Below are 264,144 nucleotides of genomic sequence, written 5' to 3' on the forward strand. Positions count from 1 at the left end.
CGTGCAAAAAGTCTGATTTTAGTACTATTAAAGACATTTTAGTACTATTAAACCACTAGTTATTGTTACTTTTTTAATAGATGGCAAATTAGAACAAATACAAATGTTTTTCCAATCCAATATCCTGTTTTGGGTGTTTTTTTTTCAGAGGGTTGGAACGAATTAATTTGTTTTTAGTTCATTTCTATGGAAAACGTTCATTTGAGTTACGAGAAAATTAGCTGTTTGTAATATAAAAAAATATTCAGTATTAGAAATTAACATTTTTAATTTGATTAAAAAAAAAAAATCAATTTTTCTTTTTTAGTGCACCAAGAAAATTACTATCAATGCCATATTAAAACTTTTTACCTAAAAAAATCTCAATTTTGTAACTTTTTTTAAAATATTGCCCCAAAAAATTATCTCAGATTTTTTTGTTCTATTAAAACTTTTCCCTAAAATATAAACCAAAAGTCAGGTACCATTGTGTTCTTAAAAAAAATGGTCCTACTTTTTTAATGAAAAAAAAACCCCACATTTTGTAATATCAATTAAAAATGTAAACACAAATATTCTTAAAAATCAAAAAAAAGAAAACGCCCTCTTCCTGCCATAATATTTTTCTCCTCCCAAAACATCTCGCAAATATGACTTTTTCTTAAATAATTATATATATTTTTTCATACATAATATAAGCCTATTTTACCCCAAAGTCACTCATTACTTTCTAAAATATCCCATTTTTTTTTTCATTTTTTTGCACTAAGGACATTTTTGCTGTGACGTTTCCGGTAATATAAAACGTTGGGTCATTTTTACATGACTATAATCCGCCTACTTAACTGATTGCCCCTCACAAGAGCCCCTTGAGAAGAGAACACTAGATTGTCGTAGGATTTACAAGCGCTGCTTGTTACCTGATGAGAAGCACATGTGATGACCTTCCAAGCCACCACCATACAAAGAAACCGAGTCACCGACATAAAACCCCACATGGAAGAGTTTAATCACCGCATTATTTCAGTCACGTGCCCATCATGTAATACATCTGCCTCGGTGGGCCCGGCTCTCCCAACACTTCATCTTTGTTTATCCCTTTTATTTGTCAGCCCGCTCGTAACTTATTCAACTGGGGAGATTTAGGTCAACGTAATATTTGAACGACGTTCGCTCGGAGGGGCTGATTTGACCGGCGTGAACATGAAGAGATCGGATGCGCCGCGCCAAAAAAGAAAAACATTGCCTTGAGGAAAACAAAATCAACTCCAGAAATGCCATTTTTTCGGGACCTGCATTTTGTTTTCTAATACACTGCTGCTTTATTTATGGGTTACCAGAGACTTTCCAAATATTAATCCTATTTTTATTAGCAAACTAACTCCATGGATGAGCCTCACTTGAGTTAAGATGTGCTTAGTCACGTTGGTAGTGTGTAAAATTACGTTATATAAGATAATATATAAAATATAATATATAACAAAAAAACATTTTTTACCTAGGTCTACAATGTCTTCTGTGTCTGTGCTTGCTACTCTTGCTACTGCAACCAAGAAATTTCCTGAATACTGGATGAAATAAAGTTCTAACCCACATGTGTCAAAGTGGCGGCCCGGGGGCCAAATCTGGCCTGCCGCATCATTTTGTGTGGCCCAGGAAAGTAAATCATGAGTGCCGACTTTCTGTCTTAGGATCAAATAAAAATGAAGAGTATAGATTTATATTAAATTTCCTGATTTTTCCCCCTTTTAAATCAATAATTGTAATTTTTTTAATCAATTTTTTCTGTGTTTTTAGTTCAAAAATCATTTTGTAAAATCTAAACATATATAAAAAAAGCTAAAATAAACATTGTTTTAGATCTATAAAAAACTGAATATTCAGGCCCTTTAATCCAGTTCATTTAATCCATATATATAAAAAAAAATCTAAATATTATATCTAAAATGGTCCGGCCCACATGAAATCGAGTTGAAGTTAACGCGGCCCGCGAAACAACCCGAGTCTGACACCCCTGTTCTAACCTAAACTAACCTAACCTCACCATAATCAAATTGATCAAAGTGCAAAACGTATTAACATTGTCGTTGTTTAAATATTTGATCTTTTAATAAAGGGTTTTTATTCAAATGTTGAAAATTGTCCAAATAGTTTTACATTTGGTGTTGCTATTATTGCACAAAACCATTTAATTAATCGAACTAATCAAATTAAATCGAATTGTGGCAGGCTTTGTAATATCTCCACACACGATTTTGTCCTTCATATTATAGTAATTTGGATTGAACTAGGTCATAATTACCTCAATAATTGACTCCATCTGCTGCCAATTAAGGTGGCTCCTCTCAATCCCTTTAAATCAGAGCTCTCCATCTCGATGCATCCTGAACAGAAAATAGAGTCTGATGTTGTATTAAGTATTCAATGAATCCCTAAAAGCCACTTGAAAATAATTCTAGTACTAAAGTTAGTCGGATGGTTGGATTTATGAGCAGGGAACATAAAAAAGGGGGTTTTCGTGATGGCGGACCACTGCAGCGGCACCTGCAGGAGGCCGCGGACCAGACGAGAGGTAGCGGTAGCTGTCAGTGTGACAGATGGCCGCAAACTGAGGCCAGATTTGGATTTTTATTACAACTGTCGACTGCGTGCGCTCTTTTCTGTCGTGGATCTGAACCTCCTTGATTGATCTTTTGGGTTGAATAACATAAACGCCGAACCTACAAAATAAAAACGACTCTACTCAATCTCGTCTGTGGAATGTTGGTTAATAACAAATTAAAGAGAGACGTGTTTTTCCTCTTGGTAAGAAAAAAAAACGAACTGAATAATCAAATTAAATAAAGTAGAGGAAAACAACACTTGTTAAAATTGTTTTTAAACAAACCAAAAAAGTTCATCTCTGATTTCTTTAATTTCTAATATTTTTTGTACAACTTATTTAGTTAAAAAAGACAAATAGCAAATAGCAAATAATCTTTTTTTAAATACAGAAGAAGAAAAATGTAACGATATTGCCTTTAAAATTCTCAATTTTCCCCCAAATTATTTGAACAATTTTGATGCCAACAATGTCTCCAGATATAAACGCTCGAGGGAATAAACCACAATAAACTACTTTTCAAAACTTACTGGGTAAATAAAAGAAACTATATACTATATACTATAACTACTATTCTCTACAACACGTGTCAAAGTGGCGGCCCGGGGGCCAAATCTGGCCCGCCGCATCATTTTGTGTGGCCCGGGAAAATAAATCATTCATGCCGACTTTCTGTTTTAGGATAAAATTAAAATGAAGAGTATAGATGTATATTAAATATCCTGATTTTCCCCCTTTTAAATCCATAATTGTAATTTTTTAATCAATTTTGTCTGTTTTTAGTTCAAAAATCATTTTGTAAAATCTAAAAATATATAAAAAAGCTAAAATAAACATTGTTTTAGATCTATAAAAAAAACTGAATATTCAGGGCTTCTAATCCAGTTCTTTTAATCAATTTATTAAAATAAAATCTAAATATTATATCTAAAATGGTCCGACCCACATGAAATCAAGTTGACGTTAAAGCGGCCCGCGAACCAACCCGAGTCTGACACCCCTGCTCTACAAGCAGCATACCATGTCGTTCACCAGTAAAATAAAATTGTATTTTTGTATTTCGCAACAACCAACTTGTTTTTTTTCTTTCACAGTGGCCTTGTACATTGTTTACTTATTTATGTGTGCATTTATGTGTTTGAAAACCACATTTTTGTGGTGCATACGTATGTGGTGGAGGCCCAAAGCGACCACGGCGGCGCCACTGGCTACAACGACGCTTATTTCGCGAACCTGGCAAGACAAAGAGTGCCAAAACATACCTGAGCGTTGAGTCAGCTGACCTCCCGCAGCCTCCACATCTTTTCCGTGCACGGCCGCCGCCGCCTCACCTCGGCCGTTTTTCACGCTATGATGTCACCAGATGACGAAGCGGATGAAAAAATAAAACAGGTGCAACCTACAAATCAACTCACATTCCCCAAAACGTACTTCCTCGGCAAACCGAAGACTCGAAATTACCTGCGGGATGTTGATTCACTCCCAGACGCGTTTGAGGCCATTAACGAAGAACTGTGATGAGGAAGTGATGCGTCACGGCGACTTCCCGGCGAACTCGGCGCTTTTATTTGCCTTGGAATTCGTTGTCGCTTTTGATCCCCAATTTGCAGCAATCAGTCAACGGCTTGTTGGAAAGCAGACGTAGAATTGAAGAATTGTGACACACTAGGAAACGCAGGCCTGCAAATGGAGGATAAATAAAGTAATGAAACACAGATTGGGAATAGTGGACGTGCAAATGGTCTTCTAAACAATATTATCTTTGATCTTGTTTCGATTTTCCGACCACAAATAAATAAACTCATTTAACCTGAGAGGCCCGACGGTTTGTTCGAGTGCCCAACAATAATAAAACAGGCTGTGGGAATCTTTGGAGTAGCTTTGGATTTTGGATTGGATTTTTATGAGTTTGTTTGTAGATTTTTTTTCTGACTATAATCTGAGCTAACAGCTAATAAACCTAGATAACAAAGCGGCTAGTTTTAGAAGTTTTATGGTCTAACAAGCATCATCCTTCCATGTTTGGGTCATTCATTTTGTGCAATCCATTCCATTGTTATGATGAGGGAATTGTTAGCGATAGTGATACGTTTATTAATAGGTATACTTTAATAAAGGGAGAGACATCGGAGACATAATCCAGCGATAACTTGCTAGTGAGAATAGATCCTGGCTCCTCTTCTGTCCATTTAGTCGCACATAATCAAAACACTTAAGGTTATCTTATTCAAACAATTGCATAAGCTAACCGAATAACACAATTAAGGTCAAAAAACAACTGCAACAACAATTGCCTATCAGGTCGGAAACCAAAAACAACTGCATAAGAATTTGCACAAGTAAGCATAACAATTTCCATAAAAGGTGAAACGAGCGACACTATTTTAAAAACAATATTGGATTGGATTGGATTGGATAACTTTATTCATCCCGTATTCGGGAAATTTCGTTGTTCCAGTGGCAAGAGGGTGAGGATGCAGGAATAGGAAAGGCATTTTAGACATAAATAGATAGGTAATAAGTAGGTCAAGAAAAAAATACATGAATAAATATATAATTAAATAAGCGTGTTGCTTAGCACATATATACATACATACATACACATAAATGTACATGCATGCATATGGTAGGTCTTAACACACAGCCATTTTTTTGTTAAAGAGCCTGACAGCTGATGGGAGGAAGGATCTGCGGAAGCGCTCCTTCCTGCAATGAGGGTGCCGCAGTCTATTGCTAAAGGAGCTTCGGAGGGACTCCACAGACTCATGTAGGGGGTGGGAGGTGCTGTCCAATATGCGAGTATTTTCGGAATTTGATTCGATTATTGCCATCTGCCGGAATCCAAGTCAAAGCAATTTAAGAGTCCTTCACAGATCTTTATTGCGAACTTAGATCAACAGTCCTCGGCCCTGTGTCTGCATGGTAATTCAAGTGCATTTAAATTTGTATATGTTATGTTACGAGCGCGCTGCCATGCTAAAAAGTCTGATTTTAGTACCATTAAACACATTTTAGTACTATTAAACCACTAGTTATTTGTTACTTTGTCAATAGATGGCGAATTAGAACAAATAAAACATTTTTCCAATGCAATATCCTGTTTTGGGTGGAACAAATTAGTTTGTTTTTAGTTCATTTCTATGGGTAATGTTCGTTTGAGTTACGAGAAAATCGACATACGAGCTCAGTCCCGGAACGCATTAAGCTCGTATCTCGAGGTACCACTGTATTTGAATGTTAGTTTTGATTCTTATTATTGCAAAAATAGAAACTATTTTAGCCTATTTTACGTCGCCAGTCAGTGACACAAAAGTGACGGGACAACCACAAAACATTTCCGTGGCTTTGAGGCGACGCGAAACACGATCCTCATCCTTTCGCCCGAGGCCATCAGCGCGAGGCGTGCCGGCCGGCGTCTGGCTCTTTCACATCAACAAGTGGAAGAGTCGAAACCATAAAAAGAAAACAAAATTGTGGCTTAGCCAAACGAACATTGCGGCTTGAAAGTGTTACTTCCTCCCCGAGCGAAACTCATTAAATGCAAAAATCATCAAAACAAGAAAGTCATTAGTCAAGCAGCTTGTTATTGCGTGCCGACCACATCATTTTTCACGGACAAAGTGCGCTGATGGATGCGTATTTTCTATATTCCAGATGATAGAAATGCAATTTTTCTCGATACATAAGAGGCCTGCTTGTCAGAATCAATTATGGATTATTTTTTGGTTTAGATTATTCATTTGCTATGTTGTTGTTCCCGACAGGCATGTGTCGTTCACATGTGTTTTGCTTCTCTTGACCAAATTCTCAGCAACGATTTTTCATGATTAAGTTGGAAGTCTTCACCGCATTGAAAAACCAACTGCGAAAATCAAAGCGCTAGGATTAAAAATTAAGAACAGCCTATATAACTCACATGCATTCATTTTCAACACCATTATCCTGGTGAGGGTCATGGGGTGCTAGCTGCTTTTGGGGCGCAAGGCACTGATTGGTCGCCAGTCACTCATGTGGCACACACGGAGGCAGACAACCATCCAAACTTCAATTCACAGTGCGACTCAACGGGAATCGATCCCACCCAAGTCGGGCTGACAAATTGCTATAACGGGTGGTGTCAAAAGTGCAGCCCGCGGGCTGGAATTGGCCCCCTAGGAGGTTGGATTCGGCCCGAGGGGTTGTTCTACCTGAAGGGTACTCGGTAGCTCATTCAGACTGTACGTATAGAATTAAATACTTCCATTTTTTTTCGCCTTAAAGTTTGTGAGTTGTGTGCTATACCGCAAATTGCTCTAATTTTCTATCCACAATTTGTTAATTCTTACCCAAAACGGCGCGTTCAATGGCAGCCAATGAGTTCATAAGGAACCTTAAAATGCCTCAAAACCAACAAGAAGTAACCTGGAAAGGCGCAAAAATCAGCCAGAACAGACAAACGAACAAGAAGCCTCTCAGAAAGTCCCTCAAAATCAACCGTAAAATGCCTCAAAATCAACCTTAAAATGCCTCAAAATCAACCTTAAAATGCCTCAAAATAAACCCTAAAATGCCTCAAAATCAACCTTAAAATGCCTCAAAACCAACAAGAAGTAACCTGGAACTGCCCAAAAATCTACAGAAACAGACAAACAAACAAAAAGCATCTCAGAAAGTCCCTCAAAATCAATATAACATAATCCAAAATTGACCAGAAGTGACCTATAAGTGCCGTAAAATGGAATTGGAGACACAAAATGAACTCAGTGCCTGCTATTGACCACAAAATGAATCCAATTCACTTAAACTAGCATAGGATGCTCATCTTATGGTGCTATCGAGTTAACTTTTTGGGGTAAAAATAAACTGGTCAGGCCCCACATAAGTAAGATCTAGTTGACACGCATCTGGCCCGGGAAGCAAACTGAGTTTGACACCCCTTGCGCTACAAAACTATAAATCACAGTTAAGGGGCTAAAAAAAGGATACGAGTCAGGATTTAAACCACAATTTGTCTTCAGACTCACAGCCAAAGACGTTGCCAGTTGGATCAAAGATGGCCGACCTGAAGCCCCTGATAAATAGCCCATTCGGGCATTGTTTTGGCACTCCTACGTCTATTTGCCTGTTTCCAGGCTGCGAGAACAACGGTGCCTCTTTTTCTTTTAATCATTAAAGCTAGCTTGTTTTTCTTCACCCAACAATAGCGTTCAAACGGTGTCATTGGCGCCAGATGGGAAACCGAGAATAGAAAATATTAGTCAGTGTTTTAACAATATTTGCGGCACGCTCAACGGACTCCTTTTGGTCACGGACAAATATTCCCTGGGGAGTTTTCTTTTTTTGTTCTGGAAGGTAAATCGGACTTTCCCCCAAATTTCACGGAAAATCTCAGATGCTGCATTGGCTCGGGATGAGGGGAATTACATCTAGTGCACCATTAATCATTTTTGGCCTAGAATTAGCATGTCCGCTAACATTGTAGGTCGTCTTGTGGAATACTTGGGTAAATATTATTCACATATACCATCACACCCGCTACCCTGACAATGATAAGTGGTGTTGAATACATATAATTCTTCATACATTTGGTTGATGTATTTAAAAAATATAACACTGCTCAAAGTTTATATATAAAAAATGGTGCATTTGGACTTATCGGGTTAATTAAATTGAACATCTAGCGTGGGCAATGATAGAAAATGAGTTACCTACTATACTATGAAAAAATATATTTAAAAAATGTGTTATTGAGGGCCATAACTATCGTGTATTTCTGTTTTCATTCATTATAATTAGATTTGTTTTGAACATATTCCATGGTATTCATTCATAAAATGAGATAACTAAAATGATGACTAATCATGAATTGTATCTATGTTTTGAGATCACATTTTGTGACTTGTAGACCTCAGTTGTATTCAAAATATTAAAATGAGAATGAGTTACCTACAATACTATGAAAAATATGTATTAAAACAACGTGTTATTGAGGGCCATAACTATAGTGTATTTCTGTCTTCATTCATTATAATTACATTTGTTTTTAACATATTCCATGATATTCATTCATAAATTGAGATAACTAAAATGATAACTAATAATGAATTGTATCTATGTTTTGAGATCACATTTTGTGACTAGTAAACATCAGTTTTATTCAAAATATTAGAATTAGAATGAGTTACCTACTATACTATGAAAAAATATATTCAAAAAACGTCTTATTGAGGGCCTTAACTAGTGTATTTCTGATTTTATTCATTATAATTAGATTTGTTTTTAACATATTCCATTCATTCATAATGTATTCATTCATAAAATTAGATAACTAAAATGATGACTAATAATTAATAGTATCTATGTTTTTAAGAACACATTTTGTTTTTAACATATTCCATTCATTCATAATGTATTCATTCATAAAATTAGATAACTAAAATGATGACTAATAATGAATAGTATCTTAGTTTTTAAGAACACATTTTGTGACTTGCAGACCTAATTTTATTCAAAATATTAGAGTAGTATCGTATTATTGATGTCCAGAGATGTGGATGCCTGTGTTTTACATTTATTTATTTATTTTTCCTGAATCTTTATCACCCAATCACATCATTTCGGATGTCAGATGATTAAAACCATGGGAGCAGTGCGACGTCCCATTGGGGCGAATTTGTGATAAGCCATCAACTAAACTAAACTAAACTAAACTTTTTAACTAGGTCTACAATGTCTTCTGTGTCTTTTATCTGTCTTGCTACTGCAACCAATAAATTTCCCGACTACGGGATGAAATAAAGTTCTAACCTAACCTAAACAAGCAGGTGTCTCGGCGGCAACATCAAGACAAATTTGCAGCATAACTTCATTAACCGGCGCCATCAAAGATGCTCTTTCCGACCGTTGCCGATCTTAAATCATGGCCGCCGGTGGATACAAATCACCAGTTTTAGCCTGGGAAATTGAAAACACGCGCCCCAGGAATGAGCCGGGTCTTTGTGAAGCACCCGGTCGGGGGACAAAGAGCGGCTATCACCTTGACGCATGTGGACGCCAGCGAAAACACGGCTCGAGACGACCGTGACGGGTGGCGACCGTAAATAAAAACCCGGCCTGACGTTTTGCTCTCAGCTGTATACTCGGATGAATTTGGGCCCCCGGGGGTTAAGTCTCCCCTGCCCGGAGAGGAAATTGCCAGTGACGCAGATGTAAAAGGTTGCAATAAGCCCGGAGGAATTCCGCGGTGATTATTTTTACAAAAAGGAGTGGGTGTCTGGGGAGCTAAGACGTCTCGGAGAGGAGTCCATCATTCAAGGAAATGGGCTTCTCTGAAGGTCAGAAATCAACAATGTGTGGGTTTTTCTCATGCTCACCTGCACTGCTTGGATTCTTTTAATCTGGGGGTGTCCAAATTTTTCTCCCAGGGTTGGCTTTCGGAAATTCAACGGATGGCCAACTTCAAACGGGTCCGCTGAAATGAGGAAGGGAATTGAAAAAAGATGGCGGTTTTAGAATGTGTTCATTTTTTTGCTCGTTGCTAGGCCTTTGCACCCCCGTTGGGAAGAACATTTCATTTTAAGAAAATAAAAACTTCAGTCATATTCGGCGATGTCACAAATCCGATGTTATTTTCAGAGGATCGGAATTGAATATTAAAGATTAGGCTTTTAAAAATGTTTTTCCTCAGGTTCATTTTTTTAAGTGTTAACCAATTGGTTGCCATTGACGATGGTAGATATCAACTTCATTTTGAAGGTCTGTCACCATTAATGGGAGTGAAAAATGATTAAAAAATAAAATGGTAAATCTTCCAAAAATCTGCAAAAAAATGAGAAAAAAAGTTATGATAACCCCAAAATAACTAGAAAAATGGGGAAAATCTATTAAATATTAAATTCTGGCTATTCCAAATAGTGATAACTTGCTGAAGAAAGTTTTTAAAAAACGGTAAATCTTCCCGAAAACCTGCAAAAAAGAGAAAAAAAAATATGATAACCCCAAAATAACTAGAAAAAATGGGGAAAATCTATTAAATTGTGGCTGGAAATTTTTGAAACAACCTTCATTCATCAAACGTCTTTGCTATATTGTTAATTCATGGAGGGCCCATATCGATAAACTGTTAACATACAAATGATGGCAATATAAGAAATAATTAATAATTAAAATATATATATATATAACTGAAGAAAGTAAAAAAAAACGGTAAATCTTCCCCAAAACCTGCAAAAAAGCGAAAAAAAATTATGATAACCCCAAAATAACTAGAAAAAAATGGGGAAAATCTATTAAATTCTGGCTCTTCCAAGTAGTGATAACTTGCTAAAGTGTTTTTTTTGCAATCCCTGTCAAAAAGAATGCCGTAAATTAACATATTGTAGTGGAAATTTTTGAAACAACCGTCATTTATCAAACGTCTTTGCTATATTATTAATTCATGGAGAGCCCATATGGATAAACTCTTAACATACAAATGATGGCAATACATCACCAAATGATCACGGCATCACTTCATTAAAACCTAACGATATCAACTCCTCACACAGATTGCATCGTGGTTGGTCGTGAGACTCCACAGTTTTGTCGCAATTCCAACAAACAGGTGAAACAATTCAAATGAAAACAAGTCATCCCGACAATAAAAGCAGATGTTTGGCACGCGCACACACAATTGTTTGAAGGCGCTTCCAAAAACTTGCTCCAAAAAGCTCCTGGAGTTCACAACGGCCAGTTGTTGCTTTTTTTCTTTTTTGGGGGAAAAGTCCAGAAAGATCCAATCGTGCATGTGCTAGGGAACGTTTGAAGCTAATACAACAAACACGGGAGTGCCCTCGGGCCAAGATTTTCTAAGTCATCGACAGTTGACTCATTCATATTTAAAAAAAAAAAAGGCCCGGACATAAAAATTGAACCGCGTTTCCTACTTTCGAACTGTGGACTTTCATGAACAGACAAATTGTCCTCAGGGCGAGATTCTGCATCTCTTTAAAGCAAAAGTAGGCAGGAAATGTTTGGGATTTTCCCGGTCCAAAAGTAAGGACGAGCTGAGTGGTCGCAAATGTGGCGGGATTAAAAGATCTACCAGGAAATTGCCCTCAAAAGGAGAAAATTCTAAGAGAAGTAAATAAGGAGACAATAAAAGCATTGTTTTGCACTGCCATTCAAAAACGCATGTGATTTAACAATTACTCACTTTTCAATATTTAATTCAGCAAACTCAGATAAAGCCAACACTTGCACTAAATGACAAACTCGGTGTAGTTGTTACTTGTTTTGGGTGTGAATACGTATCCAGGTGATATAAATTCACCCGGGGTGATGTAATGCCTACCATCACACAATGGAATCTTTTCAATGAGTATTAAAAATAAATGAGCCAGACACAAACAGATGTGATAACCATAGAAATAATTTCATTTTCCGTTTTGCCTATCCTATTTTTTTTTTTTTTTACCGTAGCCCAAGGGTGTCAGACTCGGGTTGGTTCGCGGGCCGCGTTAACGTCAACTCGATTTCATGTGGGCAGGAGGACCATTTTAGATATAATATTTAGATTTTTTTTAAATAAATGGATTTAAAGAACTGGATTAAAAGCCCTGAATATTCAGTTTTTTTATAGATCTAAAACAATGTTTATTTTAGCTTTTTTATATATATTTTTAGATTTTACAAAATGATTTTTGAACTAAAACACAGAAAAACTGGATTACAAAATTACAATTATTGATTTTTTTTATAAATGGAATAAAAGAACTGGATTAAAAGCCCGGAATATTCAGTTTTTTATAGATCTAAAACAATGTTTATTTTAGCTTTTTTAAATATATTTTTAGATTTTACAAAATGATTATTGAACTAAAAACACAGAAAAAATGGATTAAAAAATTACAATTATTGATTTAAAAGGGGGAAAATCAGGAAATGTAATATACATCTATACTCTTCATTTTAATTGTATCCTAAAACAGAAAGTCGGCACTCATGATTTACTTTCCCGGGCCACACAAAATGATGCGGCGGGCCAGATTTGGCCCCCGGGCCACCATTTTGACACGTGCCGTAGCCTATCCGAGCGAACTTTGAGCGCCCTGAATTGGTTGCCAGCCAATGGCAAAGCACAACGAGACAAACAACCATTCACGCAATTTAGAGTGCTAAATTAGCCTAGCATGCATGTTTTGGGCCAGGAAGATCCGATGCGGGATTGAACCCTTGATCTCAGAACAACGAGGCGGACATGTTGACCGCTCGACTACCGTATCGCCTAACTATAGAAATTGTACGATAAAAACAATTCACGTCAAGTTTGCCTCTGCAGAATTGAAACCATCGAAGGTAAATATTCCAGCAGGGGGCGTATGACTCATTGGAAAAGGGTAGTCGAGATTGGTTGAGATGATCGTGTTGTAATCCGAAATTGAAAGTGGTTCAGTATAAGAAAATTCGGGGGGAAAAAAAGAAAACCAGCAGATTTTATCCTTCAAGTTCAAATCACCATAAAAGAAACCACACATAAAAGTGCCCATTTGTATCTTGGAAAAATCCAGCAGGCGAAATTCATCGAATTTCCCTAATTTCCCCCTCAAAAATATGTTTACATCTCAGCCGACTCGAACAGCTGTTTTTCTTAATTTTTCAAGCCGGGCCCCGAGTCGGGTTGTCGGGCGGCTCTTAATCACAAACATACGTGAAGCTGTTTTTTGTCTTCTTTTAATCTACCCGGCGAGAGGTTCAAAGAAAACGCGTCCCGATACATACTCCTCTCCCTCAAAATGATGGATATAAATTAGCCGGTGAAATACACAAAGCAATATCCTGCTCGGAAACAAATACTAATGCCCGGCTTTTCCAGATAATCCATCTTAAACGTCAAATCCGCCATTTAAATAAGAGCGGTCGTCTGCACTGTCGAAAGTCAAATAGCTCTGACTTCCCAAATTTCAGTGACGCGCCAAAATGTCGAGCAGTCTGGCGTCCGGGGCGGGTTTCCCCGAATTCGCCAGCCAGCCACCTTGCTGATCGCTTGTTTGTTTATCGGGTAACGCCCGGGCGGATAATCGGGGTGACTCACTGGTTATTCAGGGGGCTCGATACTTTACTCCGCCAAAGATTACGATATTGTGGGAGGAATGTGATGTTTGGGGATTTCCGATTTGAGAGATTTTGGCATGGGTGTTCCAATGGGAAGGTGAACACATTTCTGGAACAGGATTGGTTGACTTAGAGCGTCTCGAACATTTTACATCGAGTAGAGGATGCTGGTTGACAGAATTTTTAGCTTTTAGTCTTATTTTTGATAGTCTGTCATTATATTTTTAAGTACCGTATTTTCTCGCATATTAGCCGCCTTCACGTATAAGCCGCACCCTTAAAATTGCCTTAAAATGGTTGAATTTTACAATTTCTCTCGTATAAGCCGCCCCCTGATTCACAATTTTCACCTCCATATTCACGGTTTTAATAGGGAGTACAAGTGTGTTACTTTGAAGGGAAAATCTTAATAAAAATCATCGCATGTGGTATTTCTGAGATTCTGTATAAATCGATTGCTGCATTGCACATTCCGAAAGGGTGTTGCCTGCATGTAGACAAATTCAAAAAGGAAGTCAAGTGAGCAGTACAACCAGGACGTGTGTCCGTAGCGGTTGAATTTGTAGGTAAAATGGCGGCACAAGGGAGTTTTTTCACATTTTATGCAAGATATGGTTAATTTCTTCCTTGAATTTCACTCATAGACGTCAAAATAAATTTTGTTAAACGCTTTATCTGTTTATCTTTTCTTTATTTTGAAATAAATGACCATATTGGCCACATTGTCTTGCCTTATGGCTTTCGTCTTTGCAGTTTCGTGCATGTCAAGTCTAATTTGTTCGCATATAAGCCGCAGTCTCGATTCAATCATAATTTTTTTTAGCGACAAATACGGCGTATATGCGAGAAAATACGGCATATTTTGTTCGGAGAATTACATTTTAATACGCCTCTGTCACAGAAACAAAAAAATTGTGTATCTCACTAATTGGCCATCATGTTGTTAATTAGCATGGCTAACATAATATAGCGTAGTACTCGGCGATATTTTTGCTTCTCGGTTTTGTCGAGCATTTCCAACAAAAATAACCGTGTTTTTATTTTTATTAGAATCTAACCTAATCTGATGACTTTCACTCTTCAACTGCTCGCAATGAAAGATCTGGACAGAAGCTTTTTTTTCCCCAACGCATAATTCATCAACCGCAATATCAGGTCGACGTGCATGCTGGAAGGAAAAGCTGCGTCTAATAAACGGGCTAAAAAAATCCCCTATTCAAGATGACCCTAACGTGCGCTACGACCTTTCCAGGTGAACACATCCAATTTCAGTATTTCACAAGTGTCACAAAGCCTCTTTTTCTCTTTTTGGAAGTCTTCCTTCACACAATTTGAAGGCGGTCTGGGCTGGGATGAAACCAGAACACCGGGAAAGCCTTCTGACCTCAAAAGCCATCCATCAAAGGCTCCAATTCAAAGTGTCAACGTCCATTGTGGCTCACAATGAAGGAGCGCCGAGTGGGAGGAAGTATTGGACGTGTTTGATGTAACTGTAGATGCTCGGAGGTGATACCTCCTTTTTTTTTTAAGTCACCTTTGTCACCCACACCAGACGTTTACTTCCTGTCCAAGGAAGGAAACACAACAATAGAAGAGGCGATCTCTTAATATACGCTTAACATGTGGCACACCTGCTCCTTCTCATGGCGTCCAAATATCAAATTAGAATTCACATTATGCTTTCACGGCGATACAATACGATATGGATTCTTCGGATAAGGATATTTACCGATATTACAAAGTCTGCCACGAATCAATTTGGGTTCAAGGGTCATATACACGTTTGACAAAATCCGTGACATTTGACCTCAAGCGGGGGCGTCAAACTCAAAGGCTTTAAACAGACTAGAAAAATAGAAACTGCACTTTAATAATCCAAAATGTGATGCGTATCAAAATAAATTTAAATCTAGGACTGAAAAATAAACATTTCTTAATGGTTCACTGGGAATGTATTGTACTTCAAAGTGAAATACAACTGAGTTGTACATAATCACATGTGATAATTCCAAACACCATGCACCTACAAACATCACTTTTGAAATTGATTTAGAGCATTTAGGCTCTTAATATTCATACTTCAACAACAATAAAGCATAATAGCTCAAAATAAGACAATAGCAAATGCTAATAGAACAACAACTACATTCCATCTGCCCAATTACTTCCCCTCCATTGCACTCATCATCATTTTCAATATGGATATATATATATATATATCTATATCTATATATATATATATATATATATATATATATATATATATATATATATATATATATATATGTATTTGTATGTGTGTATGTATTTGTATGTGTGTGTGCATGTGTGTGTGCGTGTGTATGTGTGTATGTGGACGTGTGTGTGTGTACGTGTATGTGTATGTATGTGTATGTATGTGTATGTATATGTATGTGTATGTGTATGTATGTGTATGTATGTGTATGTATGTGTATGTATGTGTATGTGTATGTATATGATGTATATGTATATGTATATTTTTATGTATATACATTGCTGTTTGCAATTGATGTTGTCACTTATCCTGACTAAACCACTTAAGTTTCCACTTCCACTTAACCTTCTTTTACACCTTGTATGTCTCTATTTGATATAATTTTGTATCATTTAGTATACTTGGCTCTGTACTCTCGTCCTGCCGCAACCCCCGAGTTCCCTATTCGGGGGATAAAAAAACCAATGATCATATCTCATCTCAACAGTAGACATCGTAATAAAATTCTTTGAGCGACCATCTTTTACATGAAGCTAATTTATTGTAGTAGCTCTTAAAACAGAAGCCCAGCGGCACACGTGCTTTGGACATTTCCGCTTGATTTAACAAGTCATCCTCCGAAACGCCATTCATTAAAAAGACTTACACACAGACACATACAAGACCCCCTTTACAGTTGCTTAACCCTGGTTTTTCATTTCCTGGCTGGCACTCAATATATGAGGCTTGAGTTTAAAAAAAACAGTGTACATATATATATATATATTTTTTGTGAATAGTTGGTTCCCAGCGGGCTGCTGGTGCCGGCAGGGCTCCAGACAGCACACACACAGAAACAGATCACTTTCAGCGTTTTGTGTGTTCCAGGGGGCGGGGCAAGAGCGCGCGTTAACGCTATAAAAAGAGCTTCACGTAGCGGTCTTCCCAGTCCAGGTGGACCGACTCGACTCGTGCGTTAACTCTACAAACTTTCTTGTTTTGAACTTCGCTTCTGTTTTGCTGCACTTGTTGATTTAGTGTTTTTTTTGTTTGTTTGTGTAAAGAATAAGCCCAAGATTGGCGCTGATTTTGCAAAGCGCACGTCCCCCCTTCCCCCCTTTTTTTGGGTCATTTTCAAGGTCAAGGATGCTCCCGCTGGTGCGCCCTCGGAATAAACGCTGGCTTCTGCTGCTCCTCTTGGCCACCGCCGCCAGGTGCCAAGGCCCGGCGGCTCGCCCCAAGGCCAACGCCATCAAGCCGAGTCAAGTCGCGGGCGGCGGCGGGGAGGAGCGAGCGTCCACGGCCGCCCCCGAGCGCACGGTTCAAGCGCACGGGGGCACCGTGAAGAAGTTCAACATCTTTGCGCAGGTACCATCGCCTTCATTAAAGTGGCTTTAAAAATGAGCTCTTTTCACATTGACCTATGACCTCTTACCATATGGAAACTGAGGAAACACTAAAATGTCATCATTGCCTGCCATTGACAGTAATAAATGCCCAATCCGTTTGGACTGGGAGGGGCGGGGAGCGATCGAAACTGTCCTGGATTAAATTTTTCATCATTATGTGACATTTGATAGTTTGCAATGTTTATTTTGGATTAGTAGTTTAATTAATATTAAAATAACATTGCAGAGGTAACATAAAATACAACTTTACTTAATGCTTTTTGTCCCTGAATAGAGTTCATTAGTTTGCTCAAAATGTCCCTTTTTATCTTGTTTATATCATATTTTACATTGCTGTATTGTTTCATATTTTGTCACCTGCTTTAGACAAAAGTTCCAAAATGTATCCCAAGAACGTACTTTAGTAGTCATACGACTATCATCCCTTAAACAAAAGATGAAAACCTTATGTATCATAATTTATTCATTAAAAATATTTTTTTTGTAATATAATGTTACCCATGTGATCTTACTTTTTCCTCTTCAAATGCTTTCAATTAATTTGCACTACTTTTATATTTTAATCTTTATCAGATTTCTCCTTATTCCTCCCCCAAAAATTATTTTTCAGAAAATCTTAAAATTGTACAATTTCCCATTAAAAAAAACTTGATTTGGAATTTTACAAATGGTAAATGCACAAATATGTTAGTTTTTTTTTTTTTTACACTATAATACTATGAACTTTCCCCCCTCTAACAATTCAGATTTACTCAATAATTTGACTGTAAATGACGGTTCCCCGTTTAAACAAACTTGACGTCTCTCTCCGTCGATGGCAGCCAATGAGTTCAGTTTTCCATCTCCAAATAGTTCCGCCTTGTTTACATGGCCGTCTGGGGACTGGACCCCCATGCCCCCTCCCTCATAAATTCTTAATTGCCTTTCCGACGTGACGCCGGCGCACGCCTTTGCAATAAATCATTAACGGCAACAAATGCGAGGGAAAAAGTGACCGACTGGGCTTTTAGTGTCATTCAAATGATTCTTGTGGGGATTAAGAGGATTCTTAAGCCAAACCGCTTCAAACTCAACTCTAGTCTCGAACTTTCGACGCTCACATTTAAAAATAATAATAATAATACTTGGCGAAAGGGCAGCAAAAGATACTACAAGATATTGAATGGTCAAATATATATATATGTTGACTCTTGTATTTTAAGGCTGCTAGAACGACAAGTTTCAGTGTGTGAACAAGTTTTATGACTCGTGATTACGTGTCAATTTGATAAAATTAGGTCAAAGCCATTTTTGGATATTTTGCAAGGTGTTAATTTTTCACCAGGTGGGCCAGGAATTGACATGAACTTTTTTCTGAGTGGTCTTCAAATGTCTAAAACAAAATTGGAAGTGAAAGTTTCTCAGGTGGAAGTTTATTCTGCAATGATTTTTAATAGTATTTCTTTATGTGTATGTGTTGAAATGACATACCATTATTTCATGGGTATATCAATGAGTAAAATGTTAATGAAAACAGAATTAACAACATTAAAATGAATAAAAACTCTCGATTTTTTTTCAATTTCATATTCTGACGTCAATAATTTCCAATGAGTGTCACGCCGGGGTGTCCAAACAAACATGTTCCGGTTTTTGGCGCTCCTGAGCGAATGGTGAAATGAGGCTTGATTGTGGCTTGCACAAGAAGCTTGAGTTCAGCCTAGTTATTTTTTTGTTGCAGTTCACAGTTGAAACCTCGCACGTTGACATCAATATAGGAAACTAAAAAGTCAGTCATTTTTTTAACATAAATTTAGAAGTCCAATTTGATAAATCGGGCTTTATGGGATGCGATTTTCTTAAGTTAACATTGGATTTCATTTAGCAATAGAAGTAAGTCTTCAATAACAAACTGGATTGGACGTCTACCGCTGTCAACGGCAGTGACGGTGTTAACAGGAAAAAATGGAGTTTGGCTGCAGGCACGTGGGAATTCTGTTTTTTCTATCGGCTCCTTTTCAACACATTGAGTCTTTGTGGCGAACGCGATGACAAGTGGCGAGCACGCGAAAGTTGCACTTTCTTTCTTTCTCCATCAGCGAAAAACCAAAAACCTCAATGGGAAGCCTTGCCAGACCTCCCATTCAAACGCCCTCGGCCCCTTAGATAATACGTGAAACCATACTGTAGTATGTAAGGCATTTGTGGAAGGCGTTTTATATCTGATTCAATGCGCACGTGTGTGTGTATGAGTGAGAAAGTGTGCCAAAAGCTTTTCCACGCTTGTAAAGTTGTGGCCACGTTATGTGGATTCGACTGAATAACATTGGACTGCATTCATGACACAAGTGGAATAAATCAGGAAGGGAAAAAGCTTTTTGGTGTCGGAACTTGTCCTCCGTTACGAGTAATGTTTGTCAACTTTGAAAGGAAATTTTGTGCCGTTCTAGCCTGACGGAAATGACGAAAAATATCAGAAATACAGCCAGTTTCTCGAATAGACTCCCACCTCCAAAAGTTTCACTTCACTGTTTGTATTCTAGAGTTGTTTGAGCATAATCATTGGATTCGACATATAAACTTCTAAAAAATGACCTCAAAATGCCCTTTTTTTGAGAACTTTAAGCATATTATACATAGCACTTGTCAATGCAATATTTCATGTGGCAGCGGCCATTTTTCCTAAAATGGGCAAAATCAAGTTCAAAAGTTACTTGAACATAAAATGGACCCATTTTTCTTCTCACTATTTATCTTAATTTCCTCAAATTAGAAAAAACTGCATTGAATCTGTCCTTAGAAAACCACGCCTAGCCTTGTGTATAAAACGTGTCTTTGACTCTTGTGTATAAAACGTGTCTTTGACTCTTGTGTATAAAACGTGTCATTGACATTTTTTAAAAAGTAGCCGTTTTTATTCATCAAGGACTGTAAATTTGTGATCTTTGAGCGATGGGCTGCCTCTTTAAAAGTCTCCCCAGAAGAGCCTGTCAAGCGACCTTAATGAGCTTGAAAGGTGTGGCGTCTTGTTAGCGCCCCCGTTAAAGCGACCTTTCCAGTCTGCTGCTTCCACGGGCGCCGGCGGGGCGATAAACGTCCAATCTATTTTGACTGGGAAGAGCTGCCAGCCATCATTGGGGGGTTTGCTATAGTACTAGGTACTTTGGTTCATATTTTCACCATCTAACATCAAGCGTTTTAGTGTTGAACTCAAATTTAATAGTAACCGTGGCAACTGATGGTTAATAAAAGTTTTTTTTTTCTCATTCATTCATCTTGATTTATCGCATTTGAATATTCAGTTTTTTCTCTTTCAATTCGTCTGCTGTGATTTTAAATTAGTTTATCATAGTAAATGTACAATCCATTTAAACCAGAAACGAATGGCCATTCGTCGGTTCAATTTGATTGGTCGATGAGCTAATCTTAATTGACGTATTCAAATTTCAAAATGTATATTTGTTTCTACGTATTTTTAAGTATTAACAGAAGGCATGATCGCTGCCAATCAAAATAGATTGGACATCTACCGCCATCAATGGCAGTGAAACATAGTCCATCAAAATATTAGGGATGGATAACGTCATTTTTAGATGACCGTAATCCAGCCAAAAATATTTTTGAAGGGCTAAAAATCGAGAAAATAGCATGTAAAGCGATATCGTCCAAAGAAAGAACAAAAAAACATATAATATATTCGAAAATAAACTGTTTCGTATCGGTTCGGTTCTTTGGTATAAACAGATCCTCAAAATCGGGTGTGATCAACCTTAATCCTATTAATCAAGTAATTAACACGTTAAGTAACAGAGTTAGTTGGAATGTTTGCTAAATCTAACAACCAAAGTTCAAGTTGAAATGAATGAAATGGCATTTTTCACCAGCAAGATTTTACGAGTACACAACGCCCTTTTAAAAAGATTGTTGACCCCGCAGCACAAGCCAAATGGGGGTGGGGGTATTTCCCTCATGCCGCCACGTCTGTCTCCGACCTTATCGCATGCCGAGAGTGGCCGCGGAGTAAAAACGGCTCTCTGGGGGCCACTTCCTGCGCGGGATCTAAGGTTGACGCTTTTATGTGAGAGGAGCAAAAATAAGGGAGCGACGACCCGGATGAGACGCATCCCAATGGAAGCCACGCGTCCCTCAGAAGTAGCCAATGAGGCGTGTTTTAAAGGCGCGCCAGATAAGATGAGGTAATCAGATGGAAAGAACGTATGTTGACTCACCGTGTATCAAAGAGGTGAGGCTCGGTTTTCTTCCGCGGACGCCAGCTTCTGTGAGACAGATAAAACGGGTGGAGGGTTAGGAGCGTTCTTATTGTTGCCGAAAAATAACACTTTTATGACGGCTAGGTCTGTTAACTATTCTATCTGTTACTATATTGACTTTTTAGGGAGAGTGGACACCTATTCGAAGGTTATTATGAGCTAAACTCATTCAAAGTATTTGTTCTTGTAATTAGTGGGTACACGGTCGATTGGTCGCCGGTCTTTTGGTCGCCCGGAAGGTTATTGATAATTACCATTTTAAATTGTTGCTCAAATTCCCTAAATACAAACTGCGAATTATTATTTAGTCATACTTAATGCCCTAGTAATTATTAGGCTAAAGAAAAGCTCCAAATTTCCCGGACTTTTATTGTTTTTTTGTTGGAGAACTTGTTAAGACCCTGACTGACGTAGCTTCTTAAAGGGACAACACATGTATACATACAAAATCTTATACACTCACACGTCGGCTCAGTGAAACTGCTCATGGCCATTGTTGGTTTTTATTGATGCGTAGACCGTGTTGTTTTACCACAATCGACCACACACGAATTAGGGAAAGCAATATTTAAAACATATTGACGGCAATAGACGTCCAATTTCAACCTGAAAGTGATAGAATGATCTCTTCTAGTATCCTTCCACTTAAACTAGATTCTATTTAGATTTAAACTAGATCTCTTCCTCTCATTGCCAGTCAACGAGGGAAGCTATGTGAGATGTCTAAAACAAAACAAAAAAATAAATACAATCTCCAAAACACACTTAATTGAATTTGTATTTTTTCCATCACTACATTTTTTGAAACATTATTTAATTCATATTTTTATATAGCTTGGCATTTTTTTTAATTTGCATTCTAAAACAAAACAAAAAAATAAATACAATCTCCAAAGCACACTTAATTAAATTAGCATTTTTTCCCCATCACTAAATTTTTTGCAAAGTTATTTCAGTCCTATTTTTATATAGCTTGGCTATTTTTTTAATTTGCATTTTTTTCCATTTATTATTCAATCGATGCCGTGCTGTTAAAAACAATTGGACGGCAAATGCCGTCCAGGCCGTCAAAGAGTGAAGCTCGAGATTTATTGAACACAATTAAGAAAGACGAAATGAATTAAATTCCCAGACAAAAAATCACGCATGCAGGCCAGACTTATTGAATCTTTCAGTGGAATTGCTCACATCAAAAGTTTCCCTTTGGGAGTGACAGAAAGTTTTGCCAGGAACAAAATGCTCCTGGGTGGAAACTTTGAGAGAAGTTGATTGCGCACAACTTCCAAAGGATCAACAGCTGCTCTAAATTGCCTCTGCAACGATGAAGATTTGCCGTTATCGCTAAACTTAATAGCAGAACATTATATTGTCCAGCTGTCTGATCCTCCTTACAGTCAATTAATTATTCATGTTGATATCCTTTAGCACATGAGCCAACAACAACTAATAACTTCAAATAAAAAGCATTAACGTCAGAGTTGCATACCTGTCAACCTCTGCCGATAACTGCCCTTATAAATGATTATGATTCCCCTTAAAAAAAAACCCAAAAACCTTACAAACACCGTACGTCGTACGGTGTTTGAAAGGTTTTTGGGGGGTTTGAATTTCAACTACGGTGGCCAATTATAAAAATCTGGTCAATCATGTGACTGATTAAATTTGACTGTACTGTAAATAAATACTAAAATATAATATATAACAATAAAAATCACCAAACAGATTGATTATTTTTCTCGGAATATCAGAGAAAAAAAACCCTATTTCAAACTATTCCATCTAAATGCTGTTGTGACGCTCATGTACTGTAAATAAATACTAAAATATAATATATAATAATAAAAATCACCAAACAGATTGATTATTTTTCACGGAATATCAGAGAAAAAAAAAAACTATTTCAAACTATTCCATCTAAATGCTGTTGTGACACTCATTGCTATTGACTCACTTGCGTTTGACTTCAGCAGGTGTACCCGTGCAGCAACGACAAGGAGTGCAGCGTGGGAAGTTACTGCCACAGCCCCCAGCAGCCGCCCTCGCGTTGCCTGGCCTGCCGCAGGAGGAAGAAGCGCTGCCACCGGGACGCCATGTGCTGCCCTGGCAACCGTTGCCATAACTGTGAGGCAAAAAAACACCACATTTCTGCACACTTATCATGTTAGACAACCCCCCGTTTATCATTTGAGATGAGTTCCAGACACACCTGCGGGAAATCTGGAGCGCCTTTTCGCTCGATCCGCTTGTGTTTCTATATTTCTAACTTTGGCTCTTTAAATAGTATAGCTCCACATCTTGAAAATCATCACTTTTAAGGGGCCACATACACGATAACTATAGTGAACTGTTATGAACAATGTACTATAGCAAGATCACGCATGGTCGCGTTGTCATTTACGCTCCTGTTTGTAAATATTCAGATATTTGCACGGCCATCTCCGAGAGTGTGATCTCACCTCACATCTCCGCCTTGGACAAACACAACAAGCTCTCCTTCAAAGACCAGAGCTGGAGGAAAAGCACGGGGAAAACTCAGGCCAAGCATTTTCTAAAAGGTAAAGTAAGTTTAAAAAAAGTCAGAATTGGGTTATGTATAGCATTTAGTCATCACAAACAAATATACACTAGTCCTATCACACGGAATGTATTTAGAGGAATTTTTTGTCACTTAATTTTGCTGCCCAAGACATAAATATTCCTTGATTTGACAAATAGAAGGTTTCATTAGACTGGTCAATCTCCAGAACTAAAACATACAGAGTATGCATTTTAAGTCTTTTAGACAAGTCTTTTATTTTATCTGCTACAGACAAACATGACACGATAATTTTGCTCTCCAGATTTAAACCTTATAAATACTGCAATTAGCTGAAAATAATTTCAACCTGACTTGAACCCTATCGAGAATGTCAAACTGCCAGAAGTAAACTTGAAGGGATAACCCAAAACAATCGTAATCTCCTGACTTGAACTCTATAGAGAATGTATTTGATCTATTAAAGGATAACTCCATAAGATAAAAGTAATCATAATCTCCTGACTTGAACCCAACAGAGAATGTATTATATCCGCTAAACAAAGTAACTCCTAAAACAACCCTTAAAACAATACATAGCAATAACTCACATGGTGTCATTTTCTCCACCAGGCCACGAAGGTGACCCGTGCTTGCGTACTTCCGACTGCTCCGCGGGTTACTGCTGCGCCCGCCACTTTTGGACCAAAATCTGCAAACCGGTGCTCCGGCTGGGCGAGGTGTGCACCAAGCAGCGGAAGAAAGGCTCCCACAACCTGGAGATCTTCCAGCGCTGCGACTGCGCCAAGGGCCTCTCGTGCAAGGTGTGGAAAGACACCACCTCTTCGTCCAAGTCCAGACTGCACATGTGCCAGAAGATCTGAAAGACGCAAAGAACATTAACTAGCGCCCGAGGAACGTCGTTTCTTTTTGCCAAGGAATGAAGTGGAAAAAAAAAGACACGACGGGACGGTGTGTGGGCGTGACTTCACGCCGATGACATTCAGGGATTGAGAAACTCCGGGTGGATTGTCGTTAATGAGACGGCCCAGTGCATTCGTTGATAGTAAAGGCCGTACGTGGGTCGCTATGAGTTAGCTTTGGCAAACAATTTTAAAAAGTTTTAACTTTTGGCAGAACGGACTAGCAAAAATATATGTATATATATGTATACATATTAGTAAACATTCATTGTGATTTATCCACAAATAACAGATAACAATTAGAGTGTACACACCCCAAACAACAATAACAACATAAGCAATGACTTGACATATCTTCAGCCTGTATAAATAATTTCAGGATTTTTTTCCAGTAATCACGTAGCAACTAGGAAATGGTACTGATACAAAATAGCTAGCATTGGAGATTGACTGTTTTTTTCTTTTTAACTAATAGCGTATCACAGATTATTTCAATGACTTGGTCGCTAAAGACAGACTTTTAAACTGGACAAAGCTTCATTCGTTTGTTGCCACCGTTCCCACTTCAAACGCTTTGGACGTCTAAAGGCAGCCCAAAGTTAAAAGGTTGTGAGTTCAAACGTGGGTATGTTGCATGTTCTCCCCCTGATTCTGTGGGTTTTATAGATGCATGTTTACAAACCACAAATATTCTGGGATTGTGTTCTATAGTCTGCCAAATTCTAGTGCCAAGTTTGGGCTGGAGAGCGGAGTGGAGCAGGACGCAAACAAGAGGGAAGTGCTGGTGCACAACTTGCGATTTTAATAAAAACTAACCATACAAAATAATAAAAACTGGTAGAGAATGAACAAAAATACAAACTTAACAGGGGAAACACACACGGACGAACAGGCAAACATAATTCACCAGAAAACAACTCCCACAAAGATGTACAAAAACACGGGGTTTATATACACAGACAGAGATTGAGGATAACCACAAACACCTAGGTCACAAAAGGGAAGGAGAGGTGAAACTCATATTCAATCACGTGGACAGGAGACACACTGAAAACACACCCATCCACCCAAAACGCCAACAAAACGAGACAAAACCTGCTGCGGTCATAAAAGTGTACACTGTCCTTATTGTTAAATATGGAGGATATTCTGTTACACTGTTTACTTTATTCAGCACAGGGTGTTTTGAAACTGTACAAATCTTCATCAAAATGATTAGTGATTGCCTTAAAAGGGGAAGATTATGTACATATATCAAGTTAAATGATACTTTTGTTCAGGTCTAGTGGATAAATTCCATAATTCAAAGTTTTTTTTGGTAGATTTTCACTTCGTTTTAGTTTTTTAATTGGATACACATTCTGTTTAGGTTGTTTGTGGAATGTCATGATACGCCGTGATACAAGAACCATAATTATAGTGCTTCATCCTTTTCTATAAATGGAATTTAAGCGGTGAAAACAATAGCTAGATTTCTGAGGGAATTTCTATTTACAAACATAGACATGTTATGTAATATGATTGTCATTCAAGGAGAGAAAAGTCTTCAATTGGCAGGGAGTAATCCTTCCATTTTTGGAATCGTTTGTAAATGTAATTCGACAGTCCGCTAATTGAAGGCTACGACGGCTAATGTTGCCTGTTTTTTTTTCCAAGTCAGCGGAGTCAAATGATGCCAAAAAATGGATCGATATGATTGCAAAAGTGTGTGTCAGTGTGTTTATGCTGCTGGCAGTATCTTTACCCCGTTAAAACAGTTGTTCACATCATATCTCCTTTTATTCTGACACTACATTTGTAACCCTGTTGTAAATAGATGGGAAGAAAGAATGAGATATTTAAGAAACAGTGTATATCGTGTACATAGAATGAACTATAAAGCCGAAACGGTACAGATAATTTAGGTGAGAAGTGTGAAGGGATCAAATGTTAGCCATAGAATAGTCAATATTTTAGATTCTGCATCACAAGAAAAGTTACTGCAACACAAATACTATGTATATGATGTTATAATTTTTATGTTAATAATGCCTCCTGACATATTTTGCATATTTACAACCATGACCAAATAAAGAATGTATTTTGTATTTAAAGTCTTTTACTTGGCACTACTGTACATTTTTAATACGTAACAAAAATGCATGAATTACTAATAACGGAGACGACGATAACATATGTTATCAATATTTTTGAAGCCCCACTTTAAGCTCGCAAAGCACAAAGACAAATTGCCTGGTCGTGAATCAAAACAAAAATTGTCAAAATTGAAAGCGGTGCCAATTCACAAAACATCTTTGAAGATATTGTTGTTGTTTTTTAGCTAAATACTCGACTGACCTTCTTTCAAGTCTGTTTAATCAAAAGGGGAACCAAATCCAACATGTCAAAGTTGTTTAATGTTCGATGTATCTTTTCTATCAGCTGATATTTACGTAAATCTACAGAAAATCTCTTTAAAAAAATCAAGTGAACAGTATTTTTTTAATAAGCAAAATACATTTGTCAAACTTGCAAAGAAAAAAGGACCAAAATGGACAGGCCAGACGGAAACAATAAACGTTGTGGAAATAGAAACATTCGAGTTGAGCCAAAATCCTAAAAGAGATGCTAACACAGATGTCTTTCCCTTGGTCGGATTGACACATTTTCCTCATATTTCTCCAAAACATGTAACGGAATACTTTGTTGAACTCAAGTAAGAAAAGAAAACGATTTTAACAAGCGGTAATATAATGTGAATTTAACCCTTTCAGGGATAGTGGTCATCTATACAAAAGTTATCATTAGCCCGAACTTATTCAAGGTCTGTGATTATGATTATTGTTACAGTTGACAACAATAGTTTTGCAAAATCCTTATTTTGTACTTTTAAGTGCAATTGGAAGGACTGACTCAAACCTGTTTGTTTTCAAACATTTATACAAACAGCCCCGATTTAGAGCATTAACTGAATATTTCAGAAGATTAAAGTATATCTAAGCCACTTTTAGGGAGTATTTCTAAATTTCCTTTAGTGTGTATTTCAGCAGATTTAAGAATATTTTCCATACATAATATTTAGGTTGTTTTAGAAAATATCCAAATACTTTAACACTATTTTGGTCACTTTTCGTCAGTATTTCAGTAGCATTTCGAAAAACTTTGAGTATGTTCACACATTGTATACATTGTTCAATTCATCCTGCGATTTTTTGATATAAAAAAGTGCTGAGGTCATTTGCCCAAGTCCCATTGGTCAGAGAAGGTAAGTGGACAGCCCTCCCTGAAACCCCCCACTGCGGTCCTTTCACCGACTAGTGCCCCTCCTACTCCCTTGGGAGGAGGTTTCAGTCCCTCTAACCCCCCCAAAACCTAAAAAAGGAAACCTTGTCGCCATGACTGACATTCAGAGAGCGGAAGTGTAGCTTTAGTTGTTTTTTTTTCTTCCCAAAGATCCATTCACCAAAAAAAAGACCCCACCCTCTGCCGTTGTGACATCATGTCTCCGTGAGGGAGAGCAGACTTATTGTTGTCCTTGACGTTATGACTAACACGCTTGGCCGCACCCCCCTCGTGCTTTTGCCCCCTTCGGCGATAACAAAAAGGACGCCGCAGCTTCACGAGATAACGGCCTGACTCCCAAATCATACAATATCGCATACACACTTAACAAGATCAGATATATTTCACCTGACGTCATAAAAAAGATACATTTTAGACAATTTGGGGGCGAAAACATTTGAAAAAAATGCATTCTTTTGAAGAAGACATATGCAAAAGATGATGAGTATCATTAAAACCATTCAGAAAAATGTAGAAAAATCAAACATAATTAAAAAATATTTTTTTTACAGAATGACTAGCTTTCACATAAAACCCAAACACTGTTTCATTTGATATCAAAAAATATTTTTCACGTGAAATTTTGATTAGATTAAAAAAAAACAAAAAAAGATGATGCGCTCACGTTTTTAATGTGAACTGATGACATCTTTAGACAGACTTTAAGCACTCCCATACTAAAATTTGCAGCACTTTGCTTGGATCCCTTCTATTTTTTCCTGGTGATTTTACATTTCAGACAGTAAATAAAACCCCTTGTTGAAGATGAAACCAGGCGTTTCCTGCTGTTTCGACTTACAACAAAAAAAGCAGCGTGCGGCCAGGCTCTTGTTTCAGACGTGTCTATAGTTTGTTAACAGCTCGGGCAAACATTTTTTTTTGTTCACTCCACGTGTGGTTTCATTTTACGTGGCTCAAATCTTCCACTAGGTCGGCAAAAGCGGGGAACATGTTTTCAAAACAGGGTAACCAAGATAGTCTTATTTTATTGATCCCGTGTCGCTCGATATCGAGCTAAACTGGATGTGACTAAAACATCTTACTTGAGCCAAATTGGATGAGACTAAAAGATGATAAACAATGACTCGCCAAGTGTGTCATTGATCATTTTTCATGTTGCGTGTCACTCACTGGAAATTTTACAACTACAGTATATGTAGCTGCTAATAGTAAAGCGCTGCCAGTTGGAACCGATTTTTCAGCTCGCTACTTTGGAGAACTGGATTGAATTGGATCGCTGGCCAATTCAGAAATCGGGTCTGGCAATTTCCCACTGTTGTGAAAACATACAAAATGAAGCATAAGTTGTCTTTGACACAAACAGACAAGAACTGCGTTGGGTTTAGTGAAAAATCGGAATATATTTTGACATTTATGAAAACAGTTACATTTGCTTCATTTCAGACTTAAGTGAATTTGATGTGTAAAAATCTCTTGCATGACTCCTGTTAAATGACTTTGAAGGAACTATACAATTGTGGAAGACTAAAATTGGATTGGAGTTTTTACCTGTCCTGTCTGGACATTCAAAATGAATGCATTTTAATGATGAAACGATTTTAATGTGCCACATGGGAGTTTATGCTGTCGTGATTTTTATGAAAATGCTCCTGGAAAGAAGAGTGTTCTAAGGTACAGGTCTCAAATTTGAGGCTCGGGGGTCAGATTGGTGACCGCCGTATCATATTTGTGTGCAACATGGGACAGAAAGGACAAATTTGGGTATGACGGGGTATGGCATGCAGTTATTCCCCTGAGGATTTAACATCAGAAAGTCTAATCTTGACCTGTCAGAACTCAGTTTTTCTTATGTTTGCAGAAAGAAATATTGCAGGATATGGATTGTGCCAAATTGGGGAAAAGAGAGATAAAATATTATTCTAATAGGTAAGAAACCACAAGGCACAGTCAAGGCCTTCAATTCAATTCAACAAATCATGTGTGATTTTTGATAATAAAAGGCCATTCAAAGTTGGCCTTTGAGGTTATTAATCACATATTTCATGCCATTTGAATTCTGGATGAAGATCAGAATAAGCTTATTTAATAAATATTAGAATGATATTGTGTGATAGTGTAGCATCACTACAATCGTTTTAAATATTTGACTTTTGATAATAAAAGGCCATTCAAAGTTGGCCTTTGAGGTTTTTAATCACATAGTTCATGCCATTTGAATTGTGGATGAAGATCAGAATAAGCTTATTTAATAAATGTTATAATCATAGTGTGATAGTGTAGCATCACTACAATCGTTTTAAATATTCAATTATGTTCTTTTACCGTACTCCGAGTTTACAGAGCGGTCGCTGATGTCTTGACTCAGCGCCATTTGGGAAGATAGTCTCAATAAAGCTGTCCTTTACACAGATGCTATCTCCGACAACGCCAAAGATTATGTTACAATAGTAAACAAAAGTCGGATGATGAAAATGCCTTTCCAAACACACGATAATGGTCCCTTTCATCCAAAGTATTATATTTCCCAGAAACTTTGTGAGAATCTTTCTCGAACTTTTAAAAGCTTTGTTATTCTCAGGAAGTGTGCACATTTATTTGTCAATTATTCTGTGTCTAATCTTTGGTTTATATCATAAGATGGGAGTCATGTTTGCCTCACAAAGTCTCAAAAATCGGTAACTAATCCATCATCGAATCAATTGATGGATTAATTGTTTAGGAAGCAAACCCATGTTTGACTATACGGATTGCTGAAAAACTGGAAGTAGCGCCCATTTTTTACTAGCTTTTCTTTCCACGCTGGCATTTTGAACCTCATACAAGACCCGAGGTTAACCCCATAGCACGCCCAAAGGTTCTATTCGACAATGGAAGGCAAATACAAAAGCCTTCATGGTTTGAGCAGATTTGTACAAGTGTCCACACCTTGTTAGAGGAAGAGTAGAATGCATGGGAATAACGCACCACTAAAAGGCTGCGCATCTGCTGGTCCCACGGCGACGTTTGGCGTTCAAATAGACCAGGGGTCATGTTGCAACGCTGCGGTAAAAGAGTGGCAAAAGGCGTTGCCGGCGCGCTTTGTGATCGCTCCATTTTCTAACCTCGCTTGTCTTTTTTTTTTAACAGACCGGACACTGGTAATTTCTCAAACAAACACAAAACAACATCTTTCAAAGCCCCAAAACAAAAGGCAGGAGACCTGATCTAATAATTGGAGTGCTGGTTCGGTCCCAGGAGTCAGTCATGGCCTGAGGAGACAGCAGGAGCAGTCGTTTTTTTTTTTTTTTTTTTTTTGCCTTTAGCCTTATGTGTCAGTTGATGGTCAACGGGGTCGTGACATGAAAAAAAAGGGCTTTTTGTCTTCGGGTTTTTTGGCCTGGGGCCCGTGCTGACTGACTGTTGAATCATATCGCTAACCAACAAGTGCAGGGATGTTTTAGGTTTTAGTCATGGGCATATTGGAGTTATGGTTCAATTGGAAGGCAATTACCGTATTTTCTCGCATATTAGGCGCATCCGCGTATAAGCCGCACCCTTAAAATTGTCTTAAAATCGTTGAATTTGAAAATTTCTCTTGATTCACAATTTTCACCTCAATATTCACGGTTTTAATAGGGTGTACAAATGTGTTACTTTGAAGGGAAAATCTTGAGAAAAATCATCGCACATTGTAGTTGCGAGATTCTGTATAAATCAATTGCTGGATTGCACATTTCTAAAGGTTGTTGCCTGAACGTAGACAAATTAAAAAAGGAAGTCACGTGAGCAGTACAACCAGGAAATGTATCCATAGCAGTCTCGTTTGTCATCCCTAGGTAAGATGGCGGCGCCCTGAGCAAGCAATGGCAGGGACAAGTAAGTGAGTTTTTTCACGTTTTATGCTATGTTTTTTTTTCATGAATTTCATTCATAGACGGCAAAATACATTGTTTATCATTTCTCTATTTTGAAATAAATGATCGTATCGGCCGCATTGTCTTGTGTTATGGCGTTTTGTGCATGTCAACTCTAATTTGTGCGCATATAAGCCTTACCCTCGAAACAATCATCATTTTTTTTAGCAACAAATACGGCGCATATGCGAGAAAATACGGTATGTATATCAACTAAAGCTGAAAGATTTAACCAACCATAATTCTTACTCATTCTGCGAGCCGCTTATCCTCAGGAGGATTGCAAGGGTGCTGGAGCCGATCCCAGCCAACTATTAGCACTCTGAATCAGGCCGCGAGGCACGAAAATCCTCTAAGAAGACAAGAAATTCAGTGACTCTGCTTTCATCGCTATTCTACCACAAACTAACAGTTGTGATAGGCACTTTGGGTTTCCTGGCGTCATTAGCAACATTCATGTAAGTGTCATTATTAATTTTATCATTACCTGCCAAAGGGTGAAGTCTCAATGGTTTTGAATCAATTTCTCTGGTGCCTTAAAGATGGCGCCAAAAACCATTAGAATTTCTTAAAAAGAAAAAAGAAATTACTTTGATGATTTGAATGGAATCAACTTTCACATACTTTTTACTCTAAGAATTATAAAGGTCTTCTTGGGCTGCTTTGAAGTGGGTTTTACATTGTAAAATATTAAGTTTCCCATTAGTCATGCCCACTAAGATGTAAAGTACTATGAACACAAGTTTCATTTATTCCTTAGTTGATTTTCAACACTGCTTATTTATACTAGTCGGGGTCACGTGTATCACGGGTTTTACTCAGGAATTCAATGATGGAATATTGTCAAAAGAGTGGTCCCAATAAAAATAATGCATTTAATGGTTTGCCTTTGCATAGGAGGTGTCATCAAAGGTAAGGATTCCGGCAGAGGACGTATGACTCAATGGAAAAGAATAGTGAAGACTCGTTGTTTTTATAGTGTGACGAGTTGGAATACGAAATTGAAATACAAGACTGTGTATTTCTGTTTTAATACATTTAGATTTCATGAATCTAGTCAATATAATAATTGTTTCTGTTAAATACTTGGCCATTTTTCATTATTTGGATGTGAGGGACACGAGGGCAAGAACGCTTGTGAAGTTTCATTCTCAAGGACAGGAGAGCCAACATCGTCATGACTCATCATGGGTAAATAAACCATGACTGCTGAAAGATGGGTGACATCATTCATACACGAGGTGGTCTCTACCTAAGGTCAAATCTGGGAAATATCCTTTGTGTTTATAGATGTCTTTTCTGTTTCCATTCCAGACATCCTCACGTTGATAAAAGCTAGTTTGTCTCGCAAATAAATCAGATAAGCCCAAAGAAAGCAGTAATTATAAAGTCATATTATAAGTCCCTTTTACAAAAAGCCACTGGATGGCAAGATTGAAAAGCCAGCTCAATTTAAAAGTTTAAACGAGTTCAATAAAGCCCAAGTAAAATTTAAAAAAATCAACATCTTAAATGTTTTCATCAATAATTCAAATGTCTTTGGCATAAACATGTGGGCATGCGCGAGCTCAATTCCCACGGAGTGTTGTTTGTCTCTCTCTATGCCCTTCAACAGACTGGCGACCAGTCTACGGTGTAGTCTGCCTTTCGCTCAAAGTCTGCTGGGATAGACTCCGGCAACCCTTGCAAGGATGCGGAAGATAAATTGAATTCAGTAAACCTGTCTTTTATCTAAACATGAGGCAAACGGGCCCAATTTCAAATCATGTGATCGGATGGACTACATCCCTACAAAGAATGCAGTTACAATCCTTCAGTTGAGTGCTTTTGCCTTTTTGATTTGCAGTCCCGTGCCAGCACTGTCAAGCAGACAAACCGCACACACCACAGCATTAGACCAAATAGTCCCCACAGACCAAGCGCAGACATGTTGATGATGCTTTTGGTCGTCCCCAGGTGGCCATTATACACATTATAGATCTCCTCCAGTTGGAGTGCCTGGATCGTGTTGGTCATTGTATAGTGCGGTGAAGTGCAGAGCCACACACAGTGTACGCTGGCGCTTCTCTTTCAAGTGAGCTACGTAGCCGGCGAGAGTCCGCTGAGGTTTGTCTTTCTGTCAACACTCCCCATCCCAAATTTGTCGGTCTGTCTTGAGTTGTTTTTCAAACAATGATGTTGACCATGATTTTTATACGTTTTTTTTTTGGTTTGTTTCAACTGAGCCAATTCCAAATTATGTCTCATTGTGGGTTGTTCCGTGACGCAATACATGAGGCCCCGGACAATAAATTCTATTTTTTAAATAGTTATGGGTGGCCGGTTGACAAATTTGGTTTTCGGAATATTTGACTTGGGCTTTTTAAAAAAAAATGTATTTTCAAAATTAGGATTATTGGATTGAGAGAATTCAATAGTTTAACCCTTTCAAGGATGGTCGTCTCGACCCTGGACAGCTACTTAAAAGTATTTTGGAACAGTTTAGAATTTTAACCATTTTTAATCAAAAATAAATATTAAGTCTGTTAATGATTATTGATCTTGATTGTATGTTTATATCTATTAATATATTTATCATGTTCAAAAAAACGAAATAAATGAAATACATGAGTGTAACCAGTGTGTCACATTGACGTCCAATCTTCGGTATTAAAACTGGCAAGACTACTACATACATCATATAACCTGCTTTTGTTTTTTTTTTTACTGAAAACACACATTGGGACCCACGTTAAGAAGCTGATCAAAACTTTATTGAAGCCCTTCAGATGCTTTTTCAGTTCCGTTGGGACAGCTCATCTTTTATTTTATACCGCTGTTGCTCATGGTCTGTGCCCGACACACTCCCTTACCGGCCACTTGGAACGGCGCCCCCTTGTAGGTGGCTACACACTGGTCATCTGTGCGTAGGTCCGGCTGAATCTGCTCCCACACTTTCTTTTTAGGGTTCAGCTCTTTGTCGGGTTCACCTAGAAGCAGAAAAGATGGTTCCATTGCAGTGGCAGCACTCACAGATCTAACGACATGTTAGCATTCTTAACAATTAGTTGAAAAATTCAAAACATAAAGATACAAAGCATTTGGTGGGAGAAATGGAATATGTGTACCCTTTATAAAACCATTACTGACCCAAAACAGCTTTCTGGGAAAACAGTCTTTCCCTTAGTCCTTCCTTGGCTGCCATTGACAGCGACCATGCAGCGAATATGTCCTGATCACATTTTTCGTTATGTTTTAGGGAGGGAAAATTAGCACATCTAAAGATCTGTTTTTCTCTAAAAAATGTTTTTCTCTAAAAAATTAGTATAGTTATGTACCTTAAACATTGCAAAGAAATAATCAATTTGTTTGATATTTTAAACAAAATAAGTTGTCATCCAATGTGATGAATCAGGAAAGCTTGGTTAGGATTTTTTTTATTTTAACTTTTTTGCTTTTTGACTTCGGCAAAAGTTGTTTCAGCTGTCTAAATTTAAAAAAAAAACAACAACAACTATAGTTTAAAGGTACTGCATATGATATGATTTTATTACATCAGAGGCACAGAAAATCTCCCCGTTGGATTATTGCGACAGGATTTGAACAAAAAAAAGTTGCCATGTTGTTTCTAACAGGCCAGTCTGAAGGAAAATTCAGTAAGGAGGGAAAAAGTACCTGGAAAGCCTTGGAAAGTGATTCGATCCCCTGGCACGGCACCGCTCGGAGGATCAAGGATTTCCACCTTGTCTGGCGAACTGGCGCACATCACCATGGCTTGGGACATCACCCCTCTCATCTTGGCCGGTTTCAGGTTACACAGCAGAATTGCCATGCGGTTTTGCATCTGCACCATAACACAGTTCAACAGATTGTTACCCGTTTGTCCTGAGATTGAAGAAGGAAAAAAAAAAAGTCAAGGCCATTTACGTCATTTTTTAACCCTTAAAACGCAAGCAAAATAATGCTAGGTTTATCAATTACTGTTGTCCACATTCCCAGTATTTTGTGATGGGCAATTAAATAAGTTAGGTAAGATAATGCCAATTAATTTTTTTTTTTTTTAAATGAATAAATAAATTGAAGGAACCCCCTTGCCCAAAATCGATTATTTAAATATTATTTTGGAAAAAAATGATTTAAAGAACAAATAAAACAAGATATAATTAAAAAAAACAAAAAATAAATGATCTTTTAGTTGCACCTCATAGTGCAGAAAATACAATACAAATAGGTGTGGCCCGTGTATATTTTGCTCAGGAAATTTTTCTAGTATCCATGGAAAAAGTTACCACTGAGGTTTTTCTTATTTTTCCTTTCTTTAGAAGTGAACACGTACCTGATCCAAAGGCACATACTTGACGAGCCCGCTAACCACCGTTCTGGGTTGAGCTTCACCGACATCCACCTGCTCCACGTACAAGCTATCTGCGTCCGGATGCTTCTCCGCCGTCACAATGCGTCCCACTCGCATGTCCAGCCGAGAAACGTCCAGCTTGGTGTCGTCCTGACCAGCCGTCGCCACCTGTGGTGCCTTTTTCTCTGCGTGAATATGACAAATGTCAGCAAACAACACCTACAAAGTTATGGAAAATCTCTACGATTCAAGGCTGGAACAAATTATTGCACGTGAAATAGGGAAATCTATCTTAAGAACAACTTGAAAGTCAAGCAGGATCACGAAACGTTTTAGAGAAGCATCTGTTAGTTTTTTAATGCTGGTTTAACCAAATGTTTCGAGGGTGGATTTCTAGGAAATGTTTGTTTTGAGAGGTTTTCACTGATGAATGCAACTTCATTGATCAAAGATGGGCAGAATTTGACTGAAATGAAGAATTAATCTCATCTAATTTAGGCAAGAATGACACCGATGTCCCCTACGGGGATTTGCCTGGCGCTTTGCGTGAAAAACTAAAAAGCATTCACATGCTTAATGCTGACCCAGAGGCTCTCTGAAGATTAATGAAACTCAGCTGTGGCGTTTTTTTTTTCATAAACCTATTAGAAACGCTTAGAATGAAATAAAACCACCGCCCGTTTATGATGTGCATTTTCCATTGCGCCAAGTTCAAGCCATCAACACCTGATATGAGAAATGTGAACGTTCCGAGATAAAACGCGCGTTTTAAAAATCTGATCTACTACTTTAAAAAGAGCTGAAAGGTCATTTGTAATAACTTCAAGCAGCTCCCACACAAACTAGCAACTCCAATTAAATCCACAGCTTCCTACGTGCGACGTGACGGACATCATCGGTCGGTGTTAATGTCGTGACTTCAAAAGATTTCATTAACAATGACGATAACAAACATACTTTGTCGACAGCCCATTTTTTTCCTCGATGACGAGGTACGATAACGAGGTACACACTTGGATGACTAAAATGTGACAAGATGTTTGCCAGACGAATCACTTTTTGAAGTTTCCCACATATTTGGTCTCAATAGAGTATCAATTCAGGCCAATACTTTTTCTTAATTTATATGTAAAACGTGTGCATACTTATGAATGACTCATTGCTCATATTTTCTACATGAAAATTCATTACACTTTAGAAGTGCACTCCTATTGTGAATTTTTTTCTTAAATTAATATTAGATTTAAACTAAACTGAATTTTACTGACAAAACCTTAAAGTATTTTCATCTAAAAGACTAAGACAAAGCTTTAAAGAGCTGTCAAAAAGCACACTGGCAACCACCTTTTTTCTCCGTCTTTTTCTTAACACTCCCTTCCTCTTTGGCTGGAGGACTTTGCACGTTGGCGGCGGAGGTGGCAGAGTGCGCAGAAGAAGTGGTTTCCGATGGCGTGACCTTCACAGGATTCACGGAGACTTCCGCCGAAGGCATGGCAACATCTCGCACTACAAAAAAAGGAAGCCCACTTCACCATAATGAACTCATCGAAACTAAAACAGCTCGAAAAATGAACATTTTACATAAACCTGAAAGGTGGTCATGTTACTATTTACATAACACCAAAACTAAGAAAACAGATAAACAACCTTTACTACGGTCTTAATGGTCATTCATGAATTAACCCTTTCATGTCGAAATTATGACCCCGCCCCTTAAATATTTTTACTACATTCATAGAGAACAAGGAGTCTCAAAATGGCAGCTCAAGCCCAATTGTGGCCCATATAAGTTCCAATTAGACATCCAAGGATTCATTTTGAGAAAAAAATATAATTTAAGAGTAATTAGAATGAAATAAAAAATAGCATGATAAAAAAATGGATCGTTATGAATAAAATAAACAAATGTAATTTAGTTTGGACTGAGTGCTTTGGTGATTTTATTTATTTATTCTTTGTTTTACAAATCCTATGTGATCTCACATACATTAACTCTTTGGCTGTCATTGACGGGATTAGATGGGAATTTACCTTAACTGGCAGCGACCATTCAATCACTTTCGGGGTTAAAAGAGATTGGACGCTAGGTGTTTTCAATATCAATTTCCCTATTTTACTAACTACCACAACACCTACTCTAGGACTTGGGCTGGCAGTGAGTAGGTTAAGCTAATGGCAACTTTTAAATAGATGTCACCTGTCATCATTCCCTGTCAAACCCTCTTAATTCAAATAGATTGGACGCCTAGCACCGTCGGTGTGTTATAAACGTTGCTCCTTGTGTATTCGACTCTACCTCCCCTCCTCTTCTCTTTTTCCAACAGCTGTTTTTTCAAGTCTTCTATGTCCTGCTTCAGCTTAGCGTTTTCCACCAGCAGTTTCTTCTCCTCTCGGATGCTGGCCTGGACATCTAGGACGAAGGGAAACTCCTGTCAAAGTCCAGCGGAACCGCGCCCAGAGCTCGGAACATTTAAAAAATGGCTCTGCGATGAAATGACTGATTATGCTGTGTATTTGAAAATATTTACTGGCTTTCTCTTTGAGCAGCTGGACTTGCTGTTTGAGGTAGTCGATGATCTTGTCAGCCTCTGCAGCTCGTTGCTCCAGCCTTGCCAAGGGGTTAGGGTTCGACATTTTGAAGAAGGAGCGAGCTATAAACCTGTAAAAAGAAAGGGTTTTACCCATGTTAAGTCAAATATAGTACAGTTACAAAAACCAATGGTGGGGCGGGGGTTAAAAAGACTGGAACTGGTCTGATGTGATGCTATGAAGACAATTAATTAATAATTAATTTTGATTGTGATAGTCAAATATTATTGTCAATCATTAACCAACAAATCCCCAATGAAATGTTAACTTTATTTCTATTTTTCTGTATCTTTGTAATGGCAGCACTCTCTCACATTAAATTTTAGGTGATTGACAACAGCTGGGTTAAGATGAAAATTAAGAGGAAACATTAAAAACATTGTCCCACTAAAAATAATCGGAAATAAACTAAATAACTACCAAAAACGTGTTTTTCTGGATTTATTTTCAGAGGTAAACGTCACATTAAGGCTGAACTTTTGAGAAGTAATTTTTAAAAACAATGGAAAATGTTTGTATTTTGCAATACTCGACGACGAGCACTGCAATGCCGTTATAGCGACACCTGATGTCATTAAAAATAATTTCACTCTAAAAATAGACAACCTTATACATCTTTTGTATATTCCTTTGGAGAAATTTGTATTATTTTCACCATTTTAGTAATTCCTTTAAACGTGGTATCGCTTTATTCATTATATGTTTGAGTGTTGATTACGCAGACATCAAAGCGACCTATTCGATCTTTATTAATCTAACTACAACCTTCTTTTGGGTAAGATAAATAGTCAATAATTTATATGAGGGAATTAATGAAAATAAAAACACGTGCGATGGGAAAGGGGATATTGAATTTTAAGTAACTAGCTGTCACTATTGTCAAAGAGAGTGCCTCAAATGAGTAGATGTGACGACATTAATTCATAGATTTCTTTGCTAGTAAGTCCTTTTTTTACTAAATAAGTGTACAAAACAAAATCAGATTAAACTTACATGTAATATTGGAATTCACCTCGACACGTTTCAACGAGCAACGGGGTCGGGGTCTTTTTCCTTTCTTGCTAGCTACGTTAACTCATATTTAGAACAGGCAGATTTACAGTTGCTAAATTTGGACCCTCATTTGCGCAGATCTGTAAAACACTTGGAGGTACCACTGATATGCGATGGATGAGTACGAACGCTTCATTAAATCGTCTCTACAGTGGACTGCGAATAGATCGAAACCAAACCCAGTTAAATTACTTTGTATTCCGACATTGGGATTGAAAACAATTTTGTAAACTAGAAATTAATATATTTACTTACATCCCATAACCAGAATATGACTTAACTCGTGTGTAAGAAAAGACCAGTGCGTCGCACGAATGTGACATCACAGGTCACGTTCCCTGCATTTGTTTGACGCTAATATGTGGCTTCCTAAATGAAAGTATTGCTCATATCTGTATTTTCCTTGTTTGGATGTTAGTCAAACCTCATCACTGTGAAGTGCGAGTACAGACACGTTGCGCAGGTAAAGTATTCGTTTTATATTACTTTTGCTTTCTCTCTGGAAATCGACATTTTGACTGATGTGCCGAGTACGTTGACTGCAGCACTAATATGCGCTATCCTAGTCGAATAGTTCTCAAAATATAATCATCTTTATACATAATACACAAAATCAGCACCACGGGTTACATGGCATTTTGACGGATGTGCTAAATGAGTAACGCAGGACTGATTTGCACAAGACGATTGGAATAGTTTACAAAAATAACTGATGTGTTAAATGGGTGACGTAGGACTGAAGTGATTTATACTAGTGGAATAGTCTACAAAAATAAAGCTATGAGGGTTAAATTTTCCCATTGATACGACACAAAATGCCACTGCTTATACCTGGATGCTGATAATGCAGGATGCAGCCCCTTAAGGATGCCCAGCTGGGTGCATTCACATTCTTCGCCTCAGCACTCCCCCATGATGTGTGTGGCAGCAATGGCCTCCCCCTGACCCCCAACTCCATCAAAATCCTGGGACGTTTCCAGATCCTGAAGACCCTCACTCATCCCAGACTCTGCCAGTATGTGGACATTTCCCGAGGAAAGCACGGTACACATTCTTATTACCATTATTGAAAAGGACATTACTGGTTATATAGTGTCTTCACGTTCTTCATTTCTTGCCGCAGAACGTCTCATCGTCGTTGCAGAACACTACGAGAAGAGTCTTAGTGATTTCCAAAGACTGGGACAGAAAGTCAGGTGATTACGCATATTGGCGTTTATGGTGGCGTAATGAGTTTGTGATCCGTATGTGTTTTTTTTAGCCCAGAAAGAGTTCTGCAGATCGCCTACGAGGTCCTGGAAGGTCTGGCTTTCATGAATAAACATGGAATGGTGCACAGGGCCCTTAATCTGAACAATGTGCTTCTAGACTGCAAGGTAAAATGATGGAATAGCGAATGTGGGGATTTTGTGAGCTCACGTCACTGTCAGCTATATTTCTTTGTAGGGCAACGTCAAGCTGGCAAAGTGTGGGCTCTATCACATGACTGATCACGGCGCTGATGTCGACTTTCCAATCGGGTACAAAGTTTTTTTTTCCTCATCTTTATAAAAAATAAATAAATGAATAAAAAAATTAAAAAAACACTGGATTTTTGACAGTGACCATCTAAAACGGCTACCTCAGGGGAGTATGAGAAGTTCCAATATTGGGCAACTAAAATATATTGTAATTACGTATAGGAGTCTATAGAGGACACTAAAGGACAAGTGAAAATTGAAATTCCACAGCTTTTTATCACGATATTACCTTAACCAGAGTGCAAAAACAGTCAATAACAGTCAACCTGTTTCTAATCGGTGCAATTGCGAATCCCTAATTCACCATAGTAATGAAAAAAACAATTCAGTGAAAAGATTCCTACAAGAAAGGCATTCCCATTTCCACTATCAACAACCACCTTGTGATGTTATTGCGCAACTTGCAAAGAGGAAGGATATCTTTTACTAGTGAAAAGATGTCATAAAAGATTCCACAACAGTTTTTTGAATAGATGGCTTCAAATTTACAATACACAAAACCTGTGCCTCCTAAAGAGGTTTTTACAATTAAAGAATGCACACTTATTACCGCATTAGTCTATTTTTGGATCATTCGTTGACAGTAAATACTTGGACAATTAATCAAATTGTGCATTCTTTACAGCTACCCATCATACCTTGCTCCAGAAGTGATTGCACAGGGTTCTTTTCACCCTAGTGACCCCTATTACGATGAAGCTCCACGGCCATCCGGGCCCAAAACCGACGTGTGGTCCCTCGGCGTTCTGCTGTTTGAACTTTGTGCTGTAAGAATTTTACATGCAAGCTTACATTGAAGTCGTTTTTTTTAAATCTTGACCTCCATTTTGTTGTTTTTCAATGGATCAGGGTCGACGTTTGCTGCACAACATCGAAATCAGTGAGAGGCTGAAGTTTATTCTTACTCTGGGTGAGTCCGTCTTTGAGGAAGAATTCATGCATGGTCGCCAGAGATCTATTAAGGTTGTCTTTCCTTTTTAGGGTGCATGGATGACATTGTCACAGTTCTCGCTGAAGAACACGGCTGCCTGGAAATGATTAAGGTAGTCCTCAGATCTTGTGGTTTTCAGACCAGAACATTTACCAAAAGGATTTTTAAATTGAAATGTTTTTTTTCTTCCTTAAAAACAATGAAAGTAGAAATATGCAGGTGTATTGATACAGGGATAGGCGGCTAATTTGATTTAACTAAGAGCTCAAAAGGGATTGGATGGATGGCTACCGTTGTCGGTGGCAGAAAATGGGTTGATTCATTTAAAAAATAAATAAATAGGAAACACTAAGATGGTTTTTAGTGTTTCCTTAGAAGTACCGTATTTTGCTGTTCAATACCCCCCCCCCCCATTTAATATACCCAGGTATATTAAACGGCAGGGGTATATTAAATGGCGCACAAACAGGAAGGTACGATCCACTACGCACTCTTTATGCCGTGAGGGAGTGCAGCAACGTTTTGCAGACTAAAACTACTTAGGTTAAAACTACTTACTGCTGAATAAAGTCTGACTTGGAATTTTAATAAACTTAAGTATCTATAATTATGACCCCATGAACACCATACAAATCTTGCCAAAAAAAAGCTGAGTTTCCATTTAATATACACGGTATATTAAACGGTAGGGGTATATTAAATGGCGCACAAACGGAAGGCTCAAAAAAGCAAAAATCATTTAATATACCCGGGTTTATTAAACGGCAAAATACGGTACCTAGAATATCACTTTGAGCATTTTTAAACCTATTTTTTTGCAATAAACTGCCATTATTTTGCATGCTACATTTTTACCAATTCTGTGGTTGTAAAGTTAGTTTTTTTGTAATTGATATTTAATTGTATTGCTCATATTGGACCAAGCAACCAATGATCTTCCAGTCTTTTTAGTTCCTTTCAATTATACTACAATTGTACTCCTAGCTTTCCGCTTAAATTTGAAAAACCTTCAAGTTGATTTCCAAACTATGCTTTCAACAAATAAACAGCAGTAATTTGAATTATATAATCTTTTTAACAGGAGTTGCCCGAGACGGTTTTGGAGTTGCTGCGAAAATGCTTGACCTTCCTACCTTCCAAACGGTCAGCTTTTACCCATTTTTCCATGAGGAAAACAGTTGCACAATCTTATAAAAAGATGCATTACAGTCACTCACTCACTTCTGAAATTCAAATAAAACAGCCCGAGTCCTGCCGAGCTTTTGGGGGACGCCGTGTTCGATGGCGTGTCGTGCCTTTACACGCCCTTCCGGAAACCCGTGAGTCTCTTCTCGTCCTCCCTACGCTGCGCGCATCTGGAGCTCCCCGAAGACATCGGCGACCTTTGCAAAGGTCGGTTTCAAATGCGCACTTGACATTTTACCTGCAAGCAAATCAACAACGCCAATCCAATATCTCTCTCTCCCAGACAAAAGCGAACATAATTTCATTCGAATTTTAGATGTTGACTTCTCATTTAGAAGAAACATTAATTTGCACTGTATTTTACGGACTATAAGTCGCACTTTTTTTTTTAAACATCTCCTTATGGATATTTTGGCATGTGCGATTTCAGGTAAAAAACAAACAAACACTAAACAACATTTATTTTGTTTCGTTTCTGGTTCTCTCAGATGAAGACGACGACTATCTCTCCGAGCGGGCCATCAACGAGGTGTACCACCTGTGGTGCCTTGCAGGGGGCGACCTTGAGAAGGAGCTGACCAATAAGGAAATCATCCAGTCCAAACCTCCCATCTGCACACTGCCAAAGTACTGGTCACAAATGTGCTTGTTCGTGAACCCACGGTTCATCTATCTTCTCAAATCTCCCCATTTCTTGTTCTTATGTAGTTTTATCTTGGAGGACGGAGAATCATTCGGCCAGGGCAGGGATCGCAGTTTCCTATTGGACGACACCACAGTGACGCTTTCTCTCTGCCAGCTCCGGAATGTAAGCCCGTAGTGGATTAGTTAAATTTCTATGAAAACATTAGTCTTTTTATGAGAAGTTTCCGAAGTTCAACTCTCTACAGTTGACTGTAAAGGCCAAGAGCAAACGTGACCGGACGATTCGCCGAAAAACGTTTCACCGACGGACGTTTGGCCGACGGACAGTTCGCCGAACGGACGTTTTGCCGAAACGCTCGCCCTGCCCCCGGATCGTGTGTGTACATGTTTTTCAACCTCAGCCCGCGGGCCATATACGGCCCGTTACAGATAACATTCATTTAGGAATAACAAGTGCATGTACTGCCCCCCGCTGGACATATTTCTAATTAAAAGTATGGGCCGAGGTTGAAAAACATGTACACACACGATCCGGGGGCGGGGCGAGCGTTTCGGCAAAACGTCCGTTCGGCGAACTGTCCGTCAGCCAAACGTCCGTCGGCGAAACGTCTTTCAGCGAATCGTCCGAGTACCAAGAGCAAATATTAATAGATTGATTTATTCCACTGGTAATGATGATCATTCGTCCTTCTGCAGAGACTCAAGGACGTCGCAGGTGAAGCCTATTTCCCTCTGCTAGAAGACGGGTGAGTAGACCTTGATTTTCTCTTTTACACCATTCCCACGTGGGTGTAGAGTTATAAAAGAATACCTCTACCTCCTCCACAATCAATCACACACATAAATGCATTTTTTTTATTTTGATGACCAAGGCCACCACACAAACACTCCCTATTTTTTTTCATCTGCCAGACGTTCAAATCTGACGCCGTCCAACAGCGCCAACGAGCTGTCGGCCACCGTCAAGCTGCCACTCATCATCCGCGAGAGAGACACGGAATACCAACTCCTGCGCGTGATCCTCTTTGATAGGCTGCTCAAGGTCGCTCGCTTCAACGAGAATATACGCTCTTTGCTCGTTGCTAAAAAATTTTTTTTAATGTTTTTTAGGCTTATCCTTACAAGAAGAACTCAGTCTATAAAGAAGCCAGGGTTGACATTCCACCGCTTGTGCGTGGACTAGCCTGGGCTGCTCTGCTGGGTATTGAGGTACAAAACTCATTTTTAACAGTAGAGATTAACCATATCTGCTCTAAAAATTAACTACCGAATTTTCTCGCATATACGCCGTATTGTCGCCCAAAACAATGAATGAATAAAAATTGAATAGAGGCTGCGGCTTATATGCGCACAAATTAGACCTGACACTGCAAGGTGACAAAGACGAAACCCCATAAGGCATCACAATAAAACAGATAAAACACTAAAAAACATTCATTTTGACGTCTATGAATGAAATTCAAGAAAAAAAATAAACCGTAACTTGGATAAAACGTGAAAAAACTCACTCGGGGCGCTGGAAAACTAGACCGCTACGATCACACTTCCTGGTTGTACTGCTCACCTGTCTTCCTTTTTGACTTTGTCTACGTGCAGGCAACACCCTTTAGGAATGTGCAATCCAGCAGACGATCCTTTCGATTCATACAGTATCTCAGAAATACCACGTATAATGATTTTTCATAAGATTTTCCCTTCAAAGTAACATGTTTGTCCTCCCTATTAAAAAACCATGAGGATGGAGGTGAAAAGTGTGAAACAGGGGGCGTCTTATACGAGAGAAATTGTAAAATTCCACGATTTTAAGGCAATTTTAAGGGTGCGGCTTATACTCGGGTGCGGCTTATACTCGGGTGCGGCTTATACTCGGGTGTAGCTTATACGTGGATGCGGCTTATACGTGGATGCGGCTAATATGTGAGAAAATACCGTATTCAGTCTCATTTTTATGAACTACCACAGTACCCTCTGAGAGCTCCTAGTTCAAATGGATTTGACGTCTCGATGTCAATGGCAGTGAATAAGGTAATATATTTATCTTGTATAGGGGGACATTCAAGCCAAGTATGAAAGTACCGACAAGGACACGCCCATTCCAACGGACAGACAGGTAATAGAAAGTATTCGATCAATTGGAGTAAAAAATTACTCCGATAATAGAAATATTGATTTATCTTGATGAGCCTAAAAGTCCAAATGTACAGGGTGAAACATACATGGCTGCATCAATGACTTATTTTTTAATGCTGATTATCTTTTGGAAATTGCCACATGCAGCTATGGAGCCACCGCTGCAAATTCATTGGACGTTTATACGCAACAATCAATGCAAATATTTGGGTTGACAGATCGAAGTGGACATCCCACGCTGTCACCAGTACGACGAGCTGCTGTCCTCGCCGCAGGGTCACACCAAGTTCAGGAGGGTCTTGAAAGCCTGGGTGGTCTCTCATCCTGATCTGGTCTACTGGCAGGGTCAGTCCAAACATGCATCACCATTTTTTTATCATGATCCCAATTGTGCCTGATCTGTAATACGTAGTTTCCCACAAGGGGGATGTCTTGTTTCATTTCTGTCTTAGAGATACATAAAGAGGACTTTCAGTGCAAAGCATTACTTTCCCTGCTGTTTATCCTAATTAATTACTGGTAAATAATGTAGAATTTAATTTTGGAAATGTTCTTTTCTTGTTTGAATGAGACTTTTTGACTTTAACTTTTGGTCTCAATTTTTGAAAGAAAGTAGTCCAATGTCTTTTATAAATGATCAATTAAAAAAAACCTAAATTACATTTGTATTAAAATTTGATTTTATCAAACATTTTGAATAAATATATATCAAGAAAAAAAACTTTAAAACCAACATTAGTGACACAAAAACTGTAAATGACTTTTACGTTTTTTTAAATTCAATATATTTTATTTTAATTTTCTTTTTTCTTTCTTTCATTTTTTTTATTGATAACATCTTTGGAATCACCCCCTTTTTTAATGTTCCTATCAATTTACGAGCTCATGTTTAATCATTAAGTGTGCTGAAAGAACTATAATCTGGTTCCATTTGAACCCAAATGACTTAAACAAACTCCCATTTTGTCAATAACTTATTCCGATTGCATTTAAATGAAACGTCAAATTGTTTTATCGACAATATAAGAAATATGCTCATTTATTTCCCATGTTCTCTTTTAGGTTTGGATTCCCTTTGCGCCCCATTTCTTTACTTAAACTTTAACAACGAAGGTATGAAATAGCAAATTGCTGCCCTTTGGGTCTAGTTTTCAACTTTATGTTGTTTAAAATCTTCGTTTGCTTTCACAGCTTTGGCATACGCTTGCATGTCGGCCTTCATCCCAAAATACCTCTACAACTTTTTCCTGAAAGACAACTCCCACGTCATCCAAGGTAAGATGGAGAAAAATGATCAGTCGCGGTTACGATGCCACCGTTATGATTTAGCCGTTGTTTTGTCCGCGCCGACCTATTGAGAAAACAAAATAATTCTCTCCAAACGGTCGCGCTTGAAAAGAGAATTATCCGTTTCTGCAGCCAGCTGCTCAGTGTTTATTTCCTTTATTTTTATTTTTACCCCCGTGTCGTTCCAAAGCTGCGGAAAAAAAGGACATTTAAATCTTTTAATGGATTCCTGCAGCCGTGCCGTGTCATGCGGCAGCAGGGAAATAAATGAAACGGCGTTAAAAACGAGTCCTGTGTGGCTGATAAAAAGCTATAAACTGGACTATTATCTTCCCCCGCCACTTTTAGGTGGTCCAGGGAGTAAGCTTCATCTTTATCTGTCCTATCAGTGGTCGTTTCTTGATAATAAAAATGTATGACTTTCCCGCCAACATTGTGTAGACAAATGATAAATCCAAGGTTAAGCAACAAAATAATATTCCCTGTGACAATCTCCTCCCGACCAAATGTATTGATACATCTTTCTTCGAGTAGTTGGAGCCGCAGTTCTCCCTTTCTTGCCAAGACATTTTGGACAATTTAAGGCTTCCAGCTGTGTGGGAAAAGACTAGCAAAGACCCTTTTCCGTTCCCACGCGCACAAATGAAAGTGTATCAGGCGTGCTTTAAGTTTGATGTGGAAGAACTCCAAGTGTAAAATGATTTCATTTTTATAAACGTAGGCTACAAAGACCAAGAAATGCTGGAAAGGTTGCCATCTTGTGACTAACCAGTGATCTCTTGCGCATTGTGAGGTTTAAAAGTGTTTAGATAAAAAGTGGAAATACATTTTTTTTATAACAATACTCGAGTATAGATAATTGAACATGTACCAGTGGATAAAATTATGGAAATGTACTCAAATCTATGACTGGTGCCTAGTGCATTCTCTATAATGGGGTTGAGTCTCCATCAGTTATAAATATATAAATACTATAACATACCTGTCAATCTCGGCCAATTGCTCCCTTTATTAATGATTGCAATTCCCCTTATTAAGTGATTAAAAAAAATTACAAATGCAATACGGAACATATTTACTCACATAGGGCGCACTTAAAAGTCTAAAATTTTCTCCAAAGTGGACGGGGCGCCCAATCATTCGGTGCGCCTTGTGTATGCACTAAATTCAAGATCCTGTAGATGTCGCTGTATGATGATGACAGCTTGACTGTCTGGGTACATTGCTTGCTGACGCGCTATATTTTTATAGTAAAAAGGGTGGAAGTGACTAACAAGCGTGCGCATATCATGCGTAAAGCATGATAATATTAGCAGTTGACGATGACGTTTTCGTCTGCTACCAGTGACCGAGAAGATCCAGATTAGAGCCCAAATGGGGAAAACCAGATTGGTTTTACAAAAAAATTTACTTAAAAAAACAAAAACAAAAACAAAAACAATTTGAAATGATCAAAAATGTAAAAAAAAAAATACAGGAAAAACCTATAAGTTGACAGGTATGCTTTAATAATGACTCATAACAATTAATATCTTTTTTTAAATTTACTGTATCATAAAATCTTTTTATTATCACTAGTCATTTTATTAGTCATTTTAGCCATATTTAAAAAAAACTATTTTGGGTCATGTAGTCCACAATATTTACATTTGGTTTACGCACTTGTAAATTGTAATTACTAGCTGTATATCATTAATCATTATTGTATTTTTTTCATTATTAGAATATCCTTTTTTTAAATTAAAAATAACATAACTCAATGTAGTGTTTCCTAAATTAAATGAATGCAATTGAAATGAATAGCTTATGGCCCGCAGTAATATATTTTTTGTTAAGTATTCAACTCATTGCCTGCCATTGATAACACTTGATGTCCAATCCATTTGGACTGGGAGGCATGGCGGCATTCATCTTGGATGTAATAACAGTCAATGCAAATAATAATAATATTTAAATGAGCTGTGGGCAACTTTCCTGTACTGGAAAAGATGAACATTTTTGAAAATTGTAACACCTTCTTGGCCGTATTTCAGAGTACCTGACCGTTTTCTCCCAAATGATCGCCTTCCACGACCCCGAGCTCAGCAACCACCTCAACGAAATCGGCTTCATTCCCGACGTAAGAATATATACAGTCACGTGCATCTCCACATTTAGCATTTAGTACATTAGCTCCTCTTTTCAGATTCATTGAATATAGTACTCGCTAAAAAAAATCGGATCACATAAAACATTAGATTACAACTTTATTTCATCCTGTATTCGGCAAATTTCCTTGGTTACAGTAGCAAGACAGACACACAAGACATTGTAGACCTAGGTAAAAAAAACTGGAGCCACACACAGGAAATCCACAAGGTAGGTACCTTCTGCAAACTGAGATTGACATCTGGCTTTTCTTGAATTTTCTCACAAATTATGCCTAAACCTTCTCTATGGGGAATTTTTTTTTTTAATATTGTCCAAGCGTAATCATGTTGGAATGCCTGACATCAATCCAAGTCATTAGATTGAGAGGACCATGTATCACAATTTCCTTTTTGAACTTCATCCAATGTTCAAGCCAGCACAACACATGAATTTGAGCATTCAATAGAAATATGCATGAAACACTTGGAGTGTTTTATTTTATTTTGGGAAGGCTTTATTGATTTAAGACAGAATATGGAGAATTACATGTATAATGAAAATGTGTACGTTAAGGCTGTGTCATTTCACACCATCTCCAATGTTAGCAGTGCATTTATGGTGCCGATTTGAATTTTGAAATGTGGCGGTAGTGAGGCTGCAGTGGGGATGACGTCAAATGTTTTGGGAAAACTGGGAGAAGCTTGCAGAAAACGAATGTCAGCCTTCTGATTCAATCACACTGCTTTCTTTTTTTTTTAAATATATACATTTATTCATGTAAAACATATAATAATTTCAACATGTTGCCAGGTTTTGACCCTTCTTGACTAGCTTTATCTACCACAGATGCTGTAGGCTGAACTTGAGCTTTATGTGTGGGCCATACTTAATGACATTTTCATCATTTCCTATCAACCAATAAAAACAGGGCATTTGAATCTCAGTTGGGCCATAGATTGGATGCCATGTGTTAAATCCTATGAACAAAAAACTAGTGCTTTAGCAGTCATAACCATAGCGTATTTATTTTTTTAATTCATTTTATTTGCAGTCATTTTGTTTTTATTAAAGTTAAAATAATGTATAGTAAAGAAATGTATTCATAAAATCACATTTAACTGGCAGTCTAAGAATGTGAATGCCAGGTCTTTGAATTTTTATTTTTTAAACAAAAATAGTCAGTCACTTGCCCTATAAACAGATAAGAGCACCAATCGGAATTGCTTATAAGAAAAGCTGAATTTGTCTTGAAGTCATTCCAGGTGACCAGAATGAACACACCTGTTACCCACAAATAAATAAACCCGAGGGTAATCAATAAACCGCTGTGGCGTGCAAGAAAGACGTCCTCACCAATAAATCCCGAGGCCAAAAAAGGGGAGCGTTTATAATGTGTTTCCATGGGTTTAATTCAGGTCGTTTTCCCATTCGGCCGCATTTCCCGAGCCTCCCGGGAACGCCATTTACGCCGTCACTAATCCAATCTGGCCCTCCCGCCGCTTGAAAACGAGGCTGCGGCCGGCGGCGGCGACGGCGCGGGACGACGGCGCTCCCCTCGGCACACCCACCCTCAATTAGCTGTCAACAGAGTGGACGAGATAAGCGCCGTGCCGAGCGATAACCCCCCTCCCGCTACACCTGGCAGGTGTGTGTAGAGGCGCTTCATTAAGGCCCCGCTGGGCTTCACCGTGTATTCATGCAGTCTAATTTAGCATTTATAAGAGTCTTAGGGGGTGGAATTGTGGCATTGGGAGATTACAAATGGGTATAATGAGATGAATTGGGATTCCTAATCAAAGTCAGCAGTTTTTCCCTCCTGCTTTGCTGTCTGTTCCTTCAGGGCTTGCCGTGTTAAGTCTTTGACTGAAGCCCATTTCATTATGCTCATTTCAGCACATGGAAGAGAACAAATGCCGTTTTATCTAACTCATGTTTTTTTTTCTTTCCTCCCACGTCTGCAGCTTTATGCCATTCCTTGGTTCCTCACCATGTTCACACGTGAGTAACTATCACGTCTCGCATGCCCCTTTTACGTAAAGAACCTGATTAACAGTGCATTATTTGGGTCGGGCTGGAATTTTCTCATGTTAAAGTTTATACAGGAGAACTTTGAAGAGAATAATCAGACAGTCATATTAGTAGAGTAGATAGTTATTGTATGCCTAACATTAATAATAATAATAATCAAAATCAATACACAGCTGCGTATAATGTAATTGGTGGTGGTACTCCACAAAGTGCGTTTTCCCAGTAAAAAAAAACATAAATAAGTAATATAAAAATATAAAGAGTCACATCCTGGCAAGGTAAATTCTAAAATATTGCACAATCTAAGACACATGTCAAAGTGGCGGCCCGGGGGCCAAATCTGGCCCGCCGAATCATTTTATGTGGCCCGGGAAAGTAAATCATAAGTGCCGACTTTCTGTTTCAGGATCAAATTAAATTGAAGAGTATAGATGTATGTTACATTTCCTGATTTTCCCCCTTTTAAATCAATAATTGTAATTTTTAATCATTTTTTTCTGTGTTTTTAGTTCAAAAATCCTTTTGTAAAATCTAAAAATATATTTAAAAAAAGCTAAAATAAACATTTGTTTTAGATCTATAAAAAACTAAATATTCAGTGCTTTTAATCCAGTTCTTTTAATCCATTTATTTAAAAAAGGGTTCGGCCCACGTGAAATCAAGTTGACGTTAAAGCGGCCCGCGAACCAACCCGAGTCTGACACCCTTGATCTAAGATATTGCCCATTGTTATTGCACACCCCGGATTAAAGACAATGTAGCAAATATAAAACAAACTTTGAAACCAAAATATAGTCTTCCCTCGATTATCACGACTTCACTTATTGCGAATTCACTTCTTCATGATCTTTTTTTATGCTATTAGTTCTGAAACTTTGTTTTTAAGTTCGTAAAGATGTAAAAATCCATGTCTAATCCACACTAACCGTGGTATTCGAGGGATTCCTGTACATGTGTTTTTCAGAAATCCTGTGCGAGGTTGTAAATATATTTTTAAATTATTTTTTCTTTAATTCACCTTTTTTTATACATGTGAAGGTGCATGGCATTTCAAATATATATTTTTAAATGTTGTTTTTGTCTAAAGCCATTAGTGGCCTTTATTTCGTTAGTTTTTACAGGGTTTTTTGTTGGGTGTGTGCAAAAGTGGGTTTTTAAAACCGAAAAAAAATAGTTTCTTTATTTCCTTGCATTGGTGCGAGTGCTCGTAGCTCTTCAAAGCAAATAAAAAAAATAAAACAATCTTGGATTCAGGTGACAAACTGTAGTTATTCCAAACCATTAAAAAAACAACCTCATTTCAAAAACATTCTTCTTTATAATTGATAGTGAACAAAGCCATCTGTAGGCACTAGAAATCTTCTACCAAGCCTGAAAATGTCAGAAGCTCCATTGGGGATACATTAATTTTATATTTTCTTGACCTTTATCCAATCTACTGATTAAGTCATAAAATCTTTTGGATGACTTAAGCCACTAAAGCAGATGAGTTAAATGTTTTGGAGCCCCTGGCAATGGGGGTGGCTCGAATTCCTAAATGTTAAATATCCGGGATATTATTTGGAGAGCTAGTTTGATTTAAAAAAAATAAAAAATAAAAATGACTAGAAGGCTGTCACTGTAAAATTTCTGTTAAAATGTGACCCTGTATGAGAAGCACATTCTACTGTGGGGAAAAGGAGTTTGAAATGACCTTACCTCCTTCTCATCCACCTGAGGCAGCGTCTCCTGCTCTGACTGCTAATGTCCACCTCCTGAGCATCAACTAGTTTTCAGGGTCATCTTCTGCTCACACACCTCTATATATATATTTATATATACTCACGCAGACCCCCAGCCCCCTCAATACCTTTGTGTACCCACAGAGGATCCAAAAAGGATGCGAAAATAAAAAATAAAAATCCAATCATGTTCAATATTTTTGCAAACATGAAACCTCCCACGGGCAAATATACCAGTTCTTTTTTTGGTTTGTCATTTTTTTCTTTCCTCCCCCAAACACAAGCTCACTTCAGCCAATGTATAATTCAAAAATGCAAATGATCCCTTTTTATGTATCAAGTGTTTTCATTGTGACCCAATCCTGTTGTCTCGCTTAGATTTTTTTTCCCCTCAATTCTGTATATGTGACCGCCTTTGCAGATGTGTTCCCGCTGCATAAGATCTTCCACTTGTGGGACACTTTGCTGCTGGGGAACTCGTCATTCCCGCTATGCATCGGCATGGCGATATTGCAGCAACTCAGGGACCGCCTCCTCGCCAACGGCTTCAACGAGTGCATCCTGCTCTTCTCTGACCTGCCAGGTGACCATTGCAATACAATACTTGATTCAAAAAATGCATTATTTAAAAAACAAAACAAAGTGAACATGCATCAGAAACAACAAGAAAACCTGGCACTTTTATTTCCATACATTTCCTGCCTCAACAGGATCGAGCAGAAAATATTGTCATACTTCTTATTCTTCTCTGTAGTCATTTAAAAAGGCTGTCTTTTTTTAGTTAAATGATTGCCCTATAGAGGGTTAAGTCAAGATAACTAATTAAACTCAACAAGTGCTGGCATTCTGCCTCCTTGAAACCCTCCTCCTTATCTGCATGTGTTTGTGTGGAAATTAAATGCAAACAGTCTGCCTCCAGCAACAAACACTCCCGCTAATCTCGCGCCAGGCCGTACCCATATCCGCAGCAGGTCTCCAAGGTGAACAGCCTCTGGCGTGTTAGAGCAAGGCGGGTAAGGGAAGTCGGCAAGTCAGATCCGTAACTTCGGGACAAGGATTGGCTCTAAGGGCTGGGTCGGTCGGGCTGTGGTGCGAAGCGGGGCTGGGCTCGAGCCGCGGCTGGGAGAGCTGCCTCCCTTGCCCCCGAAACTGGCTCCATCCCGAGCCGGCGGCGGAAACTGTGGAGTGTGGAAGGGCGTTGTAAGCGCGGATAACATGTCCTGTCTGCGGGGAGGATCGGTGCGTTCGCACCGTGGTGTGTCCTGGTGCATTGGTATGCGGCTATTATACACAGTCACTTGGCTCATTGACAAAACGGACACAAGCCACTGTGACTCCGGCACTGACTCCCACACTGACTCCCACACTGACTCCCACACTGACTCCCACACTGACTCCCACACTGACTCCCACACTGACTCCCACACTGACTCCCACACTGACTCCCACACTGACTCCTCCTCTGTCTTATCATCTGGCCAAAGCTGGTCTCCTTACCCATTGACAACACTAAATCTCACAAAGCAAATACTGGGGGCGGCTTTCTCAAGTTTTCTCGTTGTTTACTACCAAACCAAGACCACAAGTGAAACTAGCAGTAGCCTTCAGGATTTGCAGTGAACACTCTCCCTGACCCCAGCACAAACTTATTACTTCAGCAAAACCCCTGTCACAACAGCTAGCGTAGTTGTTGCTACTTATTGCCTGAAAGGGGAGAAATAGTTTCCTTATGTCCTATTTTTGTAGGCCACCAAAATGCTCTGTAGCGTGAGTGCATTTCTATACAAGCGCAAAGCACGCTGCGCGGGTTCAAGACCACTGTAGTGAAACTCTAGTGCTAGCCTGACACTTGAGGTCAATCAATCTCATTTTCTTTCAGCCTGTCGCCTACGAGAGATTTGACCTGTGAGTCTCTCGTGTAGCATTGATTTTCAATGTAGCAGAGAGCAATTTCCTGATGATGCAGCACCATTTGCGGACCATTAATATCTGTCTCGGCTCGTAGTGTTGTGTTCAATGCTCTGAGCGAGTCTGGTGCCCCAATCTCCTATTTCAACCTAAAATATTTCCGGTCGCCAGAAATGATCCCACTTACGTGATGCTATTTCAAGATTAGCTTTCCAACGACAGCTACCACAACGCTGTTTACTTCAGGTTCCTTTGTAGTATGAAATGTATTTGTGTTCCTTGTGTGCTCCTGGACTAGAAGTGACGTCAAAACCTCTGAGTTTAACCGCACTGCCTCCGAATGTAAGCGCAGGTCGCGTTTGGCACATAAGAACAGATTTTGTTGCTGGCAATGACATTTTGATGGACAAAAAAGGACATCTCCAGTTATTAATGTACATATGACGATGCGTCAAACGCAGAATTCGCAAATCTTCAGTTCGTTTGGGGTTTGTCAAAATCTTTATTCTTCTTGCCAAAGTGTGTGTTTGAATGGATAGTTAGTTAGTAAGCAGAGATAATAACAGTTTGATTTAAGTTGTCCTACGTTATTTTTTATTTTTTTTACATTTTATGTCAATTTTGCGTCAATTGCATTCACTCCGGGAAAATCTCCGGAAATGGGACCAGGGTACTCCTGAAATGGGGTTGGCAGCTCTGATTTAGTAAGCCTTAGTCACACTGTTCGCATTTACGGTGTATAGGAGTAAAATGGACGGAGTGGAATTAGTCAGCAGATAATATTGTTTTCAAGGTAATATGGGGCTACAAGTTGTGGAAATTCCTCAGAATTCAGCAATTGTCAAGCCCAATTCCTAGGAAGACTGGGATTCAAGTATAAATCAAATACTATCCTCCACAAATACAGTACAAAAACCAATTCTTCATAAACCACCGTATTTTCAATTGAATACACCACCAAGACCAGATATTCAATGTACAAAATGGTCAACGGTTTTGTACATAATACCTATATAATTTTAATTACTAGCTGTACATCATTAATCATTATTGTATTTTTTCATTATTAGAATATCCTTTTTTTAAATTAATTTCGTCTGCTACCAGTGACCGAGACGATCCAGATTAGAGCCGAAATAGGTAAAACCAAATTGGTTTTACAAAAAAATGTACTATAAAAATGTCATAAAATCTTTTTATTATCACTAGTCATTTTATTAGTCATTTTAGCCATGTTAAAAAAAATCTTTTGCGTCATGTAGTCCACAATACATATTAACCTTTGGTTTACGCCCTTGTAAATGTTAATTACCTCTCTGTACATCATTAATCATTATTGTACTTTTTCATTATTAGAATATCCTTTTTTTAAATTAAAATACCATACTCAATGTAGTGTTTCTTAAACTAAATGAATGCAATTGAAATTAATACAACATCTCTGAGCTTATGGCCCGCAGTAATATATTTTTTTTAAGTATTCAACTCATTGCCTGCCATTGATAACACTCAATGTCCAATCCATTTGGACCGGGAGGCTTGGCAGCATTCAGCTTGGACGTAATAACAGTCAATGCAAATAATAATAATATTTAAATGAGCTGCGGGCAACTTTCCTGAACTGCAAAAGATGAACAATTTTGAAAATTGTAACCCCTTCTTCTTGGCCGTATTTCAGAGTACCTGACCGCAAATTCTTCTTAAGCCACCATATTTTTAATTGAATACACCACCAAGACCAGATATACAATTGACACAATGGTGAACATTGTCATACATAATACATATTCTCTCATTTGGAATTTGTCGCCTGGAACACACCCAAAAAAAAGATGTCTCAAGGCCAATAAATGAGTAAATGAATAAATTGGACAATGCTCGAAAAAGACCTGTTGGGATTTTTCACAGATGAAGTGGCAAAAGTAAACTAGTAAAATGGTAAAAAAATAAAGAAAATAAATAATTTAAAAAAAAACTAACTAGTAAACTACAGAAGATTCGTAGTATTTGGCAGCTCTAGTATTATATGATATAATTGTACATAGATATATGAGAGAAATAAAAAGTCGAAGCGCTAAAAATACTACAGTTGTAAGGAATTTTATCGATTTATACATGTTGTTTCCATGCAGAAATTGACATAGAACGCTGCGTCCGGGAATCCATCAACTTCTTCTTCCGGACACCAAAAAGCGCCACCTACAGACAACACGCGCAACCACCCAAGGCCACGGCCGACAACGGCTATGGAAAAACCGCAACGTACTACTCGTCCGACTACCAAGATTTTCCCAAAACGGACCTAGTGAGTAAAAAATACAATTTAAAAAAGCACTTAGGAAAATATCTACTTTAGCCTGATGTTGATGTTGGAAACGCCTTTGGGATTTTTGTTTTAAATGGCGGATTATGAAATAATATGCTGTTGATTTCACTGGATTTGGAAATAATTGAGTATTCCAGTAGAAATCCATTTTTCTTCTCAGTTGCCAACAAGAAGCAACATGCAAACTTTCCACCCTCTGAAATTTTGAGTCACTTCACAAAATTTAACCGAAAATCAACAATTCATCTGTAATTTACAAGTGTTTTCATTTTAGAAACGGTTCTAAAATGAAATATTTCGCTTTTTTCGGTGTTGCGTGTTCTAAAAACAAGGTTCACAATACAGTGGTACCTCTACATACGAGCAAATAATTATCTCTAGAAACGAGAAAAATTTCGAGATGCAAGAAAGCCAGGTGGCCAAGACATGAGAGGCTGTTTATCATTGTAGCGCATTGTTTTTTGCCGCATCTCTTTCGTGTATAACAGATATCTACGATCTATTATTTTTCGGTGTTTTTTTTTCGTCACTCAGCGCGAATGACGGAGCGATCGCTAATAAGAGCAGTATAGTATATAACTTCTCGTTGGCTGCTCATAAGAACATCAGGGGCACTGGCTCTCTCCCCCGCAACACCTTGTGTAATATCTCTGGTCGCAACTACCTTTTTGTAACGTCTCTGCGAGCACTGAGTGGAGGGTTGCAGTTTTTCTGTGTTTTTTCGCCCCCCTTAGCCTGTTAGCTCCCGTTAGCGGAGCGATCGCTATTTCAAGACTACTTCCCGTTGGCAAGTGGTCGTGCGTTATCCTATTGTGAGGACATTTGTGTGCATCATTTTCGGAATATTTTGAAGGGAATACAACAGCAAACAGCCCATCGATAGCGAACGTGAGGGTGGAGGCGTGGCAAACAGCTAACCCGGAGAATAAAGGTAAAGAAAATGAAAACTAAATTAGAATTCAGTTTTGTGTAAAGTTACATTAAACGTATGTTTGAGTGTCTGTATATATTAATCCAAGTTAATTTAAATTTGTTTGTTCTGTTACGAGTGCGTTGCCGTGGAATAGACCCCCCCACCGCCTCCCTGTATGTCGCTGTCTCTACCCTCCGCGAAATCCATCTAATTTTAGTTCTATTAAACACATTTTATTAAAATTAAACCACTAGTTATGTGTTACTTTGTTAATAGATGGCACATTTTTTCCAATCCATTATCCTGTTTTTGGTGTTTTTTTCAGAGGGTTGGAACGAATTAATTAGTTTTTAGTTCATTTCAATGGGAAACGTTCGTTCGAGTTACGAGAATATCGACATACGAGCTCAGTCCCGGAACGAAGAGGTACCACTGTATTAGAGCAGGTTTGCATTTTGGAAAGGCAAAAATGCATTTTTTTAATCTGATTGTTTTAATATTAGGAATTTAGATTTTGACATATATTGCGGAAATGGAAGTTTACACACCGTGACCGTCCCTTTAAATCAAGAAAGGCACTATTTGGCAACATTGTGAAAAGAGGCAAATGATGTCATTGCCGCTTTACCAAAAGTAACACGTTTGACAAAAAACGTAGTGTAGCATTAAAATGTCCTTTTTTGCCCCGCCCCGTATTTCAAAAACTAAATTACGTTAACATTATGTACATTAAAAAACAATCACATTTGAGGACTGTTGTAACTGTGGGACATTTTTGCCCCATGTAAAATATGAATTACGTTTTAGGCATTACCTGATCATACGACACACTTGCAAAATTGTTGCTTAACTTGTCTTTTGTCGACAACATCGCCACGGTTCCGCTGTGTCCTTCGCATGTTGACAATATCCGAGATGCTAGTTTCTTCCTTAGCTCTTGCTTTTTAAACACAATTTTACATTTCAGCAAAAGAGACGTCAACGCTGCCACGTAAGATGTTAAAAATGGGTTTTATCTTGAAGCAACATTTTTTTTTTCCATCATTGAGCGTTTCGGTTGGCGCTCAAGCTGGCGTAGGGATCGAAAGATTGCCATGGTTCGCATTTAATACACGTGCATCCAGTGAATTGGATTTCTCTCGCAGTCTCGTGATCCTCTGGTACTTGTGGACCTGAAAGCCGAAGTGTCGCCTCGCATCTCGGCAGAGGATTTCATCAGCCTCTGCGAGATGTCCGACGCCGCAAATAACTCCACCAAAGGCAACAGGCCGACGATTATCGCCGTGGACATTCGCAGTGCAGAGGAGTATCCTTACCATGTAAAAAGTGCCTTTCTTGAGCAATCTCTTGACATATATTTCATTTTATTTATTGTTTCGTAACATTTTTTTACTTCTAATCCTTCTCATTATCTTTGCACTTTTGTAAAATGGTTTCAACTATTCATCCAGTTAGTTCAATCTAATCTGTTTCATTTCATTCACTTTAGGAGTTTCAGGAGGTATCTGTAGTAGTATTATATTTCACGAACTATAAGAAAAACATAATTCTTAGTTTGACGGGGTGTCCGACTTATACTCAGGTCTGACTTGGCTATGTTTAATTGGATTGGATAACTTTATTCATCCCGTATTCGGGAAATTTCATTGTGACAGTAGCAAGAAAAGGCATAGTTATAAGTTAGACAGTACAGTCGCAAAGGCCGCACAACAACAAAGCAAAAGCAAAAAGTACAAAGCAAATCAAAGTATAAATGGAAAATGGAAACAAAAACTGAAACCACACACAGGAAGTCTTCCACAAGATGGGGAACTTCTGCAGACTGTGACCGAGGTAGAAAATATGCAGAGTCACTCTTCCAAGCTTATCCGCACAGTTCCTCAGTAGTCTGGAGCTGAAGACAACAGGTAAGCGCCGACAGCTCTTCCATCTTATCCCACGATGGAATGGTTGGTCAGAAGCGTTGCTTCTTCTCCCGGCACTTTTGTCCAGCTCTAGATGTACATATTGAAATGTTTTTGTTTGACGGGGTGTCCGACTTATACTCAGGTGTGACTTGGCTATGTTTAGATGTATGTACATATTGAAATGTTTTCTGCTTGTCCGTGTTTGTTTTTTGCCACGAACTCCATTGATATTCAACTCCCGACTCGTACACCGATAAAACAATGAACATTGTAAAGGTATTTATTTGTGTATTCTTTAACCGCCCGACCGCCAGCTTCAACAGAGGCCACATGTCCGGCAGCGTCAACATTCCATTCAGTACGGCGTTCGGCGCGGACAACGAGGCGCTGCAGTGTCCGGCATCGGGAAGCCTCCAGGCATACAAAGGACGGATCGTTGTCATCATCGGCCACGCTGTGAAAAGTGCTTCAGTGGTAAGAACAATCAAACTAATTAGGAATGTGTTTTTATACACACAATTCTTGGCAAGAAAGATGTGTATTTTCTTTTTTAACGTCCCATTTCCTCATAGTACTACCCCTTAGAAGTACCGTATTTTCTCGCATATAGGCCATATTTGTAAGTTTAAAAAAAGACAATCAAGGGTACGGATTATATGTGCACACATTAGACTTGACATGCATGAAACTGCAAGGTGACAAAAACAAAACGCCTTAACGCAAGACAATGCGGCCGATTCGGTCATTTATTTCAAAATAGAGAAAAGATAAATGCTAGACAACATTTATTTTGACATCTAAGAATGAAATTCAAGAAAAAAATAACCGTATCATGCATAAAATGTGAAAAACTCACTTACTTATGCCTGCCATTGCTCGCCCAGGGTGCCGCTATCTTACCTTTTACCGGTAGTTAAACGTGCTCTGACATCCCAATAGTGATTGAGGGTCTTGCGGTCAAGCATTAAAATATTAGGCTTGATACCTGCGTAATGTGTATCTCATGCTATTATTGCACCCAGAGACTTAGTGAAAACTAGACCGCTACGAAGACACTTCCTGGTTGTACTGCTCACGTGACTTCCTTTTTTAATTTGTCTACATGCCGGCAACACCCTTTAGGAATGTGCAATCCATCAATTGATTTATACAAAATCTCAGAAATACCATGTGCGATGATTTCTCTTAAGATTTTCCCTTCAAAGTAACACATTTGTACTCCCTATTAAAACCATCAATATGGAGGTGAAAATCGTGAATCGGGGGCGTCTTTTATGAGAGAAATCGTAAAATTCAATGATTTTAAGGCAATTTTAAGGGTGCGGCTTATATGCGGAAGCGGCTAATATGCGAGAAAATACGGTAGTACACTTCCTGGATCATTATGACAAGATTACATTCTTTGTGGGCATCTTGCTTTCATCAGTTTCAGTCAGTCTAGTTTAATGTGCTCTCGCAATGTATGTTGAAGACATTTTTTATTTTACTTCCTAGTTTGCTGCACACCTTGTGAAGGTGAAATTCCCACGGGTTTGCATACTGGATGGAGGCATCAACAAGCTGAAGCCCACTGGACTATTAACTGTTCCTTCCCCTCAAATATGACCCAAGTGGTTAGTCCATTGAAAAAGCCTGGATATTCTTCTCTTTTTTTTTTTTAAGATACGCTACTCGGCTACAAAATATTGAACCATCTGGTCAGGACTAATCGAACTGTTGCCAGTCTGGAACACACAGCGTAAGCAAAGAGAAATATTTCTGCTTCTCGTGTTTAAAATGGAGCCAAATACACATTCAGTCGCATTGGCCAAGCGATACACGATAAAACGTGTTGTTAGGAATTCCAGATTTTAACAAACAGGCTGCTGATGTTTTACCCCAGAAAACGTTGTGCATGTTTCCAATCTCCACACCCATAACGCACTGTCGCTTTCACCTTAAAACCGATAAAAAAAAATTCCTCACACTGTTTCCACTGAAAAAATATTTATTTAAGACACAAAGCACTGAGCTTTTTAGAATGTTGGTGTTTTTGTGTCACCCTGTCATTTTCTGACAGATCACAAGCTTTTTTTGTTGTCTCGCTACATCATGGCACACATACGTACGTACGTATGTACGTATGTGTGCCATGCAACTTTTTTGCTTTATTTTCCAGAGAAAATGACTACGGGCTGTATGTTCAGACATAGGCTTTATCATCATCATCGAATCATCAAAAGCCTATTGTCATCATACACAGCAGCGTATGACGAAATTGGTGGTGCTACTCCACAAAGTGCGCTTTCCCGGCAAAAGGCCAAAAATAAGTAATATAAAAATATAAGAATCACATCCTGTTAAGGTAAATACTAAAAAATTGCCCAATATAGGATATTATTACTATCCACGGAGATCCCGGTGGTCTCGAGATGTCCTCGGGGACATTGCAGATTGGCAATCTGCTGTGATGGATATGTTGCATCTCCTCCCGAGAGCAACCAAATCCTGGCGACTGTAGAAAAAAGTTTTCCTCGCAGATGTTAGCAAACAACAACAAGACTGAGGAAATAAAACACCAAACTGGAGAGCAAGAGCCAGCTGCGCCCGTGCGTGCCGCCATCCTGGATCACTTACCTCCTCACTATCTTCTCACTTACCTTCAATCAGCCAGCAGGAGGCAGATCAACGCCCAACGTCTTTCATGTTACCTGACTCCGAAGTTATTGCACAGAAGGGATTGTGTGTTGTGCTACCGCAAGTTCAGAGTCCTGATGGCTGTGGGAAAAAACTGTCCTTAAGCCTATTTGTCAGTACTTTGTGAGACCTGTAGCGTCTGCCAGAGGGCAGCAGCTGGAACAGGTTGTGACCAGGGTGGTATGGGTCCCCGACAATGTTCTGCTGAGGTAACGAGGGCTGGCAATGTCTTCCAGTGAGGGCAGAGAGCAGCCGACGATCTTCTGGGCAGTGTTTATCACTCTCTGCATGGCCTTTTTGTCAGCTGCCGTGCTTCCAGCGTACCACACTGTAATGCAGTATGCCAGAATAATCTCCACAGTGGCTCTATAGAAGGTTACCAGAAGCTTAGTGTCCAAGTTGTTCCTCCTGAGTACCCTGAGGAAATGGAATCACTTCTGGCCCTTCTTCACCACTGCCGTGGCGTTGGTAGACCAGGAGAGCTTGTCCGTGACGTGGACCCTCAGGAATTTGAAGGACTGGACCCTGTCTACGCATACTTCATTTATGAGGAGTGGGGCCAGATTTGTGCTGCGTTTGCGAAAGTCCAGGATTATTTCTTTAGTCTTCGTGTCCCAGTGAAGTCACATCTATGGAATTCTGTTAAATATGCCCCTAGGGGAATGTGGTGCTCACCTTTCTTGGGAAAGCTGCAGTGGACACCATTGCATAGACACGCCAAGCAAAACCTGCTACAAGTACTTCCCACAAATAAGCATGCACAGTATAAATTAAGGTTGTGGGCAATTGGCCGTTTGAAAGAAGAAGCGTGTTCCCGTGTCAGCGGTCCTCGTCATATGCAAGAAAGAACCATGGTGGAATATCATGTGACTGTCTACACCGGCGATCAGACATACTCTAGCACCATCAACCCTGTCTACATTAAGCTAGTGGGCACCGAAGGCAAGAGTGAACGCGTCTGGCTCAGATCTTTCATCAACCTCGGTGGCTGGGTAAGAATGAAAATGTTGTCTTATTTTTGAGTGGTCGCCAAACTATGTTAAAAGAATCATTCATTGTTCTGAAGAACAAGTGGGCAGGAAAACCGAAATGTAAGATTTATTGATTTTTTGGGGGGGAATGGGCAGGAAAACAGAAATGGAAGATGTATTGATTTTTCAGATTAGTACTTATTTTTTATGCTTTACATCTCCTTTTCATGATGATTAGTATTTCAATTCTCGGCTGGCAAATATGAAAGAATATATCCGTTTGATTTATTTATTTATTTCATCCGTTCATTCTTTATACTTGGTGCAATGTACATTAGGTTGTTGCCGGTAGAGCAAAATACAGGCAGGAAAAACAAAAACAAAAAAGGCTGGTTTATTCATTTTGCAGAAGGCAAATATGTTGTAATCATGAATGTAAATGTTTACAAACTAAATTAGAGTAGAGGGACAGGTTTTCTTATTTTCCCCTTTTGCTGCTTTAGACTGTTTAGGATTGCTACATAGTGAATTTAGTTGTGGTAATAATGTGCTACAGTGCGGACGTTACTCTCGTTCGCTTTGAGTGAGGACATTTTCTGTTCTATGTTTTGTCCCTCCCATGTTGACTTCAGGTTTGGTAAGGTCTCATTTCTCAACAATGGTTTCTGCCCCAATTTCTACTGGCCGTCTTTCTTGAAATGCCAGATAGCCTTTTCGATAACGTTTTGAGCCTTTTTTCCCCTTTTTCATGATTTAAACAGTTCCCCGCTAGCATGTCTGATGCCATGGCAGCGACCTGTTGCCCCCCTCTCACGGATCACCTCTTTCAAAATACCCCCGCCGCCTAGACTCGTCTTCCTTCCAGTCTCAGTTCTTCCAAAATTGACTCTTTAAAATTGTGCAGTCCATGTTTTATTTTGACGGGCACCTCTTTTATTCTTTTACAGGAGACTACTTTGACCATTTCCTGCCCCAAGTCCCTCGGACAGCTGGTCCTGATAGAGCTGGACAAGCAAAACTATTACATTCTTCCCAAAGATGATTGGTTCGCCAGCAAGGTGATGGTGAAACGCTCCGAGAAAGAAGTCTACACCTTCCCCATTTACTCCTGGATCAGTGATGGGGAGACCCATGCCTTCAGGGAGGGCAAAGGTGTGGTGTCCTTCTAGGTACTCCTCCTGGGCACTACCCAGAAATAACCCAGAAGCCATCCAATTGTCTCTCTCCAGCTTTGAGGATCTTTGACGACACCAGCTCTTCGGGTCGGGAGGTGAGGAGGAGAGAGATGAGCAAGCGCAGCATCATCTACAAGTGAGGTTTCACTAGGACTGTCTCCAACATGTTCTTTTCTTACATTTCTAGTGTCAAATCTGAAAATATGCTAACCGTTTTGTCACCCAACAGCTGGGATCTGTCTCACGATGGAATACCGTACTCCATCAAGGCAGATGGGCCAAATGACTTGCCCTATAAGGCTCAGTTCTCTCATACCAAGGCTTTCGATTTTGTATACACGTTTTCCACGGGGTAAGCAAGCGCCTTACAAACCTTACCGTATTTATTTTCTATACCGCTTATCCTGGCAAAGGTCGCGGGGGGTGCTGGAGCCTATGCAAGCCAACTACGGGCACCCGGTGGTGGACACCTGGAATTGGTTGCTAGCCAATCGCAGGGTACAAGGAAACGGATAATCGTTCATGCTCATAGCTAGGGCAATGACGAGTGTTCAACCAGTTAGCTTCGTGTGAGTGTTTTGGGGGTGTGGGTGGAAATTGGAGTACCCTAAGAAAACCCACGGAGGTCCGGGGACAACATGCAACTCCACACCAATCTAACACACTTACCGTATTGCCCCGAATATAAGACGATCCCCTCTTTTTTGAGACTCAAGTTTGGAAAAAAAAACTTTTTGAACACCAAATTCTTTTTTGATACAGAAAATAGTTACACTACATCTGAAAAAATGATTAGAACAATATATTCCAGAGAAAAAAACATGTTATTTTGCCTCATTCCAAAGATGCAAAAACTATCTATCACATCATAATATCTGAATGAGCGAGGACCAAACAAAAACCAAGGGCTGCCATGGACAAACGGGGTAACGAGACAATGAGGACCAACTGGGTGATGTGGGAGGCAGCATCAATATCGGAGCGCTGCCTTGCCTGATTTGTTCTTGTTAATCTCATCTTGGTTTATTGTGAAAAGGCTGCTATTTTGTTTCTCAGGTTGATCGAGCTTGGCTTGAAGGGTCTGATGATAAACCATGAAAATTGGGAAGATCTTGCCCAAATCAACGCTGTGTTCAACAACAAAGACACCTTCGTGTCAAGTACAGAGGCTTAATGCTTCTTTCGTTTTCCTCGACATTGTTTAAAATGATATCACCGTTCCTTCCCCAATTTGCCATTTCGGTCAGACTATTCCTTATGTGTGTGCCACACAAGTGGGAAGTAGTCGCATTCCAGGGAGTCCTTGAGTCACGACCTAGTTCTGTTCGTACGCTAGCGACGTAACCCGAATTTCCGCAAATGTCTCAGAGTTCACTATTAAAGTTTAAATTGACATCAAAACCCTTTAACATTCAAATCCAACATTAGATGCTGTACTTACTGTTATTGCCGAAATTCGGTCGGAAAGTTAAGCTTTTCAATAGCTTATTTGCAACCGAGAGAACGGAACAGTGTAAACATCGTAAATCGGTGACGTGGAAGCGTTCTTCACTCTGTTTTTGTCAGAATTTGTCCAGAAACACTGGGAGAAAGATTGGCTGTTTGGTTACCAGTTTCTCAATGGCACTAATCCCAATTTGATTCAACGTATCAAAACTCTGCCCGCTAACTTCCCCGTGACGGATGACCTGATCTGCTTTCCCAACAATTCCAACTTGGATCAGGAGTTGAAGGTAAGGCTTTTATTCCGGATGTTTCCAATGTCGAGAATATCAATAGCGCATTAGCTCAACATCGCGATCCTTGTAGCATCTGCGATCAAAGCACGTGGATTTGTTTGCTCTCTAAACAGCATGGCAACATATACCTGTGCAACTTTGAGAACCTGGATGGGATGCGCGCCAACATTGTCGAAGGGGTTCAGCAATACTTGATGGCGCCCCTCGTTCTGCTTCACAAAAGACCTGACGACACCCTGATGCCGATCGCAATTCAGGTCATTGAAGTTGACTCAAATGCATCAATTTCCGATAACTTGAAATTTGTTGGTGTTGGATTTGGCATACGTGACCGTGCTAACCTTGTTGGATTCTTTTCTGGGCTTCCTTGCGTCTTCTGATCAGAGAAAGCGTCTTGATCGTTTACGTGTCACAATACAGGTTGCGTGCCCTCCATTCGCATTAAGTCAGTCATTCATCAGCCCTGATACAACAAAAATAAAGCAATATGAAAATGGAGTTCAAGGGTCGATAGATACTGGCCTATTGCTACAAAGTCTCAAGACCTTTGTTTCGCAAGTAACAAGAATGGGACTTTAAAGTTAGCATCCACAAGAACAACAACAACCGCGACTGGAAACAATTTTGTGACAACCATTTGCCGACAGACTTTATATGAAGTCTGCAAATTTGATTTCATTTTATTTCATTTATTTTTTTAAATTCACCCTTACTCTTCACAGACTAAAAATTTCACCTTGCAAATAGTTTTCCACACTATGAATCAGACTTTTTTGCTGCAACTAATACTTCTGAACACCGACAGCCTGTTCTATTGGGTTTTTTTTTAGGGTAGAGTTATCTGAACAACTGTTATGCTAACAGATACTTATTTAGCTAGTTGTTGTCCATTTTACTTTTGTTACTTTAATCACTAGCATTAGCTGGCGACTTATAGTCCAAAAAATATGGTAATTCAGACAGCTTCATCAAATACGATCTAGAAAGGCACGGCCGCATTATTGACAGCAAAGTGCTTTATTCCTTCTCCGCTAGCTGAAGCAGAAGCCGGGAGAGGACAACCCAATTTTTCTCCCGTCGGACTCCCATCACGACTGGCTGTTGGCGAAAATCTTTGTGCGGAGCGCCTATTTCGCCGAACACCAGCTCAATGCGCATTTACTGCGCACTCATCTACTGGCCGAAGTTTTTGCAGTGTCGCTGCTTCGCAATCTTCCAATGGTGCATCCCTTGTACAAGGTAACTGGAACGTTTCGGTAAAAAAAAAAAAAAAGTTAAAATCTCACTTTATGGTCCTTCCCTCGAACTCAGTTGTATTCGCGGATCACATTAATGGCAACTAGATCTCATGTGGGCTGGACCATTTTATTTTTTCCCTTAAAATTAACTTATTGGCCTAGCTCAAATGGTAGAATGCTCACTTACCATCTTACCATGCAAAAGGTAAATGGATTGATTACTGCATCCTCAAAGTTTCACTGAGCTCATCATCAACTTAGCTTACCATGCAAAAGGTAGTCGGCTCGATTCCCGCATTCTCCCAAGTTCTCACCTTTCAGCTTTACTATACATGGTCATTTTTATGGGGAAAAAACTAGCTCTACATGGGTATTTTAAAAGAAAGCTTTACTATATATACATGGTCATTTTTTGAAGAAAAAAAGCCTTACTTTACGTGGTCATTTTTATGAAAAAAAGCTTTACTATACATGGTCATTTTTTGAAGAAAAAGTCTTACTATACATCAGAGGTGGCCAAGTCCGGTCCTAGAGAGCCGCAATCCGGTCTATTTTACATTTCTCCCTCCAGCAACACACATGAATCAAATTATCGTGATCGGCATTAAGCTTCTGGACAGCTTGCTGATGAGTTGATCATTTGATTCAGGTGTGCTACAGGAAGGAGATATGGAAAACAGACCGTGTTAGCGGCTTTCGGGGGCCTGAAATTGGCCACTCCTGCGCTAGCGGGCCACTTCTGGCCCAACGCCCGCACATTTGACACCCTTCTCTATCCCTTTAGCTCCTGGTACCCCACACTCGCTATACCCTGCAGATAAATGAGTTAGCTCGAGACAGGCTAATCGGACCCAAATCAGTCTTTACAGACGTAAGTGGAGTTTTTCCCCTCAATGTGACTTAAGAACCCGCGTTTACGTCAGCACTGGTCTCGTCACGTCTCAGATTGCCGCTTCAGGCGGGGAAGCATTGTTCAAGATCTTGGAGCGATCACTGTCCAAGACCACCTACAGGTCGCTTTGCCTCCCTGACAGCATTACCGATCGCGACATGGAGGATGTGCCCAACTTCTACTACAAGCAGGATGGAGTTCGGCTGTGGGAGATCATCTACAAGTACCAAAAGATCCGCCTCCAAGCCAAGGAGAAGCCTCGCTCTCCAAACAATTAAACCCACATTTTTCCCCAAAGATTCGTGCAGGGGATTATCCTGCACTACTACAAGAGCGACAAGGAAGTCCAGCGAGACACTGAGCTCCAGACGTGGATCGGGGAGATTTTTAAATTCGGCTTCCTTTCCAATCCAGAATCCGGTGAGCTTTCCGGATCGCCGCCTTTCCCACGGTTCTGCCAGAGAGAGAGAGACAGAGAGAGAGCAGCTCCGCCATATCTCCCCCCCTTCCAGGAATCCCTGATAAATTCACCACTGTGTCAGATCTGATAAAATTTGTCACCATGGTGATTTTCACCTGCTCGGCCCAGCATGCAGCTGTAAACAGCGGACAGGTGAGATCAAATAAACCAGTCTTGCTTTCTATTCCGGCCAGTCTGAATTCAAGTCAAACCATTTGCAGTTCGACTATGGTGGCTGGATGCCCAACACCCCCTCAACCTTGCAACAACCTCCCCCCAGCGAAAAGTGGAAGGCAACCAAGACCACCATGTTGCAGACTTTGCCACCTATCAACGTGACCGCCCAGGGAATAGCCACCACCTGGCTGCTCAGCAAACAGTCTTCAGACTTTGTAAGTGAAGCTAATTTCAGAAAAATATCTGTTGAAAAAAAATGCTCATCCAGTGTTAGGTTTATTATTTTTTCCTTAGTTTCCTTCCTTGGAAGGGTAGAATTTTAAGTCTACATGGCTGAATCGGTTAGGTCGACTTGACTGGGCTTCAACCATAGTCCTTCTCTTCATAAAATGAACTAAAAAGCACTAAAAAAAGACAGTTTTAATCCCATTTCAATGTTGGCTAAGCAAACCAGGTAAATGACATTAAGTTCACAATAGTTATGGGTGTGTGTGAGTCTTAGATTACATTACTTTATTCATCCCATATTTGGAAAATTTCAATGTCACAGTAGCAAGAAGGTGAGAAAACAGACACAGAAGACATTTTAGACATAAATAAATAGGTAATAAATAAGTAAATAAGCATGTTGCATGAAATATATATACACATATACACATGTATATACATATATGTACACTTATATACACATGAATTTACCTACACATATATACACATTTACATACACACAGATACACATGTATATACATACATGTACACATATATACACACATACATATACACACATGCATATACACATGTATACACATATACAAACACACACATTTACATACACATATATACACACATACACACATATATACATACACATATACACATGTATATACATATACGTACACATATTTACACACATACATATACACATTTACATACACATCCTTATACACATTTACATACACATACATATACACATGTATATACATATACGCGCACATACATTTACATAAACATATATACGCACACACTTGCATATACACATGTATATACATATACATACACATATATACACACATATACACATTTATATACACATACATATACACATGCTTATGTATACATACTATATTTTACATACAAACATATTTTTGTAATACTCTGAACAGGTACGTTCAATTAATGCGTGTAAAAAACGTGATAGTGGGACTTCAGAATAGAGAGTTACTTCTCAATCACCCTGTATATTAAAAAATATAAAGAAATATAAAGCTTCCTTCCTGAGCTTCTACTTCAATTGGGAGTACTCTAAGAAGTCTGTAAAGTTAAAAGGAAAATCACCACGTTTTCGAGAATTTGTTAATAGCAGAAAAGTCGCACGTAATTGACGGCTACTTTTGGTGTGGACAGGTCCGCCTGGGAGATTACCCAGAGGAGCATTTCACCGAGAATACCCCCCGTCGGCTGCAGAAGGTTTTTCGAACCAGCCTTGATGAGCTGTCCGCCAAAATCGTCTCTAGAAACACCGATCTGAAAATCCCTTACACTTACCTGAATCCAAGTAAAGTGGAGAACAGCGTGGCCATTTAAAATGACCAAAATTGCTCAGATCATTTGACCGAATGATGAAACTGAACTTTTTTGGGGGGGGATTTCATTACTCTGATTTATACTCAAATCAGACATCATGCTAGTCAAACATTTCACCTGCATTTTCCTCTGGAATTGTTTTACCTGTTCATAGTGGAGCTGTTTATCATTTAAATGTTTGAATGATGTGAAAATACAAGTGGAAAACTCTCATGCATTTAAAATCGGATTTAATAATAGCAGTGACCACCGAGAAGGAATGAAGTGTCACCTCTTGGATTCATTCTCTCATCAAAATACAATTGTTTTAGAGAGGGAGTTTCACTTGAGTTGCTTTAATTTGGTTTCCCCATCGTCCACATTTAAGCGTCACTGAACGCACAACACGAGTTTTTTTCTTTGGTATTCAATATACAATTTACACTTGTTGCTGGATTTTCAGATTAGGTTTAGCAAATGTAACTTCATTTTAAATTCTGCTAAAGCCTAGCATCAAACATATTAACACTGATTTTTAATTGTCATTTGGTTGACATCAATTGTTCGATACTTATGCAATCCGTAATATTCTAATAATCATTAATATGACTCACGCCAAAGCATATTTCACCTGCTCAGGACAAAACAAGAAATGTTTTCCGTGCACTGAAAACACTTCATGCCTCTTCCGTCCTAGGGAAATCATGCCTATCCTAAATTAATTATTTTAACTAAACCAGCCAGGTACAATTTACCTAATAATTTGGATGAATGCCATTTCTGCATTTTTATTTTCATGTTTGATATCATTAACAACCAAATAATTCCTAATACTTAATGTCTAATTCGCGAATTACCCTCATATTGCTAACCCACCCAAGGATAGCTAAATTTACTTGCTGAATTCCTATTGAATTCGTATTGACTGGTCTCACCCCCACCAACGAGACGATGTTTACTTAAGATAAGAGCCATTTTCTGCCGCAACACACAACATATTTTAACTCCACTCTACTCAGCTCAAGTCAACTCTCCGCACACCATCAGCTGATTTTCCCACTTTCTTTTTGATGCACTTGCAATGATCTTTTCTTCATGTCCCTGACTTTGTCTCTTAGCGGAGTCCCTGACTCTATTCTTGTTCTACCTACGTTAGTCCCAGACCTCAAACATTTATGTTCTACGTACGTCGGTCCCAGACCTTCGAACATTTATGTTCTACGTACCTTGGTCTTTGTTGGGGTTATTCTGGGATGTTATTATATGTTCATTAATCATTAATAGGTAATGAAGCTGTATTTTAATTTGGGCTATATTTTAAGTTGGGACCGAGCAAGTTCGAGGACATTTCCCCCCACAGCTGTTTTCGAGGCGATTTAATTGTTTTCAAGACACCATGTTCCAGGAGGACTGTTGATCTGAGTTTGCAATGAAGATCTACGAAGGACTCTTAAATTGCTTTGACTTGGATTCCGGCAGATGGCGATAATCAAATCAACTTCCGAAAATACTCGCATATTGTTTAAAAAGTACTGTCGCTCTGTTTACCTTATATGAAATTGTTTGCTGACTTGTGCAAATTCTTACGCAGGTGTTTTTGGTTTCCGACCTGATATGCAATTGTTGTGGCAGTTGTTTTTTTTACCTCAATGGTGTTATTCAGTTAGCTTATGCAATTGTTTGAATCAGATTACCTTAGATGTTTTGAATTATGCGCAACTAAATGGACAGGAGGATGCCGTTTCTTCAGAATCATCTGGGACGAGGACGAAGTCTGGACGGATTCTCCTTGCAAGTTTGTAGCTAGAGTATGTCAATGATGTCTTACTGTTTTGATTAAAGTATACCTAACAATAAACCTATCAGTCCCAGACCTCGAACATTCAACACTACCGCAGTAATAATACTCATTCAAATTATCACACGTCACGGAGACAGAAAGCAAAGGGTGAACTCACGATCTTTCTCGTTCCAAACCTGCCCTGGTTCAGAGGGACCCGTCACCAAATCACCGGAGCGGCGAGGGAACGTCCGTCGGGTTGACCCTTTCAATGGAGGAATGGAGGATGCTGTCGACAGTCTTTATTTTGCTGCTCCGGCAATTGTTGGCTTGTTGGGTCCCGGGATTTTTGGCACCAAAGTATGTTGGGTCTGTAAAACAACTTCAGGAACAGGCACAGAAAGAGTAAAACCAATTTAAAGGAAATAGGTTTATTACCAGACTGCAGGATGGGGAGAGAGCTCGATCAGCGTGAACGCACGCTCTGTTCCTCTGCAACTCTCCGAATGAACAGTGGGTGAGTCTTATATACAGGAGAAACAGACAGTTGTCGGCAGGACTTTGGACTGATACATTTAGTCATTAGCAGGGCAAAGATTGATTAATCAGTGTCAGACAGTTAAGTATTTGTGCTGACATGTCAACCTAGTCACAGGGCAAACATTGATTAATCAGTGTCAGACAGTTAAGTGTTTATGCTGACATGTCAACCATTCACAGGGAGTTTGTCTGAACGATGCGTTTATACTTACAAAAAACTGATAGAATATGAACAAGCAATTGCAAAGAGACTTTGTCATCTTACAATTGTATCTTTCAATGACAAGATGACATTCTTCGTGGGCATCTTGCTTTCATCAGTTTCAGTCAGGACAGTTTATGTGCTCTTGCAATGTACCGTATTATCACGACTAAAAGGCGCACTTAAATGTCTTAATTCAGCCCCCGACTCTACTATTTTCCCCGTAGAAAAAGTACTGCGCAGTGACTGCTGGGATATAGTTCTTTTGTCAATACACCCAGTATGACGCGAGCACACTAATTTGGTGCTCGCTGTCATTCCGGCTGGATTTACAAAAGAACTGCTGCTAGATGTTGGCGTCAACGGAGCATTTGAAGCTAGACTGCGAACTATATATATATGGATAAATATTGAGCCGCAACAGCTCTGGCAACTACGGCAAGCAGCCCCAGACTCTATTTCCGGTGCGCGGTGAATGCTGAGATATATAAAACGGCGTTGCATTTCAGTTGAGCTCGATGTAACACATTAATTCTATGTTCGTCGCCATCCCAGTGGAAGTTTCAACTGTGGTCCGAGCTTTCAGGAAGACAGAAATTACTGACTCGATTAATGACGACTTTGGTGAGTTGCCCACCTGTTCAACATGAATTATTATGCTATTGCTGTGTCACGAAAATACTAATACTTTAACCTCTGAGAAAATATTAAAAAAAACTTGTTTATTCATGTTGGGAGTGAATGGAGTTGTCAGAAAGCTGATTTGTAATCTATTAATAAAGTTTGGCTGACCTATCTGACTGTTTTGTTGACATTCCCTTTAGCGCAGCACTATCTAGTGGTAATGCGGAGCGGTGCCCCTTTAAAAGCGGTGCGTCCTGTGTGTGTCAAATACAGAAATAGCACTAGTTACTGAGACTGCGCCTTTAAATGCGATGCGTTATATAGTCGGGAAAATACGGTATGTTGAAGACATTTTTTTAGAATGTTGCTGTTTTTGTGTCACCCTGTCATTTTCTGACAGAACACAAGCTTTTTTGTTTTTGTCTCGCTACATCATGGAACATACATACATACACACATACATACACACACACAGACACACGTTTATGTGTATATATGTATGTCAGTGGTGGTCCGTGCATTTTCTCGTAGCGCCTTCAACGAATCAATCCAACCCTCAAAAACTATTTAATGGGTGCCGGTCTTTTGGTCGCCGTCTTTTGGTCGCTGGTCTTTTGGTCGCTGGTCTTTTGGTCGCTGGTCTTTTGGTCGCCCGTTGTTGCGGTCCGGGCGCCCACAAGACCGGCAACCAAAAGACCGACGACCAAAAGACCGGCGAGAAAACAAGGTAAAACAACATCAATAAAAGCCAACAATGGCCATTAGCAGTTTCACTGAGCCGACATTTCATCACTTTCAGTCAGTCTAGTTCAATGTGCTCTCGCAATGTATGTTGAAGACATTTTTTGTGTTACTTCCTAGTGTTGGAGTAATCATTATTATAAATGTGTTTGCAATGCTTATTTAGGATTATAAATCCTTATTACAAACATGCTTACAATATTAATCAATATATTTGCTTATTAGGAATAGTAATGCTCATCCTAAATGTGTAACAATATTAAACAATATATATATATATATGTGTTGATCGCTGTGCTTTTATGTTAGAGTTATTGGCATTAATAAAAGCCATTTTAATGCATCTCTTGCTAAAGTAAGGACTGTGGTTCACATCAAGAGGACAGGGAATGGCCTTGGGCATGGAGAGGGCTCACAACAGGTGCTCTTGGGAACTGAGGACTGTTTATGGCTCTTCACTGGAGGGTTTGCATCGAAACTCTCCTAGGAAGATTCGACAAGACCTACAATTGTTTTGAGAACTGTACAAAATTGTTGTGAGACTCTACGAATGTTTAGACTTCTGTGGGGCATGGCGTTAAAATCTTATGAATAAATTAGCGAGACGGACTTCGAGTTGTTAGAATGATCTTGACCGGACGAGCGGGTGGATGTATTCTCTTCTTGCAAGAATTAAATGGAGATGTGACTACAGATGCCTTTTTTATTGAAAACTGAGTTTGGAAATACCTAAGGATAAACCTAACACCTAGTTTGCTGCACACCTTGTAAAGGTGAAATTCCCACGGGTTTGCATACTGGATGGAGGCATCAACAAGCTGAAGCCCACCGGACTATTAACTGTTCCTTCCCCTCAAATATGACCCAAGTGGTTAGTCCATTGAAAAAGCCTGGATATTCTGCTCTTTTTTTTAGATACGCTACTCAGCTACAAAATATTGAACCATCTGGTCAGGACTCATCTAACTGTTACCAGGCAGGAACACAGCGTAAGGAAAGATAAATATTTCTACTTCTCGTGTTTAAAATGGAGACAAATAGACATTCAGTTGCATTGGCCAAGCTATACACGATAAAACCTGTATTCCAGATTTTATCGAACAGGCTGCTGACGGTTTTCCCCGGAAAATGTTGGCATGTTTCCAATCTTCGCACCATAACGCATTGTCACTATCACCTTAAGACCGATAAAACTTTTCCTCACATTGTTTCCACTGAAAAAATATTTATCCACGAAATGCTATTCAAGAAAACACAAAGCACAAAGAGCTTTTTAGAATGTTGGTGTTTTTGTGTCACCCTGTCATTTTCTGACAGAACACGAGCATTTTTTTGTTGTTGTATCTTGATACATCGTTCCTTCATGATTGGTAAAAGGTCAAATAACGCTAACTGCACTGTTCTGTTTGTGTTATCTGAAAGAATTTTACATCACATTTGAACTACATTTGTTCTTTAGTGATGTATCGTTGCGTAACCCAATTGTTTTCTGGCTGGGAAAACGGTAGCGGCACACCTTGCCTAGGTGAATCTTTCAAGCTGATACTCGGGAAATTCTCGATTTGACCCTTTTCTCGCAATCGATTCCACTGAAACTGCCGAAAATTGCGTAATTCAGTAGATATTTGGCTATGATCCATAAAAATGATTAGATCCACGACCCACGATAATGCTGAACCATAAGTAAAACTGCTGGGGGGAAAAAGTATCAGTACAATAAGTCTCCTATAATTTCGAAAAAAATGACATGGATGACCTTTTTAAAAAATTTCCAACACTGGGTTTCTGAACATTTAAAATAACTTTTTGGGAGGGGTTGCATTCTTTTTAAGGGGGACAATTTATTGCCTATTAACTCCTCTTCACCAAGAACATTACGAATCAAGTCCCAATCACCAGTTTTGACTCACTATTTAAATGATGGAATCTTGCTTGACGATTGAAATTGTACAATAACAATAATTTATTTTACGGTTTTCCCTCTGCATAGTTGAAATCGACAGTGTTTCAGAAGTAAGATTTCCAGCAAGGGTATAGCATGACTCAATGGAAAGCAGGAGTGGACTCTCGTCGCACGAGTCGCAATACGAAATTAAAGAAGTGAGTCCCGAGAGAGATTTGACCACACAATCCAGACCAGAGGCAGAATGACCACAAGACAGCGCAAAACGATTAATTTTCTTGGATATAACATCAGTAAAAGTACACGGCCGAAGAATCAGGCCTTGGTATACATAGTTTCTGGTAACAATTCTGGCTTCTGGCCACCACCCATGCCTGATTTGCACTTTTTTTTGCTTTTTTTCCAGAGAAAATGACTACGGGCTGTATCCCAGTGAAGTCCCATCTATGGAATTCTGTAAAATACACCCTGAGGGGAACGTGGTGCTCACCTTTCTTGGGAAGGGTGCAGTGGACACCATTGCACATACATGCCCACAAATGAGCATGCACCATATAAATAACGGTTGTGGGCGATTGGCCGTTTGAAAGCGTTGGAAGCGTTGAGAAAGAACCATGGTGAATTATCAGGTGGTCATCTATACCGGCAATCGGGTCTTCGCTAACAGCATCAACCCTGTCTACATTAAATTAGTGGGCACCGAGGGCGAGAGTTGCCGCACCTTGGCCAGTTTCACCCTCATCAGTTGCTGGGTAAGAATGAAAATGTTGTCTTATTTTTGATTGGTCTCGAAACTATGTTAAAAGAATCATTCATTGTTCCGAAAAACAAGTGGGCAGGAAAACCAAAATGTAAGATTTATTGATTTTTAACAAGAAAAATGGGCAGGTAAACAGAAATGGAAGATTTATTGTTATTTATTTATTTTTTGGGGGGGGAAATGGGCAGGAAAACAGAAATGGAAGATGTATTGATTTTTTAGATTAGTACTTATTTTTTTATGCTTTACATCTACTTTTCATGATGATTAGTATTTCAATTCTCGGCTGGCAAATATGAAACAATATATCCATTTGATTTTAATGGGGAAATTGCCCTTTATATAATCATGTATATACATCCATACAAACTAAATTTGAGTTCTTATTTTTTCATCCGTTCATTCTTTATACTTGGTGCAAGGTACATTAGGTTGTTGCTGGTAGAGGAAAATACAGGTAGGAAAAAGTAAAAAAAAAGGCAGGTTTATTCATTTTCTTATTTTCCCCTCTTGCTGCTTTCGACTGTTTAGGATTGCTAAATAGTACATTTAATTGTGGTAATAATGTGCTACAGCACGGACGTCACTCTCGTTCGCTTTGAGTGAGGACATTTTCTGTCCTATGTTTCGTCCCTCTCATGTTGACTTCAGGTTTGGTAAGGTCTCATTTCTCAACAATGGTTTCGGCCCCCCATTTCTACTAGCCTTCTTCCTTGAAATGCCAGATAGCCTTTTCGATAACGTTTTGAGCCTTTTTCCCCTTTTTCATGATTTAAAAACAGTTACCCGCTAGCATGTCCGATGCCGTGGCGGCAAACTGTTGCCCCCCCTCTCACGGATCACCTCTTTCAAAATACCCCCGCCGCCAAGACTCGTCTTCCTTCCAGTCTCAGTTCTTCCAAAATTTACTCTTTAAAATTGTGCAGTCTGTTTTATTTTGACGAGCACCTCTTTTATTCTTTTACAGAAGACTACTTTGACCATTTGCTGCCAGAAGTCCCTCGGACAGCTGGTCCTGATAGAACTGGACAAGCAAAACTATTACATTATTCCCAAAGATGATTGGTTCGCCAGCAAGGTGGTGGTGAAATGCTCCGAGAAAGAAGTCTACACCTTCCCCATTTACTCCTGGATCAGTGATGGGGAGACCCATGCCTTCAGGGAGGGCAAAGGTGTGGTGTCCTTCTGGGTACTCTTCCTGCGTACTACCCAGAAATAACCCAGGTGCCATCCGATTGTCTCTCGCCAGCTTTGAAGATCTTTGACGACACCAGCTCTCCGGGTCTCGAGGCGAGGAAGCAAGAGATGATCCGGCGCAGCGATAAGTACAAGTGAGGTTTCCCTAGGACTGTCTCCAACATGTTCTTTTTTTACATTCCAAGTGTCCACTATCTGAAAATATGCTAACCGTTTACTCCCCCAACAGCTGGGATCAGTATCACGATGGTCTACCGTACTGCATCAAGTCAAAAGGGCCATTTAACTTGCCCTGGAAGGCTCTGTTTTCTCTTACCAAGTTAATCGAGTTAGGATTCACGGCAGTCACAGGGTAAGCAAGCGCCTTACAAACCTTGCCGTATTTATTTACTATACCGCTTATCCTGGCAAGGGTCGCGGGGGGTGCTGGAGCCTATGCAAGCCAACTACGGGCACCCGGTGGGCGACACCTGGAATTGTTTGCTAGCCAATCGCAGGGTACAAGGAAATTGATAATCGTTCACGCTCATAGCTAGGGTAATGACGAGTGTTCAACCAGCTAGCTTAGCATGAGTGTTTTGGGGTAGTGGGTGGAAATCAGAGTACCTGGGGAAAAAAAAAACCACGCAGGACCGGGGACAACATGCAAACTCCACACCAATCTAACACACTTACCGTATTGGCCCGACTATGAGACGATTCCCTCTTTTTCGAGACTCAAGTTTGAAAAAAAACTTTTTGAACACCAAATTCATTTTTGATACAGAAAATAATTACACTACATCTGAAACAAATGATTAGAACAATATATTCCAGAGAAAAAGCATCTTATTTTACCTCATTCCAATGATGCAAAAACTATCTATCACATCTTAATATCTGATCGAGCGAGGACCAAACATAAATCCGAGGGCTGCTATGCATAAACGGGGTAACGAGACAATGAGAAACAGCTGAGTGATGTGGGAGGACGCATCAATATCAGAGCACTGTCTTGACTGATTTGTTCTTGTTAATCTCATCTTGGTTTATTGTGAAAAGGCTGCTATTTTGTTTCTCAGGTATATCCAGCGTTGCATTCAGGGTCTGAATGACAACCATGATAATTGGAAAAATCTTGGCGCTATTGCTGATGTGTTCAACCCAAAAGAAAAAGAAACCCCTGTGGCAGGTACAGAGGCTTGATGCTTATTTCGTTTTCCCCGACATTGTTTAAAATGATATCACCGTTCCTTCCCCAATTTGCCATTTCGGTCAGACTATTCCTTATGTGTGTGCCACACAAGTGGGAAGTAGTCGCATTCCAGGGAGTCCTTGAGTCACGACCGAGTTCTGTTTCTACGCTAGCTACATAACCCAAATTTTCGCAAATGTCTCAGAGTTTACTATTAAAGTTTAAATTGACATCAAAACCTTTAACATTCAAATCCAACATTAGACGCTGTACTTACTGTTATTGCCGAGATTTGGTTGGAAAGTTAAGCTTTTCAATAGCTTATTTGCAACCGAGAGAACGGAACAGTTGAAACATCGTAAATCGGCGACGTGGTAACCCGAACCGTTCTTCACCGTGTTTTTGTCAGATTTTGTCCAGCAACACTGGGAGGAAGATTGGCTGTTTGGTTACCAGTTTCTAAATGGCACTAATCCCAATTTGATTCAACGTATCAAAATTCTGCCCGCTAACTTCCCCGTGACGGATGACCTGATCTGCTTTCCCAACAAAAAGTCCAACTTGGATCAGGAGTTGGAGGTAAGGCTTTTATTCCGGATGTTTCCAATGTCGAGAATATCAATAGCGCATTAGCTCGCCATCGCGATCCTTGTAGCATCTGCGATCAAAGCGTGTGGATTTTGTTTGCTCTCTAAACAGCTTGGCAACATATACCTGTGCGACTTCAAGAACCTGGATGGGATGCCCGGCAACATTATCAATGGGAAACCGCAATACTTGATGGCGCCCCTCGTTCTGCTTCACAAAAGACCTGACGACACCCTGGTGCCCATTGCAATTCAGGTGATTTAAGTTGACTCAAATGCATCGATTTCCGACAACTTGAAATTTGTTGGTGTCGGATTTGGCATACGTGACCGTGCTAACACCTTATTGGATTCTTTTCTGGGCTTTCTTGTGTCTTCTGGTCAGAGAAAGCATCTTGATCGTTTACGTGTCACAATACAGGTTGCGTGCCCTCCATTTGCATTAAGTCATTCATCAGCCCTGATACAACAAAAATAAAGCAATATAAAAATGGAGTTTAAGGGTCGATAAATACTGGAATATTGCTACAAAGTCTCAAGACATTTGTTTCGCAAATAACAAGAATGGGACTTTAAAGTTAGCATCCACAAGAACAACAACAACCGCTACAATTTCGTGACAACCATTTGCCGACGGACTTTATATGAAGTCTGCAAATTTGATTTCATTTTTTTTTTAATTCACCCTTACTCTTCACAGACTAAAAATTTCACCTTGCAAATAGTTTTCCACACTATGAATCACTTTTTGTTGCGACTAATACTTCTGAACACCGACAGCCTGTTCTATTGTTTTTTTAGGGTAGAGTTATCTGAACAACTGTTATGTTAACAGATACCTATTTAGCTAGTTGTTGTCCATTTAACTTTTGTTACTTTAATCACTAGCATTGGCTGGCGACTTATAGTCCAAAAAATATGGTAATTCATACAGCTTCATCAAATACGATCTAGAAAGGCACGGCCGCATTATTGACAGCAAAGTGCTTTATTCCTTCTCCGCTAGCTGAAGCAGAAGCCAGGAGAGGACAACCCAATTTTTCTCCCGACGGACTCCCATCACGACTGGCTGTTGGCGAAAATCTTTGTGCGGAGCGCCTATTTCGCCGAACACCAGCTCATTGCGCATTTACTGCGCACTCATCTACTGGCCGAAGTTTTTGCGGTGTCGCTGCTTCGCAATCTTCCAATGGTGCATCCCTTGTACAAGGTAACTGGAAAGTTTCGGTAAAAAAAAAAGTCAAAATCCCACTTTATGGTCCCTCCCTCGAACTCAGTTTGATCCGTGGGTCACATTAATGGCAACTAGATCTCATGTGGGCTGGACAATTTTATTTTTGCTCTTAAATATTCACATATTGGCCTAGCTCAAATGGTAGAGTGCTCATTTACCATCTTACCAGGCGAAAGGTAGTCGGATCGATACCCGCATTCTCCAAGTTGTCACTTGTCAAGTAGGAAAATTAGTGAAACAGTCCATGGCATAGTAAGGAAGTGGGTGGGAACTTAGCTCATCATCAATTTAGCTTACCATGCAAAAGGTAGTCGGATCGATTCCCACATTCTCCAAGTTCTCACCTTTCAGCTTCACTATAAATGGTCATTTTAATGGATACTATACATGGTCAATTATTTAAGAAAAAGTCTTACTATACATCAGGGGTGGCCAAGTCGGGTCCTCGAGAGCCGCAATCCGGTCTATTTTCCATATCTCCCTCCAGCAACACACATTAATGAAATAAGCGTGATCGGCATCAAGCTTCTGGACAGCTTCCTGATGAGTTGATCATTTGATTCAGGTGTGCTACAGGAAGGAGATATGGAAAACAGACCGTGTTAGCGGCTTTTGAGGGCCTGAAATTGGCCACTCCTGCGCTAGCGGGCCACTTCTGGCCCAACGCCCGCACATTTAACACCCTTCTCTATTCCTTTAGCTCCTGGTACCCCACACTCGCTATACCATGCAGATAAATGTGTTAGCTCGAGGCGGGCTAATCGGACCCAAATCAATCTTGTCAAGAGTAAGTGGAGTTTTTCCCCTCAACGTGACTTTTAAAAACCCGCGTTTAATCAGCACCGGTCTCGTCACGTCTCAGAGTGCCGCTGCAGGCGGGGAAACATTGTTCAAGATCATCAAGGGAGCGCTGTCCGAGACCACCTACAGGTCACTTTGCCTCCCTGACAGCATTGCCGATCGCGACATGCAGCAGGCGCCCAACTTCTACTACTGGGAGGATGGAAAAAAGCTGTGGGACTACATCAACGAGTACCATAAGATCCGCCTCCAAGCCAACAAGAATCCTCGCTCTCCAAACAATTAAACCCACATTTTTTCCCCAAAGATTCGTGGAGGGGATTATCCAGCACTACTACAAGAGCGACGAGGAAGTCCAGCGAGACACGGAGCTCCAGACGTATATCGAGGACATTTTTGAATTTGGCTTCCTTTCCAATACAAAATCCGGTGAGCTTTCCGGATCGCCGCCTTTTCCACGGTTCCGCCAGAGAGAGAGCAGCTCTGCCATGCCTTTTTTTTTCCCTTCCAGGAATCCCTCAGAGTTTCACCACTGTGCCAGAGCTGATAAAATTTGTCACCATGGTGATTTTCACCTGCTCGGCCCAGCATGCAGCTGTAAACAGCGGACAGGTGAGATCAAATAAACCAGTCTTGCTTTCTATTCCGGCCAGTCTGAATTCAAGTCAAACCATTTGCAGTACGACTATGGCGGCTGGATGCCCAACGCCCCCTCAACCTTGCAGCAACCTCCTCCCAGCGATAAGGGGAAGGCAACCGAGAAAACCGTGTTGCAGACTTTGCCAACTAAGGACGTGACCGGCCAGGGAATGGGCACCACCTGGCTGCTCAGCAGGCGGACTTCAGACTTTGTAAGTAAAGCACATTTCAGGAAAAATATCTGTAGAAATAATGCTCATCCTGCGTTACGGTAATTTTTTTTCCTTAGTTCTTACCTTGAAAGGGTAGAATTTCAAGTCATATATATACACACCCATACATGTTGACATACACATATATACACATACATATCCACATGTATATACATATACGTACACATGTATACACACACGCATACATATATACATTTACATACACATATACACATGTATATACATAGACATACACACATACACATTTACACATATGTATATACATGTATATACATATAGGTACACATATATACACACACATACATGTTTACATACACATATATACACACATACATATCCACATGTATATACATATACGTACACATGTATACACACACGCGTACATATACGTATACATTTATATACACATGTATATACATATACATACACACACATACACATTTACACATATGTATATACATATACGTACACATATACACACGTATACATACTTAATCAATTTTTTTTTTAATACTCTGAACAGGTACGTTCAATTAATGCGTGTAAAAAAAATAATTTAAAAAAAAACGTGTGATAGTGGGACTTGAGAATAGGGAGTTACTTCTCAATCACCCTGTATATTAAAAAAATCAAAATAAAAAGCTTCCTTTCTGAGCTTCTACTTCAATTGGGAGTACCTTCAGAAGTCTGTAAAGTTAAAAGGAAAATCCCCACGTTTTCGAGAATTTGTTAATAGTTGAAAAGTCGCACGTAATTGACGGCTACTCTTGGTGTGGACAGGTCCCGCTGGGACATTACCCAGAGGAGCAATTCACCGAGGATTGCCCCCGTCAGCTGCAGAAGGTTTTTCGAACCAGCCTTGATGAGCTGTCCGCCAAAATCGTCTCTAGAAACACTGATCTGAAAATCCCTTACACTTACCTGGATCCAAAAAAAGTGGAGAACAGCGTGGCCATTTAAAATGACCAAAAGTGCTCAGATCATTTGACCTAATGATGAAACGGGATTTTTTTTTTTTTTGACATCATGCTAGTCAAACATTTCACCTGCATTTTCCTCTGGAAATGTTTTACGTGTTCATAGCGGAGCTGTTTATCATTTAAATGTTTGGATGATGTGAAAATACAAGTGGAAAACTCTCATGCATTTAAAATCGGATTTAATAATAGCAGTGGCCACCGCGAAGGAATGAAGTGTCACCTCTTGGATTCATTCTCTCGACAAAATACAATTGTTTTAGAGAGGAAGTTTCACTTGAGTTGCTTTATTTTGGTTTCCCCATCGTCCACATTTAAGCGTTATTGAACGCACGACACTCGAGTTTTTTTCTTTGGTAATCAATATACAATTTACACTTGTTGCTGGATTTTCAGATAAGTCCTAGCAAATGTAACTTCATTTTAAATTCAGCTAAAAACCTAGCATCAGACATATTAACATTGATTTTTACTTGAATTTTTTTTCTCCTATAGACAGTCTTTTTAAATCAGCACTATAAATAACGTAAGTGCTAATATTACATTAGTTACATTATTGAGGGGCTTTAATGTTAAATTATTTGAGAACAATTTCCCTTTGAGACATCAACATTGTAGAATTGGCATTTTAAGAAATATATATATTACGGCTTTTGCATAGGAAAGTTTTTTTTAGTATTTAGACCAACTATAAGTTAATACAACATATCGAAATATAGTTTTGGGATTTATTTTCACTACCATTCATTCGATGCTAAAACTATTTCTTCTGGGACTACTGATTCACTTTGCTACATGGAAAAAAATGATTTAATATTAAAACATGACTGAGTAAAAGAAGCCAACTGAAATTTCTGTCAATCAAACATTTATTTATATTCTGCTCTGCGCTATTTTGGAATATGGTAAACATGCATATGACGCAATGTAAAAAAAACAAAAGAAATCATTAAACAAATCAATCCAACATCTTGTGCCCTTTCTTCATCAGAGCAATGCAACAAATGTGTTTTACGTGTTTTGGAGGACGTGGAATAATTCAATATACGCATGGCTTTCAATGAAAATGAACCAAGAATTTAGGTGTGTGATTAATTAACATGGCTGAATTTACATATTTAAAGCACACAAAGAAAGCTTGCAATTGAGTATGTACATTTACTGGAACACAATTTAGAAAAAGTCAATGGCTGCCAAATATGTTGACATTTTTAAATAGTGAAAAAAATCCTTTTGGACTGTTAAAAATGGATTGGACATTAAAAATAAAGCCGGTTTGTTTGTGACTTTGACAACAAAAGTATAGAAATAGCTGCACCGTTAAAGGGGGAAATGCGCTACCACTCAAAAAATAACATGCTCACATTGAACACATTTAAGTAAAAATTATTAATTAATTAGGAAAAAAAGCTTACCGTTTTATGAGAATAAAATGGACCTTTTCTCGGTAAATCCTCTCGTGAAATTGCAGAATCATCTCAGGACATGTAATTAATTCATGTATTCTTGCATTCTAATCATTTTTATATCCTTTCAAAAACAACATAGTATCATCATATTCTCAATTTAGCCTCTTTTTTTCCTGCAAAACAATTGCTTTAGTCACATAATACTTTGTAGGATTTCTTAAAACAGCAACGGCAAGCTAAATGTCATGTTTTTTTTGCCTTAAAAATGTGATTCCGGCGCAGACTATTTTTTTTTCTTCCATCGCGTGAATAGACACAATTAACAACGGTTCACTGTACAATACTTTTGTTCTCATAAAATGTAAACCGTCTTCATAAAACAAGTACTTGTCGTTAAAATACTTCATTTCTTTTAACAATTTTATTTCCTAACCGTTTCTGTCAATTGTGAAACCTTATTCTCGAACAATGTTGTGAGGCGTTCCACCAAAACTACATGATTCAATGAGTGTATCTAATCATAAGTTCCATTTTATATGTAAACACGCACCTTAGAAACTTTTATTTCAATGTTCGCATCCTAGTTTATATTTGCGTGTGCTCTTGGAAGTAGACTCCTTATCTGTCTTGATATTATGACTGTTGGGTCTGTAAGGGTCTGTAAAATAACTTCAGGAACAGGCACAGAAAGAGTGAGACCAATTTAAAGGAAATAGGTTTATTACCAGACTGCAGGATGGGGAGAGAGCTCGAACAGCGTGAACCCACGATCTGTTCCTCTGCAACTCTCTCCGAATGAACAGTGGGTGAGTCTTATATACAGGCAAATCAGACAGTTGCCGGCAGGACTTTGGACTGATACGTTTAGTCATTTGCTGGGCAAAGATTGATTAATCAGTGTCAGACAGTTAAGTGTTTATGCTGACATGTCAACCATTCACAGGGAGTTTGTCTGAATGATGCGTTTATACTTACAAAAACTGATATAATATGAACAAGCAATTGCAAAGAGACTGTCATCTTATCTTACAATTTTATCTTACATTTCCCTCCTGTTGTGAGTATAAACACATCGGAACCTTGTTAATTTGCGACGCTACTTTTGAACGAATTTCTTCACAAATTACTTCGAACTAGAGTTTAGACCGACCACAAGGGGCGAACAACCCTCGTGCAGTTGAGGGAGGATTGTATATGTATGTATAAATATATGTACATGTACGTGTGCGTGTACAAATATGTAGTCAACCACCAATTGTGCAAGTTCTCCTACTTGAAAAGATTAGAGATTCCTGAAATTGTCAACATGGGTAAACCTCAACCATGAGAGACAGAATTTGGAAAAAAACAGAAAATCACATTGTTTGATTCATAAAGAATTTATTTCCTAATTAGAGTTGAAAATAAGTATTTGGTCACCTACAAACAAGCAAGATTTCTGACTGTCAAAGAGGTCTAACTTCTTCCAACGAGGTCTCCATTGGTTACCTGTATTAATAGTATCTGTTTTAACTCATTATGAGTATAAAAGACACCCTATGGCCAAGACCTAAGAGCCTTCGAAGGACACCAGAGACAAAATTGTAGACCTGCACCAGGCTGGGATGACTCAATCGGCAATAGGTAAAACGCTTGGTGTAAAGAAATCAACTGTGGGAGCAATTATCAGAAAATGGAAGACATACAAGACCACTGATAATCACCCTCGATCTGGGGCTCCATGCAAAATCTCACCCACGATAACAAGAACGGTGAGCAAAAATCCCAGAACCACACGGCGGTACCTAGTCAATGACCTACAGAGAGCTGGGACCACAATAACAAAGGTTACTATCAGTAACTGTTGGGTTTAAACACCAGACATTTGTATCACCAATCTGAAAAAAGTAGGAACACAAAGAATTGAGGTTATTTTATTTAAAAATGAGAGGGTCTCGGACCGTTCGCGTCTCAGCCCGTCGACACACTCTGAAGAAAATCTCCCCTTGCCAAGTCTCTTATTGTGTTTTGGGAGTGTCCAAGTTACAGGAAGTTTCAAGCTGATCACAGGAGAGATAGTTCTCTCCCAGTTACAAAAGGTTCTTTGATCATGACCATATGCCCCTTCAAGATAACATCTTTACAGTCACCCTCCTGATATCCTGCAACCCTCACACAATAGTTCAAACAGGCGTCGGCCCCCCTGGGTAGTTCCTCTTTGTTGAATAAGGTGAAACTTTCCAGGGCCCAAGACACTCTCATTCTATTAACTAACTTCGACAGTCATACCAGAATCAGGATAACTTATATAAAATAATTCCAACATAACCCTCCTGTTTATCCGGATTCTGCTATAAAATATCATCATCCATAACCTCTTCTTTTCAGATTTTCACATTACAGGATCACAAAAATAACAGAAAACGTTACACTCAAAAGTTAATGCCATAGTCTTTAGCATCTGGGAACATGTCAGGCAGTCCCATGAACTGCATTTCCTCCTCATCCCCAGATACGTCGTCGTCATCATCATCATCGTCCAGTGGTTCGCCTCCAGATGTCCATAAGGCATACATTTCGGATTTGACTGGTTCTATGGCATTTGTTATTAATCTTTGACATAACGCACGAATACAGGGAATACAACAACATCCACAAGTTGTGAGAATGGCAGCAAAAACAGCGATTGACATTAAAACTGATACAACCAACTGTTTGTATCTGCCAAACATGCTACCAAATTCGCCCCACATTGAGGTGTCAATTCCAGAATGTTCTTTCATCTTGCTGTTGAGGGATCGAAGGCCCTCCAGGGCCTTGGTTAAACTCCCGTCAGCTGCTGTGTTGTTAGGGATGAACGTGCAGCATTGGTCGCCAAAGATGGAGCACACGCCACCTTTCTCTGCCAGGAGCATGTCAACAGCAATTCTGTTCTGGAAGGCCATCAAGGAGGTCACCGACAACTGTTCATGGATGGCTGCAAACCCTTCCTCCATCCTGTTCTGGAGTCGTGCAATTTGGTCAGCGAGCTTATACTCATCTGGTACGCCGCAGGGAACCCCGATGTTGTTGATGTAGATTGGGTCCCCTGACCCCATCCAAGAGCGGACCGCTTGGCTCTGCCTTTCCAGTGATGAGGCAGGACGTTTCCTGCACTTGTTTTCCAACTCGAGGCTCTGTGGGCGGGGCGTTCAGATACGCCCAGGCTGTCACTGACAGTCCAGTCACTGTGATGTGGATGGCAACAACTTTCACTGTGGCTTCTGTATAGAGGTGCAAAGTCTATGGGAGGTCAGGGTTAAGTGAGGGGTGCTCGTGGCTGGTGAGTAGATGTCAGATGAGTTTCTTCACGGACAAGGGTTTTGACACCGTCCGACTTACAGTTCCACTCAGAGTCACCTGTCTCGAATGACCTTGACCTGAATCGACTTTGACTTTTCAGCGATCTTTGCTGCTGTGGAGGTTGGTGAGTTAGGCCACGAATGGGTCTTCCCATCGTGGAGTGAACCAGGACTTCACTTTTATGACTCGGATCAGGATCCAGTCACCTGGCTACACCACCTCCTTCAAGATAGACAAATATCACGGCAGCTTATATGTTCTTTGGATAAGTTTCTCTCCTTCCTTAGTCTCTCGTCATGGGTCATCTCCCCATAAAGGAAGTTGGAATGGTCTTCCAATAACTATCTCAAAAGGTGTTAATCTCGAGCTAGTTCTACCAGTTGTTTTGCCATGTTTTGCACTATGCTGTTTGAAAAATGAGCTCCATTGTCACTCCAGATGATTCTGGAGATCCCATGTTCTTTACAGATCAATAAAATAACAAATTAAACAGTTCCTACAAAAATTTTAAAATAGGTATTTATACCTGTTCATATCTCCCCCCTGTTGAGACATTTATGGATCAATTTTGGAATATATTTTTGGTAGGCACGGTAGGCCTTTAGCTTTGTACAGTTCGTCTGCTGACTGTTCTTGAGATCGGCTCAGTTTTGTTGTTGTGTATGCTGCTGTGTTCTGTCGTTGTCTTTAACACGTGCTTAACATTCATCATTATGTTTGTGAACATTTAAATACCTTATCAGTCAAAATTAAACATGCTAGCTGATATTCTATTTTGAACACTGCTTCCTTGTTAAGATCAAAACCCATATTTGTTTTTTCCTCTTTCCTACAATTACACAAATTAACTAATCATACTAAGAATAGGAAAAATACAAAAAGCAAACCAGGCTGCTTTCTCCTCAGGAAAACAGCTTTCCCATTCTCTGTAACAGTTTAGATTCACATCAATTAATATTCAGAAACAAAATGCACACATTTATAATTCTAAATAGAATTGAACCCAGTAAAATGTAATCACCCCTTGTTTGTCAGGGTCAATATTTCTAGCATAATTGTATCTTTTAGAGCAGTTAAAGCCCATTACTTTTAAAATGCATACTAATCAAGTCCCAATTCATTTAACAATGTGTATTGCGTTGCATATTAACCTCAGTGTTTTTTAATTCAAAATATCCCAATCTAGTAGTCTTATTATCAAATGTAACATTCCATTGTCTTCGGAGTTTGCCAATCATCTATGAATCTTTCTTAATCAATATTTTTCAAAAGTCAGGCATAAAATTAAATTCTAGTTACATTTCTATCCATTGTAGTTTCTCTTTTCTCTCTAATTGTTTACTTTAAAAATATGTAAGAAGATCTAGTCACAATTGTTTACTTTAAAAATCTGTAAGAAGGTGTAGTCTCAATTGAAACGCTTTTTTTTATATGGAGACAATAAAACCAATATAAAAAGTTCCTCATGGCTTACAGCATTGCTCCCCGAGCAATAATCTTTCCAATCAATATTGGAGTGCTTGCCATTTTATCTGATTACGTCAAAAAGTTTATCTTACCTGTCTCCTCATACGCTTCAACTGAGAGAACCTTCTTACAGTGCACAAAATGGATCCGCTATTTTCATGTCTGCTGGTTTGGTCAGGAACATTTGCACTCTCATCCCGGGTTGCTCATCATGTTTCCTGTTGAGAAATGAAATCTCCCTCTGCCAACCCAAAATGAATGCGTTTCTTTAAAGTTTTTTCTTTTATGCAGACATATCTTTAGCCTCATCCTCCAGTTCCAATCGTGTAGTTAATAATGGCGTTTGGTACATTCCACTAAATTAGATTTCCATTTTTTTTTTTTTCCCGGAACGAAATATGGAAACTTTTGTCAATTCAGTCAATTATTCTGTTAACACAATTTGGATGCCATTATCACAATAAATCAATAGCACTTTGGAATTTGGTATCAAGCACTGTCTTTTCAGTGCTCCTAAATTTTGCATAGCAGATTTGTTTCTCCACTTCAAATTTCACGTTTGGAGTACTGCTGTTTTTACCATTAAAATTTCATTTGACTAAACAATTTTCCATAATTTTCATCAAAAATTGATTTCAAATTTCTAAATCATTTTCCACCTTGATATCTGATTGATTATATCTTGATGGTCGGCCAATTAGAAACACAAAAAGACAAACATACAACCATTCATTTACACTCATTTTCAAAAATCAGTGGTCTGCAATTTTTCATCACTGGTGAAGAGCCATCCCCAGTCTGGGGCTTCTTGGCAGCTAACCACCTTTTTGCTGTGCTATCAGCCTAATCATTCTCAAAAGAAATAGGTTAATGTTGTTTGGTTGACATCAACAGTTTGATGCTAATGCAATTAATATTCTAATAGTCATTAATATGAACCACGCTAAAGCATATTTCACCTGTTGATGGGCAAAACAAGGAATGTCTTTCTGTGCACCGAAAAACATTTCATGCCTCTTCCGTCCTAGGGAAATCATGCCTATCCTAAATCAATTATTTTATCTAAATTTACCTAATAATTTGGATAAATGCCATTTCTGCATTGTTTTCATGTTTGATATCATTAATAATTTGGATGATTCTTAATACTTAAGTCTAAATCGCAAATCACTCTCATATTTCTAAAACCAATAGTTAAAGCTCTGGCTGAATTCCTATCCGCTCTAAGAAGGCGGTTTTATTTAAAATAAGAGCCATTTTCTGTGCTCACTATTACCTCAATTACAATTTAGGGAAAATAACCTTTCACTAGGCATTTCCTAATATAAATTTTAGTGTTTAATAAAAGACCCATAATTTTTCACTAATATATCATAACACTATCAACCATCTCTGTCTCTCTTGTGGTAGTCTTTCCTGCCCTTTGTTTTTGGTGTGAAGGGAGCAGTAAGCTGTATGGGCGCCCCCCCCCTCTCCTTTTGTTTGCAAAGAGTGTGCTTAGCTTGAGGGGTGTCCGCATCTGTGAAGGGGGGGCTTCACCACCTTTTTTATCTATCTATTCCCCTTACTTTTGTTAACCATTTGTTTTGCTACCTCCTGTTCTAGTCGTGCGCTATCATGACGTCGCTGTGCGCGGGGAGGGTTGCCCCCGCATTCCCTGGCTATGTAGCCCTCTTTGCCGCACAACCAGCAGGCCCCCTTTCCCCCCCCCTCGTCGTCGTGCTCCCCGCTTGCGTATGGAGCCTCGCACGAGGAGGGCTGAACAGGGACCACTGTTTTTTGACAGGCCTAATATAGTTATCTCTTCTCTTTTTTGTTTAGCTACTTTCTCACCCTCTTCTATTTGCCCTGCTATTCGCAACCACGCTTTGGTTTGATCATAACCTTGTTTTTGCATTTTACTTCGTTTTTTGTTACACGATTTTTCGATTTTTTGTTGTCGTTCACGGATATCTTTTATTATTAGTCTACCGGTGAACCCATATTTTTTTACCCAATAACGCAAGGATTCCACCGTGTCGGGATCCTCTCTATGGACTATCTTCCAGTCTTTAGACGCGAGTTCCGAGAGGAATTCCTCGTTTTTACTTTTTTTACTCTGTACTTTACCCATTTTTGAATAAAATTTAGTCCCAGTGGGTCTTTGCACCTATAGTGCACTAACACTGGGTTTAGACAACAGGATGTCGATAAATTCCTTTAGTGGTAAACTCACTTCAACCTTTTCAGGCGGAGTCTCTTGTCTACATACATCCACTAGAGGTCGACATTTGTCTCCTGTTGTTTGATATGAGATACAAATCACCAAATGGTAAAATGTATTTCCATACACACTTTTTTGCACGTTCACTCCTTTTAATTCACTTCTTTATTTCTCTTTAACCAGGACTCTATCCTTTTTTTCACTTTTCATTCAATACACCCAGAACTCCACTATCCGTCACAGATTTTTCCTATTCAATACATCCTGGACTTCGCTTTCCTTTACAGAATTTAATAAGTCTTTTCCAACTAAGGGTGTCTGTCCGCCTGCGAAAGTTTGTTGTTTGAATTTGACCTCTGTACGCCTGTGGAAGTTTGTTGTTTGAATTTTTTACCTGATAGGGCCTAGGATTGTCAGGGTTTTCATTTCTCTTTAACGAGGACTCCGCTATCCTTTACAGAATTTAATTAGTCTATTTCCACTAAGGGGGTCTGCCCGCCACGGATTTCATCATTCATTCCTTTTTTAAATAAAATTTACTCACGATTCTCTGCGTCCTTGGTATCCCTTCAACCTTTGGACCCCAGCCCGTAAGGAAGAAACAGTCCTGGAAAAGGATCTTTATGCTGTGTACACAGACTTTTCTGGATCTTGCTCACCCGCTGGGATCCTTAGGTATCTTGGGATCCGGCTCGAAGGACCAATTAAATGTTGGGTTTAAACACCAGACATTTGTATCACCAATCTGAAAAAAGTAGGAACACAAAGAATTGAGGTTATTTTATTTAAAAATGAGAGGGTCTCGGACCGTTCGCGTCTCAGCCCGTCGACACACTCTGAAGAAAATCTCCCCTCGCCAAGTCTCTTATTGTGTTTTGGGAGTGTCCAAGTTACAGGAAGTTTCAAGCTGATCACAGGAGAGATAGTTCTCTCCCAGTTACAAAAGGTTCTTTGATCATGACCATATGCCCCTTCAAGATAACATCTTTACAGTCACCCTCCTGATATCCTGCAACCCTCACACAATAGTTCAAACAGGCGTCGGCCCCCCTGGGTAGTTCCTCTTTGTTGAATAAGGTGAAACTTTCCAGGGCCCAAGACACTCTCATTCTATTAACTAACTTCGACAGTCATACCAGAATCAGGATAACTTATATAAAATAATTCCAACAGTAACACAATGCACCGCCAGGTACTCAAATCCTGCACTGCCAGACGGCACCAATCAGGTGATTTTCTCTCCAGAAAATGACACTCTACTAGGTTACGTGAGCTTTTATTTCACTCATCGGCAGTACTGCAGTCGCATTGATACAGAATATTTCTTTGTATTTTTTCACAGGAATCTCTCAGAAATTGCACACCATGCCCAATCTGGTTCAAGTTCACCACCATGCTGATCTTTACCTGCTCATGGCAACATGTGACAGTAAACAGCGGACAGGTAAATGCTGCTGATAGACACACTTTCAAAAAACTGCTTTCAAATTAAAAGTCATGAATTCACGCTTTATTGACAAAAAAGCGAGGTTTCTCTCTCTGCTCTCAGGGACACAGTTTGTTTTTCAAAATTAAGAGAGCTTATGCAGTAATTTGTTTAGTTTGACACTGTCGGTCACAGTCACTGATATGATGTTTTGAAACGTCAAAACCATTTCCCATTTGGCTAAAGAGACGGAAGCACTAAAATTAGAAAACGCTGTTCCTTCATGATTGGGGAAAGGTCAATTAACGCTAACGGCACTATTCTGTTTGTGTTATCTGAAATAATTTTACATCACATCTGAACTACATTTGTTCTTTAGTGATGTATCGTTGCGTAACCCAATTGTTTTCTGGCAGGGAAAACAGCAGCGGCACACCTTCCTAGGTGAACCTTTCAAGCTGATACTCGGGAAATTCTCAATTTGACCCTTTTCTCGCAATCGATTCCACTGAAACTGCAGAAAATGGCGTCATTGAGTAGATATTTGGCTATGATCCATAAAAATGATTAGATCCACGGCCCACAATAATGCTACCCATAAGTAAAACTGCTGGGGGAAAAAGCATCAGTAAAATAAGCCTCCTATAATTTCGAAATAAAATGACAGGGATGACATTTAAAAAAAAATTGCAACACTGCGTTTCTGAACATTTAAAATAATTTTTTGGGAGGGGTTGCATTCTTTTTAAGGGTGACAATTTATTGCATGATAACTCATCTTTACCAATAGCATTATGAATCAAGTCCCACTCACCAGTTTTGACTCACTATTTAAATGCTGGTATCTTGCTTGACGATTGAAATTGTACAATAACAATAATTTATTTTACGGTTTTCCTCTGCATAGTTGAAACCGACAGTGTTTCAGAAGTAAGGATTCAAGCGAGGGTATAGCACAGGGGTGTGCAAACTATTCCAAAAAGGGCCGCCGTGGGTGCGGGTTTTCATTCCATCCCATAAAGAAGACACCTTTTCACCAATCTGGTGCAATCAGTGGATTGCAGTCAGGTGCTTCTTGTTTTCTACAGAAATCGCATTGGTCAAGGTGTCTGTTCCTGATCGGTTGGAACAAACACCTGCACCCACAGCGGCCCTCGAGGACCGGTTTGCCCACCCCTGGTATAGCATGACTTAATGGAAAGCAGGAGTGGACTCTCGTGGTACGAGTTTCAATACGAAATTAAAGAGAGATTTGACCACACAATCCAGACCAGAGGCAGAATGACCACAAGACAGCGCAAAACGATTAATTTTCTTGGATATAACATCAGTAAAAGTACACGGCCGAAGAATCAGGCCTTGGTATACATAGTTTCTGGTAACAATTCTGGCTTCTGGCCACCATCCATGCCTGATTTGCACTTGTTTTTTGCTTTATTTTCCAGAGAAAATGACTACGGGCTGTATCCCAGTGAAGTCCCATCTATGGAATTCTGTAAAAATACACCCTGAGGGGAATGTGGTGCTCACCTTTCTTGGGAAAGGTGCATTGGACACCATTGCACATACACGCCCACAAATGAGCATGCACCGTATAAATAACGGTTGTGGGCGATTGGCCGTTTGAAAGCGTTGGAAGCGTTGAGAAAGAACCATGGTGAATTATCAGGTGGTCATCTATACCGGCAATCAGGTCTTCGCTAACAGCATCAACCCTGTCTACATTAAATTAGTGGGCACCGAGGGCAAGAGTTGCCGCACCTTGGCCAGTTTCACCCTCATCAGTTGCTGGGTAAGAATGAAAATGTTGTCTTATTTTTGATTGGTCTCCAAACTATGTTAAAAGAATCATTCATTGTTCCGAAGAACAAGTGGGCAGGAAAACCGAAATGTAAGATTTATTGATTGTTCACAAGAAAAATGGGCAGGAAAACAGAAATGGAAGATGTATTGATTTTTCAGATTAGTACTTTTTTATGCTTTACATCTACTTTTCATGATGATCAGTATTTCAATTCTCGGCTGGCTAATATGAAACAATATATCCGTTTGATTTTAATGGGCAAATTTCGATAATCATGTATATACATACATACAAACTAAATTTGAGTTTTCTTATTTTTTCATCCATTGATTCTTTATATTTGGTCCAAGGTAGAATAGGTTGTTGCCAGTAGAGCAAAATACAGGCAGGAAAAACAAAAACAAAAAGGCAGGTTTATTCATTTTACAGTAGGCAAATATGTTGCAATCATGAATGTAAATGTTTACAAACTAAATTAGAGTAGAGGGACAGGTTTTCTTATTTTCCCCTCTTGCTGCTTTCGACTGTTTAGGATTGCTACATAGTACATTTAATTGTGGTAATAATGTGCTACAGCGCGGACGTCACTCTCGTTCGCTTTGAGTGAGGACATTTTCTGTCCTATGTTTCGTCCCTCCCATGTTGACTTCAGGTTTGGTAAGGTCTCATTTCTCAACAATGGTTTCTGCCCCAATTTCTACTGGCCGTCTTTCTTGAAATGCCAGATAGCCTTTTCGATAACGTTTTGAGCCTTGTTTTCCCCGTTTTCATGATTTAAAACAGTTCCCCGCTAGCATGTCCGATGCCGTGGCGGCGACCTGTTGCCCCCCCTCTCACGGATCACCTCTTTCAAAATACCCCCGCCGCCTAGACTCGTTTTCCTTCCAGTCTCAGTTCTTCCAAAATTTACTCTTTAAAATTGTGCAGTCTGTTTTATTTTGACGAGCACCTCTTTTATTCTTTTACAGAAGACTACTTTGACCATTTGCTGCCAGAAGTCCCTCGGACAGCTGGTCCTGATAGAACTGGACAAGCAAAACTATTACATTATTCCCAAAGATGATTGGTTCGCCAGCAAGGTGGTGGTGAAATGCTCCGAGAAAGAAGTCTACACCTTCCCCATTTACTCCTGGATCAGTGATGGGGAGACCCATGCCTTCAGGGAGGGCAAAGGTGTGGTGTCCTTCTGGGTACTCCTCCTGGGCACTACCCAGAAATAACCCTGGTGCCATCCGATTGTCTATCGCCAGCTTTGAGGATCTTTGACGACACCAGCTCTCCGGGTTTTGACGCGAGGAAGCAAGAGATGAAGCATCGCAGTGGCACCTACAAGTGAGGGTTCACTGGGACAACGTTTTTTTTTTACATTTCAAATGTCCACTATCTGAAAATATGCTAACCATTTACTCACCCAACAGGTGGGCTCAGTCTCACGATGGAATACCGTACTCCATCAACGCAGATGGGACAAATGACTTGCCCTATAAGGCTCAGTTTTCTCTTACCAAGTTAATCGAGTTAGGATACACGGCAGTCACAGGGTAAGCAAGCGCCTTACAAACCTTACCGTATTTATTTTCTATACCGCTTATCCTGGCAAGGGTCACGGGGGGTGCTGGAGCCTATGCAAGCCAACTACGGGCACCGGGTGGGGTACACCTGGAATTGTTTGCTAGCCAATCGCAGGGTACAAGGAAATGGATAATTGTTCACGCTCATAGCTAGGGCAATGACGAGTGTTCAACCAGCTAGCTTAGCGTGAGTGTTTTGGGGGTGTGGGTGGAAAAGCGGAGTACCCGAAGAAAACCCACGCAGGGCCGGGGGACAACATGCAAACTCCACACCAATCTAACACACTTACCATATTGGCCTGAATATAAGACGATCCCCTCTTTTTCGAGACTCAAGTTTGAAAAAAAACATTTGAACACCAAATTCATTTTTGATACAAAAAATAATTACACTACATCTGAAACAAATGATGAGAACAATATATTCCAGAGAAAAAGCATGTTATTTTGCCTAATTCCAATGATTAAAAAACTATCTATCACATCATATCTGAACAGGCAAAGACCAAACTAAAACTGTGGGCTGCCATGGACAAACGGGGTAACGAGACAATGAGGAACAGCTGGGTGATTTGGGAGCCAGCATCAATATCAGAGCACTGCCTTGTGTGATTTGTTCTTGTCAATCTCATTTTGGTTTATTGTGAAAAGGCTGCTATTTTGTTTCTCAGGTATATCCAGCGTTGGTTTCGGGATCTGGAAAACAACCAGGAAAATTGGAAAAATCTTGACCAGATCCGCGATAAGTTCGACCACAAAGGCATCGAAGTGGCAGGTACAGAGGCTTAATGCTTCTTTCGTTTTCCCCGACATTGTTTAAAATGATATCAACGTTCCTTCCCCAATTTGCCATTTCGGTCAGTCTGTTCCTTATGTGTGTGCCACGCAAGTGGGAAGTAGTCGCATTCAAGGGAGTCCTTGAGTCACGACCGAGTTCTGTTCCTACGCTAGCGACGTAACCCGAAGTTCCGTAAATGTCTCAGAGTTCACTATTAAAGTTTAAATTGACATCAAAACCCTTTAAGGTTCAAATCCAACATTGGACGCTGTACTTACTGTTATTGCCGAGATTCAGTTGGAAAGTTAAGCTTTTCAATAGCTTATTTGCAACCGAGAGAACGGAACAGTTGAAACACCATAAATCGACGGGAACAGTTGAATTATCATAAATCGGCGACGTGGTAACCCGAACCGTTCTTCACCGTGTTTTTGTCAGAATTTGTCCAGAAACACTGGAAGGAAGATTGGCTGTTTGGTTACCAGTTTCTAAATGGCACTAATCCCAATTTGATTCAACGTATCAAAATTCTGCCCGCTAACTTCCCCGTGACGGATGACCTGATCCGCTTTCCCAACAATTCCAACTTGGATCAGGAGTTGAAGGTAAGGCTTTTATTCCGGATGTTTCCAATGTCGAGAATATCAATAGTGCATTAGCTCGCCATCGCGATCCTTGTAGCATCTGCGATCAAAGCGCGTGGATTTGTTTGCTCTCTATACAGTATGGCAACATATACCTGTGCGATTTCAAGAACCTGGATGGGATGCGCGCCAACATTGTCGATGGGGTTCAGCAACACTTGATGGCGCCCCTCGTTCTGCTTCATCAAAGATCTGATGACACCCTGATGCCCATCGCAATTCAGGTGATTTAAGTTGACTCAAATGCATCGATTTCCGACAACTTGAAATTTGTTGGTGTTGGATTTGGCATACGGGACCGTGCTAACACCTTATTGGATTCTTTTCTGAGCTTCCTTGCGTCTTCTGGTCAGAGAAAGCGTCTTGATCGTTTACGTGTCACAATACAGGTTGCGTGCCCTCCATTCGCATTAAGTCATTCATCAGCCCTGATACAACAAAAATAAAGCAATATAAAAATGGAGTTTAAGGGTCGATAGATACTGGCCTATTGTTACAAAGTCTCAAGACCTTTGTTTCGTAAATAACAAGAATGGGACTTTAAAGTTAGCATCCACAAGAACAACAACAACAACCGCTACTGGAAACAATTTTGTGACAACCATTTGCCGACAGACTTTATATGAAGTCTGCAAATTTGATTTCATTTTATTTCATTTATTTTTTTAAATTCACCCTTACTCTTCACAGACTAAAAATTTCACCTTGCCAATAGTTTTCCACACTATGAATCACTCTTTTTTGCTGCGACTAATACTTCTGAACACCGACAGCCTGTTCTATTGTTTTTTTTTATGGTAGAGTTATCTGAACAACTGTTATGTTAACAGATACCTATTTAGCTAGTTGTTGTCCATTTTACTTTTGTTACTTTAATCACTAGCATTGGCTGGCGACTTAAACTCAGGTGCGACTTATAGTCCCAAAAAATATTGTAATTCAGACAGCTTCATCAAATACGATCTAGAAAGGCACGACCGCATCATTGACAGCAAAGTTCAATTTTTTTTGACAAATTGACAGCCACTTCCCTCCCTCACCTAGCTGGATCAGATCACCTCTGCCTATCTCTCACCCCCGCTTACACTCCACTCCGGAGGCAAACAACGCCACAAATAAAGACAATAAAAACTTGGCCCGACAACGCACTCTCTCAGCTGCAGGACTGTTTTTCCCGCACCAACTGGGAACTTTTTGTACACGACAACCTCCAGGACTATACGGACTCTGTACTTTCTTACATAAAAAACTGCATCGACAACGTCACTATAGATAAACGAATACGGGTTTTTCCTAATCAAAAACCCTGGATGACCAATGAGACACAGGCACTCATCAAATGCCGTAACTCCGCCTTTAGATCAGGGGACAAGATAAAATATAGCGCTGCCAGAGCTGAGCTGAAAAGAGGCATTAAAAAGGCCAAGGCAGCATATACCAAAAAAATTGAGGAGCACTTCACAGAAAATAACCCAAAGAAGATGTGGCAAGGAATACGACATATTACCAACTACAATAACAATAATATGTCTGTTATTGCAGATGCCTCACTAGCGGAGAAATTGAACCGTTTCTTTGCCCGCTTTGAGACTGACAAATCAGACCCAGTCTCAACACCCCCACCACCACCCTGCAGCAATACACTGACGTTCCGGGAACAGGAAGTGAGACTGGTAATGCGGTCTGTGAACACCAGGAAGGCTGCGGGCCCAGACGGAGTACCTGGGAAGGTGCTCAAAGCCTGTGCTGACCAGCTGGCTGGAGTCTTCACAAATATTTTCAATTGTTCCCTGCAACGATCCATCATTCCATCTTGTCTGAAATCTCCCACCATCATCCCTGTCCCCAAAAAGCCAACCATTGGCAGCATGAATGATTATAGGCCTGTTGCCCTCACGCCTGTGATCATGAAGTGCTTTGAAAAGTTGGTAGCCCGCCATATCAGGAATACAATCTCTCCCTCAATTGACCCTCACCAGTTTGCTTATAGAGCAAACAGGTCCACTGATGATGCTATTGCCATTGCTCTTCATACAGCACTGAGCCACCTGGAACACCCTGGGAACTACGTGAGGATGCTCTTCATTGACTATAGCTCAGCCTTCAATACCATAAAACCGGACATTCTGACTGACAAACTCTCCCACCTTGGACTATCCTCTTCAATCTGCTGCTGGATAAAGGACTTCTTGACCAACCGACCACAGACTGTTAGACTTGGTCCCCACCTCTCTTCCTCCATTACACTAAGCACTGGCTCCCCTCAAGGCTGTGTACTGAGTCCTCTTCTGTACTCCCTGTACACCTACGACTGTACACCCACCCACCAGTCTAACGCCATCATCAAATTCGCTGACGACACCACTGTGGTCGGACTCATCTCAGGAGGGGATGAGTCGGCTTACAGAGATGAGGTCAACAATTTGTCTTCATGGTGCTTGGTGAACAATCTCACACTGAACAACACGAAAACTAAAGAAATAATCTTGGACTTTCGCAAACACGGCACAGATCTGGCCCCACTCCTCATAAATGGAGTATGTGTAGACAGGGTCCAGTCCTTTAAATTCCTGGGGGTCCACGTCACGGACAAGCTCTCATGGTCTACAAACACCACGGCAGTGGTGAAGAAGGCTCAGACACGACTCCATTTCCTCAGGGTACTTAGGAAGAACAACTTGGGCACCAATCTTCTGAGAACCTTCTATAGAACCACTCTAGAGAGCATCCTGGCGTACGGCATCACAGTGTGGTACGCTGGAAGCACGGCGGCAGACAAAAAGGCCATGCAGAAAGTGATTAACACTGCCCAGAGGATTGTCGGCTGCTCTCTGCCCTCACTTGAAGACATTGCCAGCCCTCGTTACCTCAGCAGAGCCAAGAACATCATAGGGGACCCTTACCACCCTGGTCACAATCTGCTCCAGCTGCTGCCCTCTGGCAGACGCTATAGGTCCCACAAAGCTCGGACAAATAGGCTTAAGGACAGTTTTTTCCCCACATCCATCAGACATCTAAACTCGCGCTAACATAACACACATTCCCTTCTGCGGTATATGAATAGATGTTTGGTTGGTGATCTGCCTCCTACTAGCTGACTAGAAGTAAGGTAAGTGGAAGACAGTGTGAGGTAATCGAGAGGTAAGCGACCTGTATCCACAACAGCCGAATGACAGATTACAAGTCCGTAACTTACACTTATTTAGGTCTTTTGCCGATTAAACGTAGCTTATGGAGAAGCACCATCAATTTCGTCACACGCAGTTTCTGCGTGTGATGACAAGTAGGCTTTTGTGTTGTGGTAATGACGACATGGCCTATGTCCGATTATTATTATTATTAAAGTGCTTTATTCCTTCTCCGCTAGCTGAAGCAGAAGCCGGGAGAGGACAACCCAATTTTTCTCCCCACGGACTCCCATCACGACTGGCTGTTGGCGAAAATCTTTGTGCGGAGCGCCTATTTCGCCGAACACCAGCTCAATGCGCATTTACTGCGCACTCATCTACTGGCCGAAGTTTTTGCAGTGTCGCTGCTTCGCAATCTTCCAATGGTGCATCCCTTGTACAAGGTAACTGGAACGTTTTGGTAAAAAAAAAAAGAAGTCAAAATCCCACTTTATGGTCCTTCCCTCGAACTCAGTTTGATTCGCGGGTCACATTAATGGCAACTAGATCTCATGTGGGCTGGACCATTTTATTTTTGCCCTTAAAAATTCACTTATTGGCCTACCTCAAATGGTAGGGTGCTCACTTACCATCGTATCATGCGAAAGGTAAATGGATTGATTACTGCACCCTCAAAGTTTCACTTAGCTCATCATCAACTTAGCTTACCATGCAAAAGGTAGTCGGCTCGATTTCCGCATTCTCCAAGTTCTCACCTTTCAGCGTCACTATAAATGGTCATTTTTATGGAAAAAAAACCTGACTATACATACATGAGCATTGTAAAGGAAAGCCTTATTATTCATTGTCTTTTTTTTTTTAAGCCTTACTGTACATGGTCATTTTTTGAAGAAAAAGTCTTACTATACATGGTCGTTTTTTAATGAAATTAAGCCTTACGTAGCCATGGTCGTTTTTGATGAAAAAAAGCCTTACTATACATGGTCATTTTTTATGAAAAAAGCCTTACTATACATGGTCATTTTTTGAAGAAAAAGTCTTACTATACATCAGAGGTGGCCAAGTCGGGTCCTCGAGAGCCGCAACCCGGTCTATTTTCCATATCTCCCTCCAGCAACACACATTAATGAAATAAGCGTGATCGGCATCAAGCTTCTGGACAGCTTGCTGATGAGTTGATCATTTGATTCACGTGTGCTACAGGAAGGAGATATAAAAAACAGACCGGTTACCGGCTTTCAAGGACCTGAAATTGGCCACTCCTGCGCTAGCGGGCCACTTATGACCCAACGCCCGCACATTTGACACCCTTCTCTATCCCTTTAGCTCCTGGTACCCCACACTCGCTATACCCTGTATATAAATGTGTTAGCTCGAGACGCGCTAATTGGACCAGATTCAATCTTGTCAAAGGTAAGTGGAGTTTTTCCCCTCAACGTGACTTTTAAAAACCCACGTTTACATCAGCACCGGTCTCGTCACGTCTCAGAATGCCGCTGCGGGCGGGGAAGCATTGTTCAAGATCTTGGAGCGAGTGCTGTCCGAGACCACCTACAGGTCGCTTTGCCTCCCTGACAGCATTGCCGATCGCGACATGGAGGATGTGCCCAACTTCTACTACAGGGAGGATGGAAAAAAGCTGTGGGACTACATCAACGAGTACCATAAGATCCGCCTCCAAGCCAACAAGAAGCCTCGCTCTCTAAACAATTAAACCCACATTTTTCCCCAAAGATTCGTGGAGGGGATTATCCAGCACTACTACAAGAGCGACTCTGATGTCCAGCGAGACACGGAGCTCCAGATGTGGATCGCGGACATTTTTGAATTCGGATTCCTTTCCAATCCAAAATCCAGTGAGATTTCCGGATCGCCATCTTTCCCACGGTTCCGCCAGAGAGAGAGAGCAGCTCTGCCATGCCTATTTTTTTCCCTTCCAGGAATCCCGCAGAGATTCACCACTGTGTCAGATCTGATAAAATTTGTCACCATGGTGATTTTCACCTGCTCGGCCCAGCATGCAGCTGTAAACAGCGGACAGGTGAGATCAAATAAACCAGTCTTGCTTTCTATTCCGGCCAGTCTGAATTCAAATCAAACCATTTGCAGTTCGACTATGGCGGCTGGATGCCCAACACCCCCTCAACCTTGCAGCAAGCTCCCCCCAGCGAAAAGCGGAAGGCAAACGAGGCCACCGTGTTGCAGACTTTGCCAACTAAGGGCGTGACCGCCCAGGGAATGGCCACCACCTGGCTGCTCAGCCAACAGACTTCAGACTTTGTAAGTAAAGCAAATTTCAGGAAAAATATCTGTGGAAAAAAATGCTCATCCTGCGTTAGGGTTATTTTTTCCCCCTTAGTTCTTACCTTGAAAGGGTAGAATTTCAAGTCTACATGTGCATACATATACACACGTATATACTTATACGTACACATATATATACACACACATTTACATACACATGTATATACATACGTACACATATATACACATTTACATACACATATACACATGTATATACATATACATACACATATATATACACATACATATGTATACATAATCAATAATTTTTTTAATACTCTGAACAGGTACGTTCAATTAATGTGTGTAAAAAAAAAAAGGTGTGATAGTGGGACTTTAGAATAGGGAGTTACTTCTCAATCACCCTGTATATTAAAAAATATAAAGAAATATAAAGCTTCCTTCCTGAGCTTCTACTTCAATTGGGAGTACCCTCAGAAGTCTGTAAAGTTAAAAGGAAAATCCCCACGTTTTCGAGAATTTGTTAATAGCAGAAAAGTCGCACGTAATTGACGGCTACTCTTGGTGTGGACAGGTCCCCCTGGGACATTACCCAGAGGAGCATTTCACCGAGGAGACCCCCCGTCAGCTTCAGAAGGATTTTCGAACCAGCCTTGACGAGCTGTCCGACAAAATCTTCTCTAGAAACACTTATCTGAAAATCCCTTACACTTACCTGGATCCAAGTAATGTGGAGAACAGCGTGTCCATTTAAAATGACCAAAAGTGCTCAGATCATTTGACCGAATGATGAAACTGGATTTTTTTTTTTTAGACATCATGCTAGTCAAACATTTCACCTGCATTTTCCTCTGGAATTGTTTTACGTGTTCATAGTGGAGCTGTTTATCATCTAAATGTTTGAATGATGTGAAAATACAAGTGGAAAACTTTCATGCCTTTAAAATCGGATTTAATAATAGCAGAGCAAGTTTCACTTGAGTTGCTTTAATTTGGTTTCCCTATCGTCCACATTTAAGCATCACCGAACGCACAATACAAGTTTTTTTCTTTGGTATTGAATATACAATTTACACTTGCTGGATTTTCAGATTAGTTGTAGCAAATGTAACTTCATTTTAAATTCAGCTAAAACCTAGCATCAAAGATATTAACACTGATTTACTTGATTTTTTTCTCTCCTATAGACAGTCTTTTTAAATCCCTCACTATAAATAATGTAAGTGCTAATATTACATTAGTTACATTATTGAGGGCCTTTAATGAACAACTTGGGGAAAGTATGTTAATTATTTGATAACAATTTCCCTTTCAGACATCAACATTGTAGCATTGACATTTAAAATAAATATATTTTACAGCTTTTGTATAGGAAAGCTTTTTTTTACTATTTAGACCAACTATCAGATAATACAACAAATCGAAATATAGCTTTGGTATTTATTTTCAATACCATTCATTTGATGAAGAAAATGATTTAATATTAAAACATAACTGAGTAAAAGAAGCCAACTGAAATTTCTGTCAATCAAACATTTATTTACATTCTGCTCTGCGCTATTTTGGAATATGGTAAACATGCATATGACGCAATGTAAAAAAAAAATAATAATCATTAAACCAATCAATCCAACATCCTGTGCCCTTTCTTCATCAGAGCAATGCAACAAATGTGTTTTACGTGTTTTGGAGGACGTGGAATAATTCAATATACGCATGGCTTTCAATGAAAATCAACCAAGAATTTAGGTGTGTGATTAATTAACATGGCTGAATTTACATATTTAAAGCACACAATGAAAGCTCGCAATTGAGTATGTACATTTACTGGAACCCAATTTAGAAAAAGTCAATGGCTGCCAAATATTTTGACATTTTTAAATAGTAAAAAAAATCCTTTTGGACTGTTAAAAATGGATTGGACATTAAAAATAAAGCCACTTTGTTTGTAACTTTGACAACAAAAGTATATAAATAGCTGCACCGTTAAAGGGGGAAATGCGCTACCACTCAAAAAATAACATGCTCACATTGAACACATTTAAGTAAAAATCATTAATTAATTAGGAAAAAAAGCTTACCGTTTTATGAGAATAAAATGGACCTTTTCTCGGTAAATCCTCTCGTGAAATTGCAGAATCACCTCAGGACATGTAATTCATGTATTCTTGCATTATAATCATTTTTATATCCTTTCAAAAACAACATAGGATCATCATATCCACAATTTAGCCTCTTTTTCCTGCAAAACAATTGCTTTAGTCACATAATACTTGGTAGGATTTTTTAAAACAGCAAGGGCAAGCTTAATGTCATGTTTTTTTTGCCTTAATAGTGTGATTCCGGTGCAGACGATATTTTTTGCCAGTCAGGAACACACAGCGTAAGAAAAGAGAAATATTTCTGCTTCTCGTGTTTTAAAATGGAGCCAAATAGACATTCAGTCGCATTGGCCAAGCGATACACGATAAAACTTGTTGTTAGGAATTCCAGATTTTAACAAACAGGCTGCTGACGTTTTTCCCCGGAAAACGTTGGCATGTTTCCAATCTCCACACCCATAACGCACTGTCGCTTTCACCTTAAGACCGATAAAAAATTTCCTCACACTGTTTCCCCTGAAAAAATATTTATCAATGAAATGCTATTCAAGAAGACACAAAGCACAAAGAGCTTTTTAGAATGTTGCTGTTTTTGTGTCACCCTGTCATTTTCTGACAGAACACAAGCTTTTTGTTGTTGTTCTCTCGCTACATCATGGCACATACCAACCTACATACATACAGTTGTGGTCAAAAGTTTACATACACTTGTGAAGAACATAATGTCATGGCTCTCTTGAGTTTCCAGCTATTTCTACAACTCAGATTTTTCTCAGATAGAGTGATTGGAACAGATACTTCTTTGTCACAAAAAACATTCATGAAGTTTGGTTCTTTTATGACTTTATTATGGGTGAACAGAAAAAAATGATCAAATCTGCTGGGTCAAAAATATACATACAGCAGCGCTAATATTTGGTAAGATGTTTTAACACAACACACATTCCCTTCTGAGGTAATATGAAAAGATGTTTGGGTGGTGATCTGCCTCCTACTAGTTGACTGAAGGTAAGTGAAAGACAGTGAGAGGTAAGTGACCTGTATCCATAACAGCAGAATGCCAAATTACAAGTCCTTAACTATCACTTATTTAGGTCTTTTGCCGAGTAAACGCAGCTTATGGAGAAGCACCACCAATTTCGTCATACGCAGTTTCTGGGTGTGATGACAAGTAGGCTTTTTTGTTGTTGACGATGACGACAGGGCCTATGTCCGATTATTATTATTATGTATATATGTGTATGTGTGTGTATGTGTATGTATGTGTGTGTATGTATATGTATGTATATGTATGTATATGTATGTCAGTGGTGGACACTGCTGAGGACTTTTTACGACACTGTGGTGGCATCTACAGTGTTTTATGCAGTGGTCTGTTGGGGACGCGGGAGCACGGAGAGGGACAGGAACAGGCTGAATAAGCTGGTCAGGAGGGCCAGCTCTTTTCTGGGCTGTCCTTTGGACTCTGTGGAGGAAGCGGGAGAGCGGAGGATGCTGACCAGGATGATGTCCATCATGGACAGCACCTCCCACCCCCTGCATGAGTCTGTGGAGTCCCTCCAAAGCTCTTTTAGCAATAGACTGCGGCACCCTGATTGCAGGAAGGAGCTCTTCCGCAGGTCCTTCCCATCAGCTGTCAGGCTCTTTAACAAAAAAATGGCTGAGTGTTAAGACCTACCGTATGCATGCATGTACATCTATGTGAATGTATGTATATATTGGATTGGATAACTTTATTCATCCCGTATTCGGGAAATTTCGTTGTCACAGTAGCAAGAGAGTGAGGATGCAGGAATAGGAAAGGCATTTTAGACATAAATAGATAGGTAATAAGTAAATAAATAAATAAATACATGAATAAAATAAAGTGGAAAATAAGTATTTGGTCACCTACAAACAAGCAAGATTTCTGGCTGTCAAAGAGGTCTAACTTCTTCCAACGCGGTCTCCATTGGTTACCTGTATTAATAGCATCTGTTTTAACTCATTATCGGTATAAAAGACACCTGTCCACAACCTCAGTCTCTTACACTCCAAACTCCACTATGGGCCAAGACCTAAGAGCTGTCGAAGGACACCAGAGATAAAAATTGTAGACCTGCACCAGTCTGGGAAGACTGAATCTGCAATAGGTCAAATGCTTGGTGTAAAGAAATCAACTGTGGGAGCAATTATTAGAAAATGAAGATATACAAGACCACTGATAATCTCCCTCGAACTGGGGCCCCATGCAAGATCTCACCCCCGATCACAAGAACGGTGAGCAAAAATCCCAGAACCACACGACGGGACCTAGTCAATGACCTACAGAGAGCTGGGACCACAGTAACAAAGGCACAATGCGCCGCCAGGTACTCATCCTGCACTGCCAGACGGCACCAATCAGGTGATTTTCTCTCCAGAAAATGACACTCCACTGTGATACGTGAGCTTTTATTTCACTCATCGACAGTACCGCAAAGTCGCAGTGATACAGTATATTTCTTTGTATTTTTTCACAGGAATCCCTCAGAAATTGCACACCGTGCCCGTTCTGGTTCAAGTTTGCCACCACGGTGATGGCAACATGTGGCAGTTAAAAGCGGACAGGTAAATGCTGCTGATAGACATCGACCTTTGTCTTACAGTACAGAACTGTGTTCTGACTCTGAAATTAAAAGGACAGCTTTCAAATTAAAATTCATGAATTCACGCTTTATTGACAAAAAAAACGAGGTTTTTCTCTGTGCTCTCAGGGACACAATTTGTTTTGCAAAATTAAGAGAGCTTATGCGGTGATTTGTTTAGTTTGACACTGTCGGTCACAGTCACTGATATGATGTGTTGAAACGTCAAAACCATTTCCCATTTGGCTAAAGAGATGGAAGCACTAAAATTCGAAAACGCTGTTCCTTCATGATTGGTAAAAGGTCAAATAACGCTAACTGCACTATTCTGTTTGTGTTATCTGAAAGAATTTTACATCACATTTGAACTACATTTGTTCTTTAGTGATGTATCGTTGTGTAACCCAATTGTTTTCTGGCAGGGAAAACAGCAGCGGCACACCTTGCCTAGGTGAACCTTTCAAGCTGATAATCAGGAAATTCTCGATTTTACCTTTATCTCGCTATCTATATCGTTGTGTAACCCAATTGTTTTCTGGCAGGGAAAACAGCAGCGGCACACCTTGCCTAGGTGAACCTTTCAAGCTGATAATCAGGAAATTCTCGATTTTACCTTTATCTCGCTATCTATATCGTTGTGTAACCCAATTGTTTTCTGGCAGGGAAAACAGCAGCGGCACACCTTGCCTAGGTGAACCTTTCAAGCTGATAATCAGGAAATTCTCGATTTTACCTTTATCTCGCTATCTATATCGTTGCGTAACTTAATTGTTTCCTGGCAGGGAAAACAGTACCGCGCAAAACCTGCTAAGTGGGGCTCACCTTTCTTAGGAAAGGTGCAGTTTACGACATTGCATAGACACACCTAGCAAAACCTGCTACAAGTACTTCCCACAAATGAGCATGCACCGTATAAATAACGGTTGTGGACGATTGGCCGTTTGAAAGAAGTGTTTTCCCGTGTCAGCGTTCCTCGTCATAAGCAAGAAAGAACCATGGTGGACTATCATCTAAGCATCCACACCGGCAATCGGGCATTCGCTAGCACCATCAACACTATCAACTTTAAGCTAGTGGGCACCGAGGGCGAGAGTTGCTGCACCTGGTACAATCGTTTGTTCAGTTGGGTAAGAATGAAAATGTTGTCTTGTTTTTGATTGGTCGCCAAACTATGTTAAAAGAATCATTCATTGTTCCGAAGAACAAGTGGGCAGGAAAACTGAAATGTAAGATTTATTGATTTTTCACAAGAAAAATGGGCAGGTAAACAGAAATGGAAGATTTATTGTTTTTTTAGGAGAAAAAATGGACAGGTGAACAGAAATGGAAGATTTTTTTTTATTTTATTTTTGGAGAAAAAATAGGCAGGAAAACAGAAATTGGATTGAATAACTTTATAACTTTATTGGATAACTTTATTCATCCCGTATTCGGGAAATTTCATTGTGACAGTAGCAAGAGGGTGAGAATGCAAATACAGGAAAGGCATAGTTACACATAGTTACAAGTTAGACAATACAGTCACAAAAGCCGCAGAACAACAAAGCAAAAGCACAAAGTACAAATCAAAGCATTAAGAATCACTAAATCAAATCATTATGACAGAAAAGCAGCAAAAACACAAAACGAGCAAGAGTGGACGGAGCTACCGCCGCCGGCTGCCACTTGAACGGCGCCATATTGGTTGCGGTAGCTAAAATGGATACAGACTCAAAAAGACGTTTTAAAGTTTTTTCCCCTCTTGCTGCTTTAGACTGTTTAGGATTGCTACATAGTACATTTAGTTGTGGTAATAATGTGCTACAGCGTGGACGCCACGCTCGTTTGCTTTGAGTGAGGACATTTTCTGTCCTATGTTTCGTCCCTCCCATGTTGACTTCAGGTCTGGTAAGGTCTCATTTCTCAACAATGGTTTCTTCCCCCCATTTCTACTAGCCGTCTTTCTTGACATGCCAGATAGCCTTTTCGATAACGTTTTGAGCCTTTCCCCCCCTTTTTCATGATTTAAAACAGTTCCCCGCTAGCATGTCTGATGCCGTAGTGGCGACCTGTTGCCCCCCTCTCACGGATCACCTCTTTCAAATTACCCCCGCCGCCAAGACTCGTCTTCCTTCCAGTCTCAGTTCTTCTAAAATTGACTCTTTAAAATTGTGCAGTCCATGTTTTATTTTGACGGGCACATTTTTTATTCTTTTGAAGGGCTCTACTCTAACCATATCCTGCCCCAAGTCCCTCGGACAGCTGGTCCTGATAGAGCTGGAAAAGCAAGCCAATTTAATTTGGAACATCGATGATTGGTTGCCCGACAAGGTGGTGGTGACATCCCCCGAGAACGACGTCTACACCTTCCCCATTTACTCCTGGATCCATGACGGGGATATCCATACCTTCAGGGAGGGCAAAGGTGTGGTGTCCTTCTGGGTACTCTTCCTGCGTACTACCCAGAAATAACCCAGGTGCCATCCGATTGTCTCTCTCCAGCTTTGAGGATCTTTGACGACACCAGCTCTTTGGGTTGGGAAGCGAGGAAGCAAGAGATGATCCGGCGCAGTGATAAGTACAAGTGAGGGTTCACTGGGACAACATGTTCTTTTTTTACATTTCAAGTGTCCACTATCTGAAAATATGCTAACCGTTTACTCCCCCAACAGCTGGGAAAACTATCAGCCTGGTCTACCGTACTGCATCAACGCAGATGGGACAATTGACTTGCCCAGAAAGGCTCGGTTTTCTCTTACCAAGTTTATCGAGTTAGGATACACGGCGGTCACAGGGTAAGCAAGCGCCTTACAAACCTTACCGTATTTATTTTCTATACCGCTTATCCTGGCAAGGGTCACGGGGGGTGCTGGAGCCTATGCAAGGCAACTACGGGCACCCGGTGGGGTACACCCGGAATTGTTTGCTAGCCAATCGCAGGGTACAAGGAAACGGATAATCGTTCACGCTCATAGCTAGGGCAATGACGAGTGTTCAACCAGCTAGCTTAGCGTGAGTGTTTTGGGGGGGTGGGTGGAAATCGGAGTACCCGAAGAAAACCCACGCAGGTCCGGGGACAACATGCAAACTCCACACCAATCTTACACACTTACCGTATTGGCCCGAATATAAGACGATCCCCTCTTTTTCGAGACTCCAGTTTGAAAAAAAACTTTTTGAACACCAAATTCATTTTTGATACAGAAAATAATTACACTACATCTGAAACAAATGATTAGAACAATATATTCCAGAGAAAAAGCATGTTATTTTGCCTCATTCCAATTATGCAAAAACTATCTATCACATCTTAATATCTGAACGAGCGAGGACCAAGCAAAAACCGAAGGCTGCTATAGACAAACAGGGTAACGAGACAATGAGGAACAGCTGGGTGATTTGGGAGCCAGCATCAATATCAGAGCACTGCCTTATGTGATTTGTTCTTGTCAATTTCATTTTGGTTTATTGTGAAAAGGCTGCTATTTTGTTTCTCAGGTTCATCCAGCGTTGGTTTTGGGGTCTGGAGAACAACCAGGAAAATTGGAAAAATCTTGACCAGATCCACCTTGAGTTCGACCACAAAGGCATCAAAGTGGCAGGTACAGAGGCTTAATGCTTCTTTCGTTTTCCGCAACATTGTTTAAAATGATATCAACGTTCCTTCCCCAATTCGCCATTTCGGTCAGTCTGTTCCTTATGTGTGTGCCACGCAAGTGGGAAGTAGTCGCATTCCAGGGAGTCCTTGAGTCACGACCGAGTTCTGTTCCTACGCTAGCGACGTAACCCGAATTTCCGCAAATGTCTCAGAGTTCAATATTAAAGTTTAAATTGACATCAAAACCCTTTAACATTCAAATCCAACATTAGACGCTGTACTTATCGTTATTGCCGAGATTCGGTTGGAAAGTTAAGCTTTTCAATAGCTTATTTGCAACCGAGAGAACGGAACAGTGGAAACATCGTAAATCGGTGACGTGGAAGCGTTCTTCACTCTGTTTTTGTCAGAATTTGTCCAGCAACACTGGAAGGAAGATTGGCTGTTTGGTTACCAGTTTCTAAATGGCACTAATCCCAATTTGATTCAACGTATCAAAATTCTGCCCGCTAACTTCCCCGTGACGGATGATCTGATCCGCTTTCCCAACAATTCCAACTTGGCTCAGGAGTTGAAGGTAAGGCTTTTATTCCGGATGTTTCCAATGTCGAGAATGTCAATAGCGCATTAGCTCGCCATCGCGATCCTTGTAGCATCTGCGATCAAAGCGTGTGGATTTTGTTTGCTCTCTAAACAGCTTGGCAACATATACCTGTGCGACTTCAAGAACCTGGATGGGATGAGCGCCAACATTGTCGATGGGGTTCAGCAACACTTGATGGCGCCCCTCGTTCTGCTTCACCAAAGACCTGATGACAACCTGATGCCCATCGCAATTCAGGTGATTTAAGTTGACTCAAATGCATGGATTTCCGACAACTTGAAATTAGTCTGTGTTGGATTTGGCATACGGGACCGTGCTAACACCTTGTTGGATTCTTTTCTGGGCTTCCTTGCGTCTTCTGGTCAGAGAAAGCGTCTTGATTGTTTACGTGTCACAATACAGGTTGCGTGCCATCCATTCGCATTAAGTCATTCATCAGCCCTGAAAAAATAAAGCAATATAAAAATGGAGTTTAAGGGTCGATAGATACTGGCCTATTACTACAAAGTCTCAAGACATCTGTTTCACAAATAACAAGAATGGGACTTTAAAGTTAGCATCCACAAGAACAACAACAACAACCGCTACTGGAAACAATTTCGTAACAACCATTTGCCGACGGACTTTATATGAAGTCTGCAAATTTGATTTCATTTTTTTTCTTTAAAATTCCCCCTGACTCTTCACCAATGTTCCCTCTAAACTGCGCGCGTGCGCAATTGCACACTACTCTCGTCTTCTCTGCGCACGGCAAATCATATGGAGCGCACAAAATAAAATCCCCCCCCTTTTTCCCCCATGATGGCGCCGTTCAGGCGGCAGCCAGTGGCAGTAACTCTGTCCACTCTTATGTTTTTCGTGTTTTACAGCCCTTCTATCTTTTTTTTAAAATACATTTTATTATTTCTTAATACATTCCTTTTTACTTTACTGTGCAAATAGAAGAACAAGCGGTGAAATCGGGTGAGAACTGTCTAAATCTGCTGTGTGTGGTTGTGTGCGTGCGTGTGTCTAGTATGTGTGATCGTTTGAGTAGACATGCACCTGCTTATGGCAGGTGTGATACTGGTGTGTGCCCATAGCGAGCAATGATGATATTGCTCACACTGGTACTCAGTGTGCTCAGGGAGGTTCTTTCTGCCCAGACAAACAAAAAATTAGAGGGAACATTGCTCTTCAGACTAAAAAATTCACCTTGCGAATAGTTTTTCACACTATAAATCACACTTTTTTGCTGCGACTAATACTCAAATGCAGCTTATAAACTATGTTCTTTAATTCGCTTTCTGAACACCGACAGCCTGTTCCATTGTTTTTTTTAGGGTAGAGTTATCTGAACAACTGTTATGTTAACAGATACCTATTTAGCTAGTTGTTGTCCATTTTACTTATGTTACTTTAATCACTAGCATTGGCTGGCAACTTATACTCAGGTGCGACTTATAGTCCCAAAAAATATGGTAATTCATACAGCTTCATCAAATACGATCTAGAAAGGCACGGCCGGATCATTGACAGCAAAGTGCTTTATTCCTTCTCCGCTAGCTGAAGCAGAAGCCGGGAGAGGACAACCCAATTTTTCTCCCGACGGACTCCCATCACAACTGGCTGTTGGCGAAAATCTTTGTGCGGAGCGCCTTTTTCGCCGAACACCAGCTCAATGCGCATTTACTGCGCACTCACCTACTGGCCGAAGTTTTTGCAGTGTCGCTGCTTCGCAATCTTCCAATGGTGCATCCCTTGTACAAGGTAACTGGAACGTTTCGGTAAAAAAAAGTCAAAATCTTATTTATGGTCCTTCCCTCGTACTCAGTTGGATTCGCGGATCACATTAATGGCAACTAGATCTCATGTGGGCTGGACCATTTTATTTTTGCCATGCTATACATGGGCATTTTAAAAGAAAGCTTTACTATACATGGTCATTTTTTGAAGAAAAAGTCTTACTATACATGGTCCTTTTCTATGAAAAAAGCCTTTCTGTACATGGTCATTTTTAATGAAATTAAGCCTTACTATACATGGTTGTTTTTTAATTAAATTAAGCCTAATATACATGGTCATTTTAATGAAATTAAGCCTTACTATACATGGTCGTTTTTAATGGAAAAAAGCCTTACTATACAATATACATGGTCATTTTTAATGAAAAAAAGCTTTACTATACATGGTCATTTTTTGAAGAAAAAGTCTTACTATACATCAGGGGTGGCCAGGTGCGGTCCTCGAGAGCCGCAATCCGGTCTATTTTCCATATCTCCCTCCAGCAACACACATGAATCAAATTATCGTGATCGGCATCAAGCTTCTGGACAGCTTGCTGATGAGTTGATCATTTGATTCAGGTGTGCTACAGGAAGGAGATGTAAAAAAACAGACCGGTTAGCGGTTTTCGAGGGCCTGAAATTGGCCACTCCTCCCCTAGTGCGCCACTTATGACCAAGGCCCGCACATTTGACACCCTTCTCTATCCCTTTAGCTCCTGGTACCCCACACTCGCTATACCATGCAGATAAATGTGTTAGCTCGAGACCTGCTAATCGGACCCAAATCAATCTTGTCAAGGGTAAGTGGAGTTTTTCCCCTCAACGTGACTTTTAAAAACCTGCGTTTACGTAGGCGCTGGTCTCGTTACGTCTCAGACTGCTGCTGCAGGCGGGGAAACATTGTTCAAGATCATCGAGCGATCGCTGTCCAAGACCACCTACAGGTCGCTTTGCCTCCCTGACAGCATTCACGATCGCGACATGCAGCAGACGCCCAACTTCTACTACAGGGATGATGGACTTCGGCTGTGGGACATCATCTACAAGTACTATAAGATCCACCTCCAAGCCAACGAGAAGCCTCGCTCTCCAAACAATTAAACCCACATTTTTTCCCCAAAGATTCGTGCAGGAGATTATCCTGCACTACTACAAGAGCGATGAGGAAGTCCAGCGAGACACGGAGCTCCAGACGTATATCGAGGACATTTTTAAATTCGGCTTCCTTTCCAATACAAAATCCGGTGAGCTTTCCGGATCGCCGCCTTTTCCACGGTTCCGCCAGAGAGAGAGCAGCTCCGCCATGTCATTTTTTTCCCATTCCAGGAATCCCTCAGAGATTCACCACTGTGTCAGATCTGATACAATTTGTCACCATGGTGATTTTCACCTGCTCGGCCCAGCATGCAGCTGTAAACAGCGGACAGGTGAGATCAAATAAACCAGTCTTGCTTTCTATTCCGGCCAGTCTGAATTCAAGTCAAACCATTTGCAGTACGACTATGGCGGCTGGATGCCCAACACCCCCTCAACCTTGCAGCAAGCTCCCCCCAGCAAAAAGTGTAAGGCAACCGAGAACACCGTGTTGCAGACTTTGCCAACTAAGGGCGTGACCGCCCAGGGAATGGGCACCATCTGGCTGCTCAGCCAACAGAGTTCAGACTTTGTAAGTAAAGCAAATTTCAGGAAAAATATCTGTGGAAAAAAATGCTCATCCTGCGTTAGGGTAATTTTTTTCCCTTAGTTCTTACCTTGAAAGGGTAGAATTTTTAATCTACATGGCTGAATCGGATAGTCATATATATATATACACGCACACACATATGCATACATATACACATATATGTACACATACACACACATCGTGACCGGACGTTTGGTTGACGGATTCGCTCGGTCTCAAAATTATAATCATGAGAGAGGGAACTGTCCGTCGACCAAACGTCCGGGTACCCACACACATACATTTACACACATACATATACACATGTATATACTTATACATCATACCTGTCAACCTCTCCCGATAACTGCCCTTATAAATGATTATGATTCCCCTTACAAACCCCAAAAAAACCGTATATCTACGCATGCGCATGTCATCCTTTATCGATATTGCCGTACGCACCGCTAAAAAAATACATACGATTGACGATAATTTTTGCTGGTATACCGTGACAATAGTAACGATCGATGACAGTAGCGTCGTTGGCTACCAGCCTACGAGACTATCTGGATTTTAGCCAAAACGGTCTTGTTGAGATTGGTTTTCATAAATATTGGCGATTTTTTTTTTTTTCCCCGTACAAAAGTCGGTGTACGGCGTACATGATTTGAAATGGTAAAAAAACGTATACAATACGTACAAAACGTACAAGTTGACAGGTATGTATACATACACACACACACACATACACATTTACATACACGTATACACATGTATATACATACGTACACAAACATTTACATACACATTGTTAGGTTCATCCAATTGTATGTTTATCCTTAGGTATTTCCAATTTAGCTTTCAATAAAAAAGGCATCTGTAGTCACATCACCATTTAATTCTTGCAAGAAGAGAATACATCCAGCCGCTCGTCCGATCAAGATTATTCTAACGAGTGGCATTATGTCCTGCCCATTTAAGGCCTCAAATCAAAACAATTACAAGGTTATCGACTCGATCCAATTGCGTAAGCAAGAAAAAAAACAATTCCATAATCAAGCAAACCTAGCGTCAACCTAGCGTCACAAATTAAAACAATATGCTTGATAGCCATCCGCTGAACCAACAACAATTTAAGCGTCCTTCACAGATCTTCATTGCGAACTTGCATCTGGGGAAAGGGTTGAGGCATATCTTCCAGTAATCAGTCCTCGGAGCAAGGACTCAATGTATTGTTTATGTCCTAGCAAACTTGTATCTCTCGCTGGTGGCTATCTGTCCTGGAGAGCGACCTCGGAGTAAGCGTTTGTCTTCGTTGAAAGCACATATTAATTCTAACTCTAACATAAAAGCGATCAACACATATATATATATATTGTTTAATATAGTTACACATTTAGGATGAGCATTACTATTCCTAATAAGCAAATATATTGATTAATATAGTAAGCATGTATATTATAAGGCTTTATATTCATTGCAAACACATTTATAATAATGATTACTCCAACATACATATACACATGTATATACATATACGTACACATATATACACACATGTATACATAATCAATAATTTTTTTGATACTCTGAACAGGTACTTTCAATTAATGCGTGTAAAAAAAAAAAGTGTGATAGTGGCACTTTAGAATAGGGAGTTACTTCTCAATCACCCTGTATATTAAAAAAATCAAAATAAAAAGCTTCCTTCCTGAGCTTCTACTTCAATTGGGAGTACCCTCAGAAGTCTGTAAAGTTAAAAGGAAAATCCCCACGTTTTCGAGAATTTGTTAATAGCAGAAAAGTCGCACGTAATTGACGGCTACTCTTGGTGTGGACAGGTCCCCCTGGGAGATTACCCAGAGGAGCATTTCACCGAGGAGACCCCCCGTCAGCTTCAGAAGGATTTTCGAACCAGCCTTGACGAGCTGTCCGCCAAAATCGTCTCTAGAAACACCGATCTGAAAATCCCTTACACTTACCTGGATCCAAGTAATGTGGAGAACAGCATTGCCATTTAAAATGACCAAAAGTTTGACCTAATGATGAAGCTGGATTTTTTTTTAGACATCATGCTAGTCCAACATTTCACCTGCATTTTCCTCTGGAATTATTTTACGTGTTCATAGCGGAGCTGTTTATCATCTAAATGTTTGAATGATGTGAAAATACAAGTGGAAAACTCATGCATTTAAAATCGGATTTAATAATAGCAGTGACCACCGAGAAGGAATGAAGTGTCAACTCTTGGATTCATTCTCTCGACAAAATACAATTGTTTTAGAGAGGAATTATCACTTGAATTGCTTTAATTTGATTTTCAGATTAGGTCTAGCAAATGTAACTTCATTTTAAATTCTACTAAAACCTAGCATCGAACATATTAACAATGATTTTTACTTGATTTTTTTTCTCCTAAAGACGGTCTTTTTAAATCCAGCACTATAAATAACGTAAGTGCTAATATTACATTAGTTACATTATTGAGGGCCTTTGATGTTAAATTATTTGAGAACAATTTCCCTTTCAGACATCAACATTGTAGCATTGTCATTTAAAAAAAAAAAAAAAAAATTACGGCTTTTGCAAAGGAAAGCTTTTTTTTTAGTATTTAGACCAACTATAAGTTAATACAACAAATCGAAATATAGCTTTGGTATTTATTTTCAATACCATTCATTTGATGAAAAAATGATTTAATATTAAATCATGACTGAGTAAAAGAAGCCAACTGAAAATTCTGTCAATCAAACATTTATTTACATTCTGCTCTGCGCTATTTTGGAATATGGTAAACATGCATATGACGCAATGTAAAAAAGAAAAAGAATCATTAAACAAATCAATCCAACATCTTGTGCCCTTTCTTCATCAGAGCAATGCAACAAATGTGTTTTACGTGTTTTGGAGGACGTGGAATAATTCAATATACGCATGGCTTTCAATGAAAATCAACCAAGAATTTAGGTGTGTGATTAATTAACATGGCTGAATTTACACAATGAAAAGCTTGCAATTGAGTATGTACATTTATTGGAACAAAATTTAGAAAAAGTCAATGGCTGCCAAATATTTTGACATTTTTAAATAGTAAAAAAAATCCTTTTGCACTGTTAAAAATGGATTGGACATTAAAAATAAAGCCAGTTTGTTTGTAACTTTGACAACAAAAGTATAGAAATAGCTGCACCGTTAAAGGGGGAAATGCGCTACCACTAAAAAAAATAACATGCTCGCATTGAACACATTTACGTAGTAATTGTAAGGAAAAAAAGCTTACCGTTATATGAGAATAAAATTGACGTTTTCTCTGTAAATCCTCTCGTGAAATTGCAGAATCATCTCAGGACATGTAATTCATGTATTCTTGCATTATAATCATTTTTATATCCTTTCAAAAACAACATAGGATCATCATATTCACAATTTAGCCTCTTTTTCCTGCAAAACAATTGCTTTAGTCACATAATACTTTGTAGGATTTCTTAAAACAGCAACGGCAAGCTAAATGTCATGTTTTTTTTTGCCTTAAAAATGTGATTCCGGCGCAGACGATTTTTTTTTTCCATCGCGTGAATAGACACAATTAACAACGGTTCACTGTACAATACTTTTGTTCTCATAAAATGTAAACCGTCTTCATAAAACCAGTACTTGTCGTTAAAATACTTCATTTCTTTTAACAATTTCATTTCCTAACCGTTTCTGTCAATTGTGAAACCTTATTCTCGAATCATGTTGTGAGCCGTTCCACCAAAACCACGTTCCATTTTACATGTAAACACGCACCTCAGAAACTTTCATTTCAATGTTCGCATCCTAAAGTTTATATTTGAGTGTACTTTTGGAAGTAGACTCCTTATCCGTCTTGATAAACGAGCTTAAAAGAGCAAAGTTGGCAGGTTTTGAACAACTTTCACTAAGTCACAGATATCAGCTGCTAAATGCTAAAATGCTAACTAGCATCAATTTTCGCTCAATAACCCAAATGACACGGAAATAAGAACAAATAATGGTTATAACATTTTTTGCTTAGCAAAGTTTAGAATGTTTTGAATTCATTTCTTTTGTCATACGCGAAATGGCGTTTTCGCTGCTTTTCGCCAAAATGGCGGATAACATCCGCTTTGCGTTCCAAAAATGTGATTTCAATGTATTTTTTGGACTGGCTCGACTCATAACGTGCAGTGACGAGTGGTTTCAGTGGAATGGCTCACCTTTCTCACCCGTGGAGTCGATTGTCAGTCCGTTGTCATGTTGCTCTTCTCGGAGGAGGAAGAAAATCCTCGTTGGCGCCGTCGCCACAGCGATGAGCAAAGCAGCCAGCTGGGAGTTTTGGGTTGTCGGCCAACGTTACCGTGGCAACCGCACGTTCGGACTTGGCCGGCGTGCGGTTCGGCCTTTGCGTTTGGGGAAGCGCTCGCTGTACACTGGTTCGGACGCCAGGAGGCGCCCCGTGCGAAATAGGGGACTCCGACCCAGAGTCGCGTCTCTTCCAGGTGGTCAAATTGTTTTGTTTTTTTGTTTTTTTTGTTTGTCGTCTTCCCGCTTTGTTAATGGAGTCGACCCCGTCAGAGGCCTGTGGGGTTGCGCTCGTCTGCGCAGGAGCCTTTGGCTAGCGAGATGTCGTCCACCGCCATCTCGCCGCTGCGTCCCCGCCCACGCTCGCCCTTCAGGACCACCTGGAGGGAGCATAGTCACACTTTGACAAACATCGGTTTCGGAGTAGTGCTTGAGACGACGACTACTATGACACTTTGGGATTTATAATCCTCAGCATCTCCATCTATGCTAACTTGGAGCTCCGCCTCTTCGAAGCTACCGTCTCTAATCATCTAACCCCATCTATCAGTCTATCCATCGCCACGGCAACAGAAAAGGGGGCTCAGAGCCAAGCGCCCTGGTTGAATCCTGCTTCAATACCAAACTCTGCCTTCAGTGCCGTGTGCGGTCGATTGGTTGCCGGTCTTTTGGTCGCCCGGACCGCGACAACGGGCGACCAAAAGACCGGCGACCAAAAGACCGGCGACAAAACAAGGTAAAACAACACGGTCTACGCATCAATAAAAGCCAACAGACCGTGCGTTCACGCTGTTCGAGCTCTCTCCCCGTCCTGCAGTCTGGTGATGAACCTATTTCCTTTAAATTGGTCTCACTCTTTCTGTGCCTGTTCCTGAAGTTGTTTTACAGACCCATACAGACTCCACAGTCATAATGATCCAGGAAGTGTACTACCGTATTTTCTCGCATATTAGCGCGTATAAGCTGCACCCTTAACATTGCCTTAAATTGTTGTATTTTACAATTTGTCGCGTGTAAGCCGCCCCCTGATTAACAATTTTCACCTTCATATTGATGGTTTTAATCGTGTGCGGTTGATTGGTCGCTGGTCTTTTGGTTGCCGTCTTTTGGTCGCCGGTCTTTTGGTCGCGGTCTTTTGGTCGCCCCGACCGCGACAACGGGCGACCAAAAGACCGGCGACCAAAAGACCGGCGACCAAAAGACCGGCGACCAAAAGACCGACGACAAAACAAGGTAAAACAACACAATCTATGCATCAATAAAAGCCAATAATGGCCATGAGCAGTTTCACTGAGCCAACGTGTGAGTGTAGAAGAGTTTGTATGTACATGCGTTGTCCCTTTAAGAAGCTACGTCAGTCAGGGTCTTAACAAGTTCTCCAATAAAAAACAATAAAAGTCCGGGAAATTTGGAGCTTTTCTTTAGCCTAATAATTACTAGGGCACCCCCTTCCAAGACTGAAAGAGTTACTCACGCTCTCTAGGCCCGCCCCCCACAGCGTGATCTGCGTTTGCCTCCAGCCGTTGCCGCCAGTGCGGCCCCAGACGGCCGGGCTGTAGCGGTCCCCCTTCTTGACAAACACCTGCAGCATTCCCAGGTGGTGGCCCGCCATCTTGTGGCGGAAGGACAGGCAAAGGTTACCCTGGTTCCAGGGCGGGGTCAGGGGCAGGACCAGCCTGGCTCCCCGCCCCGTCCTCTTGTCGCCCACTTCGGGAATGGTCAGGTAGCCGCCGCCTAAAAGGGAGATTCGCCGAAATATGGCCGACAGAGTTGGTTGAGGACAAAATACAGTAATCCCTGAAATATCGCAGATAATGTAGACCAGATATGGCCATAAGAAGACAAAATGAATTTACCATATTTTCTCGCATATAAGCCGTATTTGTAACCAAAAAAATGACTGAATCAAGGGTACGGCTTATATGCGCACAAGATTTACAGCAGACTCTTACACCAGTAGATTTTGGCAAATTAACATTTACTATTTATTGGTTGTTTTACTGGATGAATGACTAACTTCCTTATGATATTGACCCTAATATTGTGCTTTTGATTCATACAGTATCTCAGAAATACCACATGCGATGATTATTCTAAAGATTTTCCCTTCAAAGTAACACATTTGTACTCCCAATGACAAACCATGAATATGGAGGTGAAAATTGCGAATCGTTGGGCGGCTTATACGCGAGAAATTGTAAAATTCAACCACTTTAAGGAAATTTTAAGGATGCGGCTTATATGCGAGACAATACGGCAATACAATAAATAACTCTAACATAAAAGCACAGCGTTCAACACATATATGTATTGATTTAATATTGTTACACATTCAGGATGAGCATTACTATTCCTAATAAGTAAATATATTGATTAATATAGTAAGCATGTTTATAATAAGGCTTTCTATTCCTAAGTAAGCATTGCAAACACATTTATAATAATAATTATTCCAACAGCAAGGTTTTGTTCTTAAAAGTACAGACGCTCCCCTACTTACGAACATTCGAGTTGCGAACAACGGTACATACGAACATGTCTGCGAATATGGCATATGTCGAAAAATGTTCGGATGGAGATGCTGTAAGTTCGTAAGTTAGATTTTGTATTGCGCGCCTCTTTCCGAGTAGTGCTTCTTTCCGCCGCTAATACCGACGCTTGGCGCTGTGAGAGGGAGGAGGCTCAGCAACGTGCCGAGGAGGAGGAAGAAACGCCTGTCCCCATGAAGAAATTCGCTCATAGATAAAGCCATCACGCTCTTCGAGCAGCAAGACCCAAATATTGAACGTTGCACAAAGGTTGCAAATCAATTGAATGATGCCATACAGTGCTACCTCATCATTTATGATGAAAAAAAGAAGGAAACTGTACAATCGTCATTAGATCGCTTCTTTCGACCAGTTTCTAGTAAATCCTCCAAGGAAGATACTCCTCAACCCTCAACTTCTTCCTACATTGAAGTTACGGAGGAGGAAGTCACTTTTGAAACCTATTCCAGCGACGACGAAGACCCTCATGATATAAAATCCTCCTCTTCCTCCTCCATCATCTCCTTAAGCATCGAGTACATCTTCCAAAAGTAAGTCAAACTTCATTTTATTTATCTTATTACGTACATGTACATACTGTGTGTTACTTACACAAGCCTTAAACTTACTTATATAAACCTTCAATATACTTATATAGGCCTTAAACATAAATTATAATACAAAATATAGCACTGAAGCAACTTACGAACAAATTCACCTTACGAACAATCGCACGGAACGTAACTCGTTCGTAAGTAGGGGAGCGGATGTATTTACATTTTTAATATAAATACATTATTTTTAGATATGAACACATTCGTCTTTTCATATGCGTTTCACTGTAATATTTCATAAATACACTTCTTGATAATTGTACTTGTGTTGTACAGTTTTTTTATAGGCACGAAAATGTAGTAATTATAGGGGTGATCCAACTTTGCTGTTTTTCGATTATCGCTGCCATGTCTGGTCTACAATATCCGCAATATTTGAGTGATTACCAGACATGCAAAATTGAAGTAGTGACGTAAAATGAACTCATTAAATGCCATTGACAGCGTCGTCGTTAAATCTCCGTTTAGCGAGACGGAAATCCTCTCGTTACCTGCCGGGTCGGGCGTGGTCTCCCAGTGCACGTCACCCTCGTTGTCCCTGATCCAGCCGCAGAGGCCGTCGTCGAAGGAGCAGCTCAGGAAACCCGAATCTGACCACAAAATTGCCCAACCATATTTCAATGCTTGGTTAATTAAAAAAAACATTCCATTCTTGAAAGCCCTCTTCCAATAGCCGCCTTGTTTAAATTTGCAATAGTTAAATGGTTTAAAATAATTCCTCATCATAATAAGTGGTAAAAGGTTGCCATGGCGACGCTGTGACTCAAAAGAACAGCAATCGGTTCGTTCCGATTCGAGCCAAGCGGACAGCTGGGTCGAGAAAATATGAAAAATGACATTTGCGGTTGTCCTTATTGTGCCTTTTGATGAGCTTTCCAAAACAGTCTTGATACTTGAATTGCGACTACAATTGAGCCAGTAATTGAATTCTGTCCATCAAATTTGATGATGATAAACATTCCTTCTTTTAATAAACAGATTTCTGAAATTGAATCTTGTTACTGTAGTTTTAGCTGTGGACATAAACAAACTTATTCGTATTAGTTTGTATCAGCGAATACTGACAAGGTAAAAATTACTTAGCATTCCGTAAAAAAATATTCTCGTTCTTTCCAAAACACAAACTTTGACAAAAATGACTTTGCATTTTCGTGTCTGAAACTAAACTGGCAAACATCTCGTTATTTTTTTTAGTTATCCATTCATTCTACTGCTACTACGTATTCTTCGATTATTTATTTGTCACTTTGTTTGTTGTTACTATTTCTGCACTTTGTGGTATATCTTGAAATCTCATTCTACTTGTATAACAAAAATAAGAGAGTTCAATTCAATTTGTTATGTGTTGCTATATCTTTGTCATTGAAAAAAAAATCATTTTTATCAACACTTATGATAGGTAAGTACGCTCAAAACACTCGAATGTAGATGGAAATGAGACGCGTAGGCTTACCGGGGTCATCCTTGGCCGTGTTGCCCAGCTCGATGTCAAAGTCCAGAACCGCGTTGGGGTTGTGATTCCGTGGGACTGAGGAGATAAATTTGATTGGAGTTTGAGTTTCACATAGATTTATTTAATAAGGGACAGCACATATTCCTGGACACATTTATATTCATGTTAATGAACATATTTAAATATGCAAGATTGTAGCTGACCATGTATAGAAAGGCTTTTTTCTTAAAAACGACCATGTATAGTAAGGCTTTTTTTCTTAAAAAATGACCATGTATAGTAAGGCTTTTTTCTTAAAAAATGACCATGTATAGCAAGGCATTTTTCTTGAAAAATGACCATGTAGAGTAAGGCATTTTTCTTAAAAAATGACCATGTATAGTAAGGCATTTTTCTTAAAAAATGACCAGGTATAGTAAGGCATTTTTTGTCAAAAATGACCATGTATAGTAAGGCTTTTTTCCTAAAAAATGACCATGTATAGTAAGGTTTTTTTCGTCAAAAATGACCGTGTATAGTAAGGTTTTGTTCGTCAAAAATGACCATGTATAGTAAGGCTTTGTTCTTCAAAAATGACCATGTATAGTAAGTAATTTTTATTAAATTATGACCATGTATAGTATGGCACCTTTCTTAAAAAAATGACCATGTATAGTAAGCCTTTTTTCTTAAAAAATGACCATGTAAAACAGGTGTCTCAAACCGTGTGCCGACATTTTAACCAATCAGGTGTCTTCTAAAATAAGTACCTGGCTGCAATCAACTGATTAACTGATTACACTTGCAGAAGGTATCCTCTTGTTGAGTTGGAATGAAAACCTGCACCCACTGCGGCCCTTTGAGGACCGGTTTGAGACCACTGATGTAAAGTATGGCACTTTTCTTCAAAAATGACCATATATAGTAAGGCTTTTTGAGGAGGAGTTTTTTGACAGAAGATTTTGTAAACTAAGGTTGCATCTGCATATTTAACAGTATTGTCCTATCTCAGGCGTTTGTGTTTTTTTTTATATCTGACAGTAGTGGTGTATTTTTGTCTTACAGTCCAATACTTTCAAAGCTTGGTTAAAAATAGTTTCAATTGGTTTTAGTGTTGTTTTGCAGGCCAATGACCAACTTGTTAGGCAGTAAGTCATTGTGTCGAAATATAATTTTGTTGACCCAGGTGTTAGATTGTTTCTAATGAACCTAAAATTGGATACATTTAATTTAATTGTATTGAGCTTTTTTTAATCTGTTGTTTAAAGACAAGTTGAGCGTCAAGAGTGATTCCTAGGTATTTAAATTATTGGACTACTTTGATTGTTTTTCCTTGGACAAAAACGTTGGGGTCGCTGTTATTTTTTGCTCTTTTTGAGAAGTACATACAGACAGTCTTAGATATGTTTAAGTGGAGTTGGGATTTTTCAAGCCAGTCTGGTGAAGAAAAGCCACTAAAGTTCCCACCAAATTTCACTCTGGCTATTTTCAGATGACCTCGGACGGCTCCAACAAATGAGTCATCAAAGCTGGAAGGGAGCGTGAATGCGTGAAAGTTGAGCCATGCTCGGCATCTAGAGCTTAACGTGCGCGCAGATGATCTTGAACGGAATGTGGCCAAAGCACGGAGAACCTAAACCCCCCACCGGCCCCCCTTACCACTCGTAGCGCATATAAATAAAATGATCCTCATTAAGGAAAGCGTCATTTGAACTCTGGGGATTGGAGATGGAAAATAGATCTTCATGCGTCTCCTTATTTTAAACACGGGCACAAATATATCCACTTGCGACCAAGTCATTTTTATCGGAGTTATGCTTTGCCAAACTGGAAATAATAATAATAATAATGAAGTGACAGCTTTTCTGATAGTTAATAGATCATTTTCGGATCTTGTTAGTCCATATCGTCTTTTTGAGCCGATTAGGAGCAAATAATATATTTTTAGTTCAATTTTTTGTTTACTTTTTTAAAAATAAAAACATTAACCTTAACTTTTGGTTTTTACTTAAAAGGGAAAACGGTTCATAGATATTTTTTTTAGATTTTGGCTTCAAGTCAGCTGGGATAGGCTCCAGCACCCCTGACAAGGATTATATTTCGATTTTTAAAACACTTTTTTTGTTTAAAAATCACCCCAAAAAACTTTAAATAATGCTTTTTTAAAAATAAAAAAAAAATAAGTGGTTTATTTACTTTTTTCTAGAAGAAAACCTAAAAACGGATTTTGGATAAAAAATCACACAAAAAAACAATAAATAATGCATTTTTTAAATAAATGTGTTTTTTAAGCTTTTTTTTCTAAAAGAAAACCTAAAAACGGATTTTGGATTAAAAAATCACAATTAAAAACAATAAATAGTATTTATTTTTTTAAATAAGTGTTTTACTTTTTTCTAAAAGAAAACCTAAAAATGGACAATTATCACTATAATTTTCAGTTGAATTTTAGCCTGAAACATGACACCCGTCTCATCATTCATTGCTACCCATTTTCTACTGGAACAGGGCGAATAAAACTAGAGACCATTCCCGCATTTGCTACGCTTAAAATATTCCGTCTCAATGTCCCGATGGCATTGAAAGGTGACTAAAACGGACAATAAAAAGAGCTCTAAAAGGGCTAACAATCCCTCTGAGGCTGGCATTTGGTGAAAAGGGCTGCAGTGAACAAATTCAGATGATAGTGAAGATACCCTTGATCTTTTGGCGTAAATGATGAAGCCCCATAAATATGCCGACACATCACCAGCGGGCTCCTTCCTTTTGTATTTGCTACGGACTGTCGGAATAATTGCTCTATTGGGGGGAGTGGCCTCCTCGGAGAAGCTGTGACTTGTCGCCAGGTGCTGGTGAAATCCTCACAACTCCCACTTCTAATTATGTGCTGCCATCTGCCTGAGAAAAAGCAGCTTACCTGCTGCAGCCAATTTTGCAGCTGTTGAGCATTTTTGACAGGGTTCTGTTTTGTTTAACTTTATTAATCCGGGTTGACGACATGATAGTTTAAGAATGAGTTTTTTTTTTACTTCTCCACTTTAACGGTTTGACATTAACAGACAGATTTTGGTACTTTGACTCATGTCCCTGCGCCAAAATGACTGTTCATTAACCAATCTATGACGGGAATTCATTGGTTAGTGAAATATGCGAACTGAACCCCATAGAGATGAAAAGTTTTGAAAATGATCTTTTATGAATACAGCTTTAATCCATTTTTGTGGAGTTGAGTTTTAGTATAATATGTCACTTCTTGAACCAAATGGTGTAAATCACATGTGTCAAAGTGGCGGCCCGGGGGCCAAATCTGGCCCGCCGCATCATTTTGTGTGGCCCAGGAAAGTAAATCATGAGTGGTGACTTTCTGTTTTAGGACCAAATTAAAATGTAGAGTATAGATGTATATTAAATTTCCTGATTTTCCCCCTTTTAAATCAATAATTGTCATTTTTTAATCCATTTTTCTGTGTTTTTAGTTCAAAAATCATTTTGTAAAATCTAAAGATTTATTTAAAAAAAGCTAAAATAAACATTGTTTTAGATCTATAAAAAAACTGAATATTCAGGGCTTTTAATCCATTTATAAAAAAAAACCTAAATTCTAAATATTATATCTAAAGCGGCCCGCGAACCAACCCGAGTCTGACACCCTTGGTGTAAATCATCCAATTCGTAAATGCTCATAGATTATTTGAGGAGAAGCTACAAAAAAGGAAAAAATAAACTCACTATGCACGTCTCCTCGTTGCTTGGTCACGTCCTTGTGGATGCTGTTGTCTACGGTGGTCAATTGCGGAGGCGGCGACGGAGTCGTCGCTGGCTTCGGCGTCACGTATGGCTTGCGAGTGGGCGCCACGTATGGCTTGCGAGTGGGCACCACGTATGGCTTGCGAGTGGGCACTACGTATGGCTTGCGAGTGGGCGCCACGTATGGCTTGCGAGTGGGCGTCGGCGGCCTCCTGGTGGGGACCATGGGCTTCTGGCTGGTCGCCATTGTCGTCGTTCTTTTCGGTGGCGCCATCGTCGGAGCGGTGGTGGTTCTGTGGGCCATGGTGAACACCCACCTGTGGGTTAGCGGCGGGCTTTGGGTCGTAGTGGTCCTCCTCTGGTCGATTCCGGGCAGGTAGTTGTGGTAGCTGGGCGGCGGCTCTACGACCACTTTGGGAATGGCTGCAATGACAACAAGGTGCAGATGGAGCACTGTTAGGTTCATTAATAGATATACTTTAATATAAGGTAGACATCGGAATGCATATCCAGCCATTCTATTCAAGAAGAGAATCCATCCTGACTCGTCCTCGTCACAGATGATTCTAAAGAACCGAAACCCTCTCCTGCCCATTTAGTTGCATTAGAGTCAAAACAATTAAGGTTATCTATTCAAAATAATTGCATAAGAGTTAATACGAGCAAACAATTAAGGTCGGAAATAAAAAACAACTGCATAAGAATTAAAACAAGCCAGCATCCATTCAGAATCAAAACAATTGTGAGTCTTTTCGGAGGTCGATTCGATATCGCGTTTGTTGTTGCAAGCACATATACATATAATGATTAATATTTCACATATACATATAATGATTAATATTTCACATATACATATAATGATTAATATTTCACATATACATATAATGATTAATATTTCACAAATAATGATTAATATTTTAAGCACATTTATAATAGTCCCCAAAATAACTCCAACAACCACTAACAAGTATTGACGACGTGACGAGGCAGACCATTGGCCATTAAAGGTCATAACGACTTTTCATTCAGATGTGCTTAGTCACATCATTATATGGCAGTTTAACTATACAATGGATTCAAATAACAAAATATCCATTGGTGTTGCCCTGATACTCCTATCAGAACCAATAGCGCTATGCCACTAGGATAACGAAAAAGATGGCCGCACGCTACGCTAATTTTATCATTAAGAACATTCAATCCATTTGAAGTGGGACTTCTGCCACTGAGGTAACAAAGTCCAACGCCGAATGAGCTGAAAAACTGAATATGCTCTTCCATTGGCCAACATGCACATATATCCTGTTTAACTGTCTGACTTTCTGTTATTCCCAGACAAATTCTGCCCGGCAAAATATTAACCTAACATCCCCGTCTCAGCTCAGGGGAGAAACAACATCAACGCTCCAAGCCCACGGAAAGAGTGGTGCATGCCTTTACCCCAAAAAATAGCAGCACTGGACGAAATCCTTTATCGGATACCAAAAAGGTGAGCGAGTCTTTAAAAACAATAACTAAAAACTTGGGGGAGCATCTCCTTCATCCATTGGTGCAGAGAACAATCCCATTTTGAAAAGGTAATTGTCTTTTGGGAGGACCTCTCAGAAGACTTGAGTCTCCCCCATTTTTGATACTCACCCACCCAATAGCCGCTTTGATGACGTCATGGCCCCCCTTGCCCCCTTTTGTTCCCCCATGCATTCCTCAAGTCAGGAGGTGAGATGGGGTTGTGTGAGGTTCGCATGTAGACAAAAGCTCACTAACTCACTTGTCGCCTTCTCATCTTTCACGGGAACTTTGATATGTGACGCCCGTGTGGAATAATGCTTCGGTGCCCCTCCCTGCTCCCCAACGCCCATCCCGACGCCCTTGACAAAGGGGACAGGAAGCCTATGTCCTTCCTGTTCACTAGACTGCCACGCCGTTAACGCCCGCCGAAGGACTCTGTGATTCTAATTCTCCGGGAACTAATGGAGTGTGGAAAAACTCCCCCTGAAAAATAAATACATTTTGCCAGCTCAATGTACCCTGATTAAAATAGACGGATTGGAAGAGCAACATTCTGGCTAAGTGCGATAAGGAGGCAAAAACACGGCAGCGAGCGACAATCCTTCTGAAGGAAAGAATCTCGCGGCTTTTGAGGACATTTCTTCCCGCGCCGTACGGTGGTCTTACGTTTGCAGTCGCGGCCCGTCCCCCTGTAGCCGTCTTTGCACTTGCACTTGTATGAGCCCGGCGTGTTGAAGCAGGTGGCGTAGACGCCGCAGCGGCCCAACTCCAAAGAACATTCGTTAACGTCTGAGAGGAAAGAGAGGGAGAGCAAAATTAGGACGACGTTTCCTGAGAAATCAGGACTTCACTGTTGCGCGTTTTGACCTGAACAAAAACGGCATAAGATCACACATGGTCATTTTGTCATTCATTTGTGACCTAACATGAGGTGTTTCCTCAGCTTAATTGTTTTAAGTCTTAAAATTTATTGAGTGGTCAATGTTCTAAACCAGGGGTGTCAGACTCGGGTTGGTTCGCGGGTCGCGTTAACGTCAACTCGATTTCATGTGGGCCGGACCATTTTAGATATAATATTTAGATTTTTTTTTAAATAAATGGATTAAAAGAACTGGATTAAAAGCCCTGAATATTCTGTTTTTTTATAGATCTAAAACAATGTTTATTTTAGCTTTTTTATATATTTTTAGATTTTACAAAATGATTTTTGAACTAGAAACACAGAAAAAATGGATTGAAAAATTACAATTATTGAGTTAAAAGGGGCAAAATCAGGAAATTTAATATACATCTATACTCTTCATTTTAATTTGATCCTAAAACAGAAAGTCAGCACTCATGATTTACTTTCCCGGGCCACACAAAATGATGCGGCGGGCCAGATTTGGCCCCCGGGCCGCCACTTTGTTCTAAACAGTCAATTTTGACAGCCACTATTACAGCCAGGGATCGACACACTCGCTAGAAACTGGAACGCCCAATTCAAAATGGCCAAAATCGGTGCCGATTGCCTTGAGCATTGTGAAATCAAATGTCTGTTAGCAGTAAAATACTAGTGATGAAACACTAAAGCAGGCGCGGAACAAATATGAACAGCGCCCGATTGCGAGGAGTATCAACGGGCCCCTTGATTAGCCTTGAATCAAGGTCAAATTTAAGTTCCGTCCCGGCTCAAACAAAGCACTAACTAAACTCTTATACAAGAATGATAATAAAACAGTAGACATTTGGCATCATGGGCCTAGAGAACATCTTAATAAGTAAACGTCTTCCAATTAAGTGTGTCAATGTATTTTCCAATTAAACAATAGTGTGTATGTAAAATCAAATTTAAGGAGCGTCAGACAATTTAAAAATCCAAACCCTTTGCAAAATAAAAATAAAACATGCCAAAACTGCTACACAAACACAAAATCAAAATGACCGCAATGGAACTACACTTACAATAAAAGTAGACTGACTTTAATAAATATTGTTTCTGGTAGCTCTCATTTTACATTCACATTGCAGCAATTGGCAAATCCAGTTATTTTCTTTTCTTTTCGTAAATTGTCTGAAATTTGCAAATTGCCCGACGCCACCGTATAAATGATTAAGATGAGCGACACGTACCGATGCACTGGTATTTCCCATTGATGTACTGCAGGTCGAAGCCATCGTGGCACTTGCAGATGTAACTGCCAAAGGTGTTGATGCACTTCCGGAACCTCGGGCACACGGCCATCCCGCTGGCGCATTCATCCACGTCTGCCAAAGCGGCGATAAGAGGATAGATCCATTACTCATTCATAGCCCACATCCATTGTGCTTTCTTTTCAAGGGCGTCAACGTCTCCTCTTTGTCGGGCATGTGGACTTTATTATGCGGGGACAAAAGGAGAGTCCAAATTAGAATGACTGTAGTCTGGGTTCGTCTGGGAATGGACCTCACATGCTGTTCCAGGAATATTCCTGGTGTGGCTTTCAGTGCCAAGAGTCGCAGGTCCTGTTACCCCCTTGCGTATCCCGCCACCTTTACGTCTTTCAATGGGATCTTTAACACGCCTTAATCGATCGACAATGCGGCATCTGTTCTTCGGTATTGCTAATCCACTCGTTTTGGGGTTTTATTTACACTTAGCGTATTTTCTCGCATATAAGCCGTATTTGCCGCTCAAAAAAATGATTGAATCCAGGGTACGGATTATATGTGCACACATTAAACTTAACATGCACGAAACTGTAAGGCGACAAAGACGAAACGCCATAACGCAAGACAATGCGGCCAATACGGTCATTTATTGCTAAATAGAAAACAGATAAAACGTTAAACAACATTTTCGTCTATGAATGAAATTCAAGAAAAAAAAACGTATTTTGCATTACTTGTGCCTGCCATTGTTCGCTCAGGGCGCCGCCATCTTACCTTTTATCGGTAGTTAAAAGTTAAAAGACTGGCCAGACGTGAGTAGCCTTGATAGATTTGTAGTGTTTACCATGTCAGCACATCCAAATAGTTGTTAAGGTCGATCATTAAAATCTCAGCCTTGATGCCTGTGTAATGTGTATCTCATGCCATTATTGCATCCAAAGACTTGGTGAAAACTAGACCGCTACGGATACACTTCCTGGTTGTACTGCTACATGGAAGTGAAAATTGTGAATCAGGGGGCGTTTTATATGAGAGAAATCGTAAAATTCTATATTTTTAAGGCAATTTTAAGGGTACGGCTTATACGCGGAGACGGTCAATATGCGAGAAAACACGAGAGTTTCTTCTACAAGCAAAATAACTCGGCAATTAAACTCTGCCGTAAATGTTGAGCTTTAAGACGGAAGCAGCACGTTCCGCATAACACCTGCAGCGGCCTTTGCTACTCCTCCTCCTGTCTTAAAGACTGATGTCCATTCCTTGTCGTGCAATTACCCAACGTGACCGTAGGGCAGAAATGATAACTAGTCAGGCTGAACCCCCCCTTAAAAAAACGGCTGAGCATTTCAATTGCTTCATCAAGTTGGGTTCCAAAAAATGCCGGTTTCTATTTATGGCTGATTTATATTTGCTGCCGGGTTTGCTCTACTAAACCGCTTGCATTAATATGCATGGCATGCACCGAAAAAGTCCCGAAACAAAGTTGTCTCCCGGATAAAAGGAGGAAAAACACATTCCTTTCGCCGACGTGAGTCATTTTAGCAGCCAGAGGCTCAACTTTCAAGCCAGAGAAGGTAAATAAAGACGAAGGGCCGACTTACCCACGCAGGTTCTGCCATCCGACGCCAGCCGTAGCCCCGGCGACGGACACTGACATCGGACCTCTCCTTTAAGCACCTCGCAGCCGTACTGGCAGTTGGCCATGCCGCAAGTGCGAAGGTCTGCTCGTTACAAAGAAAACAAGACACATTAGCGCGGGCCGGTGCCTCGAGAGAAAGGCCTCTCACAACTCGATCCCACACAGGATAAGGTTGATTACGGGTCACAAGGGAAGGAACAAAACACAACAGTTGTTCTCGGAGCGTCAGGGTTCAAAACAAATTCATGGCCTGTGAGCAATTTACATACTAATTTCCTGATTTGCTGTTTACTTAACAAAATGAATCTATCGTGCCAGTGAAAACAGAAAGGGCTTATAATCGTTCGCCATTGGACGAGTACAAGGGTGTCAGACTCGGGTTGGTGGTACTCGGACGTTTCGTCGAAAGACGTTTGGTCGACCGGACGTTTGGTCGAACGGACGTTTGGTAGAACGGACGTTTGGTAGAACGGACGTTTGGTAGAACGGACGTTTGGTAGAACGGACGTTTGGTCGACCGGACGTTTGGTCGAACGGACGTTTGGTAGAACGGACGTTTGGTAGAACGGACGTTTGGTAGAACGGACGTTTGGTAGAACGGACGTTTGGTCGAACGGACGTTTGGTCGAACGGACGTTTGGTCGAACGGACGTTTGGTCGAACGGACGTTTGGTCGAACGGACGTTTGGTCGAACGGACGTTTGGTAGAACGGACGTTTGGTAGAACGGACGTTTGGTAGAACGGACGTTTGGTAGAACGGACGTTTGGTAGAACGGACGTTTGGTAGAACGGACGTTTGGTAGAACGGACGTTTGGTAGAACGGACGTTTGGTCGAACGGACGTTTGGTCGAACGGACGTTTGGTCGAACGGACGTTTGGTCGAACGGACGTTTGGTCGAACGGACGTTTGGTCGAACGGACGTTTGGTCGAACGGACGTTTGGTCGAACGGACGTTTGGTCGACCGGACGTTTGGTCGACCGGACGTTTGGTCGACCGGACGTTTGGTCGACCGGACGTTTGGTCGACCGGACGTTTGGTCGACCGGACGTTTGGTCGACCGGACGTTTGGTCGACCGGACGTTTGGTCGACCGGACGTTTGGTCGACCGGACGTTTGGTCGACCGGACGTTTGGTCGACCGGACGTTTGGTCGACCGGACGTTTGGTCGACCGGACGTCTGGTCGACCGGACGTCTGGTCGACCGGACGTCTGGTCGACCGGACGTCTGGTCGACCGGACGTCTGGTCGACCGGACGTCTGGTCGACCGGACGTTTGGTCACCGGGTTGTTCCTGTTGAAACCAGCTCTCAAAATTATAATCATGAGAGAGAGAGAGTGAGTTTAATATCTAAATATCTAATATCAAAATATCAACAGTAAACTCTCTGGCCCGCCGCAACATTTTGTGTGGCCCGGGAAAGTAAATCATGAGTGCCGACTTTCTGTTTTAGGATCAAATTAAAATGAAGAGTATAAATGTATGTGAAATTTCCTGATTTTCCCCCTTTCAAATCAATAATTGTCATTTTTTAATCCATTTTTTTTCTGTTTTTAGTTCAAAAATCATTTTGTAAAATCTAAAAATATCTTTAAAAAAAGCTAAAATAAAAATTGTTTTAGATCTATAAAAAACTGAATATTCAGGGCTTTTAATCCAGTTCTTTTAATCCATTTATTTTAAAAAATCTAAATATGATATCTAAAATGGTCCGGCCCACATGAAATCGAGTTGACGTTAACGCGGCCCGTGAACCAACCAGAGTCTGACACCCCTGCTCTAGGTCATTTAGCACTATATTTCAAGGGAACTGCACAGTCACCTCTAGAGCCAGCCATTGTTGATGTGTTGGAACATGACGTTGCATTTTCAAATGAAATCATTTTAAGTTAAAATGGCCACGATTGTAATTTTTTTTCATGTAAATTGCTAAAAAACATTGGTTGATTTTTATTTCATAGTGTTGAGACAAAAAGCCTATTTTTTGTAAAGACTGGCGTGGTAAACTATGGAAGATTCGTAGTATTTGCGAGCTTTGATACTATATTGTGTATTTGTCAATCACCTAAGTATGACGTATTTATGGCCCAGTAATAAAAGTAACTGAATCTACCAATGGTTCTCGTCTAAAACTACAAAGAGAATGTTGATGAGATGTGAGGCAATTTAGGAGACATGCAAGGGCATCTGCACCCTTGCTGGGAAACACCACAGGGCTGCCAAAAACATTGCATTATCCCAAATATTTTCATTTCCTTCCCAGCCACGTAAGCGGAAACGTGGATAGATTTTGCGGAAAAGTTAGAGTTCTGGCACACTTACTTCCACAAGTGCCGTCGGGCATCATCATGAAGCCGTTGAGGCAGTAGCACTTGTAGCTGCCGTAGGTGTTCATGCACCTGTGTTTGCAGGGTCGCGGCTTCAGTCCGCACTCGTTCAGATCTGCCGACAAGACGGGAGACGGCGTCAGTAGGACCAGGGCGGGGCAGAAATTAGTCGGGGAGGGCAGAGGTCAAGAGGTCGGATGGACCAAGGGAGAGCTGCGTTTGTTGGGAAGGGGCGTGGGCTGTCCGGCGTGTTCGGACAAGCCTTCGGAGTGCAGAATTTTTTATGGGTTTTACAGGAAAAATGTCGGGAAGGGCTGGGAAATGAGGGCAGGATTTCCGATCATTTTTTCATAGGAAACTGCATGGATTTTGTAAATGATTCAAAAGGTAGAATATCTAGCATCGTTTTTTTATTTAGGATGATGTTGCTTGAGTAAAAATCTGTTTAGTTCCAAGTTTATTCACAACGTTGCCAGATTCACCTAATTTTGGGAACAAGGTTTCACGTGATGGATAAAATGCAGTAGCGGGCCGTCAGGGCCTTCAAAGCCTTCTCTGCTGGCCTAAGAAATATCTGAATGATATATTATATTTTGTCCATCAATACTTATTAAATAATTCCAAATTGTCTGTTAGGTTCCTTTTATTGCTTTTCCCCCTGGTTGCACTGCTTCAAGATGTGTGTTTTCATATTAAAGCATTTAACCAATCACATTTCAGCCATTATTTGTTGCCAGGGTCAGAAATCTGCCTCAAGGCCTTCACAATTAGTTCTGCAGGCTCTGCTGCATTAAACAAGCGTCGATAAGACTCCAGTATTTGTATTTAATCAATAAATGCTGTTTTTGGCTGGATTTTACCCCATTTTCGGGCAATGTTTGCCGGCACGCTATTGACGTTCATCGCTGTCTTTTCCCGGAAAAATCTCCCCCCTGGCCCGGTTGTAATGTCTGAAAAGCTCCAGTATTTGTATTTAATCATTAAATGCTGCTAGGAAGTGGATTTTACCCCATTTTTGTGCATTGATTTATTGATTATTTTAATGTGTCGCAGCTGTAGCTGCAGTAGAGGTTTTATAGCCATAAAATAGTTTTTGAGGGTTGGATTGATTCGTTGAAGGCGCTACGAGAAAATGCACGGACCGCCACTGATAAAATGTTATTAACTAGCGCTGACTCATAGCCATATGAGCAGTGTGTCATCCGTGGGCTTCTTTCATGTTGACAGCCCACCCGTGGGCCTTGTTAAAAAAATGCCATCAGAAAAAAATAAGTCTTTTTTTTTTTTTTCCACAAGAGGATTTGTCAACTGGATCAGCGGTTTAGCTAATATCGATATAAATCTCAGTTGCCGTGTTGCAATCCCATAACTGTCATAGCAGCGTTCTACCTGTCAGAAAGATGAAAAAAATCTATCCTGATACCACTTAATTTTCTCCTTGCTCCCGATTTCTAAACGCTTTAACCAGGCAAATGTGACAGTTTTATTTCTTATTTATGCCCAACGGCGCCCGAGGCGACGTCCCGGCGGCCGCTATTTTGACGCTTCTCGGTGTGAAAACCACAGGTGTGACTAATGGAGCTGATAGTTTTCCTTGGGGCACACTGCAGGTCGCTGTGCACCTCACGCTAAATTGTGAATGGAACCATTTAATCCAGCGTGCATTCAATCTTGACAAGCTACAAGCAAATTTTAGCGATGCCACCAGGTCAAAGGATCGTACAAATACAAAAAAAAATCGGTAAGACTTTATGTACTGCTGTGTTGGTTAGCAATACGTAACCTCATCTTTTAGAACCATCGCAGGTTGGTACCTAGCATTACACTAGCACTTTTTGTCGTTAAGCAGGTGGGAAGGAATTGAATCTGCGTTCAAATCCTACATTTATTCATTGTGTCCAATTATTGACCGATCTTTAGGAAAAATGGATTCTAGATAGCGACATGTTAAGCGAGTCCCTCCGTCAAAATGCAAAATTTTACTCCCTTTAAACCTTTAAACTCAGAACCGAGACTACAACGGACTTGAGGACTTTTTTTTTCGTCGGACACAACTTTTGCTGACCTACCGTATTTATTCGAGTATAAATCCTTAAATCCTTAAAGTCTAATTCATCATCATAACATTTAAAAAAAATTCCAAAGTCTGATTTATCATCATCAGATTCACCAAACAATCAATTCCATTCTTCTTGCTCACTGGCCAATAGAATGAGCTCTCGCGCCCCATCTGTTGGACAAAGACAGGTTTTTTACGGCTGTGTTTCACCGGGATTCGTGTATAACGCGCACTCGAACTCTGCTTCAAAATTTGGTACAACATTTCTATTTGAATATACTCGAATAAATGCGGTATGTTCAAATAGAAATCACAAACTGATATTTATCCCACAAATTACCGGTAAGACTATAATTTCGGCACCGTCGGTAAAAGGAGAGCCAATTAGCTTTCTTCAGTCAGTTCTATGGCGCGTGTAAGAGGAGCTTAAGTACAAATGGAATAGTTGACATGCTAACAAAGAGGACACAGTCCCAAAATCTCTTGGGAGCAAACAGAACATCAACAGTGGTCTCCATGACATTAGTAAATAAACCCGGTTTTACGTTGGGTGCATTACCAAGAGCCCACGTAGATTCCATCACCCAGCACATGTCGGTCAGGTCCGATGGCTCGCTTTGTAAATGATGCCAACTTTAGCACCGTGAACATGTGCACTGTGTTTTATTAGTGGGACTTCAGCATACCGTTCTAAATTTAACGTACTGTACTTGGACCTCGGGTTCATTTGCTCACATGACAGAAGTCCTAAAGCCTGACTGCAAAATGGTTGAATACGATTGGCATTAGCTTGAAATGCTCTTATGGAATGCAATCCTTGCTCGCGCGACTAAAACATTGATCTCCGTCTAGCATGACAACACTGAGTCGCAATTTCTTCCTGTAATCCTTCAAACTAACAGGTCAACTACAGGTCAAAATAAACGACCGGCCCACCCATAATAACACCTGTGTTTTTTATTCCAAATGAATATCGCCCTGCCCTTGTCAGAGAGAAGTATTTAACGGCTTCATCTTCCCAGCTCTCCACCTGCGTGCACTCATGCAAAGCTAAAGATAAAAACCTCACTCCTCGCTTTTTAATTAGCGCCGTCTCAAGGCGTGTTTGTGACAAAGATGACCGCGGGTGTTCTCATTACCGCGACAACACAGAAGCAAAAGTGACACCGTCCAGTGGGGTCTTTGCTCGCCCATGGCACTGAAAACCAAACCCAAAACAAAGTGAAACCAAAGCTGCAGGCAATATTGAACCGACCCTTCTTTGCACTCTCGCTCTTCCACGGTGAATTTTTCTAAATCGGAAGTTCCCAAATAATTGGAGTCGAGCGACTGGTTTTGGAAGATAGACTTTGAAGAAATGCTTCGTTCTCATTGCATTAACTCTTTAACTCTGGAACAGACAACATTTCAAATAAGAAATGGAGGAGGAGGACATGCTAAACAGCCTTCTGAGGAGAAAAAAAAGAAGTTTGATACAAATGACAGTGTGAAAGTGCTCAAGAGTGGAAGGTTTGCAGGAAAGAGCTAAAGTTCAGAGCGAAAAAACAAGCCATACACTCTAAAATGACGCGAGTTGTTTTCAAATCTCAGTTCGACAGCGAACAATCACATGTTCCTGTTCAGTCACGTCCGAGCCTAAATGTCAGGAAATTTGCTTTCTGGTATGAAAGCTGACCTGGCTAAGGAAGTTTAACTGCATATTCTGTTTTTTGGCACTCATTGTCCAGTTTACGCATTGTTGGTATTTCATTAACTGGATTCGTGTCACACTTTACAACACTACCCTTTCTCAAAGGACCTTTTCCCGGCTCACCAATGGATCAAATCCAACTCCTACCTGTAACTGGAATCTTCTACATTTTCTTATTTTTTAAATTTTGTGTCCATTCTCTCCAAACCAGATCCTGGCAGTTTTTTTGCTCCAACCGATCCAGTACAGTTTAACCAATGAGGTGACTGAAATCAACTGATTACACTTTTAAGACACCAGATTGGTCAAAAAGGTGTTGTCTTGTTCGGTTGGAATGGTCGCTGCAGTCTTTTGTGGAATAGTTTAAAGACTCCTGCTCTAAATTGCATCTCCAATCACACAACAAAACTATTTTGGCATGTGACTTTGCTTCCGAAAAGGAAGTAAAATAACAAATAACAAAAAACAGACTACTGAGGGACTGTGTGGTAACCTCAGTCTCAGTCTGCAGAAGGTCCCCACCTTGTAGACTTCTTGTGGGTGGCTCCAGTTTCTTCCCTAGGTCTACAATGTCTTGTGTGTCTTGTGTCTGTCTACTGCAACCAAGAAATTTCCCGAATACGGGATGAAATAAAGTTCTAATCTAATCTAAATAACAAACACGAAGAGAAAGTAAGACATCATGTTCACTTTCCCAGATGAAGCGAACATCTCAAAACCCCGATTGCCGACAAATCGGAACATTTCTGCGAAGCGGATCATTCCAAAGAAGTAAAACTAAACTGCCCAACAAGACCTTTCTCAGTGACCAGTTCTCCAAGAACTATTCAAACAGTGAAAGAGAACTCGGAAGCAGCATCCAAAGTTGAGAATAGGGTGACAAGAGAGAAGATTGACGCATGCTCGGCAGTTCATGCGGGCATTCCTCGAGTGGCGTTTCTGGGGAACCCTTCAAAGAAGGTGTCTTAATGGATAAGAGTGGCGAGAGACGTCAACTCCTTCACCATGCACGACGCCAGAAGATAAATCTCACCCTCCGTCACCGGACGATGCTCCACCGGTAGAAATACGGGTAGGTGACTGGACCACCTCTGTGGAGTCAAATAGTCCAGCTGTTCTTCTTGCAAAAGAAGAAGAAGGTCATTGAAAAGAGGAAAGATGGAGGGACAAGAGAATGAGAAGGCAGTGGATTAGAACACCTCTGACCGCCACATTCCTGGAAAGTGAAGAGGAACATTATGCAGTAAAGAGGATTACAATTGCGGAAGAAGGCCATCTCCTGCGCTTTTATTTTTGTCGGAAAATCTGCAGGAATAACAATGTGTTCTGGATTTGTACCGTCCTCCAGTAAAGCGCATCGGGAGGCTCAAAGACCGCTGTTTCCATTTAAAGAAGCTAATCATTGCCCCGACGACAAACGCTTAAGCCTGTGGAATTTTAAGCATTCCGCTTTCTCCCCGTCCAACTGCGTTCTCATCGGGCAGCGGGTGCTTGTTTGGGTGTGACGGAGGAGAAGATAGTGCTTTGCTCGACTGCTTCGGACACATTTGTTTTCAAAATGGACCCGTTTGCGCCGTATCGGATGGGTCGAACTGAAAGCTTTCGATTCGGGTGGCTGTTCTGTACATGCATTTTAACGTAGGATTTCAAGACAGGGTTTAGATCTAGGGTCGAGTTTTGGTTTATAATGAGGGTTGGAGTCTGGGCTCAAATCGTGATATAAGACTGGTCTCAACCAATGTTCCCTCTAATTTTTTGTTTGTCTGGGCAGAAAGACAACCTCCCTGAGCACACGGAGTACTGACCGGTGTGAGCAACATCATCATTGCTCGCTATGGGCACACACCCGTATCACACCTGCCATAAGCAGGTGTATGTCTACTACACATAAATGATTTAGTAATAATAAAATGTAATGATTAATATCTATGAATTGGCGGCCCGGCGGATGAATGGTTCGCGCGTCGGCCTCACAGCTAAAAATAAAAAAAATAAAAAATTGAATTTTATTTTGTGCGCTCCATATGATTTGCTGTGCGCAGAGAAGACGAGAGTAGTGCGCAATTGCGCACGCGCGCAGCTTAGAGGGAACATTGGTCTCAACTATGGTTAAGGTTTCTTCTATGTACATGTTTTGGGCTTTGAGCTGCTTTGGGATTGACGTTTTCCCTCCATTCGATACTATATCTCGCCATTATCCATTCGTACATCACCATTTCCATCCAGGCTCCCCTTAATGTTTATTTCCGTGAATAAATAGATTTTCCGCACTTTCATGCTTCTAACCCTCCTTCCATTCCCCAATATTACAGTTCCTCCCCCATTCTATCTCGCCTTGCAACCTTTCTCCATTTCTTCAATCCATTCGTCCTTCCTTCCTCAAATGTCGACTGTATTCAACATTCCAACTACTACTACTAAACCGTGTCAGGCGTTTGACTGTGAAAAAGCGACGGCAATCGGAAAAGTCCCGTTCAAGATGGAAGTGTCACCGTGTCGGAAATGCGGCGCCTCCGTCTGAGACTTTAAATAACGGGTCAACTCAACCTCATTAAAGTCACCTCGACGCAATAATCATCTCATTAGAAGCTTGGCGCCTGCTGCCGGTCGTCGCCGCCAAATTGTCAAGACAGATTACCGCGGTGATGAGTTTATTTGCGCGGCGTGATTAAAATGGCCGTTGGCTCGCAGGCATCTGGAGGTGGATCTCGACAGCCGTTTGTTTAACGATTCATTTATATGCCGTCCCATCTAGATGGCGTGCACAGAAATAGCAAATGAACTGGCATAAATACTAAGACGGTTAAAATGCATTTCACCACGCATACCGAGAAGCTCGAAGTGATTTTACCCAATTGTTACGAAGAGGTTCAAACGGCCAAAAGTTTTGAAAGAGCGTTTTTGCCATGACATTTCTGCATGTTAGAAACCAGAGCTCAACATTCCCTGACTCGTTTTATTTTTGTCTGACATGCTTCATTTGCATTTCCCGATCGACCCGTTTATCTACGGTTCCACGTCACGGATCATCCGGGAGAATTCAAAGCAGGTGGGAGTGGCAAAGCCCTCGACCTTAATTGGCGCAGGGCAGCCAGGCTCGATCAGGCGAGCGCCGGCCGCCACGCAGATCAATCGTAAACAGCGAATCAATGTTTAATGAGCGCATGCATTTCAATGAGCAAGTTTAATCTATGGCTGGTGAATAATTCACTGGGCTTCCATAGTGTGGCCCGGCTCAAAAGCGCCCGAGGGTGTCTCCAAAAATGAAAATGCGGAAAAATATTAGCATCAAATCAGCATGCGTGTTTGGTGAGTTATGCTGATAAAAAATATTTCCTCTTCGGGATCCGTCGACTCACGATTGCGATCGAAATTGCCGATTTTTTTCTTTGTCGAGGCCAATTCTAATGTCATTAAAATAATCAGGATTGTTATCGAGCTTCTCGGCAGCTTGCTGATGAGTTGATCATTTGAAAGGGAAAACAGATTGGATAGGGGCCCTTGAGGACTGGAGTTGGTCACACCTGCTCTATTGGGTTTAGATCTAGGGATTGGCATCATTTTAGAGGTCGCTCCCTTTAGTCTCTTTCAGTTGAAATGTGTGCTCTGTTGAGTTTTGGTTTCGAACTATTCACCCAATTTGGTCTTTGGGAGGTAAAATGCATGCTGGGGTTTAGGTTGGAAGATTTAATAATGGGGGTTGGTGTTATTCTGCAGATCAAATTCATGCTCTATATATGTATATATATATATATATGTGTATATATGTATATATGTATATATGTATATATATGTATATGCATATATGTGTATGTGTATGTATGTATGTATATATATGTGTATGTGTGTATGTATGTATATATATGTGTATGTGTGTATGTATGTATATATATGTGTATGTGTGTATGTATGTATGTGTGTATGTATGTATATATGTATATGTATGTGTATATATGCATGTATATATGTGTGTATGTATATGTGTGTATGTATATATATATATGCATTTATATATGTAAATATGTGTGTATGTGTGTATGTGTATGTATGTATATGTATATATATATGTATATGAATATATATGTGTATATGAATATGTATATATATATATATGTATATATGTGTGTATGTATGTGTGTATGTATATATATATATATATGCATTTATATATGTAAATATGTGTGTATGTGTATGTATGTATATGTATATATATATATATATGTATATGAATATATGTGTGTATATGAATATGTATATATGTGTGTGTGTATATGAATATGTATATATATATATATATTTCAGCAACACACTTATTTATTTATTAACTTATTTATGACTTATTTATTTATGTCAAAAATGTATTTTACTGTGTCTGTATTCTCACCCTCTTGCTACTATGACAGCGAAATTTCCCAAATACGGGATGAATAAAGTTATCTAATCTAATCTTGAGCTTTATTGCTTAGGTTGGTGTGAGGCAACTCACCTTGATTGCAGGTCTTGCCCGTAAATCCGGCATGACATTTGCACTTGTTGGGCCCCACGCAGTCTCCGTGCTTGCAGCCCGACGGGCAAAGTGCTGAAAGGGAATTTGCAGAGGAAGAGGAGTTTCATTCCAGCCAGCGCTTGGTCAGCCAAGCTTTTAAAAATGTGACACAACGGCAGCTCACCGCAATTATAGAGAGTGAGACTTAATCCTATAAACTAGTTTATGGGGGTTTGATGGACCTTTAGAGGTACAATGCTTAATTCTATTGACACTTTTAAGGCTCGGGAACACGGGGTGCTTAAATTCACTCCGCCATCTGTAATAAAAAAAAAACGAGAACAGAATAATAAAGTGATTTATCGAGGAACCTTTTGGTTTTCAGTGATTCATGGACTTTTTACCCTTTAAAAACGGAATGGATGTGTTAAGCGACTTTTCAAATTGAAAGCAAAAGGTAGGTTAAGCAATCAATCAAATTCTGAATATATATATATATATATATATATATATATATATATATATATATATATATATATATATATATATATATATATATATTTTTTTTTTAAAAGCTACTGGAGTATTTATTGAAAAATACTTTAATTTTCTCTTTGTTTTTTCAACCAGAATGTCTTCCTCAGTCTAATCGAAAAGATCCATGAAGAAAAAGGTAAGTAGTGAACTACTTTTTGATGCTAATTAACAATTAATAAAGCACTCAACGTTCAATTCATTAACGATCATGCCAATTTTTATTATTATTATTATTCCAGCGAGCCTAGCCATTGTTTGCTGATGTTTTGAGTACCGCTGTTTCCAAAGATAATTGACTCAAGAGGCTTAGTAATTAGAATTAGAAAGTGTGTATGCCTGGCTAACGACTTCCTTTTATTCATGACTTTTAAAAGCTTTATTTTTTTTTTAAAGTGGCTTTGGTTGATTATTACATGTGCTTTTTTTAGGTCGAAAAATGATATTTTGAGTTTTCACACCCAAACAGATGCCAACACCGAGTAGTTTTACTCACATTATTTTGAATCCAAAGATACTACTGGTTATTTTATGGCAATATTATGTTGCTTACCTTAAAAAAAGGTTTCTATTCACAAAAGTCTCTGAAATGACATTTCCCGAGATCCCCTCGCATAAAAATATAACCTTTGCCTTCAAAAAGGCCGCATATTTCGACTATTTTTCCACAACTGTGTATCTTGTCGAGTTCAAATGGTTCATTTTCTCCTTCACTTTGCTCAAGCACAAAGCCTGATGAATAATTCATGTTCTCAAAATGTCCAGCGGACCATCAGAGCGCCGTTGAAAAGTCGTCCGGAACCGAACGCTTGGTTAGCGGGTCAAATGAAAAGAGCCTGTCTTGCCAAGCTATACCTCAACAGAGAGGAATGCTAAGCCAGATCGGGGTCAAGCATCAACAAAGTATTTATAAATGTCAGAGCTGGCGTTGGGAAGACGGAGGCAAGAAAGCAAAAAAAAAAAAAAAAAAGAACTAAAGGAAATAAATCACAGTAAAACGTAGCTCATTGCGTTGTTTGGACATTATTTGGAAAACTATGGTAACATCCCGATTAGGTGAAGCCACCGTAAGACCAATTCGAGCACGACCAGAACTAGTTTGTCAGGCCATTTTGGGACTTCCGCTACAGTTAGCTTGAAAGAATTTGAGTGGCAAGGCGATCGGGGTGACTTTGGATCTCTAAATATAGATTGGCGGGGAGGCTAACCTTGGGGCCGGCACCTTATCCCGACTAGCCTGCGAGCTAAGGCGGAGGGAGCTGCAAGACAAACAGCCAGACAGACAAGAACACAGTGGCAGGCATTGAACGTGACATGAGATGCTTAAAAAGACGCATTTCCACCGAAACGTTCGCCATCATTGGCACTGAAACGTGGCCATTCGCGAAAAAAACGTTCGATTGGAATTGGCATAATACGAAAGAAAAGTCGTAGATGAAACGAACGACTGGGCTCGGTGGAAATGCGCCTTTTGTTGGGTTTCCACAAAAAAATCTTAATGTTCGGGAGTCACATGTGTTAATAGTTAGTAGGATTAGGAAAGCACGACACACATTTTAGTGGCATTTTATGTGTAAGTTCACAGTGTTTCTGGATTTAGTGACGTAATCACATTATTTAAAGGTCTTCTCTGAATTGGATTAGTCTTTTAAATACCTTGATATTTGCAAAATCACAACATATTTTCAGTTAAGTGCTTGGTCTTGATTTATTTAAACAGCCATGAACAAGACTTAAATCAAAAAATTCCAATGTGTCAACAAGGGCTGGCTGTAGAGGTGACTGTGTAGAATGCCGAACCTCTCGGCCAATCATCTTAAAGCAAGGGTGTCCAACTCGGGTTTGTTTGCGGGCCGCAATAACATCAACTCGATTTCATGTGGGCCGGACTATTTTAGATATAATATTTAGATTTTTTTTTTAAATTGGATTACAAGAACTGGATCAAAAGCCCTAAATATTCAGTTTTTTTATAGATATAAAACTGTGTATTTGAACTTTTTTTTCTTAGTAAGGGAAAACATCTAATCATTTGTTTTTCATTTCAAATGTTAACATTTTTTTTAAATTATATTCAATATTAAAGTGGAAAACCGAAAGTATTTGTATATATTTATTTTTAGCTTTTCCAAAATGCTTTTTGACCTAAAAACACCAAAAGAAAAAAAATGATAAAAAATTGCAATTATTGATTTAAAAAGAGGAAAATCAGGAAATATAATATACATCTATAATCTTCTTTTGAATTTGATCCTAAAACAGAAAGTTGGCACTCATGATTTACTTACTCGGGCCGCACAAAATGATGCGGCGGGCCAGATTTGGCCCCCGGGCCGCCACTTTGACACCTGTGTCTTAAAGGTTGTTAGATGAACAAAATTGGGACTAAATATGGAAATTAGTCATTAGCTACAATCTTACATATTTACATATTTATGTTCTTTAACATGAATATAAATATGTTCAATATGTGGTGTCCCTTAATAAATGAATCAAACTCAAAATCACTCAGGATTTTCCAACTACAAAGTTAAAATACCAAAAAAACAAAGCATACACCCTGCTGATTAGGTAATAGGACATCTAGGCAAGAAAGATGATCTTTAAAACCTCCAGACTGTGCTGTAACCTCAGTGTCACTCTGCAGAAGGTCCCTAACTTGTGGACTTGCTGTGTGTGGCTCCAGTTTTTTTAACTAGGTCTACAATGTCTTGTGTGTCTTGTGTCTGTCTTGCTACTGCAACCAAGAAATTTGCTAATTTAATCTAATCTAAATACAGTTTTGCTACATCCATAAAAGAGGAATTGCCCATTCCTGCCATCATTATTATTCAGTAGTTTTGCACTTTTATTAGACCTGCTTATACGATATCATTTTAGTTTTTTTTGAATTGTTCACTGATCTAATGTGGGTGTTTCCACACTTGCTAATATTCAGGCCACGCTCTATTACTTATTCCAACGCTAATCTCTCTATCCCCACTAATTCTGTGCATCATCTTACGCAGCAGACGAACGTTTAAGTGAAAGCTGAGCGAAACGAAGCGATAAGGAAGCAGCCTCCAGATCATTGCGCCAAAGTGAAACTAAAACGGTTTGGCTTATCTGTTTTTTTTCTTTTGTTTTGGTTTTTCCCCCAAAGCTCAAGTGACGGAGTGGAAATCTAATCTTTGTGTTTGTTCAAACAAAGCCACTCCAACAAATCCCGCTCTCAGTGGCTTCGGAGGCCACCGGGAAAGCAATACGTGATCCCACCGGGACGCCATTTAAATTCATTCTAATTCGCCAACGTATGCGGTTTCACGCCACAACAGTCACAGACGGGTCAATATTATCCATGGCGATGTTGATATTGGACCTGGCATTGATCCTTTTCAGTAACCACAACGTTATTTTCAGACAAGTTTCCACTCACCTGCTAGGACGTCGTTTTTCTCCGACAACCAAGTTGGCGACGGTAAAAAAAAATTCACGCAAACTACCGAATTTTCTTGCATATTAGCCACCTCCGCGTATAAGCCGTACCCTTAAAATTGTACAATTTATCTTGTATAAGATGCCCTTTGATTCACAATTTTCACTTACATATTCATGGTTTTAATAGGGAGAACAAATGTGTTACTTGGAAGGGAAATTCTTAAGAAAAACCATCGAACGTGGTATTTCTGAGATACTGTATGAATCCAAAGGATCGTCTACTAGATATCCGAAAGGGTGTCACCTGCACGTAGACATTTTTTCCGAGCGACAAATACGGCGAAAATGCGAGAAAATAATAAATAATTGAGCAACGTGCAATAGTATGCGTACTCAATCACAGAACTTACCAAAATTTGAGTTTTAGCGCCCGTGTTGAAAAAAACAATGGATTTAATTCTGTATGCACTGTATGAATGCGCTACAAAAGACAGACAGAACACCCCCCACGGGCCGGATCGGACCCCCTAGGGCAAGTGTGTCAGACTCGGGTTGGTTCGTGGGCCGCATTAACGTCAACTCGATTTTATGTGGGCCGGACCATTTTAGATATATCTAGATTTTTTTATAAAATGATTCAAAGATCTGGATGGATTGAAATCCTTGAATATTCAGTTTTTTATAGATCTAAAACAATGTTTATTTTTAGCTTTTTTTTTATACATAATTTTAGATTTTACAAAATGATTTTTGAACTAAAAACACAGAAAAAATTGATTAAAAAAATTACAATTATTGATTTAAAAGGGGGAAAATCAGGAAATTTAATATACATCTATACTCTTCATTTTAATTTGATCATAAAACAGAAACTCGGCACTCATGATTTACTTTCTAGGGCCGCACAAAATGATGCGGCGGGCCAGATTTGGCCCCCGGGCCACCACTTTGACACCTGTGCCCTAGGGTTTATGTTTTTGACACCACTGTTCCATACAGCCAAAAATGTTTTGTCTGGAACACATTATTTCTTTCAAGTGGCATTATTTATTTCAAGAGAAGCTATTTTGCTACCCTGACAAAAAAGTCTGAGATGAAGCCGGACTTCAGAACGGTAATCAGTGGGCTATTTCCTCCTAAGTTTCCCTCAAAACGTTCCGGGGCGCTTAAACGATCCCGACAGTCGCTGGTTGGAATAAGAAGCTTCGAGTACGGCTTCCTGAGAGGTCTGAACATTCAACGCGGCGCCGGAGCCTGCCAAAGAATCTCGGGAGCTCATCTTCTTTCTAAACCTCTAAATCTTACACCTCGGGATTGGTTGCCTCAACTTTCTTTTGTACTCGTCTCTCCTGTCTTCTTTTTAGTGTGATGAAATGAAGAAAAAAAATAATAAAAAGGAGATTCATCTTATCTTGGCAGGGGAGTTGCATGGACCGAGCAACCGGCTTGTGTAATCTCAGCCAACAGACGTGGAAAGGAGCTTGTCGTGTTCAAACCGCCGTGATTTCGCTCAATTTTCCTCCAAGTTTGTTGGATTTCCGATGCGTGTCGACAGTGAACGCGTCTCAGGCCGTGGCGACACTGAAAGATTTTGGATTTGGACGATTTGGTTTGCTAAATTGCCTTTAGCCGACTTTGTACTCAGTCGTTTGCTGTTTATTACATCTGTTCCCAGACAAAAAAAACTCCAGTTTTAGAGGTCTTGGTTGTCCGTCTTCCATGAAATTATTATCCGTGCAAAAAAAGTAAAAATTCCCGAGCACTGAGATCATCAAACGTGCTGCAGAAACATATTGTTCTGCTCGATGTGTATACATAATGGAAAAGTTGTCTGTTTTCCATGACCATCATAACCTGAACTCTAAAACTACTCTCACTGAAATGCAGATTTATTAGCTCCATATTGTCAACATATTGAAATATCTCAACATTAATTGTCCCCGAATAGCATCCTGGCTCTATTCTGATGTACCGCATTTTCTCGCATATAAGCCCTACCCTTAAAAACTGCCTTGAAATCGTCTAATATTACAATTTCTTTCTTATAGGACACACCCTGATTCACAATTTTCATCTCCATATTCATGGTTTTACAAGGGAGTGCAAAATTTGAAGGGAAAATCTGTCTGCTGGATTTCACAAATTCAACAAGGAAGTCATGTGAGCAGTAAAACCAGGAAGTGTGTCCGTAGCACTCTAGTTTGTCACCTCTAGGTAAGATGGCGGCGCCCCGAGCGAGCAATGGCAGGCACACGGTCGATTGGTCGCCGGTCTTTTGGTCGCCGATCTTTTGGTCGCCGGTCTTTTGGTCGCCCGGAAGGTAAGTGATAATTACCATTTGAGTCGTTGCTCAAATTCCCTAAATACAAACTGTGAATTACTATTTAGACATACTTGATGCCCTAGTAATTATTAAGCTAAAGAAAAGCTCCAAATTTCCCGGACTTTTATTGTTTTTTGTTGGAGAACTTGTTAAGGCCCTGACGGACGTATCGTCTTAAAGGGACAACGCATGTACATACAAACTCTTATACAGTCACACGTCGGCTCAGTGAAACTGCTCATGGCCATTGTTGGCTTTTATTGATGCGTAGACCGTGTTGTTTTACCTTGTTTTGTCGCCGGTCTTTTGGTCGCCTGTTGTTGCGGTCCGGGCGACCAAAAGACCGAGACCAAAAGACCGAGACCAAAAGACCGAGACCAAAAGACCGAGACCAAAAGACCGGCGACCAATCGACCGCACACGGAGCAGTACAACCAGGAAGTGTGTCCGTGACGCTCCCTAGGTAAGATGGCGGCGCCCTGAACGAGCAATGGCAGGCACGGGTAAGTGAGTTTTTTCACATTTTATGCAAAATGCGATTAATTTTTTTTCTTGAATTTCATCCATACACGTCAAATTTGTCTAGCGTTATGGCGTTTCGTCCTTGTCACCATGCAGTTGTCAAGTCTAATTTGTGCGCATATAAGCCATACCCTCGATTCAGTCCTTTTTTTTGGAGCGACAAATACGGCGTATATGTGAGAAAATGTGGTAAAACAATGAGAAGTTGCTGCTCAAAATTTTCGCATAGGCAAGATTGCATTTTGGGTGGTACGCGAATGTAAACAAGGATAGAAGAGAACGCTAATCTACAATTTGAACATGTGGTATCGACAAAAACTGTTTGGAAAACCACTACATCTTAATTTAAAGTCATTTTGCAAAAGTACGACTGACCGACGGCAGCCTTTTATTGAACCCTGTTGACGGACGAGCTAAATAAAGTACACATGAGACTCCGGAACAACATGGAGGGTCACACACTGCTCTTTGTCCGGTCCTCCCATGCTTTAAATTGACTAATAAACTGGCTTTAAGAAATTGGCATGTTCTGCTGGGAAACGAGGACACTTTTGAGGTTTGTCTGATTTCCTCTCCGAGATTCCCACAAGAGAATTGGCCAAGAAAGGGGGGGATAATATCATCCCTTGTTTTTGGGGGGGAAGAGTGCGGATTAAAATGGAAGATTTGTCTTGGAAGGACTTGCAATTAATCCGGAAAGGGGCGGCAAAAAGAGCAAAGAATGTCAAAGTGGCCGGGGCCAGGGTGAGTTCACTCTTTTCTCGCCGGATGAGGGACCGCCAGCGCAAATTCAGCAGTGTGCCACATATTTCTCCATGTTCATAAAATTAAATCCAACAAGTAATGCAATGGAGTCGATACAACAAACATGCAAAGCGGTGAAGCCGTCACAGGACGTTAGAATTAACCCCGAGCTATGGTATATTAATTTCCTGCAATAGAAAAAGCAGAGCACCAATGCGAGCCAATCAGTAGCAAGCCTTTGTTAGCACGTTAGCATGTTAGCGTTAGATGGGAGCAAACAATGAAGGGTAAAAGCTGCTGTATATTAAGAAAAATGATGGAAATCTTGCTTAGTTTGGTAACTACGTACTTTTCTGATGATTAAAACACAAAAAAATGTGTGGGAGGGGCCACAATTACCATGAAAATACAATATATAGAATATATATGTATTGTGTTTAGCTGGTGCTAACTCATTTGCTAACATAGACAGCCATAGACGAAAAGATTGATTTGAATTGGCAGATGTTTTATTTAAATTTAAATTATTATTGAATATTTGTATTCTTTTATTATTTATTACCATTTCTGTATATAATTTAAAAATTACTAAATCTATTTGATGTTTTAGAATGGGAGGGCAAAAACTAAAGACTATAAATATATAAAAATAATATAAAATACCAAAAGGAAAATATATTACAACGTGGAAAAATAATTAATTCTAAAACAAACATTTGAAAAGCAAATCTTACAAAACTAAGTAATTTTTTTTACTACAATACTAAAAAAAGTTTCACTGAATACAGTATTATGTAAAATGATGCAAATAATGCAAAAAAACAGGAAAAATACATTTAAAATGTTAAAAAAAAACTCAATTAAAAAAAGTATAATTAAAACTAATAGAGCATGTTCCCATTATGGACATACTAAATAAATCATACCACTTGTATTCATTTTTAGCAGGATTTTGTCTTTTTGGCCCATAAGAAAAATCAATAATCATCCATCTCTGTCAAGGACAGCCAATGAGTTAATAGCACTAAAACCCCTTCATGTTTTATTCATAGCATCTATCTGTCACCACCCAGCTTGACACCCTGCCAGGCCTCACCCCTTCCTCCTCCCACAATCGGCGGCGGCGGCGGTGGCGAGCATTGTCGGGGTACTCACGTTGGCAGTGACCCCAAGATCGGCGCGTCCATCCCCAGCAGCAGTCCACCCTGGCGCCGTAGCGGCACAGCCCGTTGGACGACGCCATCTGTCTCGGCCACCTGCAAAAGGAGGCCACAGCGTGAGCCCGATGCCAATGAAGACGTTGGCGAATGGGGCGCGAGAGGCCTCGCCCCGTGCTCATATTCCATTAGGCAGATGCTCATTGGACTTCAGGATCGGGCGTTTTTCAAAGTCAAAGATGAGTATAAAAATAAGTCACTACACTAACATTTTTCTCGCTTTAATGTCTTCCAGGTACGGCTCGGTGGTTGAGTGGTTCGCGGGTCGGCTCCACAGGATCTGAGATCGAGGGTTCGATCCCAGGTTCCAATCCTCCTGTGAGAAGTTTGCATGTTCTCCCCGGGCTTAGGTAGGTCTTCTCCGGGTACTCCTGTTTGCTCCCACATCCCAAAATCATGCATGCTAGGCTAGCTGGTTGAACTAAATTGCCCCCAGTTATGATTGGTTGTTCATCGGCTGGCCACCAGGGTGTCCTGTAGTTAGACTCCAGCACCCTCGCGAGCCTTGTGAGGATACACGGTACAGAAAATGAATGAATGACTTCCAAGTCCGAATATGCAGAAAATGTAAGGACATAAATGTTGATCTATCTACAAAAGTGCGTGTGCATTCCTGTCTCTTTGTGCCCAAGCGATTATGATCAAACTTGCAGGATATTGTTATCGTATGAAATAGAAATCGTTATCCCGGTTTGCAGTAACGAGCTCAAATGTCACAGAAGTCGGAAAAGAGATTTGAGTATAACCTGATAGCGAATTAACCTTTTTACTTCGTATTTGTGGGGTAGGTGATTGGATGAGAAGAGACAGAAATGATATTTTGGAGAGTGTGGTCAAAGGTGGAGTTGAATTTCATCAAATATTAACCTGTGGTGATTTTTGGGGCGATGTGGCATAGTCATTCTCCAACCCAGAGGTTGTGGTTTTGATTCGGCGCCCTGGTGACCTTGTTTAAGGCTCCTTGAGCCAGATCGGGAAGACCACGTTGGTCCTGATGCTGCGTCTTTAGCTGGTGAATGACGGTATAACTTCAAAGTGTACTATATTCTTTTATAGCATCTCATCTATATGCGTAGAACGCCATTTAATTTTTGAGTTTGGAATTTCGAGGCAGCGCCGCATCCCGTTAAAGACAGGCCGACAGCTCGGTGGGCAAACGCCAATCCGTCACCGGGTCGCGTTCGTGTAACTCGGCGAGACAAATGCGGCTTTGTTTGTGCCTCGCAGCCAAGTGTGACTGTCACTCAGCATTCAGAAAGCATGTTCGTGTCTTCTCGGCGACATGATGAAATGCTAATGGTGGCTCCCCTACTGTCTCCCCCGCAGCCAATCGCGGCACCGGAGAACAAAAGATCTGGTAGGAAGAAAAGTGACGGTGCTGGCTGAAAGGAGGTGCCGAAGTTTGGATGCCACCATCCTTTAAATGACAAACAATCATCCGATACTCCTCATCAAATTTGACTGTGAGTACAAGCATTTTTTTTAAACAGATAGTCCGGATAGTTCCAGCAAATTTCTCTTTTAGTTTTTTTGTGTAAACTCACTTAGCCCAACTTTTGGGTCTCGAAAAATGGGTGATAATTATTCCTTTCTAAAGTAATTGAAGTGATGCTTTTATTATTCTCATTTTACAAGATTTAAAGCTTCACCATGAAGTGCACATATAACAACAACAAAAGAAACAGACAAATAAATCATCAATAAGTCATAAACAAATAATCAATTTTAAAAAGTAATAACCAAGTAGTCAACATAATAAGTAGGGAAGTGCACAAATAACAACAAACAAATAAATAAGCATTGAACAAATAATCAATAAATGAGCAAAATAAATAGTCAACATTAGTCAACAACAAATAAGTAGGGAAGTGCACAAACAACAACAACAAACAAACATAAATAATCAATACAAGATTAGTCAACATAATAAGTAGGGAAGTGCACAAATAACAACAAACAAATGAATAATCAATAAATAAGTAATACATAAATAAGTAGTCAACAACATAAATAAGTAGGGAAGTGCACAAACAAAAACAAAAAACAAAAAACAAATACAATTAATACATAAGTAATAAACACATTTAAGAAAATATTAATAAATTAATAATCAACAAATATGTAATAAATAAATAAGTAGTCAACAAGACAAGTAGGGAAGTGCACAAATAACAACAACAACAAACTAACAAAGGAACAGATAACATTTATCGCGAATTCACCTCTGTGATTTTTTTCTGCTATTAATTATTAAAATATATATATTTTTTTACGTTCATAAAAATGTGAAAATCCACGCTGGAACCCGTAAGCGAAAGCCACTCTAGCTACGAGGACTCAGCACCAAAGAAAAAAATTATAATAGAGGTAACCCTACTTTGCGATTTTTCAATTATCGCGGCCATGTTTGGTCTACATTAACCACGATATTCGAGGGATTACTGTAATCAATAAATAAGAAGTAACTAAATAAGCAGTGAACTAAATAAATAAGTAGAAAATGCATCACACGTCGACATCAGCTTCAACTGATGACCGACTTATTACTTTGGAGTTGTTGTGGGGTTACACTACGAGACAGGAAATCAGCTGTCAACGCTGCCTAGAGCGGAATGAAAAGCAGCACCTTTTTTGGTGTGTGTATGTGTGTGTGTGTGTGTGTGTGTGTGTGTGTGTGTGTATACGTGCGTGCCTGAGCAAAATGATGTCGGCCGTGAAGGACCCCTCAGGGCCACGAGGATAAGCCTGTTAGGAGCGCTCTCCAAAAAGGCAATAAGCGAGGTAGAGCAGGTAATAAATGTGGGGAAGGTAGGGGCGGGGGGGCTTAGGGGGGGGGGGGGCTTCCTTCTTTCAATGAATTCTTATAAAACCCAAGCCGTAAAGAAGAGCAAATTATGAGCGCAGCGACAGGCCGCTCCGTCAGCCGCGCTGTTAATAACGTACAATATGGCGGCCTACGTAATTGATCATTAAGCGCACACGCCGTGACTGACGTGAGAAATCCATCAGCGCTTTGCTGCCCTCGGTCACCATGGCGATTATGAAAGATGGCCAGTAAATAACCGAACGGGCGGAAATTTATTTGAAGGTGTTCTAGTTGGTTTTCTCGCCTTTGCATTCATCTCGTTTGTTTTGGTGGGGAGACACGAGTGGTCACGGATTGCTAGATAGCACATGTTCCTTCGCTTAATTGACAGCCTTTGTCGGATAAAAGTGAATTTTCCAATGAAATGGCGGCGAAAGGGAACAAAATATGGACGTTTATGTTTTTTGGTAACTTGAAAATTTCGTAAGTAGAGGTGTACTTTATATGTAAACAAACAACATCAGAACAGTGACATTAATACTGATATTTGTTGCTTTTTGTGACATCTGAACAGTTTTAAACTCTAAAATGCACAAAATAACGTACAAATGGCTTTTAATAGAAAAATATAGATTTATATTTTATTGAAGTAGCGCATTATAATGTCTAAAAATCAAGCTGTTGCTATTACAGTAATCCCTCAAATATCGCGCATAATGTAGACCAAACATGGCCGCAATAATAAAAAAAACACAAAGTATTATTACTATGTTTTTGCGCCCCCGAGACGGGACCTCAGAATTTAACAGGAAATTTTTATTTATTTTTGAAAATGTCCATAAACGGTTCCAAATGTTGATAGAAAACTGATCAAACTAATTAATCACTTCAATTTCAATTATCATGAAGTGTATTTATCAAATATTACAGTTATAAGCATATAAAAAGACTAATATATTTATATCTAAATATAAAAAAAATTGTGAATACTGTACTCACAGCAAAAATAGTTCCTCTCTGCTTGATATAAATAAATAAAAAGTTACAATATTCTCATATTTCAGTGCCATTGACAGCGATAAACGCCCAATCCAGTTTGACTCGGCAATCATTCGTTCAGTCAAAATGAATTGGACATCAATGGCAGCCAATGCGTTAAATATAATCCCCCCAAAAAGGCTATACAGTCCAAAAATATATATATTTGGATGGCCTGGATATGGAGAGGTTAGCAGTTTGAAAATAGCTTCTGGATGAAAAAAATAAAGCACATAGTTTGAGGCGAGCATTAAAATTCAGTCTCCATTGTTGAGGATCTTCAAACACTACAATTCCTTTTGACAAATAGTCAATAATTCATCTCATGCATTCCACACTAGTGCTGGAAAAGAACAGGTAGCATGTTTTACAATGTGCAGGATAGAAAAACATCAGGGGAGCTTTACAGAAGCAGCCAGAAATATCAAGATTTGAAGAAATTAGAAAAACAACATTTACATTATAGGGCTGTCTTAATTGAAAACCCAGTAAAAAACTGGCGGATCAAGTATCAAATGTTTACAAAGAGGAGTTTCAAAACAGATTCAACACGTTTCTGTAATCATATTAATATACATTTGTACCTCTACTTACAAAATTAGTTGGTTCCAAGACTTTTTTCGTAACTTGAAAATTTCGTAAGTAGAGGTGCACTTTATATGTAAATTCTTTAATTCGTTCCACGGTCCTCACAAAACTCCCAAATAAACCTTTTAAAATTGGTCAAAGTGTCCCAATTTTTTTATGAAACGTGAGGAAACACACAAAAATGAGAGAAAATTATAAGGAAATCATTTATTAATGTCTTAAAATAAATAAAGCATATGAAAATGTGCCCTGCGCCCTTGAAATATCTCCCTCTGCAACAGTTATAGATGTAATACACGTGTTACTGCAATATTTTTGATCAAATACACTTTTTTTTAAAAAAAGTCAACAAGCAATGGGTCAAATCTTGGAAAAAAATTGCTTAGACACTTACAAAAAAACAAAAACAAATAAAAGTCCACACCAGCTGGATGAAGGAAGCGCGGGGGTCAGGGCTCAGACTTTGGCGCCATTGTGACTCTCGTTTCGAAGATCATTTTTTATTAGCGATGAACTTAAGTTCAAAACATGTCGTCACCTGCACAGGTTTTATAAATTGCCTGCAATTTTTGGTACCAGCAGATGTCAGATGAGGTGTTTTTTTACAATAATACATTTTTACTTGCCTATTGATCCAATTGAATACACCTTAGTGGAGAAAAAGGAGGCATTCAGGTACAATATATCTATGATCATGATAAGGTATTTGGAATAGGGATGCATTTATTACAAAATAATAAAGTGTAAAACTGTTTATTTTTATTTTGGCCATTAATCATAAAATGTTATTTCCATTATTGTTTTTCTTATTTTAGAACTACAGGTTATGTTGTACAACTTTTATACAAAGAACATCACCGTATTAGTGTTAAAAAATGAAATGACGTCATGTAAATTTGACAGACATGAGGCAACAATTGCTGATAGGGAGCTTTAAATGCATGTGTAAAAATGTATAAATAAAATATGATGTATTGAGGTGCAATTCTGCAATTAAATTATAGCTATTAATAATTGCCCATTACCTTATTCAAAAGGTATAATATAGTGTGTAACTGTGGTAAATAAATAAAAAACACCAACAAAACAAGTGAAACACAGGGTTTTGCAGTTAAGAGATCAAAATGAACGCAAAATGTTTTTCAAAGCATATTTTTAGAGAATAAAACGTTCATAATCAATATTTCTATTATCATTACGAGTACAGAATTAAAGTTTCAGTGTTAGTATAGAACGATTTTAAATTTAAATACGGATACATAGCGGTGGATGTATATTACTACTCATTAATACATGCATGCAAAATGATGCATTCAGGTGCATTAAGTCAACTTGTCAGAGCAGAACTCCTCACATATTAATAAAATCTCATCCAAACAAGAGCGATTCCGAACATCGTCGCTTGAAAATTGAATTGAATGCTTTCATTGCAAGTGTGCAAGATTTTCTTTAAAAACGAATGCACGTACCTGCCGTCAAACTCCGCTCGCGCTTGCCAGCACAAGGTGGCGACCATGAGGATGAACTTTATCCAGGATCCCATGGCGTCTCGTCCCGTCTGCTAGTCCGTCCGCAAGTGCAATCACACGCGTCTGCTTTGCTTCTCTGCGAGCAATCGCACGCCTCGCGTGTTCATATATCAGTGGGGGGCGTAGAGGGGGTCGCACAGGCTGCCCCCCTTTGCTGTGTCGCTCGCCCTCCTCTTCCTCACAAGTTGAGGCAGTCACACCTTATAAAGCGGCCGGCGTGCGTGCGCCTGTCGCTTTAAGAATGACGTCACGTGCTAGGCGCCGAACGTTGCGCGTGCTTGACCCACCCGAGGGTGGAGAATCTATTAATTTAATTATCTAAAATGATTTTAGTTGAATAAAAGCGATTATTTTTCTTCCAAAAAATTAAAGATGGTTTTAAAATACATACTCTTGTGTCTTGACTTGCTATTTCAACACCTGATGTGACTAACCCATGTATTTTTATCTATTTATTTTATTTATATGAACAATTTGGACTAATGCGTTTTGATTGGGTCATTATGGTGGCAATTTTAGAGTTGATAACCTTTTAAGAATAAGTAAAATGAAAAGGATGTATTTTTTATTGGCAAAATGAGGCAATAACAAGCAATTTCCGCCATAAAGGGTTGAAAAAAGATGGCAGTGAATGCCAATAATGAAGCTGACAGGTTCTCATGGCAGACTCCCATTGTAGAAATATGAAACATATAATACGAGTGACTATGAATTCAAAAATGCCATTTGCGTATAATGAGACATCTCACCTGCAGGCAAGACTCGATGCACGTTGTGCCTTATTCAACCAAACCACCAATGTGCTTCATTAAGTGTTCGGTTCAAAATAGGCTGATTGACATTTCTAAAGCAAACTTCATTATAATGAATATTTCTGAAATTTCAGATCACTGCCATGTGTTCGCTCGTCGGTTATTTTGGATAAGTGCTTCATCTCACAGGGAAAAGTAAGGAAATATTGTTGAAGTATGGTCGTATTTAGGGGAAAACTTCCTATATAATGAAGCCTCAGGGGGAGAGAATAAATATTTTGGCCCGTTTTTACATTTTGAGCGGAGATACGAACAACAATTCCATCCCAATTAACCCAAATGATACGGATGAGGCTAGAAATCCAATTATTATTTTTGCATTTAGATTTCCAAAGAGTTTTCCTTGTTTGAAATGAAGAAAGTTAACACTTTTTCTGTCCCTGGAGCAACACACAAATGAAACACAGTGGCATTATTGATGTCCAATACGAGGACGCTTTCTTTTATTGTTAACGTAAAAAAAAAAAAGTCAATCAATTTGCTTTAGGGACTCTTTAGGGTTTAGGTAGGACCTTCCCACCAGCATGTTGTTCTTTGGCGAGCACGTCTCCGGCTCCATAGTCATCACCTGGACCCGGTAGCCGTGGGATTCTGCAGCCCACGATCGGTCCAAGTCTACCAGGCCCATGCATTGTTTACCTGCCAGGACATAAACACATTGATGCAAAAGTTAAAATATCAAAGTGAAATTTGATATGTTGTTAGCAAACCTGCAAAATGTCAAAACGAAAAGATTTCCAAAATCAGATGGTGTAAATACTCTGCTAAATGTACAATAAGTGCTCAAGTATCCATGGGGAGACGTAGGCTGAATACCAATTACAAATGCATTTAATAAATATTAACTTTCCCTGAAGCATGTTCGCAACACGTACCCACTTGACACAAAACCAAATAATGAGGTGCCTTCTTGTACAACAACTAAAATCTCCTCACAAGGTCCTCGGCTTATACTCTAGTATATTCTATACATGTATTTTTTCTCTCTGACCACTGACAGCCTGTTATTTTTTTAAGGCTAAACATATCTGAAAACCTCTTATGTGAACAGATACCGTTAGCCATTTTACCATTGTCAGTTTGGCATTTTTATTAATAGTTTCCGATCAAATAAAAAATTTCCCTCCCAAAAACGTGACTTATACTCAAAGCGGCTTTTTTTACGCCTTCTTTATCGTGCATTGTTTGGCTGGTGCAACTTATACTCGGGTGCGACTTATACTCAGGTGCGACTTATACTCGGGTGCGGCTTATACTCGGGTGCGACTTATACTCGGGTGCGACTTATACTCGGGTGCGACTTATACTCGGGTGCGGCTTATACTCGGGTGCGACTTATACTCCGAAAACTACGATAAAATGTTTTTAGATTAATACTTTGTTTAAGTGAAACTTTGCTATGAACAACTGGAGACAATGTAACTCTTTCGAATGATTGATGATGACACAAAATAGCGGCGGAAGTAGAGAGTGTTAACAACAAGAGTCGAGCATAACAACCGTGGATATTAGCGATTGGCTTCAGTCGGTCACGGGCGAAACAGTAGACATCAGAACGTGTAATCCAATCCCGTTTCCCTCTACGTGAACAAGCGCTATACAGTGACACAGGGACAAATGTGACAGCTCTCAAGTGGCAGCTGTTCGTGGCAGCTGCTTTTCCGCATCCGTAGCGACCCGTAAAGCGAGTTGGCTCAATGTGTCCTTTTGTGTAGCTTTAACGAAACGGAACTGTGCGATCTTTAGAGAAAAAAGTTGGACGCTGTCAATAGGTCATTGGCGATACCTGTTAGTCGTCTCTCCGGCGGAAGCTGGAGAGCGGTTTGGTCGGCGAAGCGGCACAAAATCATGTGTTCCTGAAAAATAACAAGTACTCAATTACAATGATACACTAAATTGTTTGTTTTTTAAAAAGTTTTTTCAACATTGAACATTGAAAATACTTTCTCGATTCACTCTCTAGCTCGAGAAGGTAAATCATAAGTTTCTGTTTTAGGATCAAATTCAAATTAAGATCATCAATGTATATTATATTTCCCGATTTTCCCCTTTTTAAATCAATAATTGCAATTTTTTAAATCCATTTTTTCTTTTGTTTGTAGTTCAAAAAGCATTTTGTAAAATCTAAAATATATAAAATATTTTCTGTTATCCACTTTAATACTGAACCTAATTAAAAAATATTTTAGGGGGATTTCTTTCACAGAGCAGTTTGACAAAATAAATGAGATACATTGAATTTTCTACTTAATCTTTTAAATACACTGACAATGGTTTATGTCTAGTTCCTAATACCAAACACTATATTGGCAAATTCAAGTGACTCGGAATCAGACCGGTCATGTTTACGCATTACATCCTAAATTATTGATTCATTCCACCGGGTCCAGTATCAAACATCTCACGGACTGGTTCGGGGCCATCTCCCAATGATTTGGAGACAACTGCTCAGATTGCGCAATAGCGCAAAATAAACCCCATTTAAAGTCAGTGTGACGGCAGCAGGTAGTAAAAAAAACATCGGCGTACAAACAACCCTTTGTCCTTGAAACGCATCGTCGTAAGGGACGTCATTTCTCATTACGACGGGCCAAGCTGGCTAATTAACGTTTCCCCTCGGCAAGTTCCAGCAGCAGAAATATGTCTCTCTGAGCAACATTCGCAAGTCAGCGGCGCGCCCGTGTTGCGACACGAGGTTGCCGGCCCCTCCGGCGACGGCTTTTCCACAGATTAGCGCCTGAAGGTACTGATGGGGGCCATTCATCACAAGCAAGAGACCTTGCTCAGCATATGGAAAGACACCAACCTAGCTAGCTTCTGGAGCTTCATTTATTTAGGCAAGAGTGGACCATTACGGCGAAAGAAAATGAGCTGGGCAGGGGGTACTTAATATTCTACGGAAGTGAATGGCAAAGGCGACAGCGGCGGCAGGAAAACATCAGTCCGTTTGAACACTCACCTTGTAAATCAGCGTGTCTTGGAACTTTTTGCTGGAAGAAACAAGAGGGAGTTACGTAACACCTGAGAATGCTTAATTCATTGGATCGAACGCAGGCGTCCAGACATGATCGATTCTATGCCCCGAGACTAATACGGTGATCATTTGAGACAATGAGGTTGGATTTACACGCCCTTTTTTCAAGTGATACCATTCAGATGTGTTGCTTGTTTTGGCTCAATAGTGTTGCTTCAAACCAAAAATCACCGAGAGTAGAGACGAGATGAATATGCAGCCTTTTCGGAGTCATGTTGTGACCTTCAAGGGCGACACCAACATTTTGGGTCAAATCCAGTCCCACCCAAAGGGATCATATTTCCTATCTCCACCCAATGATGCGGAGTTTACAAAAATGTGGCCATCAACCAACAACGCTTTCACTTTGCTTCTATTTCTGTTGTGAAGTGAGTTGGTGTTTTGGTTGGTTTGTTGGTTTTTCGCTTATTGTGTCTCTCATGGTTTCCCTTCCCTCATGTAAACAGGTGTCTGTACTTCGTGATCAACCCTTGTCTGTCTATTTAAACCCAGTGTGTTTGTCAGTCTTTGTGGGATCATCTGCTTTGTTTACACCATGCCAAGTTTCCACGCCAACTGACGTCATTTTCAAAAATGGTGCTTCAAATCCACCGATGCCTTTGAATTGTCAAGCAAATAGCTAAGATAGGCTCCTCCCAAAAAACACAAAAATAAATCCAGAACATCAACTAGACCCCGTTGACACAATAACATCCATCATCCGCTGCTAGCTCTTCCCATCTCAAATGAATTCAACGTCTTAATAAAACTCCCAATTCTGCTATCTCAGTTGTACGCCTTAAAAAAGGAGAGACAGTTGGTGACGGTTCCGCGTGCTTGCGGCTAATTAAAAACGAAGACTTTAAATAAACTAAAAAGGAATGTCCTTTCACAGATCATAAAAATTTGTGTGAAGTGCCTGGAATGTTTACACCTACACAATACGAAAAAGAGATGCCAGAAGCTCACCCGAAGGCCAAAATAAAATAAAATATAAAAAACTACTTTCACTGAAATTGAGTCGGGCAGGTGCGGTGGTGTGTTTTTATTAACACCGTCTTTCAAATCTTTTTGAGCCTGTTTTTTTGACACTATGAGACCACCATCATTATCAACATTCTTCTGTTTAACTGTTGTGTTATTATTTTCTTCTCTTTGACAGCAACAGCCATTCCTACGACAGGGTGAGGTCTAACCAAAATTAGCGTGTCACATTAAAAAAAGGGAATAAAAATTGAATTGTGAGGGGGGAAAAATGGTGGACACAAACCTCCTCGGGAAGGTGAACTTGATGGCGTTCTGGATAAAGCCATAGCAACAGGGACTGATGACGAAGGCGGCCTTGGCTTGAATGCAGTGGTCCATCACCATGTCTGTCGCCACGCCACACGCATGGAGCGCGACCTGGTACCAACAGAAAAACCAGGCAACTAAAGCAGGTACCTTGAATGCATCGCCGCGGCTGTTTGTGGGGTTCCCCGTTGTGTGGGTAACCTGGGCATGATGCCCAATTATAATATGAGCTATAAAAGGCTGAATGTATTTCTAATTGTCATGACCTAGAAAAATATGCCTTTTATTTTTACCCCATTTTTCAGGTAAAAATGTTAGCTAGTCATGAGACAGCTATAAAACAAAAGATTATATATATATATATATATATATATATAACTACTATGCGGAGATTTATGAATATGTATTTTGAAATGATTATTAATCATCAATTTTTGTATACATAGATGTTTTGTATACACTATACAGTATTTTTATTTAAAAAAATATTAAAAACAACTACTCGCTGTTTATGGCATAACACTCTAAACTTGATAATATGTATAATAGCATTACTAACAACTAACATGGTAAACATGAGTCTGTGGAGTCCCTCCGAAGCTCTTTTAGCAATAGACTACGGCACCCTCATTGCAGGAAGGAGCGCTTCCGCAGATCCTTCCTCCCATCAGCTGTCAGGAGGCTCTTTAACAAAAGTGTTAAGACCTACTGTATGTATATATATATATATATATATATATATATATATATATATATATATATATATATATATATATATATATATATATATATATATATATATATATATATATATATATATATCAATGTTTTTTTACTACCTGCTGCCGTCACACTGACTTTAAATGGGGTTTATTTTGCGCTATTGCGCAATCTGAGCAGTTGTCTCCAAACCATTGGGAGATGGCCCCGAACCAGTCCGTGAGATGTTTGATACTGGACCCGGTGGAATGAATTATATATATATATACATGTATGTGTATGTATATATATGTGTATATAAACGTACATGTATATGTGTGTATATATATATATATATATATATATATATATATATATATATACACGCTTATTTATTTATATATTTATGCATGTATTTATTTATTAACTTACTTATTACCTATCTATTTATGTCCAAAATGCCTTTCCTATTTCTGCATCCTCACCCTCTTGCTACTGTGACAACGAAATTTCCCGAATACGGGATGAATAAAGTTATCCAATCCAATAAAAGATAAATACATCATTGGAAAATGTTTTTCAATGAAAAATATATAAAAAAGAAACTAAGTTTAAAAGTTCGAATAAGATAATATATACTATTAACTAGTATGCCATTAACAACTGTGAATGTTCATCTCTTAGTGCCATTGATGGCCCCAAACGTACAAATCCATTTTGGCTAAAATAGCTAGCAGCGATCAAATGCCTTCAACATATGAAAAAAAACATGTTTTGAGTCTTTTAGCAACACTCACCATCCCCGTTTATTTACTAAATACCCTAGGCGCAGTCAAATCTAGCAATTAACATGAATAGCAAATAAATAGAATAGCTTAAATAAACAGAAGCATGAAATTTAGGATGATACTTTATTCATTCAGTTAGAAAGAAGCTTAGGGGAAAAAAATGAAAAAAATCCAAGGCTAAAGTGCGGAGGCACAAATGTTCTTACCAGGCACTAAAACGCCCACGTGCTTGGAGAGGAATAATTTTTGCACATTACTGCCTACCAAGAAGAACAAATGTCGAATAAAACCCACAATATTCCAAATGAAAACAGCGTTTTAACTGAGTTACGACACTCGACGGGCTCCATTTTGACCAACGACGACAAACAGCAGATGGTCTAACAAGATGGCACCTAACGAGCATTACGTGGGAATATAAAACACACATCTGTGCCACTGAGGGTACTTGGTAAGTTAAATAGAATTTTAGATAACCCTAAAAATGTGAGGGGCTGCGGAAATCCGACAATGGCGACTCCACCAAGACGGAAAGGAAGGGAAAATGCGTTGACGTCAACTTGCCAATCGCAAACAGACGGAGAATTCTTGGCAAAACTCGGCTTCATGTGAAGCCGACGCGCAAACGTTCGGAGAATTCTTCTTCGGGCGTTACGCCATTTCTGCGTGGCCAGGTTTGAAATGGATGGCGGATGTTTCCGCCAAACAATCGCACACTTGCAAAGCTGCAGTCTTGGCAGCGACAACACTGTGGAAAATGCCTAAGTGATGAATGCAGATGCAAGACAAATGATGGCCAGCTTGTGTGCGCACAGCTGATATGCCGGGCAAGCATATTTACCCCTGCCAAAAATGTCGAAACAGTTTCTCAGCCCATCCATTCTCGAGGCAGTTTTTGTTATTAGTCTGGTTGAATGATTTTAAGAAAGATTTTTTTTTACAGGCTGAGACGACACTTTCTTCAGAACAAGAGCGAGTGCACCATTTACAACAAAGTCATATTTCCAAATATGACGTGGAAATGAACGCATACAATTTGCAGGTATGTGATTAAGAGTATGAGATTCTTGCGATGAATTAGGATTAGTTGCATTTTTATACACATAAATGAAAAATAAATTCAAAAGGGAGTCATCGTAAGATTCCATTCCTCAACTTTGACTTTAATAATCCAAGATTAGACCACCTCTTCCATTTCATATAACATATATTGTAATTTGTTATCAACCCGTCTGTGTATTTAAAGCCAGGTGTTTTCTTGTATGTTTCCAGTTGCATTTTTATACACACAAATTAAAAATAAATTCAAAAGTGAGTCATCCTAAGATTCCATTCCTCAACTTTGACTTTAATAATCCAAGATTAGACCACCTCTTCCATTTCATATAAAATATATTGTAATTTGTTATCAACTCCTGTCTGTGTATTTAAAACCTGTGTTTTGTTGTATTTTTCCTGTTCAAGTAAGTAATGTTTGTCCTCTTCGTCGGTTTGCGTCTTCTCTGTTTAGTTTTTATTTTGTTAACTTTGTCCCAGTTTTAACTATCCGTATAGTTATATTTTTTCACAGCCTAAGACAAATTCATGACAAAGCTAAAGATCACTGCCAAACTTCTCAAAACAGATTGGACGTCTATCCTTGTCAATGACTCTGAACATGATCATGCCAGTTAAAATGGAGTTTATATCACCAGCTGTAAATGGCAGTAAATAAATTCCCCTCAAAAACAGGATAGCCTCAGTAATAAGTGGTTCGCTTGTATTTTCAAAAGGACTTTGTCCAAATATCATCAAAGATTTGGCCATAGTTTAAACCCAAGTGTCCTTTAGCCTTCCATTTCGTGGGCCTTTCAGTAATAACAGTCTTGCGCCGTGCTCGACAGAAGTGGCGCGCGCTAAAAGGCTGGTGATTAAAGCGGCACTTGAGGAAATGAAAAGCTCTCTCTGAGTGCCCTCAGACAGGAATGATCACTGGCTGGCATTTTACCACAAAACCGTGAAAAAACACACCTTGGGGAAAGCCATGCATCTTAGACATTGACACTTGGTTGCTTTGCATAATCATAATGACACACAGTCAAGCCGGGACCTCCGCCAAGGACGAACAATCCTTATCTGGATCGACACCAAATTGTGCAGCTTCGATGGTATCCACCTTTTGCATTGTCTCATTAGGGTCAATGTTTTATTCATTTACAAGTTGAATAAAAACAACCTTGAGTGGTAAGAAGCCAAAACAAACAAACTTTTGGAGAGCCTTGAATCCTACTTTACACCAGACAAATTACCGTATTTACTCGCATATCAGCCGCTTTTGTTAGACAAAAAAATTATGACTGAATCGAGGGTACGGCTTATATGCGCATAAAACATGACATGCACGAAACTCCAAGTTGACGGCGCCATGTCACAATGACGCCATGCCGCAATGGCAAAGTGACATCATGACGCAATGGCAAAGTGACGCCATTCCGCAATGGCAAAGTGACGTCATGACGCAATGGCAAAGTGACGTCATTACGCAATGTCCAAGTGACGTCATGTCGTAAGCGAATGCGGGCGATACAGCCATTTATTTCAAAATAGAGAAAAGATAAACAGATAAAACGCTAAACAAAATTAATTTTGACGTTTATGAATGAAATTCAAGAAAAAACGTATGTATTTTGCATTCATGGTAATATATTAATATTATTTTTTAATAAGATTTACTAGTTAACAATTGTAATTTTCGTACACGAAATGTTAATATTGTGGCCGACGTGAACAAAAATATGATATCTAAGTATGTGGACACAAGGTCTTCACGGAATTAGGTTGTTTCTTTTATTGCTAAATATTGTCACTTAGAATATACATTGTTAAAATTAAAGAAGATAAATAAAAAATTATCTGCATGCATGTTTGCTAGTAAATTACTTAGCTAACAACCGAACAATATAATCTTAAGAGCTACAGTTTTTTGGTTGATTCAGTAAAATTTGGGAATAATTTGGTTGAATCTTGTTGGCTTATTGTGAGAAATTGTCATTAATACAAATTATAGTTACTAGGTTATCTACTGGGTTTGGCGCGTAAAAATTATGATAACTTTATCTGGGACAGTCATTCATGTGAATTGGTTCAAAGAAAAATAATCTGTATGGCATGTCATAAATTGGCAAATTAGATCCACTCACCCCAACCTGAAAGGGTCCAGTAAAATAGTCCAGGTTGGCCTGAATGAAGCCAATATTTTGGAGTCCGAGCTCAGCACTGCGAAGATGCGCCCTGATCAGAGATTCTTCCTTGTTTTCTATGAGAAGAACCTGAAAGACCAAAACTGTTAACTGATGGAGTCTCACTTTTTTTGCTATTTGACAATTTCATCTGAAGTTACCTGACACTGAGGGAGGGCATGAGCCAAAACAATCCCCACGTGGCCCTGCCAGCAAACCATAAAACAGTTATGGACAGTAATGCCTTAAATTTCTAGCATTTGCCCTCAAGTGAAAATATAACTTGGGGTCAAGTAAACAGATGATGCTTAAGAAATAAATAAAAATATAAGTTTGGCGGCTTCCACACCATTGTCGGAATCTCAAAATAAGAAAAATAAATAAAAATAAGCTCACTGTTCCACTGCAGAAATCCACAACAACGTATCCTGGCTTGGCTAGTTGGGTCACCATGGCAACCAAGTTATTCAGTTGCTGCCTCTTCCTAACTGTGCGGATGTTTGACATTTTCCCTGGAAAAGAACACAATTTAATAGCAAATTATTTTTTTTAAGATATCTTTGTAGCTCAATGTAGTTCCCCTAAAAGAAGCCTTCTATAGTTCGACACGTGACCGGACGTTTGGTCGAAAGACGTTTGGTCCCCGGACGTTTAGTCCCCGGACGTTTGGTCGAACGGACGTTTGGTAGAACGGACGTTTGGTAGAACGGACGTTTGGTAGAACGGACGTTTGGTAGAACGGACGTTTGGTAGAACGGACGTTTGGTAGAACGGACGTTTGGTAGAACGGACGTTTGGTAGAACGGACGTTTGGTAGAAGGGACGTTTGGTAGAACGGGTCCGCATGCAATTGATAGATTTTAACATTGGGTGAATGGGGATTTAATGACTATTATTTAACATTGAGTGAATAGGGTTAGGGTTAAACAAATGAAAGTCTCTGGACTTGCGAACCCGGCGACCAAACGTCCGTTCTATCAAACGTCCGGTCAACCAAACGTCCAGTCGACCAAACGTCCCGTCAACCAAACGTCCGGGGACCAAACGTCCGGGGACCAAACGTTTTTCGACCAAACGTCCGAGTACCAGTTTGACACTTGTTAATAATTCAACTATTGTTCGCATATGCGTTCATTTCAACTATCTAGCCAACCAACAACAGCAAAAAAAAAACGTAGGCACTCCCTCAGATGAATTAAGAACTCGTGTGTTGATGACCATCCAATATTTAACAATTATCACCTATTTTCATTGGTAAAACTGGAAGAAATCTCAGCGGAATCATTTTTTTATCCTTCGTAAACTTTCATGCGAAGATAAACAAAACAAAACATTATTCATTTTGCTTATCTTCACATGAAAGTTTACAAAAAATAAAAAGTGGAGCAAACATGGAGAAGCTAGAATTTGACCAAATGCCAAGCAGACAAACAAAAACACATCGCAGATAACATGAAAACGTTACATTTGATGCAGACTGCTGTAAAAGCTTGGTGTTTACCACTTAGCAACATTCTACATCTAAAAATGGCAGCATTATTACGCTTCTCTGAACCTCTCCGTTTAACAGGAAAATAACAAGCAGCATTCGATTTATGAGAATCTTCCCTGACGCATCCCGCACTGTTGTTGGGTTTGCAGGAGAGGGTTCGGGGGGGGGGGGCGCAAGAGGAGAGTCCATTAGCCCAGGCTACGACTCCTGCCACTAAACCCTGAGTGCCTCCATTAGCCTTGGATTCTGCAGGAGTGGCCAGGGATTTATCAGCCAACTCCATCACCAGATTAGAATGTAAACACGACATGGAACTGAAGAGCCTCCTGTTCCTGAGCCTCTCCACGGTTACGCTGCGGGTGTTAAGACAAGTGAGCAATGTGAAATTTGAAGATTAAGGCCACACTCCAGCTGGACGGGGTTCATTTTTGAATGGTGCTGATTTAGTTTGAAGATCACTTCACATTTCAGTATCTTACAGATGCAAAAAAAGTGTTATAAAAAGCCTGCGTCCAATTATATCTGGCAGGCCAGATGCAAATTAAAAAGGGATTTGAAGAAAATTCATTCTAATTGGTAGGTGTGCGCTCTGCGGGAGGGTAAAACAAGTTCTCCCATTAAAATAATAATAAAAGAAAAACACCAAGTTAAATAACAGCCATCAGTTTTGAATGGACACCAGTTGCACATTTGGTAATTAAGACATGATATTACCCCAGTTACCCCAAATTTTCGATAAAAACAATAAAAGCATTCAAGTGTATGAATTTCTTTCTTCATCAAATGAATTTTTTTGTATGATCTAAATAGTACAACTGACACGAAAAAATCACTGTTGAAAAAGGAGCCTAAAGAAGACCTAATTTTAGAAGTAATGTTTAAGTAATTAGCAACTATTTATAAATGATAGATGTCTGATTCCGTTCGAACTTGGCATTCAAATGGATTGAGCATTTATTGCTATCAAATTAGACAGATTAGCAGCGCTAAAATGAAGTTGAATTGCAATGCAGGTTTATTAGGCTCCAAGGAAGCCCTCTTAAAATGCAACAGTTTCTGTTTCATGTTACATGTTTTACTGCCAGAGAGGAAAAATATGCGCCTCGGAGTGTCACCTGTCCAGTCCTGAAATATGCGTTGTCACATAAAACGAACACAGGATTGACGAGGCTGTTTAAAAGATGTAATTCTACCAGTCAGGCAAATCTGATATATAAATAATTCACACAATTCAATGTATAAACATAACTGTCAACCTTGGCCAATTGCTCCCCTTATTAAGGATTGCAATTGCCCTTATTAAACGATAAAAAAAAACGTACAAATGCAACGCGACACATATTTACTCACATGGGGCGCACTTAAAAGTCTAAAATTTTCTCCGGTGCCCAATCAGTATGCACTAAATTCAAGATTCTGTAAGTGTAGGTCTATGACACTGACAGCTCGACTGTTTGGGTACATTGCTTACTGACGCACTATATTTATATAGTGAAAAGGCAGAAGTGATTGACGTGCGTGCGTATAAGATGCGCAACAACATTAGCAATCGACGATGACGTTTGCGTCTGCTACCAGTGATCGAGACGAGCCGGATTAGAGCCAAAATGGGAAAGACGAGATCAGTTTCCCCCCAAAAAACGTACTTTAAAATAAATATTTTTTCCCGTTCAAATCTGTTTTACGGCGTACCCAATTGGAAATGATCAAAAAAACGTAATAATGCAGGAAAATCTTATACGTTGGCAGATATGTAAAAAAATAAAGGCAGAAAAAAATGTATGAACATTGTAGCAATATGTATTAAATAAAAACTAACATTGTGGCTGAATTTAAATGCAGTCACTTGTTTGTGAAAGCCAGAATTTTGAAAATAACTAACCAAAAGTTTGCTTTCACTGAAGCTATTGCTGACATTTTTCAGCGTCCTGGTGAAAGGCCGCGATGACAGCCTAAATCGCGACGCTAATGAAGTCAAAACGAGGAAGAAGAAAAACTCCCCGGCGTGCATCCTTGGGCGCCTGTGGAATTTCTGTCAAAGCATGACCAGACGGGCTGCGGGCGAAAGGTCGCTTTGTGCAGGTTTCAGCGTGTACTTTTCTCGTCTGCGAAGCGTGCCTTTAAAAACCCATAAAACTGCATCACGTCCATTTATCTCAGCCAAACAAGTGACATCATCCATGGCACTAGTTTCCCGGATTACATCAGATTCAAATTAGTTCCAAACATACCTCATTTCAAACGGATGTGGTTGAATCAGTAGCCAATGAATACATGTGCAAGTGTTTTCATACAAATATTTACTGTGTAATAGCAGTTCGTATCACCATTCACAGTTCAATCCCAGTACTATACTTTAAGGCTATTATTGCGATTTATGTGCATCACTTATGATGGAGCTAACTTACCAATGTCATACCAATAAGTATAAAATAAAAACTAATATTGTGGCTGAATTTAAAAGCAGTCACTTCTTTGTGAAAGCCAGAATTTTAAAAAAAATGTCAAAAAATATCTATTTATTTCTGAAACATTGATCAGCGCTAAAGTAAACGTTTTTACATTTGAATAACATATAGCTTTTATTATAATATTTTCTCAGATTTTAGTGCAGAACTGCTTCAGTGCAAACTAGCTTTAATCCAAATCTGCTTGTAAACAAGAAAAAAAATCATCTTAAATGATGCAACGCACTCAATAACCATTGCTTTTTTTGGCAGGTCAAAACATTAGCTTGATCACAAAGCTCCTCCTCCACTGCAAGATTTTGTACAACAAAAATTCCAACACATCAACAAGCACTGGCTCTAGAGGTGAGTGTGTAGTTCCCTTGAAAAAGATTGCATTCAGCCAAACCACCATCTCTGTCCTAACCGCACATACCTGGAACTCAATACCAATTATCATACATGAATTCCTGTTTCTGAACCTCTTCAAAAATCATCTTAAAGCCTGGCTCTTAGACGAACAAAATTGCGATCAAACTAGGTCTACAATGTATTCTGTGTCTGTCTAGCTTCTGCAAACAAGGAAATTTCCCAAATACGGGAAGCAATATAGTTCTAATCTAATCTAATCTAAATTCAAGCATTCCAGGGACGAAAAAAACAAAAGAATCAAGTTAGAATAGTGCAACATAACTTATGTCACATCCAACAATACTCCGGTAGAGCACTGTTTTTGTTTGGCCTGTCAGTGTTTTGGCTTTAAATTCTTTTAAAGGAACACAAGTTGGTCAACATGCTCAGCTTTCAGCACATTCCTTTGTGTAGTTATTTTGTTTGTGTTTCCTCGTAATGAAGAGAACAGTACTGTTTTCAACCTCAGGGTTTCTCAGCAAAAACTTGAAACTTTCGATGCATTATCCTTCAGCAAACGTGCATTGTCACAAAGCAGAATGTCTAAAAATGATTTGTCAAAGGCTCAAGACCTCGTTCAATGCCTGCGGGTTATTTTTCTTGTCAAATTAGCAGACAAGAAAACAAGGAATGCCTGTCCAACATCCAGTGTTGAGAAGAGTCTTAAACTGTCAAGAGAGACGCTCTTGAGAGCCAAAATGCATAATTTATTCATGTTCATGATGGAAAAATAGTAGATATTAAAGGCAAAACAAAAAAAAGCAGACACTATGATAATATTATCCTCCTTTTGGATAAAATTGACTGTGCGCGTTAAATTCATTCCGTCTGGCAGTGCTATTCTGAAAATGTCAACACTCTTGATTTTTGGGTTTGGAATCGATTCGTTCGTTCAGTGACGGACGGTGTGTTGTTCTCACACTCAATACGATCACATTTGCTTCTCCAGGTTAAATAAACTATTGGAGACTGGTCACAAGGTGTCGATTTACCGGGGTCTAAAGGGAAAGTGTTTAGTCTGGAGACCTGAAAGAGCAAGCCTGCCTGGCTGAGGCAGCTAAAACGGTACATGAGAAAGTCACAAGCAATTGGGTGGTTGAAGCAGGCTGCAGAGTGATGATGAATAATTCAATTTTTTCAAAGAAACCTGCACGTTCAGCAATATCTGATGTGAGAAGGTGATAAACAGGCACCGTGCAGTCACATCTAAATTGAACCATAAAAACGGCATTGTGTTACATACAATGCTGCACATTTGGTTTCAGGTTTTACAACAAAGATGGATGTGACGATAAAATTTCCAGATATTCACACCAAGATTCGATACACAAATGATCTGGAAACCACCTGAGGTTGCAGTGGTTCTTTTAGTTCAATTCCCGCTTGATGGTAGTCTTTATGTGTGCTCTATGACTGGCTGGCGACCAGTCTTGGATGTACTAGTCTGCCCCTCGACTGACGTCAGTCAACTAGTGTGTTTTAGTATGAAGATTATTCTATCACAAAGGACTAAAAATGTTGTCGCTCAGTTCCAAATTTGTTTTCCTTCCTGTGGAGAGTACTTTAATATTAGTAAAAGCTACATGAAAGCCAAACAATTGTCTACGAATGAGAAGCCAACACAACCCTTAAAACATCCTGAACATCCAAACCTTCAAAGAAAGACTCCAAAACCACATTTAATGATAGTAGCAACAATGAAAATACAAGTCCAGAAAATACTAATGCACAAAAAGATGCAGGCCTCACTGCTCCAATGCCATTGGAGTAGACTACCCAATCAGGTTCAGTGATTGGTTTGACCCAAGAAATTTCCCAGGTAAGAGGCAATTGAAGTATTAACAAAATGACAATTCCAAATGATCCAATCCTGTCTCGGGGTCACAACACCATTCAAAGAAGCCCTCGTTTTAAAAAAAAAATACCGTTGAAAAAAAATTAGCCCGCTTCAGTGGTACTTACGATACTCATTTTCCGCAAATGGCAATGACACACTCAATATGGCTCTGATATAATTGCCTCGGCACTGCATGGATGATCTGCACTTGGCTTGAAAATGAGGCATTAATCAAGGGCATACTAATTAGCTACAGCCATTATGTGTGTCGTATGGACGATTAGACGAGCAATTACATTAAAATTTATGACGTCCCGAACCGTTATCCCTCTCGAGCTCTGACAACGAACTAGCATTTTTTTCCCCAAAAAAATACCATGAAAAAAATTTGCCGGATACCGAGAAGTGATTTTATTCATATTTTTCTTATCTCAATTCCAGTCCAGGTCACCCGATTTTGACGATCTGCTGATACCAATATCTGATCTGATACCTCGGTTAAGTATTTAAGCAGAGAAATGCATTCAAAACAAAAAAAATCTGGAAAAAGTCAAATATTTCCAAACTGCAGAGACTATCGTGCATGCAGGATGCTATCTTAGCATTAGCTTCCCGCAAGAGCTAGCAGATCGTTCGTCTCTAGACAATCGTTCCTTGCACTTCTGCATATGTTGCAATGTTTTGTAGTACATGTAATTGGTTTTTAGCTCAAAAATTTAAATAGATACGTTTTAAAACCTGATTACGACCCGTAAAAAAAACATTGTTACTGCCTGACAAGAAATGAGCCGTGATTGTGGATTGAATTTTACAAATAATGTTTTAAGATGCAATTTAACGACTCTTTTTAGAGACTACCTATAACCAGAACTACTGATTTGTATGAAATGTGTTACAGTGAGTTGTAGTACACAATTATCTTTCGAAATAAGACCTACAAGTACGATAAGAAAAAATAACTCAAGATAGTAAGCTTGCGACACTTCCTTGGAGAAGGAAACTTAAAGTGTTTCTTCAAATGATTTTAACTTGACATTAAAAGAGTAAATGCAATAGAATGAAGAATTTCATTTCAAAAACTGAAGTGAGAAACAAGTCTCACCAAGTGGGAAAATATTTTAATACCCCGAGACAGCAACAAAGTATTGGTTTGAAGTTCCGATGACAGTAATTTGTACTGTGCCCTGAGGGAATCACATCATAAAGTCAAAGATAATCTGAGGGAAATTCAAAAACTTGACTTGAATCAAATGCAGTAATTATCTCAACGCCGGTTATAGCGGCAACGTGCTTGGGAAGAAGTCACGTTTGTTATATTCAGATAAAATTATCGGATAACTGACGAACTCGAACAATCCAGCTTCACGTTACAAAATACTCCATACTAACTTGTCCGAAAAATAACTGAAAATACATTAATAATTCCGAAAAAAAACCCTGAACATTGTCTGTAATTTCCGGTAGAACTGATCATAGACACAATGTAATAGTAGCCAAAAAAACGTCTGAAAATTCTGTTAAAATACGCCGCACTGCCGTTGAACCCTGTTACGTTGTCCAACCCATTAGAACACTGCTTCCACATTTCGCTGATTAAAATCTGAAAATCGAGGGACCCAAACAAAAAGCGACATCGCTGCCTGTTCAAATCAAGTCATGCTTAAAAAAGCTCCAAAGGAAGACTCGGGAATTCACTGTCGTTTCCCAAAACAAGCCCGGAGGACTCCACCATCGCAGCATGCCTCAACTATGACAACTATGTGGGCTCCTCCATCAGCCTGCTTGTCTTTCCATGCTTTTACCGTTGGCCTTGTTTATCTCGATAACGGTTGTCTCTTGTCAGACTATCCGAGCGTCATCTCATCTGCTGCTGTCACTCTGTCTTTCTAACCCGCGTTAGCTAACCCTCCGCCTTGTGCTCTGCAGCCTCCATTAACGCTGGATTCCGAGACACCCACGCCTGTTTTTCAAAACAAGCTTCTAAACATCACATAAGTCTTCTTTTTCCATACACCAGAGTGCATTTCTACATTTGGACTTTTATATGGAAAGTTTATTTGTTTTTTTTGAGAAAACTTTCCAGAAATGAGTCGATTGCCATTCGTAGTAGGGTACGAAAAACATTTCAGAAAATTACAATGTTAATTTTTATATCGTATGACCTCGATTTTTATCATGATTATTCAATGCTTGGTTTTTCGGTGACTTTTTTTGACTGCCAGTCTTGAAGATTTTTTTTTCTCTCTGGTAAATTAAATTGAGAGTTAAATCGAGACAATCCATTGGCATTTCGACCATCTTTAGTCGATTAAATATCTTTTTTTGCCGAAACCCCAGTACCAGTTTGAGTATCTTGAAGGCCCAAAATCCCTTCACCTGTGAAAGCCAAAAATATATTTTTCTGAAAGCCTATTTTGTGAAATGTATTTGATGAAATGCATACAAATGCTATGAATATATTTCAAGCATGTTGATTAAAAGCACTGCAGCCACGAAAGCATTTATCTGCAGCGCTCCAGATTTATGTATTTTGTGTGTGGAAACTATACAATCAAACAAACAAAATAAATTTGAATGCCCATTAAGTCGTAACATTTGGCTATTCCAACCATCATATTAAGAAAAGATTGCCTTGAGACTTTATATTTCAAAAGGAAAAGAACATTAGATGAGTAAGCATTAAAGATCGGATTGCGTGCGCTTTCTGCTCGTTAATTCCAGCCTTTCTTGCAAGGAAAGAGCATCATCAATCAAGGATAATAACAGAAGAAGATTCACAGAAAGTTAAAACAAGAACACTAGATAGAAATACCGCAAAAGAATGGCATACAATGCAAAATCAATACTAAACTTCCCACCGTCAACATTTCCTGCTCTTGTTACTATAACCATTTTACAGGCAAAGTTATGCAAAATAGACTGAACTAAACAGCTATAAAACTGGAGTACCCGGAGAAAACCCACACAGGAAAGTCGCAACCCACTGGGGATTTGAACCCCGCGTCTCAGAACTGTGAAGCGAACATGCCACCCACTCTATCACCAGGCTGCCAATAAAAGAAACGTAATGAATATTAATATATTAGGAGGTGAACAGGCGGTGATTACTACGAGATAATGACCCACTAAAATAAGCAGCAAAACATCTCATTATTAACATTATTTTTTCTTTTCTAAAGGCCACGCATGGCTTGCTGGGAAATTCAAGCATCAATTAGCACACGTATATTTTATCTCCTCTCTGTGTGACTCCCTCCCCCGACCCGTGTGCTGAATGATGTATTCAAATCCTTTGGAAATAACAGTGTTCGGCAAAAACAGAGCACGATATGTAAATTCATAGAGAATCATCTTATGCTAACATCATAAAATCTTAAAAAGACACCGTTACTAGTACATTTTTAGATATCTTTGCATTGGTGCAAAAATATGGATGTGCCTGTGCTTCTTCAGTTTTTTTTTATGTGTTTATGTTGCAACACAAATCAAAACGTTTCACATGTGAGTTTGATTATGGTCAGACCGTATTTACTCGCATAAAAGCCGCTTTTGTCGGACAAAAAATGATGACTGAATCGAGGGTACGGCTTATATGCGCATTAAAAACCGCCATGCACAAAACTGCAAGTTGACGCTGGCACGATGACGTCCCAACAAATTGGCGTTGTGACGTCACGACGCAAGCCACTACCCCAATACGGTCATTTATTTCAAAATAGAAAAAAGATAAACAGATAAAACGCTAAATAAAATTTATTTTGACGTCTATGAATCAAATTCAAGAAAAAAAAACATGCGTATTTTGCATAAAACGTGAAAAAACTCACGTTCCCGTCACTGCTCGCTTGGTCCACAGCCATCTTATGATATTGACCCTAATAATATGCTTTTGATTCATACAGTATCTCAGAAATACCACTTGTGATGATTTTTCTTCCCTTCAAAGTAATACATTTGTACTCCCTATTAAAACCATGAACATGGAGGTGAAAATTGGGAGTCAGGGGGCGGCTTATACGCGAGAAATTGTAAAATTAAAAAACTTTAAGGCAATTTTAGGAGTGCGGCTTATATGCGAGTAAATACGGTAATGATCGTAAAAATATTCAGCAAATTATTGTACGATATCGTTATGATTTTAAATGGCCATATTGTGTTATAAATATTTTTTTCCCATATCACTAATCAAAATAGTCAGATTGTAAATGTGATGTTTTGTTACACTATCATTTACAGATCTAACCGATGCAAGGTTTAAATGTGGACACTCAACTTGAGGTATTGCAGATTGCAGTATTTCCAATCACACTGCGTGAGCACAATGTACACTTTGTCACCCTTTGGGGCTTTGACAATAAAACGCATTGATTGTGGAAGTAAACACTCATTTCAAAGCGGTAAGTCAGCACTTCTCTCTCTAAAGTTATTGTTTGTAATCTGGCAACACGGACAAAAATATATTCATGGCGTTTATGACCCTCGTTAAAACGATAAACGAATGAGACGTCGGTTGAAGGACCCGCTTGTGCTAGAGTAGTCGTCCTGGTGTATTGTAGGAAAATGTTGCTGCATTAGCGCTGCGTGTGTAGGCGTGTGCGGATCTGAAAAAACCTCACGCGGGGTTGAGGTTCAGAATTGGCTGCTTTTTGTCTCCAGTTTAATTACACGGTGCTAAACACTGTAATACTGCACAGGGAGATGTTAACAGGGCTGCTGATATTGAAAGAGATTAACAGGAACAAGTGGCTGCAAACACGTGGCGGAGTCGTGTGTGGCATATGTGGAGGGCAACAAATTATTTTCTACGGGCCTCAACATTTTGAATCAAGTCCCACTGCCTAGAGTTTTTACACACTAATCAAATGTTAGAATCGTGCCAAAAATGTTTTCCCCCAAAAAATCATATCAAGACACGCAGATCCAAAACTAGTTAAATTTTGCATTAAAATTGATAAAGATTTGTTTGCTTTTCGCCTATTGTGTCCCTCTTGGTTTCCCTTCCCTCATGTGTGTACTTTGTAATCAACCCTTGTCTGTCTATTTAAACCCTGTGTGTTTGTTAGTCTTTGTGGGATCGTCTGCTGTGTTTGCATCATTCTAAATTGCCATGTCATGTTCCAAGTGCCTTGTTTTGGATTGGATTGGATTGGATTGGATAACTTTATTTTGTCCTTCCATGTCAGCTTTGGTTTTGTTATTTGATTTCTAAGTCCTTGTTAGTTTCGTGAAACCACTTCTGCCTAGTCATTAAAAGTTTTGTTAGAGCACTACGTTCCACGTGAAAAGATAACTTTTAAAACGGTTTCCCACTGTATAGTTTTGAGCTGAGGTCATATTGACACAAAGGAAAAGTTGGGACTCGTTGACATTATCGTGCGACGAGTCGCAATACCACAACATGACACAAAACTATTAAATTTCTAGAAGAATCAAAAAAACTAAGCATCACTTTACGCCAATGTTTTAAACAGATTGGTCCCTGGCAGCTAAAGTATTGAGAAAAGTTTTTCGCACCTTCAGTGGGGTGGATGGCGTCCGGTAAACTCTCCCATGGAAGTGACCACTCTGGGCAAGGGTGATCGGAGAAGACCGCTTCAATGCCACTTTCCTATAGGAATATCCAGAGATACACGTTACCATAGAAACCCACTGACAGCCTTGAGCCCAGAGACAAATCCTCCTTTCATGAAAATGCGGAGCATTATGAATTTCTAATTAAATGTTTACCTATGGTGCTCTCCATATACTCGCGTGGGTTTTTGCCCAGTACTTGAAATTCCTCCCACGTGCTAAAACATTAGCGCTAGGTTAAACAGGGACTCTTAAACCGACATAAATACCAATGCATATGGCAACATACCCTGTGAATTAATGGGGAACAATGGAGGGTTTTTCTCAGAAGGAGTTCACAAAAATTGGGTGATTATTTGAGTATATTTAAGGTTTTGAAACAAGTGCCAATTGGTGAAACTTAACCTAACGCTGGGCAAAAATTTGAAAACATAAACATTCTGTTGTTTTAGGTTTGACAACTACACAAAGTACTTTTTTGGTGGTGAATCCAAAAGTGATCTCAGTTTTTCTCCGGCATTTCTTATTTATTGATTATTTATGTGTCTGATTGTTTGTGCACTGTGGTGAAAGCTTTAAATCTCATTATACTTGCATAATGACAATAAACGCATTCAATTCAATTGTTGTGCTACATGCACTAACTTACCTTATTACTCGTGAAGACACAATAAAAAAAACAATTACAGTCGTAACTATAATCAAGTCTCATTATGTGTGTATATATATACATATATACACACACATATATATATATATATATATATATATATATATATATATATATATATATATATATATATATATATATATATATATATATATATATAAATAAAGTTTGTTAAGAGTAGTGTTTTTATTTTAGAAAGCTAGTTGAAAATCTTGACATATTAGAGAAAAAAAACAATTTAGATCCGGCACTGAGAAGTGACCATGGAATAAAAAAACTACTTGGAATGCCAGAGCAACCAGATAAATGAAAAGAAAAACCTTGAAAACTCACTGCACGTTTTTTTTTTTTTTTTTTTGGTGACAAAGTTCACATTGCTTTGAAGTTGGAATGAAACATTCACTAATAAGATTTAAAATTGGCTTCTATTTGCACAACGGTCAAGTATTGGCTCACTGTATGTGAGGGGGATTCAACCACAGAGCACTCATGCTGCCCAAAAAATGCTCAAGGTTATTGGTTTTATGATTTTCATATAAAGCCACCCTAGTCATTTATTTCTATCCCTTTACACCTTGGGATGGCTATTCAGCAAAAAAGCACACAATTTTCCCCAAATTGCCCCCCAAAAAACCAATAGGTCTGAATATGTGGGAGTATGAGATGATAGAAGCAGATATTGAAAGGAATGCATTGATGAGCCAATGAAAAAGATGTACTTTACATATATAGTGTATGTAATGTATAATGTTTGCCATATTAATAGTGAATCAGGCAATTACTGCGCCTTTTGCGATTCATCTTTTAGAAGGGGGTGACAGATTGAAAATAGCAAAGAATCATCATTATATATTTGTATTTGTGGACAAATCTGCCTCTGAAAATATTATAGCAATAGTCCAAAACCTATTTTTGAAGGCTGATTTTAGGCAGCACTGTTGTCATTTTTTGGTGTTTTGATTATTTATTATTATTTCCGCCATTATCAATGGTCTAAGAAATGTATTTTACTTAAGTCATTTAAACTACTGTATATTCTCGCATATTAGCCGCTTCCGCATATAAGCCGCTTCCGCATATAAGCCGTACCCTTAAAATTGCCTTAAAATCGTTTAATTTTACAATTTCTCTCATATAAGACGCCCCCTGATTGACACTTTTCGCCTCCATATTCATGGTTTTTATAGAGTACAAATGTGTTACTTTGAAGCAAAAAATCATCGCACGTGGTATTTCTTAGATAATAATCTAAGAAAATAAAAATAAATCGATTGCTGGATTGCACATTCCGAAAGGGTGTTGCCTGTACGTAGACAAATTCAAAAAGGAAGTCATGTGAGCAGTACAACCAGGAAGAGTGTTCGTAGCGGTCTAGGATGCCATCCCTAGGTAAGATGGCAGCATTTTTCTTCTGTTTATCTTTTCTCTATTTTGAAATAAATTACCGTATCGGTCGCATCGTCTTGCGTTATGGCGTTTCGTCTTTTTCACCTTGCAGTTTCGTGCAGGTCAAGTCTAATTTGTGCGCATATAAGCCGTACCTTCAATTCAGTCTTTTTTTTTTTTTCAAATACGGCTTATATGCGAGAAAATACGGTAAATGCTGTCTTTTTCATTGACTAATATACCGGAGTTGAACATCTTGGCATTGGGATACACTTGGAGAAAAGATTTAGTCTTTAAATCCCAAATAACTTCAATCATTACGTGATATAAAAGAGGGCCCAACATTTGAAGAATTGGCTTGCAGTTTTGTTTCCATTTGGATGCCTGCCTGGTGACTGCGTTTAGACTGGCGTGCAATAAATGAGGTGATTCAACATTAAACCTGAAACCAAAGGATCCTGGTTACTGTCCTGATTGCAGTTTTCTGAATTTCCTCAGGACTTGGATGTTGGCAATGTATGATCATATTTCAGTTCCATTGAAAATATAGTGCTTTTCTACCTTCGAGGTGCTCCCAGACACCGACCGTCTTCTTATTTCCCAAACACACACACGGCAGACATGACAACACAACAGCTGTAGACGTGACAGCGGCGGCACGGAATCGACGTCTTAATCCCTCTCGGCCAGGGTTTAGAATGGCGGCCATTGTTTGTCTGCGCGAGCTCGCATACCTCGCAGCGTGGATATGTGATTTCAATCTTCCATGTCGACAGTCCAATTAAATTTCATCCAAAAGGAAACAAACTCGAGCGCCCAATTTCGCCCCTCTTGTCACGCCACTTATATCAGGTTACGTGACATGAAGGGGAAAGGACAATGACTGATCTCCTCGATACATATTGTCCTTTGTGGGAAAAAATAGGGGACACTTTGGTTTGTCATCACGGTTTTTAATCTAAACGTGTTAGAATAGTCATTCGTTTCGGAGGAGGTTAATAATAACTTGTTTTTTTGTAGACTTATTAACAATCAAAGACTGTATTGCGAGGTTTGTTGGATTTGGATTGTGGGATTTGGGTGTCATTTATTTAAATTGGATTTTTTTCTTTATTGCGTAAATACGAGAACTTATTGAACTTGATTACGGTATTTTCACGACTATAAGGCGCACATAAAAGTCTTAAATTTTCTCCAAAATAGACAGGCCGCCTTATAATCCAGTGCGCCTTATAATCCAGTGCGCTTTATATATGGACCAATACTAAAATTGTTATCACGATAAAATGAAATAAATCAGTCGATAGGGTACACCATCCTCTACAGCTCTCACAACTACGGCAAGCAGCCCCCCACCCTACTATTTTCCCTGTAGAAAAAGTACTGCGCAGTGACTGCTGGGATATGTAGTTCTTTTGTCAATACACCCAATGGATTATGGCCTGTATACATCGACATCAACACAGCTTTACGAAGCATGGAAAGCAGCGTAGGAAAAGTTACGCTAGCTACTAGCTAGCTATTATTTGTGAATGGATTGTGGCCGCCTGGACGAACGTATAAAACTCAGCGTTTTCGATAACTCATTTGGACAATTGTTCAATTCGGACACAGAAAATGAGGATTTTGATGGATTTGTGGGTGATGATGACGTGAGTACATTGTCAAATGGCTAAATAAAGTACAACCGAACTCAGTTTTGCTTCTGTTGCCTTTTTAAAAACGTGTTTTTAGTGTGTGGGTGTAGCGTGTATGTTTAAGCTGGTGTATGTTTTGCCATGCCTGGCTGGGTCTATAAAAACGGTGCGTCCTTTGTGTGTTTAAAATACATAAATAGCACTCGTTATTGACACTGCGGCTAAAGATACGATGCGCCGTATAGTCGTGAAAATACGGTAACTCATTTACCACAACTCACGTTTATGTCTAAAATCCAAAATAACAGTTAGCAACTAACTGGCTAGCTCGAGAATGTCAATCAAAACTTTACCATTGTCCTCATAAATTTTGATGGCCCATAAAAAGTATAAGGAAGACCATAAAACTTTGAAATTGCTATAAAAGAAATGGTTATGTCTTACCTTAAAATAGTGTGCCACTCAACACTAAACAATGAATATTTATTTTTTATAATAGCTTAATTATGCTCATTTCGATATTGTCTTCTGGTGGACATGGGAAGCAAGTGTGACAACCCATCCGTGTGACGACTAACCCCATTCTCCCCCAACATAAAGTGGAACACATTTTTTTCCTAGTGGAACAAAGTGCGGAGTGTGCAAAAATTACAAATGTGTGTGCTGATTGTTTTAATCTATAATGCAAGGTGTTTTTTTTATCTGGCCTAATAAAAAGAATAATAATAATCTTCATATCGTCGTAAAGTCGGCCCATAAAAAAAGACCTTTTGAAATGTTAATTTGATGAGTGAAGAGTCGTGTAGAGCGCTGCCAGAGGGAGGAAACATTTTACAATTAAAAGAAGGTCTGCCAGGAGCCAAAACAGATTAGACATTCATTCTGGAAGGAAAAAAAAATGGAGTCGTAAAATGACTACGTCGGTAAAAATTAAAACTAAATGAAATGTGTTGTAATGAGCAGCCATGTGTAGAATTTAACTTAAGAACCGAGAAACATAGTTCATGACATTTAAAAACCAACTACCGTGTTTTCTCGCATATAAGGCGCCTCTGCGTATAAGCCGTACCCTTAAAATTGCCTTAAAATCGTTGAATTTGACAATTTCTCTCGTATAAGCCGCCCGCCGATTCACAATTTTCACCTCCATATTCATGGTTTTAATAGGGAGTACAAATGTGTTACTTTGAAGGATACTCTATAAATCGATTACTGGATTGCACATCCCGAAAGGGTGTTGCCTGCACGTAGACAAATTCAAAAAGGAAGTCATGTGAGCAATACAACCAGGAAGTCTGTCTGTAGCGGTCTAGTTTGTCATCCTTAGGTGAGATGGCGGCGCCCTGAGCGAGCAATGGCAGGTGAGTTTTTTCACGTTTCTTGAATTTCATTCATAGACATCAAAATTAATTTTGTTAAGCATTTTATCTATTTTTTTCAGTTTGGAAACAAATGACTGTATCGGCCGCATTGTCTTGCGTTATGGCGTTTTGTCCTTGTCAACTTGCAGTTTCGTGCATGTCAAGTCTAATTTGTGCGCATATAAGCCGTACCCTTGATCGATATGCAAGAAAATATGGTATTTGTTTGGAAACTCGAGTTTAATCAACTCAACTCTATCAGGAAGTTGCAGATAGCTATGAATACTGTGCGGAAGTAAGTTTACTGTCTAATTTATGCGCATATAAGCCGTACCCTCAATTCAGTCATCATTTTTTTAGCGACAAATACGGCTAATATACGCGAGAAAACATGGTAGTCTGCCTCATGTTTTTAGATACTTACTTTAAGCTTGGTGATAGTCGGCCGAGGTCCGCCGACAAAAGGGAGCTGTGTGCTGGTCTCCTCTTCCTGCTCCAGTTGACCCGCTGGGCTGGTTTCAACCGATGTTTCATCCGGGATGGGCGGAAGCTTTCCGGGGCCGATAAGCTTGATCCCGCAGCTTTCGGCGGCCCGTAACACGCCGGGCACCTGCTGAACACGGGCGTACCAGCCCAGCAGGTGGGGTAGGCATTGCAGACGGTTGGCAGCGTGAAAATCAATGGAAGACTGGGAAAGAAAGCAGTAGGGGGGTGGTTACTCATCAGGCATCAGATTCAAACCCTCACATAACCCCTTCTTCACACAGCCTCCCTGGGGGTCAAATCAAAACATGCCCTGCAGTGATTTAAGAATAAAGAGCCAAAAAGGGACACGGTGTCACAGCAATTACAAGGTGAAAGCGCAAAGCTCAGTGGTACAGCAAGGGGGCGGCGCGTAAAGAATCGGCTGTGTCTACTTTGCGTCGGCGACTGTCAAGAGGAGACACGCTAGGTTGAGTGTGAAACTGGAAACCGCTAGAGCGAGGCTGGCTTGTAAGAGGCTCATCGTGGGAGCTCGGGTTTGTTCCTAACGGAGAGACGGCTGGAGGGTGAAATAGATGTCGTGGCTGTCTGACGGCATTCGCAGAAACAATAACATTTGGAGTCCATACTTTCGCTTCGCCGATAAATCAGAGAAATGTCCTGTAAAATGACATTTTTATGAATACTGAGCCTGTCTATCCAAAGTTGGATTTAAAAAAAGACCATTGGAGGACTATATTCAGGAATGAACCCTTTAAAAGGGGATTTTTAAATGGCACATTATATTTTTGGGACCTTGTGAAGAGCCCTATTTTGGAAATGTTTGTGTTGGTGGTCTTTTAACTTTGTTATTATTTTTAGTTATTATTTTTTGGTGGGGACACAGCAGGGTACCAAATATGGATAGAGGATAACATTATTATTTTGTATCTTCTATTTTAGTGGGCAGATGATGAATGAGGTTTTTACCCTATCAACAGCTGTCTTTCTTCATTTTAAGCCAATAAAAACTTTGCTTATCCAACCCATATACTAAAAAATAAGCCTTTGCACATGCTTTTATTTGGGGATATCTTCAAAAAAAAATCCTAAATCATGAAACATAGGTCAACTGTTGTTTTTTTTCTGCTGGTAAATACAGTACCCATAAAAAAGCCTATTAACACTTATACTAAAATTACTTAATAATAATTAAGGATAATTGACTTAACCATTTTTTTCTAGTAAGTCTGAATATCCCCCAAAATGCAGTATGATTATTATTCTGAATATTGGCTGCATGTAATGTAGTCACTGTTGATGTGCATCAGGGGAAAAAATCCCATTTTACCATTTTTTTTGCGAGATTCACCACATTTTAGAGCACAGTGGGTGTCGCATCCTCTAGTCACCACAACACGATAATTAAAAAATAATGATACAATAAGCAGCAAGGGACCCTTTGCCACTTTACAGCAGAGTCTGGAATATAAAGTATTAATGGATTTCTACTTATGCTCCACAGGTCTGCAGGCACAATTCATGAAAAATATTATAAATGGAAAGAAAACTGTCTTTTTAGTCAATTGGATAACAACCAGCCCACTGCCAAGTTTTCTTGCTCATTATATGTGAACTAACAGGAGGCCATATTTTGGACACACATGGTAAATAATAAAATTGGTTCCTAATAGCCGTATTTTACGGACTATAATTTACCTTTTTTTTTTGCTTTGGTTGGACCTGTGACTAATACTCAAGGGTGACTTATATATACATATACATATATATGTATAAATATATATATATATATATATATATATATATATTTTTTTTTTATTTATTTTTTTTTTTTTTCTCTGAGTACAAACAACCTGTTTTTTTCTGTAGTTATCTGAAAAAGTGTTATGCTAACAGAGGGCTATTTAACCTGTTGTTCTCCATTTTACTATTGTTACATTGACGTATTTGTTTTTTGGTTTCTGATGAAATCAAAAAATGGTCCTCTCAAAAATGCAATTTATACTCCAGCGTGATTTATACACCAAAAAATACAGTAATATTTTTCCTCAGATGCCTTGGCCACGCCCACAAAAAATCTTGACTAGAACAAGGGTCTCTTGGTTCGCGGGCCGCTTTAACGTCAACTTGATTTCACGTGGGCCGGACCATTTTAGATATAATATTTAGATTTGTTTTTCATAAATGGATTAAAAGCACCGAATATTCAGTTTTTATAGATCTAAAACAATGTTTATTTTAGCTTTTTTAAATATTTTACAAAATGATTTTTGAACAAGAAACACGGAAAAAAATGATTAAAAAATACAATTATTGATTTAAAAGGGGTAAAATCAGGAAATTTAATATACATCTATACTCTTCATTTTAATTTGATCCTAAAACAGAAATTCGGCACTCATGATTTACTTTCCCGGCCCACACAAAATGATGCGGCAGACCAGATTTGGCCCCTGGGCCGCCACTTTGACACATGTGACCTAGAAGATGAAGTTAGAACCAGAATTAGCTTCAGGTCTGCTAGCATAGCAACCGGAACATGAATGATTCTGATATTAATATTATATTAGTATACAATTGTTGTTTTGTTTTTTTAGGCATGGCCACCATTTCAACGCCGACGTGGAATATTAACATCATCTAGTTGAGAAAGATTCTCACCAATACCAGAAAACATAACAATTAGGACATCTGGTGAAGGTGTTGGAATCATACACACACGCAAATCTAACAGTTGGTTTTCAATAATGAATTATGTTTAAAAAAACGCTGTTGCACACCATGTGGTCGCTTCAGCTGTCATATTAATGTCATTTGTGTTATGCATTGGCACAGACAGAATTTAATAATTAGCAGGTAACTCACCAGGTACTGATGAATGCACGGCAGCAGGACCACATCAGTCAAGGTAAAGTACAGACCCTCCGCGAACAAATGGTCCAGCGCAGGGAGATCGCTGGTTTTAACTTTTCTAATCTCACAGCTCTCCCCGGTGGTCGGTGTCGGGGCTGCGGAAACAGAGAGCTTTGCCAGAGCGGCCTTGAGTTCGAATCCGTCACCCGGGTCGGAATGCACTCTCTCTTGAGCCGACGTCGCATTTTTTTGAAGCTGCTTGAGCTTCTGCCTTCGGATTTTGTCGTCATTGTGGACCTTGACGGGCTCGCCTAGCCTTTGCTCCAAGGTGAGGATGGCACGAGGCGGTGGGTGATGCTCATGACCGCCGGGGTCTCGGAGGTGTTCTTCCACAGCGGATGGGATGTCGATCTCGCATAGTCGGGTCCATTTGCTCACCTGAGAGAATGGCCAAAACAGAAAAATGTGATGCTTGGTGACTATTTCATGGAAAAGTGTCAGTATTTCGAGAGTTATTTCGCTTTTTTCACTCTTGCATTACCACTGACAGCCATACACGTGCAAATCATTTTGATAGATGTATTATTAATACACTTTAATCAAACAGGGAGACATCTTTAACATACACTGGCTACAACTTGCAAGGAAAATCACTCCCAACTCGCCTTCGTTCAAGAGGATTCTGAAAAACGGCATCCTCTGTCCATTTAGTCGCGCCACACTCAAAACATTTAATGTAATCTGATTCAAACAATTGAATAAGCTAACCGAATAACACCATTAAGGTCAAAAAACAACTGCCACAACAATCTCATATTAGATCGAAACCAAAAACACCTGCGTAAGAATTTGCAGAATAAGCATAATAATTTCTTTATAAGGTAAACAGAGCAACCATATTTTTAAACAATAATGCGATTATCGCCATCTGCTGTAATCCAAGTCAAAGCAATTTAAGAGTCCCTTGTAGATCTTCATTGCCAACTCAGATCAACAGTCTCGGCCTGGAACAAGGTGTCCTGTTCAGTCAATAGTCCTGAAAACAATTAACTGGCCTCGAAGCAGCTGTGGGGGAAAGTGTCCTCGTGCTTACTTGGTCCCAACATAAAGCACAAATTAATTTATAGCTTCATTACCTATTAAAATGCTTAATGAATCATATAGTAACATCCCAGAATAAACCCAACACATTTGAACAAAAACATTCTGTTAAGAACACCAATTTGTCTTTGTGTAATTATTTAACTCGTTGTTGTGGAATACTGTTGTGGAAATGACCACCCAACAATTAGACCAGGGGTGCGCCAACTTTTTTGGTCCGATATCAACTTTTCAAGGAGTTAACCTTCCATGATCTACCTTTTTTTTCGGCAGTGGCTCCTTAACCGGTAACCGGTCAAATAGTCCCAGGGTCTATTCAGCCGGTAACCGGTCAAATAGCCTATATGGCCCCATATGGCTATTTAGCCGGTAAAAATTCTGTGTGGGGTAAATAGTAAGAAACTACGGCTACGGAGCCACTGCCTAAATAATAGTCGTTAAATCCCTATTCACCTAATGTTAAAATCTATCAATTGGCAATGACACATCAAATTTCAATAAGATTGGTTGAATGGTTTAGAAAATCCCCTATTCACTCAATGTTAAATGATAGGTTACCGGCTAAATAGCCCCTGGGACTATTTAACCGGTTACCGGCTAAGGAGCCACTGCCTTTTTTTACCTACCTCACATTAGATTAGAGTCTAATCTAATGCGATGGAAAGAGCCATAAACAATTCATATTTTTTAAATGTTAATCCTTGAGAGCCATGCTCCAAATTTAAAAGTCAACATACATAAAATTGTGTGCTTTTTTTAGACACTTTACCACTTTTAAAGTACAAAAAGTCTCTGAATTATTTTGACAACATTGTTACATTGTTGCTAATCAATGAGTATCAATGAGAAAATCCATGCAAAAGAGTGTAATAAAAAAAAAATGATTATAAGGCGCTGGGGTAGTGTCAATGCCATAATACCAATGTAACGCTCCTATTCCTGCGCTTTCTCACCAGCAGTTTCCATAGTTTACCTCACATTAGTGGAGAGCCATATGTGGCTCCCGAGCCATAGGTTCCCTACCCCTGGATTAGACTATCTAATCTACCGGTAGATCGCGATCTACGTACTGTCACCCCTGATTTAGACTATAAATGTTATATAGTGTTATTACTTACCTATGTTGTGTATCTAGATGCTGTCATGGGGTTACTAACCTCAGCACAGGCTTTGAGGCAAGTTTTCTTGAAGCCCAGCAAAGCCTGAACGTCGTTCCTGGAGGGATCGGCTTCGATGGTCCTGTTGATGATGTGCCTCAGAACCACGGCCAGTCCAGCCCGGCAAAGCGTCCCGGTCTCGTCTAGCACGGCAGGCAGGCGGCAGCCTCGCACCAGCAGGGGAACACTCTCCACCTGGACGATCTTCAGGTCCAGGAATTCTGGCAGCTCACCTCGAAGCTTCCGAGAGGTGTCGGGATCACAGGAGACCAGGTGGACTTCCAAAGACTTGCACTTGCAGTAGGACAAGAGGAATAAAGCGATGGAGGAGTGCAACGGGAGACGAGGTGAACCATCTTGACAACTAACTTCCAGGAAAAGAGAGGCATTTCGCTGCTTAAGGGGCAACATCGAGACTATGCGCACACAAATTATTATTTAAAAAAATGATGTCGGCTAAAATATTACCCTATAACACATTTACTCATCAGTAATACCAGGGTGGAATTCTTGAAAATCCACGTTGTTGATATAAACATCCGCACGTGTGCATTTCTTCTTCGGTCTCTGTTTTCGTAACTATCCTATTGTTACAGCGCCCTCTATAGTACAAACAGGTTGATCTACAAATAACCACATTTACAGGAAGACCATACTACACATTTAATCTTAAATGATGTATCTTTAAAATTAATATTTATTGCCCAGTGCATTTATAATTAATATTTTTAAGAGTTTTATTTTATTTGATCCCATAAACAACGTTAAACGATCCGGCGTTCCATCCTCGTTCGCATGTCGGACATGTTTGAGTGTGCCACCGGCAAAGTATTGAAGGAAGATCCCACCAGAATACCGAAAGAATAGTTTAAACGTTGATTTATTGCCACTCTGGTGTTCACGACGCGTTTCGACATTGGAGTTGACGTCAGGTATTATTAATCAATTCTAAAATGTACATCCAAGCCTGTTTATCTATGCTAGCGAAGCTTCGCTATAGCTGGGTAGCTAAAGCTTTGAATTCAACAGCCTATTCTTTTTAACGCAACAAAAAGACTACAATGACAATTTGTTCAAAGCTCATTGGTGTTTATTGGTGGTGATAAACGTCCCATCCATTGGGCGATTACACGATTATTCAGTCAAAATGGATTGGACGTCTATCGACGTCAATGGCACTGAAACATCATTTTTCAATGCTAGTTGTCAAATTAGAATGGGCTGGAGGTCTATCCTTATGAATGGTTGAATTTATGTAAGGGAAGCAATTTTGATAACATGGAATTTCTGTGTTTTTTCAGTGTAAATCATGGCGGCACCTGTCAGTCTGGAGCTAGATCCCATCTTCCTGAAGGGTCTGAGTTATCTGCATTCCAAGAGCAAAGATTCTGCAGAGAAGCTCAAAGCGCTACTTGACGAATCCCTTTCCAGAGGGAGCGACACGTCTTATCGCTTGGTACAAAAAGTATGTCAACATCGGGAATCCTTTTCTTCCCACTGTCATTTGGCCAGTTGTTTTTAGAACATACATTTTCCTTGGAAAGGTTCTGAAGCAGCTAGTTGACATTTTTGACTTGTGGATCTTCAGGATCTGGAGGTGAAGGGCTCTGTGTCCAAACTCAGCTTCAGCAAACAGGACTCCAAGTCCTCAAGTTCCTCATCCTCCATCTTAAGCAGTAAATCCAGCTCTGAAAAGAGCAAGAAAGACACCGACAGAAGACCTTCTGAGAAGGTATGCTCACGTTATGCTCACTTTTTTTTTTGAATACAATACCTAAATGTTATACAGAAATACAAAAAATAGATGCTAAAAGTGCCTTAATTTGATCTAGGGAAATCCTACATTTCCAAACTTAGTGTATATTTGTAGTTGTTTTTATTTTGATCCTTTATGTCACCAGCAATTGATTGGCAATTCATCCAAAATTCACTAAAGCCACTTTCAATAAGGTCACATGCTAGCTTAGCGAAGGTTTACTTTACAACACAGGTGTCAAAGTGGCGGCCCGGGGTCCAAATCTGGCCCGCCGCATCATTTTGTGTGGCCCGGGAAAGTAAATCATGAGTGCCGACTTTCTGTTTTAGGATCAAATTAAAATGAAGAGTATAGATGTATATTACATTTCCTGATTTTCCCCCTTTTAAATCAATAATTGTAATTTTTTAATCCATTTTTTCTGTGTTTTTAGTTCAAAAATAATTTAGTAAAATCTAAAAAATATACAAAAAAAGGTAAAATAAATATTGTTTTAGATCTATAAAAAATAGAATATTCAGGGATTTTAATCCAGTTCTTTTAATCCATTAATAAAAAAATTCTAAATATTATATCTACCCACGTGAAGTCAAGTTGACATTAAAGCGGCCCGCGAACCAACCCGAGTCTGACACCCTTGCTTTACAATAACCACCTTTGGATCCTAATCATCATCATCATAATCATGATCATCAATGACAGATTAGAGTTGAGTTGGGGGACGTCGACCCTCCCAAAAAACTACGTTTGGAGAAACAGGATCGCTCTTCGCCAGTTACCGTGCAAACGAGTAAAGACCTCCTACCCAATATCAACGACTACGACGAGACAAATGCAGATGTCTTTGCCATGGAGATGGGCCTGGCTTGCGTGGTTTGTAGGTACGTGCCATGCTTTGTATTTTAAAATAAACCCAATATATTGTGTGGATATTTGGATAAATCCATATTTTGAATTATATGGGATTATTTTGTTTTTTTAAACACCACAGACAAATGACAGTGAGCATGGGAAACCAGTTAGTGGAGTGCCAGGAGTGCCATAACTTGTACCACCAGGACTGCCACAAGCCCCAAGTGACGGACAAAGAGGTCAATGACCCGAGGCTGGTGTGGTATTGCGCTCGCTGTACAAGACAAATGAAACGAATGGTAAGAAACGTTCATTTGAATACAGTTTTGTATCAGTCTTATCACAGCAAGCAATTCTTGTTTGTTTCATTTGGTAATTATGTTTGTTTGCGTTAGGCACAAAAGCCTCCGCAGAAGCCCTCGCCGGCCTCCGCCTCGTCAGCACCGGTTGTGATTAAAGACACTTTGGTGAAAAAGACGGAATTTAAAACCAAACTAGATACCACAAGCACCTTCCAGGCCTTCAAACGAACAGAAGTGAAGGTATGTATCAAAGTTCACTCTGAATCTAGATTAGATTAGATAACTATTTAGCCCGTATTCAGGAAATTTCACTTCTAGTTTCCATTGCTTGTGCGGTTCTTACAATCGACTTTATAAAAGTAGTCTTCAGATCAATAAATATTCTTCCAACACAAAGCTCCTCCTCCACTTCAAGATTTTGTACTCAAAAATTCCAACACATCAACAAGGGCTGGCTCTAGAGGTGACTGTGTAGTTCCCTTGAAAAAGAGTGCTAAATTAGCCAAAGCACCTTCTCTATCACATACCTGGAATTCAATCCCAATTAGCATACGTGAACTCCCGTCTCTGAACCTCTCGGCCAATCAACGTAAAGTCTGGCTATAAGACGAACAAATTTGCGGCCGCAACACTGTCTAAAACTGTGCTATGTGTGTCTAGTATATGTCAATGTTTAACTTCAACCTACACAAGGGACTAAAGATAGAAATCAAACTCAAAATCAGAGCCATAAACATATTATTTTCAATCATTTCCAGACTTCCACAACGTCTGCCAATCCCACCAGCAGCAACTCCGCAACATCAGGCAGCGGTTTAACGGGCTGGGCCGCGTTTGGCGCAAAGACCAGTCCGTCTCTTAACATCACTTCCAAACTGGGTTCTTCCGCGGGATCCAGCGGGAGCAACAAAGCCATGACGACTCCACCCGGCCAGAAACCGGTAGGTCTCTCCAGTCTCGCTGGAACCAAATCCGGACTCGGCGCCGCAAAGATCCCTGGGAGTGGCAACGGAAATGGTGCCCCTCAGGTTACCTTGAAACCGCCGCCCTTGACTCTGGGCAAGCAGCCGCTCAACCGTTCGTCAAGCGGTGAAAGCCAAGGAAAAAGTTCCGCCTCGTCGTCCGGCGGGGCCTCACCGGGAAGCTCATCGGCCAGTCCGGGGAGTAGCGGGACTAGCGGAAGTAATAATGGGGGAAATAACGGAAACAACGGGAATGGCTCTAAGGTGCTACCGGGGGATAAAGCGCCAACGTCTCAAGAATCCCAGCTTCACGCCATGAAACGGTTGCAGCTAGTGAAGAAAAAAGCAGCGCAGAAAAAGCTGAAGAAATAAGCCCTAGGGTCACCTCCTGGTACAGTTTGGTCGGGTACTAAAACCAAAACGGTGAAGGGTACCAAATAGCCAGTGCATACCAAACCACTGTTTCCGATCTAATTAGTCGATAAGTCACAGAAGATACGTCTCTTTCGTGCGGTAATGGTGATGGATTGTTTTTAAAGTCCTTGTCCTTTCTCCGTTTGTCGCACCGTTTTGATTGGATACATTTATTCGTCTACTAACTAGTGGAAAGACAAGCCAGATAAGAATTTACCGATGGAAACCGTAATGCCGCGAGCTGAATTTTGCAGAAGTGAATAGAACGTTTCAGTTTTTGGAAAGAAAAGACTAGATTTCGTCTGTGATCTTATTATGTCGTTGAGACGATACGTTCTCTTACTTGAATTTTTGTGTAAATGCTGCCGGTGTATTGTGCCTCAATCTACACCGATAAATCTAGCCGAGATAAAGTGTCAGTTGTGTCAAATGTCATTAAAATTCTACCTTATGAACAACAAGTTAGATCAAAATCATCTTTTTCACAGTGCATGTTTATTTCTAATATAATAAAACATACAACAAGGCATATATTATATCTTTTCACATTAGTCTTATTTGATAAATCATTTCACGTACAATTATTCCTCCATATAAAATTAGACTTCATAAAAGACCTCACGACTCAACACTGTCATACTAACATTAAAAGTGCTCAGCACAGCAGCTTGTTTTATTTAAAACATCTCATCTCATTTTCTTCATTGGTTCACACTGTCAATATGACAAGATGCACAGCTTGTTTTTAAAAAAACAAAGGGTTGACTTTTCTATGTAACGGCCACTGAAACAAATCTATGTTTAAACGGGTCACATTTGTCTCATATATTAAACTCTTTGGCGACGATGCTAGCACCCTCTGAGTTAAAAATTGATAGGCGCCCATCGCTGTCATTGAGTCCAGTACATATTAAGGTGAATTTTATGCATAGGACATCCTGCCGAGGTAGTTGGCTGGGACGTAGCCCTTCTGGCCACCGGCTTCCGCCAGCCACCATTCCTTGTTACCGCCCAGGTCGTTGAACTGCAAGATGCGTACATGCTGGTACTCCTGCAACGTTAGCTCCTGCTCACAACGGGCTTGAAACGCATAGACGGCGTAGTACTGTGCAAACAAAGGAAAGCAAGTTAGTCCGTACAAAGACTCACTTTCAAGTCTTTTGAATCTTTTATCTGAAATCTGGACCGATCAAATCTTTCCCCGTTAGCTATTAGCTAGCAAACAGAACAAGGGCCTTGCTAACAATGGTTTTCTCTGAGCATTGCTTTTAAATGTACCGTATTTTCTCGCGTATACGCGGTATCTGTCGCTCAAAAAAATGATGACGAAATCGAGGGTACGGCTTATATGCGCACTAATTAAACTTGACATGCACGAAACGCCATAACGCAAGACAATCCGGCCGATGCGGTCATTTATTTCAAAATAGAGAAAAGATAAACAGATAATACACTTAACAAAAGGGTGCTGTAGCCTATCTCAGCTGACTTCGGGCCTGAGGCTGGTGACACCCTGAATTGGTGGCCAGCCAATCGCAGGGCACCATGAGACAGACCACTATTCAGGCTCACCCTCATACCTAAGGGCAACTTAGAGTGTCCAATCAGCCTACCGTGCATGCTTTTGTAATGTAGGAGGAAACTGGATACCTGGAGAAAACCCACGGAGGCCTGGGAAGAACAGGCAAACAAGACCCCTTTAAATGCTAAAATAGATAAGGCCCAATTCACAGCCCTTAGCGCCCTAGCCTAATTACCATAATGGTTAATTAAAACAGCAGAGGGCACTGTTTGGCAGATTTTCTCACGAGTACTACCACTCCTGCAGTACCGAATGTTTCTTGGGCTTTGTTTAGACCAGTTGAACCTTTCTCCACGTACCTGCTGAGCATCTTGGTCCAACGAATTTTCCAAGTCATCCGCTGTGTCCAGTTCGTCCTGAAGACCCGAAAGGTTGGACATGCTGTCCGTGGTGTTGAGACTGAAACTCCGCAGGCTGCTGCTGCCGCTGCCCGAAACGAAAAGGCTCAGGTTGTCAAAGTCATCGTCGGCCATGATGGACGGTTGCTGTTCTTGCTGTTCTTTGGCTGCCTGGCCACCTCGCTGAGAGTCCCTCAGTGGGTTGTACTGCTTCAAGAAGGTGGAGTAGACGTATCCCTCCACACCTAAATGTTGGACATTAGACAGACATTAAGCAGCGAAGGACCCCAACATTAAGACCCTTTCAGACAAGTTTATTCACCCCCCAACCTCATGGGATTCTTGTCATCCTATAGAAACAAACAAATCTAGAGTAGTTATTTTTCGAAGATTGTGTTGTTACGGGAACACAAAAGCCTGGGAGTGAAATGTATTTTGTTCTTGTTTCAGAAGCTAGTGCAGCCTGTTACTCTTAAATAACGCAGACAACACACTGACAAATTCAGAATCTTCGCTGAGTGGTCAAGACAAGACATTTTTATGTCTTTTTAGTGTTGTTTGCCTTGTAACTTGTGGTTTTCCATGCCCGTAAACACACTTACCCCCGGTGTAAACCAGCCATCGGCTACTGCTACCCATTGGATCTGTGTCCTTCAACAGGGCCACCAACTCGCCCTCCAATAGGCTAAGGTCCTGCTCCATGCAGCCATTACACTTCCTTTTCAGCCTGTATAGACGACTCAAGGGATATTCAGCGAGTAGCCGGGCACGTTGTTCATCTGTCTGATGCTCCACCTCTGGCGTCTGGAAAGCAACAAGAGTTGTTAGTGATGTAGTATGTACGATGGCGTTTGGGGCGGCTTATGGAGTTTCAGGTGGGTGAAGTTCAACCGGGGATAATTTGAAACAGAGAAAGCGTTTTAAGTGTCAATGGCCGAGAGCCAATGGCGCGTGGAATTGCCCTAGTTAATCACCACCTGGAGGTGTCCTTTGTGTTCCTTTTTATCACTTGGAATTTTCCACCAAACTGTGAAACCCTTTGAGAGAAAATGAGCGACTTTGAACTTGACACCCAGGCAGACGGTCTTGAACGTGAACTTGGGAGGCTTCGCGACCCGCAGGAGTCGTAAAAAAAAAAACTTGAGCGTCGGAATCTGGGTCAACTTGGGGCTTTTTTCTGGGTTATTTACTTGATGACAGTTTTCACATTTAATATTCACAAATGCAGTATATGAGTCAGGTTCCCTGACTACTCAGTTGGGAGGTGCCATTCTTCACAAGATAGGCGGTGTAAAAATTGGAAGGAAGCATTGCTAGTCCACCTCGAGAGGGGAACGCGCATGCAAATGATTTCCGTAAGCACTTATCTCACCGTTGTTTTCTTGTCTCGTTGCCTCTCGAAGCTGACTTTCCGCTCCATTAGTTTTTGTGCGTTGTCCTTGACAAAAGCCAGATTGTTCAGCTCATCCATGATACTGTTTTGCACCTCAGCTATGTTGGACAACGGAGCCTGCGAAAGACATAGCAAATTAGCATTTTAATGTGAGATGACGTATTTTCTCGCATATTAGCCGCCTTCGCATATAAGCCGCCTCCACATATAAGCCGCACCCTTCAAATTGCCTTAAAATCATTGAATTTTACAATTTCTCTCGTATAAGACGCCCCTGATTCACAATTTCCACCTGCATGTTCATGGTTTTAATAGGGAGTACAAATGTGTTACTTTGAACGGAAAATCTTAAGAAAAATCATCGCACGTGGTATTTCTGAGATACTGTATGAATCAAAAGGACCGTCTGCTGGATTGCACAAATTGAAAAAGGAAGTCATGTGAGCAGTACAACTAGGAAATGTGTCTGTGGCAGTCTGGTTTTTCATCCCTTGGTAAGATGGCGGCGCCCCGAGCGAGCAATGGCAGGCACAAGCAAGTGAGTATTTTTCATGTTTTATGCAAGATACGGTATATTTTTTTTCTTAAATTTCAATCATCGACGTCAAAATTAATTTTGTTTAGCATTTTGTCTGTTTATCTTTTCTCTATTTTGAAATAAATGACCGTATCGGGCGCATTATCTCGCATTATGGCGTTTCGTCTTTGTCACCTTGCAGTTTTGCGCATGTCAAGTCTAATTTGTGCGCATATAGGCCGTACCCTCGATTTGGTCACCATTTTTTTAGCGACAAATACGGCCTATATGCGAGAAAATACGGTAGATGCTCAATAAGCTTACTGGTAGCTGCCGGATGGAGGGAGCAGTCAGAAGTATTTCCTCCATCAGGCTTCGGAGCAAGGCCACTAGATAGATTGCGCAGTTGCTAAGGATAGCAAAGGCGGCCATGTTGAACTTCTGCAACTCCTCCACAAGCAAAGCGTTGAGAGCCTCGTAGTCCCTCCTGGCGGGACCGGGCGGGTCTATGGACACCAGGCACGGGGTGGAGGAAGAGGTAGATGGCGAGGACGAAGAAGATAACGACGAGCGCTCCAGTCGGCTGCAGTAATCAAGCAGTTTGTCGTAACGTTTTTGGATGAGTTTCTGGGGTGCGGTAAACATTCCCTGTAGCGATGAGAGTGGGGCGAGGACCAGACGCTCCATGTTTTCTTTCTGGAAATTCAGTTTGAAGGACTTTTAAGCTAGCGGCATCCTTGGGAACAACATCGTTAGCGATTGCGGTTTCCAACCAGGCTTCGATACTCACATAGTGCTCATAGGGGTCTTCGGTTTTAGCGTGCGATGAGCCGTTTGACTCCTTGATGATGCTCTGCATTTCAGGGACATTGCTGACAGCGACGGATACCATCTCCTGTAGTACAGTCATAGACATAAAAGTGAGAAAATGAAGATCCACAAAGTAATTTATACTCTGAAAATCTTTCACCCAACCTGAATGAACTGTAAGTAACTTTGGACATTCTTGACGAATTGCCTTACAGCTTTGTCCAGGCTCCTGAAAAGTTTCTCCTCTCTGTCAAACACTTCATCTCTTACCTGAAGGGAAAAATACAAGCTAAGAATGCTAAATCTGGAGAGGACTACAGAATAGAAGGCAGTATTTTTAAAGATACACTTTGTATTTTTCTTACCTGTGGTTCAACTCCAGTTAGAATCTTGAGAAAGCCTGCGAACCTGTCACCCTTTTTCCTAATGGAGTGGATGTTGAATTTGTGGAGCTTTCTCAGCGTTCCTTCATCTTCGGAATTCTTATACTTCATGGCTGAAAACATGGACAAAGTGCGAAATGACGTTGCACCACGTTAAATTCCGTTCAGCGGGCGTTACCGTCTCACCTATGTCCTTACGCCTCTTGAACTCATTGATGTTGATGTTTATGATCTTCGCGGTGGTGAAGGCCTCCTGCAGAGGCCGAGAATCGGGGTGGTCTTCGGGCGTGGCCTGCCACAGCTCGCCCAACAGCAGCGGGTACTTCATGATTCTCTGGACCGGCTTGATGAGGAGCGAGCCCATGTCCACAAGGCTCGGCTTCCCCCTGTGGCGCAAAATCGTGGAAAAATGATGCCCTGAAAATTGTCAGTTCAGTCTTGACGTTTGGGGAATACTTACTGTTGGTCGTAGAGTTTCCTGCAATTTGAAAAAAGGCATGAAATGAGATGAGATGACAAATTTGAAGACCACTGGAATTTTGTCAATGGGTACCGTATTTTCTCGCATATTAGCCGCCTCCGCGGATAAGCCGTACCCTTAAAATTGCCTTAGAATCGTTGAATTTGACAATTTCCCTCGTATAAGACGCCCCCTGATTCACAGTTTTCACTTCCATCTTCATGTTTTTTTAATAGGGAGGACAAATTTGCTACTTTGAAGGGAAAATCTTGAGAAAAATCACCCTGAGCGAACAATGGCAGGCACAAGTGAGTGAGTTTTTTCACGTTTTATGCAAGATACAGTTTAATTTTTTGGAATTTCATTCATAGACGTCAAAATAAATTTAGTTTAGCATTTCATCTGTTTATCTTTTCTCTATTTAGAAATAAATGACCGTATCAGCCACATTGTCTGTTTCGTCTAATTGGTGCGCATATAAGCCGTATCCTTGATCGACAAATACGGCCTATATGCGAGAAAATAAGGTATTTGTTTTTAAACCCAAAACCGAAAGTCATAAATCATGCACTTAACCAACTCAACTCTATCAGGAAGTTGCCGATAGCTATGAATACTGTGCGGAAGTAATTCTACTTACTTCATTGCTAATACACATGTAGTGAAATGTTTCTTTATTCCTTCCTCTTTTTCATAGGATTCTAGCGACATGTGGGCGTCGTCGTGATGGTAACAGTAAATCTTATACACATCCTCTAAAGCTGCCTTTGCTTGAATGAATACTTCTCCTAGTTAAAAAAAAACACAATTTCCCCAATTTGTATTAATGTACAGCAAACATGTAAGGATTAAGCAATAGGGATTGGCCAGTCGAGATTACCTATAACTACCGTCTCAGGATCTGGATCCAACATGGCTTCCTGGAGTCTGTTTAGGAGTCCGGCTGACACCTCGCACACCGTTTCCATGTTGGTAAACAGACGGTCCACATCAATGACCTAATTTTTGATCGGCACAATGTAGTACGGGTTACGGCCAAATATTCTTCACGTTTTTCATCGTCAGTTCTTGTCATTGTCAGCACAATTAATACAAGGAACGCACCTGCATATTTCGGAGAGGCTCAACCACCTCTCGGATGCACAACTCCAGTTCTGTGAGGTAGTCTTTTTCAGTCTGCATCAGTTCTTGGATAATTTTGGATCTGCGGTTCATCTTTCTAGACCGGATCTCCTCTGGGTTCAGAGCTGGCGAGGCCGGGGTGGACGAGTCGTTCTGGGTCATTTTCTCTGTGGGAAAACACTTGGGTTTAAGGACGGCAGCATTTTAGAGGTTCCAGTATTATTTTCGTTGAGTTCTGCGTGTTTTGCTACATTAGCTTCCTTGCACTTTCTTAAAACAAGCATGCTAGACTCATTGTCAACTCCCAATTTTTACGTTGGAGCTTGCTTTATTAAGTAAGGGACAGCACATGTCAATGAACATATTCATATTCATACTAATGAACATTTATATGAAAATATGTAAGATTGTAGCCGAGGACTAACTTCCATCTTTAGGTGCAAATTTAAAAAAAAATCAAATTTTTTGAGAATTAATTTTACTTTATATTTATACGTATATGTAAATATCTAAAATTGCAGCTGAGGGCTAATTTCAGTCTTTAGTCCCGTGTATGAAGATAAACAATGACACATACACACAAGTAGCACAGTTTTAGACAACGTTGTGATTGCAATTTTGTTCGTTTAACAGCCAGGCTTTAAGATGATTGGCCGAGAGGTTCAGAGACGGGAGTTCATGTATATGAAAATATGTAAGATTGTAGCCGAGGACTAATTTCCATCTTTAGGCGCAAATTTTATTTTTTATTTTTTCAAATTTTTCGAGAATTAATTTAAATTTATATTTATACGTATATGTAGATATCTAAGATTGCAGCTGAGGGCTAATTTCCGTCTTTAGTCCCGTGTGTGAAGGTAAACAATGACACATACACACAAGTAGCACAGTTTTAGACAACGTTGTGATTGCAATTTTGTTTGTTTAACAGCCAGGCTTCAAGATGATTGGCCAAGAAGTTCAGAAACGTGAGTTCACGTATGCTAATTAGTATTGAGTTCCAGGTATGAAGAGAGAAGATGCTCTAGGTAATTTAGCAGTCTTTTTGAAGGGAACTACACAGTCACCTCTAGAGCCAGCCCTTGTTGATATGTTGTAATTTTCTCGTACAAAATCTTGCAGAGGAGGAGGAGCTATGTGATGGAAGATTTTGTAAACTAAGGTGGCATCTGCATATTTAACAGTATTGTCCCAGTTCAGGCGTTTGTCTTTTTCATCGGTTTTTCCATCAGTATTGTGATTGCCTAGTGACCAGTCCAAGGTTAATTGTACATGCTCCATAGAAAATGAATAGGAGAAGGTCATTTTGACCTTGTGTCCTACAATTGACGTGCACAATGTTTGCATATATCTTTCCGACATTTCCAAGCATTTAAAAAGGTTTTAGCCCAGGCAGGAACCGCTAACGTGCTGATCCATCAGGAAAGGGCATTTCTTGGGGGAAACAACTTTCTGAGCAGCCTGCAATATTTCACGGGGAACTAATTATTGTGACTGGAGCGCCACGAGGCCTCATTTAACATGCCAGTCAGGCTCACCAGGCTCTTTTTTTTACGGCGTTCACCGACTAATCAGTCTACCACGTCTGTGCGCTTGACTTCAGGCAAGAGAGAAGCCGCCTCGCCGCTTAATCGATGCCACACACGCGGCTTCCTGCTTGGGGTGGGATTGAGGAAGGAAGGCTGCGGGGGAACTCGTGTCAGGTTACGGAACGAATCGCACCGCCGATGTAATGCGCCGGCGTGCTCAGGCATTCCATCTGCTCGCCGACCATTAATAAGCTCACACCTTTGCAACGCCGCACGTAAACTCACACACATAAATTCTATGACTTATTCCAGCACACGAGATCATTTGACGGCATTCCGAGTGTGGTGTCTTCTTCATCAAACATGATCATAAATCAGTATCCTAGTTTGGCCATTCATTCATTTTCCATAGCGCTTATTCTTAAAAGTGTGGCAGCGTGTTCAACTAGCCTAGCGTGCATGTTTTTTGGGAAGGTCGGAAACCACCAGGTATCGAACCCTCGATCTCTGAACTGTGAGGCCGACGTGCTAAAGACTCTTTCACTTTCTTAGACAACCAGCAGGATGAATTTTAGACATTACCTTTTTACAAACATGGTCCAGTTAAGCAAATTTGACATCAGTTTGGAGTTTGAGTTTGATTTATTTAATAGGGGAAATCACATATAAATGAACATATTTATATTCATGCTTATGTAAATATGTAGGATTGTAGCCAAGGACTAATTTCCATCTTTAGGCCCAAATTTTGTTTTTTTTCTCTCAAATTTTTAGAAAATTAATTTTCATTTATATTTATATGTATATGTAAATATGTACAATTGTAGCAAAGGACTAATTTCCATCTTTAAGCCCAAATTTTGTATTTTTTTCTCTAATTTTAGGGAATTAATTTTAATTTATAATTATACATATGTAAGATTGTAGCCGAGGACTCATTTCCATGTTTAGGCCCAAATTTTGTATTTTTTTTCCTCTAATTTTAGTATATTTACGTAGATACGTATTTACGTATATGTAAATATATAAGATTGTAATCTGAGGACTAATTTCCATCTTTAGGCCCAAGTTTTGTATTTTTTTCCTCAAATTTTTAGATAATTAATTTATATTTATACGTATATGTAAATATGTAAGATTATAGCTGAGGACTAATTTCCATCTTTAGGCCCGAATTTTGTATTTTTTTCTCTAATTTTTAGAGAATTAATTTTAATTTATAGTTATACGTATATGTAAATATGTAAGATTGTAATCCGAGGCCTAATTTCCATCTTTAGGCCCAAATTTGGTATTTTTTTTCTCTCTAATTTTTTGAGAATTAATTTTAATTTATGTTTACACATACATATGTAAATATGTAAGATTATAGCCGAGGCCTAATTTCCATCTTCAGGCCCAAATTTCTTTTTCTCTAATTTTTTGAGAATTAATTTTAATTAATATTTATACGTATATAGGTATAAATGAGCTTTAATTTTTTTTCAAATTTTCCTAATTTCTCTTTTGGTCCCATTTTGAATAGCTCTCAATGGGTCTTGCCACAGAATCTCAATGGGGTTTGGGTCAGTAAAGGGATTACTGTCTTTCCCTTTCAACAAAGCACTGTTTTGTCCACTCAATGACTGTAGTAGTGTTTAACATCCACTGTAGTTCAGTAAAAAAAACACAACTCTTATGCCAGTTTAGCGTGAACAAAAAAAAAATACAAGTGTCATACATCCTCTTCTCCCCCAAACTTCCAATCATTGGCTATGACATCAAGTTATGCCCAGGATTGCTTGACAGGGTGACAAATAATTTAATACGATCTGTTATAAACAGCAGCAGATCACATCCGGACTTCTTTGTCCGCTTTTTTTTCCTTTTTGTGGCACTCAGAGGAGGAGTTCCCATGAAAGGGGATCCAGTGCTTTTCACTGCCTGGGCCCAATAAAAGGCATCCAAGAGGCCAGAATACAAGGCAAGGCATATCCTGTATCACGGTGGAGAAAAAAGGACATGCCAGACATGGTCCAGTTTGGCAAATTTAATGTCAGTTTTGAGTTTGGTTTATTTAATAAGGGACATCACATATTATTGAATATATTTAGTATCATGCTAATGAAATGTAAATACAGTCGTACCTCTACTTACGAAATTAATTGGTTCCAAGACCTTTTTGTAACTTGAAAATTTCGTAAGTAGAGGTGTACATTATATTGTTAAAAGTGTTTTCGTTGTCCAATCAGATCAGCAGGAAAAATATCTCAATGCGCTTTTAGCGACATCTAACAAGAAGACATTTTACAATTTGGACTGACTACTAGGTTTTAATGTAAAAGTTGTACTCACACTACTAGTATTGCATACCTGTCAACTTATATGTTTTCCCGTATTTTATGTTTTTGGATTGGATTGGATAACTTTATTCATCCCGTATCCGGGAAATTTTTGATCGTTTCAAATTGTGTACGCCGTATAACAACTTTTGTACAGGATTTTTTTTTTTTTTTAAAGTACGTTTTTTGTAAAACCGATCTCGTTTTACCCATTTCGGCTCTAAAAATGGGTTGTCTCGGTCATTGGGAGCAGAGGAAAATGTTAGATTATATTAGATTATATAACTTTATTCATCGTATTCGGGAAATTTCACTGTCACAATAGCAAGAGGGAGAGAATACAGACACAGAAAAAAACATTTTAGACCTAAATAAATAGGTAATAAGTAAATAAATATGTGTTGCATGAAATATACATATATATATATATATATATATATATATATATATATATATATATATATATATATATATATATATATACACATTAGCGTCGATTGCTAATATTGACATGCTTTTACCACGTCAATCATGTCCGCCTTTTCACTATAGATATAGCGCGTCAGCAAGCAATGTTCCCAGACAGTCAAGCTGTCAGCGTCATACAGCGACAACAACAGAATCTTGAATTTAGTGCATACTGATTGGCCACCCCGTCCACTTTGGGGAAAATTATAGACTTTTAAGTGTGCTCTATGTCCCGCATTGCATTTGTATGGTTGCCAGGTATGCTATTGTACTGTGAGCATAACTAGATTCACAAAGGTCACGTTGCATGTGTTGACCAACCAGTCCAGCCGGCGACCGATTACTTTTTGAGTCGTAAGCAGGCACGCTCACGTGTTTCCTCTTTCTGGTGAAGTCATCGTTCTGTCAATATTTGCAATGCTAATATGCCTGTAAATATGTAATACGCGTCGTCAGGCCGCGGCCATAACAGGGTGGCCGAGAGGAGGTTTACTGAAAACAAGTGTTGCCATCGTGCAGGTTTGTCGGGGCTAAGCTGGAATTGCCAAAAGGCACTGAAGAGGATTCAAGTGAACTGTAAACATGAGACAATTGCGTGTGTGTGTGGGTGTGTGTGGATGTTAGCGCCTAATGTGTGTGAAAGCGCTTTTATCGGCCGACAATCGGGACAAGTGTTGCAGGAAAACCAACATAGTTTTGATGATAGGGGTGATGTCACTTATTTGGCCTGAAGTGCGGCATTCCCAACCTTTGACTCTTTTAGACAGGTTGTCTGGGAACATGTGTAAATGTGTGAAAACACTACGTCAGCATAATAAGAGTGGTCTTTAAAATCATCAGGAGTGCGGAATTTGGGTCACGTGATTTGATTGGACGTTCTGGAAAGTTGAACTTGGGATTTGCTTGGTTAAAATCTTTTGAAAAACTTGGTTTTGAATAATGATTTGGCGAGTTTACACTCGAAAATGTACATTTTTAAGATAATTTGCTGTTATTTTGTGTGTATGTGTGGTGTGCAAACTGGCAAAGCAGCAGTATGCTATGACAAAAAGAAAAAATAACCTACGAAACAATAGCCTTGCTGTATGTTTATGCTTTTTTCTTATAAAAATAATACTTTAGTCTAACTGAAATTCCAGGGATGACAAATATCACATTTTACATCATCCGTCCCTGCAAAACGCAAAGACAGATAACGTTAACTTTGCTGTCACGGTCACTAGTAGTAGGTCGAACATTAACTAAACTTCACATTGGTCATGCCGTTCACTAAAAACAAAATCGCAGCGCCTTTACAAACAATGCTAAGCCCGGTAATTTTGGACTTTAACTTGGGTAGAACTCATAACATCTCTACGCAAGGCTTGTTTACCAGCCGGCGCGCGCCACACTTTACGTGGATCCGTCCCCGTGGGAGTATCGCCTGAACATAACAGGTGCAAAGTATCCACGGCAATGCACGCTTCGGATAAGTTGTCAACTAAAAGTATTCCAAGACGTGTTTTCGTTGGCGTGGTTGGGATAACGGACTCTGGGGACGTGATGAGGTGCCTTACCTTTGAGTTTATCGCTGTACTCGGTCTTGTCGGACTGACTGCGCCTCACCAGCGTCCCCAGGTTGATATCGCCGTTGCAGGTGTCGGCAGCCACGATGCTGTCCGTCTTTCTCCTCTCCAGGTAGCGCAGGAAGACCGGTCGGTTCCTCCGCTTGATGGTCTTGTTCTTCTCGGCCCCGCCGGGCTCCTTGGGATCCATGGTGAGCTGGTCCGGAAAGGAAGGCAGCCCTGTGAGAGGGAACAGGTGCACTCTTTCCCCTGTGTGCTGAATACCTGCTTTGCACAGGTGACGTGGCTCCGCCCATTGGCTGTCCGCATGACAAGAGAGCGGTATGGGAACACCTTTTTTTCTGCTGTGGGATGTGGCATCCTTTTAAATCATTTTTTTATGACGTAAACTAGAGAAAGGGTGTCAAACTTGGGGTGTTTCGCGGGCCGCATTAACTCAATTCGATTTCATGTGGGGCGGACCATTTTAGATATAATTTTTTTTTTTTTTATCGGATTAAAACAACTGGATCAAAAGCCATTTTTTTAATAGATCTAAAACAATGTTTATTTGAGCGATTTTCTTAGTATGGAAAATGTCTTTTAATCATTTTTCATTTTAAAAAGAAACAAAATATTTTTAAATTATGATCAATATTAAAGTGGTAAATAGAAAATATTTTACGTATGTATATTATATATATATATATATATATATATATATATATATAATGATCAATATTAAAGTGGTAAACAGAAAATATTTTATATATATATAAAATATTTTCTGTTTACCACTTTAATATTGATCATAATTAAAAATACAAATATGTATATATGTGTGTATACATATATATATATGTATATATATAGTATATATATATACATATACATATATACATATATACATATACATATATACATAGACATATATACATATATAGATATACATATACATATATACATATACATATATACATATATATATAAATTTAACGCAACTTATTTATTACCTATTTGTCTATGTCTAAAATGTGTTTTCCTGTGTCTGTATTCTCACCCTCTTGCTACTGTGACAGTGAAATTTCCCGAATACGGGATGAATAAAGTTATCTAAAGCTATCTAATCTAAACTAATCAAATTCACCTTCTCAGCTGGGATTGGCGGGGGTGCTGGAGCCTATCCCAACTGACTACGGACATGAGGCTAATGGCAAAATTCCATTCATCAATTATATGAGTGAAAAATGTGCTATAATTGGGCCTCACGTCCTGGGCAGGTCCAGCAGGTTGTTGGCTAGCAAAGTAAAATGGACGTCTTGACTTTCCTTTGAAAACGCTTGTAATGTGACTTTACCAGTTTCACAACAAATGCCATCAAAAGCATTTAGTGGTGGGCGTGTCTATATTCCTATGAAATAGACAAGGGCACATCACAGTCTGTCATACGCCATTTTAATAAATCCTGAATTACATCACACTGGATTTAAGAATAATCCAGATCGCGAGGGTCTCAATCCAGTCAATCCCACCCCAACACATTTGAATCAAATAATAAAATGTCAGTGCTGAAATCACAGCTCCCTTCCAACCGTGTCAACAGCAAGAATGCATTTTTTTGCCTTTTAATAACCCACGCAATCTGCACATGACATCATTTGTTTGAGCAGGCTATTGTTTGTTCATGGCACAATGCAGATGGACTTTGAGCCTTTTATGCGTTATCAACACTTTCATGGGGCTGTCAAAGAAGGAGGCTGTGTTTTATGCACAGTTTATGGTTTAAATTTGTTTGAGATGGTAAAATAATGGGGTGGAGATAGAAAGGTATTGAAAAAGTTGTAAATTGTTTAACTCTGTACTGGTTATCATGCAGTCATAGGCCACGTATAACTATCGACTCTTATCTACCAATCATTTTGAGGCTTTAATTAACCTGTCCTGCATGTTAGTGGAATGTGGGCGGGGCCATAGGACACAGAAAGGCCAGACTAGTTATTTTATGTGTCATGAATACTCTTTCATTCAAAATGAATACTTTTTTTAAATGTCTTGTTAGTTTTTTTTAATCCATAAAATGTAATTCATTACTCTTATGTTTTATATGTTTTTTTTTAAATATATATCTTAATCTCCAGTAAACCTCTATGTTTACTGATTTACATTTTCATTTTATTTACTTGTATTTATTCCAAACAATTTGACATTTTTTTCCAATGTTTATCTTTCCAAGCAACACACATCAATTCATTTTGATTTCTAAATTGTATTTCTTCTGTTATCTTTTTTTATTTCCACATTTTAATTTCTAAATAAATCTTAACAATGGCATAATTCAATGGCCTAATTCATGTCAAGAGAGTCGTGACCCGACATTTTCTAGTTGTAAGTTTTCCTTTTCAAGAAAAGTGCTTTAGAAAATAAACGAGCATGTTGTCATTATGACTAAAATACATAAGCGTTTGTAAATACAATATCACGTCAACGAAACGAGAACCCTTTTATTTTTTGGGTCACGTACCGGAAGTGTTATTCCCACACTATCAGGGAATCCGAAAGCAGGAAGTGTTTGTGAGATCGAAAGCAGCCATGCGACTATCCCCGTTATTTCAGACCCACGCTTACGTCTTCCGGGATCTTTTCGGTCGCTTTCCAGTCTTTAAAAATAAACTACTCTCTCGTGCAGCCGCCTTACCGCATTTGCACACGTTGAGAAAAACGATGCACTATCAAACCGAAGAGAGAGGAAGTCCAAACACACCTGATTACCGGATTTATTTGAGTAAGTATACCAAACCCTTGTACTTAACCATGAACCCCTCCCACCCTCGTGGTACCTGCTAACGGGTTATGAAACGCTGGAACAAGACTATTATTTCGCATTGTTAGAAACGTCATTATTAAAGATCCATTATACCAGGGGTGATCAAACTCCAGGGGGTGCTGGAGCCTATCCCAGCCAACTATGGGCACCACTGAATTGGTGGCCAGCCAAGTGCAGGTCACCAGGAGACATGACCAATCATAGCTAGGGGACAATTTGCAGTGATCAACCAGCTAGCATAGCTAGCATGTTTTTGGGATGAAACCGGAGTACCCGGAGAAAACCTGCACAGGCACGGGCAGATCATGCAAACTCCACAAAGGTGGACTAACCTGGATTCGAACCCAAGGCCCCAGAACTGTGAGGCCGACGTGCAAAAGCACTTATCCACCGGGGCACCTGAGAAAATTACCAAAATGTTTAATATGGCACCAAAACCTTAAATTTGGCCTAAAATCAATGTTGTACTGATTCTTCCATAACAAATTGTCGTCCAAGTTAAAGTGTAACGCACCATAAAATGACACTATTTTTTAATGTCACTCTTTTTTTCCCCAGAAAACTTCAATGGAAACTACATTTCTCCTTTCCATGATATTCCTCTGATAGCCGAGGGAGAAAAGGTAACTCATTGTAATTTTCAAATGAAATCCAAATGCCGTTTTCTACTCGATTAAAATAATTTCTCACGTTAGAGCGTTGATTTACCTGCAAAAAAGGCCAAGAGGAACAACAGCGAGGTATGTTTGGATAATTTCTGATCAGTATTGGACTTTCACAATTTCATCTACGCATAGAATACATTGCATATACTCTAAATATTCTATATTTTCAGGTGCTCTTTAACATGGTGGTGGAGGTGCCGCGCTGGTCGAACGCTAAAATGGAGGTATGTCGAGGTATAAATGTGATTTGATGACAAGGTAAGGATATTCGAAGTTCATGTTCATGAAAACTAAAGCAACTAAAGCAAGACTGTTGTTTATAAATAAATGTTCAGGTTAGCAGGTAAGAAACAAAATGTTCATCTCTCTTGTTGCTGTTACTAAACTTGATCTAGCCTCAAATTTTCATGGAAGGGGGGTCTTGCAAAAACCGCGCAAAATTCGTGCGTACGTACACACAAATACACACTCCTTCAAAATTTCAACAATTTCCAGATAGCAACAAAGGAACCGCTCAACCCTATTAAGCAAGACGTAAAAAAAGGCAAGCTCCGATATGTTGCCAACATATTTCCTCATAAAGGTTACATTTGGAACTACGGCGCCATCCCACAGGTAAGGTTGACTCCCCTATTATTTTTTATTGCCATCAGAATGTCATACTATTATTAACTAAGCAAATGGATGCCATTCATTAACATAGGATTCTTTGGAATATCTAAATTTTTAATATATTATACATCATTCAATCCTTCGGCCAATAATTCCTCAATTTTTTTCCACCAATCTTCTGGAAAGACGTGGGAGGATCCCAACCACGTGGATTCAGAAACAAAATGCTGCGGCGATAACGATCCAATCGACGTGTGTGACATAGGTATGCAGGTAAGGAATCTTTAACAAAAAAAAAATCTCATTGTCGAAAATGAGCGTTTTTCTGGACCCCAAATGCGGCATTTCATTTTCATTTGCAAACCATTTACATTAGATAATAGCTTGGCTGATATCCTATTTTTTACCTTGTCCTTGAGGTGTGCACTACTGGTCAGGTGATCCAAGTGAAGGTACTAGGAATTTTGGCAATGATTGACGAGGGAGAAATGGACTGGAAGGTCATTGCTATCAATGCCGAGGACCCCGATGCCAAAAATTTAAATGGTGAGTCTTTTCTACGGATGAGCTGCTCCCTTATTACTACGTATGCATTTATTAGCATTTTGAGAATGCTGACTGTTCAAGTCAGATTTTTGGGGGGTCTTTGATGCAGTCAAAAAGCAATTCTTAAAGGTCAAAAGCACAGACAGCATCATTAAAGTGTATTTGAGGCGTTTTCATTTTAAACGCAGTGCTTGCGGACTGTCAACAGTTCACAGTGAGTCCTCATAAATTAGGGGTTTCGAACTGAGTTTGGTTGGTGGGCCACGTTAATGCCAACTAAATCTCGTCGTGGGCCAGACCAGTTTAGTTTTGGGGCCCAAAAGTTAACTTTTGAGCAAATGTAACAAATTTATTTACCATATTTTCTCGCATATACGCCGTATTTGACGCGAAAAAAATGACTGAATCAGGAGTACGGCTCATATGCGCATAAATTAGTTAATGCCAACTAAATCTTGTCCTGGGCCAGACCAGTTTAGTTTTGGGGCCCAAAAGTTAACTTTTGAGCAAATGTAACAAATTTATTTACCATATTTTCTCGCATATACGCCGTATTTGACGCGAAAAAAATGACTGAATCAGGAGTACGGCTTATATGCGCATAAATTAGTTAATGCCAACTAAATCTTGTCCTGGGCCAGACCAGTTTAGTTTTGGGGCCCAAAAGTTAACTTTTGAGCAAATGTAACAAATTTATTTACCATATTTTCTCGCATATACGCCGTATTTGACGCGAAAAAAATGACTGAATCAGGAGTACGGCTTATATGCGCATAAATTAGCCTTGACATGCACGAAACTGCAAGGTGTGACAGACGAAACGCCATAACGCAAGACAATGCGGACAATACAGTCATTTATTTCAAAGTACAGTGGTACCTCGACATACGATCTTAATCCGTTCCGGGACTGGGATCGTATGTCGAGCTTTTCGTAATTCGAGCGGACCTTTCCCTTTGAAATGAACTAAAAACAAATAATTAGTTCCAACCCTCTGAAAAAACAACAAAAACAGGATATTGGATTGGAAAAAAGTTCTATTTCTTCTAATTCGCCATCTATTAACAAAGTAACACATAACTAGTGGTTTAATAGTAATAAAATGTGTTTAATAGAAGTAAAATTAGACGCATTTTGCGGAGGGTAGAGATGATCGTAGGTTGAGTTACCTCTGTAGTCATTTATTTCAGAATAGAAATTCAAGAAAACAACGGACACACTTCCTGGTTGTACTGCTCACGTGACTTCCTTTTTGAATTTGTCTACGTGCAGGCCACACCCTTTCGAAAATCCAGATGATGATCCTTTCGATTCATACAGAATCTCAGAAATCCCACGTGCGATGATTTTTCTTAAGATTTTCCCTTCAAAGTATCACATTTGTACTCCCTATTAAAACCACGATTATGGAGGTGAAAATTGTGAATCGGGGGGGGGCGGCTTATACGAGAGAAATTGTAAAATTCAACCATTTTAAGGAAATTTTAAGGGTGCGACTTATACTCAGAGGTGGCTTATATGCGAGAAAATACAGTAGTTTAAATGCCTTAAGTAAAATAAATTTCTTAGACCATTGAAAATGGCGAAAATAATAATAAATAATCAAAACACCAAAAAATAACAACATTGCTGCCTAAAATCAGCCCAGAAATCAGAAAGAAATTGTAAAATTCAACGATTTTAAGGGTACGGCTTATACGCGAGAAAATACGGTACATCGTTTTATGTTCTTCTTCTTCTTAGACATAGATGATGTGCGAAAGACCCGACCCGGTCATTTAGAGGCCACTGTCGACTGGTTCCGAAAATATAAGGTTCCAGATGGCAAGCCTGAGAACCAATTTGGATTCAATGCTCAATTTCAAAATAAGGTATGATAATCACCTTTAAACTGCCCAATTAGTAGAAACTATAATGTGTTGAATGTATTTTTAAACTTCAGGATTTTGCATTGGAGATGATCAAATCCACACATGAGCACTGGAGGGCACTAGTGCAGGATAAAACAAAGAATGACGGGATTGACTGGTAAGATTTCAAAGGTTTAACTCCCATTTTTTTTTGTGGAAGTGATGAAAATGAAAATTGGTTTTGACTTTCAGTAAAAATGTATCATGCTGTGACAGTCCGTTTAAATGCTCAGACAAAGAGGCTACAGATTTGATTGCATTGGTGAGACTTTATATATATTTTACTTAGTAATTACTCCCAAAATAATGGCAAATTCTAGATTAGGGATATTTTTTTAAATGTTATTTTTTTGGGCACAGGCCCCTGCTTTTGGTTCCAAACACAGTCTTCCATCCGAAGGTAAGTTTGATTTTGTTTGAGGCCTTGTTTGCCCTATTTTGCCAATGTAATGCCTTTCAATATTTTTGTCTGTCCAGTGGACAAGTGGCACTTTGTCTGAGTGATTTGGAAAGCAATAAGACACCATGAACACACTCGTCAGTGGTTTCAAAAAGTCCTGTTTGTGTACGTCTAGAAAAGCGCTATTTGGAACTAGGAGTCTGTCAAGTTTTATTTTTACATAAACTAAAAAGCAGTTTGTCAAGTCGAATCACAGATGAAATGTTTTGACCGCGATGTCGGTTCCTTTTTCTTGTAATCATCCATCATTATTAATCAAAGAGAAGTTTTTTTGTGTGCATTTTACTGTAAATCCTACCTTACATATTTCTGTAATGAGCCGTGTGAATGGATGCATTGTGTTGGTGAAAATGCAACAATACAAACAAACATTTGCAAGTCGAGGTCTACGTAAAATGGTCAAAACTGATGTTTTTTCACAAGTCAAATTGTTTTAAATAAATATAAATTTATTGGAGGAAAAAAAAAACACCCACATCTTGGCAATATTAGCATTGATATAACAGCTTTCAAATTAACTGCATCCAGTACATTACATTTCTTACAGTTTAATACCAATTTGGAATCCTCCATTTTTGGAGCAAACCAAGATTCAGGAGAACAAAAGGGAAGCTTTGAGAAAGAAAACAGGAAATAAATGACTTAATAATCTGCCTGCCAACAAAATAAAATAAAAATATGAACCGCTATTTGTTTGAGCGGAGTACTTGTAGTACTCTTGTTATAACCAGAAAGTCATTCAAGTAATGCTGACTTGTAAGATTCAAGTATGGCTCTGCTTTTTTTTTTTTTTCTTGTTTTACCTGCTAAAAGTTTCAACAACCTGCTACTGTCGCTGGGCTCTGTACAATCAACAGATTTATCACTCTGGATTTTACAAACGCAAAAAAATAGAAATTCAAAATGTTCGTCAAGATAGCCGTAAACATGGTGTTGACAGTGAGCGTACTATTTACAAACGTTTCCTGGAAAATATAGTGATGTTCTTTTTGAGATTTGATCTTTGTAGGTCAACTTGAATCATCAACAAGTATCTTACATTATGTTCTGAAAAATGTCATTATTGATATGCACTTTACAATGTGACAAACTCATTTACACCCTGTTTTAAATAGAACATTTTGTACTTTATTACATAAAATCTTTTTTTGTTTTCCTGAAAAATGTTTTGAAGTGCTTTCAGAAAACGAATTTGTTAAGCGGGGGTGAATTGTTACTATCACGTTACAGTCATTTTGATATATATATATCACATTAATTCAAAAATAAAGAAGTGAAATCATACAATTGCTTAGTGGTTATAAATTAATTGAGCTATACACAGGCACCGTCTTGCCTAATAACAAAAGAAAAAAAACCTTAATTATTCAATATCATACTTTCCCTTTAGTCACATCAGTGCACATACGTTGTATTCATTTAAGAAGAAAAAAATCACCACCCTAATAGCAAAAAAAAATGATTTAAAAGATGCTGGAGTACTTTTTTTAAATCCGAAAATCTGTGTGACTTTGTTTAGAAAAGTTGAACCGGGACACAAAAAGCAAAACGCGTCCCTGAATGAAGAAAACAAAGAGAAATGCAGGCAATAATGTACATTTTTCTTTTTAAATGTCCCTGATTTTACAGTAACATTAAAAATTGAATTTTTCTAGCAGGTAGGTACAAAAGTAAAGAGGTTAACTTTTCCACCTTTTAGGTGGCATGCAGTTAAACTGTAACCAAAAATATTCAAACAAAGAAATATATATATTTATATATTTTCCTATTGCCAAACTGGTTTTTGAGGTATACAACTGGTTGGTACTATACATGACTTAACAGCCTTCTTCTCACATTGTATATTTTAACAGGTTCAATAGCACCCTATGAAACAAAAGATCCATTGGAACACAAAGATTAATCAGGAATTAATTAGCCTTTTCTCATTCTTTACAACAAACACAGTTCATTACAGTAATTCCAGAAAGGGAATTTAACTTACTGTACACATCCCTACCCCTTTTTTATTTTTTTAAATTTTTTAAATCTTACACTTAAAATACAATAATCAAAAGAATCCCCAGTATGCCAGCTGCCCTCTGAAGGTGGCGCTCTAGCTAAACCTGCCTCATGCTCCTCAGTGTATAAAAAAATCACGTCAACTAAGCACCACAGACATTAAACTACACTTAATTTTTCACAATTCGAGCCGATTGGGTAAATCCGCCGAAAGGAATATTTTTGCCGACAGTTAAACTGGAAAACCTTGGATAAGAAAACCTTTTTTTTCGTCTTTTAAATGTTAAAAATGCACCATTTGAATGGCTCAATGTATAGAATACAAGTAGCGAAAGAAGCACCGACAACATAGTCATTTTTTGCAAGAATTTTAAAAGATTAGATTCATTTTTTTAACTCTGGGTATTCCTGGAATTGTCGATTTATACATTATTTTTGAAACAATCCCGATTTATTTTTTGTCTAATCAAGAAGTGCTTGAGACACATCGAGATACATCACATTATTTTGTGCTAAGATATCACAAATTGTCATTTCTGTTAAATTATTCCATCTTTAGTAACAAAAACACTTAAATAAGACACAATATTTAGCACCTTAAACTCGTGATTCCAAGTCGAGTTGAAGTGTTTAACATGGTAAATAAATCCACCCAAGATTAAGATTTCTTTCCAGTAAACCTAAAAAAAAAATAGATTTGTGTACAATTGAGAGCACCAGATAGTTTAACAGTGTGTATCTTGCAAAGCTGCAAAACTAAATAAATACATCCATAGCAAGGTCAACAAGTAAAGCTCAGTTGTTAAAAGTGAAAAAGACCTGAACAGGTTAGGAGTGTTTGTATGAGGCCAGTGCTGCGGGTGGTCTTAGCATAAATAAAAGCACCTTCTTATATTTCAAATGTGATTTTTTTTGTTATTGAGGGTATTTACGCAAAGTGACTATAAGGTCCTGTCACCTTAGTGAAGGCATACGGAGATGTACTGACGTAGGTGTTGGTTGTGCACGATAAGGAGCCCTCAATGAGTGCCTTTATAAAACGCTTGTAAGGGGGCTCCCCAAGAGATTCTGATGGCTCTGGATGTTCACGTTTCGTCCCCCTTTTGTTGCCTTTGCTTGGCGTCCCCTCACCGCCGTTCCTTTCTGCGTCTTCCTCCTTTTCCCGAGCCTTCTCCGCCACCTTTGCTTCCCACATGGCCAGCCCGTGCTTCGCCTCGTTCATATTTTTGTGCTGGTAGAAGACTAAGGATATGCGGGTCGGGTGATGGCGGTCCGGGTTTTTCAGCGGTGTTGTAGCGTGGAGCTCCCGTTTAGCGCATTCGATGAGGACTGAGCCGTGGCTTGGCGCCACCGCCACTCCACCGATGTCAGGGTCCAAAAAGTTGTGCTCGTTGTCTGACCAGATTTCTGGCTTTGGCGGGGTTGGGGGTGTCTGCGTAATTCCAGGTTCTTGCTTAACGCCAGCTAACATCGGATTACCATTTAACAGACCTAATCCCGCCTGTGTTTCTGGGTTCAAGTATCCGCCACTTAACTGAGCACCAAGAATCTGCGGGTTGGCAAAACCCATTTCTTGCTTAATTTGCATATGGAACGATTGCTGGCCAGGGGGGAACATTTGAGGATTCCCCATGTACGGATTCGGAGGCCTACCGAATTGATTGCCGCTACCCCCCGCAGATGTGACGTCTCGAACTCTGTGGGCGGCCGGCGCTCTTGAAAGGGGGTCCATAAAATGAGGGTCTGTGGCTCCATTAGGTGCGCAGGGACCGAAAACTCTCGTGGGGTGAACCGGTCTCACGTTGCATGGATTATAGCCGTTGACTTGTAAACCTGGATCAGCATAATTTGGTGGATAATTGACCTCGTAACGCTGATGTGCTGCATACTTCTGCTCTGGGTAAAACACTTGTCGTTGTTGTTGATACATGTCCAGTGGCTTTTGGTTCGAAGCGTAGTAAGGATGGTAGTTTTCAAGAGGCATGCCGCCGTTACACTGGTAGCCAGGGTACGAACGTTTCGGTCCGTCTATGAAGGGGTTGGGACCTCGGACAGAGAAAGGGGAAGGGCCTTCTGGTGTCGGAGATTGATGGGGAAACATGCTCCCTGGGGTTGAAGTGCTTGGGAAAGATCCTGGATGCCCATGAAACGCCGGGTATTTGGCAGCGTTGGTTGCACCGGCGTAAGAGGTAATAACGTTCTCGTGATGTTGATGCTGCATATGCTGAGAATGAGCTCCGAGCGAATCCGTGAGTTGATTTCGATGTCCAATAGCACCTGGAATAAAGCCTGACAGTCGGCAGATAACACATTAATGATCAAAGTCATATTTGTGTAATAAGGCGGGTCAGCAGTTGCCCACGTAAAACGGCTTTTACCTGGCACGGGTGTGCTTAGAGTGATGTTTTCAACATTCCCAGCTTTCATCTTGGATGGGGTCACTTTCTCGCCCTTGTCATGAGCGTGATCTGCTAGGCTGTTCTTGATGGCGTTGGCCTTCTTAGACTCCAACTTCTTCTGGCGACAAGACTTGGCAGGCTCGGAGAGCATCCGCACTTGGCGGCGGAAGGCACTGAGGGCTTGAATGGCACCCGATCGGATTTTTTCCTGCTGACCCTCCTCGCTGCCGAACTCATCTGTGTTGGCAACCTTATAGAGGGGCAGGACGTGGAGCTGCTCGTCCTCTGGTATCTTTCCAATCTCTCTGTTATCTTCCCTCGTTAACGTGCAAACCTGTGGAGACCGATTATTTCTTGAGGATACCACAGAAAGATCCAATTTTCCTGCAACCACCATCGAAAGACATGCTTTCCTTACCACAGTGCTCCCTCCTTGCATGTTGTGAACATCTCTATGAGCATGAGCGCAGAAGTCCAGACAAGCAGTAACCCCAGAGAAAGGTCGACCTTCCCTAACCCCCAGACGACAATCGGGTGCTCTCTGCTCATGTTCCACCTGTTAACATGAAGATTCGTTTAACTAGGATAAGGTACCTGGAAGATGTTGTTGCAGTTCACTACATTTTGATAAACACAAAACTTTCGTCCTCTGGTGTTTCTATAGATAATCCTTTATTTATACAAAGGGCTACACTATCATATGTCCTCACCTGGTTTCCATAAGCTTCAGGTGCCATGATTTTGTACAAGGGGCCGAGTAAAGTAGCCAGATGTTGAAAGTTTTTTTCCAGTCGCTCTTCCTGAAAGACAAACATTTCCAATATTAATCTAATGATGTTTTGAATGTATTATTATACCGGGACTAATAGCAACACATTTTTAGTAGCGGTGGATACCTCTCTGACATCGTCTCCTTGTAGTTTGAATTTTCTTGGAATTTTACTCCTGGCAAATTTGCAGCCGTTGTAGTACATGCTCCATGAGCATCCAAAGGAGAATGAAGCTCCACATGCATCTGGATTTAATCCCTGACATGCACAGGTTCTCCTGCAAGGGATCAAGAACGTTTGAGCTTTGAATACCGATGACCTTTTTAGTGCAAGCTAAATTAGAAACAAGTTAGATTTCACCTGCTTTATTTTACCTCACAGTGATACCTCACATTATGGGTTGCATTAATTCAGTCACATGCTTATCTCAAAAGACTTTTTCATATCTGGACTAACTCTGTGCTTAATGGGTCTCGGGTCACGTCTGTATTTTAAAGACTTGCAAAGATAACAGCATATTTGGGAATTCAGAGTGCTCCAGAAGTCACAATATACTATATCATTCAGACAGACATGAGGCCATCAACCATGAGGCTTTGCAGTTTTTGCAAGCATATGAAATCGTTGCCCATGGTTCGTCAATTTTCATTGAGCAATCTTGCGTTATTACTGCCTGGCATGAAGGTTTTCCATCCCTGGCTGCAGTTCAGCTCCAATTTAAACGGTTTAATGGCTCTGACACATCTCCAAAGCATAGTACAATTTACATTTAGCCATGGCTAGTTTCTTGAAGCAGAATCTGTTCATGAACACACAAAAATGCCAAGGAAGGCCTGCTTAAAGCAAACTCAAAGAGAAGCCGTTCTTACAATGCCAGGAAAGTATATCTAAAGTGCTCCACAGGAACTGAACTTCAACAAAAAGTCTATTCAGCCGATGTTTTGGAAAATATACAACTTTCCATGAAACAGCTTTTAATAATGATGCCAACAACCTAATTTGGGTCCTTACTACTTTCAGAAGTTGTCATTATGTTGTGCTTTGCTTGACACTAAGTAATGATTTAGCAATCTGGAAGCTTTTCCTGGCTTTGCATAAACTCTCACTGTAAGAAGTAGGTATCTTTTGGTGGAGGTAGTAGCAGGCTTAGTTCTGTTTGCTATGTCAATATAAAAGCTCCTGTTTTGGGAAACTTTTCTTGGATTGGCTAAATCGACATCAGAGCAAAAGGACAGTGAGGTCGCTTGTTAATTTGGACTGAACTGCAGTCAGAGACTGGAAGCATTGGTAGGAATGTATTTTTAGATTTTTCCCTGTCAATTGGTAAACCCTAGCAAGATAATAATTTGCTTGAAACTGCAAGAGCGGTCAAATTCTTGTCGCCTCACATATTTCTGAAAGATACTTGAAACAACAGAAAGAAAACAATAGGTTGACTGTGACTTTTGATACACCCGCAATGTGGTTTAGTGTCTATTTTGCCGTCAACTCACTCTTCGTTAAGAGCACATCTTCTTTGGGTGAGGGCTCCATGCTTTGTTAGCGTTTCACTTAGCTCAAGGTAGAGCTTGTCAGCTAGGCTGGGTTGGATGCCCTCCCAGACTAGGATTGCAACGATTATGCAGGCCGCGTCACATTTATGTCCATTGCGTTCTCGAACCAACACCAATAGCTTTTCTTCTACGCTGGATCGGCGGATCACCTAAATTGTTTTCGAATACAAAAATGTACATATTTTACATACTTGAAGGCGTTCCCTTTTTTCATAGAGAACTGAGATTGACACATAAAGACAAAATGATGCCTACCCATTTGGCAATCGGGCACCCCTGTGTACTTTTTCCTTCCTTCCCGGTGTACACCACTTTCTCTATCCTGATGGCTGGACCATTTAAACCAGACCTTGAGATAAAACAAGTAATATAGAACTTAAAATCAAAACAGCACCCTGTAATTATACATCAGAGTCCACTGCGAAAGGGTTTGGTACCTTCTCTCCATCTCCTCGCGTATACCAGTAACCGTAGGTGCTGATCCCAGGTGAGTGTAGTACGGACCCTCATCCTTTTCACTGATTTGTTCTAAATAACGATAAAATCTTTTAGAACCTAAATACCACTTCATCTGTCATGCAACCAAGAACACGGGACTCACCGACACAGTGGCAGGATGCAATCTCATATTGGGTTTTAATTGGCGTATCAAGTAGATTTTTTATAGGGGTATCCAGTAGCTTCATCGGAGAATCCATGAATCTCTGTAGGAGTTGTTCTTTCTTGGGTGTTGAGTCGGGTGTTCTTTTATAAGTCATTGTGGACATAGCAACTCCAGATGATTCCACTTTACATAGATCAGCGTTGGTTGACAGGATGGTGACGGGCCCAGTGGATTCCACTTTGACTTTATTCGAATTGAATACGATGGATTTCTTCTCAAAGACGGGGGACAGTTGGTACTGTTTTAGACTTTGTTCCATTGAAGCTAGTATGTTATTTTGCCTAATGTTCTCACAGGCAGTCTCTTGATTCTCCTGCTTGATTTGCAGCCCACCCAGATTCTGATGTGAGCCGGGTGTAGTAAATCTGGGTTCATTTTCGATTTTTATATTCGCCAGGCCATGTTTGCTATCCCGAGTGCTTTGTGTAGAATGGGGAGGGCCCTGTCGATCTTTGCCTTGTAACAGATGCATGCGTAGGGCTTCGTGCCTCTGGTGGTCTCCTTGAGGAATTGGCAGGCCCAAGTGAGATCCCCTTTGGAGCTGAGAACATGCGCTCAGCTGGTGTTCGGTCTTAGGATACATAACGTTTGGGATCTGTTTGTTTATTGCACCTTGTTGCAAATATGTTTGTGACTGTGTAGAGGCATGTGGGAAGTCCATATTTTTTGCAAAGTTGCAGCTATTGGGTAAGTGATTTTGAAACTGTTTGGAATCAACGCTGTTTGGGGAAAACGATCTTTGACGTTGGATTTGAATGTCTGTTGTGTTTTTGTAGCAGGCGTGACTGTTGGGTTGAAGAGAGTTGTTTCTGGGCTGCTGGTTAAGTTGCATATGACATGGCTGCGGCTGACTATGAGGTCTGTAAATGGGAGACTTTAGATGCTGTTCTTCAAATTGTGGCGGGTGGGACAGTGGGCGTGGAAGATTACAGTGCTGCTGTTGCTGTGCTGTAAGAAACTTGGGTGACAATGTGTCCTGCCGTTCAGGGTTGTCATGTAAGTGCACCGGGCTGGGGTAATGACCCCCACTCTGAGGATCGTGCTTTTTCTGAATTAAACTTGCGTTACAATTGGATTGCTGCCATTCAGGATCATTGTTGTTTGGGGCTGACGCCAAATGAGAATGGCCTAGCAGATTCCGTTGTTGGTCCTGTATCGTGTTAGACCCCAGAATGTTTTCTTTGAACATTCCAGGTTGCTCAAACTTTTGCATAGACTGTGCCTCCAAATTCTGACCTTGAACCTGGAGGCTGTGTCTCTGTTGGTCTGACACAGCCTTGGCAGACAACCCCTCCTTTTCCTGCTCTGCCTGGAATGACAATCTTGTCTGTTGCTTTGCAGGGTTCTGTTCCATCCAGCTGCCCTGTTGGAGGGTCGAACACAACAAGTTGCCTGTTTGCTGGCTTGCGTTATCCGCGCTGGTCCCTAATCCAACCTGAATTGACTGCATTGAATTAGGTCCCTTAAAGGCCCTGCTGTCAGCTCCTTGTATGTTTCCAACTTGTTGTTGCGACGTATTGGGTTGAATCCCAAACTGAGGAGCATGACCAGACACAGTGTTCTGTATTCCAGAGTTGGGTGATTGTTCATATTTTTCCAGTATGCTCTGAGTGTTGAGCTCCTTAAACATGCTGAGATCAAAATTCTGGTCGGAATTCTGATATACTTGTTGAGGATTCGAGTCATTAGGATAGCACCTTAAGTTGTTTTTATGTTGTTGCGAGGAGTTGGCAGCGTTTGATGATAGCACCATGCCACTCAGCTGAACGTGAGATTCTTCGTGGCTGGAGCACGGCGGAGGCAGCTGTTGGTGCTCTTGTTTTTCCTGCTGGTATTCTGTTTCATGATTGTTCAAGTATCCATTCACTACATAGTTGATAGAGTTAAAATTATTGAGATCCTCCGCAGTACCAGATGTCCCAGGCTGTCGTGGTTGGTTTTCAAGCGTCTGAGCAGAATGGGAAAAATCGTTAGTCAATGTCGAAGGTATGAGATCTTCACTGGGAAGTTTACTTGTTAGAGAACAATTCATAGCATCTTCTGACCCAGACCTCTGCGGTGCAATTGATACTTGCTCAGGGTAATATTGAGACAACGTTTTCTCTAAAAGATCACCTGGTGTACTTTCAATTGTTGAGGCACCATTCATTGAGACCTGTTTATTTCTCGGGAGAGGAAAATGATCTCCGTTAGGAATTGTACAATTCCCGTTTCCTAATTTTGTCTCTGCCGGAGCATTGCACTCATATGCTGTATTTTTTGTCAATTCAGCAATCTCTGAATCGACTTTAAATTTCTTATTCTGGTTGACCAAGAATGGTTGTTCAGCGAGTGCATGTTTGAAATCTCCATTCATTATAAATGACCCCTGATCCAATAGCCCTTGTAATGATCCAGAGTCATCGCAAGTTTCATTTTGTCTCTTCATGGAGTTGCCACCTGTACTGGGCTTGTAGCTGTTCCAGTTTGGATCACCAGAAATTTGAAGCGTATCTCCTTCTAAAAAGCTCCCGCCATTCTGGAGTTTGTTTGAGATGTTGCAGGATGAGCCGATTTTCTTAAGCGTCAAACTTTCTTCCGTCTCATGTCTGGTCTGGTCTGTTTCCATCTGGCCTGCTCAGGGTCCATTCACAGGCTGCCCTCTCTGCGTCCTACAAACAAAGTTGAAAAGAAACATTATAAGCAACCCTGGCAGGATTTTCTTTACTCAGAACTGTTTTTTAAATCTCATACGCTTCACATTTTCATGAGTTACAAGTACGAGTACAAGAAATTAGCATCCTTTTTTCAGGTTGAGACTTTTAAAAATATTTTGCAACTTAACGAACCACACTGAAAGTGAATCGAATGTTTAGGTGGAGTTAATCCTGATAATAATTTTAAAAAATATAACCATTTTGGCTCTAGGAATGGCAACAGGCGAAACCATTAGCTCTGCTGAGCGAACCGATACAATTGCTTCATTGTTTTGGTCACTCGCTATTTTCAGTCCCATGGTGCTCCATAATTAAGCTACTTGATCTTACTTCATCTCTCACTAACGAGTCAAGCAAGTGTCTCCCAGCGTCTTTTGCTGGCAGAAACAAAGCATGACTGGCCGTTTGCAGAGTCTCAAGGGGGGTAGCAAACCCAAAAGAAAGACTTTTGGTCCAACACTTGGGGGGTCTTGGTTTCCCTTTTTATGTGTGTTTGCTACAGTTTGACCTTTTATTACTAAATGGCTTTAACACAGTATGCAGAATCAATTAACTTATAGAAGAGATCATATGATACAAATTTGGTGAACTCTAGCAATGTGGCAAGAAGCGGACATTTTCAATAATTGACTTTAAGCATTAAACTCAAGACGTATGGCCATAACTACAATTTCAGACTAATTTGAATCCTTCTGAACTGTCAAGTAAAACATTTTGATTGACACTACCAGTTTTCTTTCCCTTCAAAACATTGCAATGAGCTCATTTAATGAAAACCTCTTCCCCAATCCTTTGTGACTTCCCCTTTGTTTTCTCGGATGCCCTGTAAATCAGCAACTAAGTCAAGAGGTTAACTAACGCTAGGCTGCTTTGAGCGCAGCTCCATTCCTGCAGGACTCTCCGGGGTTTACTAAACACCAAGCAGAGCCAAGCAGCTTGTCACAGTTGGGTACACCCACTCTGACAACAACAAAAAATAATCTTTGTGAACCTAGGACAAAGCCAGAGATTCCAGTTCAATGTAGGCCTGTTTGCACACATGCATACAAACACATCCAATTACAGGGTGTGCAGAAATATGGGCCAATTTCAGTGCAATTTAAGATAGATTTGTTTTATTACAGGCTCTTGATGTTCATTCATGAGCGGTAGACATTTTTTGGAACTGGCTGATAAATAGTCCAACACCCTGATTTGGTTTTTGCTCTTATGCGTTGCTCTCCAGCATGTTTTAATTCTCCTAATAACGTAGTTGTTCTTTTATATTTATATATTTGATATGACTCAACTTGCTTTAAACTTGTCTGTAGAAGTCAGTGTGTAATTGCACATTAGGTGGTTCTGCATTGTTCAGGCTTGGCATTTTGCCTGCACAGAAACTGTGTTTTGGATAACATTGGCCACTTAAATGGTGTAATCGGTCTACGGATTTCATAGTAGTAGTCATTCACCACTCATGTTGTGTTGCTTTTAATTTTCGCTCCAGACAGGCACTGTGAAATATGAGTGTCCATAGTCAATGCCGTCTTTTTGACAAGTCTTGTAGGTCTTGTTATGTGACATTTACCCTCACCACAGCTGTTGGGTTACTCCAATTCCTATCATTCGGGTTGAGAGCTTTGGAAGTAAGGCTAAAAACAAAATACCTGTCACTATAGAGTAGCAATGATAAATCGGATGCAGTTTTTAGCATAGACCAAGGGTGTCAACCTCAGTTGGGTTTACAAGCCACATTAATGCCAACTAGATCTCATGTGGGCCAGTCCATTTTATTTTTGGCCCAAAAAGTTGACTTACTTCCCACCATTGATGGGAGGGGCGAATGAACGAATGTTTATTCAGTCAAAATGGGTTGGACATCTAGAGAACCAATGTGATTGTGGCTAGGCAATTGAACAAAATGCAGTAGTGCCGACAATTGATCACACAACTCACAAACTGCTGGTTTTGCTGCACCCTTGTTGAAAAAAATAAGAGCATTTCATTCTAAATAAATGAGCTACAAAGGGCCGGTCAGACAGAGCTGGACCGAGCATAGACCATGAATACCTTAAAAATGTTTCGCTTTTTGTGTTAGTTATCATTCAGTGCTATTGTGGAAGACCAAAAGTACTGTTGTAACTATAGTTAGCTTGCGCTCAATTTTTTTTCTTGTGCCAGTACTACTTTTCATGGAATTCTTATTTGCATCCCAAAGTGTCCTAAAATAAATCTTTCCTCTAAGTTTAGAGTTGAACTACGCTAAAACCACACAACCTATGACAACATTTGCACAACTTGGCGTTCTAGCTGACTATGCAAACCTTTATCTCGCCCCCTTTTTTTCGCCCCCACTTCTCTTGCTTATCCCTTCAGCCAGATGGTCTCCCTTAGCCAACAGTCCGTGTAATCATTTTGCATATATGTACTTTAAACGAGCCATATCACGACGGCTGTTCGGACTTCAGTGAATTTTTTGGTGTGTTGTTTTTTTCCTTTTCTTTTTTAACATACGTGCTAACAAGTGCTAGTTCGCCTCATCTGTCCCGACTGTTAGTCCAACTGCTCATCAGGCTTGTAAAGACAGACGTTCATTCATGCTCTAGATCTCACCAACTTGCTCGCTCCCGTCCTCTCGCACTTGTGATTTCAGGTCACATGGCCCACTCTTGCACTGCTTCCAAATGTACCTCACATGGTCACTCATAACTGTTGGTATGAACATATGATACCCCACCACAGTTGTTAAGAAACAATAGGCTGCAGTGTGTGTCGGGTTATCTCTTTAATGATTCCAAATCCTACCGAGTTAGGGAAATAAATGTCTTAATGGATTCACTTTAAAGTGAGATGAACCAAATTGTGTTTGTCCCAGAAAACGAAAGTACATTTTGGTTAAACGTTGTGTATTTTCACCAATGACTTATTTTTCTGTTGTGAAACAGGAAGAGGTTATGTTGGAATGTTAAGAAATGTTTAGTTGGTTACTTTTTTTCTTTGAAAGACATAGAACAGGCCTCTTCTAAGAGGACACATTTGGATTTCTGCACGATGGAAATAAGCACTGTTTTGGCATTGGACGATTTATATGATCAGTGGCTAGTTAATTAGGAGTCTTGTCTGGGGATATTTTTCAGTAATTTGTTCAATTTTTGGGGTCTAGAACAGGGGTGTCAGACTCTGATTGGTTCGCGGGCCGCTTTAACGTCAACTTGATTTCACGTGGGCCAGACCATTTTAGATATAATATTTAGATATATTTTTTTATAAATGGATTAAAAGAGCTGGATTAAAAGCTCTGAATATTCAGTTTTTTATAGATATAAAACAATGTTTATTTTAGCTTTTTTTTAAATATATTTTTAGATTTTATAAAATAATTTTTGAACTAAAAACACAGAAAAAATTGATTAAAAAATTACAATTATTGATTTAAAAGGGGGAAAATCAGGAAATTTAATATACATCTATACTCTTCATTTTAATTTGATCCTAAAACAGACACTCGGTACTCATGATTTACTTTCCCGGGCCACACAAAATGATGCAGTGGGCCAGATTTGGCCCCTGGGCCGCCACTTTGACACATGTGGTCTAGAAGTTGTAAACATGATTTTTTTTGGGCTATGTGATGGTAAAAACGCATCATTTAAATATGCCACAGATTTGCTACTAATTATATTTGTAATGTTGTAGTCGTTTTATTCTGAGGGATTATTAAAGGCTGAGGGTTGAAGGAATTTTCATTTGCTGTCAACTGTTTCGTGGTTTGGCCTTTCAAGGGTTAAAATAGATTTTTCAAAAAGCCACAAAGAAGTAAAGATCACTTTGCACTCACAATTTCTAGTTTAAGGTGTTCCCTAGTTAAATGTGATGAAAGAGTATCATGTGATAGCATGATGTAATCTTAAACTCTTGTATGACAGTTCTTTTTTTTAAATCGATGATGGTAGAATTGGGGAAAATTCAGTTTTGGCTATAGATTAAAAAAATCTTTTTCAGATCAAATATTTTCTAGGTGCAAGGAACTCCTCTTCCACTATTTCATGATTGGACCTGAAAAATTGCTCCCATATTTTGCCTTGAGTCCAAGTTGACAGCCTTAAAAAAATGCGTAGTGCAGCATAAATGTTCTAGATGCTCTATAAACTCCAGTTTCTTCTTAAAAGTAGAATATAAAGTTAATAAATGACCTTAGCCGTCGCACACAGCCGAGATACTCTTCTGTTTGTAATTTGTTCCCTAGAGAACTTCCTCCCCCTCCATACCAACATCATTGTTCTTTATGTTTAATGCAGAGCAGATGCAGTTGACTTGGAGGAGAGATTCCTCTTTTACATTCTTTGTCCTCCTTTTAACGTTTTGTGTAACTAAATACACGCTGTATTTTTTTCTTCACTTTTACTCGACTAATTCTGAAACATGTGTCTTAGCAAAAATATGTAACCACTTATTTTTGGGGGAACTGTTGAACAGAAAGACCTTGTTCTAATGACTATTTGTGTTACAGTTTAGTATGAGTTACCACAGCAAAAGGGTTTTTTTTCTGCTACAGTAAATTTGCTAAATAGGACATTAAATAGAGAGTTATGTAGTATGGGAAAGGAATTTCTATGCAGACCCAAAGACTTAGTTGGAAAACCACATCTTAGTGTATCATTTAAACATGTATTCATTACGTAAACTGTAATATTTTGACGTTTGGATTGGGAATCACTGTTTACAGATGGTTTGGGAAAACAGCATTACTTTATATCTTGTTGAAATGACGATCACGAATGATAATTCATTGATTTGTTTGCTGAAATATTTGGAGGAAAAATGACAAGTGGTTTTACTGCCTTTGAGGGGCGAGGCTAAACTGCTTGAACCGGTTGAACTGGCTGAACTGGCAAAAGCACAAGCCTTAATGGAAGTCGACGTTTACATTTGTTCACTATTAAAGAAAATTGAAGGATATAAAATAAGATCCCTATTATCTCCATTTTAGAAAATATTTTTTTTCAGTCTTTATTCACTATTAACTTGGTTTCAACAGTCTTTTTCCTCAGATTCCGCTTTTAAATTAGCAGCCACCCCTGAATCTAACCAACCAATAATACGTTGAAATACTGACTTGAACGATACGCTTTCTGTACAAAAAATGTGAACCTAAACATGAAGTAATTTGCTCTATTTAAGAGTATCATCACATGCGAACTCTGAAAAACAACTCAGCAAGTTTTTTTTCCCAGCTGCTTTTCTCCTCGCACGTAACACCCCCCAAATCTCTTTGTCTGTGCAAAAGTCTATATATCTGACTAACTTGATGAACTGTGCACAGTGGAAAGTTAATTTATTTCAGGCAGAATGGTAGCCATGGTTACCATCTTATGAGTGCTCCAAAGACCATCTGGTCTAAACATTACCGCAGCTATACTTACTACAGGATAGGCTTTTTTTTGTTGCTTTGATATACATGCAATTAAATATACACCATCAATTATGTTTAGTGTTATTAAAGTCATAAAATTAACATTTGTGTTTCCGTTTAAAAAAAAAAGCTAATTGAAGCAAATATAGGCCTTATTTAATTTAATTTAAACCAATTTGATCCACTTTTTTCAGCTTTTATGCTTTATGTAAAGAAATGTAAAACAAGCATATTGTGAAACATTGTCCAGTTTCATACTAGGTTGAGTATAAACAGGAAATTGAGTTGAACAGTAAACTGAGGGCAATGGAAAAATAGCAACATAACGCCCACTGTTTAGCTATTTTTTTTCTAAATAGACCTCATACTTGACCCTTTAGATCTTTTTTTGTAAAACCACACTATTTCATTCTCTGAAAAACTATACATTTGAAGTTAAGCACCGTCAATCAATGTGTTTAACTGTCATAAATCTGCTAAAATGAGCACTCCTTGGGTGTCGACATCATTTCTGTATTAACCACCTCAGAATTCTATGCAAGTAGGTCATTGATTGTGGCAAGATTGCTTTCCAGTCTTAAGCAAAACTGAATTTTAACCCTTTGATTATCACTCCTTTGTGATTGTAATCATTGTAGTTTTTCCCCCCTGAGTAATCCAAGTCAAATAACATTGAATTGGTTCCACTTTGAAAACCTGGACACTAAACATATTGACAGAAGCAGTCGGTGGTTCAGGCTTTAAAAATCTTTGCTTGTTGGCTTCTGTTTCTGAAAGTATTTAGGCCCGTCCGTCTCTCAGTCTCTTTCATGTGTGAACAACAGGGGGCCATGGGGTTGTTAACCTTTCAATGACAGTTTCTAGCAGTGCAGAACAGCCTACACATGCTGCTATTTAGATCACTATGTTGGGATCGTTCCAAGTTATTTACAGGGTGTGTTCTTGTGACATAGATCTATTTTCGGATATCAGTTTTGCCAAATTAGGTCCAAAAACCGTATCATTTATTCTTTTCCACGGGTCTTACTTTCAATACGACACATCTTCACATCTTAGCGCTAACTCATTTCCTAAACATTTTCATTTCCGTCTTCCTGGCAAGCACAAATAGCGCAACTGTACTTTCAACCCAAATCCCAGATCGCGGAATTGCGTTAGCGACGCGGCGAAACTCTGAATCCAGGCGACGGTGTTTAATTCGGGATGCTTACGTAACCCCGCGCTTGCCACGTTAGCGAACGCTACGATAGTGTTTGTAAACAGAGCGGCCATGTGCGTGCGGTCGTGTGGAGGAAGTTTTTCCGTCACTGCCCTCGCTGTCTCAGGCCTCGGGGTAAATTCAGACATCGATACTTACTTCTAGCATCGGTATCACCCACCCTGGACCCGCCATTCAAACAGACCCCTTGTAGCGCGCTACATAATCCTGACCGGGGGTTTACTACGCGTAATTCAAACCGCGATTAAGTTTCACTTGTTATTTTTCTTGTTACTTGGTCATTGTGTTGGCATGGTCACCTATGCTGAAATATTTAGTAGATCCCTTTCTGTTATGGCGTTCCTCTGCTGCCCCTAATAGCAAAACCTCTCTCCAGTATCCCAAAGGGAAAATCAATACTGAAGAAATCGATACAACTCTGACTAAATCGCCATTTTGTGTGTGGGAAGCAGTGGGTCTCAAACCAGCAAGCAAACAACGCAGTCCAAAACATTCTCCTGCCATTGGGCCAGTCCCCCCTGGTTGTTATTTGCGCAAACTACCTCCGGCTTGGAAATATGATGCGTGGGCTGGACAGAGCAAGGTCAGAGGTGAGGGCTCGGGTATTGTAAGTGGCCAACATTGTTGTTGCGCGCTATGGTAACTGGACATTCTTCCCTAAAGGTGATATTGTCCTTTGCCCCGGGAGTGACATAAATGCGACCTACAGCCTTGGCAAAGGCGCAATCTAACGGCGTGGCTTTATCTGTAGGTGCGGATAGACGAAAGCAGCCGTGTGAATGTGATTGATCTACTTTGGCCCTTCCCCCACTCGGCCCCAATGGGCCTATGAAGCCTCCCGGTGCCTCTACAGATGCTGATGTACCAGCAGCAATGCAGATACTCTTGAAGGCAGGATAGTCATCCAATCCTGCGAGTCCTAGCTATAGAACTTAACTCGTTTATGGCAATTGGCGGCAATTGACTCCATTAGGCTGCTCTAGGGTCGTTGGTTTTCAGACCGGATTGAAGAAGGGTGCGCTGGGCGTGAATGAAAGTTTTCAGGCACGTTTGATTTTACAATTTATTTGGAAATTATGGGCAGCCCGGTGGATGAGTGGTTAGTTCGTCAGAATCAAAGTGGGGGAACTGGGTTCAGATCCAGGTCGGTCCACCTGTGTGGAGTTTGCATGTTTGCGTGGGTTTTCTCCAGGGACTCCGGTTTCTTCCCACATTCCAAATACATGCACGATTGGACACTCTAAATTGCCCTCAGCTATGAGTGATTGCTTGTGGACTGCGATTGGCTGGCTACCAATTCAGGGAGTCCCCTGCCTCTGGCCAGAAGTCTGCTGGGATAGGTTCCAGCACCCCTTTCGACCCTAGTGAGGATAAAGCGGTTCAGAAAATGGGATCTGGAAATTGTACGTATTATAAATCTTCTCTCGAATCATTGATTAAAACGAACAACAACAAAAAAAGTCAATGTGGCTCCTCGCATCGTCTCCACCGCCAAATTGCTCAATGACCAGGTCAAGCGTCCAATCAAACTCTACCTTGAAGCAAGTATGCATTGTCCTTTGCCTGAGGCACATTGTAACAACATTATCACTGTAGTAAGTGGAATACACAAGGTCCAATACACAAACCTGAGCGAGATCTGTTAGATTCTAATGGGCTATTCAGATGGTAATCATTAAGTAGCACGTAGTAAATGCAGAAAAAATAACAACTAATTAGCTGTTTGCTGTCAAGGCCTAACGCATCCGAATTGACATGTTATTGTGACTTTTCAGTGCTAATTGCGCTTGTTATACAAACCTTTGTCACACTGTTATCACTTTGAACGATGCTACCAACTTACATTAGGGACTCCATTAAGGAATATTTTACTTGAAGTTCCACGTGTTTTTCTAAGTATTCTTACACTATCAATGAAGAAACCAAAAATCTCATTTCAAACCACTTTTACTCAAAACTGCCATTTTTGGGTAAATGAACTTTTATTTTTTTCCTCCTCAAAAACTGAATCAATGACGTCAAATCAAGCAGCAGATCTCTATTTTCCATTAAGGCCATGTTTTATATAGATCTAGTTTCTTCTAGTTAAAACATTTTGACCTGCTCGACTACAGTTAGCACCCAAAAAATTCTTGCTCTCGTCTCTGCTAAGAATTTGCCTTTGTGTCTGCTTGTCATTCACCAGCAAAAGCAAAGAAAGCTGATTGCAGACATACATGGCAGTCCGGTTACTTTGCAAAAGTCCACTGCGAGACAATTATTGCATTAGGCAATCTGCAAACAACACACTCCGTGTTATTGCATTAAATTTAACATCAGACGACTGCAGGGCTTCGTTGGAAATTCATTCAAAATTGTCTCCGTGTAGCCCACAAACACTCGCACATTTAAAAATTAAATGGAATGGTGAGAAGGAGTGGCAACAGAAAGCACTTCATTCTTCTGGAAAACGAGGATAAAAATGATCCAATATGAGTTCACAATCAGAAAAGGCCAAAAAACTGAAAAAAAATGTCTCTCTTGAATTCTGCTGGCAGAGCAAGAAAGAAATCTGTCAGCCATGTTGGAGTAGCTTTATCTAAAATACGCTCCTTATTACACTCGCTCTTGCTTTTGCGGCGGGGGGGGGGGACGGACGTTAGCCGTACCTAGCATGGCTCTCGAAAGCTCCCAAAATACACCCAGTGTTGAGAAAGAGGGGGGTGGGAAACATAAGCAGATCATCAACCTTCTCAGCAAATCCTCACCTCCTTTTGCAGTCCCTCCACTTTGTAGAAATTCCAACAAACCGTCTGGATCTCCCCTATAACAAATCCTAAAGGGCAGCCATCTTGCCTCCTTCTGTTCTTCTATAAAACCCACTATCCTCCACATCAATATTCATGCAAACCCGTCTGACGTCTGCTCTCATCATCGGGAGAAGCCGGCCGGGGTGTCGCTGTTTGCCGGCTCGACAATCCGCATCGAAAGGGAGGACGCTGCTTTTTAAGGCAGTCCAGTCACATGGAGTTGACAGAAAAATGCGCGTGCGGGTCAGGGGAAGATCCTGGCTTTCCCGGCAAACTCAAATAGTCCCCCAAATCACTTTCCTGCTAAGTCTTTCCCACACAAAGGGACAGGTTTTCTTTCCCCCCTTGTGCGCCCTCCTCTCTTTTTCTTCTTCCCTCAGCCGCACACAATAGTGAACACTATGATGGCTGCCCTCAAGCAATGGAGTGGATTCAGGACAGGACTCCACCCCCCACATTTTGTTAAATATTGCACTGGTCTCAACTGTCTAACCGTGGCAGGGTAAAATGTCTCCACCCCTCTTTGCTCTCGGGGAGGAAGCCAAGCGGCTTATTTTTTTTTTCTCCCTCCCTTTTTTCTTCTCTCTCGGCGTAGTGACTTCCTTCCATTTTCTGTCTTACGCAAGTTTCCCTTTAACAGCGCCAGTGACCAATGTTTTGAGAGCGTTGTCGTAATAGTCAGATAGCCTGGCCGCTTTGGCGGTGGACTCATTTTCTTCATCTGTTTGGCTAGCACACTTTTTTTTTATTTAGAGAGAAAGAGATGTTAGACATTTGTCTGGTCTCCGTTCAAGCTACAATTCTTTGCTCTCGGTGCATGCCAAGACCCTCCTCCTGTTGACACTGGCCACGTGGACTCGTAAGAGAGAGACGGCAGAAAAGGGAAAGCCCTGCCGGATGTTTCCGGAGACGGCGCAAAACCTTTAAAATCAGGACAGAGTTGCCAAAATGCAATGTCCTAATCTAGAACACATGCATGACTTGACAAAAACTGGGTTTTCTGCACTACCGCATTTTCTCGCATATTAGCCGCCCCACGTATAAGCCGCACCCTTAAAATTACAATACAATTATAGTCTAAAATCTATTTTTGAAGGCTGATTTTAGGCAGCACTGTAGTCATTTTTGGGTGTTTTGGTTATTTATTATTATTCTCGTCATTATCAATGGTCTAAGAAATGTATTTTACTTAAGTGTTTTAAACTACCGTATTTTCACAACTATAAGGTGCACTTAAAAGTCTTAATTTTTCTCCAAAATAGACAGGGCGCCTTATAATCCAGTGTGCTTTATATATGGAAATGTTTTTTAAATGTGTCATTCATTGAGGGTGTGCCTTATAATGCAGTGCGCCTTATAGTCGTGAAAATATGGTACTGTATTTTCTTGCATATTAGCCGCCTCCACGTATAAGCTGCACCCTTAAAATTGCCTTAAAATTACAATACAATTATAGTCCAAAACCTATTTTTGAAGGCTGATTTTAGGCAGCACAGTTGTCATTTTTGGGTGTTTTCATTATTTTTCTCACCATTATCAATGGCCTAAGAAATGTGTTTTAATTAAGTCTTTTAAACTACCGTATTTTCACGACTATAAGGCACACTTAAGTCTTAAATTTTCTCCAAAATAGATGGGGCGGCTTATAATCCAGTGTGCTTTATATATGGAATTTTTGTTAAAATGTGTCATTCATTGAGGGTGCGCCTTATAATGCGGTGCGCCTTATAGTCGTGAAAATATGGTACTGTATTTTCTTGCATATTAGCCGCCTCCACATATAAGCTGCACCCTTAAAATTGCCTTAAAATTACAATACAATTATAGTCCAAAACCTATTTTTGAAGGCTGATTTTAGGCAGCACAGTTGTTATTTTTGGGTGTTTTCATTATTTATTTTTCTCATCATTATCAATGGCCTAAGAAATGTATTTTACTTAAGTCATTTAAACTACTGCATTTTCTCGCATATTAGCCGCCTCTGAATATAAGCCGTACCCATAAAATTGCCGTAAAATTGTTGAATTTTACAATTTCTCTCGTATAAGCCGTCCGCCGATTCACAATTTTCACCTCCATATTCATGGTTTTAATAGGGAGTACAAATGTGTTACTTTGAAGGGAAATTCTTAAGAAAAATGATCACACCTGGTATTTCTGAGATTCTGTATAAATCGATTGCTGGATTGCACATTCCGAAAGGGTGTTGCCTGCACGTAGACAAATTCAAAAAGTAAGTCACGTCAGCAGTACAACCAGGAAGTGTGTACATAGCGGTCTAGTTTGCCATCCCGAGGTAAGATGGCGGTGCCCTGACCGAGCAATGTCAGGCACGAGTGAGTTTTTTCACGTTTCATGTAAGATACTGTTTATTTTTTTCTTGAATTTCATTCATAGACGTCAAAATAAATTTAGTTTACCGTTTTATCTGCTTATATTTTCTCTATTTTGACCGCATTGGCCGCATTGTCTTGCGTTATGGCGTTTCGTACATGTCAACTCTAATTTGTGCGCATATAAGGCGCACCCTCAATTCAGTCATCATTTTTTAGCGACAAATATAGCGTATATGCGAGAAAATACGGTATTTTTTATCCTGATTTGTTTTTAATCCTGCCTTGATAACAGGTGGGTTTGAAAATAATCTGCCTATAGGTTCAGCTCAAGCTTAAACGCAGACCCCTCCTCATTTTCGAGCAGCCTTTGCCTCGGTCGCAGTGACATTTGTTGACTCAATAGTTTCAGGCTGAGAGCAGAAAGGAGAATTGTTTTTACACAGAATGGGGGAGGGGAAGTGGCCAGAAGAGGAAGGAGGAGTAGCTCAAGCTTTAACATATTTGGGCTGGACAAAGTTTTGCACTCTTACTCCTATTCTACTTAAAAGCGTGACGCAATCACGGTTGTCAACTGGTGGGCTGTTTGTTGTGTTGAGACTAGCAAGGAAACGGCAGATACACTTGTAGGTAAATACTCAATAGCAAGTGTACTTCAAACCAAACACACTTAAAAGTAATGGACTAATAAAGATAATGCAGTATGGAGGTGTAAAATTGATCAGCAGGAATTGAGTGTGAGTCTGGAAAAGTTGGCTTTTATGGGTGAAGGCGGGGAAACTTGAGAAAATCTTGCCGCTATTACATAAAAATGTGTAAAGCAGCGTAAAGCAGTGTAAATGTGCAAGTCAGACAGTCCCATGTTTTGCCTTGAACACTCCCGTTAAATCAGGTGATGTCACTTTGCATGAAGCGAACAGATGACCGCAATATTCAAATCGCCCAATAAGCTGCAAATGTCTTTCCCTTGGAAAGAATGAGACGCTTGTTTGACCTCCTCTCATTAACGAATGGCTTCCAAAAATCCAATCGAGAACCACACTTAAAAGTCATTCCTAAAATTCGTGCTTCCCGGCCTTTCACCAGTTGTTTAGTCACAGGTGTCAAAGTGGCGGCCCGGGAGCCAAATCAGGCCCGCCGCATCATTTTGTGCGGCCCGAGAAAGTAAATCATGAGTGCCGACTTTCTGTTTTCGGATCAAATTAAAATGAAGAGTATAGCTGTATATTAAATTTCCTGATTTCCCCCTTTTAAATCAATCATTGTAATTTTTTAATCAATTTTTTCTGTGTTTTTAGTTGAAAAATCATTTAGTAAAATCTAAAAATATATTTAAAAAAAGCTAAAATAAACATTGTTTTAGATCTATTAAAAAACTGAATATTCAGGGCTTTTAATCCAGTTCCTTTAATCCATTTATAAAAAATATATCTAAATATTATATCTAAAATGGTCCGGCCCATGTGAAATCAAGTTGACGTTAAAGCGGCCCGCGAACCAACCCAAGTCTCACACACTTGGAATGGACTTGTGTGGCTCCAGTTTTTTAACTAGGTCTACAATGTCTTGTGTGTCTTGTTTTTGTCTAGCTACTGCAACCAAAAAAATTCCCGAATACGGGATGAAATAAAGTTCCAATCCAATGTATCAATTACGCCAACTGCAAAGTTTTTAGTTCAAAAATCATTTTGTAAAATCTAAAAATATATATAAAAAAGCTAAAATAAACATTGTTTTAGATCTATAAAAAACTGAATATTCAGGGCTTTTAATCCAGTTCTTTTAATCCATTTATAAAAAAAAAAAAAACTAAATATTATATCTAAAATGGTCCGGCCCACATGAAACCGAGTTGACGTTAATACAGCCCGCGAACCAACCCGAGTCTGACACCCTTGGTCTGTCATTTCTTACCAAAAATGACCATTTCAAAGCTCCGTTTTGTCTGCCCAAAGTACAAACCACACGGCGCTACACCTAAATCGATATTACGGCTTGCAGCTACAGTCAAGTATACCCCACGTATCAATTCTATACGTAATTGGCTCGCACGTGAAGCTACAAATCGTTGCTAGGGGAGGTCGGTCCCCTGCCCAGCCCAAGAGCTACTGTAACTCGTAAATCTGAGATTATCTTGTCGTTCCTCGCACCCTGTCACATTTCAAAGGAACGGAGGCGTGTGCCATCACCTCGTCTGTAAACACAGACCACTGACCTGATGCTGACCCTGGGTCATCAAAATGGAGGCACACTTGTCACTTGGCTGCCTTCACACTTGAAGATAACGCAACAGGAATTCAATCCCGTGTTAAATTATGACACTCCTTTGCTATGCGGGATTCGTCTTCTGTTATGCAAACCAATCGGTGGTCATTTGCTTTTTCAAACGCCAATTGAAGAGTCATCGGCGGGATTTACAATCTTCCCGACGTTAGACGAGGGTGACATCTCTGACACATGACGGGAAGGAAGGCGGTGATTTGGGAATTATACTGCTCACCGCCAAGCTGAGAAAAGCAGCACTCATGGGATTTGCATACATCTAACTTGGGGAAATCTTAACCACTACGCTCACTCTCTTTAGTTAAGAGTAAGAACAACATGCCCATCTGACCAACCAGTGGTTCCCCCTAACAAGATGTTGGTCCTAGCCGCCCCTCCTCCTGCACTTACCACAAAACAAGAAAGTCGTTAGTGTCTGTCTCGGATTCCCTAATTGTTTACGGCACGGCGGGGGAGCCGGAGAGTTTTCCTAGGAAGAGTCGGGTAGACATTTCTCGCGACGTTATTTAGCGTGTCAAATGAAAACATTTTCAAAGATGCGTTTGGTGTTTTGCGAATATTTAAGCGTGGCAGGAATTTGGCCAGAATTGTCTGTTGACGGACTTGGTGATCGGACATAGCGGGCCTAGACGTGGCCAATTGCGGGCTGCCGTTGTTCCCCTGGAGACCAAGCGCTCCAAAGTGGTTTTAGGGCGGGATCCCGCATTCAAATGGCAGGTGTTCGTACCCCGTTAGAAGTAGGAAACCTTTGTTTCACCCGGTTTTGTCCCAGCCAGTCTGTCCTAAAGGGAACTTTTTGTCTCTCCTGTTTTTACCTTTTTTTTTTTTTTTTTTTTATATATATATTTTGGTCAGGCGGCATAATTGCGAGAGGCTCAATTAACCCTTTTTAAAAAAAGATTCCTTTATTTGTATAGCTAGTGTTTTTTTCTCTTCTAAAAATATTTTCTTTAATTATGCGTTAATGCAGGTAAGCAACCTGGTGGTATTTTCACATAAGGGCAGCTACATGTTACATTATGTAAATCAAGAGATATCGTATTACATGTCACCCCCCATTTTAAACCTCATGTAAAACATAAAATGAGAACAGGATTTGATTTCATTTGTTTTTTAATGTGAGAAAAAAATGCCCGAATGCGATAAAGCTGTATTCATCGTTCTGCTTTTTTTTACCTGGAGATTTTGGTCATTAGCATCAGTAAATTGCACCATTGCTCAGCCTCGAAGTGAATTGTATTTGCGTTTAATTTTAACAGTAAAAAATAAGTCTTATCAATTTATTTTTTTTACCCTTTAAAGTCCAGCCCACTAAATAATTGACAGCAAGTTAAAATTCTTGATACCTAGATTCTTTAATAGTCCCTCAAAACAAAAAATCTCAAAATGTTTTAATATGATTTGTCATCATTTTGTATTATATTTATATCAGTTTTCAAGCATTGTCTTGTTAGAACAAGGTTTAGAGAAGCATTTTAAGGTTGAAATTGCTGTGGTTGCCGTGTTGTTGCTTGGCAGAAGATGATGACCTCTGCTGGTCAGTCAGTGGTCCTTCTAGGCAGAGATTTGTCTTTACACTTTATCACTAGAAGATTCTTGGATTGGATATCGAGCAGGGAGGTTTGGCATGCTCGTGTAGTTGTTTTACATGTTTATTTGTCTAAATATAAATAGAATCTGCAGTTGCATGTTTGCATTTGTAATTGATGCAATTTTTGACCATCCTCATTCCTTTTTCTTCACTTTCTCTGAAAGAATTAAACATGCTTTCCAATCTTCTGTGCATTTGATTGTAGGAAATTGACCTTATAAAAAGTAATCATTTGTTTCATATAACACATTTGCTTTTTCTTTACTTTGTCTGAATTGGTAACACTTAGTTTTACTCGTCTCTAAACGCAGTGCATTTAGGTGAAGGAGATTCCACATTTAAAAAAGAAAAATAATTATAAGCCACATTTGAATGATCTCTGCCAACGCTTGAAGTTCAAATGTGACTCTCGACATGGTCAATATTCCAACACATCAACCAGGGCTGGCTCTAGAGGTGACTGTGTAGTTCCCTTCAAAAAGAGTGCTTAATTAGCCAAGGCACCTTCTCTCTTCGTACCTGGAACTTGATACCAATTAACATACGTGAACTCCCGTCTCTGAACCTCTCGCCCAATCATCTTAAAGCCTGGCCGTTAGATAAACAAAATTGTGATCACAATGTTAAATCTGTACTAAGTGTGTGTATGTGTGTCTAGTACAGATCTGGGCGATGAATTCCACAATGGGCTGCAGTGGGTGCAGGTTTTCATAAGTGGAAACCTTTCCACCAATTTGGTATCTTTGAAGTGCAATCAGTGGATTGCAGTCAGGTGCTTCTTGTTTCAGCAGAAATCTAATTAACTCTGTGCTGGATCGGTTGGAACAAAAACCTGCACCCACAGAGGCCTCGAGGACCGGATTGCCCAGGTCTGGTCTAGTCATCGTTTATCTTCAACCTACACAAGGGACTAGAGATTGCCCTTGGCTATAATCTTACATATTTACATATATATGTTCATTAACATGAATACAAATATTAGATTAGATTTAGATTAGATAACTTTATTCATCCCGTATTCGGGAAATTTCATTGTTGCAGTAGCTAGAGGGTGAGAATACAGACACAGCAAAAGAGATTTTAGACATAAATAAATAAGTAATAAATAAGTTAATAAATAAATACACAAATATATAAATAAATTAACAAATAAATATATAAATAAATAAGCGTGTTGCTGAAATATATATATATATATATATATATATATATATATATATACATACATATACACACATATACACACATACATACATATATATAAATATATATACATACATATACACACATACATACATATACATACATATATTAATATACATATACATACATATACACACATACATACATATACATACATATATTAATATACATATACATACATACACAGATGTACATGCATACATACGGTTGGTCTTAACATTCAGCATTTTTTGTTAAAAAGCTTGACAGCTGATTGGAGGTAGGATTTATGTTCATTAATATGTGCTGTCCCTTATTAAATAAATCCAAGTCAAACTGCAGCAGTCCGGTCCTGTAGCGTATTTTCGAACAGTTGCAGGTCTGTCCAGCAACAGCAGCCGCACGCAGCCTTATTGTTTGTTGCCACAGCGGGACAGCTGAGAACGTCCCCCGGAGATTGCGCAGATGTAAAATTATCCGTTCACCACTACGACGAGCGCCGGCGTCAGCTGCCGCAGACCGGCTCGCTTGTCTATCACCCGTCAAAACTCCCGTCCTCTGACCCATTGAGCCATAAAACACGTCATTCCACCTGGGGAAATAACAGTTCAGGGCAAAGCCATCATTCCGCTCTTCAGTGTTCACTGCCACCTTGACCTCGGGGTCTCGCTTCTTGAGAATTTTCCAGTGACGACACTTCCCTTCGATTGATTTTTTTTTTAATGTTTGCTTTGCGCGGCAGAGATGGAGACGTGGTCGTTGCGGAGTGCAGTTCGGAGTTCCGGAGTGTCTATTATCAACTATCGGTACCCTTAAAATTAGTAAGTGGCGTTTGCGGAAATGGCGAAGCTCGCTCTCCAGCGCACGTACTTGACGTATAAGAGCTCTTATCTCGATGGAGGAGTTCAGTTGTTGAACAGGCAGGATGAAAAGCTTTCAGTTGCTCGGTGGCTGTTGTTTGCATCGAGTTTTCATCCAAGAACCAAGATTGGTTGAAAACGAAAACGCCAAAACAGCCCAATCGTTTACACGCCGGCAACGTCTCCAGGGGCTGAAAAGGCAAAAGTTTGAAACTCTTTCCAGATTGGGAACTCTTGACAATGGATGGATTTCAACTCTCTATAGTACATGTGTCAAAGTGGCGGCCCGGGGGCCAAATCTGGCCCGCCGCATCATTTTGTGTGGCCCGGGAAAGTAAATCATGAGTGCCGACTTTCTGTTTTAGGATCAAATTAAAATGAAGAGTAGATGTATATTAAATTTCCTGCTTTTCCCCCTTTTAAATCAATAATTGTAATTTTTTAATCCATTTTTTCTGTGTTTTTAGTTCAAAAATCATTTTGTAAAATCTAAAAATATATTTTAAAAAAGCTAAAATAAACATTGTTTTAGATCTATAAAAAACTGAATATTCAGGGATTTTAATCCAGTTCTTTTAATCCATTTATAAAAAATACATCTAAATATTATAGCTAAAATGGTCTGGCCCACATCAAATCGAGTTGACGTTAATGCGGCCCGCGAACCAACCCGAGTCTGATACCCTTGCTATAGAGCAATATTTATATTTTAATAAATGGATTAAAAGAACTGGATCAAAAGTCCTAACTATTCAATTTTTTATAGATCTAAAACAATGTTTATTTGAGCTTTTTTTCTTAGTAAAGGAAAATCTCTTTTAATCATTATGTTCCATATTAAAGTGGAAAACAGAAAATATTTTTATATATTTTTAGATTTTACAAAATGATTTTTGAACTAAAAACAAACAAATGATTAAAAAATTACAATTATTGATTTTAAAGGGGGAAAATCAGGAAATATAATATACATCTACAATCTTCATTTTAATTGGATCCTAAAACAGAAAGTCGGCACTCATGATTTACTTTCTCGGGCAACACAAAATGATGTGGCGGGCCAGATTTGGCCCTTGGGCCACCACTTTGACACCTGCGCTCTATAGGATTCGGGTCTGGGGATTTTGCCAGCCAGTCAAGCACATGGGTTTCAGTCTTGACCTGGTAAATCGCATCAGTTTCTCAAGAAATTGTCAGCAGAGGAAATGATTTTAACGAATGAGTCGATGGACTGGCTCTTAATCGCTGAATTAATTTTTAGCCGTAAGTGAAAGTACCATATGACTGCGAAAGACGCTTTTGGGAGAGAATCGCTGGGCGAGTAATTACGGTGATGTTTGGCAGCACGGCGGCAGCTCTGGCGTGACACATAAGCTCCCCTCCGCAGCCCATCATCGGTGATTGGCGCCAGTCCTTGACGTTGACCTTGCTCTCACTCCACCGATTTCGCCTATGTGTAGGAATTGTTTGACGATCAATTTCATCCGTACCAGGGCGGCTGATATGTGGCAGGACGTGATTGAGAAGCACGGCAGCCGTGCGCTCTCAACCGGCCGGCCCATCGGTAAACATGGAAACAAACACGCATGAATTATCCGATTGGTGCGCCGTCTGATTTTGCTTCGGTGCTGCTTGTCCAGTCTGGGGGGGGGGAATTTTTTTGTAGCGCGAAAGCAGAATATAGTCAGAAAAACAGAAGAAAATGGCGTCTGGGGAAAAGTTCTTCAACACTACGTATTTATGAGGTCATCCAAAAAGTTTTGTCCGTTGTAAAATGAAATAAATGTTTAAAAACTTTGCAGATGGCGTAATTGATACATTGGGTTGGAACTTTATTTCATCCCGTATTCGGGATTTTTTTTGAATGCAGAAGCAAGACAGACACAAGACACACAAGACATTGTAGACTTAGTTAAAAAAACTGGAGCCACACAAGTCCATTGTGTATACCGCAAGGGTGTCAGACTCGGGTTGGTTCGCGGACCGCTTTAACGTCAACTTGATTTCATGTGGGCCGGACCATTTTAGATATAATATTTAGATTTTTTTTATAAATGGATTAAAAGAACTGGATTAAAATCCCTGAATATTCAATTTTTTATAGATCTAAAACAATGTTTATTTTAGCTTTTTAATATATTTTTAGATTTTACAAAATGATTTTTGAACTAAAAACAGAAAAAATGGATTAAAAAAATACAATTATTGATTTACAAGGGGGAAAATCAGGAAATTTACTTTCCCGGGCCACACAAAATGATGTGGCGGGCCAGATTTTGCCCCCAGGCCGCCACTTTGACACATGTGATCTAGCCTGACACAAGACACACAAGACATTGTAGACCTAGTTAAAAAACTGGAGCCACACAAGTCCAATGTGTATACATTTCAACTTCACTCAATGAGTGGTAAAAACATGGACAGAACTTTTTATCTTGTCAATTATACGTTCTTGTCAAAAATATTCAAAAATAAACACAGATCCATAGCTTTTGAAATTTGACAATTAAAAAGAATCTATGTCGCGGTTTGCCTCTGCATAGTCGAAACTAATGAGGTAATCAAAGGCTAGGATTCTGGCAGACTCAAAGTCATCGCCTCATATCGATTGAACATTTGATGATTTACCATCTGAACATATTTAAAAATAGATTTAGTCGTACATCCCAATGAAAATGCTGGCAATTAAAAACAATAACAAAGGGTATAAAACGCTCATTTTTTCCTCAGCAGGGTTTCCCCCTGACCAAATTTCCCTCGTAATTTTCTCCAACTCGTTTTGTACGAGAAATGTCGCCTTTCTGATTATGCTAGTCAGCAAAATATGGCATAAATGATGCTTTGTGCTAACGCGGTCATCCCTCGGGCGAACGCAACTGGACTCATTAGATGTTCTCATCATGAAAGTCGTTGCACCGAGAAAGGTCATTAAGTACATCATCAAAGAGGTGTGACTCTTTGCACTGGAGCTTTGAATCAAGCAACAAGTTTTTTCGCCTTTTATAGAGGATCAAGCTTTTTTTGTGGGTCTTTTTTGGCATAATTTTTTCCAAATTAATTTACGCTTGCATTAAATTTAGCTGAGAATGTTCCATTCCACCAATGGAGGAATTACAGTTTTTTTTAAGTCGCACTGGTAAACGTAAAAAAAAGTGCATTCAGCTAGCCTGAAGTTCTTTCCTTTTCCGCTAGGGGGCAATGTGTCCAATGCTTTCAAAATGATGTCATAGGTTTGTCAAGGGCGTCAAACCTGACAAAGAGAAATGTGGGAAAGATTGGTTCATCCCTGCAAGTGCCCTTTGAATTTATTTATTTTTACTGCGTCTTTTTAAGCATCTCGGCGTCAAAGAAAACCACCATATTTTAATCCGTACCTGCTTTTATTTCTTATGAAGACGTCCGATTGGAGCAATTTTGAGACCACAGTTTTCTGGATGTTTATGTCTGCATTTCCCCCCTCTATCCAACAAAGAGGACGCTTTCCATCCCTATTTTCCGCGTCGCCGTCGCTATTTGCCTCCCCTCCCCCTCCCCCCCCCCCCACCCTCTGGTGGGATCATGGGAATTGTGCAAGCAGCGTGGCGTTCCGCGCTCTGCCCGCGGCGCTCCAGGAGGAGGCGCGCAGTAATGACCTGCTCCACGGCTCGCTCGCCATCATCGCCCTCACAATTAATTCCCGCCTCGTGCTCGTCTGTGTAGGGAGGGGGGTTTTGGGCTCCGGGAGGTGGGGGTCGCTTGGCGTGGGCTCCCTCATTAGAGCGCCTTGTAATGTGTCTGGCAGCAGTTCCCTTCCTGCCACGTCTGCCCTTCCACTGTTTGTTTTATAGATAGCACCCTCCCTCCATGCCTCTGCCTCGCTGAATGACTGACACTGAGTGCAAAGAAGGAACGCTTGGACTGTTTTATTTTTTTATTTTTTTATTTTTTTTATCCATCAGGCTTGCGGGACACACGAATACACCTTTCACATGCAAGAGAATATTTCAGCAGGTGATTCAGAGTCCCTCTATTTGGCTCTCTTGGGGAGTGTTTTCTTAGCCAATCCCGCATGTCATTGTCAGAAGGTACAACCACTGGGATGAGGCCGTCGTCATTGCGGATACAAACTGCGACCAGTCGTTATTCACCGATTTTTGAGCTTTTTTTTGGGATGTCCCTAATACATGTCGGACCGTATTTTGCTATTTAATATACCCACCCCCCATTTAATACAGTGGTACCTCGACCTACAATCAGCTCTACCTATTACATGCTCGAGGTACGATGAAAATTTCGATCGAATAATTCGCCCTAGATACGATCAAAATTTCGATCGAATAATTCGCCCTAGATACGATCAAAATTTCGATCGAATAATTCGCCCTAGATACGATCAAAATTTCGATCGAATAATTCGCCCTAGATACGATCAAAATTTCGATCGAATAATTCGCCCTAGATACGATGAAAATTTCGATCGAATAATTCGCCCTAGATACGATCAAAATTTCGAGGTGCGACCAAGCCAGGTGGCCATGACATGAGAGGCTCTTTATCATTGTAGCGCACTGTCTTTTTTTGCCGCATCTCTTTCGTGTATAACAGATATCTACGAGCACTGAACGATTTATTCAGACGCGTTTCCGCTACCATGGACCAGAAAACCCACAACGCGCATGCGCGGGCAAAAAGAGGGCTTTCTGGGTAATGAAGTATACTCGTGCACAAAACACCGATAGGCAATGGCACTCTTTCTCAGAATAAAACTTCATTACCCACAATCAATACGTGGGTAGGCTCAAAAAAGCAAAAATCATTTAATTAACCGGGTATATTAAACAGCAAAATACGGTCCTTTTTAAAAAATGCTTGTCGTATGAAATCAACAAAATAAGAGGACCGTGTTTTCCACACTTGGAGGCACAACTAAAAGATTTTCTCAAAAATGCACCTTATATTTGGATCAGTATTGGTTAATCTCATTTTCTGAATCGCTTTATCCTCATTAGTGTTGCGGGGGTGCTGGAGCCTATCCCAGTTGACTCCGGGCCAGAGGCTGGGGACACCCTGAATCGGTGGCCAGCCAATCGCAGGACGACTATGCACCCTTACATCCTTACCTAGGGGCAATTTAGAGTGTCCAATCAGCCTAGCATGCATGTTTTTGGAATGTGGGCGGAAACCGGAGTACCCGGAGGAAACCCACACAACCCCGCGGAGAACACGCAAACTCCACACAGATGGACGTGACCTGGATTTGAACCCAGATCCCCAGAGCTATGAGGCCGACGCACTAACCACCAACCAGAACGCTGCGGCTTATATATGAAGCAAATCTAAAGATACGCCATTCATCGAAGGTGCACCTTATATAGTGCTGAAAATATGGTAATATCAAACAAAACAGAACTCTGGTATCAGAAAAGAATCATTCCAGACAAATATCCCGATTATCTGGTTAAGTTTAGACTAACTGGTGCCTTCCGAACTAGCAAATCATTCACTGCCGGTCCTTTCCAGTCCAAATGGAAAAACAATGACCTTGTGTATAGCGCTTCTCCAGACTTTCTATCCGTGATCTTCGGTGGCTGACAGCAACCGAGCAAGAAACCCGCACACTGAATGTGACTTGGCGACTTAAACGGGTGCTTCCCAGATATGGCTGTTTGCACAAAGTGTTTGCTTACCCACGCCGACAGATGAGCCCGGCAACTGTGTTTGCACATATTAGCGCAAAAACAGACCAGGAAAAAAAAGGCTTCCCGATCCTCGTCCACGCGGGCGGACACTTAACGCCCCCGCTCCGTGTTTGAGCAACACTTGTTTGTGGAACAATTTGCCCCAAGCCGGCCGGTCTGGAGATGTCGTCGTCGTCGTCGCCTTAGTCAAGCGTTTCGCCTCGGGTCAGGGTCGGATAGCTCGTCAGATCGAAGAGAAATCGTTACACGGTTGTTTACGCTGGTGTTCCGGGGCGGATCTGTTGTCAAATTGGACCGAGAATTGATTGGGATATTGACACGGTCCTTTAATTTTCAATCCGTGCTTTTTTTTACACACTAATTAAGGTTCATGTCAAAGAGGATTCCAAAATAAATAATCAAGACTCACACATGCAAAAAAAAATCATAATTGTGCAATAATATTTTTGTCCAGTTTGCCTCTGCATAGTAGAAACCGATGACAAGTTCCAAACTGGGATTTTGTTTTACTTTTGCAATATTAGCCGAGGCCAACAAAGCTAGCCAAAGCAGATTCTATTTTTTTTTTTTTTTTGGGTTCTCACGTCATTATTAACTTTTCATCGGCAACAGCCCATTTGTCATTGGTCAAAAAAAGTCTGTACAAATGTTGTAGTTGAGCCTGCCTGTGTCATGTGAATTTTGTCGAATGTTTAAAGTTGGAATTCGGCGGTAAAAAATGGACGGTAAGAAAATACGAATATTTTATGTGGGAAGCTTTGTTTTGCAAAGCGTTCCCACAATGATGTGAAATACCGTAATTGCTATAATGCTGAATTCCCATCTTTAGAGTGACAGGCTTATTTGTGCTCTCCTTGCTGGCTGTTCGTGGCAGAGACAAAAAAACAATGAAAAGATTGGCAAGAAAATTGTGAAATATAATTGTGAATGGGCAAATTGCAAGCTATTGTATATCCAGAAAAGGAGAAGCGGGAAGGTCCAAATCATTTCAAGATTGAGGCAACCTTCTATTTTCTTTCAATTGAGGGAAAAAAAGGCATAAATGGAAAATCAACGTGTTGAGGTTTCGGGATGTTTGATTAGCGTTTGAAGATTAGCCCTTTTCGTGTAGGTTAGCCGTCAATCATGTCCAATTCATACAGTGATTTTTTAAAAATGCTTTGTACTTATGTCAGAGGCAATCCTTCCTCTAAAGCACGTGTCAAAGTGGCGGCCCGGGGGCCAAATCTGGCCCGCCGCATCATTTTGTGCGGCCCGGGAAAGTCAATCCCGAGTGCCGACTTTCTGTTTTAGGATCAAATTAAAATGAAGAGTATAGATGTATATTAAATTTCCTGATTTTCCCTCTTTTAAATCAATAATTGTCATTTTTTAACATTTTTTTGTGTTTTTAGTTCAAAAATCATTTTGTAATATCTAAAAATATATTTAAAAAAAGCTAAAATAAACATTGTTTTAGATCTATAAAAAACTGAATATTCAGGGCTTTTAATCCAGTTCTTTTAATCCATTTATAATTTAAAAAAAATCTAAATATTATATCTAAAATGGTCCGGCCCACGTGAAATCAAGTTGACGTTAAAGCGGCCCGCGAACCAACCCGAGTTTGACACCCTTGCTCTAAAGCGGAAGCCACTTTTGCTACTAGCACTGAAGAAAAAAATATTTTTAATTAAAAAAAAATAAAAATTTAACAGGGGTGACCCTACCCTACCAATTTTTCTAATGATTGCGGCCATGTTTGGTCTACATTAACCACGATTTTCGAGGGATTACTGTAATTTCATATCGCCCATCCCTAGTACAGATTATCAAGAACAAATGTGTTAAAAAAACGGCATTTCATAGAGCAAAAAAGGCTGATTTGGCCCAATGGGAGCGTTAGCGTTCCTTCCAAAAAACATCCCAGAGAGACCCAACCATTCTGATAACCTTGCTGCTGTTGGGTGGCACATCACTGCCAAACTTCTAATCTCCTTCTGTTTATTCTAGCACGGCGGATTCGCCGACTTTTCCCATCGCGTTCCTAATGCTGGCTTTCAAGCCCCCCGAGGAGTTGGCTTCAACTTAGCAGTCCGTGCCAGTCGATCAGACCTCGTTTTTCTTCGTCAAATCGGTGAGTGCCATTGGAGAATTGGAAGCGTGTACTTAAGGTGGAATGACGGTGTCGTGCCAAAGTTCTGCCAAAATTTCCCTACCAAACATTCAAAGCTAGATGCTTGAATTTCTTTGGATGCCTACAGAATGTACCTAAAAAAATAGCAAACAATTGAGTAATATAAAATAAAGTTTGTATACGTCAACAGATGAACACTTGGCTTTAAAACTATTGCTACAAAACACAAAAGCATCCAATAAAAAGAAGAAATGAGACAAAAAAACGAAGTGCACAAGCGAACTGGGTATTTCGATGGGTAGGAAATTTTGGCAGAACACCGGTTACTAAATTTGACCTTAAAATATTGATTTTAAAGATATATTTATTAAACGTGCTTTGCATTTTGTTGAAAGCTATCCAAATTTTACTGCTAATGACCAAAGACCTCTAAAAGGTAGATTAGAAATAATTTTTTATTGATAAAAAGATCAGCTTGTAGATCTGACGTGCATTTAATATTTAGTGGATTCTCAAAAATCTGTAAAAAAAACAAAAAAACAAAAAAACAACAACTTTAAAATAAATCATCACAGGATTACCGTATTTTCTCGCATATATAAGCGGTATTTGTTGCTAAAAAAATGATGACTGAGTCAAAGGTACGGCTTATATGTGCACTAATTAGACTTGACATGCACGAAACTCCAAGTTGGCAAAGACGAAACGGCATAAAACAAGACAATGCTAAACCAAATTTATTTTGACGTCTATGAATAAAATTCAAGAAAAAAATAAACCGTATCTTGCATGAATATGGAGGTGAAAATTGCGAATCGGCGGGCGGCTTATACGAGAGAAATTGTAAAATTCAACAATTTTAAGGCAATTTTAAGGGTGCGACTTATACGCGGAGGCGGCTAATATACGAGAAAATATGGTAGTTGCTTTGAAAATGGCATTATAGGAGTAAAATAACTAAGATTTCTTTGAATACAGAAAAAATCCCGTTCAGAATGCCGTGTGAGACAAATGACCGAAAGGTTGAAAGGTAAAATTCCACCTGCCGTTTTTCAACGCTAATCATCACCTGACAGGTTTAATTGGTTGACAGCAAAATACTGCAAGATAAATGTCTTCCTCGTGTCCTTGCTATGTTTTCTCAGCATCGCACATCAGGTCAAATCAATGGATGCGCACCATCACTTCTTAAACACCCACATTTCCTGACTTGGCCTCCCTCTTGCACCGACACCCCTCTACCCCGCGAATTTTCCGGCTCCATTTAAATCTGCCTTCACGCTTATTAATTGCTCTTCCGGCTTAAGTTAAAAGCCCGGCGTAACAGCAGGGGGGGAGGGGGCACGTGGGGATCGGCTCCATTGGGGAACAAAGGGACCCCACCGAGGGTGGGTGCCCCCCCATCGCCGGAGACCGCCGGCAGAGGTTAGGACCACCGCCGTAAGATTTCCCCGGAGGGCTATTATCACTCGGAAGATGAAAAATGATTTCCAGACAGACGAGCTTCCTTGCACATAGATGTACGGGGTCTGATCCGGGGGGAAATAGCGCTCGGAGGATGTTTTTAATGTTGGCGGTCATCGGTGTCTCGTGTTTGAAAATGGGGGATTCGTCATCCGTTTCGGCAAAAGTCGGGACAAATGCGTCTTCTTAATTGTAAATGCGGAAAAGGAATATGGACAATACCGGTTATTGTATGGCGACTCAAAAGACGGAAATGTTTAGGAAGCTAGACGAGTGCAAGTTCTTATTGCGCCGAACATAGAGTAGCATGCATGGAGGCTAAAACATCATATGCTAGCACGCTAGCATGTTTTGCTTGCTGATATCAGTCTCTCTGTTTTACTATCTGACCAAGCGGAGTCAATTGAGGACATAGAAGGAAGTGGACCGGTCTTAAATAGCTTATTCAGTTTTTTCCATTCGAGCATTTTACCGTAGACCACTTTGACCAAACGATACGATGCTGAGTTGAATCTACCCAGAATCCTGTTCTTTGGGAATCACTTAATCCCTCGACTCGTCACATGATAACAACAATGAGTCTCTACTCCTGTTTTCGGGAAATTTCGTTGTCACAGTAGCAAGAGAGTAAGAATGCAGATATAGGAAAGACATTTTAGACATAAATAGATAGGTAATAAGTAGGTTAATAAATAAAATAAATACATGAATAAATATATAAATAAATAAGCGTGTTGCTGATATATATATACATACATATATATGTATGTATGTATATATACATTTATATATAGGTATGTATGTGTGTATGTATATATACATTTATATATAGGTATGTATGTGTGTATGCGTGTATACATATATACATACATATTATATGTATGTGTGTATACATATATACATATATATATATACACATATACATATATATCTGTATGTATATGTGTATATATATGTATACACACATACATATAATATGTATGTATATATATATATACATACGCATACATACACATACCTACCTATATATATATATATATATATATATATATATAAACGTATATATACATACATACACATAGATGTACATGTATACATATGGTAGGTCTTATTCCTATTCATAATACCGTTGATGACATTATCGGTTTCATCTACGCAGAGTCAAACCGTTACATGATTTTTAGCTTACTTTTGAGTAGTCATGGCAAGATTCAATCAAAACCTGTGACAATAGGTTAAATTTGGTCTTTTTTTCATTTTTTTAATATATATTTTTTATAGCTAATTGCATTATTCAGCGATCATTCACTGCCAATCCTCCCAGTCCAAATGGATTGGACCGCACCTGCTTTTTTTTCCAGATGTTGGCGTTAATGCGCTTAAAGTGACAATACAACGGTGCGCTTTTATGTAAAATTGAACGCGGGGCCTTATAAATGAATTTTGCATGGACCATTAATTAATAATTGGCCCCAACACCAAGTTGGCGAGGTGAAACGCGCACGCCACGGTTACTTTGTTCTGAACGACACCCCGAAGCCGGGGATAAATGTTGAGTGTCGAGGCGGAAGGGGGTTGGCGGCTAATAATCCCGGATGTCGATTGAAGCGGCGATTTCATTTAACGTCCCAAAGCCACGGGCGCCGACACGAGGCGAGAGCGCACGCTGTCACGCGGAATGAATGCGCGGCGCTGGCGTTCGCCCGCAGGAACAGTCGTGGCGCGTGTGGCCAGCGGGTGGGTCGTTTTTTTACGGGGATGGATCCAGGGGGGGTTTAACTCTTCTGCTCCCTTGAAATTAGTGTCGAACCCATTTTAGCGAAACTTTTTAAGATTGCCGATTAATTAATTGACAGTTTTTGTGATCCACTTTTTAACCGCTAAATAGAAAATATTCTCTTAGATTTTTCATTCATTTACATATTATCATCAAATTTATTGTGTGTTTTACTTACATAGGAAAAACTGTAAATATGCTTTTTTATTTACGTTAAAAATAGAAGGGGGAAAATAATGGATTGTCAGTTTGGTGGATGTATTTTCTTTTTTATTTACATTAGAAATTAAAGTGGAGGATAATCTTAATCTGGATTTATGTTGAATTGTTTAGGTGTTTGTGTACATCGATAGAGAAAGGTTGGTTATGCTGTAGTAAGAAAACTGGCCTGTTAGAGGCAGCATAGTGCCATAGGCATCCAGCCTTGCTGGAAAATACAAAGAATGAAGAACAGAAGCCTGGTTTGGCTGAGTTTGACTCGGCGTTGAACTGGCAAACGTCTCGTTTTAATCGTGGGGAAGTTTGGAGACATATTGGGCATTCATTAGCAAGTCAATTTGTGTTAATTTATACAGCCATTACAGGGTTTTCCCTACAAAAACTAAATGTGGTGTCCACTTACTGTATATGGACCCCCCAGGTCTTTATAGGCTTATGTGTTTTTTGTAATTACTAGTAATAGTCAATTCCCCCACTTGAAAATATTCTGCTATGTTGAATTAGAATGTAAAGTTGACGTATTGTATTCGGAATTTTTTGTGATTCGTCAATTTGTTTTCAGTGCTTTTATCATTACGGCAAAACCACTTTAAGCACGCAGATGGAAACGCAAAAGTTTGTGAAACCTCGAATAGTTTAGTCCTGATTGTTTTTTTTCCATCGTTTTGATACAAAGAGTGCAGTAATACCTCGATTATCGCGGTTAATGTGGACCAAACATGGCCGCAGTAATTGAAAAACCGCAAAGGTTAAAAAAAAAAAAAATTCTGACTAGCAGTCGTTTTTTAAACAGATTTGTAATCGATAATGTGTACTAGGGATGGGCGATATGAAATTACAGTAATCCCTCGAATATCGTGGTTAACGTAGACCAGACATGGCCGCGATAATTGAAAAATTGCAAAGTAGGGTCACCCCTATTAAAAAAATAATAATAATAATTAAAAACATTTTTTTCTTCAGTGCTGATTATATGTAGAAAGAGTGGCTTCTGGTTACGAGTTTTAGCGTGGATTTTCACATTTTTATGAACTTAAAAAAAATCGTAATTTAATTTTTTTTTTTTAAAAATCTAAAAAATTTAAAAAATGCGAAAATCCGCGATGTAGTGAAGCAGTGAAAGTTGAAGCACAAAATGGCGAGGTATTACTGTATTTACTAATTTTGCAAAGAATGTCTTAGTAAACTGCAGAAAATTCACAGTATTCGGCAGCTCTCTACACGCGTCATCGCCACCTACTGTCCTGGAGTATACAAAACACACATCACCCAAAACAATAGCCCCTTGAAAAGTTCTTGCGTTTTCACCTAATTTCCATAGTCATATGAACACATTGATTTCATTGAACTATCTGCAAAAAAAAACCCAAACCAAAAATATCGAGAATCAACTTAATTCCTTCCACACCAAAGAACTTGCGTTCATCCATCTACATTGCAAACTCCCTCACCACGAGGACACTGCGCTACCTCCGTATCCTTTGCTCCTAATTAAATTATTATAGATAAAAAATAAAAAAAGCCAATATGCAGGTGCTGATATATGCCCCTGCACGCGTGTGTGGAGCCAGCCCCCTAAGCCCCCCCTGCCCCGCCCCCCTCTGCGTGTTTCTATAGTAATTTCCAGCCAATGATCAGTAGGTGTCCGCATCCCCGCGTCCTCACCTCAGCACCAATCAGCCACACACAGCGACAAGCAGCAGCGGCGGCGGCGGAGCGAGCAGGCTGGCAGGCAGGCAGGCGGAGAAACGCACACGCAAACCCACACTTCACAAAGCCCGGGCGGGATCAGGACAACCACACAACTCCCCTCTCCCGCTTTCCAGCGCCTCGTTATTCACCCATCGGAAAAGAAAGGAAGAAAAAAAAAGCAGCCCCGCACTTTTCAGGGTAGAAAGTGGCTCACCCACCGGAAGATGGCTCTTTTGTGTTGAGCGCATTTACGGAGCGCGCCTTGACTCTTACTGGTTTTTTTTGGTTGTTTTGTTTTGTTTTCCCGCTAGCGACCTCCACGCCACGCCACGCCGCGCCTCGCCGCACGCATCTCTCGGCGGTAATGTGCGTGCGCACAGCCGCGGGCTGCTAGCGCCTCGGGAACTCCTCGCAACGGGAACCTGCTAGGTAGGTGAAAGCCGTCGTACGTACGATTCCGTTGCCATTTGCCGTCTGCCGTGCGTTTTGGACGACTGCAAAGTGACCGGCGCGGTGGGGATTTTGCCTAAAATGCTGATGTTATCTCTTGTTAATCATCGCGGTTCTGCCTTTTTTTTATTTGTTCCTCCGGAGCTGCGTTCTATTGGACGTTTCTATCTCTCTAAAGTTTGTTTACAGGCTGGAAATCAATGCCAGCCAGACTTGATTGCCTTTGGGCCCCGCGTTTTTTGCTCCACGGGCGAATTGATTAAGTGATAATCATCCCGAGGAGGGCTGATCATTAGGCGAGGAGGGGCTTCTGTTTACCGGCTTTGCATAGGATGGGAGCGTCAAATTGACCGTGGTTTGAAAATGGGGTGGTTTTGAACAAAAAGTCGACATTTTGGATGATTGGCGGTCCAATTAAAAGGATGATGTGCTAACGTTTGGAGCATTTTCCGCTCCCCACGTGGTGATTAGGATGCATTTTGGAGCCGTGGAAGTGATTCCAATTGCCTTTTAGCGTCCCGGCAATGGATCGGCTTTGTCAATTAAGATGGCAGGTACAGCGAGAGAGTTGAGGAGGGAAAAAAAAGGTAATGCAAGGAGGGCTGCATGCGTCTAATGGGGCTTTTATCTGTGGAAACCGAATCCAGACAGACTGGGCTGAGAGATAGAGGAAATGAAGCACACACACACACATGCACATGCACACATGCACAAGACCGGATGACACTAGTTGGTCCAGGATCTGAAGGCAAATTCCCTTGTGGCTTTTCGGGGTTATTTCATTAGGGAAATGAAGCAGGTGATCTTTTTTTGGATTTGAGGCACGGAAGGTCTTGGTCTTTTAAGTTGTGGATTGGGAATAGTTTTTGTCATGAGGTAAGGGGACCCTTACTTTGAAGTCTAGGAAACGTTGTGTAACCCTTTCAATTGTATCGAAGCACGGTAATGGGCCTCCAGAAGATCTAGTTGGCTAACGCTAGTTGGCTAGTGGGTAGTATTGGAAAAGACGTGTGACTGTTGTTCCTTTCTTTTCCGTTTGTAGCACCGGAGAAGATAGCTCAGGATGCTACGACACGGTCGGTAAAAGAGCCGGAGTTCCACAAAGGCCGGAGTCACCCCGCTCGGACCCCCTCCCTGGTTTTGGTTTTCGTCGTCCCCCCCCCAAGCGCTTGCCCAGCTCGCCCTCGTCCCGCCATGGCCAACCTCAGCAGCGCGCTGTGCATCGAAAACGTCCAAAACGCGGACGTGTCGCTCTTACAAAAGGATAATCTTCAGGACGGTGGATTAAGCCAGCTTTTGGATTATAACGCGGAAATGGAAAGGTACCGATCTTTTGCCAACTTTTACAAGAGCAACGGGGCCTTCCCGCAGAGCGCCAAGATCGCCCGCATCACGACGCCCATCTTCCCCAGCGCCAGAATCGGCATGTCCCCTTGGAACTGCGATAACGCCGCCATGCTTTGGGGGCGGAAATCGGCCGCCATCAACCCCAATAGGACCGGCATGCATCGAAACGACTCCCAGAGGCCGGGTAAGCCCGGGGTGCCGCCAGAGACGCTGCAAATGGCAAATAATAATTTCCTCTCTACCTTATCCCCCGAACACTGCAGACCTTTAGCGGGAGAATGCATGAACAAGCTGAAATGCGGCGCTGCCGAAGCAGAGATAATGAATCTCCCCGAACGCGTTGGAACTTTTTCAGCTATTCCGGCTTTAGGGGGCATCTCATTACCTCCCGGGGTCATCGTCATGACAGCCCTTCACTCCCCCGCAGCCTCGGCAGCCGTTACAGACAGTGCGTTTCAAATTGCCAATCTGGCAGACTGCCCACAGAATAATTCCTCGGCGTCGAGCGGGAACCCGGCAAAGAAGAAGAGGAAAAGGTGCGGGGTCTGCGCTCCCTGCAGGCGGCTAATCAACTGCGGCGTCTGCAGCAGTTGTCGGAACCGCAAAACGGGCCACCAGATCTGCAAGTTCAGGAAATGCGAGGAACTGAAGAAGAAGCCCGGCTCGTCGCTGGAGGTGAGAACCGGCTTTCGGATTTCTTTGCCTCTTTTCCCTCGCTATTATCCCCCCCCCCCAGCGTACTCGGGAACGTTAACCTTTTCCTACGGCCGCCTTGCGAGCCCTTGAAAATTGTTTCCATGCCCACCCCGCGCCTGAGCATCCCCACGGCTTCTCAAATCTGCCTACCCGCCTAGCCTAATTGGCAGTAATTAGGGGTGTTTGTGCGAAGCGCAAGCTGAGCTTGGCTCAGACACCCCTAATTGCTGCCAGTCAGACTGGGGCTGGAACATATCCCAACAAGGCAGCTCTTGGCTGGCCTCCAAGCGGGGCTGGGAAATGCTTTTCAGCAGGGAGCCATCCCTCTCGCCACCCCGGTCATTTGAACCAATTATGGAAACCGTCTCCGGACGGAGGGAATCGATATCCCGCAAAGCCTCGGCCTCTGACCGCCGAGAGATGCTGAAAGCCACGGCGGGACTGCTGATGGCATTTCTCAAAACACCTCCACGCTTTGCTCGCCATCGTGGGCGCCGTATCCGGGCCCTGATTGTTTACGCATCCAACACGCGTGTACGTTTTGGGTTCCGGTCGGCGTTCGCTTTGAGACATGCTAAATGGGGTTCGTTGAGTATGGAAACTTTGGTTGAAATTTGAAGTTGTTTTAACGCTCCATTAGGTCAAGCGACCTTTACTGATAGAATAGAATGGAAGTTCTCATTGCGGTCATTTTTTTTGCACGAAAATCACAAAGAAAACGTTTCCTTACCTTTGTTTACGTGTCATAGGTAAACACGAAACCCATAACCGATACCTATATTTATCGTGACCGGACGTTTCGTCGAAAGACGTTTGGTCCCCGGACATTTGGTCGACCGGACGTTTGGTCAACCGGACATTTGGTAGAACGGACGTTTGGTAGAACGGACGTTTGGTCGCCGGGTTCGCTCGCTGTCAAATTATGACAGAGAGTTTACTGTTGATATTTTGAGATTAGATATTTAGATATTAAACTCACTCTCTCCCTCTCATGATTATAATTTTGAGAGCTGGTTTCAACAGTAACAACCCGGCGACCAAACGTCCGTTCTACCAAACGTCCGTTCGACCAAACGTCCGTTCTACCAAACGTCCGTTCGACCAAACGTCCGTTCGACCAAACGTCCGTTCGGCCAAACGTCCGTTCGACCAAACGTCCGGGGACCAAACGTCTTTCGACGAAACGTCCGAGTACCATATTTATTTACCGTATTTTCTCGTATTTGTCACTCCCAAAAAATGATGAGCGTGCAGCTTATATGCGCACAAATTAGACTGCAAGGTTACAAGGACGAAACGCCATTACGAAAGACAAATTTATTTTTCATTTTGACGTCTATGAATGAAATTAAAAAACAAAACGTGTCTTGTATATAACGTGAAAAAACTCACTTACTTATGCCTGCCATTGCTCGCTCAAGGCGTCGCCATCTTACCTAGGGATGACAAACCAGACCGAACAAGACAAACTAGAATCAGGGGTCGGTCTTATACGAGAGACATTGAAAATTCAACCATTTTAAGGACATTTTAAGTGTGCGGCTTATACGCGGAGGCGGCTAATATGCGACAAAATACGGTATATCATTGCTTAAGATGATTTGGGCCATCTGTTTGACGTTATTATCCTACTCGTTGTGGTGTTCGTGTCTGTTGCGGCTTTGCTATTGGTTAGCATGGCATTGAAAGTTGTCGTCTTAATATTCATACCATAAACTCTCGATACTGTGGTTGACAACACAATAACAGAGCAAACAATTTTAATGTCCTATGGTAGAAAAAAATAGAAGAATTTGTTTCATGGGTGGAAAACTGTAATGGTGGTGGTTTGAGGGGGGGATTTGGGGGGCATGCCCCCCCTGCTATATCCCCTAACTACACCCCTGCTGGTATGCCTTGTAAATGTAACTTTGAGTTTTCCCACAAAAGATGCAATTGATGTTGTGGTACAACTCTGGAAAAATAAATGCTGATATTTTCTCCCACAAAATTCAACAATAGATGTCCCAACTTTTTTTGGGCACTGGGAGAGGCCAATAAAAATGCCCCTAATTGTGGCTTGAGAACATTTCAAGTTTGAAAGAGGTTTCCAAATCTTGACTCATAAAGAAGCACTTAAAACGGATGACTTCCTTTGGCGGATTTTTTTTTTTTTTAGTTTGTTGGCTGCGATGTTTACATTCATCACATGGTTAAAAGTGCCATGGCATGGCAGCACCAGGGTTTATGTCTCCTCATAAAATGAGGCGCCCAGGTGGGTTTCTACTCCAAATTGTAGATCACATAGGTGGCAATCGGAAGCGTTTGTAACGTCCCTTTGCGTATTTTTTTGTTTACAAACAGCTTTCTCCAACAGCTGTCCGGGAAGTTGGTGTCACTCTGTCTTTAACGCATGCTTGCACTCACCCAAACAAATCCACACTTGCTTTTTTTAGCACCAAAACCCCCCCTTCCCTCCTGTGAGTTGCGCTAATTCTGATTACGGGGTTCGATACCGGTAATTACTAGTGCACACCTTTCGTTCAGGGAAATGACATCCAGGGTGTAAAGAAGTCATGAAATCCTTCCTGGGGTTAAATGTCGGTTCATAGATTTTTTTTCCTCATCGATGTGGCAATGTTGACTCGCTAATTTTGGTGAAAATATATCTAGGGATCCCGACTAGACCAGCAATTTTCAGGAAACATAAATTGAGCATGAATGGCAGGGGTGTCAAACTTGGGTTGGTTCGCGGGATGCATTAACGTCAACTTCATTTCATGTGGGCCGGACCATTTTAGATCTAATATCTAGATTTATTTTTTAAAATTGGATTAAGAGAACTGGATCAAAAGCCCTAAATAGTCCGTTTTTATAGATCTAAAACAATGTTTATTTGAGCTTTTTTTTCTTAGTAATGGAAAATGTCTTTTAATCATGTGCTTTATTTCAAATGGAAACAAAATATTTTTTTCAAGTGGAAAAGGGAAAATATTTGTATACTTATTTTTAGATTTTACAAAATGCTTTTTGAACTAAAAACACAAAAGAAAAAAAATGGATTAAAAAATTGCAATGATTGATTTTTAAAAGGGAAAAATCAGGAAATGTAATATACATCTATACTCTTCATTTTAATTTGATCTTAAAACAGAAAGTCGCCACTCATGATTTACTTTCTCGGGCCGCACAAAATGATGGAGCAGCCCAGATTTGGCCCCCGGGCCGCCACTTTGACACCTGTGATGTATGGCGTTCCCAAACGATAGCTCTAAAAAAGCAACTGACATTGAGGTCGATGGTCTCCAACCTTATCCTAACAACTAAAGGGTCCCTCGTCCTCATCTTTGACCCCCGCGTACGAGTTCTGTTCTTTACGATAAGTTAACTTCAATCAGAAGTAGTAGACAAACCATTGTTTATTCAAAACGTGGACAATCGGTCGAACACGGAATAGCTTTGAATGCAAAGCTGACTCTGAGCTTGTCAAAACTAGCTAGAAAAAAAGGGTCCCGGTTCAGAAGCGCCGCCCAAAGCCCCCGGGGGGACGTACGAGCTGTTTCCGAATGTAGACAGGTCGCAAATGTGATGTAAGACTTTCGTTGCGGGCTGTGACGCTTTCAAAACGCACCCGTTTGGTTATGGTTGTAGCAGAAACAAAAAAATGCAGAAAATTTGAGAATTTGGTCAGAGTTTCTTAAGACAATTGTTTTCAAAGTCACACTGTTTTATCAAATGATAGTCAAAGTGTGTTCAAAATTAAATGGGCAAGCCTCAGATCTCAAAATATTGGAATTGTGCAAAATAAGTGTGAGTTTACCTCTGCATAGTTGAAACCCATGGGTTGTTTGAAGGTAAGGATTCAAGGCGTACGACTCAATGGAAAACAATAGTCGAGGTGCAATCCGAAATTCCAAGTGGGCCAGAGGAGAAAGTTACATGATTCCGGGGAGATTTTACCATACAAGTTCAAAACCGAGTCAGAATCACCATAACATGGCGCAACGCAAGTGAGTGAGAGAGAGAGAGAATGCCCGACACTGAAACATCAGCTCTATTAGCATCAAATCTCAGGCGCCTACTGAATGCTAAATATCTTAAATTTACACCGTTTGACTTTACAAGCAGGCATAGTGATTGAAAAACGGATCATTTAACACCTGAAAATATTAAAACCATGATGTTTTTTTTTACTAGTGGGCTTTTGGACAATATTGACGGTTATAGCCTGGTTGTTTTCGTTTTTTTGTCTTTGCTAACGACTATTCGTTGGCAAAATGTCAGTTGTCACTTGGTCGATTTTAATCAAAATAAAAGAACGTAAAAATAATGAAACTAAACCCATACAAAAGCCAATCTTCAGATACATCTGATTCTGACTTCTTGCCCAATTGCAGAATTGGATTAAAACTATGTTTTGTGCTTTTTGGGGGGCACCCAGTGAAGTC

The 264,144-nt window shown here is 39.9% G+C and overlaps 14 protein-coding genes and 2 long non-coding RNA genes across 22 annotated transcripts in view; 10 read left to right on the plus strand and 6 right to left on the minus strand.

The window, feature by feature from the left end:
• The first annotated feature begins 16,831 nt into the window (after nt 1-16,831).
• dkk2 (dickkopf WNT signaling pathway inhibitor 2) lies at nt 16,832-27,050 on the plus strand. The gene is made up of 4 exons (XM_077604445.1): nt 16,832-17,234; nt 23,493-23,646; nt 23,946-24,080; nt 24,674-27,050. The coding sequence occupies exons 1-4, from the start codon at nt 17,013-17,015 to the stop codon at nt 24,922-24,924; spliced, it is 762 nt and encodes a 253-aa protein (XP_077460571.1). The 5' UTR covers nt 16,832-17,012; the 3' UTR covers nt 24,925-27,050.
• LOC144077017 (uncharacterized) lies at nt 21,205-24,947 on the minus strand. Its single transcript, XR_013300854.1, has 4 exons — nt 24,652-24,947; nt 23,982-24,073; nt 23,477-23,644; nt 21,205-21,531 (listed from the first exon to the last, which is right to left on the minus strand). It is a non-coding gene; the product is annotated as an uncharacterized LOC144077017 (long non-coding RNA).
• A 7,819-nt stretch (nt 27,051-34,869) lies between the features above and the next one.
• aimp1a (aminoacyl tRNA synthetase complex interacting multifunctional protein 1a) lies at nt 34,870-40,498 on the minus strand. Of its 2 annotated transcripts, none has more exons than XM_077604412.1 (7): nt 40,369-40,498; nt 39,000-39,130; nt 38,768-38,881; nt 37,816-37,977; nt 36,454-36,656; nt 35,793-35,961; nt 34,870-35,107 (listed from the first exon to the last, which is right to left on the minus strand). In XM_077604412.1, exons 1-7 carry the CDS (start codon nt 40,434-40,436, stop codon nt 34,941-34,943), a joined length of 1,014 nt encoding a protein of 337 aa, XP_077460538.1. In that variant the 5' UTR covers nt 40,437-40,498; the 3' UTR covers nt 34,870-34,940. The 2 variants fall into 2 exon arrangements, with proteins under 2 accessions (XP_077460538.1, XP_077460539.1); XM_077604413.1 differs by lacking the exon at nt 40,369-40,498 and adding an exon at nt 40,054-40,317.
• tbck (TBC1 domain containing kinase) lies at nt 40,251-62,715 on the plus strand. Its single transcript, XM_077604408.1, has 26 exons — nt 40,251-40,576; nt 40,964-41,157; nt 41,237-41,309; nt 41,375-41,489; nt 41,560-41,633; nt 42,259-42,400; nt 42,483-42,543; nt 42,615-42,676; nt 43,646-43,707; nt 43,808-43,956; nt 44,238-44,376; nt 44,458-44,557; nt 45,091-45,140; nt 45,307-45,436; nt 45,505-45,603; nt 46,442-46,504; nt 46,743-46,869; nt 47,587-47,637; nt 47,716-47,799; nt 49,845-49,930; nt 51,903-51,939; nt 54,112-54,273; nt 57,731-57,903; nt 59,983-60,143; nt 61,059-61,218; nt 62,239-62,715. The coding sequence occupies exons 2-26, from the start codon at nt 40,965-40,967 to the stop codon at nt 62,347-62,349; spliced, it is 2,664 nt and encodes an 887-aa protein (XP_077460534.1). The 5' UTR covers nt 40,251-40,576; nt 40,964; the 3' UTR covers nt 62,350-62,715.
• A 187-nt stretch (nt 62,716-62,902) lies between these two features.
• Nucleotides 62,903-73,508, plus strand: LOC144076989 (polyunsaturated fatty acid lipoxygenase ALOX15B-like). The gene is made up of 14 exons (XM_077604409.1): nt 62,903-64,412; nt 65,339-65,543; nt 65,621-65,702; nt 65,796-65,918; nt 66,623-66,726; nt 67,133-67,299; nt 67,419-67,562; nt 68,341-68,544; nt 69,328-69,414; nt 69,489-69,658; nt 69,734-69,855; nt 69,948-70,048; nt 70,117-70,287; nt 71,477-73,508. The coding sequence occupies exons 1-14, from the start codon at nt 63,846-63,848 to the stop codon at nt 71,654-71,656; spliced, it is 2,427 nt and encodes an 808-aa protein (XP_077460535.1). The 5' UTR covers nt 62,903-63,845; the 3' UTR covers nt 71,657-73,508.
• Nucleotides 73,509-76,278: 2,770 nt separating this feature from the next.
• On the plus strand, nt 76,279-85,994 carry LOC144076991 (arachidonate 12-lipoxygenase, 12R-type-like). 2 transcript variants are annotated; one of them, XM_077604411.1, is made up of 15 exons: nt 76,279-76,393; nt 77,832-78,177; nt 79,153-79,357; nt 79,435-79,516; nt 79,612-79,734; nt 80,444-80,553; nt 80,966-81,135; nt 81,256-81,399; nt 82,150-82,353; nt 83,078-83,164; nt 83,240-83,409; nt 83,486-83,607; nt 83,690-83,790; nt 83,859-84,029; nt 84,831-85,994. In XM_077604411.1, exons 2-15 carry the CDS (start codon nt 78,040-78,042, stop codon nt 85,008-85,010), a joined length of 2,007 nt encoding a protein of 668 aa, XP_077460537.1. In that variant the 5' UTR covers nt 76,279-76,393; nt 77,832-78,039; the 3' UTR covers nt 85,011-85,994. The 2 variants fall into 2 exon arrangements, with proteins under 2 accessions (XP_077460537.1, XP_077460536.1); XM_077604410.1 differs by lacking the exon at nt 76,279-76,393 and adding an exon at nt 77,556-77,750.
• A 10,109-nt stretch (nt 85,995-96,103) lies between these two features.
• Nucleotides 96,104-106,643, plus strand: LOC144077014 (hydroperoxide isomerase ALOXE3-like). The gene is made up of 15 exons (XM_077604441.1): nt 96,104-96,215; nt 96,299-96,645; nt 97,626-97,830; nt 97,908-97,989; nt 98,076-98,198; nt 98,900-99,003; nt 99,445-99,611; nt 99,731-99,874; nt 103,018-103,221; nt 104,105-104,191; nt 104,268-104,437; nt 104,513-104,634; nt 104,719-104,819; nt 104,888-105,058; nt 105,618-106,643. The coding sequence occupies exons 2-15, from the start codon at nt 96,508-96,510 to the stop codon at nt 105,795-105,797; spliced, it is 1,998 nt and encodes a 665-aa protein (XP_077460567.1). The 5' UTR covers nt 96,104-96,215; nt 96,299-96,507; the 3' UTR covers nt 105,798-106,643.
• Nucleotides 106,644-110,661: 4,018 nt separating this feature from the next.
• On the plus strand, nt 110,662-120,215 carry LOC144077235 (arachidonate 12-lipoxygenase, 12R-type-like). The gene is made up of 14 exons (XM_077604805.1): nt 110,662-110,878; nt 111,951-112,155; nt 112,233-112,314; nt 112,403-112,525; nt 113,178-113,332; nt 113,739-113,905; nt 114,026-114,169; nt 115,478-115,681; nt 116,412-116,498; nt 116,575-116,744; nt 116,821-116,942; nt 117,025-117,125; nt 117,194-117,364; nt 119,206-120,215. The coding sequence occupies exons 1-14, from the start codon at nt 110,747-110,749 to the stop codon at nt 119,383-119,385; spliced, it is 2,043 nt and encodes a 680-aa protein (XP_077460931.1). The 5' UTR covers nt 110,662-110,746; the 3' UTR covers nt 119,386-120,215.
• Nucleotides 120,216-121,505: 1,290 nt separating this feature from the next.
• npnta (nephronectin a) lies at nt 121,506-160,751 on the minus strand. 2 transcript variants are annotated; one of them, XM_077604442.1, is made up of 13 exons: nt 160,488-160,751; nt 154,525-154,625; nt 147,572-147,622; nt 145,830-145,922; nt 137,590-137,709; nt 135,228-135,347; nt 133,609-133,743; nt 132,163-132,285; nt 129,970-130,410; nt 126,262-126,336; nt 125,300-125,398; nt 123,141-123,400; nt 121,506-122,046 (listed from the first exon to the last, which is right to left on the minus strand). In XM_077604442.1, exons 1-13 carry the CDS (start codon nt 160,559-160,561, stop codon nt 121,936-121,938), a joined length of 1,803 nt encoding a protein of 600 aa, XP_077460568.1. In that variant the 5' UTR covers nt 160,562-160,751; the 3' UTR covers nt 121,506-121,935. The 2 variants fall into 2 exon arrangements, with proteins under 2 accessions (XP_077460568.1, XP_077460569.1); XM_077604443.1 differs by lacking the exon at nt 147,572-147,622 and having other exon boundaries at nt 160,488-160,750.
• Nucleotides 160,752-161,321: 570 nt separating this feature from the next.
• On the minus strand, nt 161,322-193,363 carry gstcd (glutathione S-transferase, C-terminal domain containing). 2 transcript variants are annotated; one of them, XM_077604996.1, is made up of 12 exons: nt 193,245-193,348; nt 192,777-193,140; nt 190,531-190,956; nt 187,607-187,870; nt 182,072-182,165; nt 170,767-170,882; nt 170,532-170,576; nt 170,332-170,460; nt 165,643-165,776; nt 164,319-164,349; nt 163,146-163,215; nt 161,322-161,998 (listed from the first exon to the last, which is right to left on the minus strand). In XM_077604996.1, exons 1-12 carry the CDS (start codon nt 193,313-193,315, stop codon nt 161,829-161,831), a joined length of 1,914 nt encoding a protein of 637 aa, XP_077461122.1. In that variant the 5' UTR covers nt 193,316-193,348; the 3' UTR covers nt 161,322-161,828. The 2 variants fall into 2 exon arrangements, with proteins under 2 accessions (XP_077461122.1, XP_077461123.1); XM_077604997.1 differs by having other exon boundaries at nt 161,323-161,998; nt 192,777-193,363.
• Nucleotides 165,562-182,449, plus strand: LOC144077338 (uncharacterized). Of its 2 annotated transcripts, none has more exons than XR_013301005.1 (6): nt 165,562-165,811; nt 168,096-168,194; nt 172,012-172,233; nt 173,787-173,944; nt 174,583-174,675; nt 180,794-182,449. It is a non-coding gene; the product is annotated as an uncharacterized LOC144077338 (long non-coding RNA). The 2 variants fall into 2 exon arrangements; XR_013301004.1 differs by lacking the exon at nt 165,562-165,811 and adding an exon at nt 167,437-167,603.
• A 4-nt stretch (nt 193,364-193,367) lies between the features above and the next one.
• On the plus strand, nt 193,368-197,523 carry ints12 (integrator complex subunit 12). Of its 2 annotated transcripts, XM_077604999.1 has the most exons (8): nt 193,368-193,708; nt 194,078-194,241; nt 194,365-194,508; nt 195,235-195,413; nt 195,524-195,683; nt 195,780-195,926; nt 196,445-196,627; nt 196,715-197,523. In XM_077604999.1, exons 2-8 carry the CDS (start codon nt 194,086-194,088, stop codon nt 197,018-197,020), a joined length of 1,275 nt encoding a protein of 424 aa, XP_077461125.1. In that variant the 5' UTR covers nt 193,368-193,708; nt 194,078-194,085; the 3' UTR covers nt 197,021-197,523. The 2 variants fall into 2 exon arrangements, with proteins under 2 accessions (XP_077461125.1, XP_077461124.1); XM_077604998.1 differs by having other exon boundaries at nt 193,369-193,708; nt 196,445-197,523.
• A 12-nt stretch (nt 197,524-197,535) lies between these two features.
• On the minus strand, nt 197,536-209,862 carry arhgef38 (Rho guanine nucleotide exchange factor (GEF) 38). Its single transcript, XM_077604995.1, has 14 exons — nt 209,542-209,862; nt 203,650-203,834; nt 203,426-203,543; nt 203,186-203,333; nt 202,546-202,563; nt 202,272-202,471; nt 202,068-202,198; nt 201,868-201,972; nt 201,683-201,787; nt 201,217-201,588; nt 200,355-200,492; nt 199,585-199,786; nt 198,944-199,227; nt 197,536-198,167 (listed from the first exon to the last, which is right to left on the minus strand). Exons 1-14 carry the CDS (start codon nt 209,738-209,740, stop codon nt 197,985-197,987), a joined length of 2,388 nt encoding a protein of 795 aa, XP_077461121.1. The 5' UTR covers nt 209,741-209,862; the 3' UTR covers nt 197,536-197,984.
• Nucleotides 209,863-212,062: 2,200 nt separating this feature from the next.
• ppa2 (inorganic pyrophosphatase 2) lies at nt 212,063-216,796 on the plus strand. Its single transcript, XM_077604406.1, has 12 exons — nt 212,063-212,311; nt 212,912-212,976; nt 213,049-213,093; nt 213,189-213,242; nt 213,514-213,633; nt 213,817-213,903; nt 214,050-214,176; nt 215,920-216,047; nt 216,119-216,204; nt 216,279-216,348; nt 216,447-216,486; nt 216,564-216,796. Exons 1-12 carry the CDS (start codon nt 212,119-212,121, stop codon nt 216,584-216,586), a joined length of 1,038 nt encoding a protein of 345 aa, XP_077460532.1. The 5' UTR covers nt 212,063-212,118; the 3' UTR covers nt 216,587-216,796.
• A 178-nt stretch (nt 216,797-216,974) lies between these two features.
• tet2 (tet methylcytosine dioxygenase 2) lies at nt 216,975-236,437 on the minus strand. Its single transcript, XM_077604405.1, has 10 exons — nt 235,988-236,437; nt 223,871-226,584; nt 223,707-223,797; nt 223,525-223,618; nt 223,210-223,418; nt 221,843-221,993; nt 221,657-221,746; nt 221,365-221,502; nt 220,926-221,280; nt 216,975-220,836 (listed from the first exon to the last, which is right to left on the minus strand). Exons 2-10 carry the CDS (start codon nt 226,539-226,541, stop codon nt 219,476-219,478), a joined length of 5,160 nt encoding a protein of 1,719 aa, XP_077460531.1. The 5' UTR covers nt 226,542-226,584; nt 235,988-236,437; the 3' UTR covers nt 216,975-219,475.
• Nucleotides 236,438-257,258: 20,821 nt separating this feature from the next.
• Nucleotides 257,259-264,144, plus strand: part of cxxc4 (CXXC finger 4) — a 32,322-nt gene continuing 25,436 nt past the window's right edge. Inside the window, exons 1-2 of the mRNA XM_077604407.1 lie at nt 257,259-257,653; nt 258,717-259,696. Coding sequence (XP_077460533.1) covers nt 258,869-259,696 — 828 coding nt within the window. The 5' untranslated portion in view covers nt 257,259-257,653; nt 258,717-258,868. The remainder of the gene's footprint in view (nt 257,654-258,716; nt 259,697-264,144) is intronic.

Source organism: Stigmatopora argus, chromosome 7 (assembly GCF_051989625.1).
Source record: "Stigmatopora argus isolate UIUO_Sarg chromosome 7, RoL_Sarg_1.0, whole genome shotgun sequence".
Lineage (NCBI taxonomy): Eukaryota > Metazoa > Chordata > Actinopteri > Syngnathiformes > Syngnathidae > Stigmatopora > Stigmatopora argus.

Excerpts from the sequence above, each read along its gene's own strand:
- arhgef38 (XM_077604995.1), bottom strand. The coding sequence starts at position 209,740 with ATGGATCCCAAGGAGCCCGGCGGGGCCGAGAAGAACAAGACCATCAAG. Across the intron at positions 202,199-202,271 it reads CAAGAGGCGTAAGGACATAG|CCATGAAGTATAAGAATTCC; the intron begins GTGAGACGGTAA and ends CCATGTTTTCAG. Across the intron at positions 199,787-200,354 it reads AACGAGACAAGAAAACAACG|ACGCCAGAGGTGGAGCATCA; the intron begins GTGAGATAAGTG and ends GTTGCTTTCCAG.
- dkk2 (XM_077604445.1), top strand. The coding sequence starts at position 17,013 with ATGCTCCCGCTGGTGCGCCCTCGGAATAAACGCTGGCTTCTGCTGCTC. Across the intron at positions 17,235-23,492 it reads AGTTCAACATCTTTGCGCAG|CAGGTGTACCCGTGCAGCAA; the intron begins GTACCATCGCCT and ends GTTTGACTTCAG. Across the intron at positions 24,081-24,673 it reads GGCCAAGCATTTTCTAAAAG|GCCACGAAGGTGACCCGTGC; the intron begins GTAAAGTAAGTT and ends TTTCTCCACCAG.
- ints12 (XM_077604998.1), top strand. The coding sequence starts at position 194,086 with ATGGCGGCACCTGTCAGTCTGGAGCTAGATCCCATCTTCCTGAAGGGT. Across the intron at positions 194,242-194,364 it reads CTTATCGCTTGGTACAAAAA|GATCTGGAGGTGAAGGGCTC; the intron begins GTATGTCAACAT and ends GTGGATCTTCAG. Across the intron at positions 195,684-195,779 it reads CAAGACAAATGAAACGAATG|GCACAAAAGCCTCCGCAGAA; the intron begins GTAAGAAACGTT and ends TGTTTGCGTTAG.
- tbck (XM_077604408.1), top strand. The coding sequence starts at position 40,965 with ATGCAGCCCCTTAAGGATGCCCAGCTGGGTGCATTCACATTCTTCGCC. Across the intron at positions 47,800-49,844 it reads CAACTCCCACGTCATCCAAG|AGTACCTGACCGTTTTCTCC; the intron begins GTAAGATGGAGA and ends GCCGTATTTCAG. Across the intron at positions 49,931-51,902 it reads AAATCGGCTTCATTCCCGAC|CTTTATGCCATTCCTTGGTT; the intron begins GTAAGAATATAT and ends CCACGTCTGCAG.
- ppa2 (XM_077604406.1), top strand. The coding sequence starts at position 212,119 with ATGCGACTATCCCCGTTATTTCAGACCCACGCTTACGTCTTCCGGGAT. Across the intron at positions 213,634-213,816 it reads ACTACGGCGCCATCCCACAG|ACGTGGGAGGATCCCAACCA; the intron begins GTAAGGTTGACT and ends TCTTCTGGAAAG. Across the intron at positions 213,904-214,049 it reads TGTGTGACATAGGTATGCAG|GTGTGCACTACTGGTCAGGT; the intron begins GTAAGGAATCTT and ends CTTGTCCTTGAG.
- LOC144077235 (XM_077604805.1), top strand. The coding sequence starts at position 110,747 with ATGGTGGACTATCATCTAAGCATCCACACCGGCAATCGGGCATTCGCT. Across the intron at positions 114,170-115,477 it reads TGATGCCCATCGCAATTCAG|CTGAAGCAGAAGCCGGGAGA; the intron begins GTGATTTAAGTT and ends CTTCTCCGCTAG. Across the intron at positions 117,126-117,193 it reads CAGCTGTAAACAGCGGACAG|TACGACTATGGCGGCTGGAT; the intron begins GTGAGATCAAAT and ends AACCATTTGCAG.
- npnta (XM_077604442.1), bottom strand. The coding sequence starts at position 160,561 with ATGGGATCCTGGATAAAGTTCATCCTCATGGTCGCCACCTTGTGCTGG. Across the intron at positions 132,286-133,608 it reads TGGGAAATACCAGTGCATCG|ACGTTAACGAATGTTCTTTG; the intron begins GTACGTGTCGCT and ends CTTTCCTCTCAG. Across the intron at positions 123,401-125,299 it reads GACCACGCCCGACCCGGCAG|GCGGCGGCTACCTGACCATT; the intron begins GTAACGAGAGGA and ends TCTCCCTTTTAG.
- LOC144076991 (XM_077604411.1), top strand. The coding sequence starts at position 78,040 with ATGGTGAATTATCAGGTGGTCATCTATACCGGCAATCGGGTCTTCGCT. Across the intron at positions 80,554-80,965 it reads AAAAGAAACCCCTGTGGCAG|ATTTTGTCCAGCAACACTGG; the intron begins GTACAGAGGCTT and ends TGTTTTTGTCAG. Across the intron at positions 83,410-83,485 it reads CTGTGGGACTACATCAACGA|ATTCGTGGAGGGGATTATCC; the intron begins GTACCATAAGAT and ends TTTTCCCCAAAG.
- LOC144077014 (XM_077604441.1), top strand. The coding sequence starts at position 96,508 with ATGGTGAATTATCAGGTGGTCATCTATACCGGCAATCAGGTCTTCGCT. Across the intron at positions 99,612-99,730 it reads ACTTGGATCAGGAGTTGAAG|TATGGCAACATATACCTGTG; the intron begins GTAAGGCTTTTA and ends CTCTCTATACAG. Across the intron at positions 99,875-103,017 it reads TGATGCCCATCGCAATTCAG|CTGAAGCAGAAGCCGGGAGA; the intron begins GTGATTTAAGTT and ends CTTCTCCGCTAG.
- LOC144076989 (XM_077604409.1), top strand. The coding sequence starts at position 63,846 with ATGGAATCACTTCTGGCCCTTCTTCACCACTGCCGTGGCGTTGGTAGA. Across the intron at positions 66,727-67,132 it reads CAAAGACACCTTCGTGTCAA|AATTTGTCCAGAAACACTGG; the intron begins GTACAGAGGCTT and ends TGTTTTTGTCAG. Across the intron at positions 69,415-69,488 it reads CCAAATCAGTCTTTACAGAC|ATTGCCGCTTCAGGCGGGGA; the intron begins GTAAGTGGAGTT and ends GTCACGTCTCAG.
- aimp1a (XM_077604412.1), bottom strand. The coding sequence starts at position 40,436 with ATGTCACATTCGTGCGACGCACTGGTCTTTTCTTACACACGAGTTAAG. Across the intron at positions 38,882-38,999 it reads GCTGCTCAAAGAGAAAGCCA|ATGTCCAGGCCAGCATCCGA; the intron begins GTAAATATTTTC and ends CCTTCGTCCTAG. Across the intron at positions 35,108-35,792 it reads CACTTTCCAAGGCTTTCCAG|GTGAACCCGACAAAGAGCTG; the intron begins GTACTTTTTCCC and ends TTCTGCTTCTAG.
- gstcd (XM_077604996.1), bottom strand. The coding sequence starts at position 193,315 with ATGTTTATATCAACAACGTGGATTTTCAAGAATTCCACCCTGGTATTA. Across the intron at positions 170,577-170,766 it reads TGGATTTCTGCAGTGGAACA|GGCCACGTGGGGATTGTTTT; the intron begins GTGAGCTTATTT and ends GTTTGCTGGCAG. Across the intron at positions 161,999-163,145 it reads GCCGGAGAGACGACTAACAG|GTAAACAATGCATGGGCCTG; the intron begins GTATCGCCAATG and ends ATGTCCTGGCAG.
- tet2 (XM_077604405.1), bottom strand. The coding sequence starts at position 226,541 with ATGGAAACAGACCAGACCAGACATGAGACGGAAGAAAGTTTGACGCTT. Across the intron at positions 221,747-221,842 it reads AAGGAGACGATGTCAGAGAG|GAAGAGCGACTGGAAAAAAA; the intron begins GTATCCACCGCT and ends TTTGTCTTTCAG. Across the intron at positions 221,281-221,364 it reads TGCAAGGAGGGAGCACTGTG|GTTTGCACGTTAACGAGGGA; the intron begins GTAAGGAAAGCA and ends CGGTCTCCACAG.